Source organism: Pseudochaenichthys georgianus, chromosome 8, assembly GCF_902827115.2.
Source record: "Pseudochaenichthys georgianus chromosome 8, fPseGeo1.2, whole genome shotgun sequence".
NCBI lineage: Eukaryota > Metazoa > Chordata > Actinopteri > Perciformes > Channichthyidae > Pseudochaenichthys > Pseudochaenichthys georgianus.
The window spans coordinates 17,103,493-17,390,604 of record NC_047510.2 but is presented as its reverse complement, the minus strand read 5'-3'; the positions used below and the strand labels follow the sequence as shown (position 1 = coordinate 17,390,604).

At 41.2% G+C, this 287,112-nt stretch overlaps 18 protein-coding genes, 1 long non-coding RNA gene and 4 other non-coding genes across 33 annotated transcripts; 8 read left to right on the top strand and 15 right to left on the bottom strand.

Moving 5' to 3' along the window:
* Nucleotides 1–3,312: 3,312 nt before the first annotated feature.
* Nucleotides 3,313–6,954, top strand: mylpfa (myosin light chain, phosphorylatable, fast skeletal muscle a). Its single transcript, XM_034089608.2, has 7 exons — nt 3,313–3,421; nt 4,098–4,196; nt 5,420–5,495; nt 5,583–5,687; nt 5,980–6,058; nt 6,158–6,206; nt 6,636–6,954. The coding sequence occupies exons 1-7, from the start codon at nt 3,419–3,421 to the stop codon at nt 6,735–6,737; spliced, it is 513 nt and encodes a 170-aa protein (XP_033945499.1). The 5' UTR covers nt 3,313–3,418; the 3' UTR covers nt 6,738–6,954.
* Nucleotides 6,955–7,800: 846 nt separating this feature from the next.
* tbc1d10b (TBC1 domain family, member 10b) lies at nt 7,801–27,092 on the bottom strand. Of its 2 annotated transcripts, none has more exons than XM_034088916.2 (10): nt 26,614–27,092; nt 24,512–25,654; nt 23,400–23,499; nt 22,130–22,237; nt 21,105–21,211; nt 19,371–19,485; nt 12,747–12,812; nt 12,485–12,674; nt 12,064–12,218; nt 7,801–11,525 (listed from the first exon to the last, which is right to left on the bottom strand). In XM_034088916.2, the coding sequence occupies exons 2-10, from the start codon at nt 25,633–25,635 to the stop codon at nt 10,614–10,616; spliced, it is 2,877 nt and encodes a 958-aa protein (XP_033944807.1). In that variant the 5' UTR covers nt 25,636–25,654; nt 26,614–27,092; the 3' UTR covers nt 7,801–10,613. The 2 variants fall into 2 exon arrangements, with proteins under 2 accessions (XP_033944807.1, XP_033944808.1); XM_034088917.2 differs by lacking the exon at nt 26,614–27,092 and adding an exon at nt 26,313–26,499.
* Nucleotides 27,093–28,662: 1,570 nt separating this feature from the next.
* hsd3b7 (hydroxy-delta-5-steroid dehydrogenase, 3 beta- and steroid delta-isomerase) lies at nt 28,663–36,871 on the bottom strand. Its single transcript, XM_034089730.2, has 6 exons — nt 36,649–36,871; nt 33,898–34,053; nt 32,884–32,992; nt 31,475–31,574; nt 30,847–31,009; nt 28,663–29,419 (listed from the first exon to the last, which is right to left on the bottom strand). Exons 1-6 carry the CDS (start codon nt 36,794–36,796, stop codon nt 29,004–29,006), a joined length of 1,092 nt encoding a protein of 363 aa, XP_033945621.1. The 5' UTR covers nt 36,797–36,871; the 3' UTR covers nt 28,663–29,003.
* Nucleotides 36,872–42,048: 5,177 nt separating this feature from the next.
* LOC117450647 (uncharacterized) lies at nt 42,049–58,061 on the bottom strand. Its single transcript, XR_004552588.2, has 3 exons — nt 57,991–58,061; nt 57,505–57,541; nt 42,049–42,132 (listed from the first exon to the last, which is right to left on the bottom strand). It is a non-coding gene; the product is annotated as an uncharacterized lncRNA (long non-coding RNA).
* A 15,741-nt stretch (nt 58,062–73,802) lies between these two features.
* On the bottom strand, nt 73,803–99,161 carry setd1a (SET domain containing 1A, histone lysine methyltransferase). 2 transcript variants are annotated; one of them, XM_034088878.1, is made up of 21 exons: nt 99,127–99,161; nt 97,755–97,899; nt 96,264–96,362; nt 95,904–96,174; nt 95,242–95,402; nt 94,319–94,578; nt 92,032–93,673; nt 90,839–91,819; nt 90,020–90,187; nt 88,875–88,959; nt 88,575–88,717; nt 88,244–88,277; nt 87,965–88,154; nt 87,772–87,815; nt 86,164–87,452; nt 84,144–84,492; nt 83,792–83,970; nt 79,212–79,322; nt 76,669–76,788; nt 76,217–76,354; nt 73,803–75,879 (listed from the first exon to the last, which is right to left on the bottom strand). In XM_034088878.1, the coding sequence occupies exons 2-21, from the start codon at nt 97,890–97,892 to the stop codon at nt 75,706–75,708; spliced, it is 6,576 nt and encodes a 2,191-aa protein (XP_033944769.1). In that variant the 5' UTR covers nt 97,893–97,899; nt 99,127–99,161; the 3' UTR covers nt 73,803–75,705. The 2 variants fall into 2 exon arrangements, with proteins under 2 accessions (XP_033944769.1, XP_033944768.1); XM_034088877.1 differs by having other exon boundaries at nt 98,847–99,142.
* A 1,597-nt stretch (nt 99,162–100,758) lies between these two features.
* Nucleotides 100,759–107,379, bottom strand: ccdc47 (coiled-coil domain containing 47). Its single transcript, XM_034088935.2, has 13 exons — nt 107,271–107,379; nt 105,282–105,580; nt 105,058–105,159; nt 104,111–104,285; nt 103,882–104,003; nt 103,724–103,789; nt 103,244–103,345; nt 102,977–103,087; nt 102,782–102,867; nt 102,618–102,676; nt 102,414–102,523; nt 102,109–102,276; nt 100,759–101,355 (listed from the first exon to the last, which is right to left on the bottom strand). Exons 2-13 carry the CDS (start codon nt 105,570–105,572, stop codon nt 101,275–101,277), a joined length of 1,473 nt encoding a protein of 490 aa, XP_033944826.1. The 5' UTR covers nt 105,573–105,580; nt 107,271–107,379; the 3' UTR covers nt 100,759–101,274.
* Nucleotides 107,380–109,280: 1,901 nt separating this feature from the next.
* dcaf7 (ddb1 and cul4 associated factor 7) lies at nt 109,281–113,179 on the top strand. Its single transcript, XM_034088936.2, has 7 exons — nt 109,281–109,655; nt 109,947–110,105; nt 110,649–110,760; nt 110,864–110,982; nt 111,350–111,559; nt 111,761–111,878; nt 112,057–113,179. The coding sequence occupies exons 1-7, from the start codon at nt 109,518–109,520 to the stop codon at nt 112,227–112,229; spliced, it is 1,029 nt and encodes a 342-aa protein (XP_033944827.1). The 5' UTR covers nt 109,281–109,517; the 3' UTR covers nt 112,230–113,179.
* Nucleotides 113,180–114,296: 1,117 nt separating this feature from the next.
* On the bottom strand, nt 114,297–141,316 carry kcnh6a (potassium voltage-gated channel, subfamily H (eag-related), member 6a). Of its 2 annotated transcripts, none has more exons than XM_034089733.1 (16): nt 140,769–141,316; nt 137,205–137,435; nt 135,080–135,229; nt 134,726–134,829; nt 133,405–133,753; nt 132,357–132,559; nt 125,243–125,668; nt 122,035–122,452; nt 121,701–121,900; nt 120,159–120,411; nt 119,072–119,265; nt 118,753–118,852; nt 118,128–118,412; nt 117,144–117,327; nt 116,343–116,544; nt 114,297–115,785 (listed from the first exon to the last, which is right to left on the bottom strand). In XM_034089733.1, exons 1-16 carry the CDS (start codon nt 140,842–140,844, stop codon nt 115,504–115,506), a joined length of 3,657 nt encoding a protein of 1,218 aa, XP_033945624.1. In that variant the 5' UTR covers nt 140,845–141,316; the 3' UTR covers nt 114,297–115,503. The 2 variants fall into 2 exon arrangements, with proteins under 2 accessions (XP_033945624.1, XP_033945625.1); XM_034089734.1 differs by having other exon boundaries at nt 117,144–117,324.
* Nucleotides 117,033–117,104, top strand: trnac-gca (transfer RNA cysteine (anticodon GCA)). The gene has a single exon. It is a non-coding gene; the product is annotated as a tRNA-Cys (tRNA).
* On the bottom strand, nt 120,778–120,849 carry trnac-gca (transfer RNA cysteine (anticodon GCA)). The gene has a single exon. It is a non-coding gene; the product is annotated as a tRNA-Cys (tRNA).
* Nucleotides 121,457–121,528, bottom strand: trnac-gca (transfer RNA cysteine (anticodon GCA)). The gene has a single exon. It is a non-coding gene; the product is annotated as a tRNA-Cys (tRNA).
* On the bottom strand, nt 135,279–135,350 carry trnac-gca (transfer RNA cysteine (anticodon GCA)). Its single transcript has one exon. It is a non-coding gene; the product is annotated as a tRNA-Cys (tRNA).
* A 5,499-nt stretch (nt 141,317–146,815) lies between the features above and the next one.
* gfap (glial fibrillary acidic protein) lies at nt 146,816–153,170 on the bottom strand. Its single transcript, XM_034090008.1, has 9 exons — nt 152,637–153,170; nt 151,163–151,223; nt 150,962–151,057; nt 150,697–150,858; nt 150,471–150,596; nt 149,603–149,823; nt 149,478–149,521; nt 149,104–149,186; nt 146,816–148,894 (listed from the first exon to the last, which is right to left on the bottom strand). The coding sequence occupies exons 1-9, from the start codon at nt 153,149–153,151 to the stop codon at nt 148,853–148,855; spliced, it is 1,350 nt and encodes a 449-aa protein (XP_033945899.1). The 5' UTR covers nt 153,152–153,170; the 3' UTR covers nt 146,816–148,852.
* Nucleotides 153,171–159,303: 6,133 nt separating this feature from the next.
* map3k3 (mitogen-activated protein kinase kinase kinase 3) lies at nt 159,304–178,319 on the bottom strand. The gene is made up of 17 exons (XM_034089228.2): nt 177,099–178,319; nt 173,584–173,664; nt 172,953–173,074; nt 172,075–172,115; nt 171,314–171,413; nt 170,864–170,977; nt 170,537–170,657; nt 169,574–169,707; nt 169,193–169,266; nt 168,993–169,060; nt 168,494–168,589; nt 168,194–168,355; nt 167,581–167,729; nt 166,717–166,848; nt 163,033–163,162; nt 162,721–162,898; nt 159,304–161,666 (listed from the first exon to the last, which is right to left on the bottom strand). Exons 2-17 carry the CDS (start codon nt 173,585–173,587, stop codon nt 161,438–161,440), a joined length of 1,854 nt encoding a protein of 617 aa, XP_033945119.1. The 5' UTR covers nt 173,588–173,664; nt 177,099–178,319; the 3' UTR covers nt 159,304–161,437.
* A 1,089-nt stretch (nt 178,320–179,408) lies between these two features.
* On the bottom strand, nt 179,409–195,760 carry limd2 (LIM domain containing 2). Its single transcript, XM_034089041.2, has 4 exons — nt 195,445–195,760; nt 182,891–182,935; nt 182,509–182,645; nt 179,409–182,346 (listed from the first exon to the last, which is right to left on the bottom strand). The coding sequence occupies exons 1-4, from the start codon at nt 195,445–195,447 to the stop codon at nt 182,187–182,189; spliced, it is 345 nt and encodes a 114-aa protein (XP_033944932.1). The 5' UTR covers nt 195,448–195,760; the 3' UTR covers nt 179,409–182,186.
* Nucleotides 195,761–203,650: 7,890 nt separating this feature from the next.
* Nucleotides 203,651–212,027, bottom strand: ddx42 (DEAD (Asp-Glu-Ala-Asp) box helicase 42). The gene is made up of 18 exons (XM_034089828.1): nt 211,903–212,027; nt 210,400–210,615; nt 210,107–210,257; nt 209,945–210,006; nt 209,503–209,539; nt 208,971–209,123; nt 208,651–208,755; nt 208,322–208,441; nt 208,039–208,215; nt 207,826–207,954; nt 207,628–207,727; nt 207,499–207,546; nt 207,314–207,411; nt 206,686–206,962; nt 206,080–206,306; nt 205,874–205,984; nt 205,581–205,679; nt 203,651–204,998 (listed from the first exon to the last, which is right to left on the bottom strand). The coding sequence occupies exons 1-18, from the start codon at nt 212,025–212,027 to the stop codon at nt 204,330–204,332; spliced, it is 2,904 nt and encodes a 967-aa protein (XP_033945719.1). The 3' UTR covers nt 203,651–204,329.
* Nucleotides 212,023–219,966, top strand: strada (STE20 related adaptor alpha). Of its 5 annotated transcripts, none has more exons than XM_034089830.2 (13): nt 212,023–212,113; nt 212,887–212,952; nt 213,402–213,459; nt 214,844–214,872; nt 216,609–216,711; nt 217,031–217,152; nt 217,412–217,520; nt 217,611–217,734; nt 218,003–218,174; nt 218,323–218,427; nt 218,519–218,769; nt 218,860–218,902; nt 219,081–219,966. In XM_034089830.2, the coding sequence occupies exons 2-13, from the start codon at nt 212,941–212,943 to the stop codon at nt 219,234–219,236; spliced, it is 1,284 nt and encodes a 427-aa protein (XP_033945721.1). In that variant the 5' UTR covers nt 212,023–212,113; nt 212,887–212,940; the 3' UTR covers nt 219,237–219,966. The 5 variants fall into 5 exon arrangements, with proteins under 5 accessions (XP_033945721.1, XP_033945720.1, XP_033945722.1 ...); XM_034089829.2 differs by having other exon boundaries at nt 218,504–218,769; XM_034089831.2 differs by lacking the exons at nt 213,402–213,459; nt 214,844–214,872 and having other exon boundaries at nt 218,504–218,769.
* Nucleotides 219,958–223,045, bottom strand: rnf113a (ring finger protein 113A). The gene is made up of 10 exons (XM_034089834.2): nt 222,907–223,045; nt 222,351–222,430; nt 222,175–222,273; nt 221,785–221,892; nt 221,379–221,488; nt 221,164–221,270; nt 220,958–221,047; nt 220,782–220,875; nt 220,601–220,707; nt 219,958–220,153 (listed from the first exon to the last, which is right to left on the bottom strand). Exons 1-10 carry the CDS (start codon nt 223,010–223,012, stop codon nt 220,086–220,088), a joined length of 969 nt encoding a protein of 322 aa, XP_033945725.1. The 5' UTR covers nt 223,013–223,045; the 3' UTR covers nt 219,958–220,085.
* Nucleotides 223,046–223,549: 504 nt separating this feature from the next.
* On the top strand, nt 223,550–236,826 carry rundc3aa (RUN domain containing 3Aa). 2 transcript variants are annotated; one of them, XM_034089018.2, is made up of 11 exons: nt 223,550–223,812; nt 232,097–232,212; nt 232,367–232,500; nt 232,608–232,693; nt 232,943–233,032; nt 233,875–233,955; nt 234,035–234,200; nt 234,414–234,571; nt 235,114–235,227; nt 235,375–235,481; nt 235,923–236,826. In XM_034089018.2, the coding sequence occupies exons 1-11, from the start codon at nt 223,706–223,708 to the stop codon at nt 236,063–236,065; spliced, it is 1,302 nt and encodes a 433-aa protein (XP_033944909.1). In that variant the 5' UTR covers nt 223,550–223,705; the 3' UTR covers nt 236,066–236,826. The 2 variants fall into 2 exon arrangements, with proteins under 2 accessions (XP_033944909.1, XP_033944908.1); XM_034089017.2 differs by having other exon boundaries at nt 232,097–232,224.
* On the bottom strand, nt 225,660–230,839 carry zwi (zwilling). Of its 2 annotated transcripts, none has more exons than XM_071204009.1 (2): nt 229,164–230,839; nt 225,660–228,169 (listed from the first exon to the last, which is right to left on the bottom strand). In XM_071204009.1, the coding sequence occupies exon 1, from the start codon at nt 229,609–229,611 to the stop codon at nt 229,363–229,365; it is 249 nt and encodes an 82-aa protein (XP_071060110.1). In that variant the 5' UTR covers nt 229,612–230,839; the 3' UTR covers nt 225,660–228,169; nt 229,164–229,362. The 2 variants fall into 2 exon arrangements, with proteins under 2 accessions (XP_071060110.1, XP_071060111.1); XM_071204010.1 differs by having other exon boundaries at nt 225,660–227,320.
* Nucleotides 236,827–237,735: 909 nt separating the features above from the next.
* On the top strand, nt 237,736–248,324 carry fam117aa (family with sequence similarity 117 member Aa). Of its 2 annotated transcripts, XM_034088471.2 has the most exons (8): nt 237,736–238,189; nt 239,719–239,864; nt 242,571–242,666; nt 243,432–243,545; nt 244,493–244,609; nt 244,985–245,216; nt 245,320–245,494; nt 246,246–248,324. In XM_034088471.2, exons 1-8 carry the CDS (start codon nt 238,066–238,068, stop codon nt 246,457–246,459), a joined length of 1,218 nt encoding a protein of 405 aa, XP_033944362.1. In that variant the 5' UTR covers nt 237,736–238,065; the 3' UTR covers nt 246,460–248,324. The 2 variants fall into 2 exon arrangements, with proteins under 2 accessions (XP_033944362.1, XP_033944361.1); XM_034088470.2 differs by lacking the exons at nt 237,736–238,189; nt 239,719–239,864 and adding an exon at nt 241,574–242,059 and having other exon boundaries at nt 246,246–248,320.
* A 422-nt stretch (nt 248,325–248,746) lies between these two features.
* slc35b1 (solute carrier family 35 member B1) lies at nt 248,747–256,135 on the top strand. The gene is made up of 9 exons (XM_034089633.2): nt 248,747–249,287; nt 250,279–250,382; nt 250,485–250,615; nt 250,715–250,745; nt 251,929–252,086; nt 252,672–252,798; nt 254,483–254,589; nt 254,746–254,899; nt 255,459–256,135. Exons 1-9 carry the CDS (start codon nt 249,163–249,165, stop codon nt 255,509–255,511), a joined length of 990 nt encoding a protein of 329 aa, XP_033945524.1. The 5' UTR covers nt 248,747–249,162; the 3' UTR covers nt 255,512–256,135.
* Nucleotides 256,136–257,890: 1,755 nt separating this feature from the next.
* On the top strand, nt 257,891–259,820 carry ndufa4a (NDUFA4 mitochondrial complex associated a). Its single transcript, XM_034089941.1, has 4 exons — nt 257,891–258,037; nt 258,787–258,875; nt 259,125–259,185; nt 259,542–259,820. The coding sequence occupies exons 1-4, from the start codon at nt 257,996–257,998 to the stop codon at nt 259,596–259,598; spliced, it is 249 nt and encodes an 82-aa protein (XP_033945832.1). The 5' UTR covers nt 257,891–257,995; the 3' UTR covers nt 259,599–259,820.
* Nucleotides 259,821–287,112: the final 27,292 nt, after the last annotated feature.

The window sequence follows — 287,112 nt, the reverse complement described above, 5'->3', positions numbered from 1 at the left end:
ACAACGCGACTGACTGTGATTTCCATTAAATCCACTGCGACACAAGTGAATGCTGTCATCTCACTTTACCCAAAACGTTAAATTAACTTTATTGTGATGCATGTTGCACATTCCTAAATAGGGTCAAATGACAAGACAGGGCAAGTGAGGTTCCCAAACACCAGCATATATCATACAACTCTGACATGTGGCATGTCACCGAGGTTCCTTGAGGTCGTCTTTCCCCATAGGTTAAGCTTCCCCACATTCCTCCTCCTACAGACAGACAGACATTAATTGCCTAAAAAATGATAGATGGCTTCAGAGGAGCGTGGTGACAAGTGTCCCGTTACCGCAGCAAAGCCCACAAATGTACTCACATGTATGGAAACACTTCCTCGCGGGAGCGTCGTACACACACAGGGTTATGTCAGACCATTGTTATCACAGATATCATATATGTTACCACAGATATCATTGAAAATAATCTCGTACATTATAAAGACAAGTATGAGATTATTTGTTCAATGATATCTGTGAATGATAGCATATGGAAACTAGTGGGCCAAAACCTTTTGCAGTTCATTTATAAAAGGAGAATGATCCTTTCTCTTCTTTTTAATCATTTCTTATTTTTTAGTGTTATGAGACATTTTAAAAACATAATCAATAACATTTCTCGACAACAATATTTCTAACAATATTTAATTTCATTAAATAGTATGAGTTGAATGCCAGACGTTCTTTTTAAAGTACATGTGTCTTCATGGAGAGGCCTAGCACTGACTCTTCAACATGCTTTTAAATGTAATAATCATCACTTGATCAAAGCACAAATATCTTAATATAAATATGTAAATTGTTAACCTTAATGCCTTAATTTCCCCTTAAATTACAGCATTAGGGGACTGTTTTAGGGGACCCCTTTAATGTACTGCTTCCATACACATTCCACCTTAATTTCAATATAAACGTTAAAAGGGGAATTAAAAAATATAGAGCATCTTGTTTCATATTAAATGTCAATGTGTACACAAATCCTTTAATAAAGTATTAACCTACACCTCTTTTTTTAAATCCCAGTCAGAACATGCACTGTGCCATATTTCATTTCTGCAACAAGGTGGTGATAAGTGAACCTGGGGTCAAAGGTCAACAGGAAAACAATGGGGAGTCTGAAAGCTATGACAGGCTCTGGATGTCTGGATAAATAAATCCCTGTCTGATCCTTATTACTGCAGGCGTGGAAACCAGTCAAAAAACGGAGTCATGACTCGTGAAAGAGCATCAGTGGAAACAAAGGCAACAATGACCAATGAGCTGAGAATGGGTGGGGGAAATATTTCCCCATTAGAGAAGATTAGAAAAGTGTTTAACGAAATAAAAAGAGATTATCTGTGAGGGAAATTTGGATATTAAATCTTCGGCAAAACGACCGGAAAGCTATTAGTTCTTGGGGCCCACGCATTGGCAGACTGTCAAGTTTATTTAGCTATTCTGGTCGCACTCAGCTGTCCCTTTTATGCTATTCTGGGAATGTCTGCTGCCATTACCCTGCCAAGTAATCCCTGTATATTTAGGGGGATAAATGGTGGGTACACACAAGAGAGGGGGAGCCGGGGGGGCAAACAGGTGGGAAAGTGATCATAACTGAGGCCAATCACCAAACACACACGTTCATAGTGATGAGAACCCAGACTGCAGCCAGAGGAAAATAGTGCCTTTAATTGGCTGGCATGTTGTTGTTCATTTAACGCTGGCAGCAAAAAGTCATCCTCAAGGAAAAAACTATTAAACTATGGTAAAAATAAAATGTATTCCTATTTTTCTTTCTATTTCTTTCTTTAAGACCAGACATACAAAGTAGTTGCCAGAAAACCACACCATGGTGCACGTAAAGAGTGAATCAGGTAACATTGAAGATAATATTTTAAAGACAATCATACATAAAGACTTGCATAAAAAAAGGGATTGCATGAAGTGGTTGAACCTAGATACAGTAGATCAAACTAAATATACAATAAGATTACATTTACAAAAAAGACGGAAAAAAAACAACCAATGATCAATCAGTCAAATAAGATGCTTCAACTTTTGAACCACTTCTGCCCACAGTAGATGTATGTAAACGTCACAATTTCTTGTGTCGTTATATTTTTCTATATTTTTCTACTTTGTACTACCTGATAGTGTTTGACAGTCTTGGTCTTAGTCTATGGTATATCATGTAAGTTAATCACAAAAAAGTACTATGTTAATGTCAATGATGTCAAAGATAATGATGATGATAAATAATATTGTTAGTCGATTACATTTAGTTTGAACTTTCAATTGTAACTTAAAATATAACCTTAAAAAGTGAAGTGGATATGATTTTACCGATTTGACAGATTCATTTTACGTAGTTGTTGTATCAATCATTTTCAATTTTTTATACTTTATTGTCATTAATTAGATTAATACTGGGAGTATTGAGATGGTTTGTTAATCTAATTCAAAACAAGTAAAACTAGTACATTTGAAAAAGCAATGAGGGAAAAAACAAATACATAAAGATGTGTCCTTAGGAAAGTGAAGCCTGGATAAGCATGATTGCATGTTGAGAGTATGTAATACAAACCTATGGATTACATTCAGTGTGGGCATGCATATCTAAAAATATATTATTATTTTATATCTTACACCAGTTAAATGTGTAATATTGCCTTGTGCAGTGTTTCAAATACAAACAGGATACATATATTCTCCCATTATGTTTGTTGTGTGAAAATATATTTTGATGAGATGATATCTAAGAGATGAGTTAGAGAGAGATCCTTTAATAGTACATACTTGATGTTACTACAGGGCCCCTCCCATCACCTTGGATGGGAAAATCTCAAATTGTACATTAGCATAATTAAAATTAGCAAACGGAGCTTTGCACATAGTAGAAGCTGCATCGGTTATATCACATTCTGTAATATAGCCACGAACATCACGAACCAAAAATAAAGTCAGTGATTGGCTGCTGCGCCTCTCTGCAGGCCGATGGAGGTGGACAGAGCGGGTGGGGAGACAGTGTCCAGTGGTCAAACAAGCATCTATGTCCCGAATGTCCTTATTAGTCCAAGTGGGACTGCAAAACCTGCAGCATGGTCCCTCAGATATCAGGTTTACTTCATTCCAAGACTCCTGTGTCTATTTCTGATCTCCTGTAAGGTGATACACCGCCCCGCCATTCTGTCTCGATCACTTTTGCCATCAGTTCATCCCTGACCATCCTCGCTCTCCCTCCATCCCTCTCTCTCTTTTCTATCCCCATCCAAACTTGAGGCTGTGGCTAAAGTTAGATTGGCCAGCAGAGGGGTATATAAGCCCCCGGTGATGTTTGTATGATGCGGCATCACACAACCTTCTCCTTCTTCATCAGCCAAACCTCCACTCACACCGTCTAAAGATGGTGAGTACCAGGTCTCCCCACATCTCTGCACTCCTCTGGTGGAAATATCAAAGCCAACCTTGTGGATTAACTCTGATTTTGATGCTTTTTTTTGTAGGAGTTTAAAATAATCATTACAAAAAAGATGGGAGTATTACCAGCAATTTTTTAAGATGAAATCTTTTTGGAAATTTTTTGTGGATCTTTGGATAATTCCAGCAGTTGGCGATGCAGTTGAAAGGATGTTTGGGTTCTGATGTGTTGTTACATTTTATTTTTGCTTAATGCATGCAACCAAATGCATCTCATATTGGTAATCGGATGTTAACTAACCTGAGGATTGCACATTAACTTGTGCCGGCTGCAAAAGCAATACCTCCCAAACTGGGGGTTAAGACCTCTCCATGGTTAACAAGCTCGATCTGAGGGGTCAGTGATGTGGACATGAAGAAGGAAAATATTAATTTGCAAGACAAAACTAATTTCTCTTATCCTTGTTCTTTGAAGTTGAATCCTTTTGGGCATCAAACAATTATTCAAATTTAACAATGAAAATTAAAGAAGTTCATTGGAGACAAACTCTCTTTTTGGTGGATATCTGCAGGTATCGCTTAGTGCTAAGGGCTAGCATTAATGTGAGTTTGACCTAAAATGTACCTGACTTTCTTGACGATGTTCTCATGTGTTTATCCTCCAGGCACCAAAGAAGGCAAAGAGGAGGCAGGCAGCAGGAGACAGCGGTTCTTCCAATGTGTTCTCCATGTTTGAGCAGAGCCAGATTCAGGAGTACAAAGAGGTAAAGTTTGTCCGGCAACACAGCAATACTTTCCATATGGGAGCGCCTTTATTCTACTCTATCAGCATCATTCATGGCAGGCATTCGAGACTTCTGTGTAACTTCTAATTCATTGATAGTTAGATGTTTAGAGACTCAGATTCTGAATTAAAGTTATGTTTGTTTCAGTCGGTTACCAAAATACATTACGATGTATACAGTTGGATTATGCAGCTCTTGTATCCATTTCCGCAGCAGTTGCTGTTTTGCTGCTCCCCCTCATCTCCCCTGACAATTTAATAAGCTTGAGAATGTCATTAGGAGGAGCTTGGACATTTCTGCCGCCGTCTGAAGCTCTCTACACTGTGTTCACCTTTGACCCACCGCCCAGCTGTCAGTCAGACATCTTCTTAAGGCTGAGGCCAGACAGAACAACTGGATCTCATTACACACATTGTAGTGTAGAACAGATCATGTGAAGGAAAAAGCACATGTGCTCATTTCCATTATTACTTTTGGATGTGATTTGCTGAGCAGAGAAAGAAAAAGGAGATAGTGTGAGGCGTCAAGGGTGTGTGTTGAAATTCAGTAAGGTCAGGGAGATGGGATTTTATTTAGGATGCATTGCCAAGAGACAGGATAATGATGGTGCTAGTGCTTTTAATGCATGGTCAAAGCATTATGTGCTGTGAGTAGAGGAAACATGCCTCCTGTGATAAGGGACATGGGCTCCTTGAGTGGCACTTTGGGAATGCTTGACATGATGATTAGGGAGATCTTAGCACATCGCATAGATGTAAAGATAGCAGCCGGGGGGAGATGTGTTTTGTATCTGTCTGTGTGTGTGTGTGTGGTGAGTGTGTGCATGTGTGTGTGTGAGAGAGAGAGAGAAATAGGAAGGCAGGGGGTGAGTTCAAGTTTTATCTTAAATTTCATGGACGTAAGTTGCCTAGGGTGAGGAGATCCGACAGCTGTTCCCTAATGATACTTTCCTAATGTAACAGCCCCTCCTCACCCCCCTCGCAAGGCAACTACAGTTACATCTGACTTTTCGGGTGCAGCCTTTTTCTTGCACAATATCCTCTAACAACATTAGTAAAGATACTCACCTGCTGCCTATTTAAGGTGATGACAGGGGCCCCCCTAAAGGGTAACACGGTATCATACTGTCGATCAGTGCAGTCCACCTGTCACAAATGCTTCCTTCAGGAAAAAAAAACGAAGTCTTCTTGTTTCCTTTTTAGGCGTTCACAATCATTGACCAGAACAGAGACGGTATCATCAGCAAAGATGATTTGAGGGACGTTCTGGCCTCATTGGGTGAGTGCCGCTGTGAAAGATCTTCTGTGGAAAATCATGAGTGACTTTGGCCTCTTGTACTAATCCGACATATTGGGGGCTTTTTAGGTCAGATCAACACCAAACCTGAGGAGCTGGACGCCATGATCAAGGAGGCCAGCGGCCCCATCAACTTCACCGTCTTCCTCACCATGTTCGGAGAGAAGCTGAAGGGTGGGCGTCTAATTTGAATCAACTGTCTCTCCCACATTGTTGGATGTTTTGTTTTGCAATTCTTTAATGATAGTAATCCAATAATATACAAATATGTCACCTTGGGCTGTTCTGTACAATAAGTATTTGTATTACTCATAAATCTATACTTTCACTTCTGAAGGAGTTTTACTGATAAAGGCATAATAAATATTTGTATTGCTACATTAACCAAGTTTTGAATACTTCGTCCATGGCTGTCAGTCTTTGCAAAGGTTAACCGGCCTCTCTCTCTCTCTCTTGTCCTCACTAGGTGCTGACCCCGAGGACGTTATTATCACTGCCTTCAAGGTTCTGGACCCCGAGGGTACCGGAAGCATTAAGAAGGAATTGTGAGCATTGTTTTTGTAAATAATTGTAATGTTCACCATGCATGTCCAGATAGGATCAATTCAAATGTTGACTCCCATAATCTGTTTCTCCCACTCCAGCCTTGAGGAGCTCCTGACCACCCAGTGCGACAGGTTCACCAAGGATGAGGTAAAATCACAATACAGATACAGTATCTTATTACATAGATATAATGTTTTCCATCTCATTTCCTCTATGCTGTAATACTGGTCATCAGTTTTGATAGTTTATTGCGAGTTCTCAAGTGTTGTGTGTATTGGCAATGGAGATATCTAACTTCTCTCAGATGGCCCTTGGCTTGTGTTGCTCAAATTGTAAAAATAAATACATTTTTAAATTAAGTATGATTTTTGTAAAAAAGATTATTAGTTGTCCAATCGCTAAAGTTTCACCTCAGCTAACAATTTTAAGTATGATTCCTTGTGAGTGTGACTTTTTTTCTTGTATGTTTAAAAGTCAGAGGATAGGTTGAACAATTGACCAAAAACATGTCAAAATGTCAGTAAGATAGTACATATGTTGCCATGCTGACTTTCCAACCCTCATTTTCTCCCTCAGATCAAGAACATGTGGGCCGCCTTCCCCCCAGATGTTGCTGGCAACGTAGACTACAAGAATATCTGCTATGTCATCACACACGGAGAGGAGAAGGAGGAGTAAAGAGAACGCTAGAAGCCCATGAAAATACAGCAATCCCTATGCTATTCTGCCTCCCTTTCCTCCTCTTCCTCCTCACCATCCCTTTGTGTTAACCCATGTGCTCAGCCGCTCAAGACTTGTCACACTGACACATGAGAGTGCTGATGCACATGGGGTGTCTGTGTCTGCTTATGGGGAAAGGGGGTGATTTCCAATAAAAGATTATTCTTTAACATCATTTCCATCCACAAGCTTTTCTCAATAATCTTTCCTTGCAACCATCTTCTGTCTTCTCACCTCCACATCTCTGTCTGCCCCGTCACTTCTGCCTCTGAGGTGTTTGTGGTAATAAGGTGTGTCCCTATCCTTCCTGCAGTATCTGTGAAGAAGACAGGCTAACTACTGGGATAAGGCACACACTAAATATGGGGACCTCATTCCACATTTTGAAGATGTCCTCTAGGGTGGAAAAGGTGAGAAGAGGGAGAACATTAGGAAGGGGGAAAAGTTGCGTCCTTAAAGTGATGACAACTTTTTCCTTGGAAAGTGAAAAAAATAAAAACATAGAAAAACATAAGACTGAAGTAGAGGAGGAAAAGGGTCGAAAGAAAACATAACGGTCTTCGATTTCTTTACCTCCGCTACTTCCTGCAACTATTAAATCCCCTTTTTCCCTCCCTTAAGCTTCCTAGCCTTTCCTCTGTAATGAATAAAAGGGTCAAACTGTGAATAAAATCTCAATTATTTTGTACAATAGTGTGTCTGTTCAGTAAATGTGGAGTAAAAGTGACCTCTCTAGCTTTACATCGGCATGTATAAATAGAAGTAGACAGTTCAATCTAATCCCAACAGATCAACACTATGTTCCTTTATGCACTGAGAGCAAATAACCAATACCAAACCACTTTTATAGCAGTGTCCATTGATGGGCACTGGCTACAAATAAATGCTATATACAAATCTAGCCAAAGAAATGTATCCAAGTATATGATTAAGCTTTATTGATTCATCACAACTATTACTAATTCATCACTGAAACTGATCCTCCGAATTTGAAACTTCAAGAAAGAACAAAAACACCATGATGATTTAATATATTATGGTTTATTACTCATCACCAATGTCATTATCATCATCAATTAAATACATCAGTTGTAGATCTGAAGGAATGAATTCAATTAGCTATGATTTTATTTCACTTCTGCCACAGAGTGACCATGTAAACTTAAAAACACAAAAGACAGAACGGCATGGGGAGAAAAAACTGCTGTAACGCTTTCTTCAAATATTTTCATCAGTTTGGGTAGTCATTCCTAATCAACAACAACCAAGAATGACAATTTCATGATCAATGCAGAAATGTATAAGGACCTGATAGAAATGTATTTCTTGGTTCGTCATTCATATTGCAGCTCTAAGTGCTGATTTCCACGAGTTAGCGAGATCATTCATTGGATCATCACGGCATCATCAAAGCATGAGCTGCGATGACGTATTGCTCAGAACATATTGAAGTCCATGAGCATGAACATGTGCTCAGAAATACCTACCGAGACATAATTCATGTTTCCCCATGGCAACAAACTGATCATCCGGATCAGAAGTGAAGTCAGTGCTGCTGTCACACACACACACACACACACACACCATCAGCCTCATGATGGAGTGTGGTTTGCATAGATGTGTTCAGGTTATCCTCACTAACACTACACTAATCTATAATGCACTGGCATCAAAACATAAGAGGGGGAGTGTGTTCCAATTATATATTTCAATGACAGCCACGTGAAGACCTGAAATAAGTGAAAAACAATTAATATGAAGGACAAGTTGGCTACAATTACACGAAAGTCCCTCTAATCCTTAACTACAAAAACAGTACAGTTAAAGAGCATCAACGTTTTTTTGCCATCAAATGGTGTTTACACTCACTACCTGACACTATTCACCGTATACTGATAGGGGTCAGTGCAGTTTAATGTATGCATAAATATGTTACAGTACGGAACACTGAGTGTAAATAGGTTAGGGAGTTAGCCCATAAGTTATCATGAATGTTACAACACAATTTGGTGAGAAAGACACACTTAAGATCTCCAATTAAAGAACTGTTCAAAGCTCATACATCACCTCTTAGTAAATTATACAGTACGATTAAGACCTTTAACTCCCAAAGAATCTGCGTGAATAACTCCTCTCACCGTTTGTTCTGTCTGAGGCCCATTTTCCACTCAAGTCTTTTTAATACGGCACTTCAGTAAACAGGAGACTCGTGAACCTTCAGTTGACCAAACCAAGTGACGGTTAACTTAAATAATCGCAAAGACATGCATGGAGTTTGTTGTATAAAAGCAGAGGACTTAGCGTGCAAAAAAAGGGAAATCAAAATAATTAAACACTTAATTTATCCCCTGCAAATAGAAGTGTAGTCGGGCATCGTTCCAGTCAACCAGGTGTCTATAGAAGATCTATAGGTCTATAGAAAAATAGTCAGATCAAAAATAATAATAATAATTCATAATATACTATTTGATTAAATTAACCACTTTGTACATAAATACATAAGAGCCCGAAGGTCAAAGGTCAGAGGTTCATGCTACATTGGCACACCTGGCACCTCCAGTCCAGTGGCTTCCTATATCGAGGCGCAGTTTCTAACTCTGAAAGCGCCCCGGAGACTTCTACTAACGGAGTGGTCGACTTCAGTGGTACTTTGTGACAAAACCACAAGTGCAAAAATCCTCCTTCATTCTTTAAGATACTTGAAATCACATTCTAATGGGTTAGTGAACTTAAGTTCCCACCCATGCTGACATTTGGCTGGATGAAATATGTAGGACTTTGTTCGTCAAAAGCAGAGATAATACTAATTGTGATGGACATGTACTCTGCAGGACTCGTGCATGGTCGCTGCTGGGTATTGAATGTTGTCACGCAACCAGTTTATCAATAAAGTTGCGGCCCGCTTTTTGCAGAAAACTACCTAGGACACAAGAAAATGTTATTGACATAAAAGAAATGAAATGCTCCCTATGTGTACTTTTGTCAGAGACAAAACACACACAAATCACTAAAAACACCCCATCAAGGTGTTTGGTTGTATTCTTAATTTCTCCCTCTTCTTTCTCTCCATTTCCTCCTTCTACTGTAAGAAGAATTTGGGGGGGACCAATCAGGAATGAGTGGTCTTCAGAGAAAAGAAGCAGCTAGAGAGAGATTGAAAACCGGGAAGCCACACAGAACACTAACACATCTCACTACACTACTAAGGCACACACTCACTCACAACATTTAACATGACAATAAATACATCCTCAACAACATTACTAGCATTTCTGCATTCAGTGCCGGTTTGTGACCAATGGTTTTCTTTTGTCACATCCAGATAACCTGTCTACAGGTGAGACATGGGGGGGCATGGAGGCTGCTAACAGGATCCTATGGACTAGACTTATTATTTACATACTCTATGGCACCAAATCCATTTCTGCAATCCTTCAACAATCCATCGAGTCCATCCAAACACTGCCACCTATCTGACTAAAAGAATACAAACGACAAAGAATACAAAACTAAAAGAGAGAAAAGACTTATCTGGGTTTCAGTCCATGCTCCAGTTGAAAAAGGAAATGTGTCCCCTCGTACTAAAACTTGGTGAAACAAGAAAAGCATTGCGCAAAGGGCTAGAAACCCCTGAGGTGCTTTTAAAACCATGATCCAGTTTCCCCGCCATAGTCCTGGGACTACATGCAGTCTTTGAAAGGATGCGTTTTAAAAGGAAGCCATTCCATTTTCTTTTTTATGAATCACTCTTTCTGTTTCCGGGGTCTTTGTTCATCTGACCTGTTTATTTGTTTAGCGTCTCTTTTCATTATCCAAGAATGACGGGGCTGAAAACTAGGCCTCTCTTGCTGCTGCGCCTCCGTTTCTGTCCTCAGCCTCTCCTCCCCCTTTGTCTTTTTTCTTCCCCCCTTTCTTCTTCTCTTTTTCTAGCCTCTCTTTCTCCTTCCTCAACCTCTCTTTGTCAGCCTTTTCCTTTTCCTTCCTTTCCTTCATTTTTTTCTTGTCATCTTCTTTTTCCTTCTTCTTGTCATCTTTGCTCTTCCTCTTCTTCTTGACCTCTTCCTCTCCAGTCGTGGCATCAGACGCTGGCGACGCCTCCTTGTTTGAGTCTTGAATGAGCATCAGAGTGGAGTTGTTAGCAGTGGGAGAGGGGAGAGTAGGAGTGATTTGCTCAGAGACGATCTTAGGGGCGGGGGATAGAGTGTTGGGGGGGGGTGCTGTGCTTTGTGTCGGGGCTGAAGCAGCAGGCTGCTCGTGTGCTGGGGGGTCTTCTGGGGCCTGAGCCGGCCCCTGTGATGAGCCTTCTGCCCCCCTCACTAAGAGGCTCCGGACTTGGGGTGCCGGAGCCCTCTGACCGGCCCCTGGAGGAATAGGCGGTTTGTGGCTGGGGCCTCGTTCAGGGCTCGATGTTACTACAGGTCGAGAGTCCACTCCCGACGGCCCCGAGAAGGAGCCCTTCTTGGCTTGGGAGTGAAAAGGAGCCTTGGACCTGCGGAAGCCCGGGAGAGAGAGGAGGCTGGAGGAGGCCCTGAGGGGGCCCGGGGGGGGGATCTGGCTCCCCAGGAAAGAGAAGCTGCCCCCCGAGCTAATGGAGACGGCGCGGCGTTTGTGCTCGTAGAGGGCTCTCGTACCGTGGAGGCGGCGGGCCGGCTGGTGGGTCAGCTCCCCCCTCGACTCTCTCCACTTCCTCACCTGGATGTTGCTCTCCCTCTCTATGAGCGACTCCGTCACCGGGAGGATTATAATCTGGTTAGAACAGACAAGAAGAGACCAAGGTTACTGTTGTAAAATAAATCTGAATCTAAAACGGAAATGAGCAGTGAAAATATTGCCAGGTTTAAAACAAAATATACTCTTATTAAAATAACTAACATTCCTTCACTTTTAGTTTTTTTGGTTATTATATATCACTACCAAAATTAGGAGACATCATTCATTTCTGTCAACTCTCCTGACATCTACAGTTGTGGAAATATATCTGTATATATAGCTACATACTGAGACATCATACCTGGCTCTAACAAAAACAAACTAAATACATAACAACCCAAATGTAACATTCCTAAAAAGTGGAAACTAAACTAAAACTAGATGCTGAAAACCAATTTAAACTAAACTAAAATAAAATGTAAAAGCTATTTTAACCTTGGACGAGACAGACGGGGGAAGATATAAATACTCGACTGGGTACTACAGGACTTAGTGACTCACAACTCGTGTTTCTGAGTAAAAACAGACGCACATTTCTCTTCATAGTCTGTGAGGCTGAGAGAAAGAGACCCACCTCCTGTACCAATATCTCCTCTCTGATGGCGTCAGGTGCGATGTTTCTGAGACGCTCCATAGTTTCATACATGCCCTGTAGTTCTCGAAGTTTATCCACAGAGCCCAGCATCTGTTTCAGCAGAACCAAGCCCACACGAAACACTATCTTCACCCCTACAAACAGAGATGTATGTCAGGATTTGGTCAAACTACAGAGCAAACATGCAGTGAAAGAAGCTGAGTTACACAAGCATGGTTTCTATTTATTTACATTTCACATAAAATGTTCACATAAAAACCACATGCACCTTTTGCAGATTGATAGCAGTGTTGTAATCAATGTATAGCCATTTGATTCTATTACTCAAATGTAACAACGTAAACTAAGACAGGAAGTAGCATGAGTTCTAGCTTACAGTCTGTATGGATATGAATAGTACCTTCACAGAAGAACATATCCCACACACGCAGTACACTGGCCCATGGCAAGGTGCGGGAGAAGATGCACATGAACCACTCAGTCATGTAGAGAATCGGGTCGATCTTGAACTTCTTGAGATGACGGTACGCCATCGGACACGTACGTCTCAACAGGGAGAAGAAGATCTCACCATCCAGCTGAATCGCTTCCTAAAAACACAGAGGTGATAAGTCAGGAAAGCTGAGAGAGATGACACAAAGTGTTGTCAGATCATCTCTCACCAGTCCAGCGCTGTAGTAGCCAGGGAGGTACTTCTCACATATCTGGACCAGGCACCAAAAAGCTTGCTGTGAACAGAAACAAAAGTAAAAGTAGTTGATTATTCATAAATAGGTATACAAATGTTTTGGGTGTATATTTACATTTACATTGAGAAACATGCTGCGTTAACAACTTTTTACAGAGGAGTACAGATGGCCGATAGAGAGCTTGAATCACATGGTGTAATGACCTGAAGCTCAACATCAGCTGGAACAGTGAAGTTAACCTTCTGGGTAGAAAATATAATATAGTCACTTCATCGGTTGACCTGTGTGTTAGATTGTGTCATAATAAGCATTTTAATTTTTGAGTTATAGCAAAAAACATCACCATATACATTATAGCTAATCTTTGTGGATATTTGTGTAATTATGAAAGAAATTCCCTCTCGCTGTTCCTAAGATAATATATTATATAGGGGAGCCAAACTGAAGGTTAAATATAGAGCCTTTCCATCCTTCTGTTGAATAGAAAGTGTGATAACACTTTGAGTAGATACAGTCACACTGCGTTTGCTGCTACCAGGCATCAACTATAGCAATGGTCACAGTGTTGTTTAAAAATAACACACACTGTTAGTCGAGTATCACTAGATAAGAACAAAACCCCCTCACACTGACAACCATCGACTCATACCCCATTTATATAAGGGACTGAATGAAGTCACATTTCAAACCGTCAGAATAAGGACGGGTATGGTCACCTTGCTGTAAACAGGCCGGCCAAGCAAAGCCCCTGTAACTCGAGTCCGGTCTGAATCATACTCTTCATGTATGCAGGACACCTTGTCCATTGTTTTAAAGTCTGTTTAGTGAAGTGGCAGCAGTGTTAACAGCCTGCTACTATTTTTAACTAGTTCTTCATTTCGCTTTCTCACGAGGCTTCTCTTTTTGGTATACATACAGTGAGGAAAACAGAGAGAGTTTACATCTTAACAAAAACCTACCATGATCATGTCATCTAAAGAAAAAACATAGAAAACCTTTATGCAACTAAAGCATTTATCCTGTTTGTCATTAAATGATCGTTGTAGCCTTTATTTAACCAGGTGAAAGCCCCTTGAGATCAAAAGATCTCTTTTTCAAGGGTGACCTGCAGGACATTAGTTACACATGTAACATAAAACCAACAGAACAACAATAAGGATGACATACAACATAATGTACAGGGTACAGTTTACAAAACTCTATTTACAGTGACAGGTACCATGAGTATCAAACAGCATGTCACCCAGCCGAGTTTTAAAATGATGCAGGGTAACCAAAGTGCTCAGTTTTAAACATGTTTGCAGACTGTTCCAATTTAGTGGAGCTGCACAACTAAAAGCTTTCTTCCCTAAGACAGTCCTAGCACTTGGCACATTTCATAAAACAACATCACGAGATCTCAGGCAATACGTATTTTCAATTCGTCGCGAGATCAGAGAGCAGATATAAAAAGGTAGTTTACCCAACATGGCTTTATAAATGAACATGTACCAATGACTGAGCCTCCGTACAGTTAGTGAAGGCAGACCTGCCCTGGCATACAGGATACAGTGATGAGTAAGTGCTTTACAGTTAGTAACAAATCTCAGAGCACTGTGATACGCAGCATCTAACTTTTCCAGGCAATGGGCACGTGCATTCATATACATCAAATCACCATAGTCCAGCACTAGTGTTGCACGGTGTACCGATACTTGAAAGGTACCGCGATACCCTGCCGTTAAAAACGGTACGATTCCTCCGTTTCATTAGTATCGGTACTTTAAGAATGACGGGGAAAAGTACTCCCGTGAAAAAGTGCCGTTTTAATAAGAGCCGTGTGTGTTCAGCGCTCTGCTTCCACTCCCTGCACTGCAGCCGTGCCTGCAGTCCCGCTCCTCTCAAGCTGCAAGCACGTTCTAAGTCCCTCCCCTCTCTCGTGCACGCGGCCACGCGCTAGCTGCCAGAGCATGTGAGAAAACGAGAAGCATGGCTGCAAGTGGGAGTGCAAGTGGGAGTGCAACTGCCGCTGCGCCTCGGCTTGTTGACAAAAAAGATGCCAGAAGTCTGTGAACGGGCCGTTCAGGTGTTCAGAGCAGAGCTCCCTGTCGGAGCGGCAGAGCGTGATGTGCACTGAAAAGTTTTTCTGTCGCAATATTATCGTTGAGCAAACTTAACTAGCAAACTAGCATCACGATCTGCTAACGTTAGCTTTAGCCTTCGTTTTCTATTAGTTTTTTTCATAGGCTATAAACGGAGGTGGTATAAGTATATATCTTGTACTTGAGTAAAAGTAGAAGTACCAGAATGTAGGAACAATCCTGCAATCAAAATGTTCCTCAAATAAAAGTACAAAAGTATTATCATCAAAATATAGTTAAAGTAGCGACAGTAAAAGTAGAAGCACCAGAGTGTAGGAATACTCTGTTACAGTAAAAGTACTGCATTCAAAATGTTCCTCAAGTAAAAGTATTAAAGTAGCGACAGTAAAAGTATTCATTGTGCAGATTGGTCCATTTCAGAATAATATATATTATATGTTTTATAATGATTGATCATGAAAGTGTTCTCAAAGCTGGTGAAGGTGCAGCTAGTCTGAAGTACTTTGTAGACTGCAGGGTAGCTGGTGGATTTACTCCAGGTGGAACTAAAGTCTGATTTAACACTTGGTTATATTTCACATCATTCATCCAGATCTGTAGAGTAACTAAAGGGGTTAAATACATGTAGTGGAGGAAAAGTACACCATGTACCTCTGAACTGTAGTGGAGTAGAAGTACAAAGTAGCAAAAGAAACATTGAAATACTTAAATAAAGTACAAGTATCTCAAAATTGTACCCAAGTAGTACTTGAGTTTATGAACTTAGTTACACCAGTGGCTATAAAGATAGAAAGACTAAGCCTTGCACAGAGGCATGAAAATACATTTTCAAAATGCTCATCAGTGCTGCCAAAATGTTAAACTCACTGCTACACAGTTAAAATAAATGCTTTTATATATATTTATATTAGATGTGACTCTTTGGCGTTTCTGTTCTTAGTAACACTGCTGCTTTAGTTGTTCTGACTGCTAAAATCATCTCTTATTCCTCATTTTAAAGCCGATATTCCGTGTTCGAAAAAGAATCGGAATCGCAATTCTTGACTTGGTATCGGTATCGAAACCAAAATGTTGGTATCGTGACAACACTATCCAGCACAGTGACTAGCCTTTTCCTGGCTTCAAATGAGAAACAGGACTTGTTCCTGTAGAAGAACCCTAGCCTAACCCTCAGCTTTTTAAGCAGATTAGTGACCTGAAGTTTAAAAGTAAGACAATCATCAAGCCAGATACCAAGGTATTTTTAACAGGCAACAACTTCAAGTTTTGTTCCTTGCGTAGTTACAATATCAAAAACAGGCTCTGGTGTCTTTTTCGCTTTTGAAAAGAGCATTACCTTGGTTTTATCCACATTTAAAAGAAGCTTTAATTCAGAGAGCTGAGTCTGAATAATGTTAAAAACAGCCTGTAATTTAACAACAGCCTCTTTAATGGAGGGACCTGCACAGTACATCACAGTATCATCCGCATAAAAATGTAAAGTAGCTTCATCCACATTATCACCTACACTGTTAATATATATGGAGAATAAAAGTGGTCCTAAAACAGAACCTTGTGGCACACTATTAGAAATGTTTCACCACTCAGAAGACAGTCCATCAAAATGAACACATTGGGACCTTTCAGAGAGGTAGTTCACAAACTACCCCACTGCAAGGCTGGATATGCCAATACTGAGTAGCCTCTGCTTTAAGATGCGATGATCAACGGTGTCAAACGCTTTGGAAAGGTCAATAAACAGAGCTGCACAACTCTGCTTATTATCTAAAATACTAGTAATGTCATTTACCACTTTCATTGTGGCAGTGATGGTGCTGTCTTTCTTTCTGAATCCTGACTGATGTTTAGACAGGATGTAATTTGTACATAAAAACTCCTTTACCTGGTCACTCGCAAGTCGTTCGAGCACCTTAGCCAGAACTGACAATTTAGAGATTGGCCTATAGTTATTTAAAATAGTTGCCTCCCCTCCTTTCAGTAAAGGCAAGACATAAGCAGACTTCCATACTTTTGGAATTGTATTTGTGCTGAGGGAGAGGTTAAAAAGAGAAGTAAGAGGTGGAGCAATAAAATCTGCAGCTATCTTTAAAAAGAAAGGTTCTAAGTTGTCCGGGCCAGCCGGTTTCCTAGGATCTAGCTTAGATAAGGCTTCATGAACAACATCAACAGTAAAAGGAGTAAAACTGAAAGGGTTTTCCAGACCACATTGTTCAGAGTCACGGATTGGGGTGTTCACAGAAGCAGCACAAAATGCTCATTAAAGCAATTTAGCATAGTAGCCCTGTCCGATATAGTGCCAGATGCTGTGGTAAGGCACGGAGGTAGCTCATTACGGATCTCACTGGTTGATATCGATTGTATTGCTTTCCAAAATTTCCTAGGATTATTTAGGTTTTCTGTGGTAACTGACAAATAGTACTTCGACTTTGCACTTTTGACATTTGAAGTGAAGCTATTCCTTAGCTGCCTAAAATGCAGCCACTCTATCTCTGAGCCTGATTTCCTAGCCTTTGCCCAGGCCTTGTTTCTCTCATGAAGGAGACTAGACAGCTCAGCAGAAAACCAAGGATTGTCTCGTCCCTTTACTCTAAATTTACGCAGGGGTGCATGTCTATCAATGATCTCCATAAAACCAAGATAAAAAATAAGACCATGCGGTTTCCACATCAGCACACAGATCGATTTTACCCCAATCAAACCCAAACAGATCATGCACAAAACCCTGCTCCACAAAATGTTTTTTGTCTCTCTTAATGATAATGCGAGGTTTAACCTTTTGGACCTTAGTGTCCCTAATTGTGGCTACAACACAGTGATCGCTCAGATCATTTGCAAATACTCCCACAGATGAATATTTATGGGGAACATTAGTTAAAATGAGATCAATTAGGGAGGATTTATTAGGGGACTTAATATTTGGGCGAGTAGGACTGTCCACAATCTGAGTAACATTCAATGAGATACAAAGGTTTTTAAAATCCTCTGACACTGCAGTTAACCAGTCCCAGTTAAAATCTCCAAGTAGCACTATTTCCTTGTAGTCTAGTTGTGATAAAAGATTTGCTAGTGAAGACAAGGAGTCTTTTACAGCTGAGGGGGGTCTGTAGCGGCCCACCACCATGACCTGTTGACCCTTTGCCACTTCTATATTTATGGCTACAAATTCAAATTGCTTACTGATCGATTTGGAAACTAATGTGGTTACACTGAACCTATTCTTAACATAAATGGCAACGCCACCACCTCAGCAAGGACAGCTACATCAGCATTTTACATCTATTTATGTAGGCTTGCTTTTGTCCTCACTATTGAGTATCTGGTGCTCCTTTTAAATGTAGCTTTGATTGTGTTTTAAGTTGTTATGAGTGTGTTCAAATGTGTCATGGCTTCCTTTTGTGTTAAATAATCTCAATCTGACTGTTCAATCATCGTTACAGAATTCAACCTGACTATATTAACATGCACAACATTCAGTGGCAGCGCCAGGGTATGGCTGGGGTAGGCTACAGCCATACCAAGAAATGGCTTAGCCCCACCATGAAAAATGATGTTAAAGTAAGCAAAATAAAGTCCGCCAACTCGCGCGGAGTAAATTGCACAGACAGCCTTTAGTAAGATTGATTTCAGTAGCCACTTCTCTGGAAATACCGAAGACTAGAAACGGTTTTGAAAACTTTTGTCACGTAGTGATCGTCTTCTCAATAGAACATCTTTGATAATGTCTTCTGGCCAATCAGAATCACGATAACGGCGTGGTGTTGTTGCAGGAAGTCCCGACGGAGAATACTTTTGCTGTAGTACATCTCTATACAACATTACGTGAAATGAGACCCCACGGTTTGATGATTGATAGGTGTGTGGGCTGTCTTTCATGTTGACACACAGAACAATGGGGGCTATCCACCCTTATCCACAATGTAAAGTAATTCACAGCCTCTTCTCTCTGTGAGGAGCAACAGGTTCAGCTTTCAGAACAAAGTAACAAAAAACTAAAATGGCATTCATTTTTTTAAACATGTCGTGTAGTAATGGATGTATTTATTTTTCTTCTCAAGAGAGTACCAGAATGTGTATTTTATGTTAGTATTTCAAAAAATCTCCGGGGGGAGAATCCCCCCAGACCCCCCTGCAGGGGTTGGGTTTTCAGCATGCCAACTCTTTCACTTGTGGAGAAATTGCAGGATTGGCTCCAGGTCGCCCTTTTTATTTACTACAAGACAAATGTGCCTTTTTATTTCATACAGTTCAATTTGGATTGAGACAGGGAAATAATCTAAACCTCATGCATGGCGTTTCACTGTCAAGGGGAGCGTGTATGTAATTACGTACATTGCAAATACTGACTTGAGCCCCACCGCTGTATGGGTTATCCCTACCATAGATTACCCAACACAAATACTCTGGCGCCGCCACTGACAACATTTGAGTGGAATATGAATGTGCATGGAAACATAGTCACTCTTCTCCTTCCCCACCTAAAGACACTGTGCACCCCCCTGACTCAGCAGCCCCTTACCTCAGCCGGCATATGCATGAGCAGCACGGCAGCCACTGGAGCCTGAGCCTGGCAGTAGCCCTCCTCAGGTCGGTAGATGGTGTACGCCTTCAGGATCCGGTACAGATCCTGTTGCCTGCACAATCAGACAACAGAGTTATCCATTGGCCAAATAATGTGCTGTTACATGTCACTTTTCATACGCAAATAGTTTATTTGCAAATACAGATAAAAAAGGCATTCTTGCAAGTGTTTGTCTGATTGATTGATCCTTCCTGAGAGACATGATAATACATGATAATAGATCATGTCATGAAACGTATTCTCATAAATAACAAGGAGAACAGAGGGATAGACTAACTATTAGACTGACTCCGTTCTCAATGTTTAAAATGTGTTTTGATCTTTGTCAGCCTTTTCCTTTTCCTTCCTTTCCTTCATTTTTTTTCTTGTCATCTTCTTTTTCCTTCTTCTTGTCATCTTTGCTCTTCCTCTTCTTCTTGACCTCTTCCTCTCCAGTCGTGGCATCAGACGCTGGCGACGCCTCCTTGTTTGAGTCTTGAATGAGCGTCAGAGTGGAGTTGTTCGCAGTGGGAGAGGGGAGAGTAGGAGTGATTTGCTCAGAGACGATCTTAGCGGCGGGGGATAGAGTGTTGGGGGGGGGGGGGTGCTGTGCTTTGTGTCGGGGCTGAAGCAGCAGGCTGCTCGTGTGCTGGGGGGTCTTCTGGGGCCTGAGCTGGCCCCTGTGATGAGCATTTAAAAACCTGTGTCTTGAATGGTCCTATACAAATCCCATCCTGATTATTATAATGAAGAATATTTATAGGGAACCATGGGCATTACATGGAGTTCGCAATGGGTGCAGCACATTTCACAGTTGATTGTGATTTATAAAAAGGGAGACCTACGTAGGACATGCGCACTGTGAAAACAGTGTACCTTCAGGCCCAATCCCAAACCACGCCCTACACACTACCCCTACACACTACCCCTCCATTTGTGCGTTCACACGGAGGGTCCGCAATATTAAGTGCTGTTCCAAACCAACGAGTGTGGAGGGGGAGTGGGCTATCAAGCCCTCAAACAGCGAGTCTGCAGCGGTGCAGACTTGAGACCGGTCTCTACCTGACCGGAGTCACGCTGTGTGTGTCCGTCAGGAAACACGCTGTTTACAAGTAGTTCCAGCAAACATCCACTGATAAACTCATGATAACCTCACATTGTTTTTACTTCATCGTACCTGTGTTTAGTCTAGAAAAAGGTAAATGTGTGCATTTTATTATAAAGTTGTGTATATTTACAGACTGTTGCAAAAACTAAGAAGCTTATAAACATCAGGTTTAAAACTAAAAGAGCTTTACAAAAAAGTAACACAATTAAAGATGTTTGGAGTTTTATTTGAGTTATTAATTTAAATGTTTGGTCTAAGAGATGCTGATTTGAAACCGTTGTTACACAGTTACGACATTTCGAGGCCGTCCCAAAGCTTGCTGCTGTATTTACTCCCTCCATCTGACAGGAGGGAGCCTCGTTGAGCTGCGAGTGTCACTCCACGGAGTTCACTCCGTCACGGAGGGGGAGTGTGTAGGGGTAGGGTGTAGGGCGTGGTTTGGGATTGGGCCTAAGTCTGCTAATGGCCATTAGCAGAATGGCTACATTTGAATTTGAAGTTTATGATTAGTGTGTACATTACATTTTACTTTGTCAATCATTCATGTTTACTGTGATGTAAAACAGACTGTATATTGTTTTTACCCGTGTCCACCACGAGCAGCAAACATCTCGTGGAAGGGAAACTGTCTGTGGAGATCCTTCTCTATGATGTCCAGCCATTTAGCTTCTCCTGGCTCTCTCTCCAGCTCCTGCAATTACAAAAACATTCAATACAAGATTACCAAAACAATCTCATTTACTCATGGAGTCTGTTTTCAGATTGCCCTTCCAATTGGATAAGACTGTAAAACCCTGTATGAGACCACGTTTAAGAGTATTTTACAGGCAAAACAAACAATACTAAACAGACTGCTTCAGACCCCCCCCCCAACCACACACACCAACCAACGTGGACCAAAGGCAGGCAGGATTACCGCTCCTGATAAGAGGCTTACAGTTCACCAGGTCTGCGCCTACGCCCCTTTAGCACCCCTGAAGCTCACATTGGCCTACTCAGCTCCGCACTTTGAGACTTTTTATCTTCTAAACCAGGATGAAAATAAAATAACACAAATAACTGAGTTGATTTGAGACACAAGGGATTCAAATATAGGTTCATATTTCCATGTGTGGCTGACTTGCTACTAAAGCATTTTCAGATCTATGAGAGGCTTAAAAAGGAGGAACATTACCAAATGCATGATGGATTTACTTTGCGAACACAGCGGCACAGGCTGTAAACAGCATGCAGGTCTATGTAGATGAGTTGCAGTGTGAGTGATTAAGACATAAAGTTTGCAATTTCTAACACATGTAAATCCAAAGTAAACCATAGAGAAACCTTAAGAACAAGGTTTAACAAAAATATGGTATAAATTAAATGTTATAAAGTAAATGTTTTGTTTGAATGTACCGATTACATTTATTTTCCATGCAAGAAACGTTGCAAAAATATCTGTATGCTTTCAATGGCAGTTCTACAAGCTAGGAAATGGGAGTTGAATTTCATCTATGAACTGTAGCGACGACTGAGTGAATATATGAGAGCATCTTAGAGTTCATGTATTTAGTTTTATCCTTTATCCTCCGTGTAAAAGTTAAAATGACAACAACATGGTCACAGATACCTCGAATTTCCCAGGGTTGGCGTCCAGGAGCTCTTGGCTGTTGGACAGAAGCTGCCAGGCTTTGGATCTGAGAGAAGAGGGAATCCCCTTCCTGCAGCGCAGCTTCACCTTTAACACACAAAAACACTGTATCAGCTCTAGCATTATGTTTAGGCGTGCAACAACTAATCGACTTAATCGATTCAAATCGATGACCAAATTGGTTGCCAACTAATTCAGTCGTCGATTCGTTGGTGACGTCATCACGTGTGTTTTATGCGCCGTTAAGCTCCAACGTTATTGGTCTTTTTATCGGTACTGGTGGAGACATTTAAAAAATATATGTCATGTATTATTGCTACATAAGCATTATATCGCAGTCTTAGTGTCGCCGACTCGTTTCTAAAATGCAAAAAGACAAACAAATGCGTCTGATGTATTTTTGATCTTTCCAATCCAGACGAGATCTCTCTCTCCCCCGTCTGTGTGCGAGGGGGCGGGACAGTTTACACACACACGCTCTGCTACATGCAGCAACACACGGCGGGGATGGCGGAGAGCAGCACTCCAAGGTGTGGTTAAATGTTACCCGTCTCGATGTGGACAATGCTCGTCCATCCATCTTTGTCTTCATTGTTAGTTTCCACATGCCTAAAACAACCTCAAGCTAAATAAGAGCGTTTGAGAAATTGTGCAAGGCATAATAGTCCGAATAGTCGATTAATCATTTCATTAATCGATAGATTAATCGATTATCAAATTAGTCGTTTGTTGCAGCCCTAATTATGTTATGTATAACCAAACCAATTATGTATAAAAACATATCCAAAGACCAGGGTTGTACCGAATGTTTTCAAATGAAACTTAAAATGTCTGTCAACGTATTGATGTTATCAAACTAAAGAAAAAAGAAAACCCTCAATTTGAAAGGCTCAATGCCAACAAAAAAATGATTGAAGCAGAACGTGAATTTGGGAAAATATAACTATCAATCTATTTTCATTCAGTTCAATTGGACTTTTGGACCCTTTGTAAATGTCTGGATCACACAAGTCAGAAACAGCCTTCCCACTGAAATCTTATTCTACAAATAGTATTAAACATTATAGTGTCAGTGTAACCTAATCTTTTCCTGCAACTTCAGGAAATACCAGGTTTTAAATGAAAGAACAGACATGAAAAAAAAAACAGGATGCACATAATTTCAATATCGATTGATAATCTAAATGTCACTGTTACGAACAAAGCTTTAAAGTATTTTGTTACAGCGCTACAAGGCTGACATGCATACCTTCTGGAAGCGATGTTTGACCCATTTGTCCCAGTGGTAAAACATATCCAGCCATTTGACTTCCCGCTGTCTGGCAACTTCAACTCGAACATCCTTTTCACTAGAATAGTGAGTAACACAAAAATGACCTCATTATTGACAGAATTAGGACAGTCATTTTCCTTCCACACTCCTAAATATTGCACTCTGAAACATTAACTTTGATCTAATGATACAAAATACCACAATCTTTCTTTTACATACATCTCTGTAGTGTACAACATTCAGCTAAATAGTTCAGATATAGAACATCCTACTGATGTTGAATCAATATATTTTCAATTATTCAACAGCGGAAGAGCAATTAGCTTGAGAGAAAAAGTAGAAGCAAATGGGACCGAAAAGAGGAAGAGAGCAGATGGGCGTGAGAGGCGACACCACAGAGACACACAGTCAGTACATATTGAGTCACTGAAATGCTCTCAGCATTATCTGAGTCAGGCCAATGAGAGATAAAGGAAGGACAGATATGTTTAGAGCAGCAGAGAAGGAGAGGAAGACAGGAAAGGGGCAGAGAAGAGAGGAAATCTCTTTGGGGCAGATGGAGGACAGTTAATAAGATGTTCGGCAAAGTGACAGATTGAAAGGAAGATAGGCAGGATTTACATTTATCTGTGCAAAGCAATTATTTGGTCATAATCGAATAATATCTTGCATTGCAAAAAGTGAACTTTCTGCATCATGGCTAAAACAATTCCTCAAGAAACTAAGCAAAAGTCTTGACTATTGTTTCATGATTTAATTAATAAGTATCAACTCTGAATTCGAAGACATCATTACAGTTTAATCAGTTAAAATGATTGCTTTCTTAGGTGAAGCCCATAAGACGAGACATTTTGTGTAAATATTATATTTGTTTCTCTTTGTTATATTTCTTTCTAAAAACATTTGTATTTCTTATCAGTTTACTTGATTCATTGATGGAATAATGTATTAAATACTTGATTATTTAATATAATTGATAAAGTTAAAAGAAGAGGTGTCTCTCTTTCCTCTCAGCCATCTTTATTTCTAAATATCTCAGACCTATCTGTGATCAATACTTTGCATATAGACAGGAGTTTAATGCTTACCCGCTTTCACTGTACTGATTTCCACCTAGGAATCCATATTTATCAGTGCGTCTGACAGACATGCCGTTGACCTCAGAGTCTGAGCCCACAGAGCTGCCGTCCTCTCCCAGTCCAGATAGAGACTCCAACGTCCCCGACATTATGCTGGCTGACTCCAGGTAGCTCAGGGTGTCAGGGGCCGGCCGGGGCTTGGGCAGCGGGAAGGGAAAATCTGGCTCCAGTATTAGTGGGACACCAGGGCTGGGGGGTTCGGCTCTGGTGGGGGTGCTTGGTAGTTCTGCTTTAGTTGCTTCACTGGGAGTTGCAGGCTTTGGGGAGAGAGGAGGAGGAGGCAGACTTTGAGGGATTTCTTCTTGTTGAAGTGGCTGAAGTTTCTCCTCTACGGCTGCCGTGCTGTCGATGGATGCTGCAGCAGCAGGCATGGCATTGGAAGCTGCAGCGATCTGGGGTTGGCTCGCTGTAAATGTACCATCATCCATGACAGGATTTGGATTGTGGGTGACATGCACATTGGGGTAGAGATTAGGACCAGGATTAAGATCAGGAGAGGGCGATGCCTGTGGCCCTTCACTTGGAGCTGATGATGGCTCCCTCGGCGGAGCTGATGATGGCTCCCTCGGCGGAGCTGATGATGGCTCCCTCGGCGGAGCTGATGATGGCTCGCTCGGCGGAGCTGATGATGGCTCGCTCGGCGGAGCTGATGATGGCTCGCTCGGCGGTGCCGGGGTCACTGTTTCAGTATTCAAGCGTTCTGCAGCTGGTGGGTCACTTGTCTCCTGCTTCATAACATCTGGTACAGTCTCTGCATCTTTCCCTGGTGATTCCTCTCTCTGTGGAGAAGCCTCATGTACCAATAACGAGAGGGGGGTGTCAGCAGTGAGTTTTGTAGGACTCAAGGGTGGGTGGGGGGTCAAGGGTGAACCCCCTGACTGAGCTGCAGGAGTGTTTCCAGTCAAAGCTTTGTCATTGTAGAGGGAAGACATGGGTGAGGGCTTCTCCATGGCAGACTCTGGAACAGGGTGGTTGATAGCCTGTTGTGCTGATGAGGATGGAGGGACGGATGGAGCTACATGAGGATCCCCCAACGCGGGGGGTGATGGGGATAGCGTGGAGAGTTCGGCCATGGTTCCGCTCTGATCTCTCCTTTACAAACGAAAAAGAAGATGATGGAGCTTAGCTTTCTTTTTGCCAAATAACAACTGTGTGTTACGTCATGACTCTTGCCATTAGTTCAATACAAATAAACGCAGCTTTGATCATGTATATATGTTGTTGTTTTTTGTGGATAGAGACGCAAATATTCTCAGCAACAATTCATGAAGTTTATCACAAAAGATGACCAAATGTTTATGAAATTCAGATATGCCAATTTCTGTAATGCATAAGCAGAAATAAATTTGAGTCAGAGAATTGGATTGGAGAAGCAGCTACATAACTTAAGTTTGAAACAATAGATTTTTTGGGAGAACGCATATAACAAACAATCTTTATAACTTTAAATCCCCAGTCAGCCTTAACTTACGTACGTGTAACTTCACATCATGTGGTATTTATTTGTTGTTACTGAAAAAGGTTTCCATGAATACATGTTTCAAGTTGCTACATTTCATGTTTTGCTGAACAGAAGAGAATATCAAACATTTAAATGATAGCATAGCATACAAAAGCCATTTATTTTTCAAGAGAGAACATAACCCCGGTTAAGCACTTTGATTTAGTCAGTCAAGAGCGACAGGAAACCATTACAGTAGAAATAACGGTGTAATCGACCGATGTAACGGTGCACTGGCATTTAACTAACGTTGTCAACAAAGCATTCCGACAACCATAGTTATCCGGTATTCTGCTGATGAGGCAGGTTGCTGTCTGTAGTTCCAAACTATCAATTTCATGCTAGCAGCTCATTTGTTGTCATATGCTCATATCCTCCCCTGAGGCCTCCCTCGGAGCGACTCAACTTCCCGATTCAGCACACAGGAGCAATGGTTTACTAATCGCTAATAGTCAACACCCTCCCTCCCCGCCAGGCCCTGGCCGAACAGCGTCCTCGGCCTTGTCCACCCCGCTGCCCTGGTCAACTTCAGCTCCGCTAGTCAACTCACCCAACACCGGCGTGTCACTGTGATCCGTCCGCCTGGACAGCCAGGGGGTTCCTATCCGTTAGTTCCCCCCGCCACAGCTCCGGTCACGCAACCTGCCCCGTGAAATGAAAACACGAAAAACTAAAGGGGCAGGAGCCGCGGCACAGGGCGAGGACCTGGAAGAACAAACGTCCTGCAATCGGCGAGCTAGCTGGCTAAATTAGCAGCTAGCTTAGTTTAGCAATATGTACTATTAGCATTAGCGCCGATAGTGTTTCAGTTAGCATAAATAGCTAGCTGAGTGTTTCGGTTACCTCGGTTAGACACGCACTCTTTTTGCGACCATTCTCTCTTAATTCAAATAACCATTCTAAGTTATAGTGTTCATTCTGAAACAAAAGGGAATTTCTTTGTTAAATGTATCCAAGCACAGCGACAGGGCTACATCCAACACCAGCCTGCATTTCCTACTGACAGCTACGTGCGTGTTCTCGTCAATGTCGTCGGGCACACGCACGTACGGAGCCTCCCTTCCACAGCAGAAGACGCTTTATTACACTAACAATGCATTATGCATTTTACACAGTTTAGAAAGTAAATTATTGCACTAATTCAGTACTGTACTTAACAACACATACTTTACTCGAGTATTTCTATTTTGTGATACTTTGTAGTTAACTCTACTACAGTTCACATATAAATATTGTAGGCTATTATATACTCACTACATTTAGGCCTGTCTTCAACTTCAGTTAGGTGGGATGTAACTACACTTGCTCCAGCATTGTACTGAAGTACAAAGTTGTGTTACTCTCCTGGAGCCTTCACGTGAAAACAATATTTCCCCACATTTGGTGAGTTTGAATCTGTATAGCAAACTGAAGGATAAAGTGTTCATTATGTATTTATAAAATAATAATACCGTAGGTTAGTAGGCTACCTAATTTATTAAACTCTTACACTGGAAAATAATTGTCAAAAAAGCTAAAAACCAGGTTGTGCATGTCTTTTACTTTAACTGTGAGTATTTTACACTCAGATATTGATATTTTTACCAAAGGTAATTATATTATTACTTATAAAATCATTGACTATAGACTAATGGTTAGTGGCATTTTCATTTTCATTTCATTTCATTTTACCACAATCACACACATTAATTACACTATTTAGGAATCAAATGTGTGTATTTGTAAAGCACCCTCAAAATACGTTTACAACATTCTCAATAAGTTGTTATTATTAAAAGAAAACATGAATGTCCAATGATGGTAGGGGAAATGGAAACATCTTATAATAAAAACGCACAATTATCTGTACTTTCGATCTTTGACTTGTATGTTTAGTTGAACCAGTAGATGTCAGTATCCCGTAAAAAACAAGCAACTCTGAAGGTTCAGAGTCAAATCCAAAACACATCTATTAAACATACTTGTGCCCAGGCATGCTCACACCAAACATACAGTATATATTATAAAATGCAGAATTTAACAACTTGATACTTTTGTTAGAAGACAAATTAATGCTATTTGAAATAGTATAACATTTCCACAACTGTCCTTTGTTTTGTTTGGGGAGATTCAGTGTGGGGACAGTGAGTTATTTCTCTGCGCTCATGTTCTTGACTAGCAGGCATGTGATTGTTATGAGGATTACCATGGTTAAAGCCACAGGAATGGGGGACACCCAGGCCTGTAATGCTGGAATGATGTCAAAGGGAACTCCCATATAATTTGTCTTACTCATACAAATAAATACCATACAGCTGGTAGTCATGGAGTCTGATGACAACTTTCCACAAGAGTATAACGAAAGCCTAGGTCCTTTGTGCTGTAAACAAAGTGTATTGTCTCCATGGAAATACAGTTGGAGAACTCACATTAACCATGTGGGAATGTTAAGGAATATTTTTCAAAAAACAATGATCAAGGACTTAGATCCTCAAGGTGTACAACTGATGCACACCATAACAATCATTAATAAAAATCAGTTATGGAAAGAAAAATAATGGAAAATGCATTCTTTTTTTGTGTGAATCAAGTGCAAAATCCCAACAAGCAGAGCCATGAAGAATATATTAAATTATATTTATTTCAAATTACAAACATATATTTCATCGTCTATGTCTTTATAAAAAACAAATGTAAATGGTGTTTACATTTGTCTTACACACATAATTACATGATGTAGAAATGTTAAATATCTGAATACTATTGCACATTCTTAACAAGCTTATCACTACAATACAAATGATAGACTTAATTAAATATAACTTTTTATACTGTAAATGCAGTTTGCTTTTCTTGATTGCATTGTCGCCTAATGGCAGGTTACTCTTCTACACTGTATACCTGGAGTCTTGCATGTCTACATAGCAGCTTTTGGTGCATGTTGAAGTAGTTGAGTTCACATTAGGCGTCCTTGTGGTTATCCTTGTTAGGGAATGTATCAACCCATTTCTGTGTGTTGGCCAGACATTGTTCCCAGTTGTACAGAGGCCTGTACTGGAAGAATCGCTGGGCTTTATCTGTGCGGACACTGAAGGAGGTAGAAGCCACAGCAATGGTGTAACTGTTCACCATCGGTGTGTAGTTGTACAAGGGGCTCACGATCCATCGGAGCAGGTCATTGAGCATGGCCAGGAACCAGAGTATCAGTAAGGGAATGCGAACCAGTCGGAAGTTATATTTGGAGACTAATAGCATGTTGAAATCCTCGTAGTTCTTGTAGGGTGAGTCATCGTAACAGAAGAAAGCTTCACCTCCGACCGTCATGGGCCGCTCAACTAGGGCTTGGGCTGCGAGTACATGCATCCAGGCCACGTTGCCTAGGAACACAAACAAGTGGGTGAATACCAGATTGAATGATGGAAGAAATATGAAAAAATATTTACCTTAGTAACCTAAAGATAATTTATTGTGACATTAGGCAATGGACATAACATTTGATTGATGAGTAGAAATTGTTAACAGTTAAATATCCCAGAGTACCAAAAGAAAAAGCAGCCAGTCTGAAGGTCTTTCCTCCTGCCCACCGCTGTTGTTTTACACACTTTCACATTTCTTTCTATAGCCCATAACCCTTTGAACCCATTATTTATTAATATGAAACATATAGAACTTGTGTTTTACTAAGTAAACATTTATTGTTAAAAACAAAATATACGGCTGTATGTGACAACACCAATGTCTAATGCGCAAAAACTAAAGTTGTATATGAAATAACAATCTTCTCTTTAACTAGTCAAACAAAATCCAGTGGTGATCAATACATATTTATCTTACATCTAACTTGTGCAGAACAACTCTCAAGAAAACATGCACAGTTGCTTCACAGCTGTGACCACATCGCAGCGACAAAGTCCTATATTATATTTCAGAATCTCTAAAGTGTGACATTTACATTTCATTTGACTGACGCTTTTATCCAAAGCGACTTAGTGCAAAAACCAGAGATTAAAACTCTGAACAACAAGGAAAGTGCAGATATATTCACTTCAAGCTAGTCATACCATTGTAAGAGTGCTGGTGAATTAGTGACTCATTTTATTTATTTGTATATATATAAGAATTGAATTGCCAAGTTACAATCGAAACAAATGCACTTTCAGTGTCTATTGTACCAAAAGTGAACTTGCCTCCACATTAGCTAAAATATATCAACAGTAGATCCTTTTACATTAAGGTTCTGTTATATCAGCATTAGTTAGGGTGCTAAAAATATTGGTCACCAAGACTATAAATGTTGACTCATGCTCACTGCTGATGATACTAATTTGGTCCTTGACAACAGCCTTTGCCACAAGTGAATTCCAAAAATAGAAATGTATCATCACCGGAACCAGCATGTTGAAACTGGTTTGTGTTTGGTGGGACAGATGTATTTAACAATGTGTATATAGATGTATGATACTATTCACATATCACAGCCAAGCCATCTGGATTGAAGTATCCTCACTGCTCATGTTATCATGTTGTACAATCTCTAAGTTACACATCTTCTTTTAGCTCACTGACTAGCAGCTGTTGAGGAAGTGGTTTAAGAGAGCTTCAGCCTTTTTTAAATGTTTGTATGGTCTGGCTGTATCAGATATAAGGAAACACCTGTGAATGCAGAGGAAAAAAGCTCTCACATAGCAGCCTTCCTTCTGCTTTTAGTCTTGGTGTGAACAAAAGCCATGTTCAAGAGCTATATTGGTTACTTCTGACATGTCCCTGATGTTGTGACTATGACTCACAAAGAAAGTAGCATTACCTGCATAGACACGTCCTTGTTCAGAGGACTTTGGGATGCCGCCAATGATCACGCCTCCCCACCCGGCACCCCTATTGTAGAAAGTCTTGATTAGCTGGTGCCCCTCTCCATAGATCCCCGTCGGCCTCAGGGAACACGTGTATAAAGTCTTTCCGCCCTTTATCTGGGAATGACAATACCAGGATTGGGAATTGAGACAGGAGGCAAATAAAAACATATTCATGGATGGACAAAGGGTAGATTGTTTTGGAGTTGGATTGTAAACAGCTAGAGTGACACCCCAGCAAGGCCACAAGGGGAGAATCTAGCATTTTGTAGCAAAGTTGCCCAACACATTTCTTCATAACGTGTAATAGGCTGTCAGTGTAAACAGCATAGAAAACTGTTTGTGGGTCAATCAAAAAAAGAATATACAAGTTGATGTCCCCCAGTATAGTACTTATAATAATCTATACACAGATATCTTAATGCCAATACATGTGTTTTTCTATTTTGCATCTGCAGCTTTAATTGTTTCCATTGCATCATTTTCTGAAACCACTGCAGTTTATTTCTGTTGAAATGAGATTTTAATACATCTGCCTCAATAAAAACACCCCAAACCATAACATTGTTAAACATAAATTACCTTGGTGCCATTAGCTTCAAGCACAATTTTCTCTGCCATTGCCTTGCTCTGAGGATAGGTCATAGTGTGTTCCACTTTGTACGGTGTGTCTTCATTTCCCCTGTACAGAAAGAGTTAGTCAGAAAAGGACAGAAAGTGTTTTCTTGACCTTACCATATGTGAGAGGAATGTGTGAGTCAAAATAGAGTTTACGGAGGTTGGGAGAGAGAAAGGAAGGAAAAGACCAAGGTTCATTCTTTCCCCTCGACTCTGAATCTTGTGAAATAAAGAATTCCAAATATTTCCCTGAGGTTCAGCTGTAGCAATTATCAGTACGTGCAGACAAACACACTGACCATCTGTGAGACTGACTGACCTCCAAGCAGATTACTGCAAGGATTTTCTACCTTTTGTTACAAGGTAAATAGGTTCATACGCAGTTAAATATACAAACAGGAAAATAACACAGTGATAACATAACAAAACAAATCTCAACACATGGAGTTTTCTATTATGGGAAAATTCTCTCTCTCCATTACCATCTACCCTTTTGGTTAGGTTCTCCTCTCTTCTCCTCTTCACTACACTACTTAGTTTAAAAATGTATATTACATTTTTTTATAATATATATATATATATATAATATAGATTTGAGTCTCATGAGAAAGCGCGTTTTCGCTCGTGTGCATAAGTACAACAATGACAGCCCCGAGCTAGGGTTGGGTGTGGCTTTCCCACAACTTATTTTGCACAATAAATCGGGGAAATGTTTAGCAAGTTTGTTCAAGTTATGGTTTCCGTACCGTTCCTGGTATAGAAAATGAATACATATTATTCCGAAAAAAACATTGCACTCTAATGAAGGACACAGGCATCGCTGGAGACATTCAGTATATTTTAAAAAGAATATCGTCATGTCTGGTAGACAGGCTTTGAGATAAAGCTGCAGCTGTATTACTTGCATTCCAGCATTATGTAAAGTGTGACTGACATACTAGACATGCTCAAGCAAAACATCACTTAGGGACAGTCTGAGAGTAAGATAGTGAGTGAGTCTAAATGTGGAAAATGGCTCCATTTGATGTATTTTTTAATCCAAGATTCCATCTACCTAAAGTAGGTTGAAAAACCCTTGGATATACCGTCATGGCGCTGGAAACTGTGTGTTGTGAACCTTTGTCTCCACCCTATCATATCTATTATTTTAAGGCCATGGTTTTTTCCCCGTGATAGTGCATTCAAGAGAGAAGAGAAACAAGATAGTAACAACAGAAACGTTACAGAGGGAAAGGCATCTGTAAAAGTGCTCAGTGAGGAAAACACTTGGACTTGCACAGTAGGTAACTTGGTCAACAGAATACAATTAACAAAAGTTTAGCAACATGTAAATACAGAATGATATTGTATTATATTTTATGATTGAGCCTAACCTGACAAAGTGGTCTCCGTTGACGTTGGGACCGATCACTTCCATGCTGCTGGTGTAGACCAGGGACTCGATGCCACACTCCACGCAGGCGTTGATCACATTCTCTGTTCCTGAGAAGACATAAAGCATTCAAGAGATTTAGGATACTGGGGTTGGATAAATCAGACTGAATTTTATTGAGTGACATATTAGGTTGGTGAAACTCCCAAAGCCACAGGACTGAATTTAAGACAATTGGATTTTTTCAGTGCCGAATTTGATGACACAGTTACCGGATGAAAGTCTTGAAAATATAATTGGACCCATAAGGAGAGAGTCAACAGGAAATTAATTCAGGGAGATCCCAGCTGTCTCTGCTTTAAACAGACGGACACTGTGTAATGTATAGATTTGATGACATTAAAAAACAGAGGAAGTTCCAGCACTACAAGAATTAAACATTAACAGACACATATAAGAAGGCCTTAATGATCCATGCAATTCAAGGTCTGTTGTAGTCACGTTTTGCGTTAGAGAGACTATCAACTAACACAGGAAAGCATGTTTTGTCTATCTTGCACATCTAGACATTAACCCTAGCCTTACAATCTGCATCATAAAGACAGACACAGATACTGAATATGTAGACTCCACCACTTGCTTCATTAGTTTAAACAATATCCTTGCCAGGAACTAGTTTAGGTTATCATAAAATTACAACAATTTAAAATGAATGGATGTCCACAGGAACCCATTAATTCATACAAGTAAGCAATTTGACAATAAAATAAAAATGTTGATGAACTAACTTACAATATCACCTCAACTTTATAACGTCTTCAAGTGTCCTCTTTGAGTCAGCCTGTTTAGTATTATGGCCAACAAGGAGGAAGACACATCCTTGAAAATAGTTAAAAACAGGAGAAGGTGTGTCTTTCCTCTGTTTTCTGATTTCCCACAGTAAACATGAAACCAATGAATCTTTGATGTTTCCTACCCATTCATTTTCCTTGTAAACACTGCTTTGATGTCTCACCTGTGACGTTGACTAAGGTGATGAGGTTCTTTGGAATTTTGTACCAGACGTCCACAATGCTGGCTGTGTGGATAACAACATCGGCCCCCCGGGAGGCCTCCAACACGCTGCTGTAGTCTGTGATGTCCCCCTGAATCACCACAACCTTTGTCCGTTCTGAGGGAGAAAATAGAACACTCAAGGTCAACATGACACTGTATCAGAGTGTGGATAAGGAGTGTTCCACTATGAACTCTCCACATGCTTTGAAGAATCTACTCGTTTTTTTATGTTACCACTTACAAAAGTCCTATCTTATTATCTTTTTGCAAATAATCTGGATAATCTTTCCACAATTCCTCTTCTTTAAATTGTAAAGATAATGTTGTTTATAGATTATAAAAGAAAACATACTAGAATATCTGTTTATAGCCAGTTAGTGATCCTGCCGCAAATAGGACACTCCTTGTGGTATTCTCATTCCCATCTGTAATTTAATTAATTACAGAGAGGTGGTTGATTAAAGTCTTCTCCACTATTTCAAATAGCTCAACAACCCAACACACATTAAAACATATTTTTCAGCAAGGCCTGCTATGGGTGTTACTGACAATGAGCTCTCCTGTTACTGTTAGCTTATCAGTCAGGGGCCCAAACAGCAGGCCTCAGTTGTTCCGGACAATAAATAAGGAAAGCTGAGCAAACGATTCTCCGTGTCGCATACGAGAACAAATGTGGTTAACTGCATTCCTGACAGGAAAAGTAAACTGGTGAAATGCACCAGGAAGAAAAACTGTGCTTGTGTTTTGATGTTTTTATTCCTAGGAAGAAAGGCTAAACATGTGAGAGGGGGATGTATATCCACGTGAACCAGCTCATATGTTATTACTTACACTTATTTGTATTTACTTTTGTTTGGCCTTAGGATGGCGATAATTGGATGACCATTTTAGTTTTCACTTCACTGTAAATTGCATGAAATGAGCCGTTTTGTTTGTTTTAATTTTGTTGTATGTATGTTTATGTATGTTTTGAGTGTGTGAGGACCCCAGGAAGAATAGCCAATGCTCATGCTAGTGCTAATGGGGATCCTAATAAAGACAACAACAAAAAGGACAACCCTTAGTCCCATGGAAAACACAACACAGCTCCCTTGTTCATGTAATCTAATGGTGGTGACAGCAACTGTTAAGGGCAACAGGTTGCAAAAGAGCAGCAACAAAGCATAGACTGTATAACATCTTTATCCTTCCTGACACAGGAAACGTAAGGGAGTTGGCTGTCCATGATTCACAGGTCAACGGTCAACTCTGCAGAGTGACCCGGTGACCATACTGCATATAAGGGAAAATATGTTCATTTTTTTCTCCCCGTGGAGAGACACATAAATCATTGTACTTCAACGCTATAAAACTGCACTGTCTGCACACATATCATTTACACCACTTGAGTTTCATTGTTACCTGCTGGCAAAGATCATACACTTCTATTTCCACATGCTCACATCCAAGTTTATTATCACACGTAAAGGTGACTTAGTTATTTGTATAGTAGCCTAATAGGTCTATTCATCAAGAGGAGGTAAAACAGTGTCACTGTAAACCAAAGGCTCACATACTAAGGACCATGGAAATGAACAATAAAGAAAACGTAATAACATAACAATCTGCACAGAGAAGACTTCCTTTAACCATCCATCAATACAGATAAAGACAACCTTCACGCAGAAATACGATACGAAGTTGTAAACCTTACACAGCCTTAACATACATTGCAGTAATAGGACTGCGGTCAAGCCAGCCTCCACTCGGGAAAACCTAGTCAAGCCAGCCCGCACGTGATATTGCGGTGCGCGAATATCCTATGCATTACGGTAGAATGCTGGAAACACTGCCTCTATGTTTAGATGAGAATAAAACAAAAACTGTCCAGTATCAAAGACTAATTTCACTTCAGGGTGATAACCAGACACCCCATCTAGTCACTTAGAAAAAATCAGGACATTCTGATGTAGAGTTTCAAAATAAAAGACCTTTGAAATCTCTATTGTACGAGCTATCATCCCTGTTTTTAGATGAGAATAAAACAAAAACTGTCCAGTATCAAATACTCATCTCACTCCAGGGTGATAGCAGGACACCTCATCTCATCACTTATATAAAATCATGACATTCTGATATACAGTTTCAAAATAAAAGACCTTTGAAGTCTCATATATGAGCTATCATCCTGGAGAATAAAACAAGACTCATTTCACTGAGACTTCAAAGGTCTTTTATTTTGAAACTCTACATCAGAATGTCCTGATTTTTTCTGAGTGACTAGATGAGGTGTCCTGCTATCACCCTGGAGTGAGATGAGTCTTTGATACTGGACAGTTTTTGTTTTATTCTCGTCGTAACACAGAGGGATGATAGCTCATATATGAGACTTCAAAGGTATTTTATTCTGAAACTCTACATCAGAATGTCCTGATTTTTTCTGAGTGACTAGATGGGGTGTCCTGCTATCACCCTGGAGTGAGATGAGTCTTTGACACTGGACAGTTTTTGTTTTATTCTCATCTAAACACAGAGGCAGTGTTTCCAGGACTCTACCGTAATGCATAGGATATTCGCGCACCACAATATCACGTGCGGGCTGGCTTGACTAGGTTTTCCCGAGTGGAGGCTGGCTTGACCGCAGTTAGATTTTTAAGCGTGACAAAGGTTAACCGTATTAAATAAAAACAAAGATTCTTGAATACAGTTGAGTCTTTTGTAAACGCCTTACCTGTGCCGAGTGAATTTAAACTTGAGTCTATGTGTTTGTCAAAAACCCGGACCTCTGCCAGTTTGTCCTCCTTTTCGATCAAAAGCCTCACCAGATGGTTTCCGAGGAACCCGCAACCCCCGGTGACCAGATACACGAGACCAGCCATGATATGAGAGTCAGATGGTGTCTGGGACTTCTCTCTGCAAACACTGTGAGCTCTGAACTGCCGACTCGAAATAAGGGGCTGTGTATTATAGTGCTCAACCCCATGACGTAGACTACTCGCAGCCGTTGATAGTGCGTGGCAGGGTCATTTTCATAATTTCTTCCATTCAATTTTAGGTGCTTGTCAGAGTGCATGTACTTTACTTGATTATTTCAATGATCTTTCACTATATGCCTTTACTCCACTATATGTATGACTGCAATAAAGATGTAATAATATGATTATAAAGATGTAGTTACTAGCTATACACTGAAAAAAAGACCACATTGGATTTACTCAATTCAATTGTGGACATTGGTTGCACACTAATAGTTTGCTTTGGTAGCAGCCTATATAATTGTTTTAAATCAACACAAACGATGTATGTCCAATCAACGCAAGTACTTTGTGTTGATTCAAAGTTATTGAAATGTGTTTCAATAAAGTAAATTAAACACTCTTTACTCCAACCCAATTTGATCACTTTATTCAAACACAATTCAATCCCTTTTATTCTAACACTATTTGTTATTTTAATATTCCCATGTCAATTACATGTTTTCAGAATTGTAATTTTTTTTATATATGCAATACATTATATTCAGAAGTATAATTTAATGTAAATATGAAACAGATTTTTAAATAAAATTACAATAAACTATTAAAATGTCAGCAATAAATGTGTTCTTGTTGTCTAATACTTTTCAATTAACTTTTTCTTGATCACTAAACATAACCCACTTTTTTTCCCCATTGAAAACGATTAGTTTAGTTTCAAATCCTTTATTCCAGAACCTGGAGATTAAAGAATCACTCAAGTCTTTCTAAAACATCCAATCTCCAATTTGAGAAGTACAAATATTAAAAAGGACCTTACATATTGTTTAGCAATTTCGTTACAATAGGTAAACAAAACAAAAACAAATATATATAAAAAGCATCCCCTGCACAAGGCATCAATAACTGGAATGGTGGTAGGAGAACCAGCCACACCACTCAGTCCAGGAATGCATAATTTAACATTTTTTTATTAATGAATGACCACTTGTGTTTTTTAATTTTTATTTATTTTCAATAAAGTGCCATGTAAAGTGCCGCTTCGAGGCACCATAACCCTGGGTCTGTCTCTCATGCGGCTTTCACACCAGCGCTTTTCAGTTTCTAGCTCCGAGCGGGAGCTTTTCTGGTTCAGCTCCGGTTTCCCTTTTCAGCTCCCGCTCTGTGCACACCGCCCACTGGCGCCCCAGAGCTGCGTCATGTCACCGTTTACATCGCTGATTTGCCCCCCAACGGCAGCTCACAACAACAACAACTGCGTCGGGTCGATGATCGTGTTGCTTTTAATCACACGAAGCCAGAATAAATTGAATAACGACTTCTCCAACCTTATACTTTTCTCCAGAGTGCCGTGGTTCATTGTTTATTAATGTGTTTCTGCAGCATTTACCGACCGCTGCAGTGCTGGCTGCTCTTCCACAGGAGTTTATTCTCCCGTTAGCTCCCGGTTAGCTCACACTGCAGTGGCCGCTCTAAAGTATTCACTGTCCGACTCACACAAGCAGCTGATGCATATCCCCAGTTCCCTTAGCCTAAGTGAATGTGTGTCAGTCTGAATTGACACTGTTTGGTATCACAACACTGTTATGAAAGTTTCTCTGGTATAAAACGGGTGATGTTAGCATAGCAACCGAAGCTAAACTGACTACTTGCATCCGATAGCTGCAATAATACAAAACAACACGTCTGCCTCTCTCCACAATGATCGATAACAGTGAACGGATGGTCAAAGTAAGGCACAAATAAACAGAATCACACGAAGCCTGGTTAGTGTTGCCTGACTTTATAAAGTGTGTTTATAGGCACTACTGCTTGTAGGCAGGCATAACAGTCGAGCCATGGGAGGTGGGTTTAGTTTCCTGCACGCCTCGACGTAAGCGACGTCACCTCTTAGCTCCAAAGCTCTTGCCTCTGGACCGACAATTTTTTGGAGCTGGAAATGAAGCGGATTCCGGAGCTAAGAGCCGGCGCAGCTCCGGTGTGAACTGGAAAACCCGGCGCTTTTCAGGCTCTAGCTCCGAGCCGGAGCTGAAAAGGCGCTGGTGTGAAAGGGGTATTAGTATCAGGGATGCAAACTCATCAGGTATGAAAAAGGTGACAAGGATCCGATCCCCTGACCCCACAGAATATCGGCTTTAAAATGAGGAATAACAGGATGTTAGCCGTCAGAACAACTAAAGCAGCAGTTAATAATAACAGAAACGTTAAAGAGTAACATCTAATAGAAATATATAAGCATTTATTTTAATTGTGTAGCAGTCAGTTTATCATTTTGGCAGCACTGTTGAGCATTTTGAAAATGTATTTCCATGCCTCTGTTCAAGGCTTAGTCTGGCTTATCTGTATAGCCAGTGGTGTAAAACTAAATTCATCAACTCAACAAGTACTATACTTGGGTACAATTTTGAGATACTTCAATGTTTTGCTACTTTGTTCTTCTTCACTTCTACAGTTCAGAGGTACATGGTGTACTTTTCCTCCACTACATGTATTTAATGAATGATGTGAAATATAATCAAGTGTTAAATCAGACTTTAGTTCCACCTGGAGTAAATTCACAAGCTACCCTGCAGTATACAAAGTAATTCAAACTAGCTGCACCATCACCAGCTTTGAGAACACTTTAATGATCAATCATTATAAAACATATCAGATATATTATTCTGAAATGGATCAATCTGCACAGCGACTACTTTTACTGTCGCTACTTTCACTATATTTTGATGATAATACTTTTCTACTTTTAATTGAGGAACATTTTGAATGCAGGACTTTTACTGTAACCGAGTATTCCTACACTCTGGTACTTCTACTTTTACTCAAGTACAAGATCTTAGTACTTCTACTCGAGTACAAGATCTGTGTGCTTCTACTTTTACTCAAGTACTTCTACTTTTACTCAAGTACAAGACCTGAGTACTTCTACTTTTACTCAAGTACAAGATATTAGTACTTCTACTTTTACTCTAGTACAAGATCTGTGTGCTTCTACTTTTACTCAAGTACAAGACCTGAGTACTTCTACTTTTACTCAAGTACAAGATCTGAGTACTTCTACTTTTACTCTAGTACAATATCTGAGTGCTTCTATTACTCAAGTACAATATCTATACCACCTGTTTATAGCCTATGAAAAAAACTATTAGAAAACGAAGCCTAAAGCTAACGTTAGCAGACAGTGACAATGTATGCTGGTTAGCTAGCTCAACGATTCATTAAATAATATTGCGACAGAAGAACTTCTCAGTGCACATCACGCTCTGCCGCTCTGACAGGGAGCTCTGCTCTGAACAGCCTGTTCTAACAGCTGTTCACCAGCGGTGCAGTCTGTGCCAGTGACTCCGGACCACACAGTTAATATTAACGAACGCATCCGTAGGTAATGTAGCTGCTGAAGCAAGACCCTCATCGCGGAGCAGCAGAGCCTTATTATACATCCATGAGCAGAGCCGACAGGCAGGAAGACTCATAGCATAGCACATAGCTCTCGCTTCATTATAATATATAAAAAAAGAACACAATGCGTGTATGCTGGCACATAACAGCTCGCGGCCGCAGATTACTCCGGGTCCCAGACCCCCCCCCATACCCCAAAAATATTTTTATTGCAGATCTACATGAATCACACAAACGACCTATTTTGGATTCAAAACGGCGAATTTCGCCGAAAGGTGACACGTTTGCAACCCTGTAGTATATGTGCTGGCGAACATCCCTTAACGTTGTAGCTCTAAACCTGCATCTAAGTCAACTACAGGAACAGTGAGCTCTCTTCACTCGTGCATTTTCCTTTTCAAGTTTTGGGCCTTTCTTAAAAGGTCAGATGCATCCAACTCCATTATAACCTTCTGAAGAACTTCTAAGGTGTAGCGTAGCTTCGACGGGTAATTCATCTTTAGGGCATACATGAGACCAAACAGCATTGCAGCTGCAAGAGCCACACTCTCCAGATCGTGAAGCACCACCACACCCTCGAGGATTACTCCCACATCATAATAGTCATTGCTGGGAGTCTCTCTGGCAACATAGATCCCCACTGTTGTTCCTTCTACCTCACGTAGTGTGTTGGCCTCAGTCATGTCCTGGTGGATGACAAATCATTTCTTTAAGGATAAGATTTATTTTATTCAGACCTCATTAAGACACAATTTGCTAATTTGACAATACTGGTACACTCCACTGTAGCACTCCACTAATTAGCACAATGCACCCAGAAAGTTGCTTGCGAAGAAGAAGACCTGGTTTGTTTTCACCTGTGGGTTTCACCAGCCTGGCTAACAGATTGTAGATTAAATTGAGTGAATAAACACAGGTGAATGGTAATTATTATTGGTAAATATATATATATATATATATATATATATATATATATCAATAATGTAAAAAAAAAAAAATCACTGGAAAATAAATACACACCGTTTCCACAACCCATGTTAATATATTAGTAGTAGACCAAATATGTAGATACTGTAGACGTCACTATATGTACAGATGTCCATTTTCACTTTAACTCATTTCGTACTTCATAATTTATATGACCAAATATGTATATATGCTGACAGTTATTTTACTCTTTACTCATCTCCTATTTCATAATCTTTTATTATTATTTTTTTTTTTTCTTGATTTTATTTTTGATTTTATTAATCTGTGTGAATCTGTGCTGTCCTGTTATTCACGCTTACCCTGTTGCTGCTTGTACAACTGAATTTTACCACGGGGATTAATAAAGGTCCATCTTATCTTATATCAGACTTTTCAAAAGAGGAGAAGGTTGGAGAGAATAAACAGGTGAAATGCAATGACACCAAATTCTGGAAACTAATGAGCAAAGCATTAGGTCCTACTCCTGATTCATAATACACCCTATGTAATGTAATATAAAGCCCACAGGTGGAGGATACTGCAGCCTGAAGATAGAGCTGTCCTTAAGACTATTGCATTAGAATGTGTCTCTGCAATCAGAAAAACACAAATCACAATTTTCAGTCTTGATAGACCATGTTAATTCTAATTCTAACCATAACCGTAATATGGTCTGGTATATCTGGTCAAATGAGGTTCTTTTAACTGAGGCTATTTTTTTCTTAAAAACATGTTCAAACTAACTTTTTTTTTTAATGTGGCCTACTACTTTAGCACACACTCACCATGTACTCCTTCACCAGATCCTCAGGATCCTCGTTGAGGTAGATGCAGAGTCCTTTAATGAGGCACTCCCTGCCAGCATCGATGTCTTCCTTAAGGATTAAAACAAAGAATATAGGGACATTTTAACTCAAATTGAACCTATGGAGTAGTCACATTTTGGGATAATTTACCATTGTAATTGATTTTAGACTGACCTAATGCCGAAAAGGAAATTATATACACACACACACACACACACACACACACACACACACACACACACACACACACACACACACACACACACACACACACACACACACACACACACACACACACACACACACACACACACACACACACACACACACACACACACACACACACACACACACACACACACACACACACACAGTTAAAAAGTTCTTACTGTCATCATGGCAGCCATGTCTTGAGCCCATTTTTTTTGGGGGGGGGGGAACTCAAACTTTTATTTTTGAAGGCCCGATTTTCTAACGCTGTGCATGCAGTCGGGGTTGGACTGGAAGTACCGGAGACCATAAACGGTTTTGAAAACTTCTGTCACATAGTGATCATCTTCTCAATAAAATATCTTTGCTGATGTTTTTCGAGTCTTCTGGCAAATCAGAATCAAGATTGTTGCCGGAAGTCCCCACGGAGAATAACTTTGCGGTAGAACTCTTCTTTATACATCCATGGTTACAACTTCAGATAACAATGAACACATAATGAAATATGACCCCCGATCTGATGACTGACAGGTCACAGAACAATGGGAGCTATCTACCGTTACCCACAATTTAAAGTAAGTCACACAGACTATCTCCTCTTTACTCTTCTCGCAGCAAGATGTCAGAACAAAGTGAAAAATAAACAATGGCATAAAATATTATTAATATGTCGGGTAGCTAGTAATAGATGTATTTATTTTCTTCGTTGCTGGGCAGAAAAGGCAGATTACAGCAAGAGAGAGCACCAAAGGTGAGGGCTTCACAGCAAATACTATAAAGAACAAGATGTATTCAGGATTCGGGGCTCTCTTCAACTGGGATCTTACACTGACGAGCTTGTCACGGTGAGAACTCAAGAAGGAGTCCAAGGCGCTTTGTGGTATAGTATCAGATTGATGTGTTTTTGTTGAACTGTGTAATAAAGTGCTTATTTGAAGAAACAATCCATTGGAGTGCAAAGTCTAGTTTTTGTACAGCTAACAGAGAATAGTGTCGAAGGACACAATTCCTTTTCCCTCAGAACTAAGAACGGTCATCGGCGGATCCGGACGGCGACCCCGCTCTGGCCATATCCAAACGATCTGCGCGGAGGACGGACCTAGTCCGGTAGACTCCAACAGCTTGGTGACCCCGACGTGATGGTCTAGAGCGGGTAGTCTGGACACCGCTGACCTTCTGAGAGGACACCAAAAAACATTGAGTTTACGGCTTTTACAAGAAACCATCTCACACAATCAAAAACCCGGGTAACTCAGAATCAAGGTAAGCATCTGCCTGTTACAACAAATAGATGTGTTTGAAATACCACTACATTTTAGGATTGTGTGAAAATGGCAGAAATAATTGTCTCAGCTAAAAAGTAAAGATAAAACGTAAATAAAATTGTGTGCACTAAATAGATCAACAAGGGCATAAACAAATCTGTGGTGAGAAGCGGGTGAAACCCGTAATTTATGAGGATCCGCCGCGGTCCAAAGGGAGGTGTAAAACTGGTCGCCGTACCAGTAGCCATAGTACAGTGTAAAACTAGGCGAGGCCCTAGTATCTAAGGGAAGGTGTAAAACTGGTCGCCGTACCAGTAGCCATAGTACAGTGTAAAACTAGGCGAGGCCCTAGTATCTAAGGGAAGGTGTAAAACTGGTCGCCGTACCAGTAGCCATAGTACAGTGTAAAACTAGGCAAGGCCCTAGTATCTAAGGAAGGTGTAAAACTGGTCGCCGTACCAGTAGCCATAGCACAGTGTAAAACTAGGCGAGGCCCTAGTATCTAAGAAAAGGTAGAAGACTAGCAAAAGACGCCAGCAACCAGAGAATCTAATAAAGAAAGATAAGGAAAAGTAGAAAATGGAAGGCGAATTTGCAAGAGAAGAAGCACTAGGCTTCAAAATCCCAGATGTGCGCCGCGAGGTTTGGAAAGGATGGGTAGAAGAAGGACAAAAGGAAGTTGAGAAAAAGGATCACAAAAAAAAAAGGAAAAAAGAGCAGCCAAGAAAAAAGAAAATGGAAAGTGAATTTGAAAGACAGAAAAAGGAGGGAATTGTAATCCCAGAAACCCGGCTGGCGGTATGGATGACATGGGTAGACGAAGGGAAGAAAGGAATGAAAGAAAAGGATCATAAAAAATGGGAAGGTAGGGTAGCCAGAGTGTACCGAGACATGACAGACAGCGGACTGCTGAAAGCCTTCCGGGAGAAAGAGGTGGATAGTCTAGGTCGTCTATTAGGGGGAAAAAGTCCAACAGAAATGTTTAAAAAGGGACAAGACAATGTGGAGGAGAGACTGACCAGACATAAACCCATGAAAGTAGGATGGACAGGGCGGTAAAAACACCAGGACCCCCAGGAGGGACCGGTGACATGTTTGACATGTTTATATAAATCCAATCAGCCGACAAGGACCATTTTTTAACATATTTTGGTCTCCCTCCACTGTCATAAGAAGTTGTTATGGTGGACTGTTCCTAAAGGTTTAAAGTGCCCTAAATCCCAGCGACTGATGGATTTATATAAATGTTGGGGAACAGACAGTAGAAAAGAATGACAGTGGTTATGTTCCAAATGCTGTGTACTGTATAAGTTGATTTCTGAAGGTGAGATCAAAAAATGGATTAAAGCAAACAGATATTGTTCTAAACTCTATTAAAGTAAACAGGTATTATCTTGAACTGTATTGAAGTGAACATGTATTATTTGGGACTGTTTTTAAGTAATCCTATATATATATATATAAACCTTCTTACATACACTTTCCCAGACACACACAATACCTGACCAAGATACCCACCCACCCACACACAATACCGACCAACACACACACACACACACACACACACACACACACACACACACACACACACACACACACACACACACACACACACACACACACACACACACACACACACACACACACACACACAACACACACACACACACACACACACACACACACACACACACCCACACACACACACACACACACACACACACACACACACACACACACACACACACACACACACACACACACACACACACACACACACACACACACACACACACACACCAAGATATCAACACACACACTTCCTCTTTACCAAACGCACACACCTGTCCTTTTCAAGGACAGGTGCCAATGTTTGATACTAATATATCTGTGTACAATGTTTGATTGTTTGAGAAAGAATAGTTTGTGTGAAACCTTCCCTGGGAAATTAAAGGAGTAGAATCCAGTGGAAGATAAGAAGTGACTCTCCGCCCCAACAGTGTCCCGTATTCGGAGATTATGAGTACGACCAGGACCAGTACATGACATAGGGAGTCCTAGGAACCCCCACTATGAGAGGCCTAGCGGAGCCACTCATACCTGTCACAGTGTTAGACAAACAACTGCCTTTCTTGGTGGATTCAGGGGCCAGGTATTCTACCCTAAAAGACCCTAAGTACCAGTCACAGGCGTCACACAACACAGTGGCAGTAGTAGGGTTTTCAGGACAAATAGAACAACTTCCGCTTACCCATAAACTCCCATCTAGCATCGCTGGTCAGACATTCCAACACCCATACCTCCTCTCACCCCAGTGCCCAGCTAACCTGTTAGGAAGAGACATCCTCATAAAAGCAAATGCCTCCATCTTGTGCTCCCCTGACGGATTGAAAGTCACATTCCCCAATGGTGCATTCTATAACTGTTCTGCAACCATATCATCGCATTCCCAGATGTTGTTAGCACAATCCTGTAGTCCAGCGGCCTTCCAAGAAACAACCATATATTGGGGTCTGCTGACCCGCCCTCTGGAAGAGGCTAAGGCCAGAGATTCGTTATATGGGAAGTTCTCCCTTTGGAAACCTTGGATACAGGCCATACATCCCTACAGCCCCCCAAAAGACCCTCCCCATGTCACCTTCTTCTACTCTCGCTCACCATTTGACGAAACGTTTGCTGAAGAATGGGATGACAAAAAGTATGACCAAACTGATGGGGTATGCACAGGGAGAATTTTCATATCAGAAGTAGGGGTGGCAGCGGAAGTATTCCTCGACCTTGATCAAGACTACTGGTACAGAATGGGACCAGAGTCGGTTCCCCACATAACCCTATTGTTAGGCCCCGCCTCAGAAGCAAGATCATTGGGCCCCTTTGTAAAAAAGGCCCAAACAGCCACAGACTGGATACCTACAGACATCCCACAGGTCGAATACTCACCCTCACTCAAAGCACATGCTATCTCACACTCATCAGAGGAAGGCATTAACTATGAGGAAGTCCCGGTGGTCAGAGACCACCACATGGATAAACAGGACCACCCCGACACACAGAGCATGTTTGATAAACTACCAGGACATCTTTGGTCAAAAGATCCATACGACGTAGGACATTGCATCCTGGCCGAACCAGTGCGATTCCAATACACAGCTGACCCACCAGTTTACGCCCCCCAATACCCTATGGCCCAAGCGGCGAAAGAGGGTATTGATGAAACCATAGACGGACTAATAAATCAGGGGTATTGGAAGACTCAACAGACTTACAGTGGAACACTCCCATACTCCCAGTAAAGAAGGCAGGGGGTAAGACATACCGAATGGCCCATGACCTAAGACGCATAAACTCTAGAATCACGACACCTCCCATTCCGGTACCAAACCCACATGTGGCAATAGCCCAGATTGGTCCAGGACACCGACATTTCACAGTCATAGATTTAGCTAATGCATTTTTCTGCATTCCCCTGGCAACAGACCTAAGACACATCTTCTCATTCGTTCACAAAGGGCACAGGTTTCAGTACACAAGACTACCACAAGGATTCAACCTGTCCCCAGGAATATTTAACAAAGTGTTAAGGGAACAGCTACAAGACTTAGACCTACCCAAAGACACCATCCTGGTACAGTATGTAGACGACCTACTCTTAGCCAGCCCTGACGCAGACTCCTGCCTAAAAGCCACACAAGCCGTTCTAACACGACTGGCCGAGAGAGGGTTCAAAGCATCCAAAGCAAAGATCCAATGTGCCAGAAAGGAGGTTACCTTTTTAGGGAGAGTGCTGTCTGAAGACGGCACCGCAATGTCCACCACCCACCAGGACTCAATACTGGCCCACCCAAAACCAATACTGGTCAAAGACATGCTCTCTTTTTTGGGCCTGTGTGGGTACTCCAGTATGTATTTAGCGGACTACAAACTACGCACAGCACCACTCAGAGCACTGATAAACGAGAAAGGGCATAGGAACATGACTGCCAAACTAGAATGGGACTCAGACTCAGAACACGCTTTCATAACTCTCAAGCAAGATATGTCTACAGTATGCGCACTGGCCTCAGCAGACTATCAATACCCCTTCTTCTTGGATGTTTCTGAAAAAGAAAACACCGTAAACGGCGTACTTTTCCAGAAAAAGGGGGATCAGAGTCCAGGCAGAATTTTTTTGCTGTATGCTAGCGTAGCACTAGATGCAGCAGAGGCAAAAGAACCCCCATGCATCAGACATGCAGCTGGAGTGGCTAGAGTACTAAGGAAAATCCAACACATAGTGATGAGACACCCACTCACAGTGCTCACAAGCCATAGCATTGTAGCCCTAGTCAACTCAGCGGCCTTCACCATGACATCAGCAAGACAGACCAGGTTAGAAAAGTCTCTGACACAGCCACACATAACCTACACACATGAAGGCACCAACATGGCAGACTACTTACCAGGAGAAGGAGTCCCACACAGGTGTGAGGAAAAAGTAGTGCAGGATGTAAAAATACGCCCAGACATGCAGGAAACGCCAGTAACAGGGGCAAGAGACATGTTCACTGACGGATGTTGTTACAGACACCCACAGGACGGCCTAAAAGGGGCCTACGCTGTGGTAGGACGAAGTAATGAGACAGGACTTTTTGAAAACATTGACTGCTCCCCCATCAAAGGAAAAGTGTCAGCTCAACTAGCTGAACTAAAGGGCGTAATCGCCGCTTTGAACCAAGGAATAGATCAAGACATCAATGTGTACACAGACTCAGCATACGTACACGGGGTAGTGCACCACGACCTAAAAAGATGGCTCAGGGCAGGATTCGTAACTAGTACAGGAACACCAGTGAAACACTATCACGAAATCAAGGCGTTAGAGGAGGCTATCATGAAACCCAACAGAGTAGCTGTAATCAAATGCAAAGGACACTCCAAAACCACAGGGTACCTAACCGATGGAAACAATGCCGCCGATCTGGCCGCCAAGCAGGCAGCCGGATACGAAGCCACATTCTCACAAATGGTTGTACGGGCTCCCCAAGAAGGAATACTAGAAGCCAGAACAGATGAGGAGTTGGCTAAAGAACAATCTAAAGCTTCCCCGCAAGAACTAACGGCCTGGAGAAACAAAGGGGCAAGAAAGGGAGCAAATGACATTTGGTACTCCCCAGACGGGAGGCCAGTGATCCCACCAGGGTGGGTAAGAGCTATGATGAAGGAAGCACACTCAATGGCACACGTAGGAAAGAACCAAATGGTTAGGGCCCTGACCCATTGGTGGCACCCTTACCTACCAGATTTAATAGCCAATCATCTTGAAGAATGCAGTATTTGTGGACGCTACAATGTGAGGGCAACCATCAAACCACATGAGGGAAAGTTTCCTGCAGTAACAATGGCAGGGGAGGAGATAGTCATAGACTATACAGACATGATAGACAGACACAGGGGAAAGAGGTACATACTCATGGTTGTGGATGCCTACACAGGGTGGCCAGAAGCCATCCCCTGTGCAAAAGAAGACAGCCAGTCTGTAATCAACTTCCTGGTACAAACCTACATTCCAAGACACGGGTTCCCCAAAAAGATTCGCAGTGACAATGGCAGCCACTTCAAAAATCACGATTTAGCGGTGGTGGAAGCCTCTCTTGGGCTAACCCACAGATTTGGAGCAGTGTATCATCCACAATCACAGGGAAAGGTTGAGAGAATGAACTTAAATCTAAAACAGAAACTAGCAAAGGCGATGGAAGAAACAGGAATGACATGGTTGGAGGCACTACCTCTCGCCCTATTGGCTATCAGGAGTTCCATTTGCAGGACCACTGGGTTCACTCCATATGAATGACTCATGGGCACCAGTTTCCAGGCCCAGGGGCGGGAGCCACGGTTTCAAAGGAACTGTATGACAAAGTGGGGCACCAGGCCTACTATAAACAACTAAAATGCCTCGTTGCAGAGTTCGCGGACGAATCCACAGCAGCCAGAGCCAAAGGACACACAGAGGAAGCTGAGGGCAGCAGGGACGCTGAATACGTCCGCCTGAAGACGATCAAACCCAAGTGGTGTGCTCCAAGGTTCTCTGAACCACTCAAGGTAACCCAGCGAACAGATCATGCAGTCAGAGTAGACGGAAAAGGAGACACGTGGTACCACTGGAGCAGGTGTGTGGAAGCACCAGCACCTACCAGGACCCTCGCTGACACCATCCAGGACCTAGGCCAACTGAACATCAGGCAAACAACCGAAGCCCCCCAACCCCCAAGTGTGGACATCGACTCCACTTCCGAGGAGGAGGAGACAACAGGAGAACCAACGGCAGCCCAGGAGATAACAGCCGGCGAGGAGGCACAACAAGGGACCGCTCCCCCAAAGTAGGCGGTACACCACACGCATCACATACACACACCACACAAGAGACACTCACCTACACTGATACACCAAAGAACTTTTACAAGAAAAACGAAGATGAAGAAGAACTCAGGACCTAACCAACACCTCTATTGCTTGGCCTTAACACTTTGTTTTTTCATCATTGTTGGAATAATCATTATCATAGTGGGTGAAAGGGGGAGGCAAATCATTGACCAAAGTAATAATCCAAATTCCCCACAAAATGAAACTACACAAGATACCTTTTCTCCTCCAAAAAACAGCCTAACTAGACACGTCCGCAATGTGGCCGGCACAGTAGATACGGCAAATTTCACCCAATGTAACCAGAAAGATGCATTAAGACACATCTCGCTGACACTTTGCCTACCCTCGGACTCAAGCACCACTACCCTCATCCCGTACACCAGTTTGTCAAACGAACGCAACCAAAAAGGAGGGTCGTGGGGAAACAAATACCAATGGTACATGACGCTAGACTTTTGGTTCGGAAAAGGCGATCCCAATGAAAGATATAGCTATGGTCGAGCGTGGACCGACTTGGTGGGAGAGACAGGGGCGGATTGGAGTTCATTGTCAACAGGAACAGCGAAAAAAGTAAGGCAAAGAGTACATCTAGCAAAATCCTCATAGTACAGTTAGACTTAACGGGGGTACCCCAAACCAAGAAAAATGAACCCCCTTGCGCATCCTTTTATCTATGGCCCAAGACATCGCCAAGCCCCGATTTCTCTGTATACGTATGCATGTCCAGTCGCATTAAAAGACCACAATCTGACATAGTATCCGTCCAAAAGGGGGTGGTGATCCACTCCACTAAGGAGTGGACAACTGATCAAGAGTTCCAAGCAGCAACTGGAATCTCGGGACACTCAGCAAACAGCAACAACTGGTTACTGATGGCACAACAAGCCGCGCTAGACACAGGCGATGACTGCCTCGTTTGTATGGGAGCCAGTCCCCTGCTCCACGTAGAACCAATGTGTGCCAATGAATTAATGGGGACAGACAACCCTCAACACAATTGCTCTAAATACGACGTATACTTCCCTTTAGCCAACGCGGAATTAAAAAAGCCCTTATTCTTTGCAAAAGTTCCGAGGTTGAATTACACCTGTTTCAACACCACAATCAGAAACACTGGGGGGTTCAACAAAACTCTCTGCGACCACATAGTGACACCTACTACACCTGGACGTGGTGTAATCCGAGCAGACATATGGTTCCACTGCGGTGGCAACCAACTCCACGATCGCGTCCCATATAATGCCAGTGGTCTATGTGCACTGGTCACTTTGCTTCTACCAGTGAAAACCTACAAATTAAAAGTAGGGGACATAACAAACCTGGCAGAACAATACCCCTATCATACTACGAACAGAGTCAAACGCGAAGCCATGATTGACCCAGATCCAACGTACATAGACGCAATAGGGGTACCACGGGGCGTACCAAGTGACTACAAAATAGCCGATCAAGTAGCGGACGGCTTCACATCCGTCATCTGCCCCTGGTGTGTCATCAATAAAAACTCAGACCGCATCAATTACGTTCATTATAATGTCCAACGCCTAGGAAACCTCACACATGTCGGACTCAAGGCAGTTAGTGAGCAATTGAAAGCCACATCACTCATGGCCTATCAAAACAGAATGGCCCTAGACATGCTCCTAGCAGAAAAAGGCGGAGTATGTGCAATGTTCGGAGAGCAATGCTGCACCTTCATTCCCAACAACACCGCTGCAGATGGCACTCTACAAATAGCACTGGACGGTCTGAAAACCCTCAACTCCCGCATGAAAGATCAATCTGGTATCGACGGTAAATGGGACGAATGGATGTCAGTGTTCGGTAAATACAAAACCCTGGTCACCTCAGTATTGGTATCAATGGCCGTGTTTGCAGCAATTTTGACCTTGTGCGGGTGCTGCTGCATCCCATGTATCCGCTCAATGGTGGACAAAATAATTAGTACCGCCATAGCACCTTCTACTCCCCTGGGCCAACAACTCGCCTTGCTATCCTTAGAAAACAACCCAGACATTGAGGAAGGCGAAGAAGAAGCGGCAGCAATGGACACTTTCCCGACAGCACCACCATTACCACAGTATGGCATAATGTGGGAAAGAGAGACAGAAGCCTAAAACAGCTGACATAAATGTACATAAACAATAGCGTTGTTTTGTTGCCCCAATCATTAGAATGGGGCAAAAGGGGGATTGAAGGATACAAATAAGGCAAAAGTAACAGTGAATATAAGATATAGTAAATCCTATCATGGAAACGCTAAAAACATTGAGCTGTCTGAGTGGAAAAGTACTGTGTTAAAGTTTACTGCTGAGAAGCCTCAGCAGTTGGCCGGCTACATCCTGTTATCTTCAAGGACTAGAACACCATGTTACGAGTATGTGTGGCCCTGACCTTCAAAAGGCGCAACTGTCTTGTGAGCGAAAACCAGATAAAGCAGGTAATAAAGACACATCGAAATTAGGAAGAGGGAGTAGGGCCCTGGCCCTGACTAAAACTGGGTGTTGCTGGGCAGAAAAGGCAGATTACAGCAAGAGAGAGCACCAAAGGTGGGGGCTTCACAGCAAATACTATAAAGAACAAGATGTATTCAGGATTCGGGGCTCTCTTCAACTGGGATCTTACACTGACGAGCTTGTCACGGTGAGAACTCAAGAAGGAGTCCAAGGCGCTTTGTGGTATAGTATCAGATTGATGTGTTTTTGTTGAACTGTGTAATAAAGTGCTTATTTGAAGAAACAATCCATTGGAGTGCAAAGTCTAGTTTTTGTACAGCTAACAGAGAATAGTGTCGAAGGACACAATTCCTTTTCCCTCAGAACTAAGAACGGTCATCGGCGGATCCGGACGGCGACCCCGCTCTGGCCGTATCCAAACGATCTGCGCGGAGGACGGACCTGGTCCGGTAGACTCCAACAACGCGATCTTGCAAAAGATATATTTTCGACAAACTTCGCTTCTTTTTTTTTAGGCGGCTTTGATGTAGTGCTAACTTATACAATCATATTCACCACAGTAGATACGAGATGTGGAAAATCGCCAATAATATGTTTGTGAATGTGTGACGAATCTGGTGACAGAGGCAGAACACAACTGCTGCGTTCGGTAAACACAACATATGGAAACCAGTTAGTCTGAAAACCAGTAGGGACATAACACCAGCAGTATGGGCTGTGTGTTTCTGTTGTCAAGGAGGTATAATAAGAACTTGTGCTACACAAAACTTGCAGTCATTTTAATTTGTGACGTCATCACGGTATTTTTATTTTAACTCTAGGCCCAAATTCCTCCCTAAATTAATTGTCCTCCTCGATCCTATTTTTTTTGGCCCCGGGACGACGGACATCCTTAAGCTCAAGCCCTACTGTAGTGGACATTTTTATTATATCCTTATATGCTTAAACCAAATGCTTCTCGTAAATGTCATGTGCTGTTTTCTTCTTCTTCTCTACTTTGGGTTTATTCCCAGGCGCTTCAAGGCCACAGAGCTGCTTTGGCTACTGGGAGACTCATACACAGTCACACCAGAACTTCCCTACTCTGAGAACCGTTATGCTATCTCCCGCTCAAGGCCAAGTGTCTAATAACAATGTGACTGTGTGAACACAGATTTCTCACGTTCCCACTCATTTCCTATATAACCTCTGCTTTTTCATTGTACTGGGCACACTCTGGCAGACTATTCTATGCTCCGTCAGACATGTGTCTATTTATTATTGTATCATGTATTTGAAGCTTCAAATAAATAACTAGAAAGACAAGCTCCGTCTGATTCTCCATTTATTTGTTTTGATCACTTTGACTTGTACTCTCCAGCCGTGTTGGGTCCTAGATTTCCATAACACTACTCATCTGCTTCAATCATGTTCCCACTTTTCCAAATAGTTCTACTACTTCACCTTCTTCTTACACATTTGAGCCAGCAATGCAGTGACGCATCAGCTTTTCAACATCCAGCATTCATTTGCACCTACTTCTGAACAACATCCTAATGGGGCCAAGCATTACTCTAACAGTCGCATATACCATCTACAGCACAAAAAGTTACACCATTATTTTTTTACTCGCCTCCATTACATCAAAGAGAGCTGGCCATCTCTCTTGTACATCACTGGTCATGGGAACATCACTAATGACTTATTGTCTTCTCAATGCAAATGTTCTCTCCATTTTAGCCCTAACTGTCTCTCTGTTATTACGCTTCTTGCAATCTGAACCCTCATCTTCTCCAAGGACTGGGCGCATTCTCCAAGTGGAAAGTCAAGGCAGTAGGCCACTTCACCCCTCTTTGGTTTCTTGACTTTAAAGGCAGGAGAACGTTTGCCTTCAGGTTTATGTTTCAAAGTATTTACACATACTTCAGGACATCCCACTTTCCGGAGATGTGTACAACACAACTTGTATTTGAGACTAGTCTTCCATCCCCCATAGCCAGAGGCTGAGCCTTTTTCTTGACACTGTCTGATAAACGGTAAACAGGCAGTCAGCACAGTAAAGATTATTTACAATGAATTCAAATTGTAATACAATGACTATTAAAGAAGCATTTACACTGAAGACAGAACTTAGGCTACTGCTGATTTAATGTAGTGGACATATTGACATGCTTTTGTCATCCGTTGAAGTTTAATTAATTAGCTGACTATAATTAATCATTAGGGTTGGGAAGTTTACTTTTTTTAAATGTAGTAGGTTACAGACGAGTAATTACCCTGTTAAAAATGTAATAGGTAATGTAATTGACTATGTAACTATTTGTATTGAAATTCTAATGTTAATTATGGTTATTATATGTTTTTTGTGAGTCACTTTGGATAAAAGCCTCTGTCAAATAACAACCATAACATACAGTTTCATTAAACAAATAAACAAAATGGTTAACAGTTGGTTTTGCAGCGAGTCATCATAGGCTAACAGATTACATTTAGCACTTGTTGCTTGTATGGCTGTTCAATACAACAGAATAGTTGTTAACTTTAAAAAAAACAAAAAAAAAAACATGATTCACATTACTCACACTCTTACTGTAATTAGTGATTCAATTACTCAACTATGACACCTAGTTGGGCTTGCCAAAATCACGCTAGTTTCATTAAACAAATGATCAAATATGCTAACGAAGCTAATGCTTTTGGTAATGCTTTTGCCGAAAGCTATAGCTAACGAATAGTTGTTTTTAGAGACTTTAATACGGTTAGAAGCTATCACAAGCAAACAGATGTTTGTTTGTATTGCCTTAACACTATCATAGTTAATGTTAGCTAATCACACTTCATTTCAAGACACCGGAATTGTTATTAATGTTAAACAAATAAAACTGTAAAAGCACTTCACATTACTCACATTCTCTGCGTTGACGTTAACATTCATGTGAACGTGCTCCGTCACGTGCCGCCGTGAGCAGGACCTGTGTGTGCGGTTCTACAGGTGCTGTCTCCGACGCTGCAGCTTCATGCTACTCCCACCACCATCAAAGTTGCCCACCCCTGATATAGCCTATCTGTATCACCTAGAATGACGCACACACATGCTTCATATACATGCCCTAAAGCTGACGCACCGGACTGCTAACCATGCTAAGCCGTTAGCCCCTAAGTAGCCGTTAGCCCCGTTAGCACGTTTCGCTAAGTGGTGATTTAGGGATGGTGTTGGAATTCTGTTTAGTTTAGGTAAAAATGGTTAATATTGTCAGTTAGCCGAGTTTCTTCCCGATAACTGGGTATTACATATTCATAGTTTGTTAAATGTTAAGAAGCCCTCAGACACTGTTTCTTGTAAGATGTTGCATCTGCACCGCCGCGATGGGGGCAATCGGGCTTAAAGGGGAAAGGAAACACCAATTACAGTTATAATATTCCGGTAGTTTATTCATTTTACAATGGATATTGATCGTAATATTTATTGTATATGATATTACTCGCCAAAAGAAAATTAATTATCTGCCGGCCGGGTGGGGAATTCCGGGACCAGGCCGCCGCCATTAGGGGAGTCCCAAATGGTGACGTCACTGGCTGTGTTTTCGCTCCACCGAAAGTCAACACAACGTAGCAGATATGGCAGCGATGGAGGAATTTTGCAATGAGATCGACGTTTTGAACGATGAATTTGACTATTCGTCGGGAGATGACATTGATGTGGAAGCATCTACAGTTACCAGGCATCCCATGGCCTATGCTTATGAACCGATTCGGTCGAATAGAGTGGCATACGATCTGGAATAAAAAAAATTAAAAAAACACAATGCTAACAGTGAGCCTCTGAATTAGCCCCGAGCGAAAATGCTAACCTATTACTGCACCGATAGCTCCCTTATTACTTATCCTAGCCGCACATCCAACACATCGTTTATGATCGCAAGGAGACACAGAATCTAACGGTGCCCACCTCAACACTGGAAGATACAAACTCGCGAGGTTATCCACAAAAACGTACATCAAAACAAGTGGCGCTAGGTACTAACATACGCCAGGCTAACGGTTTACCTTCCTCATTGTCTGGTCTAAACTGGTCTTCAATGGCATTACAACGATAAAAACGATGATGTAGTTAATCCATAGGTTAATATCCAATGGGGCTGTGTCCCCTTTGAAATGTTCTGATAATCTATAAGCAATACAACTGCAATTCCGTTATCTGCTGTCCGCTCTGTGCTCCGTGCGCTCTGGGTCCTGCAATACCATCCATCAATAGCAATACTAGCCCTTTTAGGGCTGTTTTCGACAGATGAGCGTGTGTATGCCAGTTTAATTAGTTGAGCTATAGAACACCCCCAATTCTCTATTGTGCGTCATAATAATAGCTACCATTTAGTTTGGACGCGATTGCGTTAATTAATAAGGTCACACTGTGTCAGTAAATACATGTGTGAGCTAGTAATCTGGTAGTGCTGCAATATTTACCTCTCTCTCGGCAGCTGAAGCAACTCGTTTGGTGGCTCCAACTTCACGTTTGTTGACACTGTCATTGTCTTGCGCGGCCGACGTGCTGGGACGGTCGGTGTTCCCGACTGCATACGTTGAGAAATCGAATATTGTGGGAACAGATCCTGGCTTCAAATCCAATGTTTTGTATTGAACCAGGCATCCAGACTGGACTTTGAGCAGCTTCTCATCCTTTAGTGGCAGCCTATGGAAATGTACTTCTTCCTTCTTTGTATAAAATCCATTTGTGCAGCCTGGGGCAATACAATAAACTCCTGACGACGACCGTTTTCTTGTAATGTAAACTACTGGTGCATTGCACGCCATGTTGTTTGTTATTGAGCTTTGGCCCAGGAAGCCGTACCCAATCAGTGACGTCACTGGGAAAGTCCCGGAGCAATGGAAGCGCCCATGGTCATTAGGCACGTATTTCAAAAAGTAAATTCGCGTATCTCGATCGTTTACATTGGAAATAGACTAGATAAATACATTTCCTAATGGGAATATTGTCGCATGGAAAGCAGTTTGAAAAGTGTTTCCATTTCCCTTTAACAGGTTTTAAGGGTAGCCTACTGGTATCATAATTCTGTTAAACAATACCCACACTTCTAATCCTGTTATTTACAGATAAAATACATACTCACCACAGAACTTGAGCCACAGCGGAGGCACTACGGTCGTCTGACGGCAAAAACAGCATTGACATTAAAAAGCATGGCCGTTTTTCCCTTGCTAACATTTAGCATAACTTTGGAGCGTGGCTTGGTTAAAACGTGAGCGCCCCAGCCTCTTAACGACAGTAATGTAAACTCGTACTGCTCGTTGACCAAAAGCTTTCGTTTGAAAGCTAATATTAATCCTAATGCTACGTTAGCTAACAATGGCTAAATTAACAGATAGCATTAAGTAGCTACGAACCAACACACCTTGCAGCGGGCCACACCCGACTGACTAACGTCACTGTTGGGGCTGACATTTTCGAGTAAACGTAGCACACGGTAATTCAACAGCACGAGAGCAAATAACTTCATGACAGTTCATTAACTTATGTTGGTGACTTTCAATGCCGTATACTACATATGGTTATGCATTAACTAATATTCTAATGTATTCCAGCCATCCATACTTACCGATCCGAGCTGAGTGACAGAGCTGCCTTCCTTGCGGCTGTCTTCTTCCAAAAAGAAATGCATTGCGCGCGATTTCGCGGGGTATTGCGGTGGAATTGATACACTTATTTGATTGACTCATTTGATCTCAACATGGCCTAAACACAGGGGCGGCGGGTGCTGTAGGCTAGGGAAGGCTAAGCCTTCCCAAATATTTGTGTCACTGCATCCTGGTAAAATAAAAATATAATGTAGTATAATGTTTGTGTCTTTGACATTAGCACTGCTATGCAGCCACCTGTGCCCTGTACTACGAAGCCAGTTCAAACCCTGGATATGTTTGAGTTATCTAAACTAACCCTAACAAACGAGATCTCGACGCTGATTAATATCATAGACTGTATATATAAAGGTTAAATTCAACTCGGTAAATCAAGCCAGGGCTTCTCTCACCAGCTGAGAGCGCGTTCACGTGAAAGGGGTGGGGTTAGCAACATTTGACCAATCACAAACAGGGACAAGTGTACTGACAGCGCAGCAAGCATCATACTTCATTAATGAAAAGTAAACTAATATTAGACAAATATGAACTTTAATGTTCATATTTGTCTAATATTAGTCATCCATGACTTAAACATAATAATCCAGGATACAAGCCACCTGCAAGGTGAACACAGAACAACTGGTTAAAAAATAAATAAACCGAGTGTTTGAAAGCGTAACAGTTTTATGATATCACTGCCCCATCTAAGACACGAGTGGATCTGACTTTAATTACATTTGAGTTGAGTGTTTCGTCAACATAATGTCTTGCTTAAAATAATACTTCTGCATAGCCTACAGCAGGCCTATTCAACTAGCGGCCCACGGGCCGAATCAGGCCCTTCAGAACTTTTTTCTGGCCTCCAAGAGGTTGCCTGCAAATCGAAATGGCATATGTGTGTAGCGACCCTGTATAGGATGCTGAGGGTGTCACTCAGGCATCCCCCGTCTCTCTGCCAATCATAGAGCTGCACAGTGATGCTGGTTGAGGTGCGGGCCTGTGGTTGGGGGAGCGGACGGTGGAGGGCGGGGAGTTGTGACGTAGACACTGCTATATATATATATATATATATGTGTAGGGGTAGGAGTTAGGTTAGAGTGAGGTAGAACCCACGAAGTGACATGTACCTGTGATCATCTGTAAAGAACATATGTTATTAAAGCCTAATAACGAGAAGCCTGTTTCCGACTCACCTTGTGAACGTTCAACACATCCTCACTCCCAGGTCGGCCTATGTTGACGTTATGTCAAGTCCCCTGCCGGCTTTTTCCAACGCAAGGGGGGGGGGCCTTAGCGTCCATTTTCAACGCAAGGGGGGGGGCCTTAGCGTCCATTTTCAGCTTTCCGGGATGTCCATGTGCTTCTATGGACGCTCATGGAAGCACGGCATTCATTTGTGTCGACTGCCCTTAAAGGCAATGTGAGCGTCCATTCTCATTGGATAGCGGAGAATTGTACACCCGGAAGTAAATATTCCCCTTACTGACGATTGATTTTACAGTGATATCTGCACTACTCATCGACTAAAAAACACCAGATTATCCTTGTTAATTACACAACATTGATTGGTTTAAATTGTGTGCAATGCTTTTGTATTTTTCCCCTTCGATTCGGAGAAACAAATCTTTTTTCGGAGTAAATGATGGCAGAAGACACTACACTACCCAGAATCCCCAGCTATCATTTCTCCCTGCAGAAAAAGAAAACATGGCCGAACTTCGTTTTATTCTGGGTGTAAAATGCCTATTTTAAAGTTAGTTTGGCTATTAAAATGCGTTTTGATATCATTTGATGCGAGAAATATGAGTTGTTATTTCAGATTATGTGTGCAGTGGATGTACATGATCTTTAGTTTGCTAGTTATTACGAAGATTACTTCAGGAAATTGCGTCCAACGTTTTCATTGTTACCAAGGTGGTTGCTAGGGACGCTGCTATCGATATTATTTCTGTTATGTTGTGTAACTGTTTAATGGTGTTATCTTTATTGCTACCCCCTTCCCCGTCAATGTATAGTGTTGGTCCACAGCGCAAACATATTAGTTAACAAAATCCGCATCTAAAGATACGTTATTTCCCCCTGTGCAATTCCAGTCTCACATCTCACAGCACATCGTCATTAACAAATACCGGAAACAGACCGAAAACGTTTAAAGAAAATAAAATAATACCTTATTCCGAGTGTGCTTGCTTTTCTCTTTGAAAGTCATCACATAACGGCATTGTAATACACGGTTCGGCTGCATTAAATATTACATATCTGCCGTAGTTCTGTATTTATAGAGCCCTGATGAGAAGACAAACATGAGGAACTGAAAACGTGACGTGGATCATAAATATATCAGCCATTAAACAACATCTTACATTTCTTTTCACACAATACGTCTCTTTGCCGTATCAACACTAATTCGGCTCACTTTTATATTTGATCCAATTGGTAGATAGGCTGTATTTACACCATAAAGGTGCACAGATGATATAAAGAGACACCTGGTGGTTAAAGCATGTTATTGAATTTCATTATTTTTATTATTAGATATTAATAGGATCCCTATAAAGTATATTCATTACTCGTTATTCTCTACTAATAGTTAATTAAAGACTGTATATAATGACTATTTTGCACATCCCGTTCAAGATTTCAAGATTTTCTAAGGTTTATTGACAGATCATATAGGCCTACACAACTATGGTGTAGTTCTGCACTGAATGAAAAACTTGGGTCGCAGGTTCCTCAATAGTGCATTACAAGACATCTATCAATATTTGTGCATACCTCCAGCAATGTTAACTATGTTGAAGCACTTATTTTAACTGATATTATACATAATGTATTATGCTCTTATAAGATGTATGCAGATATTTCATCTCCGGCCTTGTCAGGTATTGAACAATCAATAAATAAAGAACACAGAATTGTTAAATATAAAACACAGAATTTGTGTGATTATACTAAATGATTTTCAAATAAACACCACTGCAGATTTAACTGTTACACATGCTGATGTAACGCAAATGTTCCAACTTGGGATCAATAAAGTATATCTTATCTTAAGCTGATCGATGGCTACTGCCATATTTGCAAAATGTGCCTATGAACCTTGACAAGTGCATGTTTCAGGCTTATCAATTAATGTAATGTAATGTAATGTTATCAATTAACAACAGGAGGGGTCACAAACATAAGTCCAGCTGTTAAATAAAGCTCTTCTGACCTTAGCTGGCGTGTGGGTATATATATTAATACTGCCCATTATGGGCACCAGCAATTTTCACCCATTTATTAATTATATGTTTTAAATGTGAGTGTTTCCTGTCCCCTAAACCTCCAGGGATGTACACAGTTTAATACTGGCAAATTCTTATTATGGGAAATACGAAAACGTCTTTTAAAACTACAACTCCCAGTAGAGACGTGCCATAGAGAACATGTTGCGAAACAGAATAGCCAGCATGTGTAGTTCTGGGGACGGGGTGGGGGAGGGGGGGGGGGGACGCGGTGGACCCGTTCAAATCCAGTTTTGAACAGTCTGCCGTGGTTCCATCCCATTTCAAGTGCTGTTCGAGGCTCGGTAACCCTCGGAGCACACTCTCCAATCATAGAGCTTGAGGACTATCACGGGCTTTGTCAAACAGAGCACATGGTGTAGTCCAAACGATAGCTGGGGATTCTGGGTAGTGTAGTGTCTTCATTGCCTTTAAGGGCAGTTGACACAAACGAATGCCGTGCTTCCATGAGCGTCCATAGAAGCACATGGACATCCCGGAAAGCTGAAAATGGACGCTAAGGGCCCCCCCCTTGCGTTGAAAATGGACGCTAAGGCCCCCCCCCTCGCGTTGAAAATGGACGCTAAGGCCCCCCCCCTTGCGTTGGAAAAAGCCGGCAGGGGACTTGACATAACGTCAACATAGGCCGACCTGGGAGTGAGGATGTGTTGGAACGTTACATTGGTGTCAGAAGTGACTTTTCGAACGGAGGACGTCTATCCTGACGGGAGTCCGTAACTGCGTCACGGAGCTAGCCGGGAAGCTAGTGGAGATGGAAAAGTTCAGCAAGATGGGAGTGAAGCAGGAAAGTAGTGAGGGAGAGGAAGATGGATCATGTGGGTGGTCGAAGGACATGAGTGGGGAGTTCATGAGTGCACGGGAGGCGAGAGAGCGCCTGTTGCGGCTTTCACACCAGCGCTTTTCAGTTTCTAGCTCCGAGCGGGAGCTTTTCTGATTCAGCTCCGGTTTCCCTTTTCAGCTCCCGCTCTGTGCACACCGCCCACTGGCGCCCCAGAGCTGCCCTTGCTGCGTCATGACGTCACCGTTTACATCGCTGATTTGCTCCCCAACGGAAGCTCACAACAACAACAGCGTCGGGTCGATGATCGTGTTGCTTTTAATCACACGAAGCCAGAATAAATTGAATAACGACTTCTCCAACCTTATACTTTGCTCCAGAGTGCCGTGGTTCATTGTTTATTAATGTGTTTCTGCAGCATTTACCGACCGCTGCAGTGCTGCTCTTCCACGGGACTTTATTCTCCCGTTAGCTCCCGGTTAGCTCACACTGCAGCGGCCGCTCTAAAGTATTCACTGTCCGACTCACACAAGCAGCTGATGCATATCCCCAGTTCCCTTAGCCTAAGTGAATGTGTGTCAGTCTGAATTGACACTGTTTGATATCACAACGCTGTTATGAAAGTGTCTCTGGTATCAAACGGGTGATGTTAGCATAGCAACCGAAGCTAAACCGACTACTCTAATCCGATAGCTGCAATAATACAAAACAACACGTCTGCCTCTCTCCACAATGATCGATAACAGTGAACGGATGGTCAAAGTAAGGCACAAATAAACAGAATCACACGAAGCCTGGTTAGTGTTGCCTGACTTTATAAAGTGTGTTTATAGGCACTACTGCTTGTAGGCAGGCATAACAGTCGACCCATGGGAGGTGGGTTTAGTTTCCTGCACGCCTGGACGTAAGAGAGACGTAAGCGACGTCACCTCTTAGCTCCAAAGCTCTTGCCTCTGGACCGACAATTTTTTGGAGCTGGAAATGAAGCGGATTCCGGAGCTAAGAGCCGCCGCAGCTCCGGTGTGAACTGGAAAACCCAACCCTGTCTCCTAAAAATTACGTTCCCACAGAACTAAATTGCATTCTCAATTACGTTTAGCTAGAAACGTATTTACTCCCACGTTATGTTTGTTATGAACGTATCTCAAATACGTTTATTTTCTACATATCTTCTAGAAACATGTTTTCTCCCAGGTTACGTTCCTTATGAACGTATCTGAAATACGTTTATTTTCTACATATCTTTGCCATTTATTGTCTTGCTTATAATAATGATAATAGTCATTTATAAATATCATTTTAGAGCACACCTTTGAAATCGACAAGTGGGCTCGATATATGGTTAAATTAAAATCAGTAGGCGAGGCTGTAATTTCGCCAGCTGTTACTCTCATGTGCGAGGCAGAACATAATAGTTTTAACATGCCAAAAAGCTGCTGTGTTGTTCATTGCACCTCAAACATTAAAACAAATCCAGAGTTACGTGTTTCTGTACTTCCTCTAAGAAGAAAGGACAGTAACAGAAGAGCTCTGTGGCTTCAGGCTTGATCGCCGTTCAAATGACAGCGTTGGTTTCCCCAAAAGTGGGCGGGGCTGTAAAGTGAAGTAGATGTTACTGTCATCTATTATTCAAAACCATTCTATTTATTCTAACGTATTACATGCCAGTGTTTTATCTTTTTATTTATTTGTTTTTATTTTAAATCGTATAATGTCGGACTTTTTTTGTCGTCTTTGAGGAAAAGAAATGGGGTTTAGAGATTCAAAATACTGAAATCTGTATTTTTTAAAATCTCTTCCTTCTAATTTGTTATTCTTTTCTAAATAACACACTGTTATTTACTCAACAATAGCATTATTTATTCGTTTAATTCTATAATCTTGGGCATTTTAGCATGCTTTTTAGCCGTAAATAAAGTCACCAGAGACAGACGGGACATTTCGAGATTTAGGATGGCCCAAGACACTACACTACCCATAATCCCCAGCTATCGTTTGGGACTACAGTCCCGTTGACAAACCCCGTGATGTTGCGCCAAGGTTACGCCGAGCGTCAAGCTCTTTGAAATGGAACGAAACCACGGCAGACTATTCAAAACTGGACTCGAACGCCCCACCAGAACTACACATGCTGGCTATTGTGTTTCGCAACATGTTCTCTATGGCACGTCTCTACTGGGAATTGTAGTTTTAAAAGACGTTTTTCCCAAATGTAGAAGTTGACAGTATTAAACTGTGTACAGCCCTGGAGGTTTAGGCGATAGGAAACACATTGGTGTGTACACATTTAAAACATGTAATTACTAAATGGGTGAAAATCGCTTGTATCCATAATGGGCAGCATTAATATATACCCACACGACAGCTCATTGTTACTTTGTTATTCTACTCCACTACAATTCAGAGGTTAACCTGGTATTTTTACTCCACTACATTTAGTTTAGTTACTTTGCAGATTCTGATTAATGATGTGGAATATAAACAACCCTTAAAGCAGACTTTAGTTACACCTGAATACAATTCAGGGAAGGTGATTGTCAAGTGCCAACAATCAGGAGAGATATTTGATAGTTGGTGCTTGAGAAGACTAAACATTTATCTGCAGATCTTTATAAAGTATATTCATTACTCGTTATTCTCTACTAATAGTTAATTAAAAATGGCTATTTTGCATATCCCTTTCAAGATTTCAAGGTTTTCTAAGGTGTATTGATCTTATACACAACTTGGGTCGCAGGTTCCTCAACAGACATCTATCAATATGTGTGTACTGTATACCTCCACCATTAAACTGTCATATTCTGCACATTTCTTATTCTATCTACATACATAAGAGTATAATTAATGTGTATAATATCATTTAAAATAAGTGTTTCAACATAGTTAACATTGCAGGAAAGCAATATTTTAGACGTTAAGTACTTTGTCAGGCTTAATATTCATCTGTAGATAGATACCCCCAGAGCTTTTTTCTTGTTTAAAAGAAGACCTTAACCTAAAGTATTTTTTAATGTGTTAATAAAGGTTCATTCGTTTTTCTGTTTTGCACATCCTCCTATTAATATCTTTGTACATCCAGCACTAAACTGTTTTATTGTAGAGATCACTTAGTATCTTCTTGACTTTTTATATTCTATATTTCTATCATTGACCTTCTACTTTGCCCCTATGAAAGTATGTACTCTTAATATTGTTTTGATCAAATAAGATTATTCAACAAAAATAATTCAATAACATGCTTTAACCACTAGGCGGTGCACACAAGGTACACACAGCATACTAATAATAACTTTGTATTATTAGTGTAGACACTTATGTATAACATCTGAAGATGTGTAGTTTTATTCATGTTTTTACATAATTTTACAGGATATTGCTATACTATTTCTCTTGTTTTACTTCTACACATTAATATCTGATTTGTAAAACATCACAGACAGAAAGGCATAGGCTATCCGTCATTTAATAGTAAGCTATTGAAATTGTGATTCCATAGATGTGTCTCCCATCACCAAAATCCCCTGACTATTCTCTCAACTCAGTATTTAGATTCTTATATTCAAAGAAAATCAGTAATATCTTTAAAAACTACAAGTCCTTTTCTATCCTCTGTGCACCGTTATGGTGTAAATATAACCTATATACCAAATGGATCAAATATAAAAGTCAACCGAATTACTATTGATACTGCAAGGAGACGTATTTTGTGATAAGAAATTGAAGATGTTGTTTAATTGTTGATATATTTATGATCCACGTCAAGTATTCAGTTTTGGCAGCAGTTCTCCTGTTTGTCTCTCTCTATAAATAAAGAATTACGGCAGATGTGTAATATTTAATGCAGCCGAACCGTGTATTACAATGCCGTTATGTGATGACTTCCAAAGAGAAAAGCAAGCACACTCTGAATTAGGTATTATTTTATTTTTCGTTGTCGGATATCATAACTCCATATCATATCAACACCATATCCCAGCGTGCATTGCGGCTAAAACATCCAATCAAAAAGCTTCAAGCTGAGGATCTTGGGTAATCAGTTTAGTGGGTTTGTGGTGTGTATCGCTCAAAATGTCCCGTCTGTTTCCGGTGACTTTATTTACGGCTAAAAAGCCCAAGATTATAGAATTAAATGAATAAATAAAAACAAGGATAATTGTGTGTTATTGTTGAGTAAATAACAGTGTGTTATTTAGAAAAGAATAATAAATTAGAAGGAAAAGATTTTAAAAAATACAGATTTCAGTATTTTGAGGCTCTGAGCCCCATTTCTTTTCCTCACAGACGGAAAAAAAGTCAGACATTATACGATTTAAAATAAAAACAAATAAATAAAAGATAAAACACTGGCATGTAATTTACGTTAGAATAAATAGAATGGTTTTGAATAATAGATGAGAGTAAATCTACTTCACTTTACAGCCCCGCCCACTTTTGGGGAAACCAGCGCTGTCATTTGAACGGCGATCAAGCCTGAAGTCACAGAGCTCTTCTGATACTGTCCTTTCTTCTTAGAGGAAGTACAGAAACACGTAACTCTGGATTTGTTTTAATGTTTGAGGTGCAATAAACGACACAGCAGCTTTTTGGCATGTTAAAACTATTATGTTCTGCCTCGCTCATGAGAGTAACAGCTGGCGAAATTACAGCCTCGCCTACTGATTTTAATTTAACCATATATCGAGCCCGATTGTCGATTTCAAAGGTGTGCTCTAAAATGATATTTATAAATAACTAATTATCATTATTATAAGCAAGACAATAAATGGCAAAGATATGTAGAAAATAAACGTATTTAAGTTACATTCATAACTAACGTAACGTGGAAGAAAATATGCTTCTAGAAGATATGTAGAAAATAAACGTATTTGAGATACGTTCATAACAAACGTAACGTGGGAGAAAATACGTTTCTAGAAGATATGTAGAAAATAAACGTATTTGAGATACGTTCATAACTAACGTAACGTGGGAGAAAATACGTTTCTAGCTAAACGTAATTGAGAATGCAGTTTAGTTCTGTGGGAACGTAATTTTTAGGAGACAGGGTTGGAAAACCCGGCGCTTTTCAGGCTCTAGCTCCGAGCCGGAGCTGAAAAGGCGCTGGTGTGAAAGGGGCATGAGAGAGTCGGCGGTGAAGATGGCTAGAGACGCGGGAATGTCGCCGTCTTCAGCGGCATTTCGCGCCATTTCCAAGCTGGATGTAAACAACAATGGCGGCGCCCATCAACCAGTAGCAGCCGCCGCGTTCGTGAAAACACCCAAATACTCGGGTAAGGCAGACTGGGAGGCTTGCCCAATTTGAAGTGCTTGCGCATGCCGGGGGGTGGTCAATAGAGACTAAAGCACTACAGCTTGCTTTGTGCCTCACAGACGAGGCTCTTTCATGTCTGCTACTACTTAGCCCTGAGGACCGACACAGCTATGAAGCGTTAGCGGGGGCTTTGAAGAGGCGGTTTGGACAGTGTTTCCCGCCAGAGCTGCTCCGGAACGAATCAGGGCTCTCCTACCAGCAGGAGGCGGTGGACAACCGGGAGCACTTGGCCGTGCTGCAGCAGGAGGTGGAGCGGTTGGCGAGGAAGTGGGCCGAGTTGGAGGCTGAGGCGCAGAGTGAGAGCGACCGGGCCACCAGGCTGGAGGAGGACATGAGGCAAGCACAGAGAGAGAGAGCAGAAGCAGAGTCTGGTAAGCAGAGGGAGCTGGAGCAGCAGCTGAGGTCCGCTCAGAGGGTCAGGGAAGGCAGCCAGAACAGAGAGCGGCAGCTGGAGGAGCTGCTGAGGGAGAAGCAGCTGGAGGTCCGGCAGCTGCAGAGGGACTGCATCAAGTACCAGGAGAGGATCAGCGAGATGGGTAGAGACGCTAAGGCGCTGCAGCAAGGTTACAACGAGCTCCAGAATAAGCTAGAACAATCCCAACTGGAGACTTTGAAAACTCTAGAAGACCTGAAAAGGACAGAAGCAGAGTTGGATACCTGTACATCTCAGCTGGATGAGTCCCAGAAGCAGGCAAGCGTAGCTATAGCGGAGAGGAGTACCATGGAGCAGAACGCCCAACACAGAGAGGCCTTGATGAAGGCAGAGGCGGAGCAGACCCTGGACTCTGAGGTTCAGACTCGGAGGCGAACTGAAGGAGCTGAGACTGGACAAGGTGGACAGAAGCGGAACTATGACACCAGGACAAGAGGGCAGCATTTCCGGGCCGGGGAGCTGGTCTGGGTCTACAGCCCACAACGGAAGAAAGGCCGGTGCCCAAAACTGGACAGCCAGTGGGTTGCTCCCTGCAGAGTACTGGAGAGGGTGGGGGTAGTGTTTGTGCTGAGATTTATTTGTTCCTCGTGGGCGAGGAACTTCGTAGTGGGGGGGTAGTGTAGCGACCCTGTATAGGATGCTGAGGGTGTCACTCAGGCATCCCCCGTCTCTCTGCCAATCATAGAGCTGCACAGTGATGCTGGTTGAGGTGCGGGCCTGTGGTTGGGGGAGCGGACGGGGGAGGGCGGGGAGTTGTGACGTAGACACTGCTATATATATATATATATATATATATATATATATATATATATATATGTGTAGGGGTAGGAGTTAGGTTAGAGTGAGTAGAACCCACGAAGTGACATGTACCTGTGATCATCTGTAAAGAACATCTGTTATTAAAGCCTAATAACGAGAAGCCTGTTTCCGACTCACCTTGTGAACGTTACATGTGTAATAGCACTACATCCGACGATGCGGCGAAAACGCTGGTTTTTCCATTAATTTGAATTATTTTGAATCCGTTATTTTGCCTGCCGCGCTCTGCTCATTAAAAAAAAAAAACCGCACTGTGTCCGCACTTGTCATTGGCTCAGTCAAACTCACGTTACACACTAGGTTCGCGGGCCAGTGAGTAACAGCGAGTAACAGCGAGTAACAGCTTCAAGATGTCTCTCCAAGCCCAAGAAACGTAAAGTTGATTCGGAAAATCGCCAATTCCAGAATGAATGGACTGACAAATATGTATTTACTTTGCCAGCCGCAACAAGTAATAAACCGGTGTGTTTATTGTGCAACGAAAGTATATCCGTGATGAAAGAATACAACGTAAAGCGACACTACAACTCAAATCACGGCTCGTTTTCTGCCAGTTTTCCCGTGGGCTCAGAGGAACGGAGAAGGAAAGTACAGGGACTGCTAGCATCATTTGAACGGAGTCAAGTGGCTTTTAGTCGCTGCACGGAACAAGAGAGAGCTACGATAGCATCCCTGCGAGTAGCCTGGACACCAGACAGAAGAGGCCCTTTACCGACGCGGAGACCGTTAAAGATTGCATGCTTGCTGTCATCGATGAAGTGGTTATTGACCAAAAAGTAAAGACAGCGTCACTTCAGCCATTAAAAAAGTACCTCTCTCAGAACAACAACACTTCGCACAGTGGAACTACTTGCAAAGGATGTGTCGGGGAAGCTTTTGGAAAACCTTCGAAAAGCAGAGTTTATATCAATCGCTGTGGACGAATCAACTGACTGTACTGACATGGCCCAGCTGTGCATCTATGTGAGGTTTTTCGATGGAGTTCGCTTTAGGGAAGAACTTCTGGGGATTATTCCGTTGGAGGGACACATTACAGGTGAGGTTATCTTTCAAAAGATAGTCTCGTTTTTTAACGAACGTCTACTGGATTTAAAAAAAGTGTGCCTGTTGGTCACTGATGGCGCTCCAGCTATGATCGGCAGAGTGCAGGGGCTGGTGGCGCGTCTATCTGCCATAGCCCCACACATGCAGTATTTACACTGTATTATTCATCAATCTGTGTTGTGTGCAAAGCTCAGTGGTGATTTGAAAAACACCATGGACACTGTCATGAACATTGTGAATTTCATTCGCTCAACCTCCAGCCTACAACACCGCCTGTTCCGTCAGCTGCTTGCTGACACGTTTGCTGAACACACGGACTTACTCGTCCATAACGATGTCCGATGGCTCAGCAAAGGAAAGGTCCTGGATCGTTTCTGTGAACTCCGCCAGGAGATTGTGTCTTTCCTTCGCACGAGTAAGCACACACGAGCTACAAACGAGCTCCAAACCTCTTGGAGCGCATGTTAGATGAACAGTTTATGGCAGATGTTTACTTTCTGTGTGACATTTTTGGACACTTGAACACTTTGAATTGCGAACTGCAGGGTCGCGAAAAGTCTATCGCTGATTTGGTTGAAAGACTTTGTGCCTTCAAGACAAAGCTAACGATCTTCAAAACAGACCTAATGACGACAAAACTACTGCACTTCCCAAAACTCCCTGCATTTATGACCACATCACCTGGAGCAAACGCCAGTCATGACAGACTTCATGACAGACTTCATGACAACATTGACTGATAACTTTACTGACAGATTCCAAGGCTTCAGCATTCCAATTGAGGTATTGCAGTTTGCCCGTGACCCGTTTTCCATCAAGCCTGATGCAGACTTCTGTGTAAAAGTAAAAGAGGTAATATCTTGCATTGATGAGAGCCTCTTTCAGATGGAGCTGGTTGATGTGCAGTCTTCCTTACCTTTAAAACAGCTCCTGCAGTCTGAGGGTGTAGTGGACTTTTGGTCTAACCATGTTAGCCAGTATCAGTACCCCACAATGAGGAAGGTGGCCTTGCTTATACTGACAATGTTTGGATCTACCTATACTTGTGAGTCTAGCTTTTCTCATATGAATGCCATCAAAACAAGGGCACGCTGCTCCATGACCAATGAGAAGTTGCATGAGTGTCTCAGGATTGCTCTTACCACTTATGAGCCAAACTATGCTGAAATAGCTAAATCAAGGCAGTGTAATTTCTCTCACTGACTCAAACAGGCTAAACATGACAGAAGTCTGATGCATGGTATGTATGCAGATCAGTTTAAGGACTTGTTAGTGGATCAGAGACTGTGAACAGAGTTGGACAGTGCTGCCGTAAAGTTTTCTTAGCGGAAGAAATACGATTTCGTAACAAAACACCATTTCGGGTTAAAATGAGTTGTAACTGTGTTACTGAGAATTGTAACGGGTAGTGTATTATCCAAATGTCATTAGTAATGCCTTACATTACTTCGTTACATACATTACTGTAACTCCGTTACACCCAACACTGCCTATTGGTAAATCAAATGGTGCTCTAGAATGACCAATTAACAAAGTCAGAGACATATATCAATAGTTTAAGTGAGTCATCAAACATAATCATAGGATGGATAACAATCAAATGATGTCTAACTAAGACATTTTACTTTATAAAACATCCACATGGGGAAAGGATTTATTGACAATGTGTGTGAAACAGGGGCGGACTGGGGGGAAAAAGTGGCCCGGGGATGAATTGACAGACAGGCCCACTTAATGCGTGGCATGTATCGGCCGGCCGGCGACGAAAGTATGTTACTTAACAAAAAACCCTATGCATTTAATGTTATTTTAGACAATTATTCATATAGTAATCACATTACCTGAGCAGCCCTTGAGTTGCCAAGAGCAAAATAGTTACGGCATATATTTAGTGATTTTAATGTTAACAGATCATTGATGCAATATACATGTTGACCCAATTTGCCTGACTTGACACATGGAATAAAACATGGGCGACGTACAAAGCATCCTCAATGTGGGTGAGACAATTTAACAGGGGGTGTGGGCAGGTGGTGGACCTCACCTCCTCTAGGGGGGTCCGGGGGCAAGCTCCCCCGGGAAGACTTTTTTTTAAATGTCGAAGTTAAATGCATCAATCTGGTCCATTTTGAGAGCAAAATTAGGGACTAAATCTATGGCAGTCAGTAGGGACTTGGACTGTGAGCCGTAGGGTCGCCGGTTCAAGTCCCAGACCAGACCTATTTGGAGTGTGGACTTCTACTTGGAGAGGTCCCAGTTCACCTCCTGCCCTGCCGTGGTGCCCTTGAGCAAGAAACCAGACAAGGCTGTACCTTTAGTAATGAATATTACATGTTGTGAGGAAATCTTTCCACCAATAATTCCAATAAGTAATCCAAAATGTATTCACTTCAGGTTTACGAAAGTAACTGTAATCAGATTACTCGTTTTTCAAATGTAACACGAGCTGAATACAGTTACTTGATTTTTGTATTCTGATTACGTAACGCCGTTACATGTATTCCGTTACAACCCAACCCTGGCCACACCCCACTGGGCTGGGCTGGGCTGGGCCGGAACACTTACAAATGTGGGCCGGTAGGATTTAGGTAAGCAAAAAAAAAAAAGGGAGTGGCCGGAACACTTACAAATGTGGGCCGGTAGGATTTAGGCAAAAAAAACTCCCGGTATTCCCGATGGCCAGTCCGCCCCTGGTGTGAAACATAGGTTGGTATGCACTTGCAGTGGTGACAGCTGAGTGCGGTAAGTACATTATGGACACAATGTGTACAAACAAGTTATTTACTGTGGTTTGCACATTGTAGATCTTGTTTGCACACGATCACTGTGCCTATATGGATGGGACTTCAGAGGGTCTATGGTTAAGAAATAATATAAAAGATACATCATCAAATGACAACCAAAGCTGTTACCCAGACCATGTTTCTAAATATACAGCATCTGAAAGCAGCACTGCAGTGTTTTCATTTTTGTCAACCATAATTATGTGTAAATTACTGGCCACTGAATTTCACTAAGTACTGTTGCTTCTTTTGACTGATATTAACATTTGTGGTTTGAAATAATTGCTGACCTTGATGTAACACCATATATTATTAAAGGTTCCTTTACTGTCAAGGCCGTTGCACACCCCAATTTGGAGGTCATATTAACCAAGGAAGGCCGGTCAAAGGGAGGTTTACTTTACTGTGTTATCATGCCATTTTATCACTTAATCTGACTTTGCTTGGCTCTCCCTGCAGCCACCAAAGGCTTTTTATAACATCACATTAGTATCCTGCAACAGGATGACTAACGGGAGGGCTACTTCTGTATGCCTTCTGCCCTCCCACTTCTACTAATTTTGTTTGTTTTTTAGATGTATAAACTGTCTAAATTGTTGAAATACTAGAATAAATAAAAACATTCAGTAATAGTCCCTAAGAATGTTAAACACTGTATTGAGTATTAGGAATTAGTTGACTGAAATGCATTCCAGATTTTTGAATGAATAATTATGTTTTAAGTACACATGCAGGGGCTTCGCACACATTTTTTCAAACTGTACGTAGTGATTGCATATGGGCCCCTCCACCCTTTCCCTTGTTTGTGTGTATTTCTGTTTAATTTATTCAAAATAAGCCTAGAAGAGATTTATCATAGTTCATAAAACAGTGTTTTTTCAAGCCGAGATTATTTCAGGTCTAGTAAATAATGCATCTTAAAAATACTGATTATTAAAGAATCATGTGTTGAAACCTCTTTACTCACGCCACCTCCTGCGCTGTGAGCTTCACCAGGTCTTCCTCTCCTATTGGATTGGATAGATTGGATAGATTTCAGCACTTCCTCTCGTTTCTCTGAACAGGAAGCATCTATATTGCAGGTGCATGGTAGGAACAATTTTCAAGTGAGGAAATGGCACTTGGTAGTTTCCACTATGCAAGCAACTTCCTTTTGAACACTGCATATTACCCCCTAGTATTTCAAAATGTATTCGTAACTTCTCTCTGACATGTAAACAATAGAGGAACCTGTAGACTGACTCACAGTTGTCTACATTTCTCTCCAACACTGGCTGAACCTTTGTGCTATGAACAGTAGGAGGACACAGTTATTGAAAAACATGGTTTCATTTATTTAAAAAATATTTTAATGCACCATTAATAAAGGGTCCAACGCATTAATACAAGAAATATTGCAAATAATATTAAAATAATCATCAAATTAAAAGGAAAAACAATAAAAAATAAATGAATGGAAGGTATGTACATGTTTCATCCTCATGGAGAGAAGAAAAGGAACAACATATTTACAGCTTGAAATCAGTGTGTTTCTACGAGAAACAAACACTTCTACAATATTTACATGTACTTCTTTGATTTCATCTTTTTATACTGTAGTAAAGAGGGTTTGTTTGTGATGAAAGGCTTTCATTGCAACACAAAATATCTTACACATTTTCCTGTTTGGGAGGGAACAAAATAAAACCAAACTTTAGTGAAAAGTTTAAAATGAAAGTTAAACTTTGGACGGCCATAGCCATGTGAAAAACAGAGACACAACACAAGGGCCACATACATCCTGCTGTCTGCGGCATATTGCAAACCCACGGAGCGTATCTATACCTTCCACCCATCTACACTGAAAACAGATCCTACGCTGGACACTTGTTTACATTAGGCCGATGCATTTTCAGGGAGAGATGTTTCTTTGGGGCGAACCACTCAGCACTTCCAAATAAAATACATACTAATGTATTCTTGAAAGGCCCTCAAACCAGGGGGATAAACATTCACAATCTAAACATTTAAAGAGACCTGACCAAATCCAATAAATGTGCCTTTTCAAAACATATGTAGCACACAGATTGACTAAGTTAAAAACTGAACACAAATTTGAACAGGACCTGAATGAGTTTGGTGGTAATCATTGCCTGAAGAACGTAGTTTGCCTACTTTTGACCTTTGCTTTGATGGAACGCAGATAAACAGATAGAGAGAGATTATGCAAACAAACATGGTTCTTGTTCTCGTCACAACACTTTGTTAACATAGCTCTAACTTTGGGGAAAAAAGGAAAAAGAAACACAGGCTAAATCCCTGTTGTGCTGGTCCTGCAGGCACAAATTCAGGAGCCATGTAAAAATAAAACACAATTTAGCAACAACCTAACTGACATATATTCACGTGGGTCAAAAACAAGAGTTGAAAGGTTTTTTTTTTCTCATCCAGAAGAAAGGTTGTGGCCAATCAGGGGAGCAAGAACATGAGGGTTTGATGGGGCTGGTGAACAAAGGACAGTGGACTGGGTACACTGAAGCTCATTTCACTGTAAGATACTTACAGCTAATGCAACTGAATAACAATATAATTCATAATAGCAATATTATTATATAATACTATGAAATTGAATTTAAAAAAAGCTCTTAAACAATCTTCACACTTGGAAATCTTGCATAACTGAAGACCAAATTGAATGAAGTTTGTCATTTTAAAAGTGAGCCTATAAGAAGCGCTTTTAAAAACCCTGAATTTGTCAGATATTCCTGTGCGTCTGTGCGTGGATCTGTGTGGATGGGTGGGTGGCAGCAGGGAGGGATGCGACACGGCAAGAGTGATCCAGGATGTGTATTATGTAAGCCGATGTAGACATAGAATAATGGCGTTTTCTGTTTTGTTTTACCGTGCTCCTTCAATCTGATAATGGCTTGGAAATACAAAGACCTTTTATGCCTGGCTACACGAAACATCCTGGTTAAAAAAATAACAACCAATGGAGTCCAACAATCGCCCCATAAAAGAAGCGGACGTCCCCCAACTAGTATTCTCATGCCAGGTGACACTAACCTCTCCCCTGGCTTGTGAAACTGCCACGTGAATGAAAAGTGGGCATGAAAGTGCAAATGTGTGTGTCTCTGTTTCCTGGGTAATGTGAGCAGGGTGGGTTCATAGAGTGGCCTGGCCTTTCGATGTACACTCTACAAAGGGTGAATCAAGTGGGGGTCTGGGTGTTGCCAGATGACGAAGAAAAGCACATCCACTAGTTCAGTGTCCCGCGGCAGTTCTCCGTCCCACACAGGCAGGGGATCTTGTTGTCCTCCAGAGGGAACTTGTAGTCGTAGGTGATCTCCTCGTTGACAGCGATGGCCTGCTTCGAGTAGATCACAATCTTTTTCTGGGACTCTATTGTGATTACCTTGGCGTAGCAGTTTGGCTGGAGGAACAAAGCAATAAGAGAAGGATGAGGAACAGCGCCAGAAGAATTTGAAAATGAACATTTCAAATGTTTTTTGTATCTTACATTGGAGAAGGGACCAGGATTAGACTATTTAGTTTTGGTGATGTGGTTTCTTTTTTTACCTTTTTGTACCTTGGAAATATTCCAAGAAAGAGTTGTAAATAAAATGAAAGAAAAACAAAATGCTCTCGAAGAACCCGGCATCCGTTGCCCTTCTTAGCGACATAATCAACTCTCTCTGCCGAATGAACAGAATTCAACTTAAAAATGATAAATACTGGGAAGAATAGGCCTGAAGATGTTCGGGACTCACAGTGCAGCAGTGGTTGATGAATCTTGCCAGGTTGCCAACTTTTGTGGCATCAATAATGGTATCGTGGTCCACTCTGAACAGGTAGCTGCTCCCGATGCCCTGCTGCGCGTACCGCTTCTCTCGATTGTCAGCCACCATCTGGACATACACAAAACATGTTGTTTACAAATCTTATAATAACTCTAAGCCAACAGCAGCAGTATCTGAAGATTTCTATATTTAAAAATGACTAATCGATTATCAAAACAGTTCTTTTTTGCCAATAGACAAATCAATTATGAAATGAACCAATAATGTAATGATGATTGAGCTTTCTAAACAGAACACTTGCAGTTCAGCTTACATATTTTATTAATATTGTAGCTGCAATGTCATCACTGCATGAAACTTGAGATGGATAACTGGAAGGGTTTGCTTTCAAAACACACAGTGAATCAGACAGGAGGCCGTACCTGTCGGATGTTCTGACCCACGTACTCGATGACCATCTCATCAGCAGCTATGGGCTCCATGGCGAAAAGACCCCACTCGTGGATTCTGCTGCGTCCGAAACGAAGCCTCTTTTTTCGGTACTGCACAAAGACAGAAAAGACTCACTGTAACAAAGGTCTTGGTAACAAACGAAGTATGCAAACACTCAGATGAATATGTTTAGAGTTTTCATTAAAACGCTAGTACATGTGTGAAGTAAATGCTGATTGTGCTTTTAGGTGACTTGGTTTGTAACTGCACTCATCACAGTTCCAGCGATAAACAGCCTCCACCCTAAAATATGACCTCAACCCTCCTTTAGGGTGTTGCTAATGAAGGGAGGGCATCCAGACTGATTTCCTGTCGTGTTTCACACAGGGTTAGCTCTGTGAAATGTTTGGCCTTGGCAGCAACAGAAACAGGCGGCCTGCGTTGAAGGATTAACGCCTTCCTAGGGAGCAAGTTAATCACCAAAAGTGTACAGCTGGCAACTCCTCATTGAAAGCAGGACCTCTGAAAGGAACCAGCAGTTTGTTGGTCCAACAAAAAGTTATTTTGTGTATGCAAAGTCATTAAACTACACCAGGGCTATTCAATTAGTTTGGAGTGGGGGACGGTTGATGAAAATGATCCAAAGCAAGGGGCCGGGAAAAAGATGGCTTGAAATATGAGCAATCATATTAAGAGCTTCAGCTACAGTAAATAGTGGAGTGCATATATTGTGTTTAGTTAAATCAAACAACATAGGCCCATAGCCTTCATCTAAATGGCAAGTTCAGAACTAGGGATGGGTATAGAGCCACGGTATTAAACGGGCCCCAGGGCTGAATTAATAAAGACCGTGGTACGGTTAAGCTCCGACGTTAGCGGTCTTTTTAGCGGTACTGGAGACATGTAAAAAATATGTCATGTGTATTATTGCTACACAAACATTATATTGCAGTTTTAGTGTCGCCAAGTCCGTTTTTAATGCAAAAAGACTGCAAAATGCGTCTATGATTATTTTTAGTATTTTCGATCTCTCTCTCCCGCCTGCTTGCGAGAGGGCGGGGCAGTTTACACACACGGCTGCTACATGCAGCAACACACACACGGAGGAGATGGCGGAGAGAACACGCTCCGGGGTGTGGTTAAACTTTACCCGTCTCGATACTCGTTGCCTAAAGTGCACTAAGAGTTTAGCATGTAAGGTCGGTAACACGAGCAATTTGTCTAAACATTTATCAAAAGTGCTCCACATTCAGACGGAGGAATGCACCGGGTTCGACTGTCTTTCTAGTAGCTCTGTAGCCCCATCCACGAGTAATGCTTCCACGTCAGGTGTTATGTATGCTAGCAGCAACACACCGAGTTAACTACATTATACAAACATGGGTTAATGATTATAGGTAACAGAGTTATTTATTTTGTTAAAGTTTCAGCTATTCTGTTTACAGTTCTGTCATCGATTTGCTAAAACATTGTCGTTTCTTTTGATGTGAAATATTATGTATTTAATTTAAATAAAAAGCAATGTTAGTTTTGTTCACAATTTGTTTAGTTAGTTTAACTTTTTTTTTCTTCTCCAAAAGAACCGATAAGAGTACCGTTAAAAGACCGGATCGATAAGCGGTATCGATAAAAGTAGTAGTACCGTTAAAACCTTAACGATACCCATCCCTATTCAGAACTCAGTAGGCCTACAGGTGAAGCTAATTTAACCATCAACATCATTTCATTTAGGTGAAATGATCTAATCATTCACGCAGAGATGCAATAAATGACAGGAGTTGTCACTACAGTAGCTAGTAGGTGGGTTCGAAACCCGAGCCCGCCGAAGTTTTCAGGAAATTTTTTCCCCTCTCTCATAATTTAACACCCTCTCTGGAATAAAGGCACTCTGGCCCAAAAAAAAAGTAAAAAAAAAAAAAAAAGTAAGAATACTTTTTAACGGGCCAGTGAATATCACCCGGGGGCCGGATTTGGCCCGCCTATTGAAAAGCCCTGAACTACACTAATCAAGCAATCAATCAAACTTGTATTGAAGTTGTTAGAAGACACCATATACACATTTAGGGTAGCAGTTTGTTTTTAAGTGTTTTTGCATGGCAGTGTTTTCTCTGTACTATGCACAGCAACATGCTCAAAGGTGCCTGTTGTTGCAATAAGGTGGCTTTACCGACTGCTGATTCAATCTGAACGTTGTCATGGCAGTGAGGAGATTACAGTGTTTGGAAAAAGAAAATGCTTCACCAATGGCTATTACCTTTACAGAGGTGTGTTTCTTTCCTAACGCCATGATGGTTAAGAATGATTTCCGCCAAGGACGTTCATCTTTTTTAAAGTATTTTCAAGGATAGAATATGATTTTATCTTATTTCAAGAATAATTAAAGTACTATACACAATACAAAATATAAGATAATTGTATTGTGACATTTTAATACTGGCAAATGCTAAGAAATTTGAACCCTCTGGGACCTTAAGGTTTTGTAGCTTCAATGTGAATCTGGTAGCAGAATATGAGATAACATGGCCGTATGTACCTTCAGCTGGTTGAGTTTGAGCAGGTCAGAGTCCACGACCGCCGTTGTGCCGATGGCGGTGAGGAGGCGGCGCTGCTCTGAGCGTCTCTCTGACAGCACCCGGTTTGCTCCCTGGTAGAAAAACAGACGGTAAATAACATTAGAATTGCACTACTGGCACAATCACACTTCACATGGCCTTGACCTAGAGGAGAATGACCCAGACTTTTAACTTTGACCCTCATTTGTTCATGTGGGTAAGGTTAATTTGGAATCTGTTACTGTGCAGGCAGATAAAACAAATTAAATGCTAAGAGGAAGCATGATGGAGGACTCAAGTTTCTCTCAATCCAACACATACTAGATGTGAATTCTGAAGGCTTTAAAACAATTATTACAAGTTGTTTTGAGTGGATCTTTCATTGTTTAACCCTCAGAATGAGGTTCTCAGGCATATCTCACTGAGCTTTGAAAATATTTCCAAGTGAACTCCTCCACAGTCAGATCACAAGGAAAAATAAAAGCGATCTCTGTGTACCCGAGTCAGGTGCTAATTTATTCATGACATCAAAAGGTGCTGACTGATGTGGTGTCTAATTACATCTCACTTTGTTGCGGGTGATGCTGACGGAGGTTACATCATTAAAATGCAACAAATCTCCATGGTGGCAGTGAGACACGGCACAAAGCCAGAATGGAAAACAAAGGTTGCATAGGAACACAAAACAACCATTCGCTGAGTTTCCCTGGAAATGTCAAATGTCAGCATCTGTGCTGATGTGTCTGCACAAACCTCAATCCAATTACACATTTGGTGAGCAGAGACCTAAATGTTTTGCCTACTGATGCCTTTCAGGATGTGAGGGCTCTATAATGTTTGGGTTGATTGTTTCAAAGTGGGATTTTTATAAATGAAATCCTTCAACAGGATGGACTGGTTACATTTTAGGAGGTTTGTGGACATACCATGGCTATCACGGATTCCGTATAAATATTCCAAATGGAAATGTTTTTGGATGAAGGTTACAGTTTAATTAGTTTTAACAATGTTTAAACCCATGCACACAGCGTTTAAATTGTTTTAAGAACACATTTGGGACATCTGTCAGCCATCTGTATCGCAGAATGCTACTCTGAGTGTTAGAAATCAATTATCTTTTTCAATACAAACAAAAATGAGAACTACTAAGGAACTGTGAATGTGTCTTTTGAACGTTGCTATTAAACCATAAGAGTTACAGTTTTGTTTTATAGTCCTAAAATTCCAAATAGCCGAGCAGCTATTTGGAAAAGCTGTATCACTGTTCCACAGATCTCAACATTTTAATCTCTACTGGAAACTCTTATTATTCCAACTCGCAGCCAAAAGGCTGAGGGCCGATTCCACCTACCTACCTCCCAATTCAATTCCTAAGGGAATAAGCATCATCAAGCGTCATCTAAATGATAAAATAAATATTTAAGGTAATATTGACCATCTATAATAACTATATCAAGTACTGTAGCCCCTAGTGATTATTTACAGAGCCAGCACAGCAACAGCAGGGTGCACTGGAACCACATTTGGATTCAAGCAAACTTTGTATACATTTTTTAACACAAACATTTTTATGCTTGATTTCATACTCATTTGTAATGAAATGGACCTACCAAACTTTAGTCCAGAGCAGTCCTTTAAATTCTCTCCTTTATAGTGAAGATTGTTCATGCATTGTTTTAAAAATGTTGTTTACTGTATCTTCATTATTTTAAAAGCTGGTTTAATAATTGTAATCAATAATAAAATAGGAACAACTGCAAAAGCACGGAGGGAAGTTGAATAAAATCTGATCAATACATTTCTGATTTCAAAAGTTTCCTCTCCTCTGTTATTCATTTAAGAACAGGATAGTAGTTCCTTATTTGTGACGAGGTAAATCCTAAGGACATTGCACCACACATGTTATGTTTAAAGGACAATAATTCCAGACCACAGAAAGTATTCAGATTATCATACAGATCATCTGCAATAATCCAAGCTGAAGATGATTTAGCAGTCCTTAAAGAACGCATGGCTGCATTGAAGAGGAAGCATGCATTGGAGATCCAAGAGGAGGTGATTAGAAAAGAAAAGGATAAACTTGCTTTTGAACTAAAACTGACTGCACTCAATCTCAATGACAAACTTGACCTCCTGAGAATCCACTCAAGGCGTGAACCCAAAGGATCTGTTGAAAAAGGTAACAAACAGAAATATGAGAAGATAACGTTTCCTTCTGCCCCAAACTACAATTGTTTTTCTCTCCAACACAACCATCACTCACAGGATACATGTTCAAGCTTCAATATGAAAATACATAATGAGGAAACAAATTCCATAAAAGTGGATGGATCTAGTTTTGTTTGCCCTGCTGGTCACATAATCAAAGACTATTGGAGATATTTGAAGTGCAGTGTGTGTAGAAAAGGCCCCAAAAGTTATAGATATATATATATATATATTATACAGAGTTGATACCTGTTAAGTTGCGCCTTCATAGTGGGGAGGGGCTAACCCACGTGTTTTGGGTGACGTCACACATTAGAGGGTAATGTGCGTCAGTAGTTGCAGGAAAGTTATGCCGTCTTAAGCTTCGTATTGTGTGCGTAAATGAACGAAAAACCACACACACAGACAAATATCTGTATGTCTGCCTAAATAAGTAAAGAAGTCAAACCTCATCGTAGCTCCTCATTTCCTCTATTCTGGACCTTTGGCCTTAAGTGGTGTTCTGGCCGACACACCTGGGTGAACCTAGTGATAGACACAAACTAGTGCCAACACTGAGTTATCTCTAACTCTCCACTACAGTGTGTGTCACCAGAAGCAACGGTCAGCCCTTCACATTGAAGATGAGGACACGGCACATCCTTCAACAAAGCACATGGTTCACCTGGACAGTCAGAGACAAGTGTCTGCTCCTGGATGCAGCAGCGTAGCATCATGAACATGTATTCTTTCTGTTTCTCTATACTATTTTTCTTTCTCTCCATTTCTTTTCCAGGAAGCTGTTGCCTGAAGACTATAGAGTCTATAGTCTTCAGGCAACCATACAAATAATCGTCTATAGTATAGACGATTATTTGTATGGTTAGGATAAAGATAGAGTATAGCTTCATTTATATATAATTTAAGTAATTGTGTGTTTACACAGTTCACAATTAGGGGCCGGAATGTTGGAGCTATATATATATATATATATATATATTAGGGCCGGGACTTTAACGCGTTAATTAAGATGAATTAATTACACAAAAATGAATGCGTTAAAAAAATGAACGCATTATAATTGCACTTATTTTTGCACAGCGGAACGTTTCTCACTGGATGAGTTTCAGGCGGACCGATTATACTGGAGCACCAACTAACGTTCATGACTTCAGCATGGGACTTCAAACAACAACAAACCACGGTGAACAATAGTCAAACATGAACGAACAAGCTGATGAGACCGCTTTGGTCGGCCCCGTGGATGGGACATTTTGTTTTAAAAAACGGACGGATGGAAGCGTCGACAAGAGCACGGTTGTGTGCAAATTATGCAAAAAATTATGTGCATATCACCGCAGCACATCAAGCCTAAAGTATCACCTAAATGCAAAGCATGTAGCAGCTAGCGTGGACGTTAGCCCGACTCCGAGTGCAAGGAACCACACCCTGACCCAACCCACACTCAACTAGATGACTGGTTTCAGGGCCAGGATAAGTAAGTCCACGTCTGAGAAAATAACCAACTCCCTGGCTCACTGGATTGCACTGCACTTGGAGTAAAATCCATGTGAAAATTGCTTCTCACTGTTCTCAGGTCAAATGTGTATATTTGATTAAAAATGCGATTAATTTCGATTCATTAATTACAAAGCCTCTAATTAATTAGATCTCTTTATATTATTTAATAGTTTAACATTTATTTTCTTGCTGTTTATAGTGTTTATTATTATAATTTATTTATATGTATTCTTAGTTGGCGTCATAAGTTAAAGTAGTTTCTATGCTTTTATTTTGAAGGCATGTTTTGGGCACTGGGTGATTAGAGCACCTGGTGTAATTGTATATATTGGAGACAGATGGGTGGTGGGAGCCAGAGCACTAGTAGGCAAACGGTTTTTTAACAGGGTGTTTCAAGCCACACAAGGGAAAGGCTTAAGTAAAGAGATATAGGAAACCTGTTCATTGTATTTTGTTATAGGAATAAAATGCACAACGGAGAATCTTGTCTGGACCTGGATCATTGCCCTGCGTAAGATCTGCTAACTAGTGCCTCAGCGCTGTATTATTTTAAGTTAATTATCCGTTTTATTTCTATATGATTTTGGCTGCTACAATTGTAATAAAAACTTTTTTTACCAGCCAAAACATTTGCCTTTGGGCATAAACCCAGGAGATTTGGAAACCAGAAATAGTTGTTCTCCCTTGCCTTTAGGGCTTTCATAAACAACAGAACCAAACAGGCAAACCTTCTTAGAATGAGTTGAAGAAGCACCGTTTGGCATTCCTCGCTTACAATCTGAATCTTCCAAAAAGAAAGTAGAAGTGGTTATCAGTGGGGTTGCAGAATGAATGGAGTCAGGAGCATGCTTACCGAGAGGTCCACATTCTCCACCTCCCGAATGACCTGCTCCGGCAGGTCCAGGTCCAGATAGACGTCCTTCTCCTTGCGGCTGATGGCGTAGTAGCCCTCACTTCTGGCTGAACCAGTCACATGCTGACGCAGCTGTCCTGGGTTCTTCTTTTTACGCCGGGGGTTCGGCAAATTGGTTAGTGAAGCTCAAAGGTCAAGGACAATAGAAGACCACACGGTAAAATGGAGATACAACATAAATAGCAATATACTTGTTCATTCAAAAAAGTTATAAATTGGTAACTGGGGTTCATTTCAACGCCAATCACAACCACACATACTTAATGCAGGAGTAAATCATAGAAAAGGATATTGGTGTGATTGACCCAGTGGGTGTCGTTGAGCCAGTCCGAGCTGTGGTTGTCCTGTAACAGCTTCTCATAAGTCTTCTTCAGCAAACTCAAGTCCTCGCCGTCCAGACCCGTGTTCCAGATATCATACAGGATGGTCATCTGCTCAAACTCACTGCGGTTGTCATACTTAATGGCTGATGGCTCGGATGCAGGGGCAGGTTTGGGCCAGCGCTGGGACGATGTTACCCCGGCCTCCTGCAGGAAGAGACGCTCGCTCTTCCTAACGTCTTCAACCATATCGTCCTCTGTGTCTGAGCTAGAAAGCTCCCCAGACTCAAGCTCCTCCACATCCACCTCTTCTTCTGAGTCCTGCACAGAAGGAGATGTTGTGATTGTTATTATGTTTATGAGTCATGGTAGCAGAGATGAGCAATAGGAATATCAATGAACTGTTACTAGATTGATCACAAGAAAAATCAGTTTGACTCAGAAGATGACACATTGATTTCATCCTATATCTTTGTTTTACAGTAATTATTTTTAAAAGCATGCTGCAAAGCTGCAAAACTGCGAAGCAGGATTTTCGCTTAGCCGGCTAAATTCAGGGAAAACTCCGGCTTTCCGGTCATCCGAAGCTGGTTCTCTTTTTAGCAGGCTAGATCTCCATGGTAATATATGCTAAGCAGCTAACCTGGTCGGGACCAGGTTAGGTTGCAGGCTAAGAGCTCAACTCAGTGAAAGCAGTGCCTGCTGACCAATCAGAGCTCAGTGTGCGGAGTTTAAAGCGATCAAGTCATATTACAGGAGAAAGGAAATACAGAAAAGCTGCCGTCGCAGGAAAGACGGCCGGCAAAAATCACCGACTGTGTGAACATGAATAGAATATCACCTCCCATCTTCAGAGCAATCTGACTATTATAACATTAGCGTTAAGAAAGCTTACTTAAATATCTGCCACAATATAAGTAACCGGATCAGAGTAACATTAAGTACAGTCCGCGGCATATCACTTCATAATGTATCACATATCTCCTTATCTGAGTCAGCTGAGCCGTATCTGGCCGTGCAACACTCACAGTGTCACATACTGTATGCAGAAGTATTATTTTAAGCAACACATTAAGTTGACGAAACACTCGAGACAAATGTAATTAAAGTCAGATCGTGTTTTAGACGGACAGTGATATCATAAACCTGTTAATGTACGCATTCAAACACTTGTTCTGTTCCCAGCTGTGTTCACCTTGCAGGTGCAGCTATGTGGCTTTTATCCTGGATAAAGTGTTTAAGTCATGGATGTTTAAAGTTTAACTTCTTCATTTTTGACTAGTATTAAAGTTCACTTTTCATTCAGGAAGTATGACGCTGCGCTGTCAGTGCGCTTCTCCATGTCTGTGATTGGTCGAATGCTCCAGATACCACCCCTTTCATGTGAACGCGCACCTAACTAGATAGGACACGGCTGGCTTGAGCGATCCACTTGATAACCAGCGTCGTAGTACAGTTTAGCGAGAGCGCGTATGTTTTGGATTAGGCCAACCGGCTAACTCAAACATATCCAGGTTAGGTTGAACCAGTTTCGTAGTATAGGCCCCAGGTGTGCTGGAGGCCGAGCTACTTTCTCACAGCAGCAAGTTTGAACACAATGAATGAAAACACTAAGACTGATGTGACTCTGATTAGTTTGCCTGTAGAAAGGAACAGGGCCACATTCCTTCCAGCTCCGACAAAAACATCATCAGGCCAGAATCCACAACAAATACAATGCTGGAAATACAAATGTTATGCGTGTCTGTTATGCCAGCAGTTTCCTTTTTGATTAACTCTTAACTCTGTAGTTCTGCAGCATGTTGGTATAAAGGCCAATACTATCTTTTTATGAGGATGGGAGAAATATGTGCCATCATTAAACCTGGACCAACAAATGAGTCACTCTTCTTTTGTGTCACACACACTGTGACAGATTGTAAATGATGACACGCTGGTTACAGTAAAGACAAAAGAACACTTTTACAGGAACAAAGCAGAAGCTGCACGCACCTCTAGTTTCCGCTTCCTCTGTTTCTTACTTCCTGGCTGCTCCTTCTGAAGCTCGAGGTTTTCTTTGTCTTTCCTTCTCCACTTTTTGCTCATATCCTTTTCAAGTTCAAGACCTTTCCCAGCTATGGCCTTCTTCTTTGACGATGGCGGTAGAGATGCAGCCTGGCCTGCATCCTCAGACTCACAAAGCACTCCCATTGTGGATAAGAATTCCCCTTTATCTCCTCTGGATGAAAGGGCTTCTCCAATGACCTCCTCTGGCGCTTCAAGCACCCCAGAAATATTGTTAAGGTCTGCTGGAAGCAAGACTGAAGGGTCTTGTTTGGAGGAAGTCCTTTTGGTACCGGACGGTACTGTGAGAACAGGAGGTTTGCAGTAGTTGTGTTCCGTAATGACAAATATACCCTCTTGGCTCATTACCCGGGCCAGAGACTCTGAGGAGAAGAGATCACCTTCCATCTTCTGCTCTTCTGCCTCGTCAGATGTCTCCGTCTCCTCGGAGTCCCCGGTGTCAGGGTCCATTTTCAAAGCAACGTCAGCCAACACGGACAGGTCAGTGGTTGAAGCCGAGGCCAGCTGCAGGAGGCTCGATGCCCCAAGCTGCTCTCTGAGTCTCAACCTCTGTTCACTTTCTTCCACATCCTCGTCTTCCTCTCTGAGGGAGTGACTGGAGGACGCAGACAAGCTGGTGGTCCGAGGCCTGCCTCTGGACCGTTTGTTGGCGGGATGGTTCGGAGGGGCCTCCTCGAAGGCCATCCTGCACAGAGAGGCGTGGTCCAATGGCAGGTTCTGCACAGTGCGGCACACCATACCAGGAGGGATGGGAGATTTGGGGGAATCTTTTCCTGTACCCCGTTTCCCAGCGGATTTGATAGGGGGGGTCTGAGGAGAAGCAGGGGGTCCTTTTTTGGATTCATCCAAATCTTGGTATCCAGACGGGGGCACAATGAGGGCATTGCCTTCACCTGGTTTGGAGGCAAAGGGAAGCAGTTGGATGCCCTTAGAGGGACGAGATGTGGGTGATGGAGAAGCGGTGACGGGAGAGTCTGGGTGCCTCCCAGGGGAGAAAAAGGGAGATTCACCTGACAGTTGGGAGGGAGATGGAGACACGGGTGCAGTCGGCAGCTGCATTTTGCTGTCGTTCTCGCCTGTTGAGAAAGAGACAGTCTTCCTGCGTTTCTTGAGAGGGGGCACAAGAACAATAGGGGACGAAGGCCGTGGGTACGGGGGCGATGGAGGACGCTTGCTGGGTGCTGTTTTTGTATCTGGCTTGCTGTCCTTGGTTTCACCTGAGAGAACAAATATGAGTTTTGAGAGACCGATCCAAACTTTAGCATTTCAAATGTTATTATTGTTGCACTACACGTTTTAGCAATAACAAGGTGTAAAAGGCACAATGAGTAGGAATTGTATTAAAAACAATGTTTAAACTCATACAATAAAGCAACAAAAGATGCATATAAAATTGCCTACTTGTGTTTTGTAGTTACAAACAGCGACATATTCTAATAATTGTGCCTTTAACCTATGGTAGTGATAGTTGTTGTTTTTGCATTGGATAATGTGATATTAAGTTTTTAATGACGTTGAGGAGGACTTTTGACCAACCTGTTTTGACTTCTGCCTTTGAAAAAGCACCTGCATTATTTTCCCTGGAAAGAAAAGAAGAAATACATTTGAAGCCAGTGATATTGACGATGACACGTAAATTCAGTTGAATGAAATAGACAAATTGTATTTGTGGAATGGACAGATATTAGACATGGAACATGGAATAAACACAACGTTTCAAACTCCATACCTGCCATGTTTTTCGCTTGTGCTGTCCATGGTCGAATCATCCATGGAGTCTGGCCCTTCGCTCTCAGCCCTCTCTCCTTCCTCTTCATCCTCATCTTCAGAGGAAGACGAAGATGTAGATCCTGAAGATGAAGAGCCGTCAGAGGACGAGGAGAGGCTCTCATCGTCACTATCAGCACTAAGGGCATCATCTAAAAGAAAGAAAAGATATTTGGGATCCTTATGACCTTTAACTGAAAGTAAACAGAAGTAAATGTATTGTAATAAGATTGTGATTTACCATCAGATGCCTTTTCACTTCCCTCTTCATCCTCCTACAAATAAAAAGGATTATAGTTACAAAACTAATATATCACAGTGAAATGCTGCCATCTAGAGTGAGAACACAATTCTTAACAAACCTGATAACACAAAACACATTTGAAATCAATACCACGTACAAGCTGAATACATTAATACAAAAATATGTTATAATTCAACGCTCAGTCTGCTGTTTTAGTGAATACATTTGATGTAAACGGGTTTCGAAATGTCTCATTTAAGCATACCTTTGGTTTGTTTATGTGCTCTTGATTTTTTGTTTGCTTACAATAAGAGATAACAACCCAAACCTTTTCAGTGGAGGAGCCATCAGATGTTTCCTCTCCCTCGCTGCCCAGCTCCCAAGGTTTACGACTTCTTGGCTTCTTTTTCCTCCTCTTGTTGTCTCTTTCAGCTCCATGTCTGCTTGCCTCTGGCATTCTCCCCGCACGAGCTGAAAACAATACATCAGTTTGAGAGTTAATAATAATAATAATAATTCATTTATTTTATATAGGCGCCTGTCAAGGCTCTCAAGGTCGCAGAGTTAACTGCAGCAGGCCCTTTAAATCAAACCAGTCTTTACAATGTTAAAAATGAGCTCAACAAACCTTCGTCATCCTCGTCTGGTGGGGTCGAGGGCCGTGGCCTCTTCATGTCTCCCTCTTGAAGCTCCTGCGGTTCTTTCCTCTTTACCTAAACAAGTGGAAATCAACAATATTTTTTATAGCAATGAAACGCAGCCAAGAATGGACTTTAACATCTTACATAAACTTGACTAAATCAAAATTTCTATGTTTAAATAAGACAAATTATAACGGGATCCTGGTGGCAAGTAGGATTAAAAGTATCTACTGTACACCCGGGAACAGCACTGTTAGGGAATGTCATGGCAACAATGTTCATTAAAATGTACACTTGCGAGTTATGTTATCAGGTGTAGATTAGGTTAGTCCCTGATCGTTTATCAATTATCAACAAAACCTTTATTCGACAGAACTGTAAAATGTACTGTATTAATAATAATGCAACAGAACAATTTGAATCTTGCATCTACTGGAAATGTTCTTATAGGATTCCTAAAATAAGTATCTCACCAAAATGTAAATAATTGACTCAATGTCGAATATAAGAGGGCGACCGCTCCTCCGCTCGCTTCACTGGCTTCCAGTAACTGCTCGAATCCACTTCAAGACAATGGTAGTTGCGTACCATGCTATGCCCTTCCTACATCCAGGACATGGTTAAACTGTACACCCCAGCGCGTGCACTCCGCTCTGCATCAGCCAAACGGCTCGCTGCACCCGCACTGCGAGGGGGACCCAAGTTCCCATCAGAAAAAACACGTGGGTTTGCTATCCTGGCTCCAAAATGGTGGAATGAGCTCCCCATTGACATCAGGACAGCAGAAAGCTTACACATCTTCCGGCGCAGACTAAAAACTAATCTCTTTCGACTCCACTTCGAGCGATATAATTACTAACAAAGAATTTCTAAACAAAGCACTTATATACTAATAAAAGGACTTATCTAAAGCCAGTTGAGTAGCACTTGAAATGTTTTGGCTCTATGAAACCTGATGTACTTATATGATTCTGTTTTCTTCAAGTTTGTATCTTCTTGGTCGAATGCACTTATCGCTTTGGATAAAAGCGTCAGCTAAATGCAATGTAATGTGTGTGTTTTAATTAATCTAATCACATTGTGAGCTGTCAAACATTATAATGCGGTCAAATTTCTGCCAAAGTCCTTTTACCTTGAAGGAAGGAAGTCGGACTGGTCCTCGGAGAGAGAACCCTTCCATGCCACCGCTCTTCGCCCAGTCCACGAGAGACGTATGAGGCTCCCGAGGACGGTTGATCTTTTCCTCTTTTTTCTCATCATCCCGTAATGCAGACACCCCTCTAACCATTGTCTGGAAAGGCTGGAGGAGGAAACATGGTGCAATTACAATTTGTATTTATTTCCCTTTTCCATTTCACAATACAACTCTGATGCATCATGTTGCCACAGAGAATAAAGGAGGCCATTTGAACTGCCATCAGATGGTAAAAGAAGGGGCAGCTTTGGAAGGCACCCAGTGGACAAAGTAATATTAACAAGGTTTAAATACTTTTATATAGTGAAAAAGTTCAGCATTCGAAGTCTTAAGTGAAAGTATTTGCATCTAATTACACTTAAGTATAAACAATACAAGTATTCAAAATGCAGAATGACTTGTTCAGAATCATATATACTGGACTTTAATCATCAATTCACTTTAATGCTATGCTGCTAAAGGTGGAGACAATTGCATTTACTGCTCAGGAGCTTCATCTATGTATTTTTTTTAACTAATAACTGGAGAAAGCTACATTTGTAGCAACACTGAAAGGCACGACAAGTACAAAAAGGTGCTGGTCGATTTTAATCTGAACGTAGGATTAGCTTGAATTCAAGGATTGTAGAAAGATCTAGTCTGAGTTTATTAATACAAATTTATTTGTAATAAATGTACAAATAATTGGATGAAGCTATATTTGTGTACACACACACACAACAAAACAAGCTTCAAATATACACCATTCTTCCTTACCTTGGCCTTGGTCTCTTTCCTCTCCCACCACTCGTCAAAAGTCGCAAAGGCAACGTTCTCCACCATTTTGCGGTTCAGGTCCCTCTGCATGATGTTTTTCATTTCCTGGATCAGAGTGCCCAGGACCATCTGCACTGTGGCTTCATGTGGATTTTCAGGCAACATAGACATCTCCTCCCCCTCTGGAGCCCTGTACTCGTCTCCCTCCCCGGGCAGCATGGTGCCATAGCCCGGGGGGGGCATGTAAGAGGCGTAGTGGGGCGGCAAGACGTGCGGCGGCCAGCCAGTATGGGGAGGCGGGATGCCATGGTGTGGAGGGTGTGCTATCTGGGTGCTGTGGGGGTCTGGGTAGGGGTAGGGCATATGGGTGGGCATGTAGCGGTGGTCTTGGTCATAATGAGCGCCTGCTCCACTCCCCTCTTGGTCCATATAGGGGTGGTGTGTGTGGGGTGGCGGCATAGGGTGGAGATGGTAGGAGGAGTAGTCTGCAGTGGCTGCCTCACCGGGGCCGGGGGTGCCGTTGGAGGACGACACCCTCAGCTGGTGTAGGCGACTGAGCATGTGGGTCTGCATCTGGAAAGACATTGGAGCTCCACCGCTGTACTGGTTCATCAGCTCCATGGACGAGGCATAGTCATACATGTGGTGGGGCATGGGAGGATACTCGGAGTGCAGCTCCATGTGGGAAAGGGGAGGGATCCCGGGCGGAGGTGGGGGTTGGAGGGAGTAACCAGGAGGAAGTGGCAAATGAGGAGGGTAGGAAGATATGGGAGGGTGCATGGAGGTGCCAAAGTGCTGTGCAGAGTCTGGTTGGGGCGAAGATGAGTGGTCTGTTGTTCGTGAAGGCATGGCAGCCTGGGAGGAACATGGTGAGGAACCTGAGGTGAGGGAGGCCTGGTGGGAGGTCACTGTTGTTATGGTAGTCACCTCCTCTTCCTCGTCTGAGATCTCCATGTCTTCGCCTGAGGAGTGAGGGGAGGACTAAAAGAAAACAGAGTTTAGATTGTTAGTATACACCATGCACATTAATATCCACACTTTCAAAAGACACCACAAAAAGGCTTAAGAAATGTACTGTTTGAATACCAGTGTGATAACCAGTCCCTTATGCTAACAAAGTAGCAAAAAAGTGATTATGCAACTTTGACTGGTCAGAAGTCTCCCTTAAAGCTTGATTATGCTACTGATCGTACCTGACTCTGTCCATTGTAAGGTGGTGTGTGTGCTCCTGTCCTGCTGCGTGTATCAGCAGATCCAGTCTGTGAAGATTCCTCCTGCATAGCTCCAGTGAGGCCAACCTGTTTTTGGGTTTCCTCTGTGGGGTTGTGAGAGGAGTAGGAGGAAGAGGATGGTATGGCTGCTGTATGTAAACTGGGACTCTTCCTACCATCTCCCCCCTTTCCCCGCTTCCTTCCTCTGTCTCTTTCCCCTTTCTTCCTGTGGTCCTTCTCACCATTGTCTCCCACCAGGTTACCACTTGTGTGCTCCCCTGTCCCATCACCTCTTCGATCTCCTTCCCCACGTACACCCCTCTGCTTCTCCTCCTTCCTATCTTCTTCATCCTCCTCATCGGAGGCAAGGAAAGAAAACTTCGCCTTCTGTTCTTTGAGGAGCATCTCAATACGAGAGTCCAGGCTGCTGCTGTGGTAGACGAACGGTAGACTCTCATTGGTGGAATCTGGCTCTGGAGAGGAGGAGTCACGCTGAGGTGGGGAGCTGGAGGAAGAGGGAAGATGGTGGGGAAGGGAGGTAGAGGAAGGGGACGTGGAGGAAGAAGCAATGGGAGGGTGGGGCGGGGAGGTAGGCGGAGGCGTTTTCGGGGGTGCTGGTGGCGTGCTTGGACGGCGCTTTGGCTTTGTCCACTGCTCTTCCCGGGCCGGACTATCCTGGTTGAAGTCCAGCGTTCCCAGTGTCTCAGCTACAGCCGCTGCTATGACTGAGGCTGGCGGGAGGGGGGCCGGCGCGGGGGGAGGCGGTGGAGGAAGAGCACTGTGGTGACCAGGGTGGTAGTCTTTGTCAGCACCAACCGACGGCAGGGAGCCCCTCTCTGCAAGGCTTGTGCCTGCAAGACGGGTGGAAGCGTCCAATCCCTGAGGAGGGGCTGGCTCTTTGGAGGAGGGGTATGCGGAGTAAGATGAGGGGGGAGGAGACATGCTGTTCGAGGAAGAACGGTAGGAGTTAGAATTGTATCTGGGGTCAGAGCTGTTGGAGTAGTCACTGTCTCTGTCCCTGTCTCTATCTCTGTCCCGGTCATGGCTGCTCCTTCTGTGGCTGCTGCTGCCGTGGTGGTTGTGTGAATGGTGGTGGTTGCGGTGTTTCTGGTGGCCATGGTCACCAGACCGGGAGCCCAGGCTGTCTCGCCGGTATGCCCTGTCCTCCCTGCGCTCCGAGTGGTGATGGGAGTGATGGGAATGGTACTTTGTGGAAGAGTTTGTGTCTTGCTGGTGGTAGGATGACCTTCTGGAGCCGATCCCCGCCGGCCCATAGCGCCCCGCCGAGTCTCTGTCACGGTCCCTGTCTGACATTGGGGGCTGATCAAATTGGGCGGCAAGAGGTGGAGGAGGCATTGAGGAGTGGTGCGCAATGTGTGGCCCAGGCCCTCCAGCATTGGGGTATGGGGGGTAGCATGGCGGCTCGTTGGGACGGTATGATGTGTTTGGGGGGTATATAGGGCGACCTCGGTGAAACACTGAAGGTTCCTGTGCCTCCTCCGAGAAGCGAGATGCTTTGTGTCCTCCAACAGTAGACGAGACTGCAGAAGACGAGGAGGACGAAGGTAGCATGTCCTGGGGAGGGTAGCCACTGCCCAAAGTGACAGTGTTGTAGCCAGTATGCCTGCATGACATAAATGAAGTTATTAAAAAATATTATTTTGCTGACCTGCATGACAACCATACAGACAATCAATTAAATTAAACATGCTTTATTGGCATAAAGATAACAAAAACAAGTAATATTCAGAGGATAAAAAAAGGTTTATTGAACGCTTGCATGTGTACGTGAAAGACTGTGGATGTTTCAATTGATGTCGTCTAATTTTAACTGCCACTCTAACACCCACTACCCATGACAACAATGCCAGTTTCAATGAATGATCAAAAGCATACATTTCCTTACTTATTGTTGATTAAGCAATGTATGTCAATTCAATAGAGAATCTGTACAGTGTACAATGGAATCTTCTAGGCAGAGCATAATAATGTGACAGTACTTTTAATGGAATGATTACATCGGTGCACTGTCCAAACATGACATCCTTGCAACATAATTGCTATAATGAATCAAGAAGCAAGGTATTAAGAGTTAAAGCTACATTTAGACTGTAGTACAATTGCAATTATGAATACAACAGAAATAACTATAATATCATAATGTACAGAAAAAGATAGAGCGTTTCAGCCTTTACCAAGGAACCTGAATAATGGTACATTGGTACAGTTTTGATGCAACCCTCTCTTTGGCCAAGTATCATCGACTAACCTTCCGCCAGTGTAGCCCGAGTCTTGTGAGAAAGGAGTCCCAGATCTGGAGCTGTATGGTGTTCCTCCTCCAGCACCCTGAGATGAGGCAGTGGAGCCTGGTGTGAAGGGTCCCGACATGGAAGAGGGGGGCGTGTCCAGACGCTGATCACTGAAACCAGTATCCCCAGAGGAAGGGTCTGCACTTCCTGACGTTAGGGCCTGGACCCCTGCTGCCAAAACTGCAAGGTCACTGGAAAGCCTCCGCCTGACTTCTGATGACTGTTCAAAACAAGCATATCAATGAAAATGTAAGTTTCCTTACAATCCAATATCCATATGAACTTTAGCAGATCATTAGGGAAGTGAAAGCGGGCTTCATCAAATAGTTAGAACATTGATTCACTACTTTTGAATTGCACATTTTCAACATTGTTTGACATGACTATGCCGCAATGTTACCTGACAATTCATTGCATTTTATACAGATGTTTCTGCACAGTTTTCTATCAAGATAAGGCTTCACCAATAGCATTATTATGATAGCATTGGTAGAAATCCAATCCATTTGTGGCTACATAGGATTTTTTCAATCTTGTGTGATCTGAAACATCTCCATAACCTCAGAGTTGTGAAGTCCAAACAGTCATATTTATTGAAAAAAGGAAGATGCAAGCCTTTACAAAACACAAAACATGTTTTTATCAAACAAAATATTTGCTTAAATTAATATTTATTGGCATGTTGCCTGTAAAAAACAAAAATGTATAATTTGGTCAAAGAAATGATCTAGCAGCAATGAAACGGCACCATCAATTACATTTAAAAGACCACAATAAAAAAAGAAAAACATTTAAAGCTTCATTTGATTTAATATAAGCTTTTAAGAATAGGAAAAATAACATTGCATAACATTCTGAAGTGAAAATGATGCTGCGACTATACCGTGTCAGGCTGTGGCTGCGTCGGTGCTGGTGCTGGGGCTGGTGCTGGGGCTGGGGCTGGAGGCGGGAGCCTGTCAGTCAAAGCCTTGCCTCCCAGGGGCACCGTCTGAGGAGTGTAGGACCCGTTTACCATCAGGTCATAATACTTTTGCCTCTGCTGGCCTGTGGAAATAAACAAAAGCCACAGAAAAATAAATACAGACCGAGAAATGAGGGCACTACAGACATCACCCATATCCACGTCTCCACCAAGGAACAGCTAATTTCTGTGTTTTTTTTTTATAGTCAACAGGACATATAGCAGAACGTTTTTTTTATTTGGATATAAGGTACAGATATAGGAATTGCAAAAGCATTTTACTCATAAGCTCAATCTTTAGCTGGCACATACATCTCATGATTGCATTACTTTTGTGTTTTACCATTTCAAACTATGTGTATAGATCTCAGATATTTTTTAAATGGCATAATATCAATTTGTGTTTATGACAATGTGTGTGTACTTTTTTCTTTTTGGAGGAGACAAACACAGTTTTCAGCCAAAAACTCAAATGCATTACATGTTTGTACTGGTGATATATTTCTCACTCCACACACAATGTATAGTATGATTGATCACTAGGTTAACTTTGAAGATGACGGAGATAAGGTGTTTAAACTTACCTTTTATATCCAGTTGAGCATGAATGATGTTACCCATGACAGAAGTGTTGTGCAGATGCTTGACTGTGTCCTTAGCTCCTCTGGTGCTGGTAAACAACACCCTGGCCAGGCCCAAGTGCTTCCTGGTCTTGGGGTGAAACAGGATCTCCATCTCCTCCACCTCACCAAATTTTGCACACATTTCTGCCAGAAAGGGCTCCTTGATGTTGTCATTCAGTCTAGCAAAGCTCACCTCCTTGAGGGGTATGGGACCCACATAGAACTCATCAAGCTGTGAAGAAAATCAGGTACAATAATGTGTCAACATATTAAGCCTGAGGTGAAGTATGTCTTAAGTTAGTGCTCAGAGGCTATTCTCACCTTAAACTTGGGCACTGGCAGGGACATTTCTGTATACCTGGACCATAGTCTCCGGGGTCTAGGGTCCCGCAGTTCACCGATGGGAGGAAATCCAGAGTCCTGAAAATTAAGAGAAGGATATTATTTCTTCCAGTAGTAACACAACTTGAAAACACACGCTGTACACCTGAGACAGAGATATGGAAAGTAGAATAATTCTTCCTACAACCAGGATATGTTCTATGACCCTCGCTGTTTACTGTTTGCTTTTAGGCAACATTTATTTTTGATTGCACCCTACTGTTTATTATTCAAGGTTTTTGACAGAAAGACAAAATTCATACCACCACTGTACCACCCTAGAAAAGTTTTGACAATTTTAAGTCTTTTAACAGTATGTGTTATTTTTATAAATGTTTACATGGACTGGCACCCCCCCCCTTAGGGGAATTCATCCACAAAAAAGACACTGGACGCTGCACTAGGTCAGAAACCAGAGGAGACTGTGAAGTCCACCGTAGACGGACAACTTGTACAAAATGTCCTCTCCGTTAAAGGCAGCTCATTGTGGAATAGCCTCCCAACTGAGATACGGGATTGTCCCACTCAATAGTTTTAAAGGATGGTTGAGCAACAAACAGACGTGTAATCACAGCTAAATGCACTTTTATACAGAGGTATCTCCTCTTGCACTTTATGTAGCTCTTTTATCTTATCTTGCACTTTATATGTCGTAGCTGATACATTGTACTGCCATGTGGTAAATGCTTATATGCTGCATATCATGCATTTATTTTTGCTATGTATATAAATGTCATGTTCTTATATGTTGTATGTGACGGGACTACGGATGGAAATTAGCTCAAAGCTAAAATCCGGCTCATTTACACGTGTAAGCATTATTTTGTTTTAAAGTGTTGATCAATGTGCACTGTCCCGGTTCAAATAAACAATTACAAAAAAAAGAGTTACACATACAGTTAACCTGTTTACATTTCTGGCATTGCGTACATTTGGCTTTTGCAACTTACTTATCATTTATATTGTTTATATTTGGTTCCTTGCATAGTATATGTTTGTACTATTTCAGTCTTTATATTTCTCTTGTTAGTTAAAATACTTTATTGTCTAATGTCTACGTTGTTTTGGGAGAAAGGCAGATATGTGTCTTCGGTCTGAATGTGTAAAACCTGCTTTTAAAATAGTGGCATTGAACTCATATCACATCCAGACAGGATAATAATAAAACACATGAATTCACACACAAAAGAAGCACCAGGTATTTGATAGTGAAAACAGAATGAAGGTTCAGTAAATGGATGGATCAAATGTGTGCTGAGGTAGAAAATGACTATCCTCCTTGAATAAGAGATAGGGGACAAACTATTTTCTATAGAGGTGTTTTTTCTAAATGAATAAAAGTTCTTCATATAAAGTTGTATCGTATCCTAAATTAGACATGTTGTATTTAAGGAACACACATGTATTAAAAGAGAAAGACAATCAACTCACTGGCACACTGAAATGCACTCCATCATATCTGTAGATTTTCTGTGCAACTCGCCGGATGGCTGGATCCTGGACAAGTTTGTAGCTCTGCCACTGCAAACTGACAGCTTTTTGAGAATCTGCCCCACCGTCTGGATCCATCCTACAACTGAAGTGTCAAACAGAAAACCATGAAACAGCAGCTACAGTATGGGGACGTGTACACATGTATATGTTCCCAGGGTTCTATGCTTAGCTCAATACCCTAGGAATATTTAGTAGACCTTTCAAAGCTCTTCTGTTCTCATCTGTTCTGTATGTATATGAGGTCAATACAGTGTTCTAGATTTCTAACATTGGTATCTCCTTAATAGCAGAATGGATTGTTGTCGTTAACACTGCATTTAAAACATCTATCTTAATTTGTGCTTTAGCCATTCGAAGTGCATATAGAGGCCTTAGCAATTTTAGAAAACAGCCCAGATAGAGATACGCTGATGAGAAATACTGCAGTAATTACAAGACAGAGTATATTGGGTCGCTGGCAGAGGCTAACGTTACACTGTATGGTACTGTAACAGAACGGTGAGCTGCGTCACATCAGTTAGACACGTTAACTTTTCTAACTATTGTCTGTTAGAAAAAATAATCAACAAAAAAAATAACTGAGCAAGATAGTAATATACACGTTTTAGGTATGGGCTAAGATGCTGCGTGCTGTCAAAACAATGCCCAGCGTTACGTCACTGACCACTTAGTTCAGTTAGCAACATGCTAGTTGCAACAACAAAATTCAAATATATCATTTTTTCAGACGTCAAAACAGAGTTCACGTAAACGAAATATAAACCGGGTGCCTCACTATTCTGCAGGAGCAACATAACTGGTAGCTCTGATACGATATAAGGTTTGCAAATGTTAAAATGACGCTTTAGCTAGTGCAAGTTACCGCTGCCGTTGGCTAATGCTAACTAGCAAGAACATCAAGTTAGGAGTCAAACTCTGATAATGTTGCCCCTCCGATCACATCGGTAACATGTTATCTATGACATGCATGTTATGCAACTCTCTAAGAAGCTCTACGGACTTGTTTTGACTCCTAAATGCAGACCCCACCTCTTTGAGAGCTACTGCCCGCTCATCCGAAAGTAGCAACCCGCCGCTACAGTGTAGGCAGCTTCATCCAGGCCCGGGAGACGAACAAGAAAAACACTGAAAGCCTAACAGAAAGAGGACATCTCCGAGCCGGCGCTTAAGCAAATCTGACGGGCTAAAACAACGCCGCTATCATTCCGGTAGCTAGTCCAGACATCAATAATCCTCTCAGAGCGGCAAAACCATTGTTTTCGCTTTAAAATCCAAATATTGTTGAGAGAGCGGCCATCGCGTAACCAACCTGAAAGCCTCGCCTGTTCTCCATCAGTGTTTGCGAATGCAGCCCACGATTCCTGACCGGCACTTTCTTCAAAGTAATGAAGAAAATAAAGAAACCCACCGCAGTAACATATAATGTAAATATAACTGAATATCAAAAATACATTTATATTAATAAACGCCTGTATTTTTAATTGTCACGTTTCTGCACTTTAAAGATATATGTTCGAATCTGCTCATGCAAACCCAAAACCAGAGAAGTAATCATAGCGCCCTCTAGAGGCACAACTCGTCTAATGCAAACTATTCATATATTTAATGACTTTTCTCAAACAATTGTGCAGTTAAAACAATGAATATGTGTCGTATTTAGATATTTTCAGCAAAAACAATACAGTGACTCAAACTATATTTTTGGATGAAAATAAAAGAAAGCCTCAATAATGGTCAAAGGCCAAACAAAACTATTCCATATATTCTGTTGAGTATATGGAATGAACAAATGAAACATATTAATACAGGGTGATAAATGCCTCAGAACTCCGTTTCTTATTTTATTTATAATACTTGATCTAAGGAACCATCTTACATTTTGTCAGAATTTGTATACCATTAAAGTGGTCTATGAAAGGTTTTCATATATTAAGGTATACATTTTAGTCTTTTCTTTTCATTCTGCTTTTGTGTTCTACTCCACTATATCTCAGAGGGAAAGAAGATGGTACTTTAGACTTCACTACATTTATGACAACATTAGTTACTAGTTAGTTAATATATTTAAGGTTGCACTGCTGGTTGACTAAATACTGCAATGTTGTGACTTTGGGCTCAATTCATCCTATTTTATAACTATAAGAGGTTTTGTATTCCAAGTCTTATTACATGATGATTACCACAGATGTCCATTAAATATCAGTGAGTGAACAAAAGGGAAATACTATACATTGTACAGCACAGATGTTGAGTAAATATACATTCCACGAATGATCATTTATTATTGGGCACCAGCAAATAATAAACAATGTGATTTTGATTGGTGAATGAAGTCAATATACAGTTTGTAATTCATGGTAACAACTGCTAAGTAACAGACCATTACTACAGATGCAGCTCGAACTCCGACAATAAAATGAAAGGCAATAAAAACGTTTTTAAATCAGTATTTCGTGACAGATTATTCATTTAAGTTTGGGATGAATAAAGTATAACTAATATGATTTTATTAGTCAAGTAAGCTGCCTGGTACTAAGTTTGATAATTTAAATCTTGCTGATAACACTATGATAGGGTCAACTTGATTGTAGAAATGCAATATTCTTTCACCAAATTGTGCAGTTTCTGTGCCCTTGTGAAAGATTGTGTTTTCATTTGACCAAGGAGGATCATAGTTTTAATCTTAGAGTTCATTCAGACTTGACATGGTCATTGTATCCTTTTTAACTTGACTATTGCAGATGAAACCAAATCTAGTTCAGAGACTGCTGACACAATCTCAAAGTTAACTTTAGAATTAAGCCTCACCCATTCTGCTCCCCGTTATAGACCACTCTTTAAAGTGCTACCAAAGTGTCTGTGTTTCAGTTTCTACAGTTGTCTTCATCAATAGCCTTTAAATCAAGTAGATGAATTTCCCCCAGTAAAAACCAACAAACAGTTTCGAACAGACTCCAGTGCATTTTATTATGTTTGCTTAGATATTCATCAGAAACAGCCTGCAAGAAACCAAGCTCATAGCAGATATAAATTACATTTTTTATTGATAGTCTCATCTAAGATTATATTAATGCTATTAAATTTCCTTTTAGAATGTGGCTCAATTAACCACCAAATAGTTTGTTCCTTCCCAGCAGATGAAGTTAAAAAAAAAGCTCCCAGAGCGACACAGCTTGCAAACAGAGCTCAGATTAATTTTGACAACAAAATTAGACGAAAAAAAAATGGTGAAACATGGTGATGCGATGGTGAAAAAGTCCCTCTCACTTGACATGGACAGTTCACTCTCAGTCATTTGAGTTTAGCCACACCAAATGGCGCAGGTGGGGACAGAGACAGCAGAGCTTGACACACCCGGAGGCACAGGATGTCTGTTTGGTGCCAGAGCTGCGGACCGTGGTGACTCGAAAGAAGCGGAGCACTGTTTCAGGTGTGCTTGTATCCCTGGGCTGCGGTTTCACATGGCTTTCACTTTGATTTGCTTCATCTTCATCTGCTTCTTCTCAATCTTCTTCTGGTCACGTCGCTGGGCTGCTTCCTGAAAAAGGCAAAAATAAAATAATTAGTGTTACATTTTGAAATCTTCACTTATTTTGGATGCCCTTTTGTCAGTAAATGTTTTTACAGGTTTTAAAGATTAAAATGTATTAACTTTTAAAAAGGTGACTCCTGATCATTACATCTACATTTTTATAATAAATCAAATTTCAGAAACATTTGAATTTGTTTATACCTACAGCAATCAATGTAAATTGTCACTTTGTTTGTTACAAATAGCATGACAGCATTGTATGGTATTAAATATAAAAATAATGTTTGTCTTAATGTGCGATTGTTGCTCTAGCTTTTTATTTATAGGTCACCTATTATGGCAGCTCATTAGCATTTAAAGCTACAGACACAGAACCAGTGCTTTTGAAACAGAGGGGTTTATGGCATGCTACACGGCATGATCCGGTTGTTTAAAAAAAAAAACGTACAACAATAATAATATATATATATATTTTCTTATAATAATAGTTTAGAGCCAAACACTTCATAGACATGTTTTGTATATATCTGAGACCTATAATATATTGTTAAAAAAGTGTAATAGGGGAACTTTAAAGTCGTGTTGATGCTCTTACTTAAAACTACTTTGACTTAAACTGTAAGAATCATGCAACTCCATCAGACTCAGCGGATATGCTGAACTGCTTTAAGTGATGCATTTAGAAACAGTAAGGGATAGAGAATGACTTTATCCATCGTTAATTCCTTTATCTGTGTTCTTGTGTGTGGCATTGCCAACCTCCAGTCGACGTTGTCTCTCAGGGTCCTCCTCAGCCATGATCCTCTCCTTCTCGGCTCTCTTCTTCTCCTCCCGGCGAGTCTGCGCTGCCTCCTGCCGCTGAGCGTGAGTCTGCTTCAGGAAGTTCTCCTCCACACGGGCACGGTTTCTGTCTGCCTTTATTTTGCCCTAAATATACAGAGAAGATTAAAAAGGGGACTCGTAGCTTGACTTTAAAGTTCAATTTAATAGCAGGAAATACTGTCAACAAGTGAGCGGTCACGTGGCTGAACTATGACAAAGCAGAGCACTGAAATCCTGCTCACCTCTCTGTTGAGACGCAGCTTCTTGACCTTGTCGATGCTGTAGATCACCATGTTCATCAGAGGGAGCAGAGCGTCCATGTCTTTGGGAGAGGTGTTGCCCATGCCAGGCACTACAAAACACAAGAAACAAAACAGTCAGTGTATATTACATTTCAAAGTCTAATTATGGGGTCTTCTAAAAAATAGGAGAAACTGAATGCTTACCATTAAATGTAAACATAAGTGACTTCTTAGTGTCAGGCAGCTTTAAGGGCTGACCCTCCCTGTGAAACAGCACAGAAACTTTTAGAACCAATAAAGAATATCAACAAAACAACAATCCTAGATAACTCCCATGTTAGAGATTAAAATATGACATGAATACTTACTCTTGCATAACTTTTGGACCAGAAAATTGGTCCGAGAAATGGATGGACTCGATCTTGTCAGCATTATTGGTGATATAATGCACCATCTAAAAATACAAAATCAGACTCAGACACATGTGGTCAGACAAATGCTGTACGCCGAGACAAACTGTAATAATACTGTGTGACGTGAGATAAGCACTAAAGAGATATTACCTTGTTGTCCATCACGCCATCTGTGACCTCGCCCATCTCACTGAGAATAGTCAGGGATTCTGGGAGCCCATACTTCGCTCCAGACTTGGGCTTGTCACCGCAGAACTCACTCTATGGAAAAAGAACCAAAATAATCAAGTCCATTGTTTAAGTGTTAATGTCTATGGGTAACACTGTAACAGGGTGAGAAGGGACTACAGATAAATGCATTATTTTTGTAGTTTAACTTTATTAATAAAAGTTAAAACCGTTTTGGAGGATATTTACCAAGTCTTGCATCTCCTTCTGAAGCTTGGCCATCGACTTCTTGGTGCCAACAGCAAACACAAACGTGTCCATGTCCTCTTCATTTAGAGTCACTTTTATTTGCTACAAACAAACAGACATTGTTAGCGAGACAATGACAACTAGAATACTTTTAGAAGCAAAGTCACTTCACAAACGCCACACCAGGTCTTCCGTATCCGGTAATTACCGTTTATAACCAGGAAGATATGTTAATGTGTGATATATCTAGATGTCACAGGTCTTTCTGTCCGCTTTAGCTCAAATGAAGACGTACGGATGTGAGCTGTTCGCAGATGTGCCGTAGAATGTCTCTTTAAGCCCAGTAAACACAGGTAACACTTGACCACATTTCTCCCATTATTCGAGTTTAAAATCTTCCAGGACACATGGATAGGCACAAATATATTAAAAAAAGGAAACCCTGCCCCTCACAAACATATTTGATTAGTATACACACACCACTTGATCCCCGGCAGGCCTCATCATCCTGGCCAGCACGTTGAGCAGGTCCTGCCTCTTCAGAAACTGAAACAAACCACAAGGATGATTACATGGCTGCAAGTTAACTCAATACAGCGACCACCACACACTCCTTCACATGAACACGCTGCCCATACCTTGAGTTGGATCAGCATGCCCTCGCAGCACACACGTCCCGAGCACCACAGGTTGTAGATGTGCTCATTTTCCTGATTCAGCTTTCCAGTGCTGACTGCATCTTTACTGGTGCCGTCATCACCTGAACATACACATCATTGACAATTGAGACGGGTTGTGCTACAAACAGACCCCCACCCTGTCATACAGTACTTTATTATGAGAACACTTGCAGTGGGAGGTACTCACCCACTAAAGCAAAGTTGCTCTCCAGCAGCTCCTTGTGAGAGTTGAACCAGGACTGAGCCAGGCGGCTGTTCTTGTTCTTGCCAATGATGTAGTTCATGATGTAGGCCAACAGGCCGGTGACCATCAGGATCTCCATGTAGTAACTCTCCCAGCTGTTCTGCAGATGTGCAGGAACCTGCAGGGAAACAGCCAGCAATGGGTCATCAGTATTATAGCTCACTTTCAGAAAAACGATCGTAACTATGCAACCAGAACAGATCCTTATTTAGATTGAATCATTCTATGTGTAAAATACATGTTAAAAACAGCTGAATTGGAATAAACACATCTTCTATGTCTTTAATTTGAAGTAGAAACAATTTAAAAAAAACTAGCTTTGAATGAATGGCAAAGTCTATCACAATTGGCACCCTGCAAAAACTTTGCACAAATTCACTCCGGGTTGTCATGCAATGTGATCAAAGGGATACCCATCTCAGTAGTTCTCAAACTCCTCATGGTCATTGTGTGTTGTTCTTTTTAAAAAACAAGGAAACTATGTGGAGGCTTTAGATTATTTTGCAATAATTAGTATTCAAATAAAAACAAGGAATTTTTTTGTCAGAAAATCAACTTACTTGAACAAATATGGATTGAAGCTGAAAACATTATATTATCAGTTCCAATTACATTTTTTTCATTTTGGACCGTGCATAGCTCTGGAGTTATATTTCAATGTAACTGAAATAATGGTAATTTCGAACAACGTCAATTAGTTGCCAAGGGCTACAATTTCAGTGTTATAGTTGTTCTTCCATGACAAGAGTTTATGTTCATTTCCCCCATTTACATTACAATAGCATATGTTTTGTAGGCAGCTTGTTCACATTCAGAGCCTCAGCAAACAGCAGCAGACAGAAGAGTGTGAAACTCGCTAGTGAGAAGATTTAACAATAAAGCCGGCTTACAGTGTGGATTATGAGGGGGTCCTTCATGGAGTGGCCTGGCTTCTCCATGTCTCCAATCCCTTCAAACTCCTCCTGGTCATACTTGCTGTACATGTCTTGATCCTAGGGAAATATGCAGTTGAGTTAGCTTTGCTACAGATTCTGTGTAACTTCATATAATGGCATAAAAAGAAAAAGAAATTATAATGTGGTCAAAAAGTAAGCTGTTAACAAAAGCAATTGACCTGTGTCTCCGAGTCGTCAAACCCATCCATGCCATCCTCCAGCTCCACAGTGGCTTCATCTTCATCTTCGTCCTCTTCAGGCTGTGAGGACGGTGAGGCACGAGGCGGGGGGGCAGTTTCTGCCTCCGCAGCTTGATCTTCGTTCATGTCCTCAAACTCAGCGAAGTCATTGTCATCAAAGTCTGCTAGGTCCTCACCATCGTCAAAGTCATCATTGTAGCGTCCTCTGGAGAGTGGAAGGGCCAAGAGGAGCAGGAGCGCCGGTATCATGAGGACACACGTGCTTCGCATGGTGGGACCTGCACCAGAGGGGAAGGGAGAGTCAAAGGGAGCTGATGCAACATGTAGGGAAACCGTCAATAAGGGTGGTGTAAAAACTGGCAGAGAAAGTCAAATGCAGAAGTGTAACAAGGTCCACACAAATGCTAGACAAAGAAGGAACATTCTTACAGACTTGTCAAAAATCAAGAGTGAAAAGCCAAATCAGTTCCCGAAATCGGTCAACTACGGCTGAAACTCACCAACTAATGATAACTTTCATTATTATTCATCTGCCATTGATCTAATTTGGTTTATTCGTGACAGAAAGTAGTAAAAACATCCAATTGAATATCCACCATAGCTCAAAGTGATGTCTTTTTATTCAGTTCAAAACCCAAAATATTACATTTAAAATTATATCAAAAACATCTTCATATTTCAGTATGTGTAAAACAGCATGTTTTGCCACTATTGCATTTTAACAATAAATGGCTTATTCTAAATGTTTGGGTCAAAATTAAGCTTAAGTGTTTAGTGTATAGAAAGCTAAGAAGCAATTCAGTAAAACCTGCTGAAAGTTATTACTTCCAGGTTACTCTAAACCAGGTAAATATTTAACATGGGGGAGTCTAAAATGATGCCTCTGGCAATAACGGTTATAACTGTGACAAGAGCCCAGGTAAAACTAGTATAAGGGAGTCCCTGCTCACACAATGGGTATTCCTGTGACAAATCCCAAAGAGGCAAAACTAATCCCCATGGGCCGAGATTAACTACAACACAATAATGAAGAGAAGGAACTCCGTTGTCAGTATTGGAGATGCGTTTTTTATCTCCAAATAAGCTGTTAGAATCAGACAAAAAACTGTATTTAATATTGGCTTACGTTACAGTCCAAGTTTGGAATACAAAAGTATATAAACATGGAGAAAAAAATAAATGTATATAGGTTCACCATACGTCAGTTTAATAGTTGTTTTTGGTCAATTGCAAATGGCTTAGTTAGTGTTTAGATGATTCCACCATTAACTCAATAGGTAACACTTTGGGTCATTGAGTTAGCTGTCACTTGTCTATTTTAACCAGGTTTTGGCTGATGCTAAACAATAATGATGGTAAAAGTGCAAGAAATAAGAATACTGGTTAATGTGTTCAGTACAAACATATGCAGTATAACTGTCACAGTTAACAGGAGTAATTCATAGTAGTGTTATCTGACGTTTTGCCATTGCTAATAAATGGGTAATACAGATAAGACATTTTAACGACACACGGCGACATATCTGGGGCAAAGGAAAGGCAAAGCTAGGTCAAAGTTAAGAAGCTACTGGATGGGGGTGAAATCTGGTGAGTTTTAACCCAGAGAGCTGTCGCTAGCCCAACTAACTTTAGCCAAAATGAAAGCGACACGCTTGCTAACAGGCTAAATGGATACTACTATATGATGTGGATTTCAAGACACAACTTAAACCGTGTACGTTTCTAATGACACCCGTAGGATTACACTTAAACAACCGTAATAATACCCGACCCATCCCCCAGCTCTCACACACTTTTTCATTAGCTGTTAGCAAATCTGGCATTATCATGCTAACGGTGGCTAACTAGCATGGCACCTTGTTGCTAGCAGCCAACCTGATCCTAAACGAAAATCATCAGTCTTTTTCTTTTTAACACAACTCGGTGTTTTATTTAAACAAAAATTGACGGATCGAACAAAGAGCTTACCTGGAGAATTACTGTGACAATAACCGTATCGCTGGTTGAGCTAAAGTAGCCTGAACTGTCCTTGTAGTGATGTTACGCCTAAAGCAATGGGAGAGCACTCGACACAAGACCGGACCTTCAGAGTAAAAGCATCACAGCAGGATGTACACAGCTAATAATCCAACTGTTTTATTCTGAAATGTTTCTACCGGAACTTTGTATGCGGTTGTTGTCTTGACTTTCTTTGCACTTTACTTATTTATTTTAATGACAACATGAATTTAAGAACTGTTAGGTAATCATTACGATCATTATTATGTGTATCCGTCTAGACTGAACGGACAACCCATGTGCCATCAACACATTTATGTACACAGACAATACAAAAATGTGTATACATTGTTGATAGATTAAGCAGAATAAAAGTAATAAATATTATTTATATTGTAAAGGTTTTCACATACAAGGAAACTGTTTTGATGTAATTTGTACATAGACAAAAAACATACATATAAATAACAATACATTACAAATAATATTTCATATTTACTTACAATTATTCTAGGGGTCATACAAATTATCACAGTATAAATAATTGAAAGAATAGGCGATGTACAGAGATAATAGTCCATAAGATAAAATAGACAGGACTTAACAAATCACAAATAAATATTCTCAATAAATAACCATTTCTAGTAATAAAGTCTTGAGCCGCTTTCACACCAACTACTTTGCCCAGCACTTAGTGCCAGCACCGAGTACACCCATGGAACTAAGTACAGATCACATTTTGATTTAATTCAAAAGATAATAGTGAATATCATTGTATTACATACTTACTTATATCATACTTTGGAATAATAGACATTTTCATAATTGCTATAACTATATGGAGGTAACATAGTAAAGAAAGTAGAAAGTCAGTTCTAACTTTATTGAACAGCTGACGGTAGAGGTTGTGTTCTACTGTTAATCAACATGAGCATGTCTGCCCTCTACTGGCCACATTAAGTAACTACAACTTGTTGTCAAGCTAGGCGTAATAGCATCGTGTCATACAAAACATACAAAATAAAACTCACATACACAGTTCGGACAGCGCTGAGTTCGGATAGAACATGTTTTTTTGTAAAACGTGTTTGGCCATAAGTAAAGCAGTGGTGGAAAGTAACAACAAAAGTGTTATTTAAGTATTGTTCTTAATTTGAATATTTTATTTTCTGTAACTTTATACTTAATCAACTACTTCTCAGTCAATATTGTACTTTTCTCCACTAAATGTTTAGGATTTACAGTTCAGACTTTTTCATACAAAATACAATACTTTATGATATATTATCATATATTAAACTACCCTGCAGTATATACAGGCTCGCTAATAATTAGTTCCACCTTCACAAGTTGCATCTTTTAATTATTTCTACATCAATAATTATAATCCAATGGTGTGGATGTACCGATGTAGTTTTTTTGCCCGAAGTTTACCTAGTCGGCCTAAATTGGTTTGGAGTGATTGTGATGTGTCACTTGTGGTGTACCTGTTGGTTTCACTCATCTTTAATTTGAAAACACAAGAGCAATGAGTGACATTTATCCACAACATCAGGAATTGAGGATTAGGGACACACGTGAATTGAAAATGGAGAAATTCTGACTTTAATCTCAGAAGTAAAAATCTAACTTTTGGTCAGATCTCTAAAGAAAAATTCACATGTGGCCCTAATCTTCTTCCGTAACAACGTAATAGTATAAGGATGAAATGGTTTCATTTTGTATTTACCAGTCATGGAATGTGTTTTCACAGACATTATTACCACCAACACAGGCAGCTAACCAGAGAAGATATAGTCTACAATTATGCATGAATTAAGTTAAAGTTATAATTAAATATTACAGAGAAGGTTCATGTTATTATTCAAAAGAAAGTCGATAAATACCATAGAGATAAATACTAAAAGAAGCTAATTCGACGGTGAAGGCTTTCTGAGCTTTTATTGTTTAAGATAAATACCGGAAGTAGCATGTGCTTCGGTGGACTTGACAGCGCACTAAGTCATAACGAGCAATGGCACTCTTTGTTAAGTAAAGTGGTGAGGGATCTCGCTCCTAAACAAGACTAATGTTATTAAAAGCTCATTACCGCCACACTGCTGATATTTCTCATTGTCGACCACAGTAACTGCTGGTAGTTGACTGCACGACTACTTATTCTGTAGTTAGCTAATGCTAGCGTGTTAGCTGCTGGGACAACAGCTGCAGTTGGAGAGGATGTCGCTTCACGGAAAAAGGAAAGAAATCTACAAATACGACGCGCCATGGACTGTTTATGCGATGAGCTGGAGCATCCGGCCAGACAAACGCTTTCGGCTGGCACTCGGGAGTTTTGTGGAGGAGTACAACAACAAGGTGCGCTGTCAGTGTGGTCCTGGACATTCATTAGTTTAACGTAAACAAGCTAATGCTAATGCTGATTTTCTGCGCAACACTCGTATGCTTATAATAACAATAACATAAAAGCAGCCAGCAACCGTCCAAGTATCAACATTGTACAGCCATGTCTTTTTTATCTTTAAAAGAAGCATCCTACAGTAACACCATATATAGCCTGTGCTATTTCTAACCCTCGTCGCCATGTAAACAGTGGTTCAGCAGCTCGTCTTGAAATAATAACAGAGGCTATTGTTTGTTCGTGTCCAGGTTCAGCTGGTGGGTCTGGAAGAGGAGAGCTCAGAGTTTGTCTGCAGGAACACTTTTGACCATCCTTACCCCACCACCAAGATCATGTGGATCCCTGACACCAAGGGGGTGTATCCGGATCTGCTGGCCACAAGTGGGGACTACCTGCGCATTTGGAGGGTAGGAGGTTTGATCTGATTGGATTAGACTGGTTTGTTTGAGTCATGACCAAACCTTATACAGTCAGTGTTTTTTTAAATAGCAAACTATGGAACTGGTGACCACCTTCACTGCAAATCAATTTAAGTGTTATTAATAAATAATAAATAATATTTTTTAATATTGGTCAAAAATAAACTTTTGTATGTATTTTTTCTTAAAATAAAAAGAAGCATCCCGTGGAAAGTTGTTGTGACCAATATATCAATGGCTTTGTAACTACAGTATGTTGATAGAAAGACTAACACATTGTTAGTTTTGCCTTTACAATACAATGATATTACCCTTTACCTTCCTGTCTTTCTAAGCAAACGACAATTACAGAACTACCTTACAGGAGATACAAAAATGTCTGTGTCTGGGAATTATCAATAATGTTCAACTCCAATAAGAACAGAAACACCAGCTGCTCAGCTCTTATAGCCAGCAAGAAGATTTTAGTATAGTACTTGTTAAGAAAAGTTTGCTCACTCACTATGACATTTCTTTGCATTAATCACACAGGTCAGCGACACTGAAACACGTCTCGAATGTTTGCTGAATAACAACAAGAACTCTGACTTCTGTGCTCCCCTCACATCCTTTGACTGGAATGAAGTTGATCCTAATCTGCTAGGTGAGAAATCCACTTTATAATAAATAGTTAGGAGGCTGCAATTAGACTGTGTTGCTCTGCCATTTGTATTTATTTATTTTTAACATGTTGGTTGATCCTGCAGGCACGTCCAGCATTGACACCACCTGCACTATCTGGGGACTGGAGACTGGTCAGGTATTGGGACGAGTAAACCTGGTCTCTGGACATGTGAAGACGCAGCTCATCGCTCATGACAAAGAGGTCTGTGTGTGCCTACGATTTTGGCTTCCAGCCAGTAGGAAAACAAGATGTACAAGAAAAATATATAATAATGATACTCTTGTTTTGAAAACATGAGCAACCTGTGTTTCTTTCACAGCAAAGTGTGTTTGCCCATTGCTGACTGCAATCATTTTAATATAGTTTACTTTAATGTTGAACCTATGTTCAGGAGTTTTCAGTAGGTTGTGTCAGTGCACTACAACATGTTTAAAAATGCATGTTGTTGCAAGTCAGTGATTCATCGTATATATATGTATAAGCATGACCAGATAACATTAACATTATTTTTGCTTATGTGTACTGCTTAACAGAATATTTAGATGACTGTTTTCATGCGTCTCTGCAGGTGTATGACATTGCGTTCAGTCGTGCAGGAGGGGGCAGAGATATGTTTGCCTCCGTGGGAGCCGACGGATCCGTCCGCATGTTTGACCTCCGGCACCTGGAGCACAGCACCATCATCTACGAAGACCCCCAGCACCACCCGCTGCTCCGGCTCTGCTGGAACAAGCAGGACCCCAACTACTTGGCCACTATGGCCATGGACGGCATGGAGGCAAGTTTGCTACAGATTATTTCGTTACCATTTCTGTATTATGGATTCATTTGATTCATTCTTAAATGAACTTTTAACCCCATGTTTGATATTTATATTTACTGCTTATATATTATAATGCTATTAAAATACCTGGATATTAACCATCTTTGCAAATTGGGGTTTCTTCTAATCTCAAGCGTTATTCTTTCCGTGTGGTAGGTGGTCATCCTGGATGTGCGTGTGCCGTGCACTCCCGTGGCTCGGCTGAACAACCATCGAGCTTGTGTCAACGGCATCGCCTGGGCCCCTCACTCATCATGTCACATCTGCACGGCAGGTAAGTGCCCCTATAGATTGTGGGTTATAGCAGAGTAACGTTATTAACTCATCATTCATCTCCCCTTGTGTTTTTACAATTCAATCTAATCTTAACTCTAGTAATCTGCTGCACATCCCTGCTCCCTCATTCTGAAATCTTTTTGTCACGCCCCCTCTACACCTCTTAATTTCTTCAGCTGACGACCATCAGGCTCTGATCTGGGACATTCAGCAGATGCCCCGCGCCATCGATGATCCCATCCTGGCCTACACGGCTGAAGGGGAGATCAACAACGTGCAGTGGGCGTGCACGCAGCCGGACTGGATCGCCATCTGCTACAACAACTGCCTGGAGATCCTGCGTGTGTAACAGCCACGGACACTTGGACGGAGGAGAGACACTCCTTCTCGTTTAATATTTAAGAATTTGTAGTCCTCGTACTATTACTTTGAAGAAAAGGACGAGGTCACGAGTGAACTTTTTGAACATGTTTGGAGTATCACACACACACCTACCCACAATAATCTGGATGACATATTGTCGCACTGCTCTTCTATTTAATGGGTTTAAGCTCTTATTTATTTTTGCTCACAAGATAGAGTTCAGAATATCTGAACTCTTGAGCAGTTGCCTTTGAAATTAAGATTTTATATATTTCTTGGTGTGATTTCAACCCACTTTGAGATTATCTTGAAGGGTTTAAATATTGTGAGTCACATCTGTTGATAAAACTACTGGAGGCAGAAAATGGCCTCTCCGATACGTAGGAATATATCGTAGCCTTGTGGTGGACTCACAAATTGCTGATTCAAAAATCAATATATAATGGCCTTGTTCACCCCTGTACATTTTTCAAATGGGTGTATGTCAAGTATCCTCCCTCAAAATGATTTTATAAACTGTAAAATAACCTGAGAGGGATTCTTATTGTCACTGCAGTGGTATCGGTCATGATACAGTGTGCTTTAGTTTGGCCATGGACAGCAACAATCAGAAACTAGCAGAGCCATGTCGTTCAGCCTTTTTACTCTACATACTTTATCTTGTCTTCTTTATTTATAGAAGATTCTGCTTTGAAAGCTGCATTTTCTTTGTGTTTTGGAATGGATGAGTGTGAAACAACTTTGAGTCTTTCTCTCTATTTGTTGTATTCAATAATCAAAGGGTCATGTCCTTGTAGCATGCCATTACAAGGCACAAATGTACATACATCTAATATGTCAACTCAAGATGTTGGTAGGACAGGTGTTCATGTGGTAGCTTTTTCTTAAAGTTTATTATTGAATTTGCTCTAATAAATTGTATTCCTCCAAACGTGATACTGCTTCATTTTGTGAAGTTACATTTGGTTGAAAGATTATGCCATAAATAACACACACACACACACACACACACACACACACACACACACACACACACACACACACACACACACACACACACACACACACACACACACACACACACACAGAGACACACACACACACACACACACACACACACACACACACACACACACACACACACACACACACACACACACACACACACACACACACACACACACACCTAAATAAGCATAGTTGAACTAAAATGAAGAAATAATTTAAGATTGTTATGTCCCGTTACATCAACATCTACTTAGAAATCTATTTTGGCATTTAATAAAATCTGTATTTGTTTGATTGTACTGAACTGGCAACCTCTTGATCTGAGCCAAATGCTCAACCACTGAGTTATACCCCCTTATGTAGATTACATTTCCCTAGCAGCATGTCACTGTTGTATTCCAGTCTGGTGCCCTTTGAAGGGCCATAAAATGTAAGGCTGGTGTTCACTTCCTTCAGAAGAACCTGCACTTCAGATCTATTGACATTTCTTTTTACATTTGGAGTCCGGTACTCCACCTTTTACAGTTTTGTTAAACCTTTCTAACACCCTTTAAGTTTAATAAGACACTTATGAAGATATTGGTGAATGAGGCCCATACTCCTGGTTCTGTTAATGATTGCAAACTGCCCTGGTCCTTACTAAACAAAGCAGCCCCAAATAACACTTAAATATAAACACTAACAAATTGTATATTAACAAACTTGTGGAGTTATGAACATTGACATTAGTCAATGTAAATGAGAAATGGTGGTTCTCTTTGACCTCTTGGATTTGTACATGATTCACCTTAAAGTGCATTTGTAAATGATGAATGATTTTGTAAGTTTCCCAGTATAGGTTTCCAAAATCCCAATCCACAAAGCAACTGTGAAATGAATGTACTTTGGTAAGAAGAACAATATTTCCAAAACAGTAACTTATAACATACTCATCAATAATTACATTCTGAGAGCTCTTAGAAAGTGTTACTTTTCCTTTGGTGGTGCAGTTTGTACGTCAGTGCTTTGTTGAATAATACAATAAAAAGGATTTGGACTCCCAGTGTAACTCTGTGTTGTGTCTTTAATCTGAAAAAAGATAAAGAACAGGAATTTGTGCTTCAAAAAACATTACAGTTATTTATAAATGCTTAAAAAGTCATTACATTCACCCTGTAGTTGGAGCTGTGAAATCATCTTAACAAAAGGCGCCTTGAGGACGTCTCTGTGTCTGTATGTGATTCACAGTGACTATCCACTTCACCTGCTACTCATTAAAACAACCTTCTGCAATCACGGCTTAGAATACAAGTCCTCTGATGTTGGCACTTTCAGAAAAACACAAAATCAGGAGCATTATGAAGTCATGTGACCATAACAGACATTGACACATTTGAGTTTAACAGAGCAGATAGAGACACACAGAAATGTGGGGAAACAGCTCAGCAGTCATGATTGAAACAGAACCGATAGAGCTATTTGTGAATATAAAAGAAACTATGACATTGTACGCTGTAATACCTTCTCATGATGACTGCTAACAAGTCTCTAGATTAATGTCTTAATGTCAGAACATGAGATGAGATGAAAATGACACTATTCTTTGAACCCATCACCCTTCACAGTGTGCCAGACAGCTACCGTATGCCTTTTGATATTTTTTCACCGTACACCAAAACTCAGTCTCTAACTTATCACTTATAGTTCATCACATTTACTAGACGTATTGTTCTTAATGTGACCAATACATCTCTAATATTAGGAAAATAAATTATATTCCAAATAAATGATTACATTCTACTAAGTCTAAATGTGCAATTCTTATACAAAGTGAATGCAGATAATTCTTCATGTGAAACATAAAATACATTTGACTTCTCTTCACAGAAACCTTTGTCTGAGATGCAGTTTGTGTGGCTTTCAGATCCGACGACTGCACAACGCATGTATATGTTTGTATGTGTTTACTGTCCACTCGTGTACCAGCGTTTTCCGACCCTGCTGGGCAGGAATAATCTCTTTATTGCACAGGACCTCGGGTGTGAAGGGATGCTGAATCACAAAGCCACAGCCGCCTGTCAGGGCGCTGTAGAGTCCGAACATCAGAAACAGGGGGCCCCTGAACCCTCAGGGACGTGGAAGGCAAGCATCCCACGCCCTACAGCAGCATCTGAGCAGGACAGAGGAGGTTTGAAGGGAGGGGGAAGTAACAGAGCGGGGAACATATGGCCGTCCCATCCAAAGGACCAGGCTTTTGTGAGGTGTTTGCTGTTCTAGCTCCCCGGCAGCCCAGGGTCAGAGACGTGCCTCTGGATCTCCTGCGGTGCTCTGGAGGTCTCCAGGTGCTCAGGGAGGGAGGGGAAGCGCTGGCTGACACATAACAGTCCAGGAAGCTCCTGGGCTCCTGAAAATTGAGGAGGGGTGATTTCCACAGAGGGCAGGTGTGGGGGGACAGCCTCTGGCGACATGGACATCGTGTCATCAGAGGCCACAGTGAGATGGATCCCGCTGGACAGAGAGTCCCTAGACTTAGGGTTGAAGTCCGAGTCTGGACTCTGGAACGAGAGAAAAGGATTAAGCCTAACTCAGACAGGACTGTTGTGTTTAAAGTAGAGTAGTTCACAAATACACTTATTGAATTACCTCTCACTGTTTGCACAATACATATGTTGTTAGAGCAAGCAGTCTGTTATCTCATAACAGTGGTTCAAAAACCTTTGTTAAAGCAACCCTGTTGTGTCGATACAAATATGTTCAAGTCCCCCCGAGACAGCGCAGACCTATTCATCATTTACATTTAGACATGACACGCCCTTCTTTTTAAAACTCTGGGCCCTTTATAAGGGAGCGCTCCCAGGCTTGGGAACCACTCTTGCCAGGCAAACAGTGGACACTCCAGGAAGTTACTGGTTGAGTAATACTCTGGCAAAAAAGATTTGTTATAGATTAAACACATGTAATGTAAAATGTTTATTGATTATCTTTAAAGAGGCTGGTAGGTGGATTTTGTTACCCTTACACAGAACCAGAACAAATACTCAAATGTCAAGCTGTCCCATTAAATAAAACAATAAATAATAGGTAAGTGAAGTTTGTAAAGTGAACACAACACCTGTAGGAGCGAGGCAGTGCTGCCGATCTGGACAGGCGGGATCAGAGGGACAGTGTGGATTGCTCCTGCGCTGAACAGGGTGGTGGGGGGAGGCGGGTGAGGGCGGGGAGACACAGCACTGTAGGCTGGAGGCACCGGGGCCATCTGCCTCTGCAGGAGCTGGAGAATCACATTGATGTCTGCAGTCATTCGGGTCTCCAGCCTGGGAAGGAAAATAAATAATTTATTTTCATGATCGGAAAAACACACATCCCAAAGTGCTTTTGATGTTATTTTGATGCCGGATAGAACAAGTCATAAAAGGGCCCTCTCATCTGTTTTTTCTAAAATGTCCACTAGGTTTCTCTCTTGCTCTCTCTACAGTATATCTCTCTGCCTCATATTTCATGACAGACATACGAAAGGAGGATTACAGATGACTGACTTCACAGAGAATGTTTCTAAATATTTGAATCTCACCTTTGACCCCTTCTTATTTTTTTTGTCTTTGTATCCTCTTCTATCTCCTCCCTTTTTTCAATACAAATGCAGCTCACATTACCACCATGAACACTATCGGCTGGGAACTGATAAGCAAACACAGCAGGAGAGGCAGGGAGGAGTTTCCAGAAGTATTATAATGGTGACGCTAAAGTAAACATTGGCTGTGAAATGGAAAGAAAAGCCAACATCTGTTTATTGGTTTGCAGTGGGGGTATAGCTCAGTGGTAGAGCATTTGACTGCAGATCAAGAGGTCCCTGGTTCAAATCCGGGTGCCCCCTCTTTACCACTTTAAAAAAGTAAACATTTAACCAGCTCACCTGTTCAAATGGGACTGCAGCAGATCCAGTCTGGTCCCCAGCTCGCTGGGTCGAGCTTCAGGGTAGGGTGGACGCTGGAAGCTGGCTCTGACTGAGGACGCTCGTCTCTGACTCTCTGAGAACTGGCTGGCTTTGCGGTCCGGCCAGTAGCCGTACAGGCCGGACATGCTGATCGGGGCTGCTGCTGTTTCCAAGAAGGAGAAATCATCTGTTCATATGTGAGGTACTTTTTAGTTTCTTATTCAAGAAATAATAATAATTATAGTAAGAGATAATACAATATGTTAGAAATCCAGACTGTCTTTTTTTTTATATTTCTTATTCATATAAATATAATAACACCTTTTTCCATTTTATTCCATTCTTGTAGTTTTTGTTCTAGTTTTAGAGCAGGCGTAATCTGATGTTTAATTGTTTATAAATTCATTTTGAAGTTTGTTCTTTCATTTGTACTTTTACTTTCCTTTGTATGTCGTTTCAGTTCCATTTTACAAGTATTGGTTGGGTTGTAACTTTAAGTATATTGACAATTTTATGTCGTTCTTGAAGTTTAAATCATATCAAATGTCATTATTACAATATGACTTTACTGCAGCCACTTGGATAAAAGGTAACATTTAAAAATGCACTAAAGTATGGTACACTTTGAAAAACAATAAAAACCTTCTAAACATTTTCTACCTTGATTTCATATTCAGATTACAATTTAGTTTAGTTTAAAGTGTGTCTTTTATTTACATTACAGTTTGTAACATTGAATTAACTCTTGGACTTTGGACTTGGACCAAATAGTTTTAATATCTTTAAAAAATATTACAACTCTATTTACTCAACCTCATTACCTAAGGTAAGATCTCAGGAAGAAATCTAAGAGGGAACTGATGTAATTGTGATTTCATATTTATTTTTGGTACACCTCTGTGTTGAGTTTGTTTTAAGGTTATAACAAGACATGACGGGTAAAGAATCGCAGGAAGTCTTCACCTGAGTATTGTGGTCCTCCGGGGTCAACAAGCGGGCCCATCCCAGCTGAGGGTCCACTGTGCGGCAGGACGTTGACCACGGGGGGGTAGTCTCTGGTATCCCTCGGTGTGGGGTACAGCTCCCCCTTGCTGTGTCCCACAGGCCTCATCTCCTCATCACTAGACTGCGAACAGTTGCTAGCACTGCTGCATATGTCTTCCCAATGGGATCCTGCCATCATTCCTTGGTGGTGGTTGGCTACTGTGCAGGACTGATCGGGGTACGAGTCTTCACGGTCCATGCCGTCTGTGTGACAGGGTCCCCAGGATAAAATATATTACAGTAAAATTCAAGCACTTCCAAAATACCTTTACCAAATATTTCCGGAGTCTAAAAGCCTTCAAAAGGACAACTAAGTTGTTACTACAAATTCCATTTGAAAACATAAAGTTTACAGAAGTGTATGTATTTTAAGCAGCTCACATTAACACAAATGTTATGTTTTACTATGATAATTTAAAGGTCCCCTATTTTTGTTTAAATTAAACACCAGACTATGATTACAATCAAACATTTTGTACGAACCCTGGAGGTAACACAACACAGAAACATAATGGAAATATGTTAAGCCTCGCCCCTCACTCACCTGGTCGGTTTCGGCGACGCAGGGATCTTCTCCGACGCCTTGTCCGCCGGTAGTCACAATCAGAGTCCCTGCCAGGGGTTGGTAGATGTATTCTATCTGCCTGATACATATCAGCTTCAGTAATTCAAAATAAACTGACCTGATCTCATGCTTAAAGGAAATGTACAGTCTTTGAATATTTTCACATCATTGTGTTTGTGTATTTATATTTATTGCAACTATGGGCCTTTTCTTTTTAAAATCAGAACAACCTGTTATGATGGTGAGTCAAGATGAAGAAGAAGAATGGGGGCTTATGTGTAGCTCTGGTGGAACTTACATCTCTCAGGTTGAATGTGATCTCCAAGTTGGCCCAGAACTTGTCAGCGAAGTCAGGATACATGTCCATCACCTCCAGCAGGTCCTCTCTCTGGATCTTGTGAAGGTCGCAGTAGGTCAAAGCCCTGACGTCAGAGCTGGATTTGCCTGGCCTCCCATAAAGACTGATGGGTTCACCAAATATATCGTTCTTCCCTACAGACAGCACAGCAACAGGAAAGAAGAGCATGGGAAAATAGTAACAATCACTTAATGTTGTCAAAAGTAACGCTGTACACAACACTAAGCAGTTTAGCGTTAAACATGTATTTTATTGGTGTGCCCACATATTATCAAAAGTATTTCTGTATCACTTTTGATAATGTTATTTGTAAATGTGTTAATGGGTAAAGATAAAACAGGCAGAAATGGTCCAAAATAAGTTTCTGTTCATGGCCTAAGCACCCACCTAAAATAATATGATAATAACATATTTGACATTTTTAATCTTATTTTTATTTAATCACCACAAGGCACAGGTATGCCACACCCAGCAATAGAGTAGCACTGATATTCATCAGCACTGCTGCTCAAAACAAGAGAATGATCCCTCAAACAGAGGCTGGAAAAGAGATGACCTACAGTATGCTGCCTGGTTCTGAGTACTGGGCCTATTGATGATCAATGATACTGTGGAATGGAAGTGGAGCTATGCCCAAGCACCTCTGGCAACACATCACACAGAGGGTGTGTGTGTGTGTGTGTGTGTGTGTGTGTGTGTGTGTGTGTGTGTGTGTGTGTGTGTGTGTGTGTGTGTGTGTGTGTGTGTGTGTGTGTGTGTGTGTGTGTGTGTGTGTGGTGAAAACGACAGCGTCAGTTGTGGCTGGGGTTTTGTGGTAAAGAGACGAAAGAGTGACCAATAAAGAGACACAATATGGCCATATGCAAAAATATCCATCGTGATTTGGTTTTGATTTTTTGTAGTGTGCATTCATATTGCATTAGTAAAATGTTTTTTTAAAACATAAATGAGAAACCAATGAAATTGATAATCTTACTAAGAAAAAAGGACCAAATAAGCAGAACCTCCACTTTGGCGCGCAACTCACCTAGTATGGCCACCACCACATTATCCCTAAGGATCTCTATAGAACCTCTGGAAAGGAAGTAGAGGGCGGTAAGAATGTCCCCACTGTGGACCAGCGTGTCACCCGGTGGGGCGTGGGTGGTCTTGAATCGCATGGCCAGAGCTCGCAGGCAGCCTTTGTTGGCACCTCGAAAAGCTTTGCAGTTCTGCAGCAAGCACCGGTTCAAATGGAGGCAGATGTCAGCCTGAAGACACTCAGGGAAACCCTTTAAAACCTGCAGGGCAACAGAGGGCATTGGGTAACTTCGGAATTATTATTTTATTTTTACCTGCATGTGTCCTGGATCTTTAAAAGCGTGTATCAAAACATAGAAAATGAGTTTAAAAGGTGCATAATAATTAAAATATGGGGTGAGAGAAAGAGAGCAGATTGATTTGGCCCGGGCACAAATGACAGTAGCTCTAAGTGATTATCTACTCTCACATTGAATTGACAGGCGCTAATGCTGCTCTCTGGCTGTGACATGCTCCAGTGCTGTTAGCAGCTGTCCCAACCAGCGATGTGACGCACATCCTCAGTGCAAATTAAGTCTCCCAAAGCATCAGCTCGGTAGGAAACCCTGGTGTTTATTTAAATGTGAAGGGGGCACCCAGAGTTGAACTGGGGACCTCTTGATCTGCAGTCAAATGCTCTACCGCTGAGCTATACCCCCTGCCTATTACAGTCAGAGTGAGGTTTGATTTGATCTACACCAGGGGTGTCAAACTCAATTTCATCGCGGGCCACATTCGCATAAAGGTTGCACTCAAAGGGCCGGTTGTAACTATATAAATATATAATATATATATAAAATAATGTATTATATTACATTATTGCCTCTGAATTGGATTATTATTGGATAGGATTATAACTTAGTAAAACTATGTCTGAAAGCAGAAGTCCAGGGCAAATAATTGCAAGTCTCTTCAGTGCGCATGTCACAAAACGAGATGCATTGTGGGACATGTAGTTTATGGGCAACCTGCTTCTGTAAAGTGGCATGTAACCATATAATAAACATAATATATTCTTTGCAAGCTCTTGCGGGGCCACATAAAATGAAATCGCGGGCCGGATTTGGCCCCGGGCCTTGAGTTTGAGACCCCTGATCTACACAGTAGCAGGTATGAATCCAAAAACAGGTTTAAGAAAAAAATCTCTCAAAATAGAGATTGTGAAGCAAAGTAAACATGCATTGTCATCTCTTCTGAAAATGTTTTCCAGCTGGGTGGCAGTTGTGGTTTGGGATTATGTAGACAAAAGGATCACAATGGGTGAACAGGGGGCATCCGGATTTGAACCGGGGACCTCTTGATCTGCAGTCAAATGCTCTACCACTGAGCTATACCCCAACATAGTTAACAATAAATATCAGCCTTTCTAATTGAAAGTTTTGATGTAAAAGCATACAACAACAACAACTCCATCTTTCTCAACTGTCTAAACAATTTCCTTTTTACACAAACATAGGGCTATTAATTCTACTACACATCATGTGTCTGATGAATTTTCTAAATGACTTACAGCGTTCATGTCGATGCCGTTGGTGTAGGACCAGGCATGTTGAAAGTACTCCTCCAGCCTCTGTCTCAGGCTGCCTGGGATCTGGTGGAAACGGATGAACTCTTTGACCCGCAGCATCTGGGTGTGGTACCGTGCCGTTCCTGAGTACAGTCTCTGAATGATGGCCGACACGTTACCAAAGATGCTGGCATACATCAGAGCTGATTGGGACAGATGACAGACATTTGTTTATGATGGAACAATTGATGATACAAAGATAAATGTACAATTTTGTATTTATTTTTATTTGTTTAAGAGGGCCGTCTGATTTTAGTCTCAATCCCACTCAACTCACAGCCAATAAGCATGACACAGATGGAGAAGATCTTCTCTGGGTTGGTATTGGGTGAGACATTCCCGAAACCCACGCTAGTCAGGCTGCTGAAGGTGAAGTACAGGGCTGTGACATACTTGTCTTTGGTGGATGGACCTGCAGCTGGATCACTGTCGTTGAACGGTTTACCAATCTGGTCCGCCAGGTTGTCCAGCCAGCCGATCTTGAGGCCTCCGATGCGGGCTGAACCGGTTCGCTCCACGTTGCCGATGGCGTACCAGATACAGGCCAGCCAATGAGCAATAAGGGCAAAGGTGCACATGAGGAGGAAAAGGACTGCAGCTCCATATTCTGAATAACGGTCCAACTTCCTGGCCACTCGGACCAACCTCAGCAGTCGCGCTGTTTTCAGTAATCCAATCAGAGTTGTTGTCTGAGGCTGTTGAAGAGAGAGTGGACATCATGTTAATGATAGGGATTAGGGCTACTGTGCTAAATTGTAGGGCTACTATGCTAAATTGTTTTAATAAGCATTTTGTGTCTTGTGGCTCTCTGTTTGGCTGTGTGGCTCCTGTGAACGCTCCAATCCTTGACTCTGAACAATGTGGTCTGGAAAACCCTTTCAGTTTTACTCCTTTAACTGTTGGTATTGTTCATGAAGCATTATCCAAGTTAGATCCTAGGAAACCGGCTGGCCCGGACAACGTAGAACCTTTCTTTTTAAAGATAGCTGCAGATTTTATTGCTCCACCTCTTACTTCTCTTTTTAACCTCTCCCTCAGCACAAACACAATTCCAAAAGTATGGAAGTCTGCTTATGTCTTGCCTTTACTGAAAGGAGGGGAGGCAACTATTTTAAATAACTATAGGCCAATCTCTAAATTGTCAGTTCTGGCTAAGGTGCTCGAACGCTTAGTGAGTGAACAAGTAAAGGAGTTTTTATGTATAAATGATATCCTGTCTAAACATCAGTCAGGATTCAGAAAGAAACACAGCACCATCACTGCGACAATGAAAGTGGTAAATGACATCCCTACTATTTTAGATAATAAGCAGAGTTGTGCAGCTCTGTTTATTGACCTTTCCAAAGCGTTTGACACCGTTGATCATCGCATCTTAAAGCAGAGGCTACTCAGTATAGGCATATCCAGCCATGCAGTGGGGTGGTTTGTGAACTACCTCTCTGAAAGGTCCCAATGTGTTCACTTTGATGGGCTGTCTTCTGAGTGGTTAAACATTTCTAATGGTGTACCACAAGGTTCTGTTTTAGGACCACTTTTATTCTCCATATATATTAACAGTGTAGGTGATAATGTGGATGAAGCTACTTTACATTTTTATGCGGATGATACTGTGATGTATTGTGCAGGTCCCTCCATTAAAGAGGCTGTTGTTAAATTACAAGCTGTTTTTAACACTATTCAGACTCAGCTCTCTGAACTAAAGCTTCTTTTAAATGTTGAGAAAACCAAGGTAATGCTCTTTTCAAAAGCTAAAAAGACTCCAGAGCCTGTTTTAGATATTGTAACTACGCAAGGAACAAAACTTGAAGTTGTTGCCTGTTACAAATACCTTGGTATCTGGCTTGATGATTGTCTCTCTTTTAAACTTCATGTCAATAACCTGCTAAAAAAACTGAGGGTTAGGCTAGGTTTCTTTTTCAGAAACAAGTCCTGTTTCTCGCTTGAGGCCAGGAAAAGGCTAGTCACTGTGACCTTTTTACCTGTGCTGGACTATGGGGATTTGTTGTATATGAATGCACCTGCCAATTACCTGAGCAAATTGGATGCTGCGTATCACAGTGCTCTGAGATTTGTCACAAATTGTAAAGCGCTTACACATCACTGTACACTGTATACCAAGGCAGGTTTACCATCTCTCTCTGTACGGAGGCTCAGTCACTGGTACACTTTTATCTATAAAGCTTTGTTGGGTAAACTCCCGTATTATATCTGCTCGCTGATAACACAGAGAGTTGCAAGCAGCTATTGTCTGAGGTCACATGATGTGGTCTTGTTAGATGTGCCAAGAGCAAGGACTGTCTCAGGTAAGACAGCTTTTATGTGCGCAGCTCCACTTGCTTGGAACAATCTTCAGCAAGAATTGAAACTGAGCAATCTCATTCCTCTGCATGTTTTTAAAGCTAGGGTAAATGAAATGCTTGCCGATACAATGGGCACTTGTAAATGTCTATAACTATGTATCCTGTAAATATAATGTATAATGTCCTTTATTGTTTTATGTTTCATGTGGAACCTATATGCTGCAGGTCTCCCTTTAAAAAGAGATCTATGATCTCAATGGGACCAATCTGGTTAAATAAAGGTTTGAAATGAAATGAAAATATTAGCAATCCTAATCCCAGTGTAAAATATGATCAAATAAATAAACACAAATTTGTTTGCTGCAGATATAAAGTTTATTGAAATTAAAAGTTTCGACCATGCAAAGAATTAAAATTCAGATTATAATTTTTTTTTATCAAATTATTTGTGAAGCAAAAACCTAAAATAAATGCAGTTTAATTAATGACCTGTTTTGCAAAGTTCCAAGCCCCAATTTATGATATAATAATTCAGATTTCTTGGAAGGCCAGTCAGAGAAAAAAAACGGATAATCAACCAAACATGTGCCATGTACATTGGAGAAAAAGAGGTTTAGACAACTCACTTTATCTCAAGCGCTAACAACTGGTTAGAGTTGTGCTGTGCAGCACTAAGTGGGGTTTTATGATGCACATATCAAAAACATAGTCATTTTATTATGAATGAATTAAAGCTGTGGTTGAGGGCACAAGCAAAACATATTTGAAGCTACCAAAATATACATAAATATCGGCATATGTGTAAGCCATATTTTTTTAATATTATATTTAAAACCGCTTTAACGTTATTTTACATAAACATTAAGGCAGATGCTATTTGCACCCGTGTGAAAATAGTCAACAACGCTATTTGAACTGAAGTGACTAGTGAACAATGCTATTTTGATTATTTTCCATGCTAGTAATTCTATTTTATCTCAAAACTTGAGGTTTGCCGACTGCCATCTAGGTAATACACCAAATATCCCTTTTAACAGAGTCATCAATAACGTTAGTTGCTGCACAGAGAGACCGGTTTGGTAGTTTGACCTTGTGTCTGTTGTGAAAGAAAATGTGTTTATCTTTTTCACACAACATTGGGTAGTAAAAGTAGACAAAAGGCCAATGTCTCCCCTTCTTTCTCACCTCTTCAGACCCCGAGCGGAATATGAGCAGATCGAAGGGTATGGCGGCCACGATGTCGATGAGGAACCAGCCCTTGAAGTAGTGCTGCGCGATGCGTCCGGGATGGCTGACCACCTCATCGTTCTGGTTGACGTAGGTGGTCCTGAAGTTGATGAGGATGTCCACTATGAACATGACATCCACCACCAGGTCCACTACGTTGAGCGGGTCACAGGTGTAGCCGCACGTTCTCCTCCGCTCTTCCTCCACCTCGTTGAGAAGGAAGGCGGCCGAGTATGGTGTGAAGATGGCGGTGTAGATGACCAGCAGCAGGATGACCCAGTCCCATACTGCTTTGAAGGGACTGTAGTGAAGGATGGTCCATTTGTGGATGTGAGGGGCCTGGAGCTTGTACTCTGGCAGAACGTCAGCACCGAGAGACAACACCTAAAGAGATGGACAGGATAATGATAGTGTTATTAATAATAGAGGTAACTCAGTAGGATACAAAGTGTGAAAGACTGTTCTTTATAGATGTGAGCTAAAAATAAGTTTCTTCATAAAAAGTGTCAAAGCCAATCTTGCTGACAGGTCAAGGGATTCAAAAGTAAGTGATAACTTCCTAAAAATATGTTCACCAACAGAGCACACTGAGTGAGTTTCCCAATATGCACATTTCATAAAGCAGCAAAAAACCCACAAACAACGCTTGTGTTTGGCCTATGAGCGTATGACATGATCTGGACATTTTTAGGATTTTTCCTGCATCAAGTTCTGCAGAAAAACCAAAGACTTCTACAAAAAACCCAAACTCAGCTGACACTGAAGCTCTGTCCGCTCTCTACAGGCACAATCAAATCACTGACTGCTGTTTTAAATTGCGCCTTGCATCTTCACTTGCCGATGTTGCCCCATGTGACCCCCTTCTACTAGAAGTCAGATCAATTGTCGACCAGAATAAGTGCCGGCATTGATTAGGAGCCATGCAGAGGAGTAATTTAATTTAGTAATTTTACAGATATATATTTGGCAGATTTAAAATAGCAGTGAGTAGGATTAATGGTATCTAGTGGTGAGGTTTCAGATTGCAATCAACTAAGCTCACTTCTCCCATCCATTCATGTAGTTATTATATGAACTTCAGGTAACGTACAAATGTGAAGGCCATTTATAGAGCAGTTTTAAGTTTGTCCAATCTGGGCTCTTTTTGAAATATGGCAGACCTGCCACTTTGTATCAATGAAGAACTCCTTTAAAGACAAAAGGTTTCTTAGTTTCAGGTGATAATCCAAAAATAAAAACATAGTTTTGACATTATATTTGTACTTACTGCCAATAAAAAATCCAAGTCCTACAAATGTTTCCCGACAAATTGTATATTTCTGTTGTCCCACTGCTTACATCCATGCTCAAGCTGACCAACTATCCCATGAGAGATGTGAGACTCTAATTAGTATTTTGATTTGCATAATAACCATAACAACATTTGCAGGACTTGTATGACAAGTAGCTTGAGAGCCAAAAAATAGACATAGTCAAAGTAAATTGCACATTCAAAATATTACTAATTTTGTCCTTGGCCATATTTGGTGAAAAAAAACGAGGGTGGTAATAAATGAAGTTAGGTTTTCTAGGAATAATGGTGGCTTGTACAGCTTTCCAGGATATCAGGCCTTTCATGACAGAGGGATGTTAGCTTCCACCCTTATTCTGTTTTTTAATGAGCAATAGACAGGGCATAGTAAAATAAAATATGTTATAGTGGGAGACCTCATAGGATTTACTGAACACACAAACCTCTGGCACTTCTTTGTGTGTCAGCAACTGACCACAGTAGCTGAACAGATGTGAAAAGACAACATGCTAATGAGAATGTAAACACGAGCAAAAATTCACTCATCCAGGAAATGTTGTTATTGATGTTGTTCGCAGTTCTGTTTCATAATGACAACCAGAGAACAACTGCCACCACCAGTTCGCACGCAACAGCTCTGGGTCACTTCTCTGACTTTATAATTAACATTGCAAGAGTTTACTGTTTCAATATTTTAATATATATATATATATATATATATATATATATATATATATATATATATATGGTAGAGGCTGATAGTTGAGGTGGGAAGTAAAAGGAAAGCTTAAAGACTGAACCGGATTTATAATGAAGCAACTTTGAAACATATGAAATTGCTGCTTCTAGGACATTACATGAAATAACAGCTTAGTAAATACTCACAGGCTGGACTGTCGATGATCTGATATTAAAAACAAATCTGTCACATGTAACTCATTTCAAGCGTCTTTAAGCATTAGACAAATCCCATGTAGTATTATTATTATTATTATTTCAGTGAATTTTATTTTTGCAAAACTTCAACCATAAAGAACTACAGAAATGTAAAACACACAATTCTTCGATGCATCCTCCGTGTCATGTCTTATTCCACGCTTAACACAAAAACACAGCAATTTCTTTGCTTTAAACCCCTTAAAGTAAACCTAAAAGAGCAGCAACTCAGACGCATTGTGTAAAAACTGTCCAAACAAAGAGATACAACCTTTGCATAAGCCTAACCTGGACAAAGCTGCTCACCTGTGCAGTTACAGTAGGTGAGCAGGAAGGGGCAAATTGGAGCATGAAGATATGAGGACAAAAGAGGGAGAAAGAGGAGGAGAGGTGACAAGAAACAAACAAACAGTGAAGTGGAGCTCAACAGGGAAAGGCAGAGTGTTGGGAGGACACCAGGTGGCTTGAGAGACCCAGTAAGGCTGAGGTACTCACAGGCTGCAGTTTAAGCTTGAAGCTCATGGTGAAGCGCGTTCGGTTTAACAGCAGTAGACTGAGAGATACAGAGGGGGGAGGAAACCCCTATCAATTTCTCTGTATCTCCCTCTCTCTCTCTCTCTCTCTCTCTCTCCTCCCTCCCTGTAGTCCGGCCCTCACAATAGGATCCTCCTTTAAACATAACAAAAATGATCTATTGGCTATTTGAATGATGGCGTCCGCAAACAATAATGACTTAAAGCAGAAATAGCCTTGCTTTAGCACTCCACACTTTATTCTTAACTGTTGATAGCGGAAGCCTGATTTTCCTTCAGATTTCACTCAAAGAAATCTCACAGCGGCCAGAAATCTGGCCAAAAACCATATTTTGTGGAACTAATACAGCCAATTGGACTGTTTTGTAAGTTTATTTGGACAAAAATGTCAGCTAAATTAGATGTAATGTGTGTTCCTGTGAGGTCTCCTGTTATAAGCTAATTCAAAGCTAGGGGGCAGCATAAAAACACTTCTGCTGCCTACGGTTACCAGTGTTTTACAGCCACAGTCTGGTGAATCACACTGTGTGCTTCATGTTATGCAGACAAATCAATATGCCAAAGATCAATAGCAACCTTCATTTCCCTTTTTGTAAGGTGCCAATCGAAATCCAATTATAAAAACAAGAAAATTAACACATTTATTGTACAGTATAACGTGATAAAAGCAAAATAAAACTAAAAATGTGTTTATAGATTGAGTAACTTTTAATTCACATGATCCTTCTTTTGAAAACTCGATATATTGACCAATGCTACCATTTTTTTTCCAATATGACAGCAGCAATGATTACTGTGACCTAAAACCTGACCTTCATGGCTTCACATTCGTCCGTGACCCCATGAATATGATATGACTATTGGTCTATGGGCAAGACAATACAGCCATAAATAACTTTGAGATTTTGGGCTATTTTGCTCCCATATCATGTCCTCTTTCAGGGGTTACAAAAACCTCCAAAATATACATCAAGGGATACATTTTACTAGCACATTTTTATGTAGATTAGCATTAGATAATGCCTCCATTGCATATCTTAATATACCATTTTAGGACATAATTATAATAATCAATTTCGGGAGTTTTCATGGGGATATAAAAGACTTTAAAATGGTACACTGTTCACCTGATATGTCTTGCAAGATGTATGGAGTTTTACAATACAAATGCTTGAAGGACATTTTCAAAAAAAAAATATGTTTTCAAACTTCGGAAAGCTCCACTACAGCACTTACAAACACCAACATGTACATCTGTATCCCTCTCTGTATTCTGAAGGTTTTTACAGGGGGGTTTGTTAATGTATCATTCAAAGCCTGATATTTGTCTTACTCTCTAATGCTGGTTCATTTCTATTTCTATTTTGAGATGTTTCTATTTTAGAATTGTATATTTCTACTCGTTTAATTTGTTATGATGTGCAATGCCTTGTTTTGTTTTATGCTGCTGAAACAAAATGTCTTCCCAAATTGTGATGAATAAATTACATCTTATCTTATCTTAAATAATGGTGAATGTTTTTGTTTTTTTTGACAGTTGACAATATTTTCTGATTACTGAAGCAATAGAAAAAGAGATTTACAAAATATCATTCTGTACAGACCTTTGACTCTAATATGTTAACAAATTAAACCTGCATTTTGAACCTGCATTTATGTAATGTTCTGTTCTGGAAATGTAGGCAAATTAGCACATATGAAATAAGATGTCACATTAGACTGTTCAAAGATATACAATTATATAAAAAGTTAATATTTTTACCCAATTCACAAGAAATGTCTACCCTTATCAGCACATAAACACTCTATAGAAGACTGCAGTGTGGTTCTATTAGCAGAGTTAGAGGTCTGACGGATGCACAGAGAGCATCCCCACTGCCCTCCACTTCCATTAGCTCCAGACACCAAGGTCACTGGCATCAGGCAGCGAGTGCCACTCAATAGCCTCACAGCTGTTGCCCTTTTTACTCGCTTTCATATCTATACAGTATCTCACCGGGACTTCTCCACACTCCTGCAGACAGCTTCAGACTGTGATCCCCAATCACACTCACACCATCACCACATACACCCTCACACACCCAAGGGGGAGGACAGTACTCTAGTCTGCCAAGATACCTTTTATACTGACAAATAATCATTCTTAATGTCATTTAGTCTGTTTAAATGTCCAAAAAGTAATTAAACTGTTATTAGGAGACACATTTCTTCAAGTTAATTAAATCACTATGATGTAAAAACAGCTACTTAAAACACCAGGTTGATTTGTGCTGGAAACAGGAGAACATTTCCTGTGTGTGGTCTGTCAGCCGGAGACATAACAGAGACAGATAGTTCTAATAACTTTCTGCTTTCTACCTCCCAACAAAAACATATCAAAGAGCAACCCACCGCTTACTCACACAGAGGAACACTCTTTATCTAAACTTGTACATGATGTCAGCAAAGATAACAAGTTAAGTGTTCCTGCCAGGCATTTTATGAGGCCTTCTGTTCTTCCTTTCAGTCTTTCCAGGGCCACAGAAGTCATGTTGCTCCACATTGTGCAGCTGGCCGTTGATACCACTCAGCCAACTGGTGTGAAGGAGTGATCTCCTATCAAGGGAGCTGCAAGTATATCAGGGAATAGTACTCATTCTTTTGTTTGTCCTATGTAAACGCAAAACTGTAAAAAAACAACAAATCCAGATGTGAAACGAGAAAGCACTAAAACCTCCCCTTTCCGAACTTCCTTTATTTACTCATAGTAATAATCATGTTGAATGTCTGATAGTGGCAATTCTTTATGAAGAATACTTTTAGATTGAATACCTTCCTATTTCTACCGGATTAAGGTTGGATTTTTAAACATATCATTAATGTTGTATATTCAAAGACAAAACACACTAAACGCAACCAAACTTTCTTGGTCTGGTTATGTCAAGTTTAGTTATTTAACATGCAGATGTAAATTCAAATAAGTGAACGTTGACATTTGGTTTCTCACATGAGACGAACCGCGGCCTGTCTTATGTTAATGTAGTTCTTTGGACTCAAGTACTTACAATACTAAGTTGTTACTACTGTGAATCATTTTATTTCATTACTCTGTGACAATTGTGCTTCGTATACCACAACATTTATCAAACGGCTTAAGTTAAGAGCTACCTAAGATTATGATTTTATATTAACATAGATACATAAGCTTATACAAAAGTGTGCATCAGTTTGTTTTTTAGAAAGTGTTCTCTAAGTGCAGGGGCGTTTTTAAGGCTTTAATTTATCCAATTGATTTATACTCTCCATTTTCAACATTCAGATAGGGACCGCTTTTAGAGCCACATTTTAAAAGCAGAAACTTATAAAAGTCCACCGTGTTTTTTTCATCACGTCTCTGTGTGAGGTTACAGTATGCCCAAAATGTGCACTGACGCACAGTGGTGTGAAGACAGGTGGCTCACACCTCAGGTGAGATTCTTTTTTCACACTTTCACCCTGTGACTGCAGATGTCTTTTAGCATCTTCAATGAGCCAGCAGCAAGCAAACATTTTTAGACGTCTTTGTCTGAACTATGTACAGAGACAATGATGAAGGTGACAGCGCAAGGAGATAATGCCCTGGAGCCCTGGACGTGTCCTGCAGGATGACAGGAGATGTAACGTGATGTGATGTGAAGTGTTTCGTTTCAGGGAAAATAGCTACTTGACTAAGCTTTTGAGAAAACCTCTAAATATGAGGCTAAACCTGAAGTTATCAAAATACATTAATCCTACAAATCAAACAAAACTTTCCATCCAAACAAGCAAAACATAAATCCAATTCATAAATAATAATAAAAACAGGAGATCATTTTATTTCCACTTAATAATTTCCATGAACAAAACAACATTGATTCCAGTGCAACAATCTGTCTTATTTTCTGTCTTCATGGTAGAGATACTGATGTAGACAATTCCAGAAATGAAGGAAACTGCACTGAACAAGTGGACTCATCTCACCTGATTTGTTTTTGTATTAAGTCAATTAAGTTGTGTGTTATATTTGTCAGGATTCAAATGAATTTATATTCTATTTCTCCATCTTAACGGTTTTTCTTTGGAACAGAAATTATTTGGTAAATGATGTTAATAATTTCGAATTGAAAAAGTACTCCAAATTACTTTAAATGAGGTCACAAAATTACATTTTTGAACAATAAATAGGTGGAAGCAACCGACAACAATACTGTGTCCAGTAACTTTGACCAAAGAACGATTGAAATAGAAATAAATAAAGGCAAATAGGATTTATCGCCTATCTTTCTTCACTGAGATGTTAATGGGCTTGACTTACCTGAGTGACGTGTGTGACCTTCTCTGTGACGTTTTGAGTTCGTTCTTTAATCTTGCTGGGTGCAATGATTTCAATTTCCGGTGGCGAAGGAGGTCTCATCCTGTCCGAGCCGAAGGTGAGAGTAACCTGAGGAATGCGGCCGATGGTTCGATGTCTCTTCAGGTCCGAGTCTGACGTGGAGTTCAAAACGCTCGGCTTCAGATCTGCAGCAGAGAGCAGCAACATCAGCACAGATCAAGAACATTCATGCAGATTATACAGATGTGAATACAAATAAAAAAGAACAGAACACATAATAATATGATCTTTTACATTAGCTGTGTGTGGGGATGTCAATTCATGACCAAATGTTAAAACTAAAATATAAGAGGTTTTGTGTCCACTATCAGGACAGCATTTCACCTCAGCCTCAAGACACAGATGGGCATACAGGCGTTAACACATGGTGAAAATGAAAGAAATGTTAGACTCCAAAAGATACTTCAGAAAATAACAAGAGAAATAGAAGGATATATGTGCGATAATGCACAATTCTACCACAAAAGTACCACAGACCCACACACAATCATACACACAAAGACAGAGGGATTGATTGTGTCTCTGCTGGAACAAGCAGCACATGCTCAGATTGAATCGCACTGAGTTATGGATGTTGGATATCGGATTTTTTCTTTACCTTTGCTGTTTGATAATGATGATTTCTGATGTGTACTTATAGATGCAATTATACCTGTATACATGGATGTACTTGTACAAGTAAATAATATAATGGCCTTGGTGGGGTAAACCTCTTTTCTGCCTTCATCGTTCAATCCTCATTGTAAAAATTATCAGTTTTGGAGAAAGGCTTATTGATAGTAATTTCTTAATGAACCACATTTGCAAAGGTGATGTGTATTTATTCTTTTAATAACCCTTTCAGTCTCAAAGACTGTAGCTATTAGTTTATTTTAACAACATTGAAAAGACCATATTTGTGTTTAGACAAAGGAAACAATCGTTCAATCATTTCTTTTCAAAATGACAGGTCATATATGATTCAACTTACGTAATTTCCTGTTTTCTAACCACAAAGCCAGACACTCGCTACTGTTGGTTCGGGAGTCTCCAGGCCGATCGCTCCATTCTGCCCTCATGCCATCGATGTCGTCCAGTGACGAGGATCGTCTGAGGCTGCGGACACTGTCCCGAGAACAGCTCAGAGGTAAGGCTCCTCGGGGGAAGGCATTCCCGGGGTTGAGGTGGTCTGTCAGCAGGGAGCGCCGCTTGGTGGAGGGCTGGGCTGCAGGGGAGGGGGGGTCCAGGTCCTGTTCTATCAGGGCTTCTGTCTCAGACTGCATGCAGCTCTCCTTGGACGGGATCCGAAACTCTCTGAGGGGGACTTCCTCGCTGTTTGGCTGTCACGGACAGAGAACAGGAGCCACGTTTTAAGTGTAGGAATGTGATGATCTGATAATTTACTGTCATGATTATCTTCGGCAAAATATTTGCAATATTATCCAAATAATCAGTAAAATAGGATTAAAACAGCACTTAAGGTTAGGATACATATTAAACACCAATATTGTGTGAGTCTGTTCCTTCTTAAATAATATTTAATGTATTTCTTTTTAATCAGACTCTTTTTAAAACTTCCCTACCATGACAGCAATCCTTCGTTCATGTGAGGATATTTATGATTATCCGGATAATGGTAATTCACCACAATAAACGTATTAGAAGTTTTATCGATTTACTATTTCATCCCATCCCTACTATGGAGTACAGAGAATAATTTTAGAAATAATCAATTGTTTTAGAAAATAAACGTGTAGCTTACAACACGGCACTAGTCCTGTAAGACTGTTTCATCCCTGCCAAAGAGACTCAAAGTGTACATTTGTCTTATCCAATACAGTTTCGGTCAGGTATACTGACTTCCAGGAAATATTCTGCACTAGAAGTGATGAATGAAAACAGTGAACAGTTACTCTGAAAGAACAAGGAGATTCTGAGAAGAGAAAGGCAAGCTCAATAATGGATTTTCCCACTCATTCTTCCTGTTAGTGTACTTTCAGCTGAATAATCAGTCCTCAAATTTCAACAATTCTTTCTGCTATTTGAGGCAGCTAACACTTGAAACAGCACAATGGTTGTACTTATATGGGGGAAATCAGCAAGGTTATAAAAAAATGTAATTAGAGCAGACTGCTTTTAGGTTTATGCTCTTCATGAAAGCCTAATGTTTTGTAAGTGAAATCAAAGATTGAGTCACTGCGATGCAAAGCAGATATGTATTAGTACTGTTTGTAGATATTAGCTACAGTCACTAAGTATTAGAGGATTGCATTATCTTTGAGTGTGCTGTGAGTGGGTGTACACAACCTCACCTGCAAGTAGTCCACTACCACTCCTTCAAATTGATCTTTGGAAAGTGAAGGTCGTCGCCTTGACCGGAGCATCGGCAGCCTCATCTTCAACCTGCGATTCTGACCTGAGAGGAAAAACCTGTGTTATGTTATATGTATTTATTTTGTATTAAATCAGATGTTAATGTGGTATGTTCATGACAGAGAACTAATGGTTTGGATACAGCAATACCAAAGATGTCAACACTGATCACTATGATAACATGACACATATTCATTATTGTGAATCACTGGAGCAAAACATGATCATTCCTACAGTTATTCATGTGAGCTGTTGCAACATTAATATGGTATAAAATATGTTAAAGACTTTACAGTAAATCAGTCCTTGGGTGACTCTGTTCCTGAGGCCTGACTTTTTGAGAGATGGATCAATCAGCTCCTGGAAGTCGAGAATAAACATGATGACAATTCCTTCCTCGTTTTTTACGGGCACAATGTCCACCAGGCATGGTCTGCAGGTACCTTTTGACATAGAAAGAGATGGAAATAGACTTAAAAAAAAACTAAAAACAGGGGGCATCCGGATTTGAACCGGGGACCTCTTGATCTGCAGTCAAATGCTCTACCACTGAGCTATACCCCCACACAGATCAGCAAGCTCCCCAACAAATTAGCATATTACGTGGGGGTGGGGGTGGGGGGGACAGAGACATTGACAATGCATGATTTTAATGGGAAATAGGAGGGACACAGATTTGAAACAATGAAAGCTAAAAGGCTACAGGATCAAAACATGTCAGGTCTCGCTTCACTCTGCAATCAGTGGTCTAAAAAAAGTAACGGGGGGGGAGGAAGGAGACACACACACACACACTAGGGCTGCTCAATTAATCGTATTTTAATCGCAATTACGATTTTGGCTTGCAATGATTATGAAAACAACATAATCGAAATAAAACTATTATTTATTTTAAAAATTTATTTTATTGGTTTTTCAGTTGAATTATACTTAAAGTTCAGGGTAATCAACTGTTAAAAACATGCCGTTCACATTTTTTTTTTAAATAAAGTGATGTTTTTGCCATAATCGAGCAACACACACACACACACACACACACACACACACACCCACCCCCACCCACACACACACACACACACACACACACACACACACACACACACACACACACACACACACACACACACACACACACACACACACACACACACACACACACACACACACACACACACACACACACACACACACACACACACACACACACACACACACACACACACACACACACACACACACACACACACACACACACACACACACACACACACACACACACACACACTCTAACAAATACTTTCAAAGGAATTTCTATAATGGAAAAAAATCAGCCGGGTAGTGAATGCAGCCGAATCACATTGTATCAATTTTTTCTGCTTCTTCAGTCTGTAAGCACAGCAGGGAGCATGAGACAAAACAAATACGTAAATGCTTAGTGGATTTAAGCTTGCATGCTGATCGCATTTCCATGATAACAGTGCCATAGACTGCCCATGCCCACATGTCCAAAGTTGCAACATGTGTGTGTATCTGTGTAGGTAAACAGTAAATGTACTTGTGTTTATGGTGGATGACAGTAATCTTCCTGAGCCTGGTGTGTTTGCTTGCCCCTATCATGTGTTTCTGCCTCAGTGCGTCTGGGCAGGTGGCAGATAACAAGGTGAAAAAGGAGGTGAAAGAGATCAATAGGCCAAAATGCAGACCTGAGCACAGGTTCAGTCTGCAACTGACAGCAGGAAATTAAGGGAAATTAAGCTTTGAGAGGAAGGAGCGTTCAATAAAATACCACGATTGACAAGTTTAAATGTCATTCTTGCTCTGTTATTTCTTACAAATCTAATATCCCCATCTCTACACTTTTCATTCCTTCTTGTTTTCCAAACTATGACAACTACATTTTAGTTTGCACAAAGATGTTCTTCTAAAACCCAAGCTTTGCACTGTAGAAAATACAGGTGGAAAATATGAAAAGAAAAGCATGGGACCGATATTGAAGAAGGAGTAGAGTAGGGATTAGGGTTATACAAACAAATGTATGAATAAATACTGGAGGTTCGGAACAAAGAAAAAAACATAACGTGGTTTTGCTGGGGAAGCTGTGCTGAGAACACACTGACACACTATGATTTAAAGCCTGATTATCAAACTTTTCACTGATTTTGAATTGCGTTTCATCTCTAATTTGGCTTTCATAAACAGAAAACACACAGCATGTTGTCAGCATGTTCTCACAAAAGCCAGTTAGCACACTTACAAATAATCTGGTGGATACAATTCATTTTCCACTTTTTTTTCATTAATATTCGGGATTTAAAAGCTTGGTTGTTGTCAGAAGTTGGATAGCAAAACATACTGATTATTGGGACTGTGACGCCAGGTATCTGAGGTTGCAACTCTGCCTTTCCTCCAGTGTCTTACCTTCCTTATCATAGTAGAGGATCTCCACCTTGTGCTCTTCGGAGCCGAGCAGGGCCTGAGCCAGCTGGGCGAGGGCACTCTTCATGGTGCCGGGCCCCACCAAGAACTGGCAGGTACAGGGCTGCTGCATGATCTCCGCCCTGGCAAAACCAAACATCTGGCAGAAGCCTTCATTGCAGTAGATGATGCCACAGTTCTTCATCTGGGCATTGGCGATGAGGAACTTGCGATCTGAGGGGCAGAAGTCATATTACAGTTATGGAACTAAATCAATGTTAAAACATGCGCAGCGATTTTTTTTTTATGTCCCATAGTGAGGGTTGGAACAAGGTATTTTGCTTTAACATTCTTCAAACCTCCATGGTGTCTGGCCTGAGATGGCAGTTATAGCTAATGTTGCTTTGCTATGATAGCTAGTATTTGTTAGCAGTTATGCTGCTGTTAGGCTACTTTTTGTCATTAAACTGCTTCCTTGTTCATGTGAAAACTGAATAACTTACAATTTCGGATTGTCAAAGTCCATTAATTAGTTGCCTTTGGAAGAATCTTGAAATAAAGAGTTGGGGAGTTTAGATATGGTTAGCTATGTCACACACTTTCATTAAGCTAATGCTATGAATGCTAATGATGTTGGTTTGTTTAGCTCTGTTTTGAGCGTTGCAAACTTTACTGTTACATGCAAAAACATTTATATGTAATAATAATATTTCATATAGTAAGAAATAATAAAATGATGTTGAACAAATTCAGATCTATTTTTTGAATATGTAAAAAAAGGTACTGCTTTTCTTTAACATTACATTTATAATAAATCAATCCTAAGGATGTTCACAATACAATTGCACTTACACTGTTTGATTTAATCAAACACACTTCAAAATGTCCTGCATGGTCTCCTCTCGACAATCAGCTTAAGTGGATCTGATTAAAGTCTACCACTCCATGGTGCTAATGTCATATTTTCCCCCAATAGACTGAGGAGAAGATGTTGGCACTTTTATTTGTGGGTCTTCTATGGGATTAGTTTTGTTTCATAAAGATAAAGCAACACTTTCTCAGAATCAAGCAAAACTACGAGTTTAAGAGAGCTAAATCAAGCAAAAATAAATGTAATTTCAAAAATAAAACTATTCCTGAGGAAGATATGAATAATCAACAGTTTGAATGGAATCTCTAACATTTTCACATAGAATACAGATAAAAGAGTGATTATACAAACATTTTAATTTTAACCAGAAGATGAATGTATATGTAAAGACCATAGGTAAAGACATTTGGTCAAATTAAATGACACTGAGCAAGTGATAACAGCAACGCCCAGCGTGGATGAAGATGGTGCAGGTCTTTCTTCTGGCTGACAGGCAGGTAGGCCATCCAGTTATTTTAGCCGGGCGGGCTAAAATAACTGGTCGTGCTTTTTACAGTATTACGGCTTCCACAGATGAAATGTTTTAATGGATTTTTTGTCAAAGCACTTAAGATATTCATTGCTATCGGGATGTTAAGAGCATTCCATGGAATATAACAAAAAGTGTATCTCGAGCCGGTTTCCCAAACTAACCTACCCCACCTTTAAGTTAACAAATAAAACTCAGCTCAGTGGCAGTCATGGATGGTAGGTTTTCCTACAAAGAGAATAAGTAAACTCAGCCTCCATTGATTTTTATATCAAATTAGCCGGTTAATAAAATAATCCCATACTTTCCCTGCTCTCAAGCAATTTGAGGGAATTAACAAGTTGTTGCAAAATGTTATCTGACTGATACTGTTTCTATTTTCTTTCAAAGGCCCAGACTGTTAGTTCTATATAGGAATATAATTTCATGAGATTATTATTATTTATCAATTTAAATGCCCGCACAGCTCATTCTTACAAGAATTGCACCAAAGAAGCAGTTATTATATAATAAAGAAGAATTAGAGAGATTTGTCGCAAGAACTTTGATTTTTTTTGATTGAGGTCAAATTATTTCTGTACTTTTACTAGTGGAATATTTTCCATTGATTTATCGTTACTTTGGCTTAAGTAAAGCATCAAAACTACTGCTGGAAACTGGACCACAGAAATGTGTTTTCCTGCAATGTCAAACCTTTGAGTCCTACTCTGCAAAAAATCCTTAATAGTAATTCCAAGCTAATATACTATCCAGTTCCTGTTATTGATGATTGTAATATATGTTTCAGCTGCAAAAGCATGCCAAAACATTGTCCACCATGAAAGTGAAGTAGGACAGTTTTGTTCGAAGCTTGCTAATAGAGTAGTGTGAGCTGTTTTAAAAGTACTTGCCTATCCACTGACTGACCCTTTTAATATTGTGTGGTGGAAATGGTTGAAACCGATGACCTATACAAATGCGTGGAGGGGAGTCTTCCCTCAGTCCCTCTGTTTAGAGTAAATGGGTGAGCTCCGCTGGTTGAAATCTCATCCTGTCCAAAGTAATATCAGGGGCTCAGAGCAGAAACACTGATCGTCACACGGTTGCTAAACAGCACTGCTGTGGCATGTGCCCTCACCTGGCCGTGCACGTGCACGTGACTGCGGGTGCACACATACACACTTAGGAAAATACAGTAGTGGCATTACATAGTGGAGTTATTTAAAGAAGCTTTACAGAATCTAGCATTCTTGGCCTCAGATGTTATCAGACTAAAACTGATTGAGAGCAAAAAAAACGATATTTCCATTTTGGGTCAGAATCTGCTCAGGATGTCAGGGTTATTTTCAGCCCTAAATCCACAACATTGTTATTTGTCAATAGTGAGGTTGTTAAGGGGTACATGTGTGAGAAAACAAAGCGTAAATTGGGCTGACTTTTATACTTAATTGGAAATACATGTAACATAAACAAACAATATAAAAACTAAAGAAATGTAAATGACCAATCCAACATCTGAATTTGTTCTTCCTAAATGCGTGAGGGGTGGTCTCTCTTTGCATTCAGTGACATTTGAGCTAATTACATTACACACAAACACATTCAGGTGCAATAACACCTCAAACAGTGGGGAGAGGGCTGTTAATGGCCCTGACACAAAGCTGATTTATGTAACATTAATTAAAAGCCAACCCGTCTCCCATCTGTTCAGACAACCGCAGTCAAAATAAAATAAATAAATAAAAGGTATTTGGCACCATATAAAGAAGAAGTTTTGCACACATTAAACAATCGGCTACTTTAATTACATTCAATCCAGTTCCATTCGCAAAAATGCTATATTTGTTTACAATCCATATATTGTTGGCCTCCAAGTTCTACTGATTATAACCACTAGCACAAATTGGGGCCCCTTGATGTGTTTCAAATATATAGGATTGGTTAGCAGTTCTCAAGAAATGTGACTAATGGAGGTCTCTTTTTATGAAGTTTTTAAGCACACCAGTTTGGGTCTGGCAGACCCTTAACAGATCGAAAAAATATGGCTAAATCTGAATTGTTTAAAATGGATACAAAATATCCTACTGAGAACTATTTGTTTTATAAATCACAATGTGCACCTGTGTGTGTGTCCTCCTAACTCTGAAAGCATGACATGTTCACAACTAATCATGTATAGCCTACTTACTCTGATCGTCGAATTTCCTGATAATAGTGTCCAGGTAGGTGTTCTGGAGAGCCACATGGCCGCGTTTCACAGGCATTATTTCCCCGACACATAAACCTAACTAAAAAAGTAAAAATAGAATAGAAAGCAGGTAATGAAGTGCCACCTGTGGAGAAAACAGCCTGTAACCACTTGGAGCGTCAACAATCAGGGATAGGAGGCAACTGATCGTGAGGGATGAAGAGGATGGAGAGCAGGTCTGGTTGCCAGGACGATAGCAGATGAAAGACGCAGTAAATGCTTAAAAAAAGTATTTTAGGATACTGAAAAAACCCCATTCAACATTTCTTACGCCAAAAAAGAAAAAACAGCTCCCACACGATGTTGTCTTCCCAAGGGAGAAGACGAAACCTGTTTAGGGAGAAGAAGTTGAGAACAAAGCCGGGATATCTCAGTTTGTTAATATTATCTCAGTATGCTCTCTCTCAAGTTTGGCCACTGCACGATCCTTAGGGCAGAGAAGAAGCTCCTCTCAGACCAGACTCCCTGATCCACTCCCCTTCACCTCCCCCCGGAGCGGCTGGCAGCAGCGACGAGTCAGCCTGTTATCCAGGTCAAAAACGGAAGTCAATTTTGTCACACTTTCAAAATAGAGGTCCATTTATTCCATTTCTTTCACCAAAAACGTTTTTTTTATTTAAAACGAATACCATAACAACTATTATTATACTATAACAAATATGTTCAAGCTAGAGGAATTTATTTTGAGTCAGAACATTTTGATTTGTGGATTTAGGGTTTACAAAACATATTCAGAAGCTGATTGAATTAGATAACCAGTATAGTAGCCATTTTGCTAATCTTTTAAATGTATATGATTAAGGAAAAATAACAAAAAGTACAATACACAATAAGCTTTTTGGTAAACAAATGATTCTGATACTTGCACATATTCAGTAGAATAATCTCAACAAATAGAGACCACTTTTATACTTTTTAAAGCATTACACATGGGGCAACAACCCCCCATTCCATAAATAATATATAATAAATATATGTATATAATGTTTGGTCATATTTAAAGATGCACTGTCTCAGTGTTGTAAAACTGCCCTCAAATGCCCCCAAAATATTTTGCAAGTGAGAACTTTTAAATATATAATGGTATGCTTTATTACATTTAGAGGTTATCAAAGAATAGGGGAGATATGTTGAGATGTTTGGACTGAGCATGAATTAATATTTCTTAAATTAAGGGATGTTTTATTTTGAAATCCCTGTCCTGAAGTGATGTTTACACTAGCTGTGATTAGTTGACACAGTGATCTGACACTGACAGAGTGCAGACCCTCATCAGTCTACTCTGCTTCACTCAACATCACAAGTCTCTGAGCTCAAAATAGCAGCAGCCTCTCTCTGTCTGTGGCTGCCATCACACTTCTGGAGTATATCAATCTGTAGTGATGATAAGCTTTAAAATGCCACCCTTGTGTGCAATCTTTTGAGTGTGTGTGTGTGTGTGTGTGTGTGTGTGTGTGTGTGTGTGTGTGTGTGTGTGTGTGTGTGTGTGTGTGTGTGTGTGGAATCCTGTCCCCTTTAAATTTTTCCGAAAGCTGTTGAAAAATATTCAACAGCTTTGACCTGGACTTGAGTATTGTGATTTTAATGTAATACAAACATCTTCCTGAACCCAAAAAGGAGACATATAGCTGGCTCAAGCTCTGTATTCAAGAGACACAGCAGACATCCAGGCTAGGAGTTTCAATTGTTTACCTAAAGGTCATATGAGGGGGGCTTAAAGTGGCTTCTTGATGCGCGCGCATGCGCGCGCCAGATTTTTGGTTTTATTTGGGAATATCTCCCTCCAAAGAGTTTGATTGAACATCTTGGCTTAGTGTTTTTTACAGGCCAGTCTATCGCATTTCACTGTCTCTCTCACTGTGTCTCTAACAGCATGAACTACACTGAAGCTGCATAAGCATTGAACTAAAATCCTTAATATTATTATTCGAGTGGATATCTGAGATCTATTATAAGTTAAATGATTGAAATAGAGGCCATCATTATTGCTCATGCAGCTGTTAAAGAGATTATTTGCAAAATTCCCTCTCCTCTCAACTCACAACATTTTTCACCCCTCACAAGAGGAATATAGTTAGAGGACTTTCCGAGGACATATGGCAATCTACATTAATTAACATGAACTAAACTTCAAGTAATACATTTTAAGGTTATGGTACATGGACTGCATCGTATATCCATTGAACCTTTTGCAATCATATCAATATTTGGCACAGTACCGTGGGATCTCTGTCCCAATGTGGCAAAAACATGAAAGCTTTACTTAAAGTGGACCTATCATGCTATATTTGAAACATATATTGTAGGGCCATATAAAACATGTCTGTGAAGTATTTTTTTCAAAATACCAAACGGATCATGCATTTTAGCCATGACTCATTTCGCTCTATTTGCTCTTTTCCAGCCCTGTTTTTGCAAGGGCTGATTCTTCTTTTGTGGCAGACTACAGCGCCACTTACAGGCCTGGCATATGTACTACAGCGTCTCCAGTGCTTTCGAGCTGTCTCTCATTTCCCTGATTGGTGGAGAGTTGCCCATATAGGCGGAGCACCCCTTTTCTGACGTCAGAAAAATTCAAATAATAATCAGCTCCGTTGCAGCCCCGTTTTTAGAGATTTGGGTATGGAGGAAAAGAGAGAGGGTTGTGTTTTCTGACACTTGGTGAGTTCCCTGACACACCGGGGACACATATTCATGTATAAAAGACGTACAAAAGTGCATTTTGCATGATAGGTCCCCTTTAAACTGCTTAAATGGAAAGAAAGATTTCACAAAACTTGGCTGTGCCGTCTAATTATACGCCAATTAGCAATCAATAAAAAAATATTAATATTACTGTAAAAGATGGATGCCTCATTTTCTTTTTCTCCCTGTCTTTCCACTTTGGATAAGCTGAAAGACAAATAAAACACTCTTGTACAAAAAAAGATAGACACCATTTTGAGCCATTCATGACCCTTTAAGCTTGAAGGTTGTTGACCTTAAGAAGCCATCACTCCACTTTGTCCAAAGAAACATCATTAGCTTATGTGTTTATTGACAGGTTACAGTCTTAAAGGGTGTTTGGAGATCAGAGGGAGAGTGGCTTCACATGTTGAGGTGGTTGCTCTGTGTTTTGTCTCAATGGCCTTGATAAAATGAAGGCTAAAATTAACCAGAGCCAACATGCCATCTCCTGACCCCTTAGTGTGAGAGCCAAGTAGGACAGGACTGTGCAGAGAGGGCAGCGAAAGACAAAGAACCATAAAGACAAAAGGTGTTGGCTCCAACACTGGATAATAAGTGTGACTTTGATCAGAATCCGAGTGATATCTGCTCATTTAGTTAATTAAAAATCAATCATAGAAGTTCAATTTTTATGTATTTACTAAAGATGTTATTTTCTGTCCCTTTTGAGGTTTTGCTTGGGTGTTTATTAGTCAGCAGGATATTCTAAACTTAAAAGTTGAATGTTTTTTTTGCATTTGTAGAGGTTATCCAGAAGTTTTTAATTATGCTTGTTAGATTTTGAAATATTCAGCAAATGTTTAAAAATGCATTACACCATTTCCTGAAGCCCAAGGTGACATCTTCAGATTTGAAAATACAACAAATATTTTTCTTATACAACAGCAATATTTAGTTTACTGTGACATAAAATAAACAAAAGCGGCACATCTAATCTGAGTACCTTGAACAAGTAAATGTGGGGCATTTGTGCTTGAAATATTAATTATTATATTAATATTATAATTATATATTATAATAATTATTAATTAAGTTATCAAAAGAGCCTCAGGTGAATTATGTATCGAACAATTAATCTACCTATTGTTTCAACTTTATCTTTGATGTCGGCTCAGCGCAGATAAACATTTACAAACATTTCTAATTTTTAATTAAACAAACTGTGAATCTGGGGTATGCACTTTCCAGTATGTTGAAGTTATTGCTGCACCCATAATAAGCCATTCATTAGGGAAGTAAGGAATGAATTCATGATAGCAAACCATATGGCAATCTTAAGATCGCAAAAGGTATTTAGGTTATGCCTGTACACTTCCTGGAAGTCCATGCTTGTTTACTCCAACAAAAAGTGTTGGCATTTTCTAATGGGATTGGGTGACTCTGTGTATTCATGTTTTCTATAGCTTGCATGACAGCTATTGTCACCTCGCACCCGCTGTGGAAAGATAATGAGAAGGAAAATGCCCATCGTTGCCCCTTCCCAACAACTGTAGACGGGAAATTCTTTCAGAGCTATATGTCAGGAGCAGATCCTCAGCCTGAGAGTTTTATCTGCCTCAAATTCCTTCAGTTCAGGGTCAACTTCTGTGCAGACCTGAGACCCACCATTCCTCTGATAAGAGCTGGGCAAAACAGAACCTGTACTCAGGGCCGGCCCTCAGCATAGGCAGTATAGATGAATGCTAAGGGTGCATCAACCCATAGGGGGCGCCGAAAATTGGGGGTAAAAAAAAAAGTTAGAAATTAAAAAAACACAATTTCCCAACTTTGGATCAACAAAGTACATCTTATTATCTTATACTAACAGAACTACGCCTATATTGCGTACAGCGCCCATAAACTATGGCACCCCGCCCCAAAAATCAAGTTGAACTGCCCCAGCCCCAGTAAAACCAGATGTTTATGTGAAATTGTTCTTTTTTTTAAATAATGGTTTTAGTGTGAAATTATAGGTATTAATTTTGTATTTGCGTTCATTTAAAATAAATCAGACTCCCAAAAAACGTATACAGCTTCTGTGTGCTTTTATTAACATTGGAATTTACTGTGTAAGCGGCCGCGGGGGGGGGAAAGCTTTAGAGAGCTCTCTCCTGAAAGACTGAGAGGCTCTGATAACCTCAGCTCAGTGAGGTAAAGGAACACCTTTATATGATCATTATAGTTATAACAAAATAAGAGAATAAATGAAAAACAGGTATAAAATACTATATGACAGTACAAAAAAGTTCTTATTAATAAACAAGAATACAGTTTGAAAGGGGAGTGATTTTTAAAATATCCATAAAGAAAAAGAAAATCTGCTTACAGTTCTGTTTCATATGGATGTTGAGAGATGTATCCATAGATCTCTTAATGTTGCTCTCAAAGTGCACCAGATTGATGCTTTTAACTTCAATATTAAAAAAAAAAGTCTTCCCGGGGGAGCATGCCCCCGGACCCCCCTAGAGGAGGTGAGGTCCCACCCTCACCTAAATCATATTCAAATGGATAGGATACTAAATACAGCTGCACACATCTTGTGTCCATATCTTTCTGTTTTGGTGGTCATGCCACAACTGTGCATGCGCGAGTCATAGTGAGTGTCTGCATTAGCACCAGCTAAAATCTGACTATACTTCACACTCAGTGACACTTTACTTCGACTTACACTTCAATACACATCATCCCAAAGAATGATGCATTGTATGTAAGGTGTTCATGTTTTTATTCAAGTACCACTATCACCTGCAATGGAAAGCTTAATCCTGGACTAACATGTTGGGTCTTTAAAAGCCTTGAAGTAACTTGTACCTACATTTGTAGTTTGGCTGATATCAGGCTGATATGTATTTGTATTTTATTGTATTGCAGTATTTTTCTACTACTGTACATTGCCTGAATACTCACAGCAGAGCAGCCACCATATGGATGTTTTAAGTTGATTCAAACTATTTTAATTTGAGAGATATTTTAGTATGTGATGTGAAGGAAAGGTAGTTAATGACACCCAAGATGATTCAAAGAGTGTGCAACAGCTCGTAAAAAGGATATATGTTTACAAAGGGAGAAACATAAAACCTACAAAATTGGTTCACAAGATTTGCTAGGTCTGTCAAATTAAACTCACAAAATAAACCTTAAATACACCCAATCAAGCTTTTGTTGTTGAACAATTCCGGACTTTCGAATGGTATGTGTCAGTATTGAACCATAAGCCAAAAAAGAAGACTATTTTGAAAAATGAATGAAAAAGTGTAAGAATCAAAACAAGAGGCATCAACTCTAACAGACAAAATGTTTTATTCTTGTCAAGTAAACATTACGTAGCATCGGTCAATACTAATGTTATATTTCCATCTGCAGATGTTTCTTCCATAAGAATATGCAGGATTCATCCATCTAAGATCAATATTAAAAAACAAAGAGGGAATACAGTAGACATCTGCATGTTATTGGGGGAAGGGGTTGAGTGACAGCAGTGGAAGTTGTGGAGGGGAGAGGGTGGGAGGCACAACTCAAATCACAGCGTGTCCTTGGCAACGAACACAGCAACAGCCAGCTTCAGTGTAGCAGCACTCATTAGAGGCGAGGCCAGCTGTCAGCAACACGGCTTCAGTCAGCCTGCCGTGACTTCTAACCAGGCAGGAAGCATGGATTACAGTGTTTTTGCTGGAAAGGTCAATCAATCGTCCTCCCTCGCAGCCTCCTTTTACTTCTAACCTCAGCATCCTCACTTTTATAACAAACCTTATAGTTGCTACTGCTTTGGGATTTGGTGGAGATCATCTCCAAAGCACTCTCTCGCTGCTATCAGTCAAACACAACAGAAATTGGCCTGGGAATTTGGAGGAGATTTATTGGAGGCTGGAGGACAAGTCAGTATCCAAACAGTTTCTCCACACCTCCAACCTGGCTCTGTCCCTATCACGCTCGCTTGATTATACTCTGAAGTATCCTTGTGTCAAATAATGTCTTATCAGGTTGTGTTAGAGACAAAGGATACCAACAGCTGCCGTGAATGGAGAAGGCAGAAGAGCAGAAGGCGAGGGAGAAAGTATAAACACACTCACAGCTGTTTATTTTGGCTCATGAGACTTCCTCCCAGGACTGCATAGGTTTTCACACACTCGTCTGTTGTGAGTTTTGTTGCACCTGTTGATGGGACACCTTTTATATGTATGTAACATCACAGAATATGGATGCCAAGGTCAGTGTCCTCTGTAGAGAAGATGCAAACATTCAGAAACTGTCAGTCAACACTGTTTCTTTTAAATAAAACTACTGAATGGTGCTGAAATCAATTCTGTCAAAAACTCACAGCAAACATCATAGCTTTGATCAATATAGACTCTGCAGTGGTTTTATCTCGATTGCCTGTCAGCTGTCTCTGTCTCTGTCTGATCTGTCTTTACGATTTAGTAAATGTTTACTACGGCTGCAACTTATTGTTCGACTAACTGTCGCAGCTCTAATGTCTACAGAACACTGACTGTCATACCACAGTCTTTTTACAAATGTACCCATCAAAAGCAGCCATAGCAGACTGTTTGGCTCTAGAGAGGTTTGTGGTTGTAAAAAGTGAAAAAGTACACATTAGCTGTTTGATCATTTCCACTCGTCTCCTATCTAAGCACACGTGTAATCAGCCCGTGAGGTGTACTCATTGAAACACCTGTGCAGGCTATACAAGCTTTAACACACAAGCAGAGGCGACTGCTGCTCCAACAAAGGAATCAAATGCAAAATAGCACCAGGCATAACATTAAAAAAAGAGCCCAAATTCACCTGTCCTTCTTCCAAAAGATGCTCTAACATACACACAACTCTTATTTCCCACCGCTATCCAATTCTGGTGTCTGCAAACCCAAACTCCCTCTGGTACTTCCTTTGCCACATTTCACATACTCATAACATGTCAACCTCGATCATGCTACATATTAGCTTAAGACAATTGCTACGTTTTAATGCCTTCTCTATGGCAGCTAATCTGAAACCGTGCTAACAAATTCAAATTAAACAGGTTGCCAGTGGTTTCCTGGAGTTTTCACTGGAACAGAACAAAATGGTACATACCATTTTAATATGAGTGACCTACATCCTGCTAACAGCTGAATAAGAGCTGAACATAGATGTTTTTTTGCAGAAGTTCTAATGAGGAAGTCTAGGAGAGTTAATAGTTAATAGTTAAATCATGGGTTGTTGAATAGATTAGCATGCAGGTGATGATGAAAGGAGAGAAACATGAAATGATGCACTGATGGAGAGCTTTGGGGTTTGGAAACAAAACAAACAAATCCCAGATTGAGACAAGTCGAACTTTAAGGAAGATCTTTGTGTTCAGTTGTTGATTCCTTAATGATCTGAAAATAAAAGACAACAGAGTTAAAAATAGAGACAACAAACGACTCCCCAGTGAGTTTTTGCTACAAAAGGCATCAGGTGTGCTGTGAGACAGTGAGTGAGTGTGAAAACCTGCAGAAGGGTTCAACATTGCCCTCCAGAGAGTAAGGTGAGAGGTGCAATGTGCAGTTTTGTTTGCTTCAGTGGAATGTTCTGGAGAAGCTCATACCTCCCCATCTCTAGTCTCCACGGTTCGAACCAAGATGCTCCTCTTCACGTGGGCCTCGGGGGTTTTAGTGTCCAGGTTAGTTTCTAAAAGATGAAAAGACTCCAGTTAGTGTAGTGTAGACATTTTTTGTTATCCTCTCTTTGATGCCATGTATTATAGTTTACACATTTAACACAGTAAGAGTGAATATACTATTCTGATTGCCCCCAAAGAAATAAAAAATCTTTTGTGAATGCCTTTTTGGAAAGGTTGGGTGAAAGAGATGGGAAAAGACCAAATCTCTTATGGATATTTAAACAGTTTTTACTAATGATTTCGATGACCCCTTGATCCCCTAGATTAAAAAAGGGGGTCATACTGTATGTGCTACTAACCTCTAAACTGCAGGTTAGAAAAGCTCTGAACTGGAATGGTGATCCTGAAGGAAAAAGAAAAGATAATATTTAGTATCTTTTTTTTTAAATGTTGGTGGTGCTAAACCAACAAAGCTGTGTCTGACCGGCTCTCCTCTCCCTCCAGCAGCTTCCTGTAGGTGGCGATCTCGATGTCCAGGGCCAGCTTGACGTTAAGGAGGTCCTGGTACTCCTGCAGGTGTCTGGCCATCTCGTCCTTCAGCGAGTGGATGTCGTCCTCCAGACCGCTCACTCTATCCTGGTAACCAGAAGTCTCCATGGTGAAGCGGTCGTCCATCTCCCGGAGCTGACGTTCCAGAGACTCGTTCTGAAAGAGGAGAGAGAAGACGGAGAGATGAACACCAACATCTGATGCATCAGACTGAGGTTACTAAACTCACACTCTTATGTTACATTTCAACCACACATATCTTTTATTTGTTATTAATGCTACATGTACCTCGACTGCTATGTCTGCTTTTATAAATCTAATACCTACCACTACAAAGTTTTCACTAATCCCTCCCTGCTTCTATTTTGGCACTTACTGTGACCTCCATCCAACTTAACATTATTTTTAAAAAGCACTATTTAGGTCATTGACTTAAGGCAGTTACAACATTTGTGTTTACTGTTGGTCCATAAGACCCCTCAGAAATAGGAAATTGTATAAAAATGGGAACACTTTTACACGCAAGCTCTAACTAGGGCTCATTCTTTTAATTTCAGTTCCATATAATATAGAACCAATACAACAAAAATGAGTCTTGATGCTGTCTGAATGAGCTGTTATTATGTGGCATCAAAATATATCATAACAATATTTCAAGTGTAAGGTTTCCTGTAGAAAATATGTGCCCAAATGTATACTAAATATTTGATTGAAGAAGCAGCATAATTTAAATCTTACTAGAGCTGGATAAGACTAATGTTATGTTCTCAAATACTGTCTTCTCTGTGGTCGAGTGGACTTACTGTTCCTCGTAGAGCCTCAACATCGCAGGTCAGCACTTGGACCTGACGCCGGTATTCATTGGCCTCCTGCTTGGCCTGGCGCAGGACTTCTGCATTTCGATTGGCTGCGTCTGTCAGGTCAGCAAACTGTACAAAGGCAAAAAGCCTGTGAGTATCTTCTCACAAGGATATTTTACTCTAATGACTTTAATTCTCGGTACTGCCAACTTAATGAGAGACTTGTGACCTTGGATCGGTACCAATCCTCGGTCTCCTGCATGTTGGAGGTTGCCATGGTTTCATACTGGACCCGGATGTCCCTCAGAGCAGCAGTCAGGTCTGGTTTGGATACATCAAGGTCAACATGCACCTGCTGGGTCATGAGCTGCTCCTGTAACTCACGCAGATCCTGAGAGAGACAACAGTAGTGAATAATTGATTCAAGTTCAAATGAGGTTCTTGATTGTGGTTAGCAATAGCTAAAGTTTATTTTGCAAGATTTCAATTTTTACCTCCTCATGAGTCTTCCTCAAGAAGTTTATCTCATCCTGCATGGCATCGATTTTCCTCTCTAAATGGACACGATTAAGAGAAGCTTCATCCACATCCTATGCAAATAATGAGATACATAGAGAGATAAAGGAGGCCAGTCAGACTAAACGAAAGTATCAATTGTTAAAATCATGAATTTAGAGAAATATCAACTGAATTACCTGTCTGTAGGCATTCAAATTGTTTTCTGCATCCTGTCGGAGACCCATCTCATCTTGCAACCTGGGTAAGTCACAAAGAAGCAGTAAAGGCGTGAAATAAAAGTGCTTCATACAGTAGCTGATCATGGACAAGGCATATCTAAAACTACAGATTTTGTTATATTGAAGCCCATACTGAACATATTTTAGAATAATTCTTAATTAACAGGAAAGCCTACAATATTTACAGTAGATTTTTATATCACAACATACATTTTAGCATATATTTATTTGGGATGTTTTTAAATAATGACAAATGTCTTCTTTGCTCTATGCCTGATAGTAAGGGACTGTAGCAAAAGCACACACGCACAATGAGACTGTCCTGTTTAATAATAGCCAACTACAAAAACTAGAAACCTATTTAAAAAATGTTGATCATATTTTTTACTGTGCTGCTCCCCTAGCTTCAGGAGGCGACTGGGGCTCAGCTGAAAGGGCAGTTCATGCATCGTTACACACTAACTCCAGTCTAACAGCCAGAGGACTTTCCCACGGGATGGAGTTTACAGACAAACAGAAACGCACAAAAGGGGGTCCATGTGTGCAGATACATCCTCAAGCACAGACACACACAACACTGAAATCTGCCTGAGGCATAGCAACATAAATGCCAAGTAACATATTTTGGTAACATCTGCAGTGATTCATGCAGAGTTCAAGGGAAGCAGCAGAATCACGATAGTGACCTTTACAGCCACGGCCATATTCACATCTTTCAGGATACCGGCAGCTGCTGAGAGTTGAGAGGAGCCCGAAGTACAACTTTATTTTACCCCAAGGGAAATTAAATCGTTTATTCTCCTGACAATTTTTAACAATAAATCCATACCAAGTAGAGTTAAGTTAAAAAAAACTAAAAACCTGGATATACGCATGGAGTGAATCGGAGTTTTACAGTAACAGGGGACAAGAGAACATCTGCCTGCCTGTCTCATTTGTGGAAATCTGCACATAATTGCATTCCTAATTTAAAAAAAGAAAAAGATCTCAGCTGTGCAACAGACAAACTGTTCGGAGAGTGTTTTAAAATATGCAAACTGACTTTCCTGTAAGGGTATTAAAAGAATTCCCCAAGTAACATTTGCAGAGCATAACCATTAACGCAATGCCAAGTTGACCAACATTAGTTTTGTGTCCAACTCCAGCTAGGGACAAATGTAAGTCCCACTTTGCATAAAACAAGATGCATTGAAGAGGTTAAAAAAATATGATATGTCTTAAAGTTTTTGAATGTCTAGTTTTACTGTCCACACAACTACGTTTACAAACATATTAAGCTTTGCTGTCAAGTGCCATCTTTAACATAAATATAATGTAATCATCAGAAAGGACAAGTGAGAGAGCAAAGTCAGTCTTCTTAAGCCCCTTTTAGAGGCTGTGCATTGCACTAACATGCTTCCACCCCCAGGAGTCCCACCCTGCTCCATCCTACTTCTGCTTGAGCATAGTCACATCTGCAGCCAGGTTGTCCTTCTCTATCTCCTGCCGAGCTTTGCCAGAAGTGAGTCCGTCCACCTGTCTGCGCAGCTCTCTCAGCTCCTCCTGGTAGATGTCTCCCATGCGGCTGGGCTCCCTCACCTTCAGCTGGTTCAGCTCCTGCACCAGCACCTTGTTCTGCTGCTCCAACAGGCGCACCTTCTCTATGTAGCTGGCAAAACGGTCATTCAGACCCATCATCTCCACCTTCTCGTTGGTGCGTGTCTCCTTGTACTGGGCCTTCATCAGGGATTCAGCTGGGAAATCCAGCCGGTCCATGGTGCTGCCCAGGAGCAGGCCCGTTGAGCCCAAGGAGATCCGCGACACAGGGCTGGAGTGGGTGAAGTTACGGGGGGTGCCATGCCAGGAGAGGCGGCTGGAAGAAAGGCTCCCAATTCTGACTCCTGTGCTGCCGGAGCCCTGAGGCCCGTAGCGCTTCCTGTACGAGGACTGGACTCTCTGACTCTCCATGATGGGAAATGGAGCTCACTCGGGGCAATACCAGGGCTTTTATAGGCGAACCCCCACCCCCCCACCCCCCGCCCCCAAGTCCAAAGCAAAGAGGCCAAAGGGTGCAGCAGAGAGAAGGGAGGGTGGCAGGCGGTGAATGGGACAAAAAGTGAGAGCGGAGGGTTGGTTTACATGACACTCAAAGAACTGTGTGCCAGGGATTGTCTGTGCTCGTCCACTCAACTACAAATGTCTCTCGGCTTTCTCCATCTCTCTCCCCCTCTCCTCCTTTCTCTCCCCAGCCTATGACTCACTCTCTCACTTTCACACTTTTTTGTCTTTCTCTCTTTCTTTCTGTCTCTGCTGAATGAAAAGGAATTTGTGTGACAGGGTCTGGCCACCAATTCAACCTGACCACAGCACTGCCACAACAGCAGAAAGTTTGATCAAACAAAGAGAGTTGGAGCTTTGAAACTGGTAGGAGCAAACAGCAAAAGCTTTAATAAGGAGAAGATAAATTAGACACAGAAATGGTGAAATGGTCTTCCCTTCAATCCCCGCCTACGTTCTATCTGTCCTATCTTTATAATGAAGGTAATACATTTTACACATCTTATATCAAGGCATGCAACAAAAAAGAATTGTACACCAGATTAAGCATGCGCCATTTTCACCAAGAAAACGCCCCAGTGTCAGCACAGATGGATGATTCTAATGAGCCCAATGCTTTTTCTGCTACACATTTTTTTTAAACAGGTTAGTAACATGACAAAGTCACACAATCTACATTTGAACAACCACACATTTATGAGTACAGGGGCTGTTTATAGAGGCTCCAGAGAGACTGTAGGACTCTGGCCTGTTCACTGTGTTCGAGTTATAAGACGTCCTGTTTGGCTCCAACACAGATGGATGGTAGAGCCGAAGAGGAGGGGGGGTGCAGGCCTAATCTCAACTCCAGGAGGACAGAGGCTGCGTTACCAAACCATTTTCACCCATTACCTTGACAACCGCAGTGTGCTGGCTACGTCAGCACACTTCAGCTGATATTTTTCTGATTTATTTTTTAAGGGCATGTTTTGTGGAGTTGAGATTGACTTACTTGTTGCCCTTCTCCAAGTGTTCATCTATGAAGAATATTCTATGACACAAAACACTGTCACAAAGAAAATCTTAAATTTGTAAGAAACAAATGTTTTCCTTTTACTTGTCATCATCAAGTACATGTTTATTGTACATGTACCGGCTATAGAACTATAGCGACATCTGCCTCACTTTTTCGTGAAATTCTGTCTGCCACCAGGTACCATCTCTCAGAAAAATTAAGGATCGATTTGCGGCCCAAAGATCGTCAACCATTTTGCAAAAAAGGTAGAGTAAAGCACTTTTGTTTTCGCCGGCAGCTATTGGTAGCTCACCCCAGATTCAAAGTGTCAATGTACTTTTCGCAGTTACTTTCCCCAGCAGGGGCGGACTGGCCATCGGGAATACCGGGAGTTTCCCCGGTGGGCCGGTGCTGTGTGTGGGCCGGAGGGCCAACAAAAAAAAAGAAGTTTCTAAAAAAAAAAAAAAAAAATCTTTTTTTTTTTGCCTAAATCCTACCGGCCCACATTTGTAAGTGTTCCGGCCCAGCCCAGCCCAGTGGGGTGTGGCCAGGGTTGGGTTGTAACGGAATACATGTAACGGCGTTACGTAATCAGAATACAAAAATCAAGTAACTGTATTCAGCTCGTGTTACATTTGAAAAACGAGTAATCTGATTACAGTTACTTTCGTAAACCTGAAGTGAATACATTTTGGATTACTTATTGGAATTATTGGTGGAAAGATTTCCTCACAACATGTAATATTCATTACTAAAGGTACAGCCTTGTCTGGTTTCTTGCTCAAGGGCACCACGGCAGGGCAGGAGGTGAACTGGGACCTCTCCAAGTAGAAGTCCACACTCCAAATAGGTCTGGTCGGGGACTTGAACCGGCGACCCTACGGCTCACAGTCCAAGCCCCTACTGACTGCCATAGATTTAGTCCCTAATTTTGCTCTCAAAATGGACCAGATTGATGCATTTAACTTCGACATTTAAAAAAAAATCTTCCCGGGGGAGCTTGCCCCCGGACCCCCCTAGAGGAGGTGAGGTCCACCACCTGCCCACACCCCCTGTTAAATTGTCTCACCCACATTGAGGATGCTTCGTACGTCGCCCATGTTTTATTCCATGTGTCAAGTCAGGCAAATTGGGTCAAAATGTTATTGCATCAATGATCTGTTAACATTAAAATCACTAAATATATGCCGTAACTATTTTTGCTCTAGGCAACTCAAGGGCTCAGGTAATGTGATTACTATATGAATAATTGTCCAAAATAACATTAAAGGCATAGGGTTTTTTGTTAAGTAACATACTTTCGTCGCCGGCCGGCCGATACATGCCGCGCATTAAGTGGGCCTGTCTGTCAATTAATCCCCGGGCCACTTTTTCCCCCCAGTCCGCCCCTGTTCCCCAGTAACAGAAATTATCAATCTAAATCGAAGAAGAGGTCAGAAATGTATAGAAACCAATGGGTGCCATGTCTTGGGAAACAGCCGGTCAAAAACTGAGCACAATTGAAAATGTTCCAGCAGCGATTAATCGGTCAACTCAAACAAGATTTGTAGTTAAGGAAAACAGAAAGTAGTGGAATCCTTTAACTGTAGTGTTGCTACAGGTTATTAAACCGTAACAGCAGTGGGACATAAAGGACTTCTTTGTTGCTGGATAAAGCACAGGGAGTGGAAACCAGTGGTACTGGGAGACAGTGGAGAAAGCACTGTATGACTTTACTATCGGGCCTTTGAGTGTTGTCGTTGTTAAGGAAGCAAAACAACCACACAGTGTCTTGAATTCAAATTGCTCTCTTGGTAATAGAGGTTGAACAAGATGGCACACTGTAAGTCTGGCAGAGATTTGTTGATTTAAAGGCTCTATTGCTAAGGATTAATGCCGGAGTTGCATCATTAAGGTGACACTAATAGTTTGGGCTCTCTGGATTTTTTAGACAATCACGGCCGTTGCCTCAGATCTGGTCTCTGAGGTAATATGTCCCGATGATTAAACATCCACAGAGAGAGGAGAAAGGGAGTTGGGGTGCAGACCCTTCCCTCCCTGCTGCTGGAGTCAATGCAGGGCCAAGCCAAACAGCTGATTCATGAGTCCGACATCAGGAGAGCACATGTGCAGGACTTACAGGAAGAAAGGCTGCAGGCAGGGTAGAATCTTAATGCTTCTGGACTCATTCTGATCTCACGCCAGGGAGACATGGTTGCTTTGTGCTCTGGCATTTTACACCCACAATCCCCAGTGTGAACCTCTCCTCAGCCATCCCTCAACCTCACTGATGGCCACATACCAAATTGAATCCTGTTTAACGAGCAATTTAGCCCCACCTTCATAACTACATCATGGCCCTGATTCCCAGGATATTAAAGGGGGAGGAGTAGGCCTTGATCTAGAATAGTAACTGAATTAATGAAACGTGTGATTTTTTACTTCTTTCCCATAAATCATGAACTGAATTAAGCAAGATTCGTTTCCAACACCTGCGTTAGTTGTCATGAGTGAGGCGTATGGCTGCCAAGCATTTTGAAATAGATCACATAAAACGCATGTAATTGCTAATATTGGAAAACTACAACAAATAAAAAACATACGAGTGTGTGCGCATCTGTATGTGTGTGTGTGTGTGTGTGTGTGTGTGTGTGTGTGTGTGTGTGTGTGTGTGTGTGTGTGTGTAATCCTGTCCCCTTTAAATCTTTCCGAAAGCTGTTGAAAAATATTTATATAAGAAGAATTGGGGTGCCGGGGGGGAGGAGGGGTTTGCTGCCTTTAAGGATGCCTTTGGTTATGTTTGTTTGTTCTGAATTTATGTATAAAATGTGAAACAACATAAAAAGATATAAGAACACCCACAAAAGAAACTAAATATGATAAAGTAGCATGAAAAGAGTAAATGTACCTAGTTACCTTCTGTCACTGCTTATGAAAAAGTGTCATAGTAAAAGCCAACTTAAATGTACCATTTGTTTTAATATACCTGGAGCACTTGACTGCATCATTAAATAAAACCAGAGCAAGCAAATGAATACAAACTAGTTGTTTAGAGATCTATATATTATAATGATAGTCACTTCTACTGCCAACAATGAGGTCAGTCTTTCATTTACTGGACTCACTGATTCTGAACAAGCCACAGCTATCCTCCTACACATGAACACACCAACAAACACTTCTTAAAAACTATTTATTTTGGAGAGAGGGCATGACATATAATATATAAACACTGTCATTAAAACATACTATTCTTTTCTTGCTGTAAAATACATTTGATACATTAGACTTTGCACTGCAAGTCCTGTTGTGATACATCATTTATAATATATAGATCTCTAAACAACTAGTTTGTATTCATTTGCTTACCACAGGGTTCTTTATCCTACTGTCTTTTCCTTAAAAATAACGTTTTTTTCAACTTTATTGAAAATAACAACTTTATCTCAAAATCAGAAAATGTGTCATAACTTATCTCCTCGAGAAATAAGCTTAAAGATAACATGCTGAGACTTCTAGGATCTCTTTTTGTTTTCACAAAGCGAGGTTTTCATTTTGTTTATTACTTTTACTTGCAGACATGTGCTTCCATCCTATGCGTTAAGTGCCGATCAGATAAAGTGAGTTTGCAAACACTACTGCTAAGATAAAGTTAAAAGAAATGTAGCCGCTTAACACCTGTATTCTATCATCTTAACTTTAACTAACACGTTAGCATGTTGATGGTATTTAGCGCAAAGCACAACAGGTGGCCTCACAGAGCAGCTAGCATGGTAAGATTCTCAGACCTTTTTAATGATCCAAATCTGATCAGATCTGAGTCACATTTAAAGAGTCGATGACCATCAGTTTGTGTATCAATATTCAAACACCCATCATTTTTTTATTTGTTCCAAATACCAAGTCATTACTTTGAAATAAGTATTTGTTATTTTTAGTTTCTCCTTATATTGAGACACATTCATCATCATTATTTTGAGAAACAGAGTAATTACCTTTTAAATAATTATTCATTATTTAAAGTTGCACATTATGACTTACAGATTCCCATCACATTGGCAGAAGTTGATTAGTTTGACAGATATTTGGTTAAACATCCACATCTTGGATGAATTCAACTTTTGGCACTAGAGGAAACATTAAGTAATCACTAAAGTAATTACAGTTCATCTGCAGGGACATAAATGTGTGTGCAAATGTCATTGCAATCCATTGCATATTTGAGAAAATTTCACATACTCAATAGGATGTTGCCCTCTGAGAACCATGAATGTCAGACACCAAATGTAATGACAATCATCTTAATTCCAGAAATATTTCAGTCTGGACTAAAGTGATCGCTGATAATTCATTATATGCAAACCCAACATGTTCAATTCAAGATTTAACTGCTCAAACAAATACTTTGACATATAACATCTAAAGGTTGAAGAGCGAGAGGGACGCAGAGGGAGGCAAACATTCACAAAGCGCCTTGAATGTTGAACAGCTGCCAGCTCCTTCTGTTCCGCCTTAATATAGGGACATTATTACATACAGAAATGTTCATCCTCAAGCATATTGCTATAATTTCTTTGACAATTCTGCGTTTGTCTTTTACCAGGTAGAGTGAATTGATTCATTTTGAGGGAAAACTAATCTATTTATGAAAAACAGGCTGCATGTACAGCTTCATTGTGAAAAACAAACAAAAGCTTAAACAGAAAAATACTTCAATCCACTGTAGCCATGTCTAGAATCTTTCATTGTGAGGGTTAACCAGAATGAATCAATCCATAAAGGCAATAAAAACCAAACCTGTCAAAAGCAATGCATCTCTCAAGAAAAAGGCCCTTTGTTCAATACAATCTGCTTTCCCATCTCACAGCCAGACACTGTTGCAGAAATCTCTCCTTCCTGTGTGTGCCTTCTGTTTTCCTTCATGTGAAAAAAAGGAAGAACATAAATGAGGGAGAGCAAGAGAAAGAAATGCGTGCATCAATCAAGTCGCTTCTACTGCCAACAATGAGGTCAGTCTTTCATTTACTGGACTCACTGATTCTGAACAAGCCACAGCTATCCTCCTACACATAAACACACCAACAAACACTTCTTAAAAACTATTTATTTTGGAGAGGGCATGACATATAATATATAAACACTTTCATTAAAACATACTATTCTTTTCTTGCTGTAAAATACATTTGATACATTCGACTTTGCACTGCAAGTCCTGTCGTGATACATCATCATTTATAATATATAGATCTCTAAACAACTAGTTTGTATTCATTTGCTTACCACAGGGTTCTTTATCCTACTGTCTTTTCCTTAAAAATAACACTTTTTTAAACACTGAACATATTTTAGCTGCCTTTAACCTGTAGCAGCCCCAGAGAAAGTTCTTATATTAGCTTTAAGGCAGCAGGAAGCATTTTGCCCAGAAATTCATTAAATACTGGAGTCGTCTGAACCCTGGGATAAACAAAGTCGTCGTATGGGATGAACAGGGAACTCTGCGCTCCAGCACTGGCTCTGATCCGGCTCGTCTTTGGCTCACACACGCTTTCATTACTGAGATCACAGAAAAGTACTCCCAGCAGTTAAGCAGTTAAAGGCTTCATTCATGACACCTTATCGATGTGTCAAAGCGTTATAAGTTATAAGTAAAAGTTTCCTAAGAATGTGTGGAAAGGTTTTTTAGCTGGAAGAGGAACCAGACAGGCAGAGTGTGTTTCTCACCCATTCTTCTTTTATAAACCCCAATGTCTGCAAAACCAGCTGCTTTCAATGATTTACTTAGTCCTGAAAGTATCATTAGATATGACACAGTCTAAATATAAAAAATATATTTATACATATTGGCTTATAAAACATCGAATTGGGATAGACATGGGGATATAAATAAAGTTTTAACATTTTTCACATTTGAAGTTAACAATATTTATGAATTTGGTAAAGAGGACAAAAACATTCATTTGACATAAAAGTGCATCTGATTTAAAATGGATCCTCAAACTAAGGCTTCTCAGTCAGGAATGTTTGGGCCAGACATATTAGGCAAAAGCCAACGGAAATATATTTTGTACTTTTAACAGTTTAAAGCATCTGCCCAACTTTCGTATAAAACTGAACAAGTCTGAGGCATTTCATCGGCCCCTTTTTGGCACTTTGTCGGCTGAGAACACCTGTGATGCTGAAGAGCTACAAGAAGAGAATGGCAGGTAGATGGATAAGTCACATTGAGGCGAAATGTAAAACATGAGAGAGAAGTCAAAAAGAAAAATCCACCCTCATCTCATCGGACACTGTTATATCTCATCCTCATACTTCTACAGTTAGGAGGCAGCAATAGTGATTGTGGAGGGAGTGTTTTCTGCTTTGGAGAAACATTTCAAGTTGTATCTCTGACTTAAATCAGGTCCGGTGGCTGCATAGCCTCAGTTAGAAGCTCTATTATTACAATCACCACTCTGGAAGGCATTTCCAGAGTCTTCAAAACTCACCGAACCATCTTGATGAAAAAAACATCCACTTTGCTGCACTATGATAAAGAAAACGTGTCAGTGGAGAAACTTCTTGTTGCTCTTATACATTTTTACCGGTTTACTAAATGATGTTAAATTGTGGAACTGAAATAAAGACTTGTTCTGTTATATAAACTCCAGTGTAGCTACTCTACACATATCTCCAACATCTGTGTTTCATTCAATATACTCAATCATCTAGTAAGCAATACATCAAACATAGCTTTTAACTACTCTAAGATCTTAGTTTTCTTGAAAAAGAAACTAGACAAAGAGGAGGGGGGGGAATAATGAACACTGTTGTGCACCAGGTGTGTGCTGAAGCTTTGAAATGATGTCAAATGCCTGATCCCTGCCCAAAGAAGTGAACGCAAATACAGGAGAGGCAACTGGATGAATAAACAACTGTAGCATGACTTAATGATGCTGTCTTTGGAGTGCATCATTTGTGCACATAAGAGTGTTTGTAAGGATCCTCTGCCCACCAGATACTTAATGTTTTGTTTCCCCCTGGTGGTGACTCGTGTAAGAGCATGTACTGGCATTGGTATTCAAGAAATAGATGTTGCTGTTGGACGTGGGGGAAGAGGCACGTTGGGTTTTACACTGACTTCTAGTCCAGTTCCACGTCCGGATTTCTGCCATGGATGGGTTCCAAGGAAGCTACAGATACCGATTAGGCTAGTCTGTGCTAAAAAGTTAGAAACCGGGCAGGTTTCAGCACAGAATCTGGGAGAAGGGATGTCTGAGCAGCTCCTCAGCACTGGGTCTGTGTTTGGCCTCCACAAAAATGCAGCTGATCAAGTCCCGTGCCTGGTCCGAGGTGTGTGAAGGCAGCAGTGGGTTGGTGGGCTGGGTGGCGATCTTGAATATGGCCGCCATGGCCTCGTATTCAGCCCATGGAGGCTTTTCCGTCAGCATCTCTACCACAGTACAACCAAGGCTCCTACAAAAAAGAAATGACGTTAAAATACATTTAGCAGACGCTTTTATATAAGGCGACTTACACAAAGTGCAATCAACCATAAAGACTCTGAACAGCAACAAGCCTGCAAGTAATCTAGTCACAAAACAAGCTGAAACAAATACCACATACAGGAATGGGAGCTTTACTGAGAACCTGGAACATACCAACCTCTGTTACGACCTGTCTGACTGGCCTTCGCCAATCACATCACAACACTCATGGTTCACCACCCAATCAGATTGCATGAGGGAATGTTGCCTGCTCTGTGTGGGAGTGTGGTAGACCGTGGGTTACATACTGCAGGCTTTACTCACTTTATTTTTTATAAATCTTCCCTCTGAGAGCACAGAGCTTCTACCACTAGAACCAACTCAAAATGATGATGGGAATGAAGGTTACTACATGATACAACACCTAACAACTACATTTAAAAAGCCAATATGTTTGTGTTTTCATGGAAGTCACACAAGTACAATGGACTGCATTATATGTATTTTGTATCCGGTCTTTCTGAGTCCTCAAAGAGCTTATAAATACACCCTTCACGCATTCACACACATTCATACGAAGGCAGGGGCTTCCATGCAAGGGGCTACCTGCTCAAGGAAGCTAACACTCACACACATTCACACACCATTTCAATGCCATCAAGAGCAATTTGGGGTTATCTTGCCCAAGGATACATCGACATGGTAACTGCAGGGTAGTAGCAGCACCATTTATAATCTGCTCTACAGCTTTGGGTAAGCAATTAAGTATTCTTCCAGGTATTAAACAAAATGGGTTATATATATATATTTCAATATTGAGATGTATGCACCTTATTTAAAAACATAATTTAAATTAAGTTGGCTAGGGAAAGCATAAATATGAAAATCTACAATTTGTGCTCCGAGAAACTGCTTCAATTAGAAGACCTTCTTACCTAATATAAATATAGCTTAAGCAAGACTTATATCCCTGAAACATGTACTGTACTTGATTATCTGGGATCAAACATTGAGCTGGAGCGCTGTGCATCTCCTGGTCTTACCAGACGTCAGCTTTCCTCCCGTAGCCCTCTCCACTGATCACCTCGGGGCTCATCCAGTACGGGGTGCCGGTCACAGAGCGGATGCCGGTGCCAGACATGCAGATGGTCTGCAGCCTCTTGCTGGCTCCAAAGTCTCCGAGCTTCACGTTGCCCTCTGAATCCCGCAGGATGTTGGCACCTGAGTTGACATGGAACACGTAAATATTTGATCCCCTTTCACATACTGTCAAACATGTGTATATCAAAACTCTGTCTAAACATTGATCTAGTGTCAAAATGGTTACTCTAGCCCCTGTGTATTAACAGGACTACCTTTGATGTCCCGGTGTACGATCATGTTGCTGTGCAGATAGGACATGCCCTCCAGGATCTGTCTTGTGTACTTCCGCGTCACGTTTTCTGTCAACGCCCCGTAGGCCTTCAGCTGATCTTTGACTGAACCCTGATAGGAAACAAGCAAATGCTAAACACACCAGCACACACACTGTGAGCACATTACGATTTAAGACCACCAGTCTACCCCCTCACTGAAGGTCTAAACCGGGAACACAGTCAGGATGTAAAAAGAAACACATATAGAACAAAACTTAGAAAATGTCACATTTGGAGAAAGTAAGTTAATTGAGAAAAAGTAGTCATGTAAAAATAGACTGATAAACAAACAAAAGTAATCACATTGTTTGCAGTGTAATTTAGCTGATGCGTGCTTGAATTGATATTGGAAAACAACAATCTTGGGTTGATCGAGAGACTACTCGGCGTTGATCTGCTCGATGGTCATTATTTGTGGATGCCAAGAACTAGAACTGACTGACTGCAACAATCTGACGTTTGTTTCTTCTGGTTCTTGACCTGCTTTAGTACGTAACGCAATCTTTCATTATCTCTTTAATCTCACTACTTATTTAGTCCTGAAAGAAGTTGGTTACACAACTATGGCTCAGTATCCCCAAACTGAAACAATGTTACTGAGTTCCTAGAAAAGGTTCCTGGAAAAGTATCTGCAGTTGAAAAGAAAAAAGGTATTTAACTTAATAATGGGCATCATTTCAGATGGAAGGAACAGAGGAAATATGCCAAATCCATCCATCCATCCATCCATCTTCTCCCGCTTATCCGTGGTCGGGTCGCGGGGGTAGCAGTTCCAGCAGAGAGCCCCAAACTTTCTTTTCCCTGGCGACATCAACCAGCTCTGACTGGGGGATCCCAAGGCGCTCCCAGGCCAGCGAAGAGATATAATCCCTCCACCTGGTCCTAGGTCTACCCCTTGGTCTCTTCCCAGCTGGACGTGCCTGGAACACCTCCCTAGGGAGGCGCCCAGGTGGCATCCTAACTAGGTGCCCGAACCACCTCAACTGGCTTCTTTCGACGCGAAGGAGGAGCGGCTCAACTCCGAGTCCCTCCCTGATGACCGAACTTCTCACCTTATCTCTAAGGGAGACACCAGCCACCCGGCGGAGGAAACCCATCTCGGCCGCTTGTATCCGCGATCTCGTTCTTTCGGTCATGACCCATCCTTCATGACCATAGGTGAGGGTAGGAACGAAAATGGCCCGGTAGACAGAGAGCTTTGCCTTCTGGCTCAGCTCCCTTTTCGTCACAACGGTGCGGTAAAGTGACTGCAATACCGCTCCCGCTGCTCCGATTCTCCGGCCCATCTCACGCTCCATTGTTCCCTCACTCGAGAACAAGACCCCGAGATACTTGAACTCCTTCACTTGGGGTAAGGACTCATTCCCTACTTGGAGTGAACAGTCCATCGGTTTCCTGCTGAGAACCATGGCCTCAGATTTGGAGGTGCTGATCCTCATCCCAGCCGCTTCACACTCGGTTGCGAACCGATCCAGTGAGTGCTGAAGGTCGCAGACCGATGAAGCCATCAGAACCACATCATCTGCAAAAAGCAGTGGTGCAATCCTTAGTCCACCGAACTGCAGACCCCCCCCCCCACGACTACGCCTCGAAATCCGATCCATGTATATTACAAACAGGATTGGTGACAAAGCGCAGCCCTGTCGGAGGCCAACCCTCACCGGAAATGGGTCCGACTTACTGCCGAGGACCCGGACACAGCTCTCGCTTTGGGAGTACAGAGATTGGATGGCCCTGAGTAGAGACTCCCTCACCCCATACTCCCGCAGCACCTCCCACAGTACCTCCCTGGGAACCCGGTCATACGCCTTCTCCAAGTCTACAAAACACATGTAGACCGGATAAGCGTACTCCCAGGCCCCCTCCAGGATCCTTGCGAGAGTAAAAAGCTGATCCGTCGTTCCACGACCAGGACGGAATCCGCATTGTTCCTCCTCAATCTGAGGTTCGACAATCGGCCTGACCCTCCTTTCAAGTACCTTGGAGTAAACTTTCCCGGGGAGGCTGAGTAGTGTGATGCCTCTGTAATTGGCACACACCCTCTGATCCCCCTTTTTGAAAAGGGGGACCACCACCCCGGTCTGCCACTCCTTCGGTACCGTTTCCGACTTCCACGCAACGTTGATGAGACGTGTCAACCATGACAGTCCCTCAACACCCAGAGCCTTCAGCATTTCCGGGCGGATCTCATCCACCCCCGGGGCTTTGCCACTGTGGAGTTGTTTAACGACCTCAGTGACCTCCCCCCGGGAGATTGGTGTTGATCCCCCGTCATACTCCAGCTCTGCCTCTAACATAGAGGGCGGAGTTGTCGGGTTCAGGAGTTCCTCAAAGTGTTCCTTCCAACGCCCCAACACTCCATCAGTTGAGGTCAACAACGTCCCATCCTTACTGTACACAGCTTGGATGGTCCCCTGCTTCCCCCTCCTGAGGTGTCGGACAGTTTTCCAGAACAACTTTGGTGCCGCCCGAAAGTCCTTCTCCATGTCTTCTCCAAACTTCTCCCACACCCGCTGCTTTGCCTCGGCCACGGATGAGGCTGCTGCCCTTCGGGCCTGTCGGTACCTTGCAACTGCCTCGGGAGTCCCCCGGGATAACAAATCCCTGAAGGCCTCCTTCTTCAGTCGGACGGCTTCCCTGACCACCGGTGTCCACCAGGAGGTTCGAGGGTTACCGCCCCTTGAGGCACCTAGGACCTTGAGACCACAGCTCCCCACCGCGGCTTCGGCAATAGAGGCTTTGAACACCGACCACTCTGGTTCAATGTCCCCAACCTCCACAGGAATGCCCGAAAAGCTCCGCCGGAGGTGTGAGTTGAAGGCCTCCTGAACTTGGGCCTCCTCCAGACGTTCCCAGTTCACCCGAACTACACGTTTGGGCTTACCAGGTCTATCCAGAGGCTTCCCCCGCCACTCGACCCAACTCACCACCAGATGGTGATCAGTTGACAACTCCGCCCCTCTCTTTACCCGAGTGTCCAAAACATACGGCCTCAGGTCCGATGATACGATAACGAAATCGATCATGGACCTTCTGCCTAGGGTGCTCTGGTACCACGTATACTTATGAGCATCCTTATGTTCGAACATGGTGTTTGTTATGGCCAATCCATGACTAGCACAGAAGTCCAGTAACAAACCACCACTCCGGTTCAGATCAGGGGGGCCGTTCCTCCGAATCACGCCCCTCCAAGTGTCTCCATCATTGCCCACATGTGCGTTGAAGTCTCCCAGCAAGACTAAGGAGTCCCCTTCAGGAGCCCCATACAGGACTCTTTCCAGGGTCTCCAAGAAGGCCGAATACTCTGAACTGCTGTTGGGTGCATAAGCACACACAACAGTCAGAGTCTCAGATATGCCAAATCACACTTCCTAATGCCAACATCACCAGATGAATATCAAATCAAAACATTTAGTCATGGGAACAAATGGATGCCCTCCGTTTGCCTTACTCATGTCTTTTTTGGCTTTAAATAATTGCCCTGTGACATAATGTTGGATGCCAACTTGTCTTTGAACAAATAAACTGAGGTTAGGGAATTATTGTCATTTGTTCAACCAGCGAAAAACAACATTTATCTGTTCCCTAGCTGGATCTCAGAGAATAAAATCTGCTGGGACTCACCCCCGGCATGTACTCCATGAAGATGGTGAGGGTCTTCTCATTGTGGTCCCTCAGAGAGCCGTAGTACTGAACAATGCGCTCGTGGTGCAGATTTTTCAGCAACTGGATTTCACACTCCAAAGCGCTCACCTCCTGTACAGACACAATGAGAAGCAGGGAGATTACAACACGAAGACTCAACCGCTCAGACATAAAAGCTCAGATTTCTGAACAATGCCGCGTTGTTTTCATTTGTAAACAAAATGCACTTTCCGGACATGCCAGAGACATGAATGCTCTGTCATATCTGTTACTGCTGATGACAACACATCTAACCATAAACACAGGAATGACAAACAGTTATTAATCGCTGCATGTTGAGCCAAATGTGAAACCTTGAGTAAAGAGAGTAGATTTATACCAATTGCACAGTCCCCCAATAGAAGAGAGGGAAGTCACATTATCCCAACACAGAAGCCGGTTTTAAAGAAACAACAGATTCAAATGTGCTACAAGCTGGGAGGGGGTGAAGGGGTAATGAAAGGCCAAGGCAATGACCGCCCCCCCCCCCCACCACAACATCCGTCTCCTTTTTAGACACAGGAAGTGAAAGTGCATTTTTCCTCTGTGGAAGACAGGAAAACCCATTAAAATGGGGAAGAGGGGGGTTGAGGGAAGAAAATAATCTCTTCTACGCTTCATCAGTAAAAAGTTGTTTTCACTTGGATTTCAAAGTCATGTTTTTATAGCAACTTGAGTTAATATCGAATTGTAAATAGTGGTTATCTTCTCCCTCAGTACCAGAAAGATGAAAGGGGAAGGCATAAGACAACCAAGCTTTCTGTGTCTGTGAAAACATGAACATTTGATCTCCATGTGCCTCACCTTGCTCGTCTCAGGACTCTCTGGATCAAACTGGACCTGCTTGGCAGCCAGTTCTCTCCCAGTATCCACATCGTAACACAGGTACACACGACCGAACGCTCCCTGGCCCAGAAGCTTCCCCCGCCGCCATGTCATCGGAGCACTGGGTGCTGCAAAGAAACATCACCGCTGTTTATTTGTTAATAATAATGATAAATGACAGGAGCTGTCACTACAGTAGCTAGTAGGTGGGTTCGAAACCCGAGCCCGCCAAAGTTTTCAGGCAATGTCTTCCCCTCTATCTCTCAATTTAACACCCTCTCTGGAATAAAGGCACTCTGACCCAAAAAGAAATCTTTAAAAAAAATGTACGTTGATTACTTTTTAACATTATACTCAAAGGGCCAGTAAATATCACCCCGGGCCGCCAATTGAATAGCCCTGGCATATGGTACAGTTAGCATAGGAATCTGACACACCTTTTAAGTATCGTTTCTAATTTCCTGCTAAAAGTCAACTCTCGAGGAAAAACTTAATTCGATGATTAGGTATATATATTAGCCATTGAACCCTGCAATGCATTATCTAGATAATAAGGACACTTTGTTTTGAGTCTTAATGGAGCAACACTCACACTTGTGCGCGACAGGACGCTCTTGAGGCCGCAGCCTGCCCTGAGCGTCGACATGCTGCCAGCTGCCCACACTCTCCTCGCTGCCATTGAGCGACCGGCGCGAGGGCACCAGAGTGAACAAGTTCCCCTGGGGGCGGCGGATCCTCGGGAACGTCCGCCGGCCTGAAGGAGAGCAGGAAAGAGGATGGCCCAGGTTAAACATCTCATGACAAACAGAGGAGATTAAGAGAGGAAATGGTCAAAAGAGAAAGCATGAGAAATAAGCTACATTGTCAGATAAGATACCAATGCCGGTCTTACCTTCACTGTGGTCTTTATGATGCAGGGAGACGTGATACCTACGAGGAAAGGTGCCTCCTTTCCCTGCTACCCTGTCATACACATGATTCTCCCGGTCTGAAAGTAAATATCAAAAAGGTCAAAGATCAGGAGGATTAGCCTGTAATTTAAAACAGTTTAGCTCAGTTGCTCACTGAGTCACATGAGCTACATTATGACTCTCCCTTGAAGACTATACTTTTGTAGAACAAGGCAGATCTGGACTTGAAAAATAACTGTAGTTGTAGATTTTATTAGCTTTGGTTCATTTATAAAAGGCCTGGCCAGGACTAGTATTTACAGTTTTATTTTATAAATGTGGCTTTTGGTTTGCTGTAAACACATGAACTCTTATGCATCGCTCACAGTGTCCTGATGGTTAAAAATCAACACAAAGAACGCTTCAACTCATAATATCTGACTGAATTGCTTGAACACAGTATTTGCCAACGGGGAATGAGAATATCATGGCAGCTCTCACCTGAGCCCTCCTGACGATTATCAGGATAACTCTTTGCTCTATGCATTCGGGACTTTCTCAGTGAGGGGCTGGACGAGAGGAGAAGAAAGGAAGAGGAGTAAGAGATGTTGTCATTTGAGTGATAACATAAAATAAAAGCCAGAAAAATAAGAAATATGAAAGAAGAAGTGAGTCTCTGGCAGGCAGATCTGCACTCCTACCTGTCTGAGTTGCTGTCTAAAGACTGACAGCTGCCAGAAACAGAATTGTCTGCACTGCTCCAAGGATCCAGCACCTGCACAGTGGGAAATAAAGGTGCTTTGTGAACACACATTCATTTCAGCAAAAGCAAATTCCACCTTAAAACAGAATGTATTTAAGAACACTTGAATCAATAAGCTCATGTTTCAATGGCTCCTCTTGCAATGTATAGATGGACACATTTGTTTGACCTTTTACCAACACCTTTACAGTGTCTTGCAAACTTGAAGAAAACGTATTGAACCTTTGAAGACGAGGTATTTATGGGATAACATCTCAGATACACAACACGTGATTTATACTTTAAGGTGGATTTTCTTAATATCGAAGCAATGACTCACACACTGATCGCTGGTCTCAGGGATGAACTCCCCCTCGCTGTTGATGCTGGTGTATGAACCTTGGCGGGCGATCCTCTGCTGGCGTTCAGGCACGTAGCCAGGAGGCGGTGAGCTTCGCCCGGTGTTCTGAGAACCTAGGATAAGAAAGGAGTAAAGATCATAAAGGAAACATTAGATATATGAGAAAAAACTCACAACTACAACAATTACACTAAACAATGGAGGATTAATACACACACACACATCACCACTAAACTCTTTTTTATTGCTGCCCTCTACAGGCCTGAAACACACAGCAACAATATGCTGTGAGGAAATCAGTTGATTTCATGATAATGATATTTGCCTAATTTTTAACAAAATGCCTTCTTCATTTATGTTGAGATGTATTTGGACATCAAGCAGCACTAAAAGCAAATACGCAGTACTTGATGCCACATTCATACAACTCACATACATGCAACTACTGTCATGAATAAATGTTATTTTAATATTTAGAAACCCTCTCCCCCAAAAAGAAAAAAGAAAACATCTGTACAAATACTGATAGCTTCCATTCTGAGTGAAAAGAGCAACAACTGAGAGTCTTAATATTTATGGTGCTGTCAAAGTCCAGCTCTGAGGCCTTCCTGCAGTCACTTCATCATAAACCAGGCCACTGCTCCACGACACTAATAGCATTCTGTAATCTGATTGGCTGATGTCCAGCAGGCATCGTCTAGTGATGGTGAACGGGAAAAGGAAGTGGAGCCATTGCTAAAAGGGGAAGCCAAAGAGAAGGCGACACACAAGGAAATCCAGGAAGTAAAAAAGAAAGTGGCAAAAGCACGACGACATGACAGCTAGCCAAAACTGAATATTATCAAAACGTGTGTTTATATTTCCTACTTTTAGTCACTGGATTCACACTCTTTTTGGAGATAAGATTAAAAAGAAAGTTGAATGGCGGGTGAAGATTTGTACCAGTTGATAGGTGGCGTCCCCTGGGCTCTGACGATTGGTAGGCCGTGCTAACGTCTCCAGTGGACTGTGAGGGTTGGACCCTCACCTGCTTACACGGCACGTGGTGGGAGGGGGAGGGGGCCTGTAGTGGGAAGGAGGAGAGGAGAATAGTAGGCTTAAAAAACATTCAACACACGATGAAACTTCATGTCAGCAAGCCAGTAATGAGGAACTTTGATTTCACAAAACATGGCTCAATGGTGAAGAAATGTCAGTGGTGCAACAATACGCTGTAAATGCATGCCCAGTGGGTGAGTGTGTGAGTATGTGTGTGTGTGCGTGTATTACATTGCTGTGCTCCTGAGTGAGCAGCATGATCCTGATGCTCTTCATGTTGGAGCTGCGGTCCAGCAGGTCGATTGCCTTGTCCAGGTCATCCTGGTCTCGCAGGGGGATGGACAACTGCGAGGAAACAAGACAAACACAGAAAACATCAATATCAACAAAACATATATATATAAACAACCACATACATAAGATTCAAAAGCATACAAACGCTTTTTGAAACATTGTTAAATGTACCAATGTTTAAATGTGTTAACACTTGCATACACACGGACCCACAAAATACGATTTTATTTTAATTCTCGTAAATGAAATACGTGTAGATTCACACAAACATATTTGGAATTGATTGTAGAGCGAAAACTATCAGTTGATTGTTGGAAAATGAATCAATAACTTTATAAAATATATAGATTTATAATAATCCAAACCTTATCCAGCTCTCCACTTTACCTCATTGTTCATATAGTGCAGGTCAAGCTGCTGGCCAAAGACAGTCTTTACTTTCTGGTGGATTTCCTCAAACTGCACAGGCCTTCCAAACATCAGGATCCTACACATTACACAAAACAAGAAGCAAGAAATCATAAACAAACGTTTTAGAAGAGATTTGTACCGGCTGTTAAGGAAACAGCTTTCGACTTACACATGTGCACGCAAAATACACACAAGCTGCTGTTTGTAGTGTGTGCAGATTCCTCCAAGTACACCTTGCATATTTGAGGTCTGTGCTGGCAGCCACAGACTAACCACAGTCCTTTTCCCCTTCCATCCTCCAGCGCACATACCAGTCTGAATTAAGTGCTGGTCTTAGTCTTTCTCATGAACTGGAACATGTGACGAGGACAGCATGCCTGAGTGTGTTTATGTCTCTGTGCGAGTTTATGCTCTCTCTCCCCCTTAGATATGCATGATGCATCACACACACACACACACACACACACACACACACACACACACACACACACACACACACACACACACACACACACACACACACACACACACACACACACACACACACACACACACACACACACACACACACACACCACACACACACACACACACACACACACACACACACACACACACACACACACACACACACACACACACACACACACACACACACACACACACACACACACACACACACACACACACACACACACACACACACACACACACACACACACACACACACAACGTACCTCCTCTCTCCTGAGAACTCAAACTTTATCCTGACATCGTCCTGAAAGAAAACAGATAACACTCAACACACTAGCACAATTAAATGACCATCGTAACTATCAGAGATGTGTTTTTCCCAAAAGAGAAAACTTAAAAAGACTGACTTACTCATGCACTGCCTTATTGACCTTACACAAAGAGTATTCACTGGGAAGAAATATCACTCTGCACCTCCTCCATCGCTACATCACTTGCCAAAAAACCCACTTCCACTTATAACAAGTCCAAACTATTCCCTAGTAACCAAGTTATTGAAGTGGGAACACGGGAGAGAATGGGTTTCCCAGGGGGGAAATCTCTGGATTTAAGCAAACATTACATTGCACATGAGTTGTCTGCTTTGGCTGTTTTCCGTGGCTGCAGCTGCAGTAGAAAGTGAGGGTGGGCTACTTATCCTATACAGGCAAGATATATTTTTAGAAAAGAAGGTGAAAATAACTCAATTTATTAATCAGTGGGTGGTTATCTTGGGACTTCATGTATCACTATGTTAAATTATCTAGTTGTGTCGTCTAGGGGAAATACTATAAAACACGAATATACTTGCACAAGCGCTTTAGTTACACTCTTTGTAGCAGAGGTCTAACAATGTAATACTAACATTGACAGACCACTGGTCATTAAGAAAAAACATAATTTCTCAGCATTTAAGACTCTCCTGAATATTAAAAGGTATTGTAATATATACCAAACACAACTTAAAGACTCTTAACTGTTTAATTTTGAAGCAAATCTCAACACGTGTGTTAAGCTTTTCATTCATGCTGTGGACGGAATCTACAGTAAGACCTACAGTGCTATCAAATGTTTGATTTCTGGTGATGTGGTTGTACCGCACCTGTCTGTTGGCCTGGGCAGGTATCTTGGGTTTGTTGCTGTCATATGACAACACAGGCTGGCGCCGCGTCATCTGGAGGGCAACCAGGTCCTTCATTATAGAGTGGAGAGCCTGCCTCTCGTCTAAAGAGGATAATGAGTTGGGAAAATACACAATTAGAGTGTGGATTGGATAATGGATGGCCTTTGTGTGTCTATTTGATGGACAGAGAGCGGCATCAGCCCCTCAAAGTCATTTCTGCAAAACATTTTTAACTACATCCATATTGAGACTATCCTGTGACAGGGTATTTGAGGCAAATGAGGGAGCCCTGCAGTGTTTTTGATATGCCTATTCCCATGTTTGATCTCAGGGCAAGCTCTGCCTTGGCTGCACTAGCTCATGGAGAGAAAATATTCTCCTTGTGAAGCTTGGACAGACATCATACAGTCCTGGGGCAGCAGAGAGAACCAGACCCCATCTCCATAACGCAGACAAGCAATCCTTCATCCGACAGCGTCTGGAGCAGCAGCTCTCACAGGCCGTGGCCTCAGGGATAGTGTTTGTTGTGAGTGTATGTCCGTCTTTATCTCATGTTGAGAGAAAACCATGCTCATAATGTCTTTCTAACATCAGAATTTAGAGAACTTACTCATTGTGGCAATGTTAGCTCACGTGGTCTTCAAAGCAAGTCCTCAGAAACGCGTCTGTGGTGTGCAAACTCACCAACAGCCTGGAGTGGTAAAACAGAAAATGAATTTGTTTTAAGATAAAGAGTGTAATAACTTACGATGGCACGCAAGCATGTGAGTAAGACAGGAGATGACATATGAAAAAGGTTGTTCAGCATACAAGTACCTCAGCCCATAAAACATTACTCAGTGGTAAATATTATTAACATTAGGACTAAGAAATGGGGAATAAACTGAAGGTTTTGATGACAATGTGGCTTCAACCCTATTTTATGATATGCAAGTAAAAGAAAAGACAGAACATTGTTTACTGTGAACTAACAGAACCAAATGTTCTTTTGCAGTACCTTTTTTCATAGTTCCTTGCAGACATTTAAAAAACATGTAATCTAAGCCTGCACAACACATACCTAAAGATGTGTCTGAGTGAGTGACCTGAACCTTGAGTGAATGAGAAAGTGTGCAATGCATGAGAATGTGAATTGTGTGTTTTGCACAAGAAAAAACATGACAATTGGAAACGGCTGAAATTCAAGCTGCACTGGCAGTGATCAGTATGGCACGGTTTAAAAGGGAAGTTTAACATGGAGTTTTCATCCATTTTAAATATCTACCAGCTTTAAACCTCTCTGATTGCACGAGCTGCAAAAACCCCCAACTCAGCTGGGTTATAGCTCCATTGTTAACAGGGCAATATTACCGGCCTCGTATATGCCGTCAACAGCACTATAAAGTGAGGCATTTCCTTTTATGAAGAGGGTTTCCCCAAATCTGTATTGTTAAGAAATTGAATTCAAAGCCAAGTCAAAGTCAACTTTATTGTCAATGTTCTGTTTGTGAGATACAAACAGGGAGATCGAAATGCTGATTCTCACAACCCTGAGGAATACTGAGTAATTTAACAAAGGAGAACACAAACTTAGTTTTCACAATCACAAAATATGATGGAAAACATTGGTTGGTAAAAAGGTATTGCAATCAAAAGACAATCACCCAACATCTCTACCTTAACTTATCTCTGCAGGGGAGGATACCACAACTCAAATTCTCTTTATGAAACATTTCAAACCTGCATATCTCATTTTGTGAAACTCCTTGGGATTATCTTCATGCTCTGAAACTTGAAGCCAGGGATTGCTGTTGCACTAAATGCTGATTTGGCAGTTCTGTAATAGACAATGATAAAGTGGCCTTTGGTCATTTTGGGTTTCTGGAACTGTGAGCACACTTAGGATAGACTGGCACAGTCCGAAGGCTTTTTGAGAAGAAAACGGTGAGCATCGGTACCTGCGGCAACTCATTGACTCTGTGGATTCTGGGTAATAATCACCCACAGGAATGCCAGGCATGTCTGTCTGTGGTTGGCGGACCGTTACCACGCTGCTTTCAGGCTCCCGCTCTCTCATGTTCTCCTGCCAATGGAGTATAGGTGCCAAGTACCTAAGTCCTTCAACCCTTTGAACTTCATGCATGTGCCCAGGGTTTGGAAGTTTACTTTTGAAATGTAAGTTTCATATTACCCTCTTTTAAAATGTTGTAACTTATGTAACCTTGTTGTGCCATATTATCCCCTGTTTAAGTGTGCAAGTTGCATGGATGTACAATCACTTTAGGACTCTCAGAGCCATCATCTCATCAGTAGAGGTAATGCTGGAGATGTGTGTACCTCAGGTTCCCTTGAAGTCAACAACACAACAACTATCCTCCCTGTCCATTCCCCCAGAGACCCTCTGCTGTCCCCTGCTTTTAATTACCTCCCAGGTGGAATGCAGAGAATTCAATGGAGAAAGAGGCTGCGCTCTACCAGTCCAGTCAGCTGTGCCCGCTTTATTTTTCTTGTATCACATTTCCAGGACTAGCAGGATTTACATGGATTTTCTTCCCCCCTCTCTTTTCTGTCTGCTTTGAGAGGTGTTTAGTCTGAGGCTGTTTTTCCCAGCCACAGTTCTTACTCTGTCTTTGGCCAGTCATGCATCTGGACTCAGTGCTTCGCAGCAAAATTCTGGCCTGATGACTCTCCTGTTTCAGGTGCACGTGTTTTGGGTTCAAGGTAACCCACCACATTTGAATATTGCAATGTTAACAGTCTCAAAATCTCGTTACTTGCCTTGGCTAAAGTTTCAAATGTTGCTTGTAATGTTTCAATACATACATACATACAGATGTATTTGTATAGAAAGATGCCGAGAGATAAGCTCTACAAAATCACAAGGAGTTTTTAAAATCTTCCTATTCTGCATTACAGATGACAACATGTGAAGGTTATAGAAAAGTTAACAAAGATCAGAGAGAAAAAGTCGGAGGGCCTTCTGAGGTCCATACCTGTATCCAGTTGGCACAGCTATAAACATCTATCTTTACATGTCAATAACAACCCATGACACTATCACAGAGAGGGCTTATAGTTTAACTACAATGAACAACAACCACATCTCATTCTTATTTTATGTTTAAAGTGTTCAAACCGGACAAATTAAGCCCTACACTTGTAAGTATTTGAGTACATACATTTCAAATGAATGCAAAGGACTTATTGCAGACCATGAATAACTCTCTACTTAATTGGAAGCTTTATTTATTGGTGCTTTTCCCAATAAATAATAAAGTGAATTATGTACCTAATTTACCTCTGAAAATTAGATACATATTTCACTGCACTTCCTTTCAATGGTGCATCAGGAACTACTCTAGAAGGATTGCTGATTGTGAAGCAGTCTCATTTACTATTGGTAAAATACTTCCTTAATAAGTAAATTAAAACCCATACTCAATTAATTACATATACAAGCATGTGACTTTAAAAAAACAATTATGTGTTCTGTTTGATGTTGTTTTGTTAAATAATGAAGTGTTCTGTCCAAATGTAAACATGGTGGTGCTGTAATTGAGGATGCATGCTCGGCCAACCGACCCTGTGTAAATGAAGATAAATGAACGCAGGGAATGTGATTGAAGACAGTGTTTATTAAACGAATCCTAGAACGAGTTTTGCTCATATTCGGCCATGTATATTTGATTCAGTACGCCTATATAAATATGTATTTGATCTTATATGTAAGATTTGTTTAAATGTTTTTAATTAAAATGTTTATTTACTTATACTGTTTCAACGTTAACATACAATCATATACATTTGTATATCATACTTTCTAACAGTGAACACACACACACACACACACACACACACACACACACACACACACACACACACACACACACACACACACACACACACACACACACACAAACACACACACACACACACAAACACACACACACACACACACACACACATACACACACACACACACACACACACACACACACACACACACACACACACACACACACACACACTTTAATTGAAATCGGAGAATTGGCACAACCTGTAGTTAAAAATGTTCCCACATGACCTGAATGCAGCATAATTCAATCATCAAATACCTGTCATCACTGTCACTTGCACAACTCTCACCTGTGGTTTGCGTCACCGGTGTCTCGCAGCAGGGATGACGCAGTAGTTCCAGCCGTCATTCACGTCCATCGGTGTCCACCGGCAGACCGTCACACCGGTGAGCGTGTGTGAGAGTGGGGCGCCATGGCGGGGCTGACCCCCCCCCAGATAACTCTTCTTCTTCAACGGAAAATTAACGCACTCACACAAACGGATAGTCTCCAGGTTGTAAAAACAAACAGACAGCTGTGATTTGTACACAGAAAATGTTCCAATGGGAAAAAAGCAGGCTACATCAGGCTTCTCCAGCTGTGTCCCAGAGACTAACTCCTGATACGCTGCAGCCTCGGACCTTTGGAAAACTTAAATTTCCAAAACATGTTTGCATTGTTCACAGACGACTCTGCTAAGCATGCAGATCAGGGCGCTGGATACCGCCAATCACGGAGCACAAAAACCACCAAGAAAGGTGTAATAATAACTGTATGGCCTGTTTGAAAGCCATTTGTAAGCAACAGCTTCGCCAGAGGAAAAGACCGAACGATTTCCGTGATTTTGATAGCCCCTCTTCCTGCTAAATTTGCAGATTTTCCTTCTTTGCGTTGCCAGGTTGGAGTCCACAATACAGCAGGCTGCAGATATCCTTATTCTGCATATACTGTCATCTCATTGCAACTTAAATATGGTTTTAAAAAAACATATAAGAATGCATGTGAATGCATAAGAAGTATACTTTATTAAGTGCGCGACATGTTGCAAAAACTGGCTCAAATATACGTTGTTGTACACATAACCTCGATTTATTTTAGGGGAGTTCGATTAACTCCATCGATGTTTTACACCTCGCAGAGCTTCGTACGTAAATTACGGTTGCTAAAAGTATTAAAACTGACTCTAATGTGAAAGAAAACGCAGTCTTTTCTCGGAGTCAGAGTTTGCGTGCAGTTTCTGTAGCAGACTGCAGTCCACAACTGCCCCCCCCCCAAAGCAAAACAAAGTAACAAATAATCTCCAGCCGAATACGTCAAACTTCCTGACAGAAAAAATATCGCCACCGGAACCCGCTTTTTTACACTTCAACAAGTCGTGAACACTTTACTCCAAAGTCGTGTCCATGTTTTCCAAATACTTCACTCTCCGTCCCCCATACGGGTGTAAAAACATGGATTTATTCCCAGGGGGATTTCTGGTTACTAAAGTATCTAAATAAACGCCGTGCTGCATCGGGAGCGCGCTGTTACTCGGTCGAAATCTTTCTGCAAGCGCGCTCACGATATTGTTAAAGGGGCGGACCAGTTGTGACGTAGATCGCTCTCGTGCTGCCTTCATAATTATAGGAAAATCCATATTTAAGGTATCATTGTGCACATCCACGCAGCTTTTTGCCATTATATTGATGCACCAGTGGTAGGGGAAGTATTCATATTCTTTAAGCAAAAGTGTTTTTTCTATTAATATATACCTTCTATTAAATATTCCTTTCTATTATTGATGCAACAGTAAACATTAATAACTACTATACATGTATGCCCACATTGACTCCATAGATCGTATTCCCTGCAAAACACAAATTTTCCATGCACATCTTTTGTTGATGTCTTTATGTTGTTAACCTGTTAACCCTTACCTACTTTGTTGTTGCAAAATAAAATGAAAGATCTAAAAGTATATATACTGTCATAAATACTGTGGTAGAAGTATATAACATGCATTGACAAGTAATCTTCATTTAAGGTCTAATGTAAAATAAGCCTGTATTGGTCCACATTGGGATAATTTGTATGTTGTAGCAAGTTCCAGATCAATAGAGAAATGAAAAAAATAGTATGAGGTTTATGGAAGCTAAAATTAAAAAGTATAAAAAATAAAAATAACGACTTTACTCAATGTTGAAAAATGTCCTCGTGCAATAAGATATCATTATATTATCATTACTAATTCATTTGTTAAAGCATGATTTTACTGTTGTAGTTAGATTAAGTAATTTCTAACAGTTTGTTATAGGACTGCAACTAATGGACATTTTTATCACAGGTTTATCACTTTTTTTTTCTTTATTGTTTGGTTTCTAAACAAATCTAATTACTCAGAACCCAAAGGGACACATTCAGAATGTCAGCAAATCTGCACATGGGGAAGCAGGAACCATGAATGGTTAAGCCAAAATCGGAATTTATAAAGCGTCTAAAAGTAGAAATAAACTGACAAGAATTTCACAATTCAAGAGCTGGACATTGTCATATTCTCGCATCAAGAGATTCAGTCCTTATTGTCCTTGGAATTCAAGGATGTATCTTTCTTTACATTAATTAAAACACAAACATCACTGAGTTAAATCAACACCAGCGTTTATTTTTTTTCTCCAAAAGCATGTAAAAAAGAAAAAGAAATAAAATGCACAAAATGATTGTGTATAGAGGCGTAGAAAGGGGGGCGCTTACATTTTAAAATGTTACACTTTCATAACAAATTAAGTAACAGAGAGAAGGGAGAAGAGAACGACTGAAAACAGTCCAAGCGTCCTTTTGCTGTAAGGCCACCTCAATCCACAAGTCAAGTCTGTAACACAGAATACATTTTCATAGATGCATACATTTAAAATGTCTCGTTGACAACAGCATTGAAACGTAAGTCCTCAACAACATAAGCACAAAAATGAAATGACTCACAGGTTTAACATTTATGACGTTAGTCTGCAATCATTCACCTGAGCCTCTTGGCACCAGCGTTAAGAGTCTGCTAAACTGAGAAGTTGCAATTCACAGATTCTGCAGTTGTACCTTGGCGAACTGCTTACAGAGAATGACAAAGACAGCATTTCTAGATACATTACTCTTGATTTTAAAGCATTCTCAGGGTTTCAGATGACCATTTTATATTGTAAAATATACATTGTCAAATACAGAACTTTGTACATTTATGTGGATAAGAAGAGGTTAGATGGAGGAAATGGCTGCTGGTTGAGTGACGTCATCTTATGTTTAAGAGTGGGCCTCTAAACTAAACTGGTCTGTTGCTGAAAAGGCATTAGGAAATGTGTTCGTCAAGGTGTGTGCTCATTTGAAAAAGTAATAAGGTCAGCAATTTATTCCTAAGGCTTCTCTTTAAAAGAAAGAAAGAAAGAAAGTAGCAGATATATCCATCCATGTTTCAGTTAAGTTTCAATTCTGCACAGCATGCTGAAATTCACAGTAAACCTTCAGTCACAAAAACTACATTTTGTGTCATTAAAGTGTAAGACAAGTCTCAGTGGTATTCGGACATTTTCCTTTTATGAGATATTTGAGTGCTTTTGACTCATTCTTTGTATAGAATGAAATATAAAGAGTAAATAGTGTGTAATGTGGTTAAATTCTCTTTTTGGAATAAAATAAAATAAATAAAAATCTCTGGAGTGCAGTAGCTGCACTGGAGACAGAGGCAACGTTTTCAAAAACTTTGAATAAAAGGCTAAGTTGAATTGAGGGGCAAGTCATTTTTCTTTCTCTCTCACTAGACACTACTGTCACACTCTCCCCAGCAGGGGGTGCTCCGCAATGGGTTTTGCATGCAGCATGCAGCACAGTGGGGACTAATACTGTGACAAACCCTACCTCAGCCACCTTCTTTAAATTCATTACTAAGAAATAGGTCCAGGCGCTAAGATGTATTTAGCTAATAAGACAGGAGATTAGAACAGAAAGGCATTTATTTAAAAAGGAAACCTGTCCACACTTACTGGGGTAACAAAACGATGACACTGACTATATTGGATCCCTCTATGACCACCATAAAATAACTGTCCAGCTATATGAGCACTCTCAAATACAACACAGGGAGAAATCACAACAAGACAACAACAACAACTGACTGATGAAATGATGAGGGAATAAAATGTTGTGGTTTCCTGCAAGGCGTAAGCTCTGTCCTTCAACAACCTGGTTTGTGACAAATGTAATAATCAATTCAACCAAATGTTTACAGCTCCTCTCAAGATGTTTTACCTGCCGGAGTGAGGGATATTTACGGACAAGGCCTCAGTTTCCCTGTGATTATCTTGTCCGGTGATCATGTGTGGTCATATGTGCAAGACGAGAGTACAGTAAGGTGGGGAATGTTCACTAATCACAAACTACAGCTCTACGTACAGATAGTATACAAAACACAAACTGAGAATTCCATTAAAATTTCCACCATCAATAAAAGCTCAGAGAGGATTATCTTATGCCACGACATTAATCAAATCCAAACTCAGGCGCTTCTCAAAAACCTTAAAATGTGATTAGCTATGCATCAATGAAACACATAAAATCATTCACGACACAAAAGATCAATACAGTCATAAGATAAGGCTATTAAGACCCAGTCATCCCAACATGCAAGGATAAGACTAACAGTGGTCAGTAACATAAGAACAAACCACAAGATGAAGCGAACAATGATGGAACTAAAACGAGGTGAGTTGTTGCTGATGTGCGAGGTTACTCTACAGTACTCTGTACCCTGTTTGTTCCTCAAATATGTGAAACCTAGCAAACTGACATGACTGACAGCAAAGTCACAATATCGAGGAGTATTATTATGAGTTGTGTATTTTAAATAAGTGAAACTATGTGTTGTTTTTTTTTTTTTTTTTTTAAATCATTGGGTGAAAATTGACCTGAGTGTATACTCGACTGCAAAACATGGATGCTCTTTAGCCCCTCTGAAATGTTTGCCTGAGCATACAGTTGACTTATTAAAAAGGAAATAAAACGGTGCAAATTCTTCAAAAGAATACGAAAAGAAAAGTGATTATTTGTATTATACTCCTCATTTCGGGGAAGGCTTTTGGTCACAATCAACTACCAACTCCAAACGGGAAATTGGGGAATAAAAAAGGAAAATATAGATATCAATTAAATTGAACCCAAAAAATTATTTGTAAAATAGTATGGATAACGACTGGCCAGTCATTTCCTGTTTTTGTTCGTGCCTGTATCTGTTTTGATGGTATTTAAAAAGTGAGTGAGCGCGTGGGTGATTTAACAGTGCCCCAGCATATGAGGCATGTGTTCATCGTGATGTATTGGAGGTGTTAGGAGGAGGAAAAGAAGAGGCATGGATGGAGTGGGACACAGGCCGGTATCATTATGCCGTCTTTGTTAGATTATCTCCCTCCTTGGCGGTCCAGAGCTCTTTGTGCTGTTTGCGTCCGAAGCCCTCGTCGTAGTTGCCTTTGCTTTTGAACAGCTGCTGAAAGTGGGGTTTACAGTAAAATTCACCCTGAAGAGCTGCAAAGGTTCCAAGACTGCAGGGAGAGAAGGAATACAACAGTTATATAAAAACCAGAAGGTGACAGGAGAAGAAGAAAGTAATGTCAACAAACAGGAAAACACCACGGGAAAGATTAGGTCCCGTACCATCCGGGGAAATGACTACGTTTTAGTCCAAAAATAGTAATGACATTTACCTAAGTTTGGCGTTGCAGTGCTTGCAGCAGAAGCATGTTGAATGGAAGACCAGGTTGTTGGCAACCAATCTCTCCATCGGGTAGACGGTCTTCTCGCATGATGAACACACTTCCTTTTGGGTCTTAAAGCTGAAGGACTGAGCACATAAACATACAGATTTACGACCAGACACACAAACAGGCAGTGTTCTAGGCCTCCATGCTCAGTGAGATGAAAGCTGGCATTTACAATAGACACAAACCCCAGGAAAGAGTTCCTTTACTCTGTTTGAGATCAAAAGGCTGATGAATGTGTAGTGGGGCAAGAGTGACACTCAGAGAAAAAGATCAGAGCATACACATGAGGAATGAGATAGAAGAGACAGGCGATGCTTATATTTACCTTGGATCGCTGGACAGGTTTCTCTTCAGTGGTATTCCTGGTGTCCTGGATGAACGAACAGAAAAACAAACGGGTAAACAAATGTATTCAAATGTGTGAAATTATGCCTGTTATGTTCTTAGAGGATATTTAATGAATAGTTTCTGCAGCATTGTGTCTTAAAACCTGTAAACAAATGATCATTTTTAAACCCATCGAATGAAGTTTGTTAAAATAAGGTATTTGGTTAAGAAAAGCTTAAGATATTTTCACACTCTCGTAAACTTTCCAACTTAGATCAAGTTATCATGCTAGGAGGAAAGGCTTTTGTAGAAGAGGTAAATGCACTAATCAAATTACACATTGGAAGCTTAAGTGGTGGTCATGTTGCAGTCATGCGTCCATGGTGTACTTTGTTTATAGTCAAATATTAGGGATATTGGCCATAACATTTATGCTTTAAGAGCCTGTTTTCTACATTAATCCAAAATTGTTTTTTTCGAAAGGAAACCTGGGTGATACTATCTTCTGAGTCTGCTTCCAAAAATATGTAGTTCATAGTTAACAAGCAACAGAAGAACGTCACAAGAGCCGAAGAATCGTTTTCACTGTCCTCTTATTACCTTTATTCCTGTGTTGGTATTGTCAATTAAATCTCGCACCCCCCGCCTCTTTCTATCCATCTATGCTCCATCTGTCACTTTGCACCCCTGGGAGCGGATCAGGTGCCTTCTGTCTGGGCATGTGAGCTGCGCTGTGGGACACTCTGCATGGGGCTGCTCTCAACATAGCAGAACAGCTCAGAACCAGTCTTCCAGTTAAGACAATTCACAGGGCAACATCACATGAAGTCACTTAGAAATGGCCAGAGATTTCACAGTGAAGTACCAAGACACATTCACCTAGTCTGCCACTCTTTATCATCGTAACTTTGTAATCGGCAAACATAAGAAAGCATGTATTTCACTTGTAGGTTTACTTTAATTCTCTGGCTGCCATATAACATAGGTCACCACATTTTCCTGCACATTGTTGGTATTTGGTAATTACAGTTTGGTTTCTGATGACAGGAGGAATTGAAAGACTTCCCCTTGAGGCGCTCGAAATGTTAAGAAGGTTAAAAAAAGAAGAAAAAAAGCCTGCACTATCACGAGCCTCCCTGCAGCAGCAAGAACAGCCACATCGTCCAGCTGGGCTAAAAGGTAGTTCAAGCAGATCATAAACAGCCAGAGACATTCAGGCATGTACATGGTAACCACCATAGAAAGGCCAGTGTGTGGGGAAGAAGGGCAGCCTCTGTTCAGGCAGGGGAAAAGTCCACTGCAGACTTTGCTAAAACCCTGTTATGTAAGGCAGTTTGGCTGGAGCAGGAGGAAGTGGTGGAGGTGGGGTGAGGGGGTTCAAGGGCTGCTGACAGAGCTGCAGAGAGAAGGAGATACTTAGCTCCATCACTCTTTGATTGTGAAAGGTCTTGCTTTGTGATGAATTAACAAATCAATTGTCCGCCCCTAGTGATGAAATGAGCATGTGTATGACCATTTTAGTGTTCAATGAAGAAACCCAGGGGTAAACACTCACATTCAAAGTTGATTTAAATGTTATATTAGTATATCTATAGTTGACAGTTAATCCCATATACATAGAAGTCGGTTTTAATGAGTACAGCAAGATAAACATCTTAACAATCAAGATACTTCTTCTTAATGAGAAAATCCCCCCCTAACATTTAACATTTGACTGTTTGTATGTTTAAGGCTGAATCTAACACTTGACAAAAAACAAGCGCTGCGTTCCAAATATGGGCACACCATTATTTCAGCTCGGTGATTGGTCAACCTCTCTTCGAAAGACGTCACTGCCATGATCAGCACAAAAATGTTCAATGAGTATTAAGTACACGATCCATGCTGACAGAGCGGTCCTGCTCGCTGATGTGTAACATCTCTCGCAGCCCAATATAACCAGAGATTGGTTGGCAGATGTTTGTTGTCTCATATTGAACGTTATCTGACCCTTTTACCTTAATGCACCACTTAACAACTGAGCAGCGAGGCCGTTGTGGACACTTATGAGAACCGGATGACATGTTTATGAAACGATTGGCTCATTAAGTGAGGCCATGCAGCTTCCTGTAGATGCAATCATATCCCAACTGACTTCTCCTCATCCCGGATGCCTCTGTCCTGAGCTCAGTAAATATGTTGCTGCTAAGCTAGCAGACAGGTCACACTTTGCTGGTTATCTAGAAGAGTGCATGCTCTACCACTTCCTGTTGCTGCCGCTGAGCTCACGTGACTTTGATCTTCTCAACATAATTTGAACTCTTATGAAACTTGGAATGTGTAAAGTTCTCACAGTCTCTTCGTAGTGGAGGTTAACATCAGTGAGAGTCTGTAAAAGGAAGGAAATTAGGTCGATAAGGGCTATATTTGTACATGTGAAATCATGAAATGAATGCGGCCAAAACATTTAAAAACAGACCTGATTGAAGGCTCAAAACTGCCAATGTTTATTGCCATCAACTCAGCAAGATTTGTTACCATGTTAGGAGGTAGGCATGCATTCCGCACATAAACACACAGGCATCCTGGAAGAATTCAGATGAGGTTGTGCCATCTTCTCTTCTTTTACCATATATGTGCATGAGTCTCAATTGCCGCTAAACAGCTCAAATGTGGCAGGAAGTTGTTATGACACATCTGTCTTCCTCTGTCTTGCATAGTCCCCACAGTGACAGAGCAGCTAAAGTCAAAGCTGACTTTCAACTTAAAGCAAACAACCACTTATTCGGTATGAATGCTTTAGTTGCAGAGTGAATAAACATTGATTTATGATCTCTTTATGATCAACTCACAAATTAGCTCAAGACTCCTCCTGACTAATAAAAGAGACACAAGATACCCAAATACACCAGTGAGTGGGAAGAGGGGCCTTCATGAACACAGAACAAGGTGTTCAATGTAAACAGAAATAAAGGAGGTTTGTAGTGTAGTTCATTAGCACTGCTTGCTATGCTAAACACAGTTTTAACTGTGAAGCAATTTGACATACCACTGTGCTAGAAGCTAGAGCCAGCTGGAGAGCGGTGTCTCTTACCAAACAAAGACCACTTTCACACAAGTGCTGAAATCTACTTGCCGCAGAGGTTCAACTCTTACCTCACAGCATCAATTTGAAATCGCACCTGCACAAGTCGGTTCATATTGCAACCACCCAGACTTGTTTGGTAGAATAGGGCCAAGTTTCCTTTGTTTATTTATAAGGTTTTTAAAGATACTTTGACATTTGGAGATACATGTCTTTTCACGATCTTCCTGAGCCTGGGGAAATTATCAATAGCACTCTTTTGTCTGTAATGTAAATATAAAGCTACAGAACCAACGGGCACTTATCTTAGCGTAGCGACTGAAAAGGAGAAAACACAGCAATTCCTTGAAGGATAAGTAGGGAACATATCCTCACTGTAAAACCATAACTCGCTGTTGCATTTCCCTTCTAGTTTGTATGCCCTGTTGAATAAACTAGCTGCTGGCCTTCAGCTTCATATTTACTCTACAGACACAAGAATGGCATCAATCTTCTCATCTACCTCTCAGCTAAAAGCTAATATGTGTATTTCTGAGGATGTCCTTTAACAGATCCTCTTTAGCTCTAAACGAGCTGTCTGGGTTTACTCTTTTGTGCTGAGGGATCCAATTACTGTCACAAATCTCACTTCCTTTCTCCCTAAGGCCACAGACCACCCACCATGTGACGGGAGATAAATGTCATTATTCTTTTAAAATCTGTAAAAGATGTAATAGGCAGAGTAGTTTACACAACAACTTTGGAATAATATGTCCAAGTCCTTCATTGTTATGCAAGCAAATCAAGTGCCAAAACTACGAACCAGACCCCTCTTGTCCAAATCTCAGAGTTTACAAAGGCTATCTGCTGACGCACATCACAGCCATTTAGAACAGCTCATACTATGAGGGTGAAAGGTCAACATGTTCATAAATAGTTCAAAAGGGAAGCAGTAACTCCTCTGTTCCTTGTGCTGATGGACACTACACAATTAGACAACCACTACACAATTAGACAACCACCCCCTATCTTCACACTTGATCATCACTCAGGACACAGTGAGCACGATTCACTGCAACAGGCCCCTAGAAGGAAAGGCAGGCGCTATGTTAACAACGGTCTTATGTCCTTACTCCAAAACAAGGCTCCCACTCTCTCTCATTCCTTATTTTTAGAAATGAATTCATTTTTTTATTTGTTGGGACATAAGAATGTTAAAACAGCATAACAAATTTGGAGAAACTCATACTTCAAAAAACACAACGAAACAGGGGACAGCATCAAAACCTAGTCTATCCAAAAAACAAAAACACACATTTTACCACAGTCTGTGACTGATCAATTAGTTAGCTTGTTTTATGTGTAACTTGTGTGCTTCTCCCAACTGGGACGCCCCAACCATCATCTATTGTAGTAATACACTGACTATGACCAAGTACCTCAAACAACTTCACTTCCAATAATCCAAACCATCCCTTTAAATGTGTTTTTGCAGAAAAGCAGCCTGCTGTGCATTAGGGCTGAACGATTAATCGAATTTAAATCGAAATTTGAAATGATGCGATTATCAAATCGCAAAGCCTGCGATTATTTTTTTTTCTTCTTGTGTGTCAGTCATCCACACCAATCAGAAGTGCTGTGCTCCACATGTACCAGCCATTGTTAACCAATCAGAAGTGGCCCATGGTAGAAGGTGATAGACAGATTGATCCAATCACCTGCCAAGTATTTTTGAAAGTGCCTGCCCTTTCCAAATGGCTTCCAATGGAGCTTTCCTAGATGGTTTGGTGAAACAAACCCATCTGGGTCAGGTTAGTAATGCTCCATCACATGTTGCTATTGCAGGGTGAATCTTAAACTGAAGCTTGACCTTAAAGCAACCCAACGGAAGTTTCATGTATAAGTTAAGTTTCGTTCTTTCACTCGTAGCTCGGGCTACGGGGGTGCTAGAGACGGGAGCATGTTGATGCGACTTTCCTAGCCGGAGATATGGCCGCATTTTACAATAAACTTCCGTTGGGTCGCTTAAAAACAAATATCATAAATAGAATCGCAATATTTGTCAGAAAAATCGCAATTCGATTTTTTTTTTTCCAAAATCGTGCAGCCCTATTGTGCATTGCACTTTCTGGACCTGCAAGTCATGGCACCATCCATCCAACAACTAAACAGCTGCTACAGTTAAGTAGGGTTGGGTACCGAGAACCGGTTCCAACATTTCGATTCGAACGGCATCATTTAGAAATGTGAATTTCGGTTCCGCTTTTCGATGCCTGAGGAAATGTTTCTCGACGCTCTCCGTAGCCTACTGTATGACTGCGGCGGGGCGGGAAATGTAGCGTTGTACCTACACTTCCTACAGCGTAACCATGTTCGCCTAGGGCGCCAGATCTGTGGAGGCGCTGCGCTGACAGCTCTGGGAGAATTATTATTTTTCTTTGACCGTTGGTGCTCATCCTAATTTTCGGCCTTGATGTAACAACATTCATAATTAAGTAAATGTAACACCCTTTGCATCCCGGTTACACTTTTCATTTGCCCTGTACGGGCGCTGTAAGTGATGAAAATGGGGGATGTTGGCTTATCTGGCACCCGCAGCTCACAGCCAAAGTGCGAGTGAGCGTGGGAGAGAGGGAGGGCGCTGTTGTTATTAGAATCTGGTGCTAGCTGCTCTAACGGAAGAAGAAGATTTTTCTACAATGATGTGGAGGGAGAGTCCTCTCCAGTCAGACTGAGAGGCTCAGTGAGGTAAAAGGACTCTGAGTGTTTAGATAGTTCACTTTAGTCTAAGTTATCTCAGTGGGTCTCAAACGTTTTGATCACAATTTATGTAAACACATATTTCCAAGGCACTCCTTTATAATTATTGGGATAAAACAGGTTTGAAATCATTCCAATGTATACTATAGGACAGTAAACCAGACATATCGTTTTAAACTGGAGATAAAAACATATGCATAAATAAAATAGTAAAATAAGATATGAATGAACAACAAAAATAAAATACGTTACATGTATTTGTTATTGGCTATGGTAGGTTATTGGTTATGTTCACATACTTATTTAATTATTAAAATGTAAACCGATCTTTTTCATATTGGTGTTTAGAGTTGTACCCCCTAGATCTAGTCTCTAGTAATTCTGCTCAAAGTGCACCAGATTGAAGCATTTTACTTTAAAATGTTCAAACATTTCTTCCCGGTATGCCCGAGAGGCAGATATGCTTGTTTTTCTCAACAAGAACTGTTCTTTAAAATTTGGACTGTTGTAGCTTCAGTGGTTCTCAGGTTACAGTTACATAGCAGTGAATATAAACAGACTGATTAATGTGAATATTACTGTAAACTAACCTGTGTAAAAGTTTCTCGAATAAATGTAATTGTTTTGGTGGAAGAAGCATGCATCATTTTTTTTACCCTGCCCCTCAAAGAATCGGAATTGAGAACCGTTAAGAACCGGAATCGAAAAGTGGAATCGGAATCGGAATCAGAATCAGAATCGTGGAAATTAAAACGATACCCAACCCTACAGTTAAGATATATAGGCTCCCCTTGAAAGCAATTTGCCATCAATAACACCGAACATGTCAGCAAGTTAAGTCAAAGAGGGGCCTGGGGAGAAAATAATACTCAGGATTGGAATGTGGATAATTACAAAACCTTTATGTGTTGAAGTGCGTATTGCTTGAGGTTTTGAAACTTGACAGGCTCTGTTGATGAGAGTAGGATGAAATTATCTTTGAGAGTGCAGATGGAGGATTGCCACACTGGTTCGCAGTAATCATATTTTGGAGTATGTCGGGGAATTCTGTCCGTCAGTACTTCGCTTCCGTTTTTTTAGCTTCACAGTGTTTCAAATGTCTGCATGTCTTCTTAGTCTGCTGATGCCAAACACTTGTTTTTGTTGAAGTATGACAAGAGCCCAAAAGTGCTCAATTGTAAAAACCGTGTCAAAAACTGTGACTATTAAAAATGTTCATTATAGATTACCATTTTTTTTCTGATCAATTGAATGTCAGAAAACAGTGAAAAATCTCCCGTTAACAGAGTTTTTGCTTGAGAAAGTACTTCATAGAGTATTTAAATCAACCTAATCGATGCAGGTCGAGACTACTTTTAAGATCATAAGAAAGGCATGAACCTTTTGTTGATATAAAAAGGCGAACTTGAGCAAATGCAAAACACTTAAGATGATATCATATTCAACCCATTGCTGAGAAGCTGCTGCCCTTTCAGAAAGCGAAGATTATACAGCTTTCTTTAACGTTTAATTAGTCAGCAACTTTTGCTCACCGGAAAATAAGTTCTGCACCACTATGAGTTTTGCTGACAGACTTTTGCTCAGTGAGTCCTTTTCATTTCTTTGAAGAAGCTGCCTGAGGGCACAATCAAGAACAACCACTAAGTTCTCTGATCGTTTGTGTCAAAGATCATTCTAATTGCATGCTAACATATCTCGTAAATTCAGATACAACTAATAAAGTCAGAGCAAAATACAACATGTGTTTGTAAAGAAACAATGCATAATATTTATCAATTTTGCTCCTAAACCACACCTGCAATGACCATAATAACAAATGGTTGGTGTTGTTATTGTGTAACAGCTGGTCTGTCTATGTTTTCATCTTAAAACGATAAAGAACAAAACCAGTGATGGCCTGTAAAAGAATGTGCTGAGGAGCCTGTGGTGACTTGACAGCGTAAGAGGCTGCTGGCTTTTGCAACTGGCTGAAGCTAGAGAAGAAACAGCCTCAAGTGCTTCTTCTGATCAGATGTTATCACACACTGAAGGATTTAGTGTGTGTACAACCCAATTCTTGGGACTGGAACTCTGAATAACATGCCCTATCGTGTCTTTAAAAGAAACTCGCATGCAAAAACTCTCTGTAATGAGAGATATGTTCATCAAACACTTCTTTACAGCCCACTTAGATGTTGCTGACTCGGACAATGAAAGATGTAGGAACGAGGGAATTCAGAAATGTTTCACCAATAAGGTTGTCTTTGTAGTTATTTCCCAGATATATGTGGATCATTTAAGTTACAGTGCGTAGATTTCCAAAGCTCTGTAGAATTCAAAATGTGACTCTAGGATATTGTCTTTTCATGGACGATACTCTACTGGCTGAGTCTATCTAAACAGTCCGCCCTAAGGTGCTTTCAAAGCAGAGAGCCTGCATTAGATCAGTGGTGACAGCCACAGAGAGGCAAAGCAATGGGAATGCATGGTTGTTGTTTAGACAATTTATACTGAAAATATTCACACAAATACAGGGGGGGAGTGATGGGCTTGGACATCTGTATTAATGCTAATGTTCTGAAGCTTTATCAGAGATGTGATTTTCAGTAGACTGCAGTGAACCATGTCAGAAAATGTTTATATCAAACAAATGACAGTGAGGGTAATGTTTTAAGTATTTACCATTGCCCTTAGGAGCCAAACAGCGTTTCGCCAGAGGGGCGTCTTGACGTCATTTGACGCCCGGGCCCCTTATTCAGCTCGGGACGCCCTGAACGTGAGCCGAGGGAGTCCAAAAATATTAATAATTTGAGAGAAGATCGAGAGTTTTTATCGCTTGAAATGACGAAAAGGAAAAAGGACAAGGACATCCCTCTGTTGGAGGGGCAAAGGAGTCTGGTGGGATTCTTTTCGGAGTATTGAAGATAGTTTCCCCGACATCGAAGGTGCCTGCTACAGCAGGGGTTCCCAACCTTTATTGTGCCAAGGACCGGCAGATCCATAAAAAAAAAAATCATGGACCGGTTGTCAATTTGAACTGATTTTAATATTTACTCACCACCAGCAGGTAGCAACAGAGGCTAATTGTATGTAACAGCCTGAACAAATACTAGAACAATATGCATCCAAAACATATTAACAGCGTTTAAAGAATAACCAGTGTTGTTTTTTGGTTTTTCGGAAAACCAAAAAGCCGACGTTATTCAGTTTTTAAACCAAAACGAGAAAACAGATAAATCAACGTTTTGGTTTTGTTTGTATGATTTACGGATAATCCAGTGAATGCTGGGAAAACGAGGAGAAGGCGCATTATGAAGGAGATGTCCGGTCGCCGGTGTGTGTGTGTGTGTGTCTGTGTCTGTGTGACACTGGCATTTGTTTTCAGAAGATATTATGATAGTGTCGTTCGTTCCGGTGCACTCAGCACTACATCGAGATTAAGATTAAACTAACTTCTTATGGGAACACCCGCATATACCTATGGAGTTAGCCAGATGTGTGTAAATTACTGTTCATGGTCATTTGAAAACAAATGACGGTGTCGGACAGACGCCACACACACACACACACACACACACACACACACACACACACACACACACACACACACACACACACACACACACACACACACACACACACACACACACACACACACACACACACACACACACACACATACACACACACACACACACACACACACACACACACACACACACACACACACACACACACACACACACACACACACACACACACACACACACACACACACACACACACACACACACACACACACACACACACACACACACTTCATAAAACTAATAAAAGGGGGAGTAATCGGGCAGTTCGATGTGTGTAGGGGTGTGTGTGGTTAACACGTAGCCTGCAGTCACTCGCTGTTCTGATGAAGGTAAACACAGCGAAGGCGGTGCGTAAAAAGGCACATCTTTACCCGCTGGTGCTTTACTTCTCAGAGGCGGAGTTACACGTCCCGCTGCCTCCTGATGCTGCAGCCATTTCATGAAGTGAAGGAGGTTTTCCTTCTATAAAACAGCTGCGGGCAGCAGATACCGTGAGAGTCCCGGACATGAATTCATAGATCAAGGCAGACTGGTTTACTCTCCTGTTTTGCCAATCCGGTGCTTAAACAAATAGCTCTACACCCCTGGCCGACATGTCCTTAAAATGAAGTCCGAGTTTGAAATATATCTCAAATAATGTATGCACTGCCATTTCCCCACGTAAACATAACAGTCTGCAATGAAGGGGTTGTCTCCTGTGCGCTCCTCTTCCTACTTGGCGAACTTTCTCATGCGCACAAGAGGATGAGACCCTGAGCCGCCGAATCCCTCGGAACATCATAAAAGCCATTTTCAACGGTTCTGGTGAAAGATGAACTAGGCTACTGGATGAAATAATATGACTGGTATAGGTGCGAAAATAAAAAAAATATAAAAAAATATTATGATAAAATATTTTTATATATTTATAATTCTGCAAAAATTACGATAAACTCACAGCTATTTCGCGGACCGGCGGTTGGGAACCCTTGTGCTACAGGACAACACAGAACGTGCGCGATTTGGACGCGATGAGCGAGGGGGGGGTTAGTGGAGCACGCGCGTGAGCGGCGAGCACCAGAGCCTCGCAGCGGCGAAACTGAGGCTCCGTGGTAAACTGTGGTAACATGAAGAGCCGTTTGGGAGCGAAACAGCCGGCGCTTTAAGAGAGCTGAGCCAAATGATCCGACTCACTAACGTAAAAAGACAGTATCAGGGACGGCTCAAGTCAAACTTCAAAACACCCCCCCCTCGGGGTGGACGCCCTCTCAGCCCAGGGCTGGCAGAAACACTGGAGCCAAATAATGCAAATTAGCAAATGGACGATTTGTCTAAAGACTAGAACCTCAATGTGGTGTTCATGTGCAGCTGACGCGAACAATGCAGCCAAAACTAGTGCTTCCACTGAATAACACATAGAAACATAGATTTTCTGCAGGCATGAAGTAGGCCTTGTGTATCTTTGTTCACACAACCACCCTGACTATACAATACAACTATTAATCTGAACGTTTTGACCTGCAGCTCTATCGCTAGACCTGCTGGCGACCCATTTTTTGGGCACATCTGACAGCAGGAAAAATCCCCCCTCCCCTTATGTGGTCCATTTGACGAGCCCAGCAAATCAGGTTTTGTGTCGTTAATGGTAATTTGTTGTAATCATAGCATATGGTCAAACTAAATAAATGCTATTTGTCCTAACCACAGCTTTGTACAACGTGCTTTGCCTAGATCTGCATTGTTTGTTAATCATCTTGGACAAAAACTCCAATTACAGCAACAGCCTCTCAAATCCACCAAAAATAGTGACGTAAATCAACCAGCAGAGCAGGGTGTCAATCTGTGCTGTCAACCCAGACTGAAATTACACTCAGGCAGCCCACTGGCAGTGGCAGGAAATGAAAAAGACCATTTACTTAAGCCTTACCGCCATATGCCAGAGCTAAAATGAGAGACTGCTGTAAATGTGGTGCGCTGGATGGATACAATGTGGTTCAACCAGACCACAGAGCAGTTTGTAAACTAGTCGACAACACAAGCACAGGCAAGAGATTTGTAAAAAACACATGTTTTGCTTCCAACTGGTGATAGTTTTGAAACCATTGCTGATTTACATAGATGTTTAATACAATTGTCCATTTGATATTACTTAGATGACAATCTTAGGAGAGTATTTCACACACTGAATTTGGTCTCCCAGTTGTGATCTGTTATTTGGAGTATTTTATCCTAGTTTTAAACCCAGATGTATGCATATAGCTAGAGTATACTGTGGCATGTGAAGACCACACTTAGGTTCCTCATCAGTCTGTGTTGGTACAGAAGGGAGTGGCTGAGAGAGATGATCAGAAACCTGGATACTGTCATAATTTTAATTTTGATGTAAATAACCAGATTTTCAGATTAGATATTATCTGTAAATTAAGATGAAAAGTAGGAAAAGATTTATAACCAAGACAACAAGCTTAAGATTTCAAGTATATCATAGGCCTACGGTACTGCTGGCTAAATTTAAAATAGCCATACAATTGATTTAGCCTTAATTTGTATGCATCATTTGTTTGGGGTCTGTTGGGTTACATTCCTAGTACAGACCTCTGTGTGTGTATACATGCTTTACTAAAGACATTTATGTAACACTGGGACAGATCGGAGCCTACATTTTCAAGAACAAAAAAACCCAGCAGCTTAGGTTGCTGCTTGAATAAAACAACAACATACAATGACGGCACATGATATTAAAAACACAAAATCAATTTACGAATCGGCTGATTGGGGAGTAGCCTACAATTGAAATGAATTATCTGTTACAAATATAACTCATTAGCAGGGGTGATTTGTGGTTGATGTTTTATTCACTGGGTTGAAAAACCACCTTTGGTATTAATTAGCCAGCAAGCTATAGCTAACTAATTCACATTAACACAAGCAGAGCACACTGCTAGCATTTTGAAGAACACGACGGCGGGGGGCTCAATTCTGCTTAATTTCAACATACAAGGCTCTTTACGATAGCTTTTACCTACACTGCATTAACATCCATCATTTGCACCACCGCATGTATAAGAAAACAGCTCCCCGTTAGCTAACCCCCTCGGACCGACATCATCAGCTCACCTCATCTCACACAAAAAACAGAAGCAGAGAGGAGAGCAGGGAGGAGGGAGGGGAGGCTGCAGACACACGGTGAAACACACTCACCATCTGCGCTTCTTGTCTGCCACACACTAGCTCAAAACGTCTGTTCACTCAGTTGCTGGAGGTAGATATTTGCTCTCTCATTCAGCAGGTTTTTGCGAGGCTTTTGTTGCAGACGCTGCTGGCCCAGATGCCGGTTAGTTTATAGCCTCTGCTTCGCTTCACGTCTCAATTTTCAACAGAGCGTTTTTTTTCCTTCTTCTTCAGCAGGATGTCGCACGCGATTGGTTCTCGTCTGCTCTTGATGCATTCACTGACTGTCGGACAAATCCCAGCTGAGAATCGAACAAGGATGGCACTGTGTATTATCCCTCCCCAATAGAACTAGTGGTGGAAGAAGTACTCTTTTGATGATTCTATTCTATTAAATTCTATCATATTTTGATAGGGTAAATCATTTCGATCACGATGAGGCAATTCCTTGACCGAAACCATCTTGGCCGCTCCCCTTTAAAAAGAAAAGCAACACAAAAAACAAGTGAGACTAATAGACAATACATTTAAGACAGGGTGAAAATAAAACAAGATAATATAGAATAAAAAGTATATCAATGTTATGGAGTAAATCATGATACAGGACCATGTGCATGCATACTATGAAATTGACAATGTCCTTGTATGGACTTTTTCTATTTCTTTGAAAATATACAATACTATCTAAATAATACAAATGTATGTAATGGAGTCAACTCTACATTTGTTTTGGTTTTTGAAACAGTTCCGTTTGGTTTCAATTTCTACTATCTATGAATGACACAAATAAATCAGTAGGGCCTGGCTCATTTCGTGGCATCTGCAGGCAGTGGCAAGTCCTTCCGGCATATGCCACAGAGGCCGCTACTCTGTGGTAGCTGTGGCAAGTACTTCCGGCATATGCCACAGATGCCACAATTTGCCGAGGCATCTGCCGCTGCTCAACGGGAGTTGCCACAAGATGCCAGAGTAAGAGAACGTTTACGGTAGCTGCCACTCGCCTTCCGTGGCAAATGCTGCTATTTAAACCCGTATTTATCGTGTAAAAATGTCGCTGTTTTGGCATGACTTTATCGAATCTGTACACAGGACTGATGATCTGTACACAGGGTTGGGTTGTAACGGAATACATGTAACGGCGTTACGTAATCAGAATACAAAAACCAAGTAGCCTAACTGTATTCAGCTCGCGTTACATTTGATAAACAACTAATCCGAATACAGTTACTTTCGTAAACCTGAAGTGAATACATTTTGGAATACTTATTGGAATTATTGGTGGAAAAGTTTCCTCACAAAATGTATCCTAATATTCATTACCGGCAGAACTGTGTGCACAGCGCAGCAGCATGTCTGTGAGGCCCCGCCCCCGCACGCAGATGAGAGAGGTCTCTTTTTAAAGGAATGGTATGCTCATGACACTCATTTAATTTTTTTTATCATCCGATAAAACAGACCAGTCTCTCTCTCTCTCTCTTTTTTTTTTTTTTAATCCGATGACATTATCAGTGATTTTAAACTGATTATATACCGAAATAACATCAACACTGTGGGCGCCGCCATTTCCCGGACGTGACGTAATCCATGCGTTTGGTTTTCGAAGACACGTTGATCTCCATGTTATTTACTGTAGTTTCTCTCTTCAAATATGCCTCACTGTATCGCGAAATATTGCCATAATTCGGATAGGAACAATCCACGGAATGCTCGGTTCCATCTGTTGCCAAAAGGTAAGCATAAGAAGTACATTCGGAGGCAGTGGCTAGCGAAATGTGGCCGGCCCGAACCGAGAGATTTACAGGCTCATGTATGCAGCGAACATTTCACATTTCCGGACGACTACTCTGAGAGTATGATCAAACATAACATGGGATTTAAAGAACAACCATTACTCAATGGAGATGCAGTACCAGTGTTGGGAAAGTTCACTTTCTACATGAACTAGTTCAGTTCACAGTTCACACATTTTAAAATGAACTAGTTCAGTTCATAGTTCATAATTCAAAATGTTGAACTAAAGTTCATGGTTTCAAAAATGAACTAATTTATAGTTCATAGTTCTTTTTTCAATACGTTGCTGCGAGCTATTATTTGTCTCCTGTACGATGTTAATGGGCCATTTCAATTTTTACAATATCCTCAGAGGGCCGTACAAGTTATTGACCTCTGCTTAAAAAACTAAAATCACAGCCCATTCATTTCATTCTGTGCAAAGAAAAAGCAACCTCTTCATCCAGATATCTCACCATGACTCGCGTATGCATGCACGTGCACGGTGTGGCGTGACCACCAAAACAGAAAGATAATTTATGGACACAAGATGTGTGCAAATGTATTTAGTTTCCTATCCATGTGAACATGGTTTAAGTGGGGGGGACCTAACCTCCTCTAGGGGGGTCCGGGGGGCATGCTCCCCTGGGAAGATTTGTTGCACTTTGAGAGCAACATTAGGAGATCTATGGACACATCTCTCAACACCCAAACACAACTGTAAGCAGATTTTCTTTTAATTTATGGATATTTGACAAATCACTACCCTTTCAAACTGTATTCTTCTTTATTAATAACTGTCATATAGTATTTTATACCTGTTTACTGTATTCTCTTATTTTTTTTATAACTATAATGATCATATAAAGATGTGCCTTTACCTCACTGGTTGTAGACAAAGCTTCTTATATTCGTTAGCATAGCTAGCAAACCAGATGCTAATGATAACAACACAGTTATTGACTGTCTGATCAGTATGACAGATGAGCAGATCGCCACTGGGCTTTCAACTAAAGACACAGACACGCAGAAACTGCGGCATGTGTATGGACTTATCGGTGCTGCAATTTCTGAAGTGCTGGAGCGGCGTTCTGGTGCTCTCCGTCAGAACTGCAACCCTGTCAGTCGAGACATATACCACGTGATGACACGTTAGGCTCGTGTTGTGTTCAAGGACCCTGACCTTGGCCAGGAAAATCAGGCACTCGCTTGTTTAATTTTGTTGCGGTCTAGATTTCTTTACTTTTTTTATTTTTTGCGTGTGTTTATAAATTACCTCGAGAGCCGTACCAAATTGTCTCGCGGGCCGTATACGGCCGGAGGCCGGAGGTTCCCCACCCCTGCCGTAGAGTCTCACTCTGAGCGAGTGCTGCTCCAGCTGCTCTCGGCTTCGTCCATACTAATTCATTCATTCAATGCTCGCCGGTTCCGCGGTTCCACATTGTTTGTTGTGAGGAGTCTGATATATTTAGTATATTTATATTTTAGTGCGACAGCCAGGGGTGACAGGCGCGTACGCATCACAGGCAGCTTGCTGTTGCCAGATTGGGTGGTTTTCCGCATTATTTTGAAGCCTGTTTACGGTGTGTTTTAACTGGGTTTTCGGCTGAAAGGCATGAAATCTGGCACACTTTTGAACGCCGTTATAATACAGTGCTGAGAATGAACGCACTTTTGAACGCCGTTATACAGCGCTGAGAATGAACGCGTTCTCAATTACGTTCATCTAGCGGAAATACAGTACGTTCAGTTCACGTTCGCCCAAAATATGAACGCGTTCATTGAACGCGTTCAGGTACATCACTGTGCAGTACCATCGGTCTTTCTGGTGTCATCACCGACCAGGACACCAGTTCGGCCAGTAGAGAAATCGCCCTCTGCAAGTGTGAAGCGACGGAGGAGCAGAAGTAGTGCTCGGAGTAAGAATAAGGTATGTTATAGCGCATTTCCATTGCAGCGGCTAGCCCCGTTTTAACGTCCAGGCCAGGACAGTTTTTGGTGGCCTTTCCATATAGCGTAGTACCGGCTAGTGTGTATTTCCCCCCAGTTTTTCCGGCCCCATAAAATCGTGATTCTATGGCCAGGGACAACGAAGCTGAGTATGCTAAACTAGAGAGGGAATCGCTAGCAAGGGTGGTACTACATGCATACATATAGTATCTTATATCATCTTCCCATTATACACACATACATTTCCAAACATTTGGACTACCTATGTTGCAAATGTATTATCTGTTCAATTTACACACGGCGTCTATTGCACGTATGTCCGTCCTGGGAGAGGGATCCCTCCTCTGTTGCTCTCCCTGAGGTTTCTCCCATGTTCCCTTTAAACTGTGGGTTTTCTTCGGAAGTTTTTCCTTGTACGATGTGAGGGTCTAAGGACAGTGGGTGTCGTATTGTCATACTGATATGTATGGATGAATTCCCCCATCCAATCTCTTCACATTGGTCAAAACTTGTTCCTCTGCTGACGAGTCCGAACTGAAATACTCCACCATGTTTCCGTGTGTTGACAAAGTGAACGCATGGATGACGTCACGACCATCACGTGACTACTGAAAATGGCAAACATGGCGGCGGCCAGACGGAATATACAGGTCTTGATAAAAAAGAGCTATAAAATCATTATTTACCGGGGAATATCGCTGATTTCTTCAGGGTATGGTTTAAACATAACGTTTCACTAAATACTGAAGTTTTGATTAATTATCTAATGAGTGGACCATTCCTTTAAATATATTGAAAGTTAGAAACGGAGATGGTTCGATAAAACGTGCAAGATAACGTTTATGTAGCATTTCTTTATTGTCGAAATGATGACATTTCATAACTGGATCAAATCAAAGTGAATGGCCTGCCGCTGCTGAAGGCATGGGGCAAATATAAGTCCTTTGCCTAATTTATAAAGTAAACTTAGCATCTCACGAGCAGTGGCAACTGCAGTCAGTTACAGCTGCCCTAAGTCTGTAGCCAAGTCTAATAACACCAGTGTACACGTTGCTGTGTCAATACAGATATTTATTTGTTAATTATTTGTCTTTACTCGTCATACACCTGGTTTATCGTAGCAGTGGAAACTCCCCTCAAGAAGCGACAATTGCCAAGGGCGTTGCAACCCTCACTCGCCAATATTTCATCATATATATAGCACGTTTGTTTATTTTAGCAAACCATGCTCCAAGTAAAATTGAATAGAAATGATAATGTATAATCTTTTTGAAAAATAGAGATCGCACATCAGTCCTGTGTACAGAACAGTTCGATAAAGTCATGCCTAAACAGCGACATTTTACACGATAAATACGGGTTTAAATAGCTGCATTTGCCACGGAAGGCGAGTGGCAACTACAGTAAACCTTCTCTTACTCTGGCATCTTGTAGCAACTCCCGTTGAGCAGCGGCAGATGCCTCGGCAAGTTGTGGCATCTGTGGCATATGCCGGAAGGACTTGCCACAGCTACCACAGAGTAGCGGCCTCTGTGGCATATGCCGGAAAGACTTGCCACTGCCTGCAGATGCCACGAAATGCGCTTGCTGTCTCTCAAATAAGTCTTAACACGACGGACAAATATTTAAATGTGCTGCTGCTCTACTTCAACTCAGATGAAACTATTGAACAATATCTCCCTATACATTTATTTGACAGCTGAAATGACTCTAGTTAGACAAAAACCCAACATATATGACCTGCTAACAAAGTATGATGCATAATGATAGTTACTAACGTCACAGAGATGGTTTTATTGTAACACTTACTGCTAATTATTTAAAAAAGAAACAATTAACGGTCGACCTTAAAGTCATGGGTGTTCACTGCCTCCCAGTGGCCAAAGGCAGGAGCTCTTAATAATTAACGTACGTTAACTCCATTACTGCTCAAACGGAACTATCTTAACCCTTCTCTTGCGTTAGGTCATACCCCCCTTCCCATGCTATATTCGGTCAAAATTGTCCCGTGTGTTTTGCACAGTGATATCTCTGGAACCCCTAATCCAATTTTGATGGTTGACATCTCATTTGAACAGTCAAAGCAAGTAGAATCAAGGGATGACAGACAGAATGACACCAGGGGTGAATTTCATATTATTTTTGGCAGTGAGTTCAAAGATAGTGCTTATTTTACATTACTGTATATTACAAAAATGCTTGCCATGTAGGCTGTGTTTACTGGAGATGGAAATGCTTTAGTTAGTGTTGTAGCTGATATTCTTCCCGTTCCAATGATGTCTGGGATGTATTGATTTGATACAAGCAAGCCAGTGTTTGGGCTGGCCCATCAAGTTCAGCATTCAATGTGATGAATAATAAAAATAAGACACTGATACTGTTTTCCTCAATGAACATTTATTGAAAGAGAAATATACCATAACAGAACAGGTGTGTGCGTGTGTGCGCGTGTTTGCGTTCACGTGTGTTCACGCACATAGTTGGCAATGCAAAATTGTGGAATGTCACCTCAGGCTCCTCTCCCCCTGGCCGCCCCTGGCCAACTTGGGGCCCCAAGCGACATTGTGAGATTTTGGAAACAACGTAGGCTACTTTGAAAATATAATTCCTGTTTATTATTATTATTATTATTATTATTATTATTATTATTATTATTATTATTATTATCAACAGTTACTTTTTTATACAGTGAGGTAAATGGTAAATGTGCTTGTATGTCTGCATTTCCTGCCAAATACTAGCCTCAAAAAGATTAAAATATAATTAATGCAAATAAACTATACTTCTACTAATAATAATAATCATAATAAATTCAATAATATAAATACTATAATATAGTTGATATATATTCAAGACAAAACATGCTTATGACATGCTCAAAAACTGATATTTCTTAAATCTGTATTCAAATGTAGTTCCCTCTGTCAGCAATGTATCAACAACTAAACACACATTGCTATCAGTATTTCTCTGCGTTGTGGTTGACATGATGATGACTGTTAGGAGTTAAGGGGAGAGGCTGAGCATCACCATGAAATGTGCAAATTGACATAAAAATGAATACAAGGGGGAAAATGCTCCATGTTTTTTAGGCTGTAAACTTTAACTGTTATGTAAGCCAACTAGACAGACAGTGTATCGTCCCCCTGTACATTAGCAGATAAAAGGCATAGCATACTTGAATGAATGGTAAATAAAGAATGCTGGAAATAACTGCAGCTCCATATATGCTATGCAGAGACTGCCTTCTTCATGTCGTGAATTGCAGCTGATGTTTTAATATGGCAATTGGCAAAAGTTTTGACATTTGTACATTTGTACTTATACAACATTCGCAAGTTGTACATTTGACTCATACAATAACCCACCTTCGAGTGATGCTCTAGTTTCTTCATGTTTTTTTTTTTTCCTTCTCGGTCTGTCTTTTCACCGACATCTCTTCACCGACATCTCTTCACCTGCACTAATGGCCGTATCAAAGCCGTGATTGGTCAGATGTCGATTCATTGCAACGGTGTCGGGTTACAGACGTGCTCCCCTTGTCACCTCTCACTCTTGCGGGGGGTGCGCGGAGAACTGAGCGGAGAACTGCGCACAGCAGCTGAGGCCCTCTGGGCGGGGCCCCCTGCGCAAGGCGGGGCCCCATGCAGCCTGCGTGATTGGCCTGTAGGGAGGGGCGGCCCTGCCTCTCCCTCAGGGGCTTCTATCTCAGGGGCCTCTCCCTCAGGGGCCTCTATCTCAGGGGTCTCTCCCTCCTCTCTCTCAGGTGCCTCTTCGTGGTCTGTTGTAGGCTCATAGTCTGGATCGCTGTTGTCTTCCATTTCTGAGACATCTTCCTCTATCTCCTCTTCATCTGGTTCAAAAAATGTGTCCAGAGCCCCTCGTACAGAAAATCGCCTAATCGGTCGCTTGCTCATTGTGTCAATGAGTCAAATGTGAGCCAGGCACAAATATAACTGCTTGAGACAGTATGGGAGGTGCATTTAGCGCGAGAAAGTGAGAGGTTTGTGTTTCTCGAGGGGCACAGAGCTCGCACCTGTGAGAAGGTATGATACATTGTATCATACAGCGCGAGAAAGGGAGAGGTTCCCGTAATGTGTGTGTTTGCGTGTGCGTGTAGATGTTTTCCATCTGCAGGATGAACATAATACACTCATACCCATTCATTTTCTATGGTGGTCAATTCTGACGGAAAACATCATGGGTGTTTCACTGTTGAATAAATCACTCAAAATGCAATGCAAGTAGTGATCATCAAGTGTATATGTTCAGAGGCCTAGTGTGGAGGATAACAAGGTATTGGGGCAATTGCATGAAAAACACTATTTACTCACTTTTGACACGAAACGCAAGAGAATTTATTTATTCAAACAAAAAATGTAACCAGCTTTTGGAGTGAATGTTTATTTATGTGTATACATATTGTTTGTTATGTAATTGCCTTTAAATATTAGCTTTTCATATTCATTTGTATTAGTGACAGTTTGTCATAGAAAAGCAGATACAAAAGTCGATGCCAAAGAAGTATTTTTTAATCAAAACGTCACATTTTCCACGTGTAAATGAACACTTGAAATTCCTCCCATACAAAAAAAATGCATCTTTCTTGAAAAACAGTTCCAAAGCATAGACAGACTAAATGCCAAAGTAAGGCATTTCACTAGAACTCGAATACAAGACACAAAAAAGCTATACATTTTATTAACATGTGTGTGACATTGAATCGAGACAGAGCACTTAAACAGAGTTAGTTTGGTAGATTAAGAAAACGCAAACACAAATGCACGACTTGGCAAAGATCCATCAGGAAATAAAATAAAGCATCAAGCACAAAAGCATGTTAGGAAAAGGAATTCATTGAGAGGAAACCTTGCAATAACCAACGTGTCCTAGCTTTGAATTGTTTACTGACAGCTGGCTTCAATACAGCTCTATTGCCTGATCCTATTGACTTACAATAACAACAGTCATGATGACATATGTACAGTAACTGTCTCTGAGCTGCTTCTGTTGATCTTTCTGATCATGACCTAACCAACCTGACAGGATCTCAGTGAACTTTTATTCAAAGTCCACACATCTCCTCTTGTGCTTGTGTCAGCCTCTGATATGCTCTGCTATCTGCCTTCACAACAGACAAGCTCATCATTGAGCAGTTGCACACATTATTCTATTGATACGTAGATTTCCTGCTTTTAGTTGTCCCACCTGCTCTTTCTACGCTTTGGTGGTTCAGGGACAGCAAAGCTATCATCTCCTCTGTCCCTCCCCTCCCCACTCCCTTTGTCTCCCCCGTCCCTCTCGCTCCTCCGATCCTCTCTTTCCCTCCTGCTTCCATCTCCGTTGCGACTCTCGCTGTGGCGGCTGCTGCCGCTGCGTTCCCGGTCCCCGTGGCGTTCACGATCTCTGTCTCCGTGGCGATCGCGGTCTCCGTCTCCGTGGCGATCGCGGTCTCCGTCTCCGTGACGATCGCGGTCTCCGTCTCCACCACGACGATCCCGGTCTCCATAGCGTTCTTCTCCACTGTATCGGTCACCCCTCTCGCTGTGGGGGTGATGACTGTCGTGGCGTCCCCGGTTCTCCCCGTGTCTGTCCCGCTGGGTGTCTCTCTGCGGGGGAGGGGCAGGCGGGGGAAAGTTGTGCTGTGGACTGGGTTGACTGGCCGGCACAGAGCTCAGAGAGCCAGCGCTAGTGAAGCCAGGCATGGACATGGCAGCCCCCTGGGACCACTCAGAGCCGTTGGCAGACTCTGTGGGCACAGAGCTCAGACTACCGGCGCTGGTCCAGCCTGACGTGCTGTTAGACTTAGTGCTGAGCTTTGGGGGGCCGCTGGACGCAGCAACAAAGTGACTCTTGTACTGAGACTAGAAGAAAAGACATTGAGAGGGAGAGATGAGCTGCCTGCGAGGCAAAACAAGAAGTACCTACTTTAAATCTTGTTGTGACAACACAACATTCAGTGTTGGCTAAACAAGGGTTTCTGTGCTCTCATCTAATGTTGCGGTGTCTGCCATTTTGTGGCCAGATGCTGAATCTTTTGCTTTTTAAAAATCTTTCTGCCGCCATTGCTGTTTGAACGTTTATACGCCTGAATAATAACACAACAGTTTTAGTTGTAATAATTATTACTCTCTCATCCATAACCCAAGTATCTATAAAGTCACTGTGTATTTTAGTGTAATTTTAAAATGTTTAAATTTAAAGTATAGAAATACTTAATTTCATAGCAATGGAAGTAGAGAAAAAAACAATACAACATTTAAAAACAATTACATTTTTTTAATCAAATGGCAAGAGCAGAGAAAAAGAATAAAACTATCAATAATAGTGATATTAAGTTGAATGAAGAGAGAGCAGCAGAAAGCAGAGTTCTACTGTAAACTCTACTGTAAACTCCCTTGAGACAAATGTAACATTTGTGATAAATAAACTTTGACTGATTCTACCTGGAAGGCTGATTTCATCGCAGTCATGCGGTCTCCCATCGCCCCAGTGGCTGGTTTGCTGTAGCTTTCAAAGCTACTGCTACACAACATGTTGCGTTCCTGCAAAAATAGAGAATTACTCACATCTCCATGAATTTTCTCTAAACACAACCATGAAAATAATATGTAATTCAGTCAGAGGATCCTCGTTTACAGGTTTCACTTGAAGTTTGATTATATTTGTTTCATTTTATAGTGCTTAGTAATTCCTAGGAATCCGTTACAGATTTAGAGTGGTGCAAAAAGTAACTCACAGAACTTTCAGCCCCAAGGCCTGGTCTCTCTCTGTAACCAAGACCACCTCCGCCAATATTCAGCTTCTTCCCTTTACCACTCTTGAATCGGGATTTCCTAAACCAGGGATTCTGAGGAAGAATGTGAACAAAATAATGTTAAAACATAATCTCCTAAAAACCTTAATAGACTTACTGTTCTGGATTCTCTGAGTTCTCTATCTCACCTGCATGGCTAAATCCATCAGTTCTTTGGAAACAGCCTGATTAGCTCCCTCCAGATTTCTCACGAGGTCACCAGCAAATGTGGTGTCTTTGTTCGTGAGGAGAGTGTAAGCAACACCTTTCTCTCCAGCACGACCAGTACGACCAATCCTGTGTGTGTGTGTGTCGATGTCTCGTGCCACGTCGTAGTTCACCACGGTGCGAATGGACGGGATGTCCAGACCACGAGCTGGGGAAGAAATTGTCAAAAGATGGTACATTTAGGCCTGTACCAGATAGCTTCATTCACAATTTTTGTTAGTGTCAGTTCAGGTTTTCTGCACAGTTGCAGACAATGTTTAGGGTACACAGATATTTTACCTGTGTTTGGTTTAAAAAAAATCTCAAATCTAGACTCAATCCTTATTTAAAGCCCTAGTTTGATTTATGAGTTGATATTGGTTTTGTAACTCAATACACAGAAGACTAAACTGTCACTTCCCAAAGCATTTTTATTTTTTTAAACGTGACCCTAATGTGTTTTGCTCATATAGAAAGGATCAATGAGAGAAATTAATAGAAAGTAGAAAACCTTTCCCATCTCCATCACCACCTTCTCTTGCACTCACCAGCTACGTCAGTGGCAACCAGGACGGGCAAATTCTGTTTCTTGAAGTCGCTGATGACTTTGTTCCTCTCACTTTGGTCCATGTCTCCGTGCAGGAGGCCCAGGCTGTGGCCCTCCTGGGTCAGGTTAGCGGCCAGTTCGTCACAGTTTGCCTTCTTGGTGACGAAGATAAGGACCGAGCCGGAGGAGGTGAACTCCACCAGCCGCCGGGTCAGCCAGTCCCATTTATCCGCCGCGGTGGGCAACATCTCCACGATCTGAGTGACATCCTCATTCGCCTGGTCAGAGAAGTGAGGACATTCAAAATAGTGCATAAGCATTTATTGAACATTTAAAAAATAAAAATGGTACTTCCAAAACATTTTGCGGCCATAATCAGGACAGAATAATGTTGTATTCGGGCAATTATAGGTCAAGACACCACATTAGATTTTTAATCTTGGGAATTAGGAGTTTTTTCTCTGAATATTATCCCCACTGTGTCTGACATTTTTTCCTCTAGCCTTTAACACTTCCTAACATGTTGTTGTAGTAATCTAACAAAAGGAATAAATCAGCATGTGTCAATTTTGAGTATCTGCAGTTTCAAAACAATTATTGATGTTTGCAGATAGTGTGATGCTGCATACCTCTCCGATGTCTCCCTGCACCACTCGAATAGGATCTACCAAGATGTCTCTGGCCAGCCTCTCTATCTTCTTTCGGAAAGTAGCGCTAAACAAAAGGGCTGCGAAGGAAATATGAATGATAAATTAGGCCCTGAAGCTTTGCTACCAATGACAAATCGTTCTTTTACTTAAGGAACACCACTTACTCTGTCTGTCTGGACGGACATGGCTAGCAACGGATCTAACCTGATATTCTGAAAGGGAAAAGAGAAATGAGCTACATTGCACATAGCTTTTAAAACATATTTGATTCAATAACGATCAAGCCAACTCACCAAAGCCCATATCAAACATGCGATCTGCCTCATCAAACACCATGTATGACACTCTCTGCAGGGACGTGGCCTTCTTCTTAACGTGATCAATCAGACGACCCTATGCACACACACACAATCAGTAAATATCAAATGTTGCTGCAGCTGTTTCTCCTAGAAGGCATGTCAAAGACAAATGTAGGTTATCTCTTCTCTTACCGGAGTGCACACGACAATCTCTGCTCCCTCCTGCAGAGCTTTGGCCTGCTCCCACATGCTGCCTCCTCCATAAACCGCCACAGAACGCAGAGAGTAGGCTTTCCCAAAACGCTTGCATTCTGCATGAATCTGGCAAAGTGACACACAAGAGTATTTTTAGAGACCAAACAAATATCTTTTTTAGATTTGACTTGGTTCCTTCCCAATGCTTACCTGCTGACAAAGCTCTCTGGTGGGACACACAATGATGGCGATGGGCCCTTCCCCTGCCTCCAGTTCCTTTTGATCCATGATGTGAACAAGCATGGGCCAGATAAAAGCAGCAGTCTTACCACTGCCAGTTTTTGCAATTCCTATCATGTCTCGTCCAGAAAGAGCTATGGGCAAACCCTAAAAGCCAAATTGAGAATACAAAAAAAAAAACAATATTTTTGAATAAAATAGTGAACAAAGAACAAACATTTAATAAATATAATACCATAAACGTGTACTATACTTGGCACTGAATGGGCGTGGGCTGAGTATACTCAGACTTGCGGATTTGGTGCATCAGCTGCTCATCAAAGCTGAAGTGGGCAAAGCTCGTGCAAGGTTTTGGAGGGACAGCACCGGATACCTGAAAGAGACGAAGTGATGAAGAAATGATGATGATGACAACAACAGTCTGTATGATGAATGCTCACGTTACTTTCACAGCAACTAAGGAAAGACAGAAATGCCTAAAATTGGATTGGGGCCCAGTATACAATTACTAAATCAGCATTATAACTATCACATGTGTAGGATTTGAGCTGTATAACAAGTGTACATGAATCCCATACTTACCCTTAGGTTCAATTTGTGCCTTAAGTCGAACACTTGAGTTGCAGTCAGGCAACTGAGCTCTTCATGCTCATTGTAGAAGTTTTTCTCAAAGGGTGGGTAATCAATCTGTGGACCAAAAGACAAAAGAATCGCAACATCATCACTCATTAGACACAAGTTAAAGACATCAAATGTTGAGCCATGGTTGAGACAGCACTTTTAAACTGTCTGGGCTCAATCAGTACAGGGTTAAGCGTTCAAAATGTATTAGACTGATATGGCATTTTTCTAGCCCAGGGCAATACTTATTGCTAAACCCTTTAGTTTAGGGTCAACTGTACCTCAGAGTGGTCAATGGGAGGAAGCGGCAGGATAATTTTCTTAGTGGTAGGGGCTATTGGGTTCCCATCACTGTCATAGTCAATGTTTTCATCCTCGTCCTCGAGGGTCAGCCCGGCTGTGGGGTTCTCTGCCATGTAGCGGAAGTAGGCTTCCTGCAGAGAGCAAAGCTTTTCATGTAAAAAACCGAGCCGGTGTGCTGCTCACCGCAGCGTCCAGGCGCCAGTAGCTGACAAATACCTGAGGTGACATTCAGCTCAACAATAGGACAAATTATTCACAATCTCTTATCATCAATTCACATCACTGAATTTCTGACATAAATCAACAATTAAACATGCTTTCTTCACACTTTTCAAACAATAACATTCTACAGAAGGAAAATAAATGTATCATAATAATCCTAAAGGCAACCTGCATGGTCAGACAGAAGGGAATGCAGATGGCTTTCTAAATTAGAGAGGGCAGATTTAGGTCTGAAGACCTCTCTGATCAACGATGTAGTAGATGAAGAACTTTGGAGGGCTCACTCACTTGTTCATCTTCTTCTTCAATGTCATCACGTATACCCCTGAAATGACAAGCGGAGAAAAAAAAAAACTTCCCTGCGGCTCGTTGATACACCCAAGACAGACCACATCCCACCATGACTAAGTTCAGTGCTTACCTTAAGATATCTTTAAAGCCAGCGAAACATTGCTGGATGTGCCAGGCTTTGTGCCAGTAATTGTAGAAACTTAAAATATAATTTCTGCATAAAGCTTAATTGCTTTTTGTAGTTAACACAGTGAAACGTACATACAAATTGACACTATAGTAAATATAATATAGTGGCTTATAGTTTCGCTCACAAAATATTAACTCATGTGGGCAACAGTTTTTTTCCTTCTGGTCAAATTTAAATGTAAGCACCTACATAAGGACCTCATAAGTGACTAAACATTTTAAATAACATAGAAGAAAGGTTGAGCCTTACTTTGCTGACTTCTTCTCCTTTTCTTTTTCCTCTAGTTTCCTCATGTCCTTAGCTGCTTGGCTCTGTCGGAAAGGAAACGTGTATTTGTTAGAGGAACAGCAGATTAGGCCTTTGGATGCAATATTCTAGTTTTCCTCTGCCAAACTGTATTTCTCTTCTCACCTCAACCTCTGCCATAAAGGCATCCAGTGGGTCATCTTCACTGTCTGAGCCGCCACCTGTCTGCATCTGCAGCCGTGTGGGCGAGTTCTCCGCTGGGATGTACGGCAAATCCACATTGTTGCTGGACTCCTCTTCATCGTCCTCAAAATACCTAGTTGCGTAGAAGATGCAGTTTTCTAATTAGTCACTAACACAAACAAGCGGTTGATATGTTGATAAGTATAAGAGTATATAGGTATAAGGACAAGTGCAAAAGTGTATATATGTGTGAATGGGATATATGTAACACTTACGCATTTTCCTCATCAAAATTTGCTCTTTTTGTCCCTATTTTGTAGAAGGATGGGAGCTGCTGGCTTTTCCCATATCCGCTTGATCCTGGGGGTGCAAAATTTGTTTGAGATTTCGGAGGAGGGCTAGGTTCATCTTTTTTCCCGGCAAGGGAAAATCCTCCAAACCCAAACCCTCGCTTCACACCTGGACCACCTTTGTTCCAGTTCATGGCTGAGCTGTGAAACAAAAGAATTTAAGATGTACGTTATACACCAAATATTGTTTGGAAAAATGGTGGCATTTATCTTTCTGCCTTGTTCCTTTATTGAATGTTCTCAAAAATAAAATGTGACTTAGCAATTCTCTGAACTTATTTAAAACTTTTGTCAACAAGGACATCTTACAGCAGGTGTATTTTGATGGAGGATAAGGGTTTGAGGCCATTCTATCAAAAGATCATTCATTTTCTGACCTCAACCCTTTTGATTTGAACAAATATGCTTCCTACTTCAATCAAAAGCAAAGAGAGCGTATTTATTTGTAAAACTTCATAGGCCATTTATTTTTGATTTTCTATTATTTTAGAGGGAAAACACTTATTTTCATCTCCTTAAACGTTCGTTTTGTGGCTGCTATCCGTTGAGCAGAGTTCTTATTATGTGATGAATCTGTAATATAGTACTGTATATGATTTCCTTTTTCAGCTAACGTATTCATTCTGTTACCCTATTAGTCTATAACTATCGATCATAATTGTCACTTTTTGCTTATTTAGTTGCTTCTTAAATCAACAAAATCATTTTTTGCATATTTTAGCTTTTATTGACTTTATTGATTGTGAAAGTAAATGCAAAAAGAAAATGTAGGTCGTGAATTAGTACGTTTAATAAATATATAAAGACTAGTTAGACGTAAAAAGGAATTTAGAAAAAGTTATACATAAAGATAATTAAATATATTAATATACACAAAGGGGTGTGAATAGTTTGTAATAAAGTAAACAGTTTGTCCATGCTGCGTAGCTATATATCTATGTGGCTGTGCAGGTTAAACATAACACCATAATGCAATATATGCTTGTATTTCACAAGACACTCATGTCTCTGGAGGCACGCACATTGGCGAGTAAAACAGATCATAATTCAGCTTAACTTTAATATGTGTTTTTAAGAAGAGAACGTTACCAGTTTGAGGAACTGACGTAGCATAAAGCTAATGCTATTTGCCAACAACGGCAGTGAAAAGCATCACAGCAGTAATTAGCTACTCGCAAAGGATGGTCAATTTGATTTACAGGTACCATAACATTGGCAACGATGTATCTAACAGTTCAAATAATAACGTTAGCATTAGCTCAAGGCCGCAAAATGAGGTCGAGATGGGAGTCTGTAAGGCTAGGGTCGAAACACCGTGAACGTGGGGAAGTTAGGATGCTTTTCACAACCAGGGCTATACACTATAACAACATTCTATGACTGAATGTATCGATAATCTCGTTAGAGTGGCTAACAGGGAACATTTACCTGTTTCTGCTGCCAGTAAAACGTCCAGTGTTTTCAGAAGACATTGAGGAATCTTGCGTCATCAGTGCGCGCGAAGTTTCTGTCGCCGTCAGTGTGCGACGACGTCGGAGAGCTGCCAAAAACATCCCGCTGGAGAGGATGGCATCTGAATAAGTTATCCTAGCATTTTCTATATTTCGAGCCAAGCATTGCTGTGTTAAACCTTGAATAGGTAAGTGATTACGACGTAAAAAATAATTCAATTTGTGTTTGCAAAATGTAGTCACGATATCTGCTATAGCTAACGGTAATCTATAATGCTAGCATGCGCCCTCGATTAGCGTGCCATTAGCAACAACTGAGGTCTGCAGGTGATTTATCTCATATAGATTGTGTTTTTTGTTGCATGGAGTGTTCGCATTGCCTCCATTAACATTGTTGGAAGTGAGCTTTCCTGTAACTGCTTTATAACAACAATTATTCAAGCGTGATACAAATTAGCTCTATAAAAAGATACCATCACTTAAAGCCAGCCCTGAGAACCCGACGCCACAAAATGTAAAGTGCACCAATATATTATCTGTAGTGAGTTTTTTAAAACGGTATTTTCTCTCTTAGGAGTCTGACGTCATTTGAAGCAAACACAAATTCTACTTTTGTTTTTAAAGAATATAATGCAGACAGTATGTTTTGCAGTACAGAATCAGTGGTAGCAGGTGTGTCTCTATGTTGAGTTAAAGCTAGAATGGTCCAAGACTGTGGGACAAATGATTAAGCATTGAATCCAAAAGTGAGTTATTACACTCGTATAGTCTGTAATATATATGTTTGTAGTATTTGTTTGGTTGTATTTGTGTTTTGTTCTGTATGGGAGACAGTGGATGCATTAAGAACACTGTGATGAAGTGAAATCACATGCAATTAAATAATAAGCATGGTACAACACTGTCCCACGCAGGAGGAGATTAAACAGATTAAACACTTTATCTTCACTCGTCTTCACAGGGATTCCCTGGGTGTGGTATCATCAATTCATATGTAACATACTCAAGAGGATCCATGTCTTTTCTTGTAAGTGTTTGCCAATTACCTATTATAGACAAAGGCCTGTTTAAGGGTTACATGTTATCCTATACACATGATTAAATGTACAGTACTTACAGTATGTTTCTAATCTATATTTCCATTGAAGCTTAATCTTAATTAAGGAAATCGGACTGAAATGAAACCTCTGACATATTTTATTGCAAACAGCTAGGCACTTTTGTTATTGTAAATAGAAAAAAAACATATAATCTTATAAGAGTCCTGAAGAAACCACTATTTGACTCTGCACTACACAAAAATAAGAAAAGCAATAGGATTTTAAAACTCAGTTTTCTACGATTTTTTTTATTTTACAGAATATTTGAGGAAGTAAGCATAAGTCATCTTCATGTTTCTGTTAAACATTTTCTTACTCTTGCTTGAATTTTCTTTTCTTCTCTCCATGTCTGTCATTAACCCTCGGTGTCTGTCAGCGTTGGGTAACTGAGAAACTGAGTGTGGAGAGCCTGAGGGATTTGGACTTATTTGGAGGTGAGGTCACAGACATACAGAGATACAACAAACTGGTTCAGCATTTTCAAACCACTGATTACACATCAGGACCTTAATAAGCACAAGCATCAACATGCTGCTCTAGTTGAAGCTTTGCTCTAAGTGAGTGAGTTTCATAAAGACTGGGCAGTTTGTCACAAACAAACAGAAATGAACATGGTGAAGGTAACTGATGTTCTGTGAGCTTGTTTCTGTGCCATTTTATTTAGTGCTTATTGTGAATGTGTTTATCCTGCGTGTGAATAGTTTGCATATTTGTTTTTGGCTGTCAATTATTTTAATTTGCCATTTCGAGTATTTTTTTTAAGGTTACTTCTTGTCTGTGTTAAGCCACATTTGTTTAATTGAGAAATAAAGTCTGAATTTAGTTTGGCACTTCAGATCAAGAACCAGCGCGGTTTGAGGCCCCTTGCTAGTTTTAAAGTTTCACTATTTCTGCTGTATTGAAATTCTCATAAATTTGAGCTGTTTTGTAGCTTTGTGTATTTCATACATGGTATAATGAAGCGCAGAATACTTTCGAGAAGCAGTAGGGCATTTTTTTATTTCGATTTTTAATCAGAATATAATGAGACTTCCCCTCTACCTCTGCCCTACTAACTTGTTCGCTTTTTTATTGTTGTTCGTACTGTATGAATGAAGTATTTCTGTCACAATATCAACTATGAGTTTCCTTAAAGTAGTATTATTGTAAGGATGGCCCTGAAAGGTACCACGGGGTTGAACTCAGCAGATTGTTACACCTCATCTTCACACACACCGTCCCTTTAAGTACCATGTTTCTCCTATAAATAATCAGTTCAAGTTGTGGCACATTTGATTTTCTGAATCAAGGAAAAGGATCTGAGGTGGATTATGCTTTATTTCCTTTCAAGCTTTGTCTCTTTTTCCTGGTGGCAGATTATTGCTTAAAGCTGCATTTTTGTTCTAGTGTATCATTTCTGTTTTGGCTGTGCTGTATTCTCAATTGTTTACATAATATATCTGGGAAGATCCTGCAGGATTTGTAGCTAGACTGTTTTTCATTTGTGCTTTGATTTGATTAAAAGATTAGTAGAAGTTATCACTTTACAGTGGTGAATGTTTTTAGTCATTTAAGTGCAGCTTCAGTTTATTCAAATACCACAATATCAGGAAAACTGTATGTTTTGATAATGATGCGTCACTTTGAGGGTGGTAACCTGAAGGACAAAGTTAGTGTTAAGAAAACCAGCAACGTACGTTTATCAAATTCTGTGGCATGCTGCAAACTCCCGCTGCAAGATGCTGCGCTTCCCAGTTCAAGAGCTTCTCTAAACCGATCCTTCTCTTGTTTTGTATTTGTTCATGTCTTTATGTCATTGATGTGGTTTTTCTACCCCAGAGCAAGCTCAGGGACTCTCTCACAGGAACGTAAGTGTGGTACTCCTGCCATCGTCATCCACCATATGCCCTTTGTGTGTGTGCGTGCATGCATGTGTATTTGGGCGCACAGTTTTTTATGTAGAGGAATCCACAACCCCCCTGAGGCTTTGCACATTAATGTATGCATGAGTGTGTAGTGACAGACGCTGTACATGCTCAATGCTCACAAGGACAGCTCACCTCAGTCACCAGCGTTCTGTTGGGGAATAGAAAGAGAATAAGTCTGTCTGTCCTCAGTGTGCTGGTTAATGCTTCACTCAAGGTAACTGCACAGTTTTGGATTTTGGTGTCGTCTCACTGAGAGTCTAATTTTGTGTTGTGTTTTGATACCGCCTGTCTGTGCTGACGGCCTGTTGTAGGGTTCATGGTGAGCCGAGGTTGTCCCTCTTTAATGCCACTGTTTTTTCCTACTGACCTCTTCTGTGTTCACCATGGCATTTTTTCAGCAGTAACCCATGTGATTCTCAAACAACGCTGCCAGAACATGTTTGGCTTTGTTTTTATTTCAGGTATAACGTAAGGTCTAGACGGTTTATGTTTGACAAAAGGCACTGTTTTGGCAAGAGTATTGTCTACACCGTTTAGTTTTACCAGTGAGGATATTTTCTGATTTGTGTGGCTCTGATCTTGATCGCAAAGCCTCCTCTGAGGTATAGCATAGGATTGTGCTGAAAGGAAGTGCACTGTTGTTGTTTTTATTGTGTATCTTCTCTCTGGTCACCAAGGAAACAGCTTGCCTTTGTTTGCCTCCACAGCTTGCTACTGCAATCTGTCCATTTCCATCATTTAAATAGTGATACATTTATGGAATACAGGAGTCCTCACTTCTAGGTTTAGCATTAACATGTGTTTTTGATGCACATGTCTAAACATTTCTATATATATTTAAAAAAAAAAAAAAAACACAGGAAGAGATGGGCTCTTAGTGGGCAACACTTTAAGATTCTGAATTTGATATTCTGTCAATCCTGATGTAGTCTTTCTGTTTTTCACTGTGAAACACACACTCAGTTATATATTGAGTGTTGGAATATGTTAGTATTACTAGACCTTCAGAAGACAATTGTATTCGCTCAATATTTTGTAATGTCTTTGGGTATTGCTAGGGCTCACGTTAACACACCTTCACGCTTGTCTTTTTGTGATCTTTTAATAGTTCTCACACATACACTACCCTTCAAGAGTTTGGAATCAGCTGTCAGTTTTATTTCATTTCTTTTTTTATAATGGCTATTTAAACATAGATAGAAAATGCACATACTAAATGTAAACAAGATATTTTAAGAAAGGTTTTGCAAAAGCAACAAATTGCCTGTTAATTCCAGCTTTCTATAAGCATTATTGTGATCTTAATACTCAATCAGGAACATCTTGCTAATTAAATTCCGCACCTTTTGATTTTAAGCTTCCAGTTTATTTAGCCAATGACTGCTGATTTATTTTACCTTTATTAAACTGTTGCTCGGCGGTATCCTTGTCTCTTTCTGCCCTATCAAATGTCAGTAAAATACGCAAAACAAAAGACAACAATATAGAGTAGACCTCTAAGGCATCTGACTGTGCCGAGACAACCTTTTGTGGCAGAAGATTACACACTTTTGAACGGTAGTGTAGGAGCGACACTCTGGTAGTAGTCCCTCACCAGCCCTTTATCACAGTCCTGCACTGTAGACGTTACGTCAAGTGTCACTGTTCATCTTCAGTCGCTCTGTTTCCTCCCTCAGGCCCATGAGGACCGCCAGGAGAGTCTGACCTCCCCCCCACGTCGGGACACCATGGGCAGCTTCCTCCCTGACAGCGGCTCCTACGAGCTCCTCACCGTTATCGGTATGTAAACGCAGGCGCACACCTGGACTTGGCTGTTCGAAGTACACAGGTTTCATTCATTGTTTTATTAGCAGGAAGCAATCAGAAATATTAGTAATAATAAACAGCCTCTTGTGACTGATCATCTCTAATACTCGGGAACATTGTGTTCAAAATTAAACTAAAGACATTGTGCAATCCACATTTATTTTATATTGATAATAAGTAATACAAAAAAAGAAATCTATTGCCCTTTTAATGAGAATAGTATTTATTGTAGATAAAAGATACTGTTGCCAATCTATGCATTTTTCCTAAATGTATTCTCTCTGTGTTTTAGGCCGGGGCTTGGATGACTTGATGACGGTGAACCTGGCTCGATACAGACCCACCGGGGAGCACGTTGCTATCCGACGGATCGACATGGAGTCATGTACTAATGACATGGTCACCTACCTGCAGGTCAGCACTCCATCACTCTGCTGTGACTCAGCTCCCCCGTAGTCCTCGCCTCTCTCCTGTCTGAAATCAAATCCCCTTTCTTTCATCTCACTGCTGCAGTGGGAACACTTGCATAATCCTTGTGTCTGTGTCTTCATTTACTGTTCTGTCTGTACTGCTCAGCCTCTAATGCCTGATGACATCAGAATCGTCTTTTCCTCTTCCTCCTTTTTCTCGACTTGACCTAATAAGACTTTATTTCCTTTTCTTTGCGTCCCAGAGTGAACTACATGTGTCAAAGCTGTTTCACCACACCAGTATTTTACCCTACAAGAGTGTCTTTATAGCTGACAATGAGCTGTGGGTCATCACTCCTTTCATGGCTTATGGTAAGATGCACATACAAAACCGTAACTGAATTTGAATGTACGTTGTAAAAGTTGTGTTAGTTGATGTTTGCATTTGGTGGTTTTTTAAAGGGTCAGCCAGAGATCTGATCTGCTCACATTTCGCTGACGGTATGACTGAGCTGACCATTGCATACCTTTTGCTGGGAATACTCAGAGCTCTTGAATACATCCACCACATGGGATACGTTCACCGGTAAGATACACTTCAAGTGTCGAAGAGCTTTTTGATACCTTCACCTAAATTCCAGTTATTTTGTATTCCCGTATATGCTTATGCCAGAAAATATGTATTTAAAAGCTGCAGTACTTGTTGGCTGTTAGTCAATCCTCGTTATTTCTTTTTTTTGTGCTGATTTCTTTTAACCATTGGGCTTTAATAAATAGACAATATTGACAAACCCATGCCAATCTCTTTGTAAACAGAAGTAAACGTGACATTCAGTGTCTTTGGTTCTGTGTAGGAGTGTAAAGGCCAGCCATGTGTTGATCTCGGCAGACGGACAGGTCTGCATGTCTGGACTACGGAGCATCTTCAGTCTGATCCGTCATGGCCAGAGGGCCAGAGTGGTCCACGACTTCCCCCAGTACAGCGTCAAGGTGCTGCCTTGGCTCAGCCCCGAGGTGCTGCAGCAGGTACAGAACTGCTCTCCTCCACACCAGCATTATATAACTCTGTGACAATACTGTCTCTGGTCTACATGTTTGATTATTCTGTTCTGTCAGCCACATAGAAGGGAAATATGATGAAGTTGACATTCTTTATGTGAATGTTTTTTCTTAGAACCTGGAGGGCTACGACTTTCGGTCAGACATCTACAGCCTAGGCATTACAGCCTGTGAACTAGCCAATGGACATGTGCCCTTCAAAGACATGCCTGCTACACAGGTAAGATAAGTACTATACATTGAAAGGTTATGATCTGTGAGCTGTTATCGTTATAAATCAAAGGGCATCAACCCAGTTCGTACCCACACAGATGCTGCTGGAGAAGCTCAATGGGACGGTGCCGTGTTTGCTGGACACCACCACTATCCCACCAGAGGAGCTGTCGATGACACCTTCTCGCTCTGGAGCCGACTCCGGGATCTGCGAGGGTCCAGGAGCCGGAAGTGTTCGCCACTCCAATGGAGAGCCCGCCTCCTCGTCAGGACACCCCTACAACCGGACGTTCTCCCCGCACTTCCACGCCTTTGTCGAACTGTGTCTGCAGCGAGACCCAGAGAAGAGGTTGGTCCTTCTCTTTGTTCCTGCTTAAATATTATGTAGGGCTTGTTGCGCAGTATGTTCACCTTTCAAAACACATCTTTTCCTTTTCAGACCGTCTGCCACCACTCTCACAGGCCATCCCTTCTTCAAACAGGTGTGTTAAATACCAGGTTCATCCTGACATTACCACCTATAGAAATCCTACTTGTTAGAATGGGTGATCTTGACACTTATCGGGCTATTCTAACATAATAGTTGCTCCATCAACACAAATAATGTCCATAGAAAATGTGTATTTATAGAATTTCCTCAATTTTTTTTGCCCCTCTAAGATTAAACGGCGGCCTTCGGAGGCGCTGCCTGAGTTGTTACGGCCCGTGACGCCCATCACTAACTTCGAGGGCACCCAGCCGCAGGACCCTCACTCTGGACTGGCCAGTCTGGAGTCGGGCCTCAGCCACCTGGAGGTGGACGACTGGGACTTCTGACAGTGGAAGACAAAGCGGGGAGACGCCCATGGGAAACTGATGGAAAACTCTCTGAGCATACTGGACAGGATTTGTTTTTGTAATGGTCACCTTGTAAATAATTTAAATGTTAAAACTAAAAGGGTTTGCTGTTCTCAGACAGAGGTTAAAAGCCAGCAGCCTCTTTTTGAAGTCTCTCACATGCTTTTGTTATCTAATTATGCACACTTGCACTGCACTGATGGCCTCTATACATTTCACACATAATGCTGCGGCTGAGGTTTCGGAAGAGGATCTTTGGTTGTAGATGTAGCCGAGACCTAAAGATTCTCCAATGGATCGGTGGGAAGCTGCTGCTCGGGATTCAGGAGAGACTCTACCTCTCTGAACATGGCCCATCTGCTCAGTGAGACCACCACCCTCTGTACAGCCGATGGAAGGTTGCAACTTTGTCCCAATGGCAAAATAATTCAACAGCATGTATACACATTTCTTAGCTCTCTGCTTGTGTTACAGTGTAAACTACATCTCATGCTTTACACATTACTTTTGTTGCAGAGGTTAAGCAGTACATCTGTTTAGTTTAATCCTCCAAGCATAGAAGTATGTATTTCCTTGAACTTACTCTGGGTGTTATGTCAGAAGTGAATGTTACATTGGTGCTTGTTTTGTCTGCATGTACATTTGAAAGTGAGGGGAAAGTGTTGCAAATGTCAATCTTGACTTAACAATAAACTTTGTTCGCTTTAAAGTTTTTTTATTTGATGGTATCACACAGTGAAGCAGCTTATTGTCAAAAAAAAAAGTTATTTTATTCCAAATGTACACGGACAAACACATAAGGGGAGGGTTGAAAAGGTTCAGATGCTGCTAATCCTCCTCATCTGATGGTGGCTGGTCTTCTGCGGCTTTGCGTTTCTCCATCTTGGACATCAACTCTGAACAGTAAAATAATAGTTTTAAGATTAAGCTACATTAATGTTATTAGTATTATAATATTTGTAAAAGTTGGCTGTAAATAATTTCCTTGGCTCGTGAAATGAAACCTTTCTAGAGCCTTGTCAAGACTCACAGTAAAAAAAGATATGTAAAAAAAGACAAAATTCACAATCTTTATCCAACAAAATATTCCGTTTCGATTCATTTGTGTTGAAGATTTAGCCTTAAAAAACAAATGTCACTGCACTAAACAAAATATATATATTCTCCCGTTTGCTAAACACAACAATGGGGCACGTAGCTGTATTGACCATTTGGTCTATCCGAAATCTAACCCATAAATTACAATGATATAACAAAACAATATTTTTTGTGGTAATGATGTTATTAAATATGACAGACATCTTCAAGTGTTAAAAAAAGACATTCTGTAAAGCCCGACTTACCCTTAGCAGGGTTGAAGACACCGTTGGTTTGAGTGTTGCACACATAGCAACGCTTGGACTTGCGGTAATGCATAAGAGCACAGGTCTCACAGAAGTAGTGTTTACACCTGGGAGACATTCAAATGGTTAACTCACTGCAACTGGTGGTGAACAGTGAAGAGGAACCAGGAGAAGAACTCACTTCGTGATGATGGGATTTTTGAAGGACTCCCTGCAGATGAAGCACTTAAAGGGTAATTCTTCATCATCACTGCTCACTTCATAGTTCTCCTCATCTAAATGAAAGCACAGCATTGTTCAGGAAAGGCTGATGCAGGCACAAAGAAAACCCTCATGATATCCTGTTCCTGAACTTACCGTTTGCTCCATATCTGCCCTCTTCCAGTTCCCGCTCAATCTGCCAGCCATGTTTGTAGTCCGATCTGTCGTGGAGGAACTTGCAGCTGTCTGACATCAGGAGAGGAGAAGATGAAGAACACTAAAGTGAATGATCTTGATGTTAAAGTGTTACAATTATTCAACAGACGACTTCGATATTTTAATGGAACAACACTCATACACACCTCCAAAGCCACAGAACCCCGTCTCCTTATAGTCTTTGCAGATGTCCGGCTGGTAGTCCCACCGTACTGTGGCTCTCAGGTGGTCAGGGGCTCGGATTGGTCCTTTCCTGTTGATAAAATATATAAATCATCACCAATATACTACATTTGAGCATTGACAGATGAAGCGTTTCTTTTGAAAGCTTGTGCTTAATATGTCTCGCCATAGTTCTCACCTGACCATTCCAGAGGAGGCGTTGCCCATGGTGGTATCTTTCGGCTTGATGAATTTTTGGTAATTGTTAATACCGCGGTAGATTTTATCGTCTTCTTTACCTTCTAGCTCCTGTTGAAGGAGAAAAAAGGATTGCTCGGTTAATAGGAAACTTCATTACTACATCTAATACATTGATTATGTTTTGTCTGCAGGATTACATGAAACTGTCAACGTGCCAACATTTTCATGAAAAGTTTTGGAAAGGTGTAGCTTAGGCCAAGGAAGAACCCATTACATTCTTGAGTGGAATGAGGTGCAAGTATACATCCTTTTAAAATCAATTGAGCCATATTTTTGCCCAAAACTGTATATTTAAAAAAGAAAAATATTGTTTATGTTTATGTACATCATGTAATCTTCTGTACCTCCTGGATTTTCTGACTCCTCTCAAAGATCGCCTGAGCGTCATTGTCCTTCTCTGTGTCCATCTCATAAGTGGCAGTTGCACCCCTGTCATCAGGTCCCTCTGGTTTCTTTTTTGGGGGAGATCGGGAGAAAAGCAAGGCGTGAGAAAGATGCCTGCATGAAGCGATTGTGGCTTCACAACACCAGACAGTGAATGCAGAAAAACAATTAGAGCACAGACACACATGGATGGAGAACAAGGCTGTTGCTCCAATGCAGCAGCTAGGAGGTTACTATTCTTGCTCATTGGCACTGTAACAATGGGTTTTACAGGAGAAATATGCTTCTCCTTCACTTTATGGTTACTGCTTCTAATACAAAATACAATAAGAACAAAAGTCTTAACTCACTGCTGACCGTGTGGACTTGTATGCAACAGTGATCTTCTTTGTTTCTTTTTCTTCTTCATTTTCACTGGACGATTCTTTATCTTTCTCCACCTTCTTTGACTAGAGAGGGAAAAGACCAGGTTATGAAACTCAAAATAGATTAAAATAATATATGATTACTGTTATTATAATTGTACCTTTTGAATCATGGGATTGCCTCGAGTGTCTTTCTTTCCCCTTCTGACGACAGAGCACTTGTCCTCATCACTGCTGCCATCTGAAACAAAGTTTCGTTTACTTAAACTTTTGTTGTTAAAGTAGCAGGGGCATTTTCACAGTTTGGGATTGGTAACTTAACTTAGGTCAATCTTGTGAATACATCTCTGCCAATGTCTGTATTATTCAGCTATCAAGCCGCAAAACGCATTCGGTGCAAACATGTCATAATCCTAAAGATTCCGAGGAAGCGTGAACGCAGCTCAAATGAAAAACTGTTTTTTAAAGCTACAAAATGCTCACAAACTTCTCGCAGTGTGCAGGGTTGCTCCCATCTTTCTAATAGTGTGTCTCTTTCCAGGTAAATGTAAGTTTTATTATCAAAGACAGGAATGCCTTCACACAAAACATCTCGCCATTTAACGGTGAGCTAACGTGTTTACATTTCAGTACGGTTCACAAAGCCAAAGCGAAATCAAAACACGAGATTTGCATCCTAAAAAAAACTCTCAAACTATCTTATTGATTAATTAATACCTTTGTCGCTGTCGTTCGCTTTTCTTTTTCGCCCGGAGAACTTCTTAGTAGATTTTTTGAACAGAAAATTGCAAGGACCCGTTTTTGGCTCTTCAGACTCCGCCATCTTCCCTTCACTGCCTACATAAATAAATAACCTCCGTGACCACAGCGCCCTCTGGTGTCTCGGATCCTTTGGACAGTGGCCTTCTGTTGGTAAGGAGGATAAGGAGGACTTCCAGAGCTGATTACTACTAGTCATAATATATTTATTCTAAACCCAAAAGCTTTTTTTTTTAAAAATACGAATACATTAAACAAAAATGTACTGTTCTGTTCTCAAAGAACGCACACCGTCTTGAAAATCGACTCCATTTACTTGTTCTCATATAGCCTATTTAATTTTTTGAATTTCTTAATACTTGTTTTTGTGTAGCTTTTGCTTGAATGAAACACGCATAAATGCACAATAGAATGGGAAAACATTCACCACAAGTACAACAAATACTTCACGGCATCATTTTCCTCATCTGTGCCAAGTGCGTGACACTCGCTGAATACAACCGGAAGTATAGATGGGAATAAAGGTATCAGTACAGTAGAACCTGAGGCCGATTTTATTTTGAAAGTTTTGACCGGAATTGGTACATTTGATCACCTCTCCCTTCACGCTGCTCGTCGCTCTCCCGTCTTCCTCCTCCAGCAGCAGCATCCGTGGCTCCCCGCAAAGGACAGCGGGTGTTTGTAGGACACTGGGCCCGCTGAGGGAGGGGTCCTGGCTTGGGCACGGATCCCGAAGAGGCCCCGGGGCCGCCGCTGGATGGAGTCTGGCTGCATTCACACAGCAATGGCTATGGGTCTGACATCGAAAAAGGCGTCTGCTCGGAGCGTCGGTTTGGAGCGGAAAAACCTCATCACTGTTTGCAGGTATACATCACGACACCCTCTATTTACAGCATCATCTGCAAGAGCCAGTCCTTGCATGCTACCATATTCATAATTGTAATATGTCTCCACAGTGGGGGATGTAAAAAAAATTCTGGGACCCAATTTAGATGGACAGTAATGCAGGCAAATGGACATATTTCTAGAAGTGCTAAGGAGGAAACGGAGGCAGGTGCATGTTCACCTTCACATACCCCGCCATTGGACACACTTTTTGTAGACCTACAGTATTCATTTCATGTTGAATGTGTTCCTTTGCATTTTCCTGGATGCACTTTGTTGTATTATTGCTCCAAATTCCATATTTTGATGTGGCATTTATGCAGGATCTTTTTTAAACCTTTGTTTAACAGGTTGATACACCTGCTTGATTCCTGTTTGTACTGATAGATACAGCTGTAAAGGATAAACAATGAGACTAGTGGGTTAATATTGTCTGTAACACCAGACCTCATAGCAGGTGTCCTCCTCCATCACAGTGAGGTTGTGTGTCTGAATGGGACAAGGGCATTGGGAGCAGAGCAAGGACTCCTCCCCCATCACCAGCCATCAGCCTATACACTACAGTGCGTGCTTATGATGGGATGTGCAGTCATAGAATCACGGTCTCATACATCGATCAGAAAGGTTAGGATGTACACTCATGTGCACCAGAGAGCTGGGAGGTCCTTTAACTCACCTGATGAGAGGTTCAATTGCTCATGTAAATTACATCCCTCTGATTTAGTGTTTAAATGTTGCTCTGCCAGTGACGAGGATTCATCCACACTGGTGTCATGTTTTTCCTTTTTTCGCGTATGATTGACATTTTAAGTCATCTGTTGTGTATCATACTGAGGGATGATCTAAGTCAGTAGTTTCTATTCTTTTTTGACCTTCCTTAAAATGTAGAAATGTTCATGAGCCAAGAGGACATGAATGCAATACTCACTTGAAATGTAAAAGCACTTACCAAAAAAACAATTCTAAAAACATTTGGTTTATTTCGTGTAACATTAATATAAGTGTTTCATTCTTATCTCTTTATTACATTTGTGTCATTTTGTGACCTCTCAGGTAGAAAACCCCAGGATCTGAAGCCTGTGTGACGTCTCATAGAGAAAAGTTTGCTTAAAATGTATTGTAGTATTTCAAAAAATATCCTTTATGAACTAAATAGTGTCTGATGGACTCAATGATATATTATTAGTAATTATCGTTTATTGTTTTCTGTGTTTTAGTCCAAAACACATACATCAATGTTTTGCATTGATATTCCAACAATTTCAATCTAAGTTATATATTATTCTCAAAAGGGATACTGAGTAGCTGTTGTTTTCAGTATATCCCTTTTGATGTCAGATAAGTGAACTACAAATAAACTGTAGTCATGAAAAGCTTCTTATTATTGTCTCAGTGTTTTAAAAATTACTGTCTTTAATTCATATTGCTACAAAACTCATTTGTGTTGCTGTTTTTCGTCTATAAAATGTGTTTAAAATATTTGTCTTCATAGAGCCTGAATGAATGTCTTCATACAGCTAGTTTTGGCCAACCAAAACAACTGTCTGTCTATAATTATGTTTAATAGTATTTGAATGTTTTGTGATATCACAAGAGCCTTGTAGGAATAACATTTTTACTTTCATACCTTTTATAATGCTCTTATCAAATGTATTATTGCATCGAAATGGGTGTTGATTTGCACCTTGACTCTATCAGACTGCAACATAATTACTTCTTATCATGCATCCACTCGTCACTCTTACCTCCATTCTGTTTTGTTGTCTCTTATATACAGTGAATGTACATAGTGACAAACTAAAAAAGACAAAGTCCAGACACTTAAATAGACAAACAATCAAGCGTTTTTATTCCAGTACCTTTCTATCCAAGACCTTGTCTGCATTTTAGTGACAGGTACAGTAAAGCTAAACACACAATGAAACACATAGCATGCCTGCAAAGAAAGAAAAGTATCACAATTGACTTACAAAACAGAGAAAGTTTAGCAAGAGAACAAAAACATTGTTGTTTTCGGGTTGGCCTGACCCTAGTTTAATAACCAGTTTAATCATTTATGCTTTTTAAAGACAACAGACAAGACAAGACATAAATAAATCTTAAACAGCTTTCCATCAGTAATGCTTACTACATTTTCTTTCCATCTTCTAATGAACTACATTGATTAGTTTCAGTTGGAGGGCATCTTCTTCCAGGCGTGTCTGTGTCGCTGCATCTGCATCTTTCATGTACTTCCTGACCTGTTTAAAGCAAAATGTTTTTCTTCTTGAAGCCATTCTGGTCAGAGATGATTCAAGTAGTCAAAGGTTGTTTGTACGATCTCTTAGGAGAGAGATCCTGAATCAGCAGTAGCTGTGCATTAAAGCAGACTGGGCGTCTTGTTGGTGCAGCATACAGGATCCAGGCTCTGTGCTGCTGCTGCTGGGACACATTTACCTTCACAGCTTTAACTGCTGCCTGGCCACAGTAACTGAGCTGACGTTAGTGCTAGATTAGTGCAGGCCAAGCCTTTATTTCCCCCTTATAATTGTTTGTGTATATATAAAGTATGACCTCTTTTCCCTCAGTGTCACATCATACACGTCTAAAATACCATCGGCACACACAGAGATTAACATTTCCCAACAAGTCGTTGGATATAGTTATATGTCTTTTTGTGGAACTTCAGAAAAGGGGTCTGTTTTTGCTTAGGTCTAGGGTCCAGAAATGTCACATGTTCCCCTGTCTGTTAATGGAAGTCATAACAAAAACAAACTGGCATATCAGAAAAAGAAAGTGTATTCACATGATCTGGTATAATGTGGGTCACCAGCACCAGGCACAGAGATCTGCTCAATGTTTCAGTGCCTTGTGTCATCTGAAAAACACATATGCACAGCAATAGACATTTGTGTAGAATAAAGAAAAACCTGATCAAACATTTGCATCACCACAGGGAACAGTTTCAGAGACTTAAACACACAAATATTTAAAATTTAGAATAACAAAGTCAGTTGTGCAGATTTAAAAATGTCTATTAAGCAGAATATTCAGGCCTTTTTGAGTTTATCCAAATGCTTTCACCAGAACAATACTTACATTTTATACTTTGACCTTAAAGATTTGAGCTATAATAATGTTTAATACCTGACCACATCAGAACAAATCAGAGGGGCTTTGTCTTAATGGCTTTAGAAAGACTTGTGATGTATTTATCATGTCCATGGTGACAGCAGTGTCATTGTGATCTGCAGTGTCTCTGCTGTTGCCACTAGCAACAGGTTTATGTTAACATGGGAGGGCTGAATCTTTCTCTTTTAGTCATTGGGAATTTCCATCCATCTATAGTTTATTTACCCGAGCCAAAACATTGTTTAACATCACAAGGCAATATGTTTAAAGGTGACTTGTTGGCCTGTGATATATTTAAAAATGTACTGTTTTGTTGCTTGTGTCTGGCTAAGTGGTCCATGACAGGAGGAGCAGTGTTGCCGTGGACACGGGGAACCTGAGAAAAAAATAGATAAGATGAGTGAGAGTTGACAGGTTTGATGTAAGGTGTTATCCCTTTGCTGCTCTCTGTAAACAAAAGGGACAGGGAGGGTGGCGATGTGCTGCATATTGGCTAAGGTTTGAGCCCTTCTGGGGGCGTGGCCTGAGAGGAAAACAAAATGTCTTGTGCAAATCCCAAACAAAAGTAAAAGGTGCCACATTCCACCTCTCAGTTTATTTTGAAAGAAACAATAAAAACAACTATTTTCATGTCTGGAATGACAATGTGTTATAGTTCAGATTTTGTGCAGCCTTTTTTGCATTCTTCCCCTATTTCCTATTCATTATACCATCAAGTATGTGAAATTACAGCAGTAATATATGCAGGTATGACAATTTTTTTTATCTCAGCATAGGATCAGCCTTCTCTCCCACCGGCAATTTCTCTGTGACACCCTGTTATTCTTCATCTCACCCCACGAACACCTGCTTTACACTCTCATCACTTCCCGCCCAATGCCCTCACTGTCCTCACTGCACATGAATCCCTATTCACCTCCTCTGACCATGAAACACTTTGCTTGGATGCCAATTCACAGACGGGGCCGGTGAGAGAGAGACACACCCTGCTGAAGTTGCATTTTTAAGTCTTTTCAATTTTTATTGGGCCATATTTTCTAATTTCTTGTCTTAATATTTATCAAAGCGCACAGCATTCTTTATTGTGGCTGTCTGTGCAGATCCAGTACAGGACGTCTCCCCCGACAGTCCAGGACGATAAACAACAGCACTGGCTGGTGTTACACAATGCTGCGGCCAGCGAGGAGTCTGCCTGTGTCATCTGATCCTGCTGGTTATGCCAAGACTAAAGAGAGAGACAGGAAGAGGAAGAGAGAGAAAGAGAAAGGAGTCAGGGGAAAGAAAAAGGAATCTGAGAGGGTTAATGTGAAGCCTTATGTGTTTGGATTAGGTTTCACTGCTGATAAATGCAGTTTTGGTTATCTTAGGAGCTACTGATCAAACACACTTGTGAAAGTACAGTAGAGGGTTGAGAGAGGAGAACAACAGAGCATTTCAACAGAGCTGAGAGTGGGCTTGGCTGCAGCCCAGGCTGAGTGAGAGGGGGCACAAAAGAAGCTTGTCAGAAGGCCCTGCAGTTGTTTTTCAGTGTCAAATCGTACCAAGAACATTATGCTATTCCACTCCGCCCATTTGCATTTGAGGAATGTCAGCAATCCCCCTTCAGATCAAAGGACTTCAGTTCACAAGTTGCTATAATACTCCCCTTGAGATAACGCTGCTTATCAGGTTAGATATGGCCTTTTGCAACAGTTTTTAACCCTAACCGTTCATCTATTCTGATTCAAAATGTTATTGTGTCAACACACATGCAGCCATTTATGACAGGCTTATGCTGGGCATGGGTAACTTATGGGAGCACTTGGTGGTTTTCCAAGGGCTTGGCCCTCTGCATAATGAGGAATTTGCTTGATTTCTTACAATTTTCTGTGATTTGAAGTCTGCAGAAATAACCAGATTTGACCATATCTTTCACTGTTTATCCTAAGTTTTAGACGTAATAAATAATACAGTCTTAGACTTAATCATATCGAACAAAATGTCATTAGTGATGGGATTCCTTAAGACAAAGTCATTTCAAAGGAACATATCTCTTTGGGAAGTTTCAATTGACAATGATTGGGAATTTCTGCCCCAACACACAATATTTGTGCTGACTAGCAAATCACCTAAGTGGATTTCTTACCTTTTGGGTCATGGTTGAATACAGCACATAACATCCTAACATCCCACTTTGTTATGCAGATATCATCATGAGACAGAATTTAGATGCCACTGACCTGGTCCCTTGATAAATCCGGCTTAGCTCTAAACAAGTCAAAGGTCCAAAAGTAAATGTATTCCAGTTTTGCCTCTCAATTGGAACAGACCCCGTGCAGATTCTGAAGTGATGTCCAAATGTTCTCTCTGATACTTCTTTCTCCTTTCTTGTGACATTTTGAGCCAGTCCCCCCACCCCACAATGAGCTCCCCTTTCATCTAGAGAGTCTTGCGCTTCGGGAAGAGGGCTTTCCGAAAAGAGGTGGTGGTGCTGCCCCTGCTGAAGGAGGCACCCCCCAGTGCGATCTTGGTCTTCCCGCTGGTGATGGTGGAGGTGCCCAGGGATGTTGTGCTCTTGCCCCTGGTGATGGAGGAGCCCCCCATGGCAATCTTGGACTTTCCCCTCTTTATGGTGGTGTTGCCCAGGGATAAGGCCGTCTTCCCCTCGGTGAAGCTGGTGTTGCCCATTGAGGAGAGGTTTGTCTTCCTGACCCAGATTCGAGGACGGGTTTTGGGGCTCACTCGATGCAAAGCATCGCACACTCATGCAGCACGTCCCGCTCTGCCCCTCGGCGGTAATAGTAACATCAGCTACTGTCCAGAGCAGACCAGAATGCTAAGCGTGGATAGCACGACCCCCGTGTCACATAATGCCTTCCTTGAGATGATCGACGTGGGCTGTGGAAGGCCACATACCACCCATGTGTCCCTGTGAATGGACAGAGGCAGCCGTAGGTGGCCACAGCCTATCTGAGGGGACGGGGACAGTGGAGTGATTGTCCCATCTCCACGACGACACCGGACGGTTGAAGGACACATTGTTGCAACGGGGGCAATCTGTGGTGACATCACTTTCTTCTGAGCCATTGTTCCCTATAGCCTCTGATTGTAGGACATCGCCTCTGTGTACGGCTGTATATACCATATGTGAAATCAGTGGCACGGTTACAGATTTGACAAGAGAAAGGAGGAATATGTTCCATGTTCTCCAAGTGAAGCTGAGGCTTTAATTACACCCTTCCTTTTTTATGTTGTCCTTCCATTTAAAATATGGGTGTGGTCCCTTTAGATGCTGTTTACTACCCATTTGTGTCCTTGCTGAACTGTTTGCAACTCATTAGAGTATTTTGAGTCTTTTATTTCTAACATTTATGTCATTTAGGTTATAGAATATATCCCACAGAAACGCAAATCTATTTACAAAACACTCAAGCCAAGCAGTGTTTAAACATGTTACTTTATGAGCATTGTTACATTACAGTTTTTCTAGTTCAAAACTGTGTTTTCTGGAGAAAAATTATGTAAAGGAAAAGCAGGCTAACAACCAATGTTAAAATACTACATTTGCACCAAAGATGTTGACAAGTTGATGACTGTACATGCACAATGTACAGGAGAACAGTGCTGATGAAAAACACACACACTCTCTTGTGCTTCACCACATTCATCCCACACGACTGTTACACATTTTCCCTCCCTGCCAAGCAGACACACCATAAAACAACATCTCTTGCTGTCACATTTGCATAACACACTCAGCGTGGCTTTGGAAAATCTCACTCTTGATTGCAAACCCATTAGTTCTGCTACTCCCTTAGCACTTTCTTACTTGCAAATGCACCTTGTGCAAACAGGTAACAGATGATGTCACACACTGAACATAAGCATAGCAACTCTTTTTGTATTGATTTTTACTACTGACCTGCTAAAACTGAGCAGATAGAAATATCCTTGGGTTTTAAACTGTGGGGCGGAATCATGTGTGAAAATTCCAGTAGATGTTGCTGTGCGTTTCTTTGCCCCTGATGAGGGTGGTTTTAATCACTGACACAGACTTGGTCCCATGGGTGAAGGTCAGAGTAGCGATAGAGCTGGTGTTCTCCCCTCGTGTGACCGAGGTTTTGCCCACCGCTACAATGGTGTTGCCCAAAGTTACGGTGGTTCTGCTCCAGGAGATCGAGGAATTACCCCAGGAGATGGCGTACTTAGTCCTCAGGATTGAAACCCTGCCTTTGGTGAAGGAGGTCTTGCTTGACAAGAATGTGGTTTTCCACTCATTGTTAGAGTCTTTTTTGGACGGCTTGGCTGCTTTGGGTGTCTTGGCCCTGGCTTCAGGGGTCCTGTCCATTTAGGTGTTCTTGCGCTTGGACATCAAGGCTTTGCGGAAGGAGGTGGTTGTGGTTCCCCGGCTGAAGCTGGCCCGTCCCAGAGCCACCGTCGTCTTTTGCCTTTGGATGGTGGAGTCTCCCATGGAGGTGGTGGTCACTCCCCTGAAGACGGAGGAGTTGCCCACAGCTACAGTAGTCTTTCCCCTGGCTATGGAGGTGCTTCCCACTGCCATGGCAGTCTTGCCCTCGGTGATGCTAGTATTGCCCATTGTAGAAGCAGTGGCAGTCAGCCCGAGCCCGTGCCTGAATGCTGGCTCCTAACATGAACGCTGCACCACTGCCTGTGTGGCAGCAGGGTAAAAATCAAACCCTAAGCTGTGGCTGCGACGGCCCTAAATAGATCAGACCACCATGTAAAGATTGGGGGGGGGGGGGTTATTGGATTATTCTTTGATGCTGGCCGGTCCCTGAGAGAGACAAGACCCAAGGGGACCTGGAAGCACAGCGTGCACAAAGGCTGAAAAGACAGGGGGTTAATTGTATTGTTTTCATGATAACACTGCCAAAGCACTAAGGGGTACATTGTGCAGTACACAAGACAATTGGGGTGACCTCAGTGCAATAAGATGGCGTGGTTCCCAAAAAAGAAAAGAGAAAAAAAACTCCCCACCGCTATTGTTGAAGGATTCAAATACAGTAGTACATTTGTCTGCTCTGGTACAGTAAAAGGCTGCAGTTTAACGCACAACCAACAGAAAGTACAAATCCTTCACTTCATTTCGCATATTTTCTCCATTCCGTCTTGTGTTTTTCTAATTCTTCTTTCTCTGTCTGCTTCTTCTCAGATTCTCTGTAAAGACTCTCCTAGAGAAGTACACAGCAGAGCCCATAGACGACTCTTCCGAGGAGTTTATTAACTTTGCCGCCATTTTAGAGCACATCCTCAGCCACCGCTTCAAAGGTAACACTGCAGGTAACATATGGCACAGAAATGGATGGAAAAATCTAACCACCATGAGACAAATGTATATTAACATGAAAATATTTAAAACAAGTGGGGCATACATGTATTCAGAGCAGATGTGATGCATTGCTGTGTTGTGATCTTGTATCAGGTTCAGGAAGCTGGTTCAGCTCAGATGGACAGCGAAGTTTCTGGGAGTATATTCGGCTGGCGTGCGGCAAGGTGCAGAACAACTGCATCGCCAGCATCGAAAACATAGAGAACATCAGCACATCACGAGCCAAGGCAAGGACACTTTATGCAGGACTGTGTGTGTATGTGTGTGGGTTATTGCAAGACAGAGCCGCTCAGAAAGCCATCTGTTCCTACTCACTTTTGATGTTGTCTTACAGGGGCGGGCATGGATTCGGGTGGCGCTGATGGAGAAACGTCTGTCTGAATATGTGTCCACTGCTCTGAGGGACACAAGAACAACCAGGTCATAATCCATTATTTAAAAGGACATACAATACATTTCTTATTCTGTATATTTTGGATTTTGAAGTCACACCTGCTTCATGGTGGTTATGGCTGTTCATGATAATCAGTCTAATTCAAAGACCTACGTTTCTTTGAGGGACGTACACAGCTCCTACAGATGTTTAGCATCAAAAATGTAAAAGGCTTCACAGCTTTATCATTATTATATCCTAAAGTTTTGAGATGAAACCACTCTTTCTCTTGACAGGAGGTTTTATGATGATGGAGCCATTATGCTGAGAGAAGAGGCGCAGGTCCTGACTGGCATGCTGATTGGACTGAGTGCCATTGACTTCAGGTAAAGAGCTACACTGCATACTCTGATCTTTAAATATGAAAGTACATGAACCAGTACACACCAGGCTCTTTTAAATTGACAAAGTTAGGTGGCTTATATTTGAAAGCTATTATAAGTATCCTAAGTTAGGTTAGTCTTTGAACCTTTTCTTGCCTGTTCCATTCATTTCAACCCAATAATTAGTCTTCAAGATATAATATACATTAGGGTAAGGATATTCTATTGTATGAGTATAATTTAACATATAATACTGAAATAATAAGTTAAAGCATGTTTTTTTTTTTTTATAGAAATATATCAAATAAATATAATTTCACTGTTTTTCAAATATGTTTTGACCTCATGTACCCCACATTTCTACACCTACATTTAGCAACTGTTAAGGTATTAGTAGGTAGTATGTATTCATGAATAATACATTGATGATGTGTATGCACTTTCTCATGTTTAATATATTACTGTTTAAATTATGTAAAGGAAAGTACGTCTGACATTTATGCACTACTAGAAGCTCCCTTCAGAGTGAAGACCTCCACACAGAGCGTTTCCCGAAGTGAAAAAAAAAATGAATGTATCCACCTTATGCTTCGAATATCCTTTAATGTTCACGAAAAGTGGGCCGGTAGCTTTTCCACAATCCTGCTGACAAACCAACAAACAAGCCAAATCCCGCCTGGCTGAGGTACTAAAATGGGTTATTATATCTTACATTGTACATGCAGACTGTATACATATAAAACCAAACTGTGGCTCCATTCTATATTTAAAAACATTGATATTTAATGATAATATACACCCTTCAGGTTTGTTAAATAGGATTTGTCTCTGTTGTTTCTGTGCAGTTTTTGCTTAAAGGGGGAGACTCTGGATGGGAAATCCTCAGCTGTTATCGACTACACACCTTACCTGAAGTTCACTCAGAGGTGAGCTTGATCCAGGAACTCCAGTTTATGCATCACATTGTGTGCAGTTTTGCATAACTGTTGCCTCTGTGCTGTGTAGCTACGACTACCTGAGTGATGAGGACGACCGTCACAGTGTGGACAGCAGCAACAGTGAGGAGAGCGTCCCCGAGCATCCCTACATCCCTCTGGTGACCGACGAGGAGAGCTGGAGCAACAAGTGCCGCAAGATGGAGCAGAGGTTTAAAATCGTCTATGCCCAGAAGGTGAGAAACAACAGCTGTTAAAACCAAATGAATGCTATTTATAGATATTTTCCACTGTGTGCTTCCACACACACACACACACACACACACACACACACACACACACACACACACACACACACACACACACACACACACACACACACACACACACACACACACACACACACACACACACACACACACACTCGTCTCCTTATTTTCATGTTGCAGGGTTACCTGGAGGAGCTGGTGCGCCTGCGGGAGTCTCAGCTGAAGAATGTGGAGACGGAGAACAAGCACCTGAGAGCCAACGTGGAGGAGCTGACGGTGCAGAGCCAGCAGGAGAAGAAGGAGCTGGAGGCGGTTGTGCTGGAGCTGCAGGCACAACTGTGAGAAACACACAAACTTCGACTACATTTACCTAAATAACAAGCTCCAAATATAAACATGTGCTCCAGATCGCATCACTGTTTGGATTACATTCATTTGTTTGTTTTAAAAGAAGTTTTAAATAACAATACAACTAAAAACAGTTGTTATTTTTATTCTATTCCTCAATAGAAAATGTGTAATGACACTAGTGACCTACTTAATGACACAACTCATTCTTCTATAAGGAAGATGAAAATAAACTGAAAGTTAACGCGGATCAGATTTTTGATTATGCTGGTTAATGATGCAATACTTCACATGTTTTACTCTGAAACATCTGATTTCAAGTTGCAGTCCTTGATAAAAGGAAAGAAGTTGGTCTGTTTGTAGATAAAGGAAATGTAAGGTGCTTTGGGAAACTGTGAAAAAACAGGCCTTTGCTATTTTATTGTGTGTTTTTCTTTTATTGCCACCACCTTTGACGTTGAGATACTATTTGCTTGCTCAACGAAAGCTATTGCTTCTGAACTGAATGATTTGCTCTCTGTGTGTCCTGCAGCACTGCCCTCATGCCCTGTGATACCTCCCATCTGGCTAAAGATCTTTCCATCCCGCTGGTCAACCAGTGGTCCACAATCCCAAACAACCATGGTGATGTCAAGCTTTTCCGCAGGTAAACTGGTGTCAGTTCATTCATCTAAATATATAAGACCCCTATTGGGAAATAAAACACATAGCATTCATAAGCAGATGTTTATAGATGCAATCAATGTACAGACCATCAGGTATTTGGGCTGAGGTTATGTTTGTGTCCATGTAGGAGGAGTTTCCACAGTTTGGAGCTGCTTTCTGCTGAAATGAGTCTGAACTCTGACTCTCAGAGGATTGATGGGAGACAGAATGGAGATGCTGATTGGACTTCAGCAGGTAAAATGACCTTTTTACTGCTACTGCTGTACATTCATCATGTAGGCTTCATCTGACAGTTGGAAACAATATACAAATGTGAGATATTTAGTTTTTAATTGTCTATCTAAAACCGATTTCAGTTGGGTTTGTGTGTATATATAGGTGTGTATGTATTTCTCAAACTACATTTTACAACTACATTTGACTTACTTACTATGTATTCCAGTATAAAAAACACAGTTGTAGAGTTGCAACATTTCTGCTCGAGTAGGAATATATTTGCGCTCCTTCCACAGCTGCATAAAAGCCTTTCAGAGGCAGCCACCCATGCACATGCACATACATCACCGTACAAAGGCAGGCTTGATGGCTGTTCATGGTGTTTCATGTGGGCAGCTTGAAGTATGCACAATCAGAGGCTTAGTTTGATTGTGCATGTTCTCTGTTTTGTCCCTGTAGGGAAAGACAACACTCCCTCCATGCTGGGTCTGTGTGGCTCTCTGGCCTCTTTACCGAGCTCCAAGTCCCTGGCCAGCCTCAAGTCCAGCGAGTGTTTGGTGAACATCAGCACAGAGCCCAGCCCCGCGCTCACTCCCAGCTAGGAGGTGCAGTCCATTGACCACAGAGATACAACCCCTAGCCTGTCTGCCTGGTGATGCTGCGATGACCATAAACCGACCAAAATCCTTCTCCAACCCATAATGCACCAAGACCATCAACAGCTCCATGGGAAAGTCATGACACCATCTTTGGATTTTTGTACACATGAGAGTAAAATCACCATGAAGCTAAAAGGATCCATCTCTTTTGGTTCTTTCCCTTCACCTCGCCTTATCCGCTCGACTCCTGTCTCACACTCTCGCAAAACCACTATCTGTAAATCCCGATCATGCAATTTCTCTGCAAACTCCTTTCAGACCTTTTTCCAAAGCTTCAATTAATTTCCTTAAAATGTATTCCAATGTTGCTCCTTATTTCGATATCCGTTTTCTTCCTTTGTGGCATTGTCTGTGTGTTTGTGCGCCTCAATCTGTCAAAAATGTAACCAAAACAGCACTTGAAGCTCTTTGGATGCAGCCACTTGCAAATAGAGAAGTGAGGATCATTTGAAGAAATACAGATTATCAGTATAGAGGCGAGGATGACTGTCCATACAGAGACATAGCACTGAGAAGTATGTTTTAAAGTTTGTGACTGAATGGTATCTGGGGTCAGCCTGGACGTGCATATCATTCCTGCTTAAGTAATAAACACTCTTTCAATCTGTGCACCTATTTATTCAATCTATTTAATCATAGCCTACCACATATATTAATTTATCTGATTTTATTTTAAAGTGCAGTATTTTTTATTTATTTATTTTTTATTTTAATTTTCAGTTTTGTTTGTGTTGCAATAAACAACCTTTTTCCATTATGTGTGTATCTGTGTACATTGCACTGTGTTATCAAAAAGGGTGATGAATCAGTTATGTTGTATTATTACAGGTATCTTTATTGAATCTTTCTGAGAAACAAAAAGTAATACTGAAGCAATCAAGCAGTGATTCAAAAAAAGATACAGTCTATGGCTCTGGCTCCATCTTGTGGTTAAAAGTAATACAAAATATAATGTATCTTATCGGTAAACAAGTACTTATAAAGTAAGGTTGCACTGGAGAAATATTTTCTACAGATTGATGGAAATCGTTGAGTGACATTAGCCATAACATTTCAGTCAACCTGCAAGTATCCATTAAGATGATGGAGCCTGTAACACACCAGACTGGGGTTTTATATAATAATAACACGACATCTCATGTAGCTAATATATAACTGAATAAAAGGAAAATAACAATTACATTATTGTTGAATAATGAGGATGAGGTTTGTTTATCTAAACTCATTCTTTTCTAGAAAACACTGAATTGCACTCTTTGATTTGTATGAGATGGGTAGGTTTTTATATTGTTAGTGAATTTAAAACGCATTTAATCAATTAGTTGTTTTGTTTTATAAAATGCAAAAAAAAAATTCCAAAGAAATGTGACTTTCATTTAGTCAAAACTCAAACCGACAATTCTATCACTAATATGGTGATTAACTTAATTGTAGGCTTTGGTTTTCTTTGGGAGCTTTAACTTTTTTAGTTTTTTTTGGGGAGGGTGGGGGGTGGGGCCCATTAAGGAGACGGATCGGCGTAATGACCAATACGTGCTCAGTAGTATTCTGCTGCGGCCAATCAGATCGCCCTCCCTAGAAACCATACACTGCACGAGACAGTTGCACACAGTTTGAGCCGAGCTGTTGTGTTTTCACTTTACACGAACAGCGATGTGTGAGTTGTGTCTGTTCCTCACACTACAACGTCAAGGTGCTTTAAACTGCAAAGCTGCACCCAGGTCGTCTCTGCTCCGAAAGTAAGCGACACAAAATCATGGTCATCATCATCACAAAATAAATCTCAAGCTGGGTGCTCAACAAGGGGCCCCACCAGAGTTCTGGATCATCATCACCACTGTGGATGAAGTGAATGTGGGCAGAAAGAAAGACAGCGCGTTGCAGTGACCGAGAGGAAGAAGAGAGGCCGTGTGTGTTTTCACAAGCGGAGCATCGAGTGGGGAATGTCGGGCAGAAGTGGAGTAGCGCCTCGGGGGTGCAGCAACCCCAGCCTGCAGCCCCTCAGAGCCACCGTCCCGTACCAGCTCCAGAGGGGCTCAGCTCTCCTCTGCAGGGAGGTCAACACGGGTAAATAAATACAACTCATGAAGAGGGGGGTGAACTCTGCATTCACCTCCATGTGGTCCAGTGTTGAAAAGTGTATGCCCATTTATGAATATCTGACTCAGATACGCAGTTACATATGTTCAAGTGTTTCATTTACTTGTTTTCTTAATTGTATCACAATGAAGATGGAGGCTAATGGTGGAGTCCATTAATCAATACGGAGAATGAAGAAGCAACTATTTTGACAGTAGTTTTATTAGATTTTTTCAACAGAAAATATGCCAAACATTTGATTCCCTACTGTCATTTTGCTAATTCTGTCTTATATTATTGTAACTTCAATATTTCTAGGCTTTGGACAAACTCGAGCTCTGAAGAATTAACTTTCTAACTTTAATTGACACTATCTGGTTTAATCAAAAGATGAATCAATGATGCAAAGGAAATCATACATCTGCCCAATGCACTTAGAACATTGAATGAGAAATAGGGTTGCTCAAGCCATTTTTGAATGAATAAGTCTGACGTTTTAACTTGTGTGCTCATTGAACAATTCTTGACTTGCAAAACTTAAAAAACATTTTTAAAAAAAAGCAGGTTTGCTTTGATGGCTACATAGGCCGAACTCACGGCAATTCATGGATCAATCACTGCCTCAAAGATTGAACTTGACCCTCGGTCTAAAAGTAAAATCCCAGCATACCTTGAGAAAGTTAGGTCAACAATGAAGGCTTCTGCTAACCCCTGAAACATAACACTGCTCTCTAAATGTTATGTGGACACCCAGTCAAGCCTTTGCACTCTAACCTGTGGGATCTCTGCTGCGTTCTTCACTCTAACACAGCTTTGTTCTACTTTAACTGTATCCATGCAAATCACATCTGCATGTAGTCGTGTTTATTTATACATTCTGCCTGTCTGCCCTGCAACATGACAACATACTGTGTGTGTATACTTGTAGCCTGGGCTCCAGGTCAAAGGCATGGTCCACACCTGCCAGAGATTACAGAGAGCTGCCAACATGCAAACACACAACTCCACACGGCATGCTTGTTGGTGGGGAAGAAGCCTGGGAGCAATTTCTTTAAACAACTACTGGTGTCAAAATACTGTTTAGCTTCTTAAGGAGAGTTTTATACTCTTGGCCAATCAAGTTATACATGATCACACAGGCATGAGTTGTGAGATCTGCAGGACAGACATTGTTCTGACGAGTACTGTGTTAAGGCTTACACAACCCAGACATAAACTCCCTGACTTTATGTTACTTTGAATTCTTCAAGGAATCTTTTTCTTGTTGCATTTTTCTTCAGTGAACAAAGTTTTGATGAATTGAAGTAGGCGTTCAACAACCGCAAAACTATACAACATCCTTTAACTCATCAATCATTTTTTAGATTATTGTAGTCGACATGGAGGCATGCTAGAAGCACAACGTTTTCTTTACAAGCTCTAGGTGATGCAGCTCTAGGTTATGCAATTGATATACAAATGGACATTTTATGGATAAAGTAATCCCTTAAATGTAATTTTATTTCTGTTTTCCAAAGCTGACAGGAACACAGCTCGCCCACCGAAACCTACCATCCGCCGAACGCTTTCTCTCGACGCCATCGTCGGCCCCTACCTGCAGGGACAGTGGCCCAGAGAGGGAGAGAGCCAGGCTGTTACCTGTGTCAATGACAAAGCCACACAGGTACATATTAATTTATCATGACAATATCAAATGAATGGTGATACCTCTGAGTAATCACTGTCATTTAACAAGAGCCTTCCACTCAAGTGGAAGTCTGTGTCAGGACACATTTCCCATAAAGCCTGTTGCTCCATGTTGCCGCAGCAGACAGGGGACCAAATGTTTTATCTGCCTTGCTTTTCTTGTATGTTACGGGATTATATAGAGGACAAGATATCTGATGTTGGCTCTGCAGGTGTCTCGTGGTTCCAGTTTGACGCTGCGGGTGGAAGGCAGCCAACTGGAAATAGTCGTTTTTGTTCTTCTTTAAACTCTGCTGCTCTCCCCTCGCTCCCCCCTCGACTGTATCGGCTCCTAACTGGTGCACAAAGCCCCGACTAACTTCTCCAAGCTCCGCAGCTTCGTCTTCGATCCTGACACAGTTTAAAACCCGAACAAACCCCCTTCGCCTCCATTGTAAGGAACAGACCCCTCCTGACCTCATTATACAGACACCCCATCCCCCAGCACTCTCCTCAGCCACACACACACACACCCCACCCAGCACGTCCTTCTGCCATCCTCTGCATTACTTTAAATGATTTAACTTGGTTTGCTTCAGTCCTCATTTGGTATGCTTTTTTACTTTCAAAACTTCCAGCAAATTGTTCCATTTATAGTTATGGAGATTTTAAAGATTGTATTTCTTTATCATGTAGAAAGCAAGACATATCCTACATGGGTTTATGAGACGGAACCTTTTTTTAATTTACATTATCAAACACACATCTTTGGTAACTCAGATTCAAAATTAAAATAATATATACTTTCAGGTATATAGGGGATATTTAAATGTTACGGCAGCTCAAGTGAAAAAACCAAAGGAAGAGTTATACATTAAAATGATAGATAAAAAAGACATGGGGAAAATAAAGCTAAGAAAAATAAAGTAAAATGACATAGCTATACATATACTGTACGTATACACTAAATACACCTTACACTCACACAGTAATCAGACTCAGAATTCCTTTATTAGCACCACACAGGGGAAATGTACATTGTTACAGCAAAGAAACAACAACGATAAAGACAAAAATAAAACTGTATTGAGTAAAGTGGCACACATTAATCCGATCCATATAGATAACACATTTACGTGTCACATTTTGTATAAATTGTACATGGAATAACGATTAAACATGTAGTTAACCGTCTTTACTACGCTATTATTCTACAGATATGTGCTACATGGGTGCAAGCATGTTTGTGGACAAGTTATTTTATACAAAAGTATAAATATGTGCCTGGTAGTGTTTATTTCAGGAACAGTAGATTTAATTTGAATGCAAGTTGTTTCAGTTTAATTCTGAAATAATAATTCAGTCAATCAGTTTGTTTATAAATAAAAAGGCCAATATCTTGATCCCCAAACACATTTACAAGGAATATAGCAAAAGGGCAAAATATGTTCTTCCTCAAGCCTCCCAAATGTGAGAATTAGCTGCTTTCCTGTGTTTTCATTCAAAATTAAATGGATTGTATTTCCCTTTTTATTGAGGCCATATTGCTGACAGGAATTAAGTACATGTTGATGAGTCGTCAGAGCTGGAAACACAAGCCAAATGTTCTGCTACCTTGAGTCTTTTTATAGATGTGTGTCCCATGATCCCCCTGTTCATGTTTTGGGCAGGGTGGGGTTGTTGGTGTTGGATGATTTCAGGGGGGGGTTGGCAGCTGTAACTCTACACCGATGTCACCGTATGACTGACCCATGTCGCGTCCTGACTTATTTAGCCGGCCGATGCTCTACGTTTAGTCCACTGGACGGGGACAAGATGGTGTCTGCGTTTCTACTGCAGGAAGTGATGGCACTAATAAGATTCTCTGAGTTGTGAGGCGGACACCTTGAGAACTGCTCGCATTTTGGGAATGGAATACCAGGACACAACCCTACTGTTCACAGTCAGGGCTAAATGTGTACTGTTGCCTTATTGAATGGCATGGGCACCAGTGCGTGGATCCGATTTGTATGCAAGTGTGTGAAGCAGTTGACTGGAGGCACCACAACTGTGATCATTTGATCCTGTGGGTCAACTAAACAAGGGTTACACCGGGTGAGGATGAGCTGCGAGGCGTCTTCTCCCAACAAAGAGCCCGGAGAAGCCAACCCGACTCCCTCTGGTAGAAAGTCAAGAGTCAATGTGAAGAAATCGGTACGTTTATAGGAGTAAAAGTAGGTTGTTGAGTAGTTGTGATTGACAAAAGAAGAAGTGCACAAGAAACTTTTCCGTTTGTCTTTGTTGTTATTGTTCTTCTTCTACAGTATGTGACTTGGTGAAAAACAAGGTTACTCTGTGTGCACTGAAGTGTTGAATGCTGAACTTGCACTGTATTTATAGTCTTTCCAAAGATGTGGTTTGGATGTTTTGAAATGTGTGTGAAAGCGGAGGGCTGTTTTGCAGCTCAGGGTGGTTTTCTCGAACAGCTGTTGGGGCAGGTGTGGAACACAGCTGTTGGGCTCCACTTCTGTGTTGTACTTGTAACAACTTGTAGTGTTGAATGGAGTTAAACAGAACATGTCAGAGGCCTCAGAAAGGTTAGCCAAAATGTCTGCCATAAAAGGCAATGTTCTACTACATCCACCAAATGTTTTTTAGACAAATTCGGGACCCATATTATTATACTCACTTATTATTCACAAAATAAATAATATTTTTTTCTAAGACACCAAGTTCCTGGGCAGAAGAGACCCGAGGGAGGAGAAGTTCCGGCAAACACAAGCGCTCAGCATCGTGGGGTAGTGCAGAGCACCTGAGGGAGGTACGTATTTGAGTTTATATCACCAATTGTCCCATTTCTTTCTCTTACTTACAACAAGAAAAAGTACTTATTCCATGCTCCAAAAACACTCCTACAAGTAAAAGTCTTGAATTCGAAAGCTATATTTGGTAAGTGTATGTAAGCCTTATTTGTAAAATATCATTTAAGTATAAAAGTAACTTGGATATGTACTAAAGTACAATACTTAAAGATTATGCTCATTATAACTCTGTCATGTACTGTTGGGTAGCTTAATATATAGCAATTAAGCATAATATATGAAACCATCACATGTTTGTCCTGTGAGAATCACATGTATGTAAACAATCTACTTTCCATGATCTAAGAAACACAGTCCTGTTTTCAACTTGTGACAATGCCTGTTCCAGCTGATCCAAGTGATGTTGTACAGTTGTTTATTTAGCTTAGGATGGAAATAGAATTATCTCAACATAAAAAAAAAGATCCTTCAGTTCATCACAAACATTCAAAATCACTATGTGCAAAGAGGGGACGAAAAACAGTAGACTGAAAAGTAACTAAAGCTGTCGGACAGCATGTAATGGAGGGAAATATGAAGTTTAATTGAATGTAAAACTTCAAGTAGAGTAAAATTACATTCCACCACTGTTCACACCCTTTTTTCCGCACCCTCCCACTGACAGCACGAAACATTAACAGCCTCCTGAGGGGAAAGAGAGTAACCTTTCCCTTTTCAGAAAGAAGCGTTGTGACTCCTGCTTTTTCTCTCTGCTCTGCCCTCAGGTGGCCAAGCTGAGGAACCAGCTGCAGAAGCGTTCCCGCCACGTCCCTCCCTCAGCAGGGTACGAGCCCCTCCACCACCCTCTACCAGCAGGTCATGCAGCAGGCATCACTCAGGTAAACCCATTGCTTATGTCTCCTGATGACATGTGGGGAAAAGACACAGAGATCAAGGTTTTCATGACAACTGCTGATGCTAATCCGTCTTCCACGGGCAGACTGGGAAGCGCTTGGTAACAGGGGTATTTAAAAACAGTTGCGCTTTTCTTAGGAACGGCTGTCATCAAGCGTCCTGTTATTCTGCCTTGCTGTCACAAAGAGACAATCTGAAACCAGCATTTCATACTTTAACAAGGACCGAGTCTTTAGTCCGACATTGACAGGTCGATATTATATAGTATTGATAATATTAATAATATAGATTTTAAACCGTATCTGTATAGCCCCTTTCGTAAAAGTGCTTTCAATAAGAGAAAATAAACATATAATTAACATGTAAAAGGGATAGAATGCCAAATTAATGGAAAATAAGATGGTAAACACACTTGATAGATTAAGATAACCATCATTTGATTTGCTTTGTCATGCATCAACATGTAAGGTTTGACTGAACAAACAAACAAGCAACTGAAAACTGCTGTAAGGCATTGCAGCAGTCAAAAAACATTTGCCCTTCCTGGTGGACCACCCGATGACAGCAGTGACTTACCTTGCCTTTTTTACCTGATAATACAACAGTACCACCCAATGTGCACACAGAGAATAACATTACTATTGTTATACAAACAACATATTTGTCTCTTACAAATAAGATAACAATACATAGAATGAACAAAATAAGATGGGGAATATTTAATTGAAGTATTTACAATTAGGTAAGGCAATGAACAGCATTAAAGTTAAGTTCTTACGATACATTTTGCTTATTTAATACTGCCCTTTGCTTGCACTACCTCCTATTTGTATCAAAATGTGCACTAACCTGGCACACAACATGGATACATACACATTCTGCACAAAAGTATTTAAGCGAACAAAGAGTCTTAACGATTGTTGTTTTTTAGACTGTGCCCCTGATGCGGCTGAACAGAATCGCCCCGCGGCTGCGACGCAGTGTTGAAGGCCTGAACCTGGAGCTGGAAGAAGCGTTTGTCTCTGAGAAACCTGACGATCAGCACGAGGTGAGGCACAAGGTTATTAAACAGATCATGTTTTGAGAACATTGTTCAAGTAATGATTATGAAACTGAACCAAACAGTATAGCAGCAGTATAGGCTTACTTCTGTAATACAAAACATACAAAGCTCAACGCCTTTTTTTGTATGTATGCACTGTGGTTTTTGTTTGGCTTAAGTATAACAAAAAGCTAAATGGCCAAAAATCTTGTCAAGATGTCGAAATTATAGGAAAGTTGTTAACGATATGTTTGTAACAAAAAGGTAGATTTAAAAAAACAACAACATTGCCCTGTGACAAGTGAAGGGGTCAGCGCAGCTAAAGAAGCAACTTCTTTAGCTGCTCTGACCCCTTCACTTGTTTCCTCCTGAATATTCCAGATTTTGGATATCCCGGATGGCCATAGGGCCCCCGTCCCTGTTCAGAGGTGCAGCAGTGGCTCTCAGAGTGAGCCCTCCCCAGGGCCCCTGGATCTGGATCCTTCCCTCCTCTCTCCTTCTCAGTCTCCTTGTCCTCTAGATCCATCGCTGCTGTCTCCTTCAAATTCCCCTTCTCCATTGAACCCATCTCTTCTGTCTCCATCACAGTCTCCCTGTCCCATGGGAGAGCCAGGTTAGACCACTCTACATTTTTGTGGTGTCCAAAAATAAAACAAATATATGGTTAGTTTTCATATTATTAACAAAAGTTCGGATATTTGTGTCTTTCTGAGCAGAGCTACTCGACTGTGAGACGCTAAGTCCTACTCCATCTACGCCGCTACCTCTGTTTGCCCTGGACCCCCCCCTGCTGCAGCCCTGCTCCTCCGCTACTCGTCCCAACAAAACCTACTTCTTCCAGCGCGAGCCGCCAGAAGGCTCTGAGCGAGTACAAGTGTGCAAGGATCAAATGTAAGCAAAACATAATGTTTTGATTATATATTCATGAAATAAATATTCACGTTCTCGATATGTCATTTCAGGAGCAACCCATGAAGCCCCCCTCCTCAAGCAGTAGCATATCATTAAAGCTCTTAAATAAAATCAGATTTAAACTTAACTCAATATAAACATTTATCATACCAATTTAGAAAAGGTTGGAAGAAGGTAACTGGTGAGGTGTGAATATTGCATTTACATGATATACATTTCTGTGAAATGCTGCTTATGAGACAGCCCAGGTTTAGTAGAACATCTCTTCTTGCACTATTTCTATTTTATTTGTATTTACTTGCACATCTCAAAATATTCTATTTCGCAATTGTATCTGTTCTATTAGTTATGTCCTATATATGTTGCACTGTTGGAGGAGCCTGTGACTTACGTTTTTAATTGCCATATCTACACTGTAGACAATGTGCAAATGACAAAGCCTTGAAACTTGAAAATCTAAAATAATATTTAAAAAAATTATCCAAAAAAATGTAATATAATTATTTAAATAAAGGTGTGGTTATAATGTAAATAACTAAAGTATACATAAAAACATAAACTAGAGCCATATTAATCATTTTTATCATAGCAGAACTATATTAATGTTATTTAAATGGTATTATGATTTTCCAGATGTGCAAAACTACATCTAAAGCTGTGGCATTTGGAGCCCTTGATGATACAATATAATGGGGTACATGCCAACTTCTATCCATCTCTTTACTTCCAGGTCTGCCTCTCGGGACGTGCCTCTCCTCCAGCCGTCCTGCCCTGACCGCAATAAAGTCAACTTCACCCCTCATGGAGGCTCCGCTTTCTGCCCTGTTAGCCTCCTGAAGCCCCTCCTGCCCTCCATGGACCTTCTCTTCCGGGGCCTGTCAGTCTCTCCAGTCACAGGCTGCCCAGGTCAGGCCTCTCCCACCAGGCACCTGGGCCTGCAGTAGCCTCCTCTCAGGACTAAACCACACTGCCAGAACATGCCTACAACTGACTGTGTTTTAAATGTCACTGCTGTAATGTGCCATGATCACTGTGAGCAAAAAAAGGCTTTGTGGCTCACACTTAGTCTGTTTTACTGATTATTTCCGCTTTCAGAATGCTATATTAAGCTGATATTTACCTCATCAACACCTATTATAAATATTCCCTTATGTGGGCTACGGATTAAGTCAGGGCTGGAGTTCTGGAAATGCAGAGAAAAGTTTGAAGTCTGAGTTGTTGTTTTTGATTAAATTAAATATTTTTTTAGTTGATGCATCAGCATTTCAGAAAAAGATTGCAATCTGCTAGGGATGTTTTCATTTTTAATGTCAAAGAGTGACTTCAAAGTGAAAAAAAAGCAAGCACTTATAACACATGAGTAGTTTACTATCCTTAATTGTTAGTTAAAGGTGGGGTAGATAATTTTGGAGAAACCAGCTCAAGTGCGCTAGAATTTGAAAATACACAGCCGGAAATAATCTGCCACTTCCTTACAGAGCCCCCCCTCCAACACACACGAACGCGCACATGACCAATGAGGACACGAGATAAGTTTGTGCACAGATGGAAGGCTGACAGGCAGGGAGGCCATCCAGTTATTTTAGCCGGGCCGGCTAAAACGATCGGTCGTGCTTTTTACAGTACTACGGCTTCCACAGATGACAGTTTTTAATGGATTTTTTGTCAAAGCACTTAAGATATTCATCGCTATCGGGATGTTAAGAGCATTCCATGGAATATAACAAAGTGTATCTCGAGCCGGTTTCTCAAACTTACCTACCCCACCTTTAAGGAATGGTTCAGTTTTAAGATGAACCTTCAGCTTAATTTTTTTAAACCAAGAACTTTTTCGAAAGTCTGTTGGTCAATAGTTTAATGGTAGCTGGCTTTTCTACAGATGTACTTCTAGAAAGATATATATTTTTGTATCTTTGCAAGGGAGCTGGTGATATAATTTTAGTTTTCACTGAAGAAAAAAAATATTTCTGTTTATACTTTAAAGTTTTACAGGCAATAACGGATGTTGGAATAGCTTTACTTGCCTGCAGAGGGCATTGTTTTTAACCAAACCTTTTGCAATTGTTGTAAACCTTATTAATTGAAGTGGCCAAGCTTCGTGTTTTTGTTCAATCTGAGCCTTGTTGGACCACAGGGAGAGGTTGATTCCCTCTGCTCAAGTTAATGTTCAAATGGATCAACACTATCTCTGTCAGTATGGTTAGGGTTTGCTATGCAAAACTGATTCAAAAAAATACATATCGTTGAGAAAAAATGTAGGTTTTTATCAGCCCTTTTTTTCAGACATGATGTAGCAACCTTTTCCCACTTGTGTTTAGTGTGCTGATTCCATTGTGATAAAATAAACAGATTTTCCGGGCGTTTAAATCCTTTCTATACTACTTATAATTCCTGTGTTTTTTTTCTTGTTGTTGTTGCTTGCCTTTGACACGTGGATTTGCGGTTTTTAAATCGAAGCACCGCCTTTTCCACCCACATCTGCTTTCGATTGGACGAGAAAGGATCTCTATTGCCCTACATCGACCAATGAATTTAATCCACATCCTAGGACGGAAAAAAGGCACGCGACTTTTTCAAGGAAGGGCCTCATTGTTTTTAATAGCTGCCTTTACAGGTGCCACACGACATTTTATATTTTATTTTAAATAAAATATAAGCAGAACAATTTGCCTTTCTGCTTTGGTGGGAGTAAGTTAATTGTTTACTTAAGTACATACAAAACATGTAAGGTAATTGTGTTCCCATGTTCTGCTACTTTTTCCACTACATTTGTAGGCTAATATTGTATTTTGTACGCCAAGTAGGCCTACGTTTATTTGATAACTTTAGTAACTTTGCAGATTTAGGTTATGTAAACAAAATGTAAATGTATGAAATATGATGTACTTTTATTGGCCATGTTACCCTGCAGTATATAAACTAATTTGATCCAAAATGTTTAACAACTGCAAAATTACTTTGATGCACACAATTTACATCACCATTTTTGATGCACTTATTTAATATCTGATATGGGCAATTCTCTATTATGATTATGAAGTGTTGGTACTTATACTTAAACGATATGAAAATGCGGTCATCACAGAATAGCTGGTTGTGATATTATTATTACTATTATTATTATTAATCTGCGTAGAATCGTTAAACTAAAGACAGCATTATGTTTTTGTGACTTTTCAGGCTTAGTTGTTGACACCACTGAGGTCCTTTCATAAAACCTATTTCCCTGTCGCTACCGCTATTCCTACTAAATATAGGCTGTAATTTCTCAATGAAAACACGTAGCCTACTGTACTCTGCTGACAGTACAGGTATCAAGGTGGGAATGGGATGTTTTTAACAGTAACGCTGTCCTGGAGGAGTGATTTAGATACCTGAGAATGATACAGAACAAACATATGTCATGAAATCTGACTGTCTGTGCAGCTCCAGAGAAGTCAATATACCGCTTGCAGGCTTTGACAAATTAACAACGCTCAAGAAGCTTTAAAGGCAACATCTTTGCCTGCCATCACAGAACACTACACCTAAACGCGAGCAACATTTCCGGGCTCGTCACGTCGTCTATAGTGGAGCGGGATATCGGTGTGAGAGGAGCGGGCAGCGGAGCGGTGTCGGTTAACATACCCGGGCTGCTGGACGATAGCATGGCTCCGGGAAAGGGAGCCGGGAAGCCCGTCTCGATATGGGACAATATGCGGATACGGTTCATTGTTTGTTTCCTCGGAGTCTTCGTGTGTTACTTTTACTACGGAATATTACAAGAGACTATGTAAGTAACACTTAGCGTGACGTATGTTATAGAACATTGTCCTATCCTGTGCCAAACTCCATTACAAAATCTACAATTGTAACGCTGACTTGCATGTCGACAGTTACCGAATCATTGCTAGCTTAATTGTACTATGGCATAACTATAAGTAATGCACAACAAACGTACACCATGTGCCAGTGGGTTCAATCTACTCGTTGTGCAAACTCATGTAAGATATACAACGTTATCTTTACCGATGACAAAGACAAAGCTGACATTACATTGTCATATTTATGAATGGGGTTTGGCGTGATATTCTTTTCATTTTAGAAAATGCCAGGTATTGATCTCTAAAGTTATACCATTCAGCAGGTGATCTATATTTGTAGTTCACTAAAGCTACGATGTCACTACTCATATTATGTGTGTGCATACAGCAAACTTTTTTTCCTTCTTTGATTAACACATAAGACCATAATGGGTGTATAAAGTTGTCTAGAAAGGGTATATAAAGTAAAAGAAGAGTAGTTTCTATTGCATATCACATAATGAGGCCTGACACAGATGGTATGTTGTTACTAAAGGGGACAGGGATCATATCTGGTTTCAAAATGAAAGCTTGCCTAGTGTCTCACAAAAGAAACTCTCTCACGAACATAAATGATGCCTGATAAATGCCTATCATTCTATGTCTTTATTTAATACTATTGACATCACTTTTTCCTATATGTTCTTGGCAACTATTGCCCATTGAGTTCAGTTTTCAAGTTGTTAAAGATTTATGGTTCCCTAACCAAATGTCACCACCCCAGCCTGTCACTTGCGGTATGGTATCTCCTTTCTAAAGGGGCCTTTCCATAGCTTGAATACTCTTGAAAGTGCTCAACTCTAATACCATTTACCAGCCCATACTTTTGCTAGGATTGTCGTTTAAGGCTATTTCAGCCTCAGATACAGATTGTCTGTGATCTGTTGCACTCAACACAGTTTTTCCCCTTGACTCGTCCAGCACTCGAGGCAGCTATGGTCAAGGAGACCAAAAGGAGAAGTTCGTATTTGCCCGAACATTGGTCCTCATCCAGTGCATTGTCAGTGCTCTGTTTGCTAAGATCTGTAAGTATGTACTATATAGAAGAAGTACTCACATCTATCCAAATGGTTAATATAAAATAAGATACACATTATCTGAGGCTACATCTACCTCTTCATCATCAGTGATCCAGTTCTTTGAGGGTTCAAAGCCAGACCACACCCAGAGCTGGCTTTATGGGCTGTGTTCCCTCTCCTATCTTGGAGCCATGGTGTCCAGTAACTCTGCCCTTCAGTATGTCAACTACCCCACACAGGTACATATGCCCTTTTAGTTGGTAACATGATTCTAATATGGATTTATGAATGTATCATTCCGTCTTATTATCCTAAATCTTTGTTTTCTTTGCCAATAGGTGTTGGGAAAGTCCTGCAAGCCCATACCAGGTAAATCTGAGAATCACTTCTGTAATCATACCTTGTGTGATTTGACAAATACATGTTATTAGAATGAAGGTACTTCTCAGCTGGTTTCATGTAATGACAAGCCTGAATATGTGTAGTTTTATACTAAACAATCTATAAAAGTTGGTATAAACACTCAAGTAATAATCGGGTGCAGTCTATTACATCTCATGCTCATTTCAAAAAGTAATAACAACTAATGAGAATAGGAACAGCTCTGTCAAACTAATGTTTAAAGGCACAATGAGTAGGATTTTAGAACATAGAGGCTCATGAAAAAGAATCCCACTCTATCATCACTCATGACCCTCTCGATGTGGGTTGCAGTCACGTTCCCACTCGCCTTTTTTTAATAATATGTTCAGGACATTTCTTGTTGTCCATTGCTATTATTATGATGTGTTTTCAAACAGCCATCAAGAAATCCTACTCATTAGCATTTAAAGATTGCTCTTGGTTAAAAGTGAATTAGTGCATTTGTGCAGTTTTGTTCCTGCCTACATCTGTTACAGTGCAAGATCCATGCCAAGTCGTGATCTCTGTCAATATGACTAACTCAGAGGTTTCTAAATCCCAGGTTAATGTGTTGATGGATAGAACTTAAACAAGCAAGTGAGAATACCCTTGTGTATATATAGTATAGTACATTACAAATAAGAGATCATCTGATATCTCTCTTAACTGATCAAGTACATATTGGGTAAGCACAATCTTTTCACATGTGAGCAGATATGAGCACACATGGCAGGTTACAGTTTGTGCTGTTTGTACATGAACGATATATCTCACCGCTTGTTATCTCTTGACACAGACAGACAGACACACACACACACACACACACACACACACACACACACACACACACACACACACACACACACACACACACACACACACACACACACACACACACACACACACACACACACACACACACACACACACACACACACACACACACACACACACACACACACACACACACACACACACACACACACACACACACACACACACACACACACACACTTTCGCAATCCATAATTTACACTCTCGGGGGGAAGGCTTGACATTTTGTATCAGGGTAGGATTACTTCAAATCCTGTCACCCTGATATTCATGGCTTAAAGAAAATGTCCATCATGCTGCTGTTGTGTGGTTGCAGTGATGATCCTCGGTGTGACGATACTGAGGAAGAGGTACCCGCTGGCTAAGTATCTGTGTGTGCTGCTTATTGTGAGCGGAGTGGCGTTGTTCCTCTACAAACCCAATAAGAGCTCAGTCGCAGATGACCATGTCTTTGGGTTTGGAGAGATTCTGCTGGTGAGTTTAAAAGCTTTATGTTCCATCCAGTGTGCTTGTATTTAGGAATGCACCCATTGTGAAGTTCTGTGCTGATAGACATTTAAAACCACATTTTGATTATGATGATAGCCGATACTAGTGTTTTTGTTTTTTCTGTTATTTATTTCCTGTTTTTGCCAAGGAAACGAACACATCCTCATCATAAAAAACTGAACCATTTCAAAGTCACTTATTACAATAAAATGTCAAATTCAACCAATTTATAAAACAACATGTGATATAATCTAAACACAACTGCTTTAAAAGCCTTTTTTCCTGCTGTACAACTAAAGCACTCAATAAAAAGTTCCTTTTATAGTCAAACAGAAATATGTGTCGAGTGAAGCATAAAATAAACACATCAAATGAAAATCCAACACAACAGTTAGCTGCTCCAAATTTAACACAACGGATACAAATGGTTGTAGATGTTTGGCAGTTGAATTGGTGCATTCCTACTTGAGTCCCATCTGCTGCCAATATATCTGTTCCTCCCTCCTGAAGCCATGGTTACTGTGACATTTCCATGACATTTGTCTCGTGCTGTGTTTCGCTATGTTGTAGCTGGTCTCCCTGACATTGGACGGTTTGACTGGTGTGGCCCAGGATCACATGAGGTCTCGCTTCCAGACCAGTGCCAACTACATGATGCTGAACATCAACATGTGGTCCACTCTGGTGCTGGGACTAGGTGAGTCCACCGTGCTCTCTGCCAAACTCTTGTCTCACCAAACATGTGCTGTGAAGTGCCAGGAAGCATGAAGGGTTTCATTCCAACCAAAACTACAGCAGGCTATCTCACTGACTGGCACAGCTGCAGCTAGAGAGGAGGAACTCATGAGCAAAATCACCTTGGTGTGGCTCAATGGCGCCAACATACAGCAGAATGAAACTGAAACACTGGTGCACAAGTCCTGTTGGGAAGCAGTTGCAAATTGTCAGAGAAAGCCAAAAGCAGTGGTTCAACAATATGTGGCTTTTTGCAGCACTATAAAGGGGCCTTGCTGAATGTCAATTTGTTATGATTTTATAGCTCTTTTAGAGGTTTTTAAAAAAAACTTTGAATGTTTGTCCTCATATTTTATATTTCGTAACCCAAAAAATGTATCCTTGAACTAAATCCTTAATTTCAAAAGTGATCCATCAAATACAAAGATTAGATTTGGGAAATGACAACCTCTCTCTCTGTTTTCAATAGACGTTGACTTTTGGACGTTACAATGCTCTGGAGTTTTTGGAAACAATTCTACCACTGGAATCTCATTTTTTAAACAGGATAACATCAATCATTTAAGCATTTGCCAAATATGTTTATGAAATCCCAATTGTATACAGAATGAATAGACACAGATTTTTTTTTTTCAGCATTCCAATATACAATTTTAGAATTTGATTTCAACATTATTATTTTATGTTAATTTATACTCTGATTAGAGCTGTGTGTCATCACGGTCGTCACACAGCTATCATTGCTGTCGGTCTAATGCACTGTTAAATGTTATGTCATTATTAGTTGTGTTGATCTGTATTCTCACGTCAGGGTGAATTACAGATTTGATGCTGTAGAAAATGTCCATCTGAATAAGTGAAAAAGAACGAAACAATAACCGTGTGTGTTTGAGGCTCTTAAAGAGAAGACAAACACCATTCTCTCCAGAGTTTAAAACTAATTAATTCAGTCGAGGCAGAGTGTTCAGTCTTACATTTATAGATAAGGAATCCTGCACCTCAAAGCCGTCAGTTCTGTGAGAGGGTTGCCGGAATATATTGAAGAATAAGGCACCAAAAGAGATGCAATATAACGAGGGGCTTTCTAGTGTTAGTCACTAATGGGCTGAGAGATAAGGATCAAAAGGTTAAAGCCAGTAAGAGAACTATAAGACACTGTTATCACTCGTATAATTAAACTAATTGGCAGTGCTTGCTATCTCTCACAAAGTGCCAATCTCTCCTGCACATTTGCTTCACACTTTCATCGTTCGTATTACACTTAAAAAAATGCTATATATGTTTTCATAAGTGATATTTGAGTTCCAGGCTATTAAAACTCCTTCAAAGGGCCTCAGGTTAAGGGTTGCACACCCATAAAGACACCACAAATGCATACTTTTTTATAAGAAGTTGATAAGCTTTGAAGTGCTGGTATTTCCCAATATATATATATATAAAGATGTTTAATTCTTCCCCTCCCACAAATCCATGGCAGCCCCACACCTCGGCTTCATCTTCCTGTTGTTAGCGTATTTCACCACTTGGTGGGGCCATATGACCACACCATCAACATGATCAACAGATTTTGTATAGTTAATCATTTGTTTCAATACTTGAGCTGTTTGTGTTTTAATATTATAATTATTTTTCACTTCTGCTTTCAGTGGTATTATGGACAGGCGAGGTCTGGGATTTCCTGAGTTTTACTGAACGCAACCCGAGCATCATCTACAACATCATACTGTTTGGACTGACCAGTGCTTTAGGCCAGGTGCGTGGATGGAGATTTGAAGAAATCCTTTACTTTGAGATACATTTTTGCCCATTTGCCCTCACCATCGTTACCTTATCAGCAATGGATAGTGACTTTAACTTGAAATCCTCAAGGTTATAACTTAAATGTCTGTTTTTTAAACTCCTCGATCAGACCTTCATCTTCATGACGGTGGTCTACTTTGGGCCTCTGACCTGCTCCATCGTCACCACCACGAGAAAGTTCTTCACCATCCTCGGCTCCGTTCTTCTGTTCGGCAACATCATGACTGGGATGGAGTGGTTTGGCACCATCCTGGTTTTCCTTGGTGAGAGTTAACACTTTGTTGCCTTCTCTAGATTACAGTATATTGTAATGTATCACTGTAAAATTGATGATGGACTTTTATGAATTTATTTTAAAACCGAATATAGCAGGTAGAGCTTCACTGTAATAAGATACTCCTGTGTGGTCACTCGGTACCAAATCCTAATTTAAACATCTTGTATGCTTCACTACAATCACGATTTTTGCACCTTTCAGCTTGTTTGAGATAAAAGCCGTCTAATAGCAGGAACTTTGTGTTAATGGCTGAGCTCTTCTTGCAAAACGCTGTTTAAAACGTTTAGCTGTACCCTGAGACAGTTACTCCGTGTGTAATAACAAACACTGCACCAATTGGGGGATACTTGGGCTTCCCACGCAAAGATTTGGTTGAGTGGTAAATTATGCAATGAGAATTTATCTAAAGGGGGGTCAGTAAATATAAGGCTGTCAAATATGTAATGCTATTACTGGTTAAATTGGTCACTTTATTGGTTAAATACAGGGTGTTCAACCTTATTTTCCTTTGCTCTTTAATCACATCTTTGGGTTTCTCTCTCTAGGTCTCGGATTCGATGCTAAATTCGGCAAAACTCCCAAGAAGACGACACACTAAAACGTCAGGAGCACGAGACAGAAAGATTGCAAATTGAAACACTCTAAAGCCAGTATCATATTTGCATAAAGCGTTCTGTAGAGGCACACTGTATGTGCCTATCATATGTTTAAGTATGGGCAGATGTTTCACTTAACTGTATTTGAAAAGAGAGTCTAGCTTCTATTGTTTACTTAGGATACAGCAAAGAGACACATTTTACTTGGGATCGAGTCCTGAATGAACTGTGACAAGCCATTTCTTTTCTTTTTTTCACAAAATACCTAGCTTTTGTAGAGGAATTTGGACTCACTGAAAGAGACTGATGGAAAGTACTGTATCAGAAAAATCTTTATGTTTCTGAAACCAGCTAACCTCACTTGAATGGATATTGAAACCAAACAAGGTCTAACTCATGAACTTCCACAAAATAAGGCTTGGTTGGCAAAGTCATGCTTGAATATGTGTAATTATCACATACAGATGAATGATTAGCAAACAATCAGCCAAGTATCATGTCATTTAAAAAATATAAACGGTTGTATGTATCGCATTGTTGTATGTCCAATCATATGATTGAACTGTTTTTACTTTTATTTTCTACAAGTTGAAAATAATTGACCATAAAAAGGGAAATTGTGATAATTGATGGTGATTTTCTTTTTGTTACAGACTTACTTTACTTGAATGGTTCAATCATTCAGTTGAGATACTCATCTTTGAAAAATAGCTATAAAATAATAATAGGAAAATCATAAACGCTTTTAATATAACAGTTTTCTTGTATTTTGATAAGTGCTTTACAAATTAAATGTACTATTATTAGTATAAACTGCTTACACACTAAATGTTACGTAAAGTACAACAATTGAAACTTAACTTCACCTCAAGTCATAACTAAACACATTTCAAGCTTTGCACCCAATCTGAATTAAACATGTAACACACTAAACAAGTTTCTCTACATATAAGACGGCAATCTAAATTTAAATGAATGCGATTTAAATGGCGCACCAAATTGATCTATAAACATGCCATCTTGCCAAACACTTCATTTCTCGATTGTCGCCTCAAATCATATGTCAGGAAACTCTTTTAATCAACCATGGAGGAGGCCTTCGACCAAATGTATGCAGTGTATGTGCAAGGATGAATTTCCCATTCAAGAAGATTGTTCCCTTGCCATTTCCCCGTGAGGACGCAGCCTGTGAAGTGGACAAAGTGTTAGGACCAGATCTGGTAAAGAAATATTGGGACATGTTTTTGTTTGTAATTCAGGCCTTGTCTTTTGTTCTTCTTACTATATTTAGAATGTGTTCTCTTCTGATTTCCAGTGCAAAATACAACCGTTGGAGATGCACAGAGGTATTGATTCGTTTTGCAATGGTGAAAACACAAGTGTGCATAATACCCTAAATAGCACATTAGAATAGCACAAGAGAGCAAACACCTAAACATAAGACCCTAATATAGCACATTTTCAAAATGAGGCAATTCGTACAAAAGTGCGTTACGAAAATAAAAAACATTTAGAGCATTAGGGTATAGTGCAATGTTTTCAGGTAGGCTATACATCTTTTATCTTTTATTATTCTACCATAGGTGGAACATGTTTGTAATTTAAGGGACACCTGCTTAAACATAGGAAACAATGTTGATAGGCTATTTCAATTACCTCAAGAGTGTTAAACGAATGCACAAGGCTTAGTTGGAGCCACAACTTAATTAAAACAATTATCAGATGGAAGAGCAACATTATGTGAAACGGGGGGTGTTTTAAATTAAATATATATTACAGTATAATGTACAGTTTTACAGTTATAAGCTGTAGCCTACCTTCAGCTTTACTGTAAGAACACTACCAGTTAAAATACGTGCATATGGATTTTTCTTTTTTCTCTCTAACCCTAACCCTTTGAAGCAACTTAAAAAGCTAAGGTACTTCTTTGTTCTCTTTTTAATTTAATTTTAAAAAGACACTTAAAAACTATAAATTCATTAATTCCTTGCTCTGTATGTGTTATATCATCTTAATAGTATCCTTGTAGTATTCTCCAAGTCTATTTTTATTTGAACCTTTTCTTTACAAAGATTTTATTTCGTTCCTTTTTATCGGATTCTGTTTTGATTCTTGCTGCTGTGAAGGGCTTTGTAATTATGTTTTGAAATGTTTCATGCAACAACAAAAAAACCGCTTTAGCATTGCCCGAATAAAATGCTGTTTGGAAATAAAAACTAAAGCCATACAGTTATATATTGACAAAATAGTACAAAATTACTTTGTATATACAGCTGTAGTGTGCCATTAAAGCTATACAAGGTACTGATAATAATTACTAAAAATGTGATTTTGCCACGGTCCATCAGGCGGTATTTCTAGCATCCTCTCGGAGCTACCACAGGCCTTTCTTCCGCCCGAACTCGCAGATTTAAGTGTCCACCGTTTTGGCAAGACTGGTTGTAATCCGTTTATTACTGTACAAAGTCGGCCAACACAACATCAAAATGCTCGGCACGCTGCGCAAACAGCTTAAGAGCCACCCAGCTGTAAGTATATTTCGGTTTTATATCAGAAAAAGAATGATATTAGACGATTTTGTTTTAAACGTCATCATCCGTGAATGTGTGTTGCTAACTTAGTTTAGCTAACCAGTTACCCTTAGCAAGCTAGCATCCTACCATTGACCGCACTGACTTTGAGAAATTCTGTTAAACATTTAAAAATGCTTTACTGTTAATTGTATTTGTTTAACTAATATACTGCAGTACACGGTTTTCTCATGCAGGGTGTGCCAACACTATGTTGATGCTTTGGTGTCAAATAAGGTCCCGGCTTCATCTACAAGACGATAGCAACGATTATTAGCAAGAGTGTTTGCTGTGCTGAAAATAGCATCACATGCTACTAGTTGGGGTGTTAGCTCGCTAGGTAGCGTTAGCAAGTTTGTTTTCTAGGTGTTTACTCTTCCTAGAACTTAACATTTTGAACATATCTGTGAACAACTGTAATTTGACTTGTGTAAATTACCTCACAGTGACTGCTTCTTTGTAATTAACCATATGATAATGAAGAATAAAGGTGTCAACACAATGCAGGTGTAGTCTGCAAGGGCAAATGATTTCAGGTAGGCCTACAGTGAGCATATACGTCAAATTGTATAGGCAACTATGCATTTTAAAGATATTTTGTCTTGTCTAGTTGTGCCAGGCAGTGTTAATTGAAATGCTTCCTTGAGCTGTGACAGTTCACCTTTATGTTATTGAAGGTTACTTATCCTCCTGTCTGTCACCTACAGCTGATCCCTCTGTTATTCTTTATCGGTGGGGGGGCAGCCATGTCCATGGGGTACCTTGCTCGTCTGGCCTTGAGAAACCCTGATGTCTGGTAAGGACTCTAATCATTAAACAGGAAACGTTCTTTTAATATTACATCCGTTTTTATTTTTGCCCTTTTCTAAAATGGCAAGTGGCTGGTAGGGGTTACATGTTATCTGCTGTTACTGAGATTTACAGATTAGAAAAAAAGGAAAAGATGCAGACGGTTATTGTAAATAATTATTTTACTACTCGTTGATGAATGTCAAGTTAAAGTCTCTGTTGTTGAATCTTTCATAACTCTAATTCTCCTCTACAGCTGGGACAAGAAGAACAACCCAGAGCCCTGGAACAAGATGGACCCAACACATCAGTACAAGGTGAGACTTTGACACCACATTCTTTTAATCGTACTTTTGTTACAGTTTTGATTGTATGTGCTGAAGACTGTTGTTTGCATTGTATCGATCTGTGACTTGTTGCTGAGCCATGAATAATTCGTTCAATTAGATTAATGCAATCACATCATCTGGTTAACTCTTACCTCTAGTAAGACATCTGATGAAGTCATTAACTTCTCGCAGTTGAACACAAGTTAAAAGGGCAAGTGCAAGATTATGCTCTGCCAAATACCCTAAAACCTAAACTTGTAGTCATCCGAACTCACTTTTGGCTTTCAATGCATTTTTTTCTGAAATTTCCACTGTTGAGCTGAGATTTGTTTTTGTATTCTCAGTTTTATGCAATTAACGTGGACTACAGCAAGCTGAAGAAGCAAGGCCCCGATTTCTAAAGATCAAATTTGCTGGACCAAATGCATTAAGATGAGCTGATCCGCACAGAACCATTTTAAACTTCCGAAGAAGAACATGAGGGATGCAGAGGCTACAACCGCACAATGATTCATATTTAAGTTTCCTCATTGCATCCTATTTGGAAACCATGTCTCTTAATTCTCATTTTCAATTGTTGTTCAATAAAGTTAATGAGTCTTTTCTCCATACAGAGAAAATAAGTCGTTGCATTCATTTATGGGCATGTTTCTTTCCATGTCCTTGATCATGTGTCATTTTTATTAGTATTGTCACTCTTAAGTCAAACAAATAGATGTTTGCATTAACAGCCTCCACCCTCTGTTTGCAGTTATGTCATGCTTCTCAGTTACTACATGAGCTGTGCCCTAACCTCATTTTGCTTCTGTCCTACATTAACCCAGCTGCTGGTAAGATATGTGCCACACTGTGCTTGGCTGTAATCCAGAGCACGGGCAGACTTTAACCTGTTCACATTAGAGCAATGGGCTCCCTCTGGTGGCAGTATTTACTGCAGTTTATGAGGCCTGCCAGTTGCAGGGCTTCTGCTACATGTTATTTTTTAGCTTTCAGGTGATGCTGTTTAAAGGGAAGAGTGAGGCACCATGTCTCTCTATGCAAAGGTTGACTGTTTGTTTAAAGCAATAACATGTTCTAGTGTAACACTGAGCAGTAGAAACAGTACGGGAACATGTTGAGGTGTTTCTCTTTATAGAATGCCATCGCTCTCAGCCAGATGAGTTTGTAAATGTCAACAGGTCGTGCCGTCCCATATGCAGCTGAGGGAAAATGTGACAAGGATGAGCAGCCAAAGCATTGCAGAAAATGTCAAGGAGACATTCATATTTGAATAGAAGCCCACATCTAAATCTTCACCCGCCCTCTCCACGGCTGGAGAAATCATGTATCTCATTCTTCACCAATTAAGTTCTGGTACATCATGTTATAGTGCCTCATTTTGGAACAACATTTGAAATGTTTCAGCATATTCACACCAACTTTAAGAACCCCTCGTACACACAAAATAACTATATTTATCCTTAGCTCATTTATTTGTTGATGTAACCTGTGGTTTTCATCTTCATTGCGGCAAAATGAAAGCAAGTGACGTGCTGTGGCTGAAGCGGGAAAATCAACACTAAATGACTCATTCTCAGGTAAAGGAAAAACATGTCTGCCTTATTTATGCTGCAGGGTTGTGAGTTATTAGCCTTTTCTTTAATTAGGAGTGAAATATTTCAATCAACCATGATAACTTTGATAAATTGCTTAGATGATATAAACAATTTAATAGCAGAGAGAAACATCTAATTTGGAAGTTAATATAACCCATAGTTTCCCACTCATTGTTTGTACTGTACAGAATATTTTGACAGTGAAAAATCTTCTGCAAATCAGGGCTTTGGTATACTTTCTTAACCTTACCGAATGTAAAAAATGTTTTGCATCTGAGTTTACTGTTACAATACTGCTACAAATAAATAATAAAAGGTCTTGAAAATACGACTTTGTTGTCATGTGTGTACTTTTTAATATCTAATATGGAAATATTGTGTACAGCCTTGCTAGTGTTTCTGTCTGCATGTAAGGCAGGTATCATTAACTATGTTCACTCTGTGTAGGATGTTAACATGCTAACATTTGCTAATTTGCATGAAGCACAACATACAACTGATCTTGATGGGAATGCCCTAAGTTTGTCAATTTTTAAAGGCTTAACCACATTTATTTTATCCTGATGGCACATATTTAAACACGAAGGTATCACCATGCGGGTAGCATAATGTCAGTACCAAATGTTATGGAAACCTAATCAGTAGTTGCCAGACAGTTTCTCAAAACCACAAATCTAAATTGTGATGGTTTGAGAGGCACTAGTAAGCATTCTTTAGAGATCATACATGTATGCAGACATGCTGTCAATGTATATGATTATCCTTGCTCACCTTCAATGTTTTGTTGAGCGACTTTAAAGCTCTGATGCCATTTTCTGGGCCATTTGTGCTTGCTGAGTAGTTTTCTATTCATGCATCCAATAGATACAGAGCAATATTATCAGGTATTTGGAGTCATGTTTCTGGCCATCTGGTGAATGTATGTCCAATATTAACTTTTTTGCAGTTCTGTTCTGCAACTCATGATGGTAATAACTGCCAAATACTCCACGTTCACTTGCTATTCATTACGTCTGTCTTCTGTTTACCACTGGGTATATTTTACAGCGGGTTTATCAAGAACAGTTATGCTGAAAAACTCTGTTAAAGCTCACCTATTATGCTATATTTGAACAATACATTATAGGGCCATATATACACAAAACGTGTCTCTGAAGTGTTTTCCTCAAAATACTAAACAGGTCACCCATTATAGCAATGCCTCATATCTCTCTATTTCAGCCCTGTTACAAAAGTGCTGATTCTGTGACTGTTGCTTTAAATGTTTCCGAGCTGCTGCTGGCCACGCCCCCTTTGGAGCGCAGACAAGCAGTGAGCTCTCCTCTGTGAAGAGAGAGGTTATATCTCACACAGGCTCCGCCCTCTACTGGACTCTATGGGTACTACAAATATCTATAACTGTAGCCGCCCCCCTGGGGCGGGCCTACCTGAATGCGCGCGCAAGACCACCGTATATAAGGCGGCCTCGCCTCCTGGCTGTCATCCTTTTCTCTTCAGCGAGCAAGGAAACAACTGAACTAAGATGAGAAAAGACAGAAAGTTTGAAAAGAAAAGTCATGGACTCACCACTAATGGAGCAACGACCCTGTGCTTTGTGCCCGGGCTTAATTGCAGGTGCTGATCTCCACCGGAGGATGTCGGGGTGCCCTTCGTGTTCTTCATGCCAGCGGGCCGGGCGGCTCCGTTCGTCGAGGAGGAAGACGACGAGACCTCGTTGTCTGATGCTTCCGGGCCCGGCCTCCAGGAGGGTCCACAGCACATTGCACGCAGAACATTCCATATGTTAACTGTAAAACAGTTGCTGGGACTGGTGCAGCCAGGCGATTGGCTCACAACCATCGACCTGAAGGACCCTTACTTTCATGTAAAAATTGCTCCAAAGCACAGAAAGTATTTGCGTTTTGCCTTCCAGGGTGTAGCCTACGAGTACAACAGACTACCGTACCCACGCACTTTCAGCAAATGTGTGGACACAGCGCTTCAGCCGCTGCGCGACCGTGGCATGAGAGTGTTCTTTTATCTAGACGACCTCATAGTCATGGCCAGGTCCAGGGAATGGGCAATGTTTCACACAGCCCAATTGATCCTACACCTAACCAAGTTGGCTTTCGCTGTCAATTGGAAGAAGAGCTCCCCCATACCTCACCAGCAGGTGCAGTATCAGGGGATGTTGCTCGATGCAGGCAGCCTACGCGCCACCCTGTCAGAGAGCAGACAGACATCCTTGCTTCGGGCAGTTTGCAGACTGCAATAGGGGGTAATTATGCAGACTCTGGGTCTCATGGCAGCTGCTCACTTCGTGGTACCGCTGGGCTTGCTGCATATGCGCCGCCTGCAGAGGTGGTTTGCCAGCCTTCGTTTAGATCCCAAGAGGCACAAACGACACCTGGTGACCATCCCCCCCTCAGTGGAGGGCAACCTCTGTTACTGGGGGTCCCCAGAGCGCCTCCGGAGGGGAACTCCACTGGGGCGTGTAGCCTCCTACGTCACGGTGTTCACAGGCGCATCCATGACAGGTTGGGGGGGTACCTGCCTAGGGAGAGCTATAGGGGGTCGCTGGTCTCTGACAGAGACACGGCACAGCAACCTTTTAGAGCTGCGGGCAGTGGTGTTAGTCCTCCAGCATTTCAAACCCTTAATACAGGGCAAAGATGTGCTGGTGAGTAGCGACAACAGCACCACAGTGGCGTACATCAACAGGCAGCCTCCTCCTATGGTTGTGGGCTTCAGAGATTGTGTTGTCTCTGAGGGCCCTCCACATCCCGGGACTGGAGAACAGGCCCCTGGCAGGCGAGTGGGTGCTTCACCCGGAGGTGGTGAAGCAGATCTGGGCCCAGTTCGGGAGAGCAGAGGTGGACCTGTTCGCCAGCCGGCGCAACAGCCACTGTACCCTGTGGTTTTGCATGGCTCGGCGAGACAATCCACCCTTGGGGGAGGACGCGTTTGCACCAGGTTTGCACACGAGCCATGGCCAAGAAAGCTGCTCCACGCCTTTCCACCGGTACGCCTCATTCTCCCCCTCCTGGAGAGGGTGAGACGAGAGCGTCTGTCAGTCATCCTAGTGGCCCCAGATCGCCGCTTGGCTCTGTGGTTCGTAGAGGTGACACAGATGATGGTGGGCCAGCCCTGGGCGATTCCTCAGTTCTGGGGGGCGATGTCTCAGGAGGCAGGTGCAATAGGGGCGTTACCCACTCTGGGCAAACCTCTCCAGCCTTGGCTCCTGAGAGGGACAGGCTGAGACAGGGGGGACTGTCTGACAAGGTTATTCAGGCTATCCAGGCAGCAAGAGCAGGATCCACCACAGCCTGTTACAGGCCAAAGTGGTTGGCATACCAGCGATGGTGTGAAGAGGGGAGTCTAGAGCCCCTATCGTGTACGTTGGGCTCTATTCTGTCCTACTTGCAGTTACTGGTAGACAGGGGGCTTGCTCATTCCACAATTAAAGTGTATGCAGTAGCCATCTCATCCTGCTATGAGGGATTTGGTGGCCAGGTCAGCCTTCAGTCAGCCGCTTATGTCGCGGTTTTTGCAGGAGTCAGGAGGCAGCACCCAGTAGTGCACTGGGACCTGCTGTTGGTGCTCGAGGCTCTGGTCACAGAACCATTTGAGCCTCTGGAGCTCTCCTCCCTGCAAGCACTGTCATGGAAGACAGTGTTGCTACTTGCCTTAACTTCGGCCATGGGGCTGTGGGTCAGCAGGTATCAGGCAGGGAGAGCCCTCCTCACTGTTTTCCAGGCACACTATTCACGAGGTAAGCGTGTCTGAGTGTGCCCTACCAGCCAGATAAACTGCGGCCCCCAACACACTCTCACTCCATAATCGTCCAGGAGCGACGTTTGGTCAGGGTCCCGTGGCGTGCAGTTGTGACGCTCCTAGGCTCCTTCAGCGTCATAAAGGGACGCAAATAGCTTTCAACTGATTGCAATGTATTCCCATCTGCGGCGGGATTTGACGCTCATGGAAGCACGGCATACGTTTGTGTCGGCTGCCCTTAAAGGCAATGTGAGCATCCATTCCCATTGGATAACGGAGAATTGTACACCCGGAAGTAAGTATTCCCCTTACTGTCGATTGATTTTACAGTGATATCTGCACTACTCATCGACTAAAAAACACCAGATTATCCTTGTTAATTACACAACATTGATTGGTTTAAATTGTGTGCAATGCTTTTGTATTTTTCCCCTTCGATTCGGAGAAACAAATATTTTTTCAGAGTAAAGGATGGCAGAAGACAATACACTACCCAGAATCCCAAGCTATCGTTTAGGACTACACCATGTGCTCTGTTTGACAAACTCCGTTTTTTTTCACCATTCATTCCAATAGGCGCGTTCACACCGCAGTACTTTTCCCAGTTTATAGTGGCGATATAGTTCCGAAATGTTGCGTTCACACCAAAAAGAGCCGGAACTAAAATTAGTTCATGAGAACCTTTTCACCCCCTTTTCCGTCCCTGCTAGAGAACAGGGACTTTCGTGGGAGAAAAAAAGGTTCCTATGTCTGATTGGCTGGGCGGATTGCAAACCATGCCCCGTAAAACTCCCAAAAAGTTTTGTGAAGCCGCCATTTTATTATCCTTGCATTAGCATTATTAGCATTAGCCCAGCGCAGAAACGCAGAGAGACTAACTTATGGCAACACAAAATAAAACATGGGAGCGGTGGAGATGAGGAGGTGTCGGCGTTCTGGCGATTTACTCGGAAGGCTTCAGTAGAAGCTGCCAGTCCCCAACTCCGGGGACTTCCGGCCGGGAACTTTGGGCGGCAGTATACGCGGTGAAGTGGTGGTTTGCCTAATCCTCCCCCAGGGACTTATTCCGGTGTGAACGCGATCTGTACTTAGTTCATGAGAACCATCAGCCCCCACCTATCCTCCCGGGCTGGGCAACGCCCCAGGGGATCGCTCAGCGGCCGGCTGTTGGACCCCGCGACTCGGCTATGGGCGCTTCCCCACCGGCACCTGCTGGTGAGGCGTCCTCTGACCTCACCGTTCCTACGGGTGCCTTCCTGGGCGCACCGGTGCCGCAGTCACCGCCGATGCTGCCCCAGCCTACTCGGCCAGGCCGCGTGAGGAGGCCGCCTGCACGTTACGAGCCCGAGTCCGGCAGCTGGATTTAGACCGTTAACCTATTCCGTCCCATAGCTTTCCGGTCTGGGGGGGGATCAAGAGTTTATCGCCGGCCACAAGAGGGCAGCGTCAATGCTGTCGCTGCCCGGATATGCCGTGCTTTGACCCGGTAGTGCCTAGCGGCCATTTTAGTTCACATGTTGTTCATTCACTCCGCCTCGAGTTGAGACGTTCATCCACTCACTCATGTAAGACTGTTTCCACTACTGTTTAGTGTGTCTTTAATATATGTAATTGAATATATGTGTATTGGTCATGACATGCATGTATGTAATACTTTGTCAGCTTATCCTGCGGCATTGCTCTGTTTCAGGGTGTCGTCATCTTTGTCAATAAAGTACCAAGACTGACATTGAGGAGTGTGTTTCTTCAGGGGGTAGCAATAAAGATAACACCATTAAACAGTTACACAACATAATACACGTGTAATAACGTGCTTTAACCAGTAGGTGGTTTGGGTTAAAAAGCTGTCAAGTTTACAGTGTTAACAAAATAAAATATACTGCTGTTTCTGGTTTAGTTTACAACGGATATATTTTGTTATTGTTTTGATATTTGTAACACAAAAGCGATGGAAAAACCCCACAGCAACACAGAAAAGATGGCCTTAACATGACCCAGCGGTGTAGTAGTTAATAAAAAACAATAATATCAAAACAAATTATTACTACTAACTTTATTGTGAAGTTAAAACAGAACGGTAAAAGAATAGTTTCCGGTCTATTTCTGATGCCCGATCTCTGGAGATAAATAAAGAACTAAGCCAGATGTGTAATATATATATATATAAATTATATATATATATATATATATATTCAAAGTATTGTATACAAATACAAAGCATTGTACATAAACCAATCAATGTTGTGTAATTACAGTAACAAGGATAATCTGGTGTTGATAAACGATAAGCGGATGTCACTGCAATCACTGTAATCTGAACAAATACTTCCGGGTGTACAATCCTCCGTTATCCAATGGGAACGGACACTCACATTGCCTCTAAGTGCCGCCGACATGGACCAATGCGGTGCTTCTCTGAGCGTCAAATACCGCCGCAGATGGGAATACATTGCAATCAGTTGAAAGCTCTTTGCGTCTGTTTATGAAGCTGAAGGAGCCTCGGTGCTTCACAACTGCACGCCACGGGACCCTGACCAAACGTTGCTCCTGGATGATTATGGAGTGAGAGTGTGTTGCGGCCCCCACTTCTACACGGTCACAACCGGGGGAGAGGGGGTTGCGGTGCAGGGGCTGGTAACCAAAGGCCAGTCAGGGGCAGTGTGGTGACTCGATGTTGTTGGACGACAGGGCGTTTAGGCATCAGGGCTCCACCCACTGTACCCATAGAGTCCAGTAGAGGGCGGAGCCTGTGTGAGATATAACGGTGGGTTACGTATTGTAACCCTAGTCATACGGTTGCAAGAAAAAGTATGTGAACCCTTTGGATTCTCCACACATAGCGTAGTGTGTTCCTTCCAAACAACTCAACTTTGGTTTCATCTGTCCACAGAATATTTTGCCAGTAGTGCTGTGGAACATCCAGGTGCTCTTTTGCAAACTTCAAACGTGCAGCAATGTTTTTTCTGGACAGCAGTGGCTTCCTCCGTGGTGTCCTCCCATGAACTCCATTCTTGTTCAGTGTTTTACGTATCGTAGATTCAGAGGTGCGGGAAGGTATTTTGAGTGGGGGTGCTGAGGTGCTGGACTCCAGTGAACACTATTACGGGCACTATAGAGCACGCACAAAAGCAATCCCCACAAGCAAACACACAGTACACCCGCGACTGTTACAATGAAGGCTCGATAATCAGCTCACGGCATATAGGCAGGGGTAAAGTGCTATTTTTTACGAGTGGGAAGCGGACCGCACCTCCTCTAGGGAGGTCCGGGGGGATGCTCCCCCAGGAAGATTTTTGTTAAATATTGAAGTTAAAAGCATCAATCTGGTGCACTTTGAGAGCAACATTAAGAGATCTATGGATACATCTCTCAACACCCAGATGAAACACAACTGTAAGCAGATGTTCTTTTTCTTTATGGATATTTTACAAATCACTCCCCTTTCAAACTGTATTCTTGTTTTACTGCCATATAGTATTTCATAACTGTTTTTCCTTTATTCTCTTATTTTTTTTATAACTATAATGATCATGTGAAGGTGTGCTGTGGAAATAATCTTTTGAATAATTTGTGACTAAACCGTTTGAGACCCACTGAGATAACTTAGACTAAAGTGAACTATCTAAACACTCAGAGAGTCCTTTAGCTCACCTGAGCCTCTCAGTCTGAGAGGAGAGGACTCTCCTCCAGCTTGTTGTGGAACAAACAGCTCCGTATGTCCGTTAGTGCAGCTAGCTAACCAGATGCTAACAACACGGTCCCTGCTGCTGGCACCGGTCTCTCTTCCTCCTCGTTTTTGCAGTCACTCCTACTCACCCCCTTGTACCTTTCCCCTCCCACCTCTCCTCCCCCCTCTCTCTCTCTCTCTCTCTCTCTCTCTCTCTCTCTCCTCTCCTCTCTCTCTCTCTCTCTCTCTCTCTCTCTCTCTCCTCTCTCTCTCTCTCTCTCTCTCTCTCTCTCTCTCTCTCTCTCTCTCACTAAATGCGCTATGTCTGCACACACACACACACACAACACCACACACACACACACACACACACACACACACACACACACACACACACACACACACACACACACACACACACACACACACACACACACACACACACACACACACACACACACACACACACACACACACACACACACACACACACACACACACACACACACACAGAGCCGAGTTTGAATGACACAAGCACACTGTTATTTCCATGTAACTCTCTGATTGGTCTGGTGTCTTGCCTCTGTTGCATTCACTGAACACGGGAAATTACAGTCCTGCCGTCCTCTCGACTGTCATGATGAGGTTCACGTAAAACACGGTTAATGTATTATATTATTGAGGTAGAATTGTCCGGGGCTACAGAAACAACATTCGGGGCAGGCCAAAATATTATTTTACCAACAATGTGGAATTTATTGGCTACATATTACACAGATTATGCACAGCGGGAGCAGCAATAACCGTCAAATAATAATTCAGACAGGGGAGCTCCGGACCTCTAGGATTCTTCTTCACCTCATTGAGCATTCTGCGCTGTGCTCTTGCAGTCATCTTTACAGGACGGCCACTCCTAGGGAGAGCAGCAACAGTGCTGAACTTTCTCCATTTATAGACAATTTGTCTTACCGTGGACTGATGAACATCAAGGCTTTTAGAGATACTTTTGTAACCCTTTCCAGCTTTATGCAAGTCAACATTTCTTAATCGTAGGTCTTCTGAGAGCTCTTCTGTGCGAGGCATGGTTCACAACTGGCAATGCTTCTTAAGAACATCAAATTCAAAACTGGTGTGTGTTTTTTATAGGGCAGCTTTAACCAACACCTCCAATCTCGTCTCATTGATTGGACTCCAGGTTGGCTGACTCCTGACTCCAATTAGCTCTTGAAGAAGTCTTTAGCCTAGGGGTTCACATACTTTTTCCACCCTGCACTGTGAATGTTTACATGGTGTGTTCAATAAAAACATGAAAACATATAATTGTTTGTGTGGTATTAGTTTAAGCAGACTGTGTTTGTCTATTGTTGTGACTTAGACGAAGATCAGAACACATTTTATGACCAACTTATGCAGAAATCCAGGTAATTCCAAAGGGTTCACATACTTTTTCTTGCAACTGTATAAGCACAGGCAGAGCCCTCTACTTGGGGCCCTGTCTGTCCTATGCTGCTCGCTGAAGAGAAGTGTCGGATGACAGCCAGGAGGCGAGGCTGCCTTATATACGGTGGGCTTGCGCGTGCATTCAGGTAGGCCCGCCCCAGGAGGCCGGCTACGGTTATAGACATTTCAGTTGATGAATGCTCGCATAGTATGGTTGAGAGGTAGTACCCATAGAGTCCAGTAGAGGGCTCCGCCTGTGCATATATACCTACGGTTACAATACGTAACCCACCGTTTCTACCAGCAGATACTCAGTTAAACGCTGCCTTGATTAAACGCCATATGTGACCCGCTCGATAGAAATCAGTCGGAAGTCGCAACGGCTCATTTCAAAATAAATGTGGATTTGCGTAAAAAACAAAAGCAATCTGGGGTTTGGGTGTTTTGTTTGATTTGAAACAAACAGAGTCTTGGCTTTCAGAATATGAAACTTTTATTTCCAAACTCACACGATAAATACATTCTTTAAGCTTGTAAAGGGAAGATGACAGGCAATCTGCTCTTCTGCAGCGCCGCCCCCCCTCCCTCCGGCTGACATTATGAATGTAAGCGTGGAGTAATCATAAATAACACGGCAGGGTCCGTTACAGTTTGTTTTCATCTGATTTCAATTAAACAAAGTCTTGGCTTTCAGAATATTAAACTTTTTCGGTAAATTCAGATGATAAATACAACTTTGAAGCTTGTGACGGCATAATTACAAGCGGAGAACGGAGTAACTTAACGTCACAGCAGGCATAACAACAGCCGGTGTTTCTCGTGAGGGTTTTCCCCGGGAAACAAACACAATACACACAAACGCAAAATTACACAAACACACACACACGCACACACACACACACACACACACACACACACACACACACACACACACACACACACACACACACACACACACACACACACACACACACACACACACACACACACCAACACACACACACACACACACACACACACACACACACACACACACACACACACACACACACACACACACACACACACACACACACACACACACACACACTCGCGAGCTTCCCCCAGACCAGTAATCCAAACGAAAATATCTTCCCTCCGTAGTATTCTGATCATTTGCTCCACTAATAATCAATCAGATCGATGGATTCCAGAGAAGAGAATACTTTGAAGGCCTTTTTCTCAAAATGATGACTCGGTGACAGTCATTATATAATGGAACATATTTTGCTTAATATTTGGAGTACAACAACAATCCTGATATCATTAGAAAGCTAGGAATATCCTCTTTCCAGCAGTGTATACAACTCAAAATGTGTCTTCGGGTCAATGCGACTGATTTCGATAGAGCAGGTCACATATTATGTTCCAGACCACATCAAGCATTATTTCTGAATATATTCTCTCCAGTACAACTTTAGCTCTGAGTGTTAGCGATGCTTGCTAATCTAAACACAGACCATATTACTTCCAAAACACGTTGCGCATTGTTTCTGATACAGTGGCGTTTCTGATAGGGGACGATAGGTTGGGCAGAACATTGCCAGGAGTTCAACATAAAGCCAGCCCACATTTTAGTAATGTCATCATGACCGCAGAAAATCTGGATCAGCTCCGGTGTACCCCCGTTTTTAAGAGATGTCGGTAAGGAGGAAAAGAGAGATGGTTGTATTTTTGGACACTTTGTGAGTCTCCTTACACACCAGGGACACATTTATGTATAAAATACATGAAAAAGTTCTTTTTGCATAATAGGTGACCTTTAATAATTGTGTTAAACTGGCATCCAAAATGTGCTTTTTTCAAAAAAGAGTTGAATGCATCATCAAAATATCAATACCTCTTTAGATCCAACTAGATGCCTTTGCCTTAACTGGAACATAAATTCACACATTCAGTAACTTTCTGTTGACACCTCCAGACATAAACACTGCTGATGCATCATGTTTTTTATCATACAGTCTGGGCTGTTAAAGATATCATCCACTTTACAGCTCCTCTTGTCGGCTTACACTAAAATGTTATGTCACCTTATCTTTATAACTCCTGTTTTTACTCTTTTAACTTCAGATCTGCAGATGATATACTTTCGGAAATAAATACACAGAATCAGAAAGTTCAACATGGATCCTTCATCAGCCTATCTTTTCAGTATTCCCAAGCCCAAGAGGGAAAGAACAGCATTCATCCACTTTTATCTCGTGTCAATATTGCCTCTGTAATGCCTCAGTTACTTCTCAATTACCTCTGTGTTTTCACTCAGTCAGACACATACACAGACATACACTCTCACAGATGCATTACTGAAGGAATAAACAGCTTTCGCTCTCCTGCTGTGTGTTGAGTATTGAGTAAAAGCTTTTCTCCCTCTGATTATCTCAGTGTCTCTCATTTTTTGCCATTTGGTGTTCAAATCTGAGCTGCAATCCACTTGTACTCTGTGTTTCACCCCTGCTTTCTTCTTTCTCTATTATTCCTCCTTTCAAGAGATTGTTCAGTTTCATTAAGCCTAGATATGGAAATACACTTCTTCTTCTTCTTCTTATGCTGCTGTGTCGCATACGTTTTATTCCAACAAAATCACATTGATCCTTGAGCTGGCTAACTCAGGAAGACAAAGTGCCATTACCAGCAGATTCAGAAAAAGGTCATGGTTGTCGATGTATTTTTGCATGAGGGATTGAGGAAGGACCCTGCAATTTAACAGCCATTTCAACAGGAATACCACAGGAATTAATCATCTAATATCTCAGGGACGAAGAAGCTGCGGTGCGAGCGTGCTTTATGTTGTATTTCAGAGCATGCATCACTCACTTTGGAGCCAATTCAGCGCTGGGCTGGCTGGATGGTTAGGGACTGTCTCATAAATACAAGGTCTCAGGTTGGATCCCTGAAACAGCCAGTGTGTCTTGTTAAAGTGTCCTTTAGCAAGACAGAATGCCTCACGATAGATTGTCAACCAAATGTCTGAAATGAAAAAGGATACTTCATTTAAAGAGAACCATCTTACGTATTGTCATACTGATATTCTGTACACACTGTGAAGACCACTGAGACAAATGTAACATTTGTGATATTGGGCTATATAAATAAACATTGATTGATTGATTGACTTTTATTCTCTCAGTTAAAGGACATGACAAAACAAGAAGACACAACAGTTCCAAGTTACCATCATCATTGGCATGTGTTTTGATGAAATCTGTTTTTTTTCTTCTCTTTTTGCATCCATGATAGGGAAAGCAGGTCAAAATTTAAATAGCTGAAAATAGAACATCTGGCTGGGCCTTGTCAGTCAGTAGTGCGTAATGAAATATGGAAATTGGGGCGCTCTTCAAAGAGATGCGGGCCTCTGGGTGCCGTCCTGGGTCTCCAGCAGGCCCCTCAGCAGCCCCAGTGGAGCCCCGCCCCTCTGAAACGTGTGCTACATTTCCAGGTGCTGCCGCTGCGGCCCAGTCCGTCGCCAGTGCCAGCTCGTTAGCGCTCACAGCCTGGTGTAGCTGGCAGCTGGCATCATCATTACACTTCAAACCGGCTTTCGACCTGGGGTGCCGCCGCGGGATAGACCGCCCGCTCGTCCGCCCGCTCGTCCGCCTGCCAACAGCTGATTAGAGCCACGGCACGCTGACACTGGTACCCAGACTCCATCCACACGCTATCCAAACAGCACACACTAACAACCACACCACAAACACTCCAAACTGCATCCAAACCTCAACCAACAGTCTGTCCCGCAGGCCTCCTGAAACTTCTCTTAGCCTGATTCAGAACCTGGTTTATTTGATCTGTATGAAGAAGAGAAAACATGTATTTGGAAGGACTAAAATCATTCCATTATTCAAAAACTCAAGTTAATGTTATAGACATATTTGTTTTTTTGACAATTAGCAAAACTTCCAAAAGCTTCCATGCTGAGCAAGAGTAATGTAAATGGTCCGACACTCAAAAGGCAAACAAATCCAGTTCAAAAAAAGTGTATGACTCAAAGTTAAGCTATGAGAGAGTTAAGACTGCAGTCCCATAAATATGAAAGCCATTGCACTCTAGACTGCTGAATGATAGCGTCTTGTTAATGTCTATCAATCATTAGCCCTTTTAAGAAGTAAGAAGATATACCTTCTGTAACGCCTGCAACCTCACAGTGATAACAAAACTGAAAAGCACCGGTTCTTCCTGTTCACACCGTAGTGGAGCCGCCTCTAAACTCCGGAATCCGGTTCGTTTCAAGTGTGAGTGAGCGTTTTTAGCTACCTAGCGCCACATGTTTTGATGTCTGTTCTTGTTATTATCTCCGCAAGTTCTTATAATTGAGTGATAATGAGGGGTACCCTTCGATTCTGTGTCACCTCACGATGTGAAACGATGTCATGGATGTGCAGAAAAGATAAATAATAAGGTTTTGTGAGTGAATTTCGGTGCAGTAATCTGTTAGCATTTTTCGCTCGTTGCTAATTCAGAGGCTCAGCGTTAGCATTGTGGGTTTTATTTTGAAAAAAATAAATATTGATCAGTTATATGAGTTTCTTCCCGTTACATGGATATAAAACATTCATAGTTTATTAAATGAACATGCCCTCAGACACTGTTTCCTGCAAGATGTTGCGGCAGTGCCCCGGTACCGGGGTCTCTCGGGCTTAACAGGTTAACCAGATCATATTCTACACGCAACCCTTATGATTTTCCTTATGTCACTTTAAGGAGCATAAATTCACAACAGCACATCATTTAATTCCTGATCTTCATAGGGAAAAAGTGGAACAGCAGATTTGCATGATGTTATTGTGTTGTATTGTATTGCAGTTTAAGCTTTAGAGGGAACAATCTCCCTGAATGCTGTTTTGATATAATTCTTTACAGATATTGCCTCCAAATAGATTGTTGCCCATTTTCGCTTATTCTTCTCCCTTCCATTGAAATGATGAAACAAGATTTAATTTGCACTCAATCAGGCTCAGGTATGGCAGAGCGCCCATATCTCGTCAAACCTCAGTGACGCACACGAACACTGCTGGTCCCACTGGAGCCACAAACTGGTTTGAGCTTATCATCCTTTTGTTTCCTCAAAAAACAAACATGCCTGTTCTTTTTTCCTTTCCCGCTGCAAGCAGAGACTTAATAATTTCCACTGTGATTGAGTCATGAATGATAATGGCTTGATTATTTGGCGAGAATTGGTCTCTTTCGATTCATTTCATGTTCAGTGATAATTGAGAAGCTCTGTCAGTCTGGATAATACCAAACCTTTGGACTGGCTGCCTTTAAACATCCCGTAGTAAATTGTTTGGGTCAGTGTCAACACCATTTCATCTTTTGTGCTTTGGGAAAATCGCCAGGTTTTTTCCATTAAATCAATAATGCAAGGCCTTAAAATAAATATAAAAGCATAAGCAATACACGGCTAAGTCTACTGCATACCCTCCTTTGAGTGAAGGCCAACCTCCCATGATACCCCGAGGTTCATCAGAGAGCTCTCAAGCTATTTTTTCCCACCCTTTGGACTCGGGTCGTCTTTGAATAGTCCACATTCTAGTGCAACAGCCTGAAGAAAGCCACTATCGCTCCTTCACAGTAAAAAATACAGATCTAAAAGCCTATTTAAATATCGATAACTGCCTTGGGATTTGGCCCGATTTGTTTAGCACTGAAAGGAAGGTTTTGCTACAACCATTACTTTCTTTCTGAATGGCCGAGAATGCATTAATGTGCTCTAAAGGCACATCTGGGAGAAGAGTGGACATCTGGGAGGAGAAACAGCCTAGTTATGTTGCAATTGGAGAAAGGACCTTACTCATAATTCAGCTATACTGTTAATAAAACAGACGCTAGGAAATAACCATGCTGATGTTGGTAAAACACAAACAGGGAAGAATGTACTTAATTTGTAGAAAAGTGTGTTAGGACCACCTCTTTTTAATGAGACATGCATGCATCGTTACAAACAAATAAGCGGGAGGTTAATAGGAGGTCCAGAAGAGCAATTGGTGTAGGTGGCTCACTTCTTAAAGGATCCCTAATGAGCTGTCAGTGCCACTTCTAAGACTTCATGCATTGATTTATCACAAATCCAGTGACATGGAGGTCACTAGGGCTACCGTGTGATGGACTTCAGTACTTAAGGGTTTTGACACGGCCTTTTTGACCTGCCATACGGTCCACATGCATCACTCTACATCCAAGGCACTTCTTAGGAACACAGTAATACAGCTACACATCAATATGTAAAAAGAAAATCTGGCACCTTTCCATTTCTACCTCATTGAAAAACAAACCGCTCACAAGAAGCCTCCTTCCTCGAAAATGTAATCTCTGGAAACCTTGAGAGGGCTTGTTTTGTCTGAGTGAAGAAATGTTTGAGCCCAGCTGGACTTAAAAGCAAAGATGTAGTTGTTGCTAACATCCACGGGGAGGCAGCACAGTGTCTGTGGGAGAAAGAGGCGGCGGGGCGACCCCTCTCTGTAAGCAGTTGACCCCTGTGTTGGTGGAGGGCTGGGGGCCCGGCGCCGTCCCCATGTTCCCCTGGCACGGTGCCCTCATGCCGGGGTGGGAGGGAGCAGGACAGACTGAAGAAGCAGCGCTGGGAGCGGGGCAGAACCTTTGGACTCCATCTGTCGCTTACTCCACAGTCGAGAAAAGGGAGACAGGGAGAGCCAGAGACAGGTGGGCCCACCCCCCACCAGCTGGCACTGCAACCAGCATCTGCCCACAGCCAAGGCAACTTTCCTTTCTCCTCGTCATCACTGATCAGATAGCACAAAGCCTTGTTTACTTTTTCTCAGCCTTTCCCCTCTCTCATCTGCTACACTTCTGTTAAGTGTTTGTACTTTGTATAGTGTAGACCAGTAAAATGATGAGAACTTACATTTCAGCACACTTCTACACTATTGTGATCAAAGATTTAACTCTACTATCCTTTTTGTTAACTGCTGCTGTTGTTGTCTTCTACAGCACATACATTCAATACTCAATCAATGAAAAGATGGAGCATGGTAGGGGCCTGCAGAGGGATCATAACAAAAGACAAATAGAAAATCATTTTTATGTTTAGAGAAATCTGAGATTGGATTTGTGAAAAAGGGCTGCAAGTTAAATTAAGAAGCCTCTTATGTTTTTATACCGCATATCTTGTTAACAGACGGAGATCAATCTGAACAACAGTACATGATTTAGAGTTCATTTAGGTGAGTCATGGGGCCCCTAAACAACTGTGTATTGGGTTCTGTTTTTATTTGGAGGCATTTAATGCCTGTAAAGTTTCTATTTTCTATCCATCTTCGGGGCGTCTGGCCGTTTTAGGCAATATATTTTAACAAGGAGAATATAATATTTACTATATTTCGTTTTTAGATAAATTATTATCTTTAAATTATTATTATCGTGCATGTTTTCAACAATGTGTTATGAAAAATAGTATAATTAGGCCCCCTTTATTTCCCCATCCTTAAACAACATAGCAATTAAAAATGTGAGGGGGTTACTTCACTTGAAAGCTTAAAGGGCACCAGCACCAATAACACAAACTGTGGAGATGCCTCGAAAAAGTGTAATCCGGGGCCAGACTGTACTTTATGTTACATTGGTCCAGGCCTATAGGGGGCGGTATTACCCCTCTCTGAAAGTGTCACTGAAGAAATTGCAGGACCACAGTCTCCTTTTGACACATTAATGACAGGTTACACAGGTCACATGGCGTCAGTGTTCACAGTTTTTCCTCTGAATGACATTAGGCCCTGTGCAGGCATCACCGTAGAACACTCTGAATGATGAGATAGCAGCCCCCCCCCCCCCCCCCCCCCCCGCCTAATTCTGCTACATCTCTGGTGGACCGGGCTAATTTAGTTGAAAATTGATACAAGGATGGGGATAAAATGTTAAGCAAGACAATCCAGCAAGTCTGATTAGGCTGTTTGTAGCCAATTAGGCCTACTGGCTCCCATCTGAAGTCGAGCGGGCAGCAACCTCAGGCACATTAGCCTACTGGAGAGCTTTTTGTCTGTCCCATAACATAATTAGACCCACACTGTAACATTTAATTAGATTCATGTCAGATTTAACGTTCTTTTAAAGAGCAGACAAACAATAAAACCAAGAGGGCAAAAGGAAGCATGTAGATCCATAATTTCTGCCACTGTCGTAACATAGACAGTGCATTTGGTGCTGTTATTTGTTGTCTCACATTACATATAGCGCTACAAATGTAACTTAATGTTGATGATGTAGCCACTGTTGTGGCAATAATGTGCCAATATGAAAAGGGTGGAGGTGTGTGTAGCTGAGAAATATAACATAATACACGGCGCTTTGGACAATTATATTTCTCTCCTCTTTCGAGCTCTCCCAGAAACAGACAAAGAGTATTGACTCATGTGAGGTTTAAAGGTCCAAAGTGAAACAGGAAATTAACTTGATTGAATTTTCTTAGTTGCACTACTCGTGCCCTGACATATAAAAAAAAGAAAATCGATACAAACTGTACCATTTGCATCATCTTGGTTGATATCCTGCTTATTATTGCTGAGAAGACAGTCCTTATTTTCATCTTGAATGTATTGTAGCCTACTGAAGATATATATATTTATTTTAGTCTTTACCATTACTCCATGGTAACTACCTTCCCTTGAGTTCCTTTCAAAAGAAGAGGAATCCAATTTAAAATCGTGTGCCATGTTTCCTAGTCTTTTAAATTAGTTTGAAAGGGAACAGCAGTTGGTGGATGGCTTACTCGGAAATGACATGCAAATGATGTCCTATATATTGCCATAACAAAAAATCATTGATGATACATACTTAACTTTCTTGTTTGATATCAAGACATAGTGTACTTTGTCATATGTGCCACATTTTGGTAATTGTGAAACAGCTTGTCTGTAAATATATATTGATCATCAGAAAACCACATTTGGCACGTAAGAGACCAGTGACCAGTGCAAGATCATGTTGCTTCCCTTTTGTTTTTGTCTGCATATTACAGTAGCTCCAGTGCCACGTCTTGTTTGTCTCTGCTGCCTGCTGGGTTTAATCTCAGGTCTCCGTGGATCCCAATGTCCAATTAGTCTTGATGATCAGCCTTAATAGTTGTGCAGTTTGGTTCTGTTTCATGAAACAGGTTGTTTATTGTCATCACCTTTATACTTTTGTTTAGCTCAATGCTGCGATAAAAGCCCATGCAGACGGACCACAAGGTGTGTATAAATATGCTGTCTTCTAAACATAATTTTTCGATTAATGCATTTAAAAAAGTGAAAAGTAAACGTTCCAAGCAGCATGTGATGCATTATAAATTGCAAGTATTGGACGGAAATCACTGGCTCAAAATATGAAGAATATTTCGTATAATAGTAATACATTAAATGTCAAGCCAAATCATAACAGAAGTTATCTGAGAGAGAGAGGGACAGAGACAGAGAGAAGGGGGGGGGGGTAACACACCTCTATGAGCACATGGTACTATTATAGATGGTCTGAAGCATCTGATCTCCCTTGCAGGTAACAGCAAGCGCAGAATGAACAAATTACATGAAGCGGAAATAGGCTGACTATTAGAAGGGGACGTGTGCTTACAAAACGAGAGAGCATTTCAGATGTGACAGTGTGGCGAAGGGAACTTCTTTGTGTATTTAGGCTCAGTTTCTCTGTCTGTTGAGAGGGCTGGGTGTGTGAGATCCTTGTGGCTGCAGGATGTGTGAAAGGAGAACCGCAGGATTGAGGCGGTGAACTTTGTGCCCATGTTTTTAATAAATACCCACGTCGGGTTATATTTTTGGACGTTCTGCCTCTGCCTCCTTGCTTGGTCTGGGCCGCTCAACGGTCAGCGTCACATTTGGTGTCAGAAGTGGGATTCGACCAAGTAAGGAGGTGAAAATTGCGAGAGGAAGGAAAGGGACCAAAGAGAGGAGCCGCGGCTGGGGGTGGCTGTGCCTGGAACGGACCAGGGGGCCACGGCTGTTGGGGCAGCAGGAGACGAGAGACGGGCAGCGGGAGACGGGAGACGGGCAGGAGGAGAGGCGTTTGCAGGCCGACCCGGACCCACGAGGGGACAACGGCTTCACTGGCCCCGCTGGAGGTGGCGGCGTTGAAACCGGGTGGCTGACTGGTTGTCCCGGGGCCGGGACGGTAGGGACACTGTGCTTCCTGGGGAGAGGGGGGAGGAAATGTGACGAAGGGAACTTCGTCACTATGGACTGACGGCTTCAGGCCGGGTAAGGGCACTTTATTAGCGTGATTGCACAGTATATGTTGTCTGTGGCTGATGACGGTGTGCACCTGGTGTCCTGTGTTGTCTCCTCCCCCCTCACCTGTGTCTTGTTGTGCTGATTAGAGTGTGTGTATTTAGGCTCGGTTTCTCTGTCTGTTGAGAGGTGTGTGTGTGTGAGATCCTTGTGGCTGCAGGATGTGTGAAAGGAGAACCGCAGGATTGAGGCGGTGAACTTTGTGCCCATGTTTTTAATAAATGCCCACGTCGGGTTATATTTTTGGACGTTCTGCCTCTGCCTCCTTGCTTGGTCTGGGCCGCTCAACGTCACAGACAGATATGTTATATCACTAGGCCCTCCTGAAAGACCAGAGCGCATGTTTCTAAAAGGAACACTGAGCCGCATATGGACAATTATTGGGGCATCAGTTTAGGTGAATTGATATGTTAAAGATTGATGTAGACAACTTAAAATGAGCATAAATCAAATTGCAATTTAATGTTTGTTATTTGCATTTTGATGTATTTCTTGACAGACATCCTATAGCATAGACAGTAATTTACAGTAATATTGATTTCATGGGATTCCAAATGCTTGGAAGCTGAAATCCTGCATTTTGAGTTTAATGGGCATATACACTTAAAATAAACCCTGATGGTGTCAGATAAATATGGCCCATTTAAAAACAGTCTCACACTCAGTTTTTGCAGTGTAGTGCAGGAGACAAATGTCCTAAATCTCCCTCATTCACACTTTTATAAGAGGTCTAATCCCATTGCTAGTTATTGCCTTCATTTGTCTCCAGTATTACCATTACTGAGGTGATTGGCAGCCCCTCGAGATGCTATTTGGCGGGGCCTCTCTTCACTTGAAATGTGTGAGCGAGGCGTGATGGAGGCGTCCCCTGGCACCACGTAGTACCTATCTTCTGATCATCTGTTATCTCTGACTGAACATATTGGATTATTGATTTGAAGAGGGAATGTGTTTTTTGTGTAGGCGTTTAAGGACCAATGTGTGTCTGTAGAAGCCCACCATATTCTTTGCAGCCTAACTGTTACCTTACATGCTGGCATTTGACAATTTCCTGGCGGGAGCTGTCCTTGTTGCTGAATGTACAATTATTTTAAAATATGCTTTATTTCAAGCCTCCATTTCAAGGTAGGAGTACTTTACATAGCACTCCTACCATTGCTGAAAAATGGGATAAAAAAAAAATCTGGGGAACCAGAGTTATAATTTGTAATGTCACACATTCTTCTTCCCTTCCAAGTCTTGTACCTACATTACCCACAATGCAACTCCACTGCCAACAGTTTGATCTTAGATTCCGGTATGTTATTCTACTAGCAGCTAATGGAGCCTCAAGCTGCTATCGCTGCTTGCCTCAAGCAGAGATGAAGAGCGAGCTACAGAGGTAAAATCATAGTTTTTTTTTAACTCCACACTTCCAGATTTGTTTTTCATTTGCAAGATCACTGAAGGCAATCTACCATATTTTGCTTAGCACAGCTCACAATGGGCTTCAAAGCCCACAAATGTGTTCATATATGCAGTGATGCCTGTAAACAGACTATGGTGGAGTTCCCCTTTAGCAAATATGAAGGGTAGCTCCTTCAATTAAGCTTTAAACACATCAGGCTCTTGTGTAACCACCTCTTGGGTACGTTTACCCACACAGAAGTCTAAAAAAGAAGGTCTGGCTATAATGCAGGCATGAGGTGGTGAGCAATGAAAAAAGAATGTACACACACACACACACACACACACACACACACACACACACACACACACACACACACACACACACACACACACACACACACACACAGACACACACACACACACACACACACACACACACACACACACACACACACACACACACACACACACACACACACACACACACACACACACACACACACACACACACAAAATATAAGCCTCACCATCTGGGAGGAGGATTAATGTCTGGTCTGTTGCTCAATGTCCACTATTACGGGCATTCCTTGCACCAAATGTGTAAAAGGGTACACAAAGGTTTTAAAATAAACTGGTAAAGCCGGAGTAAGATAATAACAATCGGGTAGTTACTTTGATGGTTCCTCAGGAGGATACATGGATTAAGACAGCAAAAGCATGGAAGAGGAAGAGAGGAGGAGTCTGTCGAGGAGGAGAGCAAAGTGAGAATACGTGGCAATGCATTTTATTGATATTTCTCCTGCTTTTTGTGTCTGGTTGCGTGTGCATGCATGTGTGAAAGAGGAAAAGAGTGAGAGAGAGATGACCCTAGACACCAGCCAGCTCTGCTGCCAAGTCACATTAATTGTATATCAGTAACCGACTTTCATTCCTCCAATCTGCATCACCTTGATGCGGCTTTAAGTAACACTATGATTATTTCAGTGAAGCCTCTGAGAGAGACATTCATCTTCTTTGGGCTTAATACATTTTTTAGCTAATCATGTTAACTAACTAGCTGAGTTTATTTAAATGCAGCATGCCCATGAAAAGCTATCTTTCTTTGGTGGTAGTCATTTATTAGTGCAATACCATGGTGTATACTGTATCCATTTCTTCTTAAATGATATATTCAGTCAAGCTACAGTAAATGTGAAATGCATAACTCGTGCACACTAGAGTTCCCCCCAAACCAGACAGCGGATGATTGGAAGAGTTAATGTATATTCATGTCCTGGGACAAGTTTGCAACATTTGTATGTTATATCATTTCTGTTGCTGATTAATATAATAAGGCAAAGACTGCTACTCATAATCAGGGACGAGAAGAAAAAAGCATTTAATTCTATGACATGTTGCCGAATATTTATTAAAACATAGCTTATTTTTTTTTCTCTCATACTTCTTTTTGTATGTTCCTATATTGGCTTTCTCTCCCTGTTTCCAGACGTCCCACTGGAACAATGTGGGTCAAAGTGTATCTGCTTTCACGATTCTTTGCCCACATTTATGGCAGTGAAGTGCCTTCTTTCTCAGTTGTACTATTACCTGGCTCTACTTACTCCATTACACACACACACACACACACACACACACACACACACACACACACACACACACACACTTGCCCGGCATGCTGTCAAAAGCGGGTAAAGCACCGGGGACCTGCTACTACTGTCCCGAGCTGTCTATATGAATTAGTAACACACAGTGCCACTAATGCGAGCAGATCACAGTCTCAGGCACCACAACATCTGTGCACATCTGACTACATCAGTGTGAGTGTGAGAGTCCTTGAACTTAGCGGGGAATGATGCCCTAAGGATTCTTTCGACAGACAGACAACCTGTGGGGGCGCTCTCTGCTTTAACCTGCAAGAAAGAGCGACATGTTATTTGATTCACTTGTGCTAAATGCTGCCATATGTAGGGGAGCGCGGAGACAGTTGGCTGTTTGCTCAGGTGAAGCGTCAAGTGTCTTGTGTTGACAAAGCCCTCATTGTCATCCATCCACCGCCTCTGCTACTCCGTCACCTCCCCCCAGAGCTCTGCCTCCGTCTCTGCTCATCACTTCTTAAACAATCCATTCCATCTCTGTTTTCTATTTTAGTTTCCATCTGTTTGTTTATCTCTCTCCCTCTTTCTCTTGCCACACAGCCCCTTCTTTCCTCCTGCAGGCAAACGGAAGCATTGCCAAGAACAGCTCCATTGGCCTGCTTACATTTACATATGTAAATAAGAGCCAATGTTGCTCGTAAATCTGCAATTAAGCAAACAGCTGAAGCTTACAAACGACGTCGGTCCCTATTACTTTACCAATAATAGAGTTTCCTGTGCACTGATTTATATTGCCAACCCCATTACCTTCTTTCTACTGCCTTTATGCAATTGGTTGATGATAATGTCCTGGACCGCACTCCGGGTCTTTGATTAGTGGAGCAGCACAATGTGTTCAGGAACAGAATAAGCTCCATACTCTTTCTACAAATTATACGGGAGCAAAACACAAGCTTGACTTACTTTTTATGCTATTAGGGTTCAAAGAGTGTATCGGCATGTATTCTTCAAAGCACTGTACATCTATTTACATTCTGTACTCTGCATAGAAAACAGCTCTTAATGAGTTGCAGAGGCTAAAAGTCATGACCGAGATTCAGAGTTTATACTATCAAATGTCCTTAATATCAAAGTTATGAGCAATATGTAAACTGTCCACAGTATGTTGTGTGTGTGGAAAGACTCTTTACTCATTAAGGCTTATGTATGGAAAACCGTTGCCAACATTACTTACAACCAGCAGACCAACTTTTGTCTACGTTAATTTATAACTAAGCTTCAATCTATCCTCAATTATGAATTGAGGGTAGAGTTCCCCCCCCCCCCCCGGACGTGCAGTTGTATTGAAACTTACATTTCACAGAGCAAGGGTGTCTCATTAGAGTTTCTTTTCAGAAATGTTGCTTTTTGGAACTAAGATGTTCACGTCTAAGAGCAAAGTTCAAACCCTATAATGAAAACTGGAAGCTTAAAATGTCGGAATGGTTGGTTGGTTGTGATCACTTAACTTTGGATGTTGTGACTGCCACTTATCAAACAGAAACAAAAAATTGTAATACTGTTATCTTTAGAATACATAACTATAACTGCATTTAGCAACATGGGCAAGATGGATAGCATGTGCACAATCTTTGCACTGTATCTATAACTAAATGAAGTTCCCTCATGCTGCCTGCTGAAATTAAGCACAAGGTAATTGTGAGGATTATAATCATGTTAACAACATATACATGTACAGCATGTACATTGACAGGCTGACATGATATCAGATAATTGCATCTTGAAAATCTCACAGGAATCCAAACCTAGTTTCTGACTTGGACTTCATTACAGTAGCTCTGCCCCACAACACATTCCCCATAAAGAAAGTTGGACTTTTTTGGATGAAGCATTAGATATTGTATCTTCTGCCAGCTGGAGATAAGGAGGTCGATCTTTTGGCTGCACCCTGGAAGCCTTGGTAGTGTTGAAGACTACATCTGCAGACATTTCAGGTCACTGTGACCTGCCCCATGTGTGAGGTGAGTGAAGGTTCTCCAACATCTCCTCCTCTCTCGATGATTCCTCTTCAGAGGGAATCAGAGGAAACATTCAAAGTCACTTTGGTGGTCTGGGAGGCAGAAATGTCAATCCAGGTCAAGCATTTTTTCGTGCTGATCTATTTTTTTGCCTCTTTTTTTTCCTGACACACACTAGGTTTTTCTACCACACTGTTTAAATAAATATAATTGTTGCTTTTAGCTTTGAGTAGATTTAAATCTATAACTACCAAATCAGGAATATCATCATGAGAATAAAGCAGGATTTAAAGGATTTATCCCAGTAAGACTTCCAACTTTCCATTGTATCTTCTATTGGCCAATCAAGTTAAATGGTTTATTCACAACCACACAGCTGTGGCTTGAGAATTTACTCTCACTAAGGAAGCAACAACCCTACAGATTTCCGATCACAGCACCGCACAGGCTAGCTGTGTGTCAAAGGACCTATTTTAACATTGTGTTTCCTACTTGTTAGTACTGAGATATTTTTGCCAAAATATTCCTTTGTGACCTTATTCTGTTACATTTCTCCAGACATCTAAATGTGTCTGGGGCTGGTTAGCTCACTTTTGTGATGAACAACAAAATACATCGGTAAACAGCCTTCATAAGGATACACCCCATATCTGTTAAATCTACAATAAGTAATGTTTTGTCCCATTTGGCAGAAACACAGCTGTGAAAACAACACTGACATACTTTCTCAACCTTTAATATCACATGGTGAACTTGTTAACCGGTTGTAGTGCAGAAGATAAAACGCAGTGTATATAGAGCAGTATTAACATTAGAGCCATGTTACTGCTCACCTTGCGAGTTAAAGTCCTATATTCACTTTCCTTTTAGCTTTGTTTTTGTTCTCCACCAACTCCTCATGGAAATGTCTTACATCTTCCATTGTTACAGGGATAAAAATATATATAAAAAAACTCTATCATTATGCAAGTAACCATAAAGGTGGGGTAGGTAATTCACTTCAGAAACCCTTTTTGTTATATTCCATGGAATGCTCTTAACATCCCGATGGCAATGAATATATTAAATGCTTTGACAATAAACACATACAAAAAATGCATCTGTGGAAGCCGTGGCGCTGTAAAAAGCACGACCAATTATTTTAGCAGGCTTGGCTAAAACTGGATGGCCTACCTGCCTGTCAGCCTTCCATCTCGTGCACAAACTTATCTCACGCGCACATGAGCAATGAGGGCGTGTGTGTTGGAGGAGGGGCTCTGTAAGGAAGTCTAAAGGAAGGGGCAGATTTTTTTCGGTTGCGTACTTTCAAATTCTAGCACACTCGAGCTGGTTTCTCCATTCTTACCTACCCTACCTTAAGTTGTGCATTCTATTACATTAACACTTCACACATATTTGCAAGAAATAAAAAAGGTGTTAATATGTGGAGCAATTAATTCTGTGTTTTAAAGGTGCTCAATAAATAAACTTTCCTGCCGTGTTGGTTGGGGTTAATAGAAAAAAAGGTCACATGAAATGGTGAAATTGGATTATAGCACATGATGAGAAATTAGGCCCGGGAGTGCTGAGATGTTAAGTGTTACAGTCTTAGACCTTTTCTAATAGCGCGAAATGAGAACAGATCTGTTAAAGCCTCAAAGAACACAGCAATGGGATAGGATTGGCTTTACGCCGTCGTACATTACCGGCCTCACACTGATAGGCCCTTTATGAGACTTAATTTAAAAGTCGATGGCACCTTTAATGACCACGGCACTGGCTGTTTCTCTGTGTTTCGCTGTATCCCTAATGAGCAGAGGCAGCCTCATTTGGGGGATGGAGGACTGAAACATGTTTAGACCTGTGGCACAAGGTCTTAATGCCCCAGCTGTGTGAGGAAAACAGATACGCCCGCGTTGTGCTGTGCTTTGGTTGCTGGTCACTGAGCAGAACATTGTTTCCAACAGGTGAAGCCCTTTGCAAATACACCACCAAGACGGGGATGAAGTGGTTAAATGAAATGATAAATGGAGTGTCAGAGAGAAATCTGCTTGGTTTGTTCTTCATGCTGTGACTTTTTGGCATTCAGTTTTATGTCCTTGTTTATCTTCTGAATTAGAAACAGAGTAATAGTGCAACATTTTGTAGATGGAGCCTAGCGTGTCAAAGCCTTGAAAGACAGCCAATGTCCTTTTCTGTCTCAGAAACTACTTT

Bases quoted from the DNA above. Each gene is read 5' to 3' on its own strand.
- mylpfa (XM_034089608.2), top strand. The intron at 5,496-5,582 runs GTGAGTGCCGCT...GGGGCTTTTTAG, and splicing joins GGACGTTCTGGCCTCATTGG to GTCAGATCAACACCAAACCT. The intron at 5,688-5,979 runs GTGGGCGTCTAA...TGTCCTCACTAG, and splicing joins GTTCGGAGAGAAGCTGAAGG to GTGCTGACCCCGAGGACGTT.
- tbc1d10b (XM_034088916.2), bottom strand. From the start codon at position 25,635: ATGGCCGAACTCTCCACGCTATCCCCATCACCCCCCGCGTTGGGGGAT. The intron at 12,813-19,370 runs GTAAGGGGCTGC...TTCTGTTCACAG, and splicing joins TCATGCATATGCCGGCTGAG to CAAGCTTTTTGGTGCCTGGT. The intron at 11,526-12,063 runs GTGGGTCTCTTT...TGTTCTAACCAG, and splicing joins AGGAGATATTGGTACAGGAG to ATTATAATCCTCCCGGTGAC.
- hsd3b7 (XM_034089730.2), bottom strand. From the start codon at position 36,796: ATGGCTGGTCTCGTGTATCTGGTCACCGGGGGTTGCGGGTTCCTCGGA. The intron at 34,054-36,648 runs GTAAGGCGTTTA...TTTCTCCCTCAG, and splicing joins TTTAAATTCACTCGGCACAG to AACGGACAAAGGTTGTGGTG. The intron at 31,010-31,474 runs GTAATTTATGTT...TGTCATTCCCAG, and splicing joins TTGAAGCTAATGGCACCAAG to ATAAAGGGCGGAAAGACTTT.
- setd1a (XM_034088878.1), bottom strand. From the start codon at position 97,892: ATGGATCCAGACGGTGGGGCAGATTCTCAAAAAGCTGTCAGTTTGCAG. The intron at 90,188-90,838 runs GTAAGGAAGAAT...TTCCTCCTCCAG, and splicing joins GGAAAGAGACCAAGGCCAAG to CCTTTCCAGACAATGGTTAG. The intron at 87,453-87,771 runs GTTGGTCAAAAG...TTGTTCTCTCAG, and splicing joins AAAGGCAGAAGTCAAAACAG to GTGAAACCAAGGACAGCAAG.
- ccdc47 (XM_034088935.2), bottom strand. From the start codon at position 105,572: ATGCGAAGCACGTGTGTCCTCATGATACCGGCGCTCCTGCTCCTCTTG. The intron at 105,160-105,281 runs GTCAATTGCTTT...ATATTTCCCTAG, and splicing joins TTGACGACTCGGAGACACAG to GATCAAGACATGTACAGCAA. The intron at 103,790-103,881 runs GTATGGGCAGCG...GGTTTGTTTCAG, and splicing joins GCATGCTGATCCAACTCAAG to TTTCTGAAGAGGCAGGACCT.
- dcaf7 (XM_034088936.2), top strand. From the start codon at position 109,518: ATGTCGCTTCACGGAAAAAGGAAAGAAATCTACAAATACGACGCGCCA. The intron at 110,106-110,648 runs GTAGGAGGTTTG...TTAATCACACAG, and splicing joins ACTACCTGCGCATTTGGAGG to GTCAGCGACACTGAAACACG. The intron at 110,983-111,349 runs GTCTGTGTGTGC...GCGTCTCTGCAG, and splicing joins TCATCGCTCATGACAAAGAG to GTGTATGACATTGCGTTCAG.
- kcnh6a (XM_034089733.1), bottom strand. From the start codon at position 140,844: ATGCCTGTGAAACGCGGCCATGTGGCTCTCCAGAACACCTACCTGGAC. The intron at 125,669-132,356 runs GTAAGTCAAGCC...CCATCTCTTTAG, and splicing joins AGGTCACACACGTCACTCAG to GTGTTGTCTCTCGGTGCTGA. The intron at 116,545-117,143 runs GTGAGCTGGTTA...TTTCCTTCCCAG, and splicing joins CTGCAGTCCCATTTGAACAG to GCTGGAGACCCGAATGACTG.
- gfap (XM_034090008.1), bottom strand. From the start codon at position 153,151: ATGGAGAGTCAGAGAGTCCAGTCCTCGTACAGGAAGCGCTACGGGCCT. The intron at 151,224-152,636 runs GTAGGATGGAGC...TGACTTACCCAG, and splicing joins GTGACTATGCTCAAGCAGAA to GTTGCAAGATGAGATGGGTC. The intron at 151,058-151,162 runs GTAATTCAGTTG...TTATTTGCATAG, and splicing joins ATTTGAATGCCTACAGACAG to GATGTGGATGAAGCTTCTCT.
- map3k3 (XM_034089228.2), bottom strand. The intron at 170,658-170,863 runs GTAATACACGCA...TTCCCACTACAG, and splicing joins TCACTCAGGAGCACAGCAAT to GCCCCCTCCCCCTCCCACCA. The intron at 163,163-166,716 runs GTGAGTCCCAGC...GTTTCCTATCAG, and splicing joins TCATGGAGTACATGCCGGGG to GGTTCAGTCAAAGATCAGCT.
- limd2 (XM_034089041.2), bottom strand. The intron at 182,646-182,890 runs GTAAATATAAGC...TTATGTGCTCAG, and splicing joins AACCTGTCCAGCGATCCAAG to TCCTTCAGCTTTAAGACCCA. The intron at 182,347-182,508 runs GTAAATGTCATT...CTCTCCCTGCAG, and splicing joins CACTGCAACGCCAAACTTAG to TCTTGGAACCTTTGCAGCTC.
- ddx42 (XM_034089828.1), bottom strand. From the start codon at position 212,027: ATGTTTTTGGCAGCTCTCCGACGTCGTCGCACACTGACGGCGACAGAA. The intron at 208,442-208,650 runs GTAAGTATGGGA...CGTCTCTTTCAG, and splicing joins GGCACAAATTGAACCTAAGG to GTATCCGGTGCTGTCCCTCC. The intron at 207,728-207,825 runs GTAAGAGAAGAG...GTGTGTGCATAG, and splicing joins AGATTGTCGTGTGCACTCCG to GGTCGTCTGATTGATCACGT.
- strada (XM_034089829.2), top strand. The intron at 216,712-217,030 runs GTATGTAAACGC...TCTGTGTTTTAG, and splicing joins CGAGCTCCTCACCGTTATCG to GCCGGGGCTTGGATGACTTG. The intron at 218,903-219,080 runs GTGTGTTAAATA...TGCCCCTCTAAG, and splicing joins GCCATCCCTTCTTCAAACAG to ATTAAACGGCGGCCTTCGGA.
- rnf113a (XM_034089834.2), bottom strand. From the start codon at position 223,012: ATGGCGGAGTCTGAAGAGCCAAAAACGGGTCCTTGCAATTTTCTGTTC. The intron at 221,893-222,174 runs GTGAGTTAAGAC...CCCCCAAAAAAG, and splicing joins ACAAGTCCACACGGTCAGCA to AAACCAGAGGGACCTGATGA. The intron at 221,271-221,378 runs GTGAGAACTATG...TTTTATCAACAG, and splicing joins GCCTCCTCTGGAATGGTCAG to GAAAGGACCAATCCGAGCCC.
- rundc3aa (XM_034089017.2), top strand. From the start codon at position 223,706: ATGGAGTCTGGCTGCATTCACACAGCAATGGCTATGGGTCTGACATCG. The intron at 233,956-234,034 runs GTGAGCTTGATC...TGTGCTGTGTAG, and splicing joins TACCTGAAGTTCACTCAGAG to CTACGACTACCTGAGTGATG. The intron at 234,201-234,413 runs GTGAGAAACAAC...TTCATGTTGCAG, and splicing joins AAATCGTCTATGCCCAGAAG to GGTTACCTGGAGGAGCTGGT.
- zwi (XM_071204009.1), bottom strand. From the start codon at position 229,611: ATGGGCAACACCAGCTTCACCGAGGGGAAGACGGCCTTATCCCTGGGC.
- fam117aa (XM_034088471.2), top strand. From the start codon at position 238,066: ATGTCGGGCAGAAGTGGAGTAGCGCCTCGGGGGTGCAGCAACCCCAGC. The intron at 239,865-242,570 runs GTACATATTAAT...TTTTTTTCTAAG, and splicing joins TCAATGACAAAGCCACACAG to ACACCAAGTTCCTGGGCAGA. The intron at 245,495-246,245 runs GTAAGCAAAACA...CTTTACTTCCAG, and splicing joins CAAGTGTGCAAGGATCAAAT to GTCTGCCTCTCGGGACGTGC.
- slc35b1 (XM_034089633.2), top strand. From the start codon at position 249,163: ATGGCTCCGGGAAAGGGAGCCGGGAAGCCCGTCTCGATATGGGACAAT. The intron at 250,616-250,714 runs GTACATATGCCC...CTTTGCCAATAG, and splicing joins ATGTCAACTACCCCACACAG to GTGTTGGGAAAGTCCTGCAA. The intron at 252,087-252,671 runs GTGAGTTTAAAA...GCTATGTTGTAG, and splicing joins GGTTTGGAGAGATTCTGCTG to CTGGTCTCCCTGACATTGGA.
- ndufa4a (XM_034089941.1), top strand. From the start codon at position 257,996: ATGCTCGGCACGCTGCGCAAACAGCTTAAGAGCCACCCAGCT. The intron at 258,876-259,124 runs GTAAGGACTCTA...TCTCCTCTACAG, and splicing joins TTGAGAAACCCTGATGTCTG to CTGGGACAAGAAGAACAACC. The intron at 259,186-259,541 runs GTGAGACTTTGA...TTGTATTCTCAG, and splicing joins ACCCAACACATCAGTACAAG to TTTTATGCAATTAACGTGGA.